Genomic DNA, 253,953 nt, shown 5'->3' on the forward strand with positions numbered 1-253,953 from the left:
TGGTTACCATTAATGCCAAGATATTTCAAAATCCTTTCATGGATGGCAGAAATATAGACCGGACACAAAGAGACTCTGTTAACATCTGAACTCTAAGTCTGACCTTGACCTTGGAGCCAGGGGTCTGGGTCTTGCCCATGACACGTCGTCTCATCATGATAAACATTTATGCTAAGTAATTTCAAAACCTCTTGAAGAATGGCAAAGTTACGAACCGGACACGAAACAACATTGGCCATAGCTGGATAAATATGGCCGGCTGATTACATTACGCTAAGTTTTCTAATGAGTTTTCTCATATTAATCATGTTTGAATGAAAACAACCAGTGAGACAGGAGCCTACATGTGTAGTCTTACAGCCACAAACACTTGTTCAGTGAAATTCTTTGTCGTTAATGTAAACACTTCTGTACAGTTAGACGAGGGACTGCCGTTTTGTAGAATCCCCATTTAAAATGGTAAAATATTGTACAAAGCGACCCCTGAGCACGTTTGCATCAAATCGTAAGTATGGCACTGTCAAGCAAAAACTATTTCTTGGTAATCGATGAATCTTTGTTGCAGGCATATAAGATAATCAACCAAAAAGTGATTCCAACGACAAAGAATTTACTAAACAAGTGTTTGTCGCTGGAAGAGTACACATGTGGGCTCCTGTTTCACTAGTTGTTTACATTCAAACGTGATTAATATGAGAAAACTCATTAGAAAACTTACCGTAATGTAATCAGCCGGCCATATTTATCCACCACTTCTGCGACGAATCCTTCACCGCCGCGGCGTTGGAACCACCGCTTCTGCGAAAGCTATGGCCAGTGTGGAAACAGACTCAATTAACGTTTGACTTCTAAGTGTGGCATTGACCTTGTAGCTAGGGGTCTGAGTATTACACATGAAACGTCATCTCATTAAGGTAAATATTTATACTAAACTATTTCAAAATTCCTTTATGGATGGCAGAGTTACAGTCCGATAAAGAATTTTCAAAGTTACGATCGGACGGACGGACGGACGGACGCGATTTTAATTTGCCCACCTTCGGGGGCATAAAAATCAAAGAACATACTGTAGAGTAAATAAAAAGTTATTTGCTGAAACATAGTTAAAAGACGTAAGGATGTTTTATTAACAACAACCAAAAATTATCAACTGCTAGTGAATATTGCAGACTCGATTTGATTGAGACCGCATTAGCTCTATTTGGTTTAATTTGTACACTAGTCAGCAGAGTACATGTATTTAGATAATTTACAACCATTCTTTGCACGGAATGTCACGGATCAGAGGGATAGGTTGGCTATACTCATCAACCAGGCAAACTGTTGGGAATCTAAAGCGGTAGTATATTCATCGCATGGCGTGTTCACTTTTTTCATTCTCAGCGTTATCTTGTACATGCGTAAACACTGAACAGAAAAGTTGAATAAATTTTACTATCCACTGTAAGTTATTGACACATCACCTTATTCAGGCAAACATTGGTGCCAAAGTATTTAAGAATCTCTCAATCCATGGCTGAGTTACAGCCCGGGCAAACAAAACAGCACCGAGTTTGGAACTTTGACCTCTATAAAATACTACCTTGACCTTAAAGCTACCAATATGGTTTCTGCACGCGACACGTGTCATTGAGGCAAACATATGTGCCAAGTTATTTTAGAATGAAAAAGTTGCAGCCCAAAAAGCTCAGACATACACACTGACGTACGGACGAACATACACCGAACCGCCAACTTGACAACTATGTAGAGCTCACCGCCAGTGGAGTCGACAAATATCTCGTAGTGTAAGTGCATTTTAGCCAGACGCAGTATAGTCAGATTCCAGGCAACAATTGGTGATAATTTACCTGCATCAACAATAGACGTTAATTACCTACTAGTAAATAAAAGTTACTGAACCTTCGGAATCCAGAACTGAACAGGCCTGACCTAAATTTCAAACAACATCTTACCTTAAGCAGTGGTCTGACCTTATATACAAACAATTCCGTACATTATGCAGTGGCTAAGGTAGCTGGTTTTTATTACCTTTTGGCGGGAATGCAGGTACAGTCTTATAGGAGATGACTTCAAGTTTTTAAGTATATCATCTACTAGGTTTCCCTCTACCTCCTCTCCTGTGAACGTTGCCAAGAACAATATGAGATGTTCCGTTTTTAATCCCTGTATTTTATTTTCTCCACCAGGGAAAAAGTGTTCGGTTACTTGCTCTTTCAATGAATCTATAAGGCTCTGTTTCGGCACATCAAGAACAACACTCCCGCCGCCCTTATTTGCTGTTATCAGCTGATACGATTTCTTCGACATATGCTTCCATCCAAATAATATTCTCCTCGTACTTTTCTCCTGCCTGTTTACATTGTACTGTAAACCCCTCTGTAAAAGCAAATTTCAGAAAGTAGTAATAGTCTGTCCTCAAAATCTCATATTTTGTAGTCTGTACTATCAAAAACCATTCAAATCACTGCATGGAACATATCTATATCATAATAATCATATATGACATCTGGGTCGAAAATACGCTCGTTTGAGAGACCTGAGAAGAGTTGAGCTATGTTTACAGATTTCAGTTTTGCTTAAGGTTTAGGAGTATATCACCAAAACACAGAAATATTTTATAAACGAACAACATCGTTACCAATATTTTACCTGACCATTACATGTTCTGCCGTACTGTCCCGCACTGAAAATATTCTGAAAAAGTTGTCCCCCTTTGAAAATGAATGCCATTTGTAAAGAAATAAAAATAAACAATCGCTGAAAACTGTGTTCCACCTAGTTATGTTAAAATTTCAACACTCGCACGCTATTACAAATGCATCAAAACAAACATGTGTAACAGTTTCTTGAAAATGGTGAGTTTTTAAAAGCGCTTGACTGTCTGGAAGTGGGGCCTGTTTAACAGTTTTTTTTTCGGAATTCAATGCTTATATCAGTATACTGACACTTGTTTTGTAGAGTAATATAAGTAATATACACGCTATCATTACAAAAACAACAAAACAAGTGTCAGTATACTAATATAAACATTGAATTCCGAAAAAAAGTCTAAATGGGACCCACTTCCGGGCAGTCAAACGCCTTCAAAAATTCACCATTTTCAAAGAACTGTTACACATGTTAGTTTTGATTCATTTGCAACCGCATGCGACTGTTGAAATTTCACATAATTAAGTGGAACACAGTTATAAGCAATTGTTTATTTTTATTTCTTTACAAATGGCATTCATTTTCAAAGGGGGACAACTTTTTCAAAATATTTTCAGTACGGGACAGTACGGCAGAACATGTAATGGTTAAGTAAAATATTGGTAACGATGTTATTCGTTTATAAAATATTTCTGTGTTTTGGTGATATACTCCTAAACCTTAAGGTTTACTGTCAGAGAAAGTACTAGACAGAAGCAGAGACATGTCTCTGTAATAAGGAAAAACTATAAATGTGTCAAATAAAGACTGATGCCTATAGGGCCATAACTACCTGGAAAATCAGTGGACCGGAACCAAATAGGAACTTTACCTGTATTTCCATAACACAAAAACACAACCCAAATTTGGTTGAATGTGTTTGATTAACACAGGCTGAAGGGTCCTGTAAGGTCCGGAAACTAAAATTTGTAAGAATTCTCAGCATATATGGGGCCATAACTTCCTGGAAAATCAGGATGTAGGGTCCGGATACTGAAATTTGCACTGATTCAAATTATATGAAGGGTCATAACTCCATGTAATATCAGCGGACTGGAACCAAATACTTGTAAACAATTTACTTGTATTTCCGTAATATGAAGACACTCGCCAAATTTGGTTGAAATCGGTTGATAAACACAGGATGTAGGGTCCGGAAACAAATTTCGATTCATTCTAAGTATATAAAGGGCCAGAACTCCACGGAAAACCAGCGGACTGGAACCACATGCGAATCTGACCTGTATTTCTATATATATGTGAAGGCACTTACCAAATTTGGTTGAAATCAGTTGATAAACACAGGCTGTAAAGTCCGTAATTTGCACATATGGACGCACGGAAGCACAAATGGACGGACAGGGATAACACTTTGTGCCCATAGACCATTCTTCGAATGGCGGGGGCATAAAAATGCCAGTACTGAAAATCAAAGATGTACTTACCTTTCCCTTTCCCTTTCCTTTGCGTTTGAAAATGCCGAACTCGCATTAAACAAGGTGAATCATCGGCTGTTGGGAAGGAAATATTTTAAAAAGTGTAATATCACAAAAAGGGTTTCTTTGACCGTTCTAGATAGATAAAATAGTCATGAACCATTTACCTGCTGGAGGCAATTGTTCGCTATTATTGACAGAGTTATTGTACAATTCGACAGATAGACAAGTTCATTGCAGACAATCATCAGGGTAAAGGTCCTGCTGACTATATCATGTTACGGGGCACTTTTTACAAACCCGTCAGTATTTGAGCAAGCAGAAGTCTAGGCCCCAATGTCACAAAAATACTGAAGTTATTACTTTTAAAACTAAGTCTGTTATTTTAAAATCCTGCTTCTAAATTGCTACAGTTTTTATTTAGCAGTGTATTCATTGTTGTATGAAAACATCATCAGTAGTATTCATGTGCAATTATTATTCCAAGCTAGTTATACTTAAATTCTATTCAAGTAAAACATAATTGACTTTAGTCTGAATTCTATTCAAGTAAAACATAATTGACTTAAGTCTGTACTTTAGATACATTTCTTCGAATTAAATTCGTTTTCTTTAAAAGTCAAAATTATTGTACATAATGTATATTGTATACAAACATAATTTTGACATAGATGAAAAACTGTAATGAGCAAAAACGTTATTTGAAAATACCTGACTTAGTAAAATAATTATTTCAACATTTTCGTGAAATTGGGGCCTGAAGAATGTCAATCCACCATAACAATCAGCTTTCGTATTGTGATTAATTTCCAGTAAATGTTTAAAAAGGGCAGTTCTTTTTAAACGCCATACAAACATGCAAACTGGTTTGTCAGTCGGCAGAATTATTGTTTCATGACCCATGTAACAAACAAGCATTTTAATGATCGCTCCCACCCCCACACCCATCGAAAGTGGGAAGTGTTGACTAACTTACCTTCACATTTATCCCTGCATCTTTCCCGCAGTCGCGCCCGGTCTCATATCGTATTAACACCTAGGTCTTCAAACTCTTTCTCTGTTAAGCTTTTTATATCTTCTGGTTGCAACTAGAATATCAAAGTGTTACACACTGAAAAAAAAAACAATAAAAACAAGAGTGCCAGAGACTGTCACAAAATACGCCCGTCACCGTACTTGGCCTAATTCAAGGGCCATAATCCAAGAGTACTTGGGGCGATTTGGCTGGTACTAAAACTTGTCTGAGATATTATGCCCACAAACATTGTCAGCAAGTTTGGTGAAGATCGGATGAAAACTGTTTGACTTAGACAGCGGACATGCTTTGGACGCCGACTTCCGCGGGAGTTAAGATAAAATACACCTCTTTCAGAGGCGCGTGGCGAAAACACGATAATTAGCACTGCATAAACGTCGAGTTTTCGCACCGCGTCCCGACATTTAGTTACTAAATCTCGCCCCGCGCCCTCGCGGGGCGAAAACTCGCTATTTAGTAGGGGCGCGAAGCGAAAACACGATAATTAGCGGTGTCGAAGGGCGAGATTTAGGAACTGGAATGTCGGGGGCGCGGTGCGAAAACTCGGCGTTTATGCAGCGCTAATTATTGTGTTTTCGCCACGCGCCCCCGACATACCAGTTACTAACTCTCGCCCCGCGACCCCGCTAATCATCGTGTTTTCGCTCCGCGCCCACGCTAAATAGCGAGTTTTTGCCCCGCGACCCTGCCATTTTAACTTGTAAATTCTAGTGTTTTCGCTCTATGTCAAACGGAAATTTAAATATACTATTGTATGTTTCCTGTGAAATAAACATATACATGATCCCAATTGTATTTTCCTGGAGTGCTCGCCAGTAACATCCGTGCATCCATTTTACTCTTGAAACTACTTACATAAACTAGTGAAAATTGAAAGGAAGTTGATGACACAGGGATATAAGCCAGCAATACAGGTCATATACCATATTTCGTCTCTTCGTTGCATGAGCGCACATTTCAAAATACACGTGCACTTATATAGAGGATATTCCAGGACTGTCTTGTCATACTGAATTTATTAATTAAATGAATTGAATAAAATAATAAAATGCGAGGCTCTATCGAGCATTTTATTAATTTTGTTGATTCATAACAAGTTTAATTAATCCAGTGTGGGAAGACAAACGTAATATACTTTTTATCACAAGTAACTTTTTTTCTGCTGAAACATCAAAACTTCTTTTTTCTTTACCTATTACAGACCAAGTTAATTCGACCAACGTCTCCTATACTTAAGGTGGAGTGCGACCTTTAAATTTTTTTAGATAGATCTATGAAAAATTAACGGAAGAAAATTGAGGATATTTCTGATTTATTCCAGTTTTCCGTTTGGCTCTTATTTAAGCCACATTTGTTTGGTGTACTGTCAAACTTGGCCACTAACGGCACTTTTTGGGCGTTATTTCTTGGCGTCATTTTCATTGTTTCTGTACGGTTTTCAGCATATCCCTGTTTTAGCTGGAGCAGACGCGAATGAAATTTATATATTTTTTAAAAAATTAAAATTTCCTTTCCTGTGATATAAATTTCGTAAATGATTTATGACGTACCTTAAGATTATGACGCATTAAAGCATCAGACGTATACAAAACGTAACGTAGAGTTTAGCTGGAAAATTGTCCGTTTTTGGAGAAAAACATTTTTTCGTTTTGAGGAATTTTGTTTAAATTTCAATCATAAATGCGCAAATATATTTACTTGCGTTTGATTAACAAAATGTTGTATGTCACCGAATTCGTTTTTTTCAGTACCATCGATTTTGTTTCCCCAACCCCGAGCTGAAATGCGACGTTATTTGGTGGTATTTTTAATGTAACGCTAAAGTTTCGGACGATTTCGGAAAACTTGGAACCAGTTTTCAAAACTTTATCGTAAAAATATACGTTCAATGAAGGCATATACTGAAATATATATAAAAAATCATCACATATACAGAAAATCGAATTACATATGAAAAATGAAGTAAACGCGAAGTTATTTGGTGGTATTTTAAAGTTACGCCGATAGTTTCGGACGATTTCGGAAAATTTGTACTAAGGAGCTTATTGTCGACATAATTTCGTTAAGTTATACGTTTAATGTTAGCATATACTGAAATATAAGAAAATAACAATTCGAATTATAATAGAAAAATGAAGTCCCGGCTAGTTATGAGCTGTGAACTTTCGGGGTTTTTTTTATAATTTATTCTGATTAACTTAGTTAGCATTCGAGTTTAATGTGTGATTATGATTAAATTACTCCTGTCAGAAAGCGCATCATATGAAGAAAAATGATTTTTAACTTTATAAGAATTCGATTTAATCGTGGGATTTACGGTGTTCCGTTAGGGCCAGCGCCTACTCCCTGTAAATGGGAAGACCGAAGGTGCGATGGTATTATGGCTAAGCGCGACAGTACAATGGCGAAAACAACGACAGTACGATAGTGACAGTCTGTTGAACTACTCTTCGGAATCAACTGTTGTGCTTCAACATCGTAGTGTCGCGGTCCGCGAGTCACCATCGTAGTTTCACCATCCTAGTGTTGAGGTTTACCATATCGAAGTGTCGCGTTTCGCCAACACACTGTCGCAAGTGTATTTTTATGATGCTAACCTGACAACAAATATTTTTAACGTTTCATGGCTTGCAATAAGAGCTGATTAAAAATATTTTCTTACAAAACAATTAATAACAATTACACGTATTATTATTCATTTTCTAGCTGAGAGGTTAATTTTGAATATAATTTTGTTTAGAAATAACATTCGGTCGGGTGGTATTCGTTTGAATTACACCCTATAGGCTGACATTTATTTTTCAATCCTAATGAAAACAATAGGCCGACGGAGACTATTCTTGAACTGTACAACGCAAATAAGGTATATAAACAGAAAAAGAGGGTGAAGTGCGACAGTGCGATTGCAAAGCTCGGCAGTTCGATGGTGAAACTGCGATGGAGAAGCGTGACAGAGCTATGGTAACACTACGATGGAGAAGCATGACAGAACGATGGCGAAGTATGACAGTACGATAGTGAAGCGCGACAGTGCGATGGCGAAGCACGACAGTGCAATGGTGACACTAAGCGTGACAGTGCGGTGGTGACACCTCGATCGCGAAGCGCGACTGTAAGATGGTGAAGCACGACAGTACAATGGCGAAGCAGTACTGCAGCACTTCACTATCGCACTCTCACAATTCGCCATCATTTTTTGTTTGGTTGATTGTTTGATATGACGTTTTTTCGGCGACGCCGTCTAAATTCGTTTTCGCTACCTATGCCACGTGACTTCAGTTTGCAAATCAAACTACTTGATAACGCATTATAGATAATTTATCAAAATGGAAGATTTATGCAACACTCTGCCTGATTGAACGAGAGTGTCAATTTCTTTCACTCTGTTGATTGTGCTACGCTGAGTGAAATGTAGACAAAGCGTTTATCCTAAACGACGCTGTTCACAGTTTTAAAGCTAGCAAGAATATTGATATATCTCAGAATGATAAGTAAGTTTAATAAATATGATAAAAACCTGTTCAAAATACCAACATATATAATAAATTAAAGAAAGAGCTGAATACGGTCTGCGTATCACATGAAAAAGGATGTGATAAGAGTCTTTTATGTAGAGACAAGTGCTTTTTAAAAGATTGTCCTTGTTACAATTGTCGTCTGTATATGAAAAGGTTTCTTGCTTTTGTGACTTATTCAGATTGCATATTAAAATGAGTACTTGTTTGCTTTGATATATTTGTTATAAATTATTTAATTGATTTATTATATATGAATATTTTTCTTTAGTATGGTATGCAAATATTGAACTCAGTTGAAATCTTTTTTATTATATATATGCTATATAATGACTGAATCTCATTACACTGAAATGAAGGTACGCTGCATACAGTTTATCTACGTGATATGACTATATACGGTCAAACTTTGCTTATGAAACAGAAATATTGAAATAATTACAATTGTATGTTTTGCTTGACCTTCACTTTTTTTATAGGAGTGACGTCATTGTCCAAAGATTCATGAATAGCAAATATGCATTTGTTAAAGCGGGATCAGTTGGCCTATTTTAGAAATAAATAAAAATAATAAAGAAAAAAATCCTTTAATTGATTTTTTCTCATGTATTCTAATCAAACTTGATTTGTAGCATCTTTATTAGGCCCGCAGCCAACTTTGTTCAGCTGGGACATTTAACCCCTTTTAGGGGTTACTAGAGCTAAAACTAGAAATGCCTTTATACAGCGTCTCATGAACAGCTTGGTGGATCTTTTTCATACTTGGTCTGGAGCATCATTATAAGGTCCTCTTCCAAATTTATTTATATACGAACTTGGGCCCTATTAAGGACCACTATAGCTAAATGTAGATGTGCCTTTCTTCGCATTAACCACTAAAATGTAATGGATTTTTATCAAACTCGATGTGTAACAATATCGTAAGGTCTCCTGCTATTTTGTTACAAATGGGGATAGGGACCAATTTAGCTAAAAATATAAACACGTTTAATGACCTCTTCTCATGAACCGCTTCATGAATCTTCATCAAACTACTGCTGTAATTATTCGTCTAAGGATAAACGAAACAAAATTGCAACCCTACAAAACCTTTACGAAAAATTAAAAGAGAACCATTTAAATTGTTAAAGTGCGGTGTTTAGTTTTGCAATTTGAAAAATGTTAGATGAAAGATGAATGTTAGATGAAAAATTCATAAACTTCTTTCCTTATTACAATTCGCCGACCATCATTTTTAAAGATATTTCTTGTTTCCCATTACATATCAGCTGAGCTGCAAATTTCTAACTGAGTGTCAATCGCAATTCTCTGCGACATTATTTGTGAACTTAAACACATCTTCTACTGTAACTCGGAATAGTTGAGTAACTTGAGTGTTGCTTTTCGATCAAACCTGGCCGCTTGTTACACTTTAAAGAGTGCAAATGCATTTCGACATCACAGTGAGCATGGTATGTCTCCTGCAAAAACTTGACTACAACAAAGTCGGTACTGTTTAATAATTGTCTCTTTTTAGTTTTCTTTCTAATATGCAAAGGAAGAAACATTATATTAAGTCAGCAATCGAGTACGAGTTACAAACAGAAAATCAGTGATGAAAAATATAGAGTATTAAAATTTCTTTAAACTAAAAAAGAATAAGTAGACAAACTCCGTTAACAGTAAAACTTTAACTTGTGGGTAATTCTTTACCTTTCCTACATACAGCAACAATCCGACATCTAAGGCGCACGGTTATGATATTTTACATTGATATCGTCCATGGATGTACGGTCTCGCTGTCCTTTAGAAAATTTTGAAACGGTAACATGCATGAGTCAATTAGAATACATATTCACATTAAATACCAATAATGAAGATAATACAAACTTTTAAAGATGTTTTAATAGAAGTAATTCCATTAAAATTACGTATCAATATCGAATGCTAATAAAAATTATTATAACTGAAGCAAAACCCAAAAGTTCGCAACTTAAAACCAGCCGGGGCTATTTTTTTCTACTATTATTCTATTTACTGTATATATGTGTTATTTCTTATATTTCAGAATATGCTTTCATTGAACGTATATTTTTACGATAGAATGTCGACAACATCTTCCATAGTACAAGTTTTCCGAAATCGGCCGAAATTTTAGCGCAATTTTAAAAATACCCACCAAATAACGTCGCATTTCAGCTCGGGGGTGGGGAAACAAAATCGGTGGGACTGAAAAAACGAATTCGGTGACATACAATTTTTTGTTAATCAAACGCAAGTAAATATATTTGCGCATTTATGATTGAAATTTAAACAAAATTCCTCGAAACGAAAAAATGTTATTCTAGAAAAACGGACAATTTTCCAGCTAAACTCTACGTTACGCTTTGTATAAGTCTGATGCTTTAATGCGTCATAATCTTAAGGTACGTCATAGATCATTCACGAAATTTATATCACAGGAAAGGAAATTTTAAATCTTTTAAAAATATATAAATTTCATTCGCGTCCGCTTCCAGCTAAAACAGGGATATGCTGAAAACCGTACAGAAACAATGAAAATGACGCCAAGAAATGACGCCCAAAAAGTGCCGTTAGTGGCCAAGTTTGACAGTACACCAAACAAATGTGGCTTAAATAAGAGCCAAACGGAAAACTGAAATAAATCAGAAATATCCTCAATTTTCTTCCGTTAATTTTTTGCATAGATCTATCTAAAAAAAATTTAAAGGTCGCACTCCACCTTAAAACGACGTCAACGTCAAAGCTTTATTACGTTAGTGTATTATCAAATTCATGTAGTGGCTTTATTTCATACCCGTGACATCAAACATGTGATAAAAATATATGTGCAAATGTAAATATGTAGGTACATGCTTATATGGACGTGCACGTGTGTATAAATTTACTCGTGCATGTCCATATATGCGTGCACGTGTATATATATACGTGTACGTATAATTGCAGGCTTACGTATAGATATACGCTTGCATGTAAATTTCTAAATATACAAGCATCAAGAATCAAGCGTGCTCGCATAAAATTACATGCGTACAATGGTAAATATATAGGTGCACGCGTAAATATAATATACCCAGAATTACTCATGCACGCGTTAAATTACACATGTACGTATATATTTACGCGTACACATGTAAATGTGTAAGTTCAGGTGTATATGTGATTGCAGCTAGAATGTGCATGCACGCTTAAATATACGTCCACGTGTATATTTTTAAACGCATGCTTTAAAAATATGTGGGTGTTCACGTGTGCATGTATAAAATATACACGCGGACGTATACATTTACACGTGTACACATGTTTTTATACGTGCACATATAATATGAAATATGTGCATTTTAATCATCGACCCAGAATGTCATTTTTCTCTGACTTTTTCCTGACTTTTCTAAAATTTCATTTTTCACTGACCATTATCAAGATATCCCTGACAATTCACTGATCTTAAAAAACATCATTTTCGTCTGACTTTTCAAGGGAAGTGACAACCCTGTAGCTGGCTATTGTTGGCTCTGGAAATATATCATCTGGGAGTTTGTCAGACAAGCTGCCACAAAGTAAGGGCCATGACTCCAGGGAAAATCATTTAACCATAACAATTATACAATATACACAACTAGGCTTGGATGGCCGGTGTGCATGAAGTCAAGCATAATATTTACTAAAATATGTCAATGAGCATGTTGGAATGACAACAATCAAGGCCTTCTTGTGATTTATCGTCTGATTTACCACGATTCATCGTTCAGATGCTTCAGTATTTAACCACTCGGGCTAACGCCCTCGTGGTTCAATTCCTACGCATCTGAACTCTGAACCATGGTAAATCAGACGATAAACCACTCGAAGGCCTTGATTATTTGTTAAATGAAAATTCTCTTTCCTTGAACGATTTTCTTATTCAAGAGACTGTTTTCTAATTTATATAAATCTAGGAGTCGCTATTTCTTACTTTCCCTGACTTCCAGAAAAGTTCTTTTTTGCAGGACCTTTCAGATCTGTGCAACAATGCAAGGAGGTGCCTTGTTATAAATGAATGTGTAGGCCGAGTATTAGGTGAGTCTGGGGGGGAGGGTATCCCCCCACCCCGTAAAAATTTTGGCACTAGTGTCGAAGGTGCGATTTGGCGTATATTTAGTCCAAATTAATATGTTTCTTAGGCCATTAATATCAATACAATTTACCTGGATTTATCATTTATAAACCATTTCATATGTTACTTTAGATTCCAAATAAAAAAGCCAGTCAAAGGACAATCACTGCCTGAATTGTCTATTCTTAACATATCTTGTTTCTAGTTTTCCAGTTACCCCCACCTCCCTCCCATCCAATTTTATTCTAATTTTGGCATTTTTATGGGGAAGATTGTAGGCCGTTATACCAGCTACGCCCATGCAATGTGTTCAAATTGCATGGCTCGACTTAAATACATGGATAATTTTGATATGCCTCTGTATTTCTCCAGTACTGTGTGCCATAATTACCACTGCATCAATATTCATTTTAATATTTTATTTTTCAAGATCATGTAGTAGATCTACTAATGTTTTAATTTGCTAATAGATGCCTGTCACCATAAGCATGCGGCATGTAGAATCTAACATTTATATGTAAAAAAAAGTCAGGTCCTAAGCGTGTCGAACGGTACAGTCGAGTGAAATAGGCCAAAAACAAAACTTACCCGATTTCTTCTAAAGATTTCTTTAACGTCTCCCAGTCCAATTTCGTCTAGAATATCGTCCATACTGATCTGAAAACATAAACAAGAAACTGACTATAGATCTTTAGTCTAGAACTTTCCTTGATATGTAGATCTAGGTCAACACAATGAAAAAATAGTCATGTAAATTGTTACAGTTACTTCAAAGCGTACGATACACTATACTGTACAGGATATGAAATCTTGAAGTTTGCTATATTTTCCTTATTTTCTCTAAAATAAATAAATAAATTACGTAGAATGCCTACCTTTCTAAAATCCACCTATGTCTATGCCCTGTCTATGCATCCCTCTCCCGTCATATCGATGTGTAATGATGACGTCATCAAGATGTAAACCGCGGGGCGAAAACTCGCTATTTAGCGGGGGCGCGGAGCGAAAACCCGCTGTTTATAGCGGGGGCGCGGGGCGAGATTTAGTAACTGGTATGTCGGGGGCGCGGGGCGAAAACACGATAATTAGCGCTGCTTAAACTTCGTCTTTTCGCACCGCGCCCTCGACATTCCAGTTACTAAATCTCGACTTTTCGCCCCGCTGCCCCGCTAAACAGCGAGTTTTCGCCCCGCGGCCCCGCCATTTTAACAATCTTAATCCTCGTGTTTTCGCTCGGCGAGATCGCGGTGCGAAAAGTCGAAATGGCACAAATCAGCCACATAGATAATTGCAATGCGTAACACTTACAAAACGAAAATGCAAAAAGTCGCGCTGCGAAAGGTCGAAATTAGACAAATAAAATGGCGGGGTCGCGGGGCGACAAACCGCTAATTAGCGAGCTCGTGGGGCGAAAAGCGAAATTTAAGCATTACAGTGGCGGGGGCGCGGGGCGAAAACTCGCTAATTGTCGGAGTCGCGGGGCGAAAAGTCGAGATTTAGTAACTAAATTGGCGAGGGCGCGGGGAGAAAACACGATAATTAGCGCTCTTCAAACGTCGAGTTTTCGCACCGCGCCCGCGCCATCAGAGTTACTAAATGTCGACTTTTTGCCCCGCCACCCCGCTAATTATCGTGTTTTCGCTCCGCGCCCCCGCTAAATAGCGAGTTTTCGCCCCGCGCCCCCGCCATTTTAACTTGTTAATTCTCGTGTTTTCGCTTGGCGGGGTCGCGGGGCGAAAACGCGAAATGGCAGAAATCAGCCACCATAGTTAGTAGGTTCCTTCTGAAAGATTACTAGCCCTAATAATTTGAGTATATGTATGATTAGAGGGTAGCCTTAATTATTGGTTTATAGGTACGAGGGGTGTTCGGAAAGTTTCGGGATAAGTGCCGTAACAGTCTTATTTTTTTTTTTTTAATTTACACAATTCTTTAAACATACATAGCTCCATATACCTTTTACTCATTCTCAGAAGCAAATTTACAAAATCAAAAATAACAAGCTAATTATAATTACCATAGCAACGTTAGGTAAACATGAGCGGGGTAACTAAATGTATAAATAATTGCAGAAAGTCTATGTCGTAGTGTCGGACACAAAACACGTGAAATTTTATCAAAATATTCCCCAAAGTACTTCACATACTTCTCGTGTCTGTGAACCAAAGATTTAAAGAAACTGTTGAAGTTTTCTGTTGGTATTCTCCTGATACACTCCCGAACAACCATTGGCAGGTCTTCGACGTCGTCGAAACGTGAACGTCTCAATTCGTTTTTGATGGTGGGGAAAAGCCAAAAATCACATGGTGCTAGGTCTGGAAAGTAAGGGGGATGTGGTATAGTTTTAATATCTAGCTCAGGTATGGAGGTTATCAGGTTCCCACCAAAACACTACAAGCCTTGATAATTGGAGTATAAGTATGAATAGCTGTTAGCAAGTTCCCACAGAAACACTATAATCCTTGATAATTGGAGTATATGTATGGACAGAGATTAGCAGGACCCCGCCGAAACACCACTAGCCTTGATAATTTGATAATTGAATTTTATGTATTGATAGAGGTTAGCAGGTTCCCACCGAAACACTACAAGCCGTGATAACTGGAGTATAGGTATGGACAGAGGTTAGCAGGTTCCCACCAAAACACTACCAGCCTTGATAACTGGAGTACGTGTATGGACAGAGGTTAGCAGGGCCCCGCCGAAACATTACTAGCCATGATAATTGGAGTATAGGCATGGATAGAGGTAAGCGGGTCCCCACCAAGAAAATTTGGAAATCTACGAGAGAAATAGTACATTTTAAGCCATTTTTGAACCTAACTAATCTGTGTAAATCAGAGAACATGTAGGGATAGGATTTCGAACTCTCCACAATTTTTTTGAAAATGATGTTTTTAAAGGCATTTTAGACTAAAATATTAATGCAGATCATGTTAAGATATACACACTACTATCCTGAATAATTGAATACTAGCTAGTGATAGAGGTTTAAAAATCCTCCAAGAGAAAATTTATAGACAAAAGCTATTTTAGACAAATTGTCTTAGTAACTACACTTTACTGGCTTGGACAGCCGCACAGTTAGACTGAGAGGTATTGGGGCCCTTCACGACAAACGTTGAAGTTCTGAAAGACAAATGGTAAATTTTAAAGCCATTATAGAAACAACAAGATTGTGAGCAAAACGTGCTGTTTATGTGCAAAAATACAAGTAAGTAAGTAAATACATTGGAGAAACCAAATGAGTAACTATTTGTTAGTATTAATGTTGCCCCTGTCTCCACACAACAAACACAGCTGAACTAGTCTCTGAGCCAGTGAAAAATCAAGCTATGTATCCCGGAATTGTAACAGTTTACAATATAAACACATTCTATGCAAGAGGGACTTGCTCATCGGACCTTGATTTGACCTTGAATATATGTACGACACACTGAATCATGCTTAGTATAGAAAACATAAACAGGTCTGTCGTCAAGTACCTATCTGAACAAATTTGAGGGAATACCTTACAAGGATACTACGGGACAAGTTAATGAAGCTCCAGAGTGCAGTTCAACTTATCTACACCAAGCGCTTTAGGAGAAGAAGTTGATAAAAGTTGATAAGGGTATTTCTATTTTTTAGCTCTTATTTTAAATAATTAGTCACGCCTTTGGTAACTTTTGCTGATTTTGCATCCATAAGTACGAAAATATCAACTGCATTACCATCTTCTAAAATCTTTTACCGAGCCATATCAAAAGATATAAATTGCGGTTAAGGTTACAAAGTTGTTTGTTTACATGAGCCCAAACTAGAAAGAAACACATTATGTACCTTGATGTGAATTACCTCTATGGCTGGGCGATGAGTCAACGTTTGCAATCTGAAGGCTTTATATTCACACTGGATAACCGGCTATCCTGACGCCAGCTGGACAAAAAAACCCGCTGGAAAAGTAACCCAGCTGTAAATCGGTAGGTAAAGTTTTTCATTTATTTCTATTGATACGAAGCCAATTCTTGCAAATCAACTTGACAGTTTTGTTAAAGAATGGACATGGCTTACATTTACAAATTCTGGGCTGAAAACGATCGTTATGTTTCTAGAAAATCCCTGACAATTTCTTCAGTTTGAAAAATCGAACAAAAATCCAAAGTTTTGCGCAAATGTCTTTGTTTATGAACAGTCTGTGAAAACTTTATCATCTGGTTTAACAGACATGTCCTTTCGGAGCACCTGTGCGAAATTTTCGGATTCTATCTTTCTGAAAAAATATATTAGCCGTTAAACAGGTTTGGGTGAAAAAATATGACTGTCGAAAACGGCCGCTTGTGCTATTGCTGAACTCGGCTGTTAACATTTACAGACTATCCATTAACTCCGATGATTTTTGAATACCTTTGTAAGTAAAAAGTATTATTGGCAGTCATTTCACGAAAACGTGATAAATTTTGAAAAATGCACTTTAATTTCAAGACACATTGTAAAAATATGACTATATTCTGTAACACCCTGGCTGAATTTTAACCTAGTGCACGCGTTCTTGCCAATTTTGTTTTTGCCATGCGAAAGCAAACTATGTCGCTTTTTTTTGTTTGGTTTACAGTCACTTCGACACAATTCAGGACATATTGCGACTGATCCAGCTTTCGAAGGTGAAGGAAAACCCCTGTAGGTGCCCTTCCGGGCTTCTATAGAAAGTATTTTTACCTCGGTATTTGTAAGTGCAAATGATTGCTTCTGGTTGTCAGTCCTTTAAATATTGTTTGAAGAATTAAGTATTTAATCCATGTCTTTAATGAACCTAGCAACATGTAGCGATAATCAACATTTATCAGTGTATCGGAATTATTTTCTGTTTTACGTCACAAGAGTTACTCTTCATATGTGCAGTGCACGAATTTGCTTTTTCTGTCCACAAGATATTGTGATGTTATTTTGTTCAACGCTAGGTATTGTAGATCTACGTTGTTTTACATATATAATATCCTTTAGTATAAGAAATACATGTTTTACGCGTACACGATATTATTGTACGCTACCACTATACACAGACTGTTAGTGTATTTCGTGTATTAATGTGGCTCACTTGTTAAGTGATACCAAGCTGGACTGTCAATGCGAAGGTCCGTAGTTCAAAACTTGGTAGCGGTTTCTGGGATATCTTAGATGCTCCTAAGTGTCCCACACTCAACTAGAGGCCAAGTACCGGTTCTGCACACGAAGAAAGGATTCGCGTGTACTGGTGCTTTATTGTGAGCATAGAGAGCTGGGGTATCGTACCCGAATGCCGTTCCACTAAATATGTCTCTGCAACTTATCTGCACCTGTCAGGATTTATAAGTATTACGATGATGGTTAAAAAATTCTGATGATTTGTTGGAGTATAAATCTAATGACAGCTTCGGATGGTTCTCCTGTGAAGGTGGTAATCATATGATAGCCGCTGGATGGCTAGCCTTCGTGTATTTTATTTTCGGTATCGTACACGCGGGGGAAATCGCTTGATTCATGTAACATTTTTACTTGTAGGCGTATTTGTCTTGTTACTTGATGGATTTTAATAATATAAACTTCAAATACTTCGCCCAAATTCCAGTTTATACGTTAGCTACACATATGGTCCGTGAAAAGCATTTGGGCGAAGTGTGTGAAAAATGAATTAAGAATATCTGTCGAACGCTTTTTGGCGTGGAAAGCATCCATTTTTCTGTCTTCGACGCTTTTCATTTCATTTCATTTCATTCTGTCGGGTAATAAGGAAATTAGAAGCAAAATTGTTACCTGAATCGAGTGAAGAGGATATCGGTTGACCACCCTGATCAGGCTATCACACTTTCCTAAGAATTCTATAAATTCTGGTCAGGGGTATTCTCAGCCCTACATCTGTACATGATCCATAAACAATACCATATTTAATTGATTTTGAAATTAGAATTCATGTATTACGCGAACAAGATACTAAACCCATAATAGCATGTGCCTAGCAACTTTTAAACTGATTAAAATCATGAAAAGGCCATGTTAAAACAAGTGAAATTCCCGTGCAATACAAAGTCAGATATCAAATAAAACCTCCAAAAGGATTAGGTATGAAAATAAAGATTCTGCTACACAACCCTACATTATAACATTAATCCCAAATACAACCTTGACCTTCCTCAGTCTTACTTTGGTAACCGTTTGAATAAGTAATAAGTATTCCCGAAAGCCAACAGCTGACTTCAACGACTGCCTTTTGCAAATCTAGCGGCCGTTTTCGACAGTCATATTTTTTCACCCATACCTGTTTAACGGCTAAATTATTTTTTCACAAGGAATGTAGAACCTGGAAATTTCACACAGGTGCTCCAAAAGGACACCTCTGTTAAACCTGATGATAAAAGTTTTCACAGACTGTTCATGAACAAAGACATTTTACGCAAAACTTTGGATTTTTGTTCGATTTTTTCAAACTGAAAAAAATGTTACGGAATTTCTCAAAACATAACGATCGTTTTCAGCCCAGAATTTGTAAATGTAAGCCATGTCCATTCCTTAACAAAACTGTCAAGTTGATTTGCAATAATTGGCTTCGTATCAATAGAAATAAATAAAAAAAACTTTACCTACCGATTTACAGCTGGGTTACTTTTCCAGCGGGTTTTTTTGTCCAGCTGGCGTCAGGATAGCCGGTTACCAGTGTGATATTGGGGCGCCGAAAAACGATATAATTACTTGACGAAAAATATCAAAGTTTATTTTTTTATTAAATGTGATGTTGAATATCCAAAAGTAATTGCATGGTCCTCCAAAATGATTATACTTAAGATCTCGAAAAGTTACTTGTTTAAGTACAGCAAAATTATTAACATTAGAAATAGGAAAAAGTAATGTGGGCAAGCTTATTCCACTTTCAATGAAAGAAAACAAACAGAAAGTATATTTATCATTACACAAATCTTCAACTTCGTGAAGAATTTGGGTTAAAGTTACACAAAGTTCTAGCCGAATATTAACTCATAATGAAAGTACCATCCCCAGCTTTTATTACATTTGACTGGCATATCCTAGTAGGTTGTCCCCCTTGAAAATTATCCGATAATCAATACTGGTTTACCTAAGTGATGTCACTTTGAGCAATAGATTATATAGGAAATTTATTTTCAATGATTAATTTCAAATATATTCATGTATTTAAGTTTGTGAATATTTTAACACATATGACAGTATATATCAATTTCTCCTCTTCAATTTCATGTGAAAATATTTATTCTAACTGAACATCTTCTTGCTTTCAATTTTGTTTTAAAAGTATCACCATCGCTTATATTGAACATGTAGTGAAAATCACTAAACTTTTCAATTTCTTTTACTTTAGAGGCAAATTAACTATATTTTCTAAAACATGACAACTTATTAACACATATGTAGACCTGTTCTTGACTTTATAAACAATACAATACAATGGTATATTTATAATTGTAATAAAGTGTGTGAAGTTGGCGAGAAGTTCGACATTCGACATTGAACATTCGATCTCAGAACGACATTGGACATTTGAAGCGTGAAGTTGACAATAAGTTAAACTTTCGACATTGAACATTCGATCTCAGAACGACATTGGACATTCAATTTTAAAACGACATTAGACATTCGAATCCAGAACGACATTGGACATTCAATTTTAGAACGACATTAGACATTCGAATCCAGAACGACATTGGACATTCAATTTTAAAACGACATTGTACATTCGAATCCAGAACGACATTGGACATTCGAATCCAGAACGACATTAGACATTCGATACCAGAACGACATTGGACATTCGATTTCAGAACGACATTGGACATTCGATTTCAGAACGACATTGGACATTCGATACCAGAACGACATTGGACATTCGATTTCAGAACGACATTGGACATTTGATACCAGAACGACATTGGACATTCAATACCAGAACGACATTGGACATTCGATTTCAGAACGACATTGGACATTTAATACCAGAACGACATTGGACATTCGATTTCAGAACGACATTGGACATTCAATTTCAGAACGACATTGGACATTTGATACCAGATCGACATTGGACATTCGATTTCAGATCGACATTGAACATTCGATTTCAGAACGACATTCGACATTCGATACCAGAACGACATTGGACATTTGATACCAGAACGGCATTCGACATTTGATACCAGATCTACATTCGACATTCGATTTCAGAACGACATTGGACATTCGATTTCAGAACGACATTGGACATTTGATACCAGATCGACATTAAACATTCGATTTCAGAACGACATTGGACATTCGATACCAGAACGACATTGGACATTCGATTTCAGAACGACTTTCGACATTCGATTTCAGAACGACATTGGACATTTAATACCAGAACGACATTGGACATTCGATTTCAGAACGACATTCGACATTCGATTTCAGAACAACATTGGACATTTGATACCAGAACGACATTCGACATTCGATTTCAGATCGACATTGAACATTCGATTTCAGAACGACATTCGACATTCGATACCAGAACGACATTGGACATTCGATTTCAGAACGACATTGGACATTCGAACCTAGAACGTTATTGGACATTCGAACACAGAACGACATTGGACATTCGAATCCAAAACGACATTGGACATTCGAACCTAGAATGACGTTGGACATTCGATTCCAGAACGACATTAGACATACGAACCCAGAACGACATTGGACATTCGAATCCAAAATGACATTGGACATTCGAACCTAGAACGACATTGGACATTCGAATCCAGAACGACATTAGACATACGAACCCAGAACGACATTGGACATTCGAATCCAAATCGACATTGGACATTCGAACTTAGAATGACATTGGACATTCGAATCCAGAACGACATTAGACATACGAACCAAGAACGACATTGGACATTCGAATCCAAAACGACATTATTAGTGTCAGTTAGCACCGATTCCTGAAAGTCTGTGAGTGCTCCTGAAAGTGTCACAGACCACTTAAAATGATTTGAAAAGAAACAGGAACTACTTGGTTAGTGTTATCATTCCTGACACCGGTTCTTGAAAGTCTGCGAGTTCTTCTAATGTGTCGAAGACCGTTCTGAATGGTTTGAAAGGACACGTGGATTGCTGGGTCGGTGTTTTCTACCTTGGCACTGATTCCTGAAAGTCTGCGAGTGCTCCTGAAAGCGTCGCAGACCATTCTAAATGATTGATAAAGAAACATGGACTATTGTGACGATGTTTTCTCCCTTGGCACCGTTTCCTGAAAGTCTTCGAGTGCTCCTTAAAGTGTCGTAGACCATTCTAAATTACTTAAAAAGAAACATGGACTATTGTGACGATGTTTTCTCCCTTGGAACCGTTTCCTGAAAGTCTGAGAGTCCTCTTGAAAGTGTCGCAGACCGTTTATAATCGGTTGAATTAATACAGAGGCTGATGGGACGGTGCTTTCTCACTTGGCATCTATTATTGAAAGTCTGCGAGTGTTCTTGAAAGTGTCGCAGACCATTTTTAATGATTAAAAAAATAACAAGAATTACTTGGTTAGTGTTATCTCTCTTGGTACCGGTTCTTGAAAGTCTGCGAGTCCTCCTGAAATGTCACAGACCGTTCTTAATGGGTTGAAATGATAGTTCTTGTGAACTTCCAAAAGAAACAAGAACTATCATTTCAACCCATTAAAAAAGGTCTGTGACATTTTTAGGAGGTCTCGCAGACTTTCAAGAATAGATGCCAAGTGAGAAAACACCGTCCCATTAGCTTCTGTATCAATTCAACCGATTATAAACGGTCTGTGACACTTTCAGGAGGACTCTCAGACTTTCAGGAAACGGTGCCAAGGGAGAAAACATCGTCACAAAAGTCCGTGTTTCTTTTTCAATCATTTAGAATGGTCTACGACACTTTCAGGAGGACTCGCAGACTTTCAGGAAACGGTTCCCAGAGAGGAAAAATCGTCACAATAGTCCATGTTTCTTTTTCAATCATTCAGAATGGTCTGCGACACTTTAAGGAGGACTCTAAGACTTTCAGGAAACGGTGCCAAGGGAGAAAACATCGTCACAATAGTCCATGTTTCTTTTTCAATCATTCAGAATGGTCTGCGACACTTTCAGGAGCACTCGCAGACTTTCAGGAATCGGTGCCAAGGTAGAAAACACCGACCCAGCAATCCACGTGTCCTTTCAAACCATTCAGAATGGTCTTCGACACATTAGGAGGAATCGCAGACTTTCAAGAACTGGTGCCAGGAGTGATTACACTAACCAAGTAGTTCCTGTTTCTTTTTAAATCATTTTAAGTGGTCTGTGACACTTTCAGGAGCACTCACATACTTTCAGGAATCGGTGCTAACTGACACTAATAATGTCGTTTTGGATTCGAATGTCCAATGTCGTTCTGGGTTCGTATGTCTAATGTCAATCTGGATTCAAATGTCCAATGACGTTCTAAGTTCGAATGTCCAATGTCGATTTGGATTCGAATGTCCAATGTCGTTCTGGGTTCGTATGTCCAATGTCGTTTTGGATTCGAATGTCCAATGTCGTTCTGGGTTCTTATGTCTAATGTCGTTCTGGATTCGAATGTCCAATGTCGTTCTAGATTCGAATGTCCAAAGTCGTTTTGGAATCGAATGTCCAATGTCGTTCTGTGTTCGAATGTCCAATGTCGTTCTAGGCTCGAATGTCCAATGTCGTTCTGAAATCGAATGTCCAATGTTATTCTGGTATCGAATGTCGAATGTCGTTCTGGATTAGAATGTCCAATGTCGTTCTGAAATCGAATGTCCAATGTTGTTCTGGTATCGAATGTCGAATGTCGTTCTGAAATCGAATGTTCAATGTCGATCTAAAATCGAATGTCGAATGTCGTTCTGAAATCGAATGTTCAATGTCGATCTGAAATCGAATGTAGAATGTCGTTCTGGTATCAAATGTCGAATGTCGTTCTGGTATCGAATGTCGAATGTCGTTCTGAAATCGAATGTCCAATGTGGTTCTGGTATCGAATGTCGAATGTCGTTCTGAAATCGAATGTCGAATGTCGTTCTGAAATCGAATGCCGAATGTCGTTCTGGTATCGAATGTCGAATGTCGTTCTGAAATCGAATGTTCAATGTCGATCTGAAATCGAATGTCGAATGTCGTTCTGAAATCGAATGTTCAATGTCGATCTGAAATCGAATGTCGAATGTCGTTCTGGTATCAAATGTCCAATGTCGTTCTGGTATCGAATGTCGAATGTCGTTCTGAAATCAAATGTTCAATGTCGATCTGAAATCGAATGTTCAATGTCGATCTGAAATCGAATGTCAAATGTCGTTCTGGTATCGAATGTCCAATGTCGTTCTGAAATCGAATGTCCAATGTCGTTCTGAAATCGAATGTAAAATGTCGATCTGAAATCGAATGTCCAATGTCGTTCTGGTATCGTATGTCCAATGTTGTTCTGAAATTGAATGTCGAATGTCGATCTGGTATCAAATGTCCAATGTCGTTCTGAAATCGAATGTCCAATGTCGTTCTGAAATCGATTGTCCAATGTCGTTCTGGTATCGAATGTCCAATGTCGTTCTAGATTCGAATGTCCAATGTCGTTCTGGATTTGAATGTCGTTCTAAAATTGTATGTCCAATGTTGTTCTGGATTCGAATGTCTAATGTCGTTCTAAAATTGAATGTCCAATGTCGTTCTGGTATCGAATGTCGAATGTGGTTCTAAATTGAGTGTCGAATGTCGTTCTGGTATCGAATGTTCAATGTCGTTCTGAGATCGAATGTTCAATGTCGAAAGTTTAACTTATTGTCAACTTCACGCTTCAAATGTCCAATGTCGTTCTGAGATCGAATGTTCAATGTCGAATGTCGAACTTCTCGCCAACTTCACACACTTATTGTAATAGGGTAAAAGCTTCTTGCTTCCATTTAACGTCAAAGTGTATCAAGAAATAAAAATCTTGCGGATTTCTTAAAGTTCTGATGTAACTTAAACCGTGTTAGTCTATAGAACTGCATATACCAACAACTAACGTACGATTCAATATAGTCTTTTGAAATAATAGCGTTCATAATTGTCTCATTAGTCAAAAAATAAAAAAAGTGAACAGAACAGAATAGAACAAAGCTTTGATTTTTCACCAAACTGTTTATGAGAACAATGCGAATCAACATAAATTACATTATTTCCAACTGAAAGCTAAATATCTTTGGAATACTGAAACATTCGACGACAGGAGAAAAACTATGTCAAAGAATAGTTTTCTTATGATTAGTGTAATTTGCAAGTCAGGCGCTCATTGACAGCCTGCGAGAAGGGGAGAGAATGTGTACATTTATTTAAACAAGACACAGCATGGTTTCCACGCTGTGCAAAGAAAAGGTTTGAAATTAACAGACGTACTTTAGAAATGAAATCCAAGCTTGGAAAAGAAAAAAAAAATATTATAGCATGCTTTCCATGAGTTTACACGGAAGGATTATCTCTTTAGTACGACCTACATTTTTTGTCACGGTTTTGTTCGTGGAAAGCATGCAAAATAGCCACCTTTACAGCTAAAGACTTTACTTTACACGATAAATTTGATTTCATGATATCTGAATGGCATATTTGATTTATGTGTATCATTGATTATACAAGTAACTTAGACTCTATAAATAAGTAGACAGGGTGAATCAGAGCTATTTTTAAAAAGAATGAGTTTGGATCTCAATGATACACATACACCAATGCTGATAAGACAAATCAGAAACTTAATTCATAATTAAGGTAATGTCACTTTTTAGCTCGACTATTCATAGAATAGTAGAGCTATTGGACTCGCCCATGCGTCGGCGTCCGCGTCGGCGTCGGCGTCCGCGTCCGCGTCCCGATTTGGTTAAGTTTTTGTATGTAAGCTGGTATCTCAGCAACCACTTGTGGGAATGGATTGAAACTTCACACACTTATTCACTGTGATAAACTGACTTACATTGCACAGGTTCCATAACTCTGTTTTGCTTTTTTACAAAATTATGCCCCTTTTTTGACTTAGAAATTTTTGGTTAAGGTTTTGTATGTAAGCTTGTATCTCAGTAACCACTTGTGGGAATGGATTGAAACTTCACACACTTATTTACTGTGATAAACTGACTTACATTGCACAGGTTCCATAACTCTATTTTGCTTTTTTACAAAATTATGCCCCTTTTTCGACTTAGAATTTTTTGGTTAAGGTTTTGTATGTAAGCTGGTATCTCAGTACTCACTAATGGGAATGGATTGAAGCTTCACACACTTGTTCACTGTCATGATCTGACATGCACAAAGCAGGTCCCATAACTTTATTTTGATTTTTTACAAAATTATGCCCCTTTTTCAACATAGAAATTTTTGGTTAAGTTTTTGTATGTAAGCTGGTATCTCAGTATCCACTAATGGGAAAGGATTGAAACTTCACACACTAGTTCACTTTCATGATATGACGTGCAGTGCAAAGGGTCAATAACTCAACTTTGCATTTTACAAAATTATGCCCCTTTTTCAACTTAGGAGTTTTTGGGTTAAATTCTTATATGTAAGCTGGTATCTCAGTACCCACTAATGGGAATGGATTGAAACTTCATACACTTGTCCACTGTCATGAGCTGATAAGCACTATGCAGGTTCCATAACCCTATTTTACTTTTTTACTAAATTATGCCCCTTTTTCGACTTTCTTATTCATTCAAGCGACAAGGCTGTTAAATAGTCGAGCGTTGCTGTCCTCCGACAGCTCTTGTTGAATTTCCGGTGAATAACAAAAATCAAAGAATATTCAATTCTTTCCAAAAACTGTTATATTATGATTCAACCAAATAGTTTCAATTGTCTACCAGAAAGGAACAATTCTTATATCTCAATATTGTGATTTGGTACCTTTATAACAGGCAGTAAACTAAAACAATAGACATTCATATGAGACGTGGATGAGCTCATCAAAACAATTTCAAGCACAAATATTAATGCGGAATGTAAAGTAAGTTACACACTACAATATCCGTCCAAGATACTTTCAAAAACAGTGCATTTGCAGAATAGAGAGATAAAAATAATTTTGACAGCTCGTGAAAACTAATGACAAATTTTGACAGGTATATGATGACTCATGACCTAATTATTTTTTTTTCTGTAATTTCTAACTTTCAGTTCGATTTTCATAAAATGGGTATTCTTTATTGCAGCTTACAACTCATACATTAAAACAATAAAAGAATATATTGTTACCTCACTGTCGTTTTGTCTATCCGTCTCTCGTACGAATTCCTATTGTTTCAGTCATTTGTCAGTAATTAGAGCAACTCACAGTGTTGCAATCATACAAAACACATCCCTTATTTTCACATAGATATTGAGGATTTATCTAATGAGCACATGTATTGGAAACACAGTTTCAATACCGACTGTGTATTGCAATAATGCTAAACTATCTCAGCCGTGACGTCTCCTTAAAAAGATTCTTTCTTTCCTTGATTTCTATGGAAAACCTAGGATGAAGGCCAGTAAATAAAACATGTGTGTGCGTGTTTTAGTAACATGTATGTTTTTAAGTTTGTTAAGTTGCACGTGGATTTTTTTTTTGCAATTGCCTGTCAAATACAGTATTGCTTAGTTTATTACTTTATTTTATCATGTTTTAAAGAGTAAAGCTCTAGGCATGAAAGTTGAACAGAAGTCCCGTTATATCGACAAGAACAATGAAACAAAATGGGAATACATGTATCTTCACACAAGTTTCGTTTTTCTCGAGGAAAACTATTATACATGCTTTTGTGGGAAATCTCGTTTATGAAATAATTCTCAGAGTTCAATGTTAAGCGGGATTCAAAGTTTCAAAAGAAAAGAAAAGAAATTTATTTAAATGTTTCCATTTTCTGTTACATGACAACACGAATTTCGCAATATCATAAGCTAACATAATGTTTTTTTTTTTGTTGTTTTTTTTACAGAAATGTTTTATATCTTTACAAGAATAATATTTCTATATGAATCTATAAAACAACACAATTTATATCAAAAACTGGCTACATGTTTTGTTGCTTTCTATGGAGTAACATGCGAGTTTAATTTCCGTGTATTACCTAAAGCAAAATTTTAGATCAATGCAAAATCCATGACAAAGAATTATTGACATGGGTAATGAATGACACGACTTTAGCTAATGTAAGGGAGACAATCCAATTTGAAGGGAATTGCTTTAACACAGTCAATAAATAAGGGAGAGAATTCTTTCAAATTCTCGTTAAAAGCTGAACTTGAATCTTCGTTTGTTTCCTGTATAACATTCATAAAATTAACGAAAGTTTGTTATAAAACAAGTCTAACTTATGAAAAAAAAACTGAAGTAAAACTAGCATACGATGAAGAGGTTTTAATCAGGTAAACAAGTAAATCTTTGTTTGTTTCTTGTATAACATTCATAAAATTAACGAAAGTTTGTTATAAAACAAGTCTAGCTATATTGTAATGCGCATTCTGGATTTATCGAAATACTATACGACAATTTTCTAGCAGCCCTTTAAAGCGGACCGAACACCCCCATCTAAGTAAACATGGGAGAGGATCCCACATAAATGCTACAAAGTTTGATCAAAATCTTTGAAGCGATTCATGAGAAATTGTCCTAAGAGGGGCCAGACGCCACAGTGCTGAACAAATTTTAGATAGAATCTTACAATGAAGATCCAGCAAGTAGTTCATGAGAAGAAGTCGTTCAAATAGATAGATGTCTTTTATTCCCCCAATAATGGAGAGTACAACATAGTTATATACAAGTATATATACAATAACGCATAATGACAATAATTAATACAGCACTTACAAATACAGTTACAAAAGTACCATAACATTAAATGTAGTTACTTAGCTTTGACAAAAACACACATATAGTTGGACTTATATTTAGATAACATATACCTCGAAAGTGTCGAAAGGTATAAATCCAGTATTCTATATATACACATGTAAATGTTATAGCCATACCAACACAGAAACATAGCAAATACTTTCACACCACAATATCGTCAGCCTAGTCAATGAATCGAAAGTACTAGACCACCAAGGATGTGCATTTGCTAGAAAACATTAACTATAGCGATAAACATACACATACACACATACATATACATACACACACATACACATATAAACACACACATATACACACACTTGCACACACATATATGTATATACACATAAACATACAAATACTCATATCCACGGGTATGTCATAATTATAAGACACATGTGAACATACAACAATGTAAATGACCAATAGCAAAAATGCTGTCTGTACACACCTTTAAAACAATTCGCGCAATGAAACAACAAGGTTGAAGTATCTCAAGCTATTACCATCAGTTTCAACAGCCAAACCTAGCAGATACTCGCACTGATCTGTTGGGGATAACTGAATAAACGTTCTGTATGCACTGTACCCAAGTTTTACAATTATATTGCATATGACCGTCAGCTGTGGTTAAAAACAAGCTTTTGTTATATGCAGATGATTCTGGTATACTTGTTTCAGGTAAATGTAAGTCATCTGTAGAAAAATCTTTGAAAGATGACCTGCATCTTGTCAGTCAATGGTTGGTAGATAATAAGTTGTCACTTCATTTAGGTAAAACTGAGTCAATCTTATTTGGATCTAAACATAGAATAAAGTCAAATCAAACTCTTGATATTACATGTAATAGTACAACTATTTAACCAACTTCTACTGTCAAATATCTTGATCAGACCCTATCTTTCGATTCAATGACTCGCTCCATATTAAAAAAGGCTAACGCAAGGTTAAAATATCTATATCGGAAGAAACGTTATCTTACTCAACACACCAAGAAACTTCTTGTCATGGCCCTAATCCAATGTCATTTTGGTTACGCCTGTTCTATATGGTACCATAGTTTGACTCAGTTACTTAAATCCAATCTCCAAACCACACAGAATAAGTTAATGAGGTTTGTTCTGGACCTTGATGCTAGGTCGCACATTGGCCCAGAGCACTTTAAATCTCTCAACTGGTTACTAGTCAACAAACGTGTAGACCAGATTATCCTGTGTCATGTTTTTAAGATAAAAAATGGGTTAGCCCCGGACTACATGGGAGACAATTTTATCCCACAGGATGCTGTTCATTCATATAGGACAAGGTTAAGTCACAAAGGTGCTTTTGCTGTTCCAAAGGTCAAAGCTTTTGGGTTAAAGTCATTTTTCTTTTCTGGTATTTCCCTATGGAATAAGTTACCTGCTAGTATAGCACAGACTGAGAAATTACCTGTTTTTAAAACGTTAGTAAAAAATTATTTACTAGACAGTTTAGTATAATTACTTTAATGTGTTTTAATAACTATTTGATGTGTTTTAATAACTATTCTTATGGCCTTCGATGTATGAACATTTTAATTTAAGCTCGCATTTTACTTTTTGATATAGTTGTGCAATTTCCATCTAGTCACATAATTCTTTGTTTGATATAGCTGTGTAATTTCCATCTAGTCACATACTTCAATTTCCATCTAGTCACATAATTCTGTAAACTCTGTTATGCCTCTCTATGTCATGCCACCAACACAAAGGACCACAATGGAAATAAGAGTTTTCTCTTTTTTGTGTAATCCTTGGTGACGGTGTGCCTGTCATGGCTATTTTTAATTTCATGTATGCATTATGTTATTATGTTGTAATTACTATACATGTTGGTCTTAATTGTCCATGTATGTGCACTCCTTACCGGAATAAATCTATCTATCTATCTATATATTTTCGCGAATACTGCTATTTTTACAACAGTAACATATCAAATGTAGCACAATATCATCATTGACACAATCACATTTGGGGCATTTACATACATATTTTCTAGAAATGTAACGTGATAATACAAACATTAACCTTTTACAAACGGATAGTAATCTTGGGATTTTCTTCGACATAGTCCATAAAGAACATGGACTATCCACCTCAAGCAATGAAGGTTTCAATATATGCGACTGACCTGTAACGTTATTGAACGAGTCTATTTTCTGTTTTGCGAGAACATACTCGCACAACATTCTCCCCAATGTAATCTTTGGTGGAAAAATACCTTCAGTACTGTAAGACTCGAGCACACCGTTTAGTCCGTACTTATGCAGAATCCGACATATGTCTGGAATAAATCCTTGGGTTTGATTGTCGAAGTTAATATAATGAAAAAGCCTATTGTTAAAAACATGTTAATTCTAAGTACGAATTCGAAAGTCTACACAACTGACCGAGAAACTGTAATTTTTTGTGTTCTATGATCGTTTCTATAGAAGTCATGTTCAAGGCACACAATGTAAAATCAGTTGATGTTCCCTTTGGGAAAGATTGCTTATGTTTGAGACAGAATTGATGCGAACGTTCTTGATAAGACGTACGATATCATTAGCAGTAAGCGAAGACCAAAGTTCACAGCCATACAATGCTCTCGGTATAACAAAAGCATTATATATAATTCTGGAATAAATTGAATTCAGACCTTAAGGACTGATTCCGCTATTGATAATACTTAAATATGTTCCCCTGAGTTTAGTACAAGCGTTATCGACCAATTCCTTAGTTGTCAGAAAAGGATCAGTTTTCACACCAAGATGTACATAACACGATATTTCATGAACGACACTGTTTCCGAGAGTAAACACTATTTTGATCAGTATTATTACCACGTTCATTAAAGACAACCACAACACATTTGTCTGCATTGTAGCTATAACGCCAACGCTTTGAGTAGTTTTCTCATATATTTAGCATTGCGTTAAGCCCTTGAACTGAGTACGAAATCAGCACCATGTCATCGGCTACAGTAGGAGAACTGAGTCTGGTGTCATACAAGCAAACGCCACAACCACTCTGTTCCAGTGCATTTACAAGTCCATTTATGTAAAGAAGATACAAAATCGGAGAGCTCTTTCCCCCTTGTCTGGTACCTTGAAGTACCTTAAACCAATTCGAATACTTCCCTTGATATCTTACACAACTCGAAGAGTTTGTATACATTGCTTTAAATGCTAGGAATGTGGTAGTATCAATATTTGTTTCAAAGAGTAACTTACACAGCATCCCTTGATGCCACACAGTGTCAAATGCCTTGCGTCCGTCCATAAAGCACACATACATCTTGGAACCGAATTCACGCGCATAACATACACATTCCCTTAATAAAAATGACGTCATAAGGCAAGATAGACCGTCCTGAAAACCACCCTGTTGGTTATTAATTGTTGCCATTATATCACTTTTTGATCTATGTAGCAAAACAGATTCAAACAATTTAAGGATTACTGAGGACAGGGTAATCGCCCGATAATTATCTGGATTATCGTTCCTTTTGTTCCCGCCTTTATGTAACGTTACAATAACTCCTCGCTTTAATGTCTCAGGAGTAAAAGTTCGTCTGAGCATCCATGTGAAAATGTTGGCTAGCACAGGAGCTAAAGTGCCTTTTGCATAAATTAAATGTTCATATTGTATCGTATCATACCCACTAGACTTCCCTTTCGGGTATTGCTCTATAACAGACTTCACCGTTTCCGGTAATACCGTAATTGATGTATCCGGTTGCAGGGAATGGATTGACATATTCAAAGTTTGTGATATGATATTTTCAAAGTTTGTATCATAATCATTGTCTTCATTTGGCGTATATAAATCCTTAAAATAGCCTTACCAACCATCAGTAACTCGATCTCGGTCTCTAACAACAGTATCGTTAAAGTTAATTCCAGCAGTAAGGTTACCCTGATTCTTTTTTCTCTTTGTATTTACCATTTTCCAGAATTTATTCGCATCAACTTCTGCGGTAGAGCCAATTTCATGAAAGAATTTTATTAAATGCTCATTAACATAACGTCTGTGTAAGCGCCTGAAATCACGTTTAGCCATTTTATATTCACAATAAAACCTGTCACTGACGTCACGGGGCCGCCCCTGTCGACACCATTCCTGTCTGATTAACTTCATCTTACTATGTAGAATAGTAAGTTTATTATTCCAGTACGGTTTTAAATATTTTAGATAACGTTTCTTTGGCAACGAATCATTGGCATAAGTTGTAACACTTTCTACTAGCAGTGCATACGCAGACTCAATTGATGTTGTATCTAATTCACAGTGTGCTAGATGCATTAAATTACAATCGGACATCAACAAGTTATTGTACAGATCAATTTGCTCATTGTTACATTTACCCCAATTCGCTATCAAAATTGTCAAACCTAAGAATAGGAATGCTGACTATACAAATGATCGGTCTATGACATGATACATTTAGACAGTTGTCATATAAATATTCACAATGTTGAACACAATCAACCATGTCAACAGGCATACAAATAAAATCTATTAATGTCTGATATTTGCCGTCATATGAAACATAAGAGCTCTGTGCTCCTACACAAGACCCTATGACATTTACAGGAGTGATATTAGTATCTAAGCAGAACCTATACAACAATATATCTCTAGTACGTTTGCTAGAAAAGTCATATTTGGCATTAAAATCGCCCAAAAAGAAAACTTCCATTATTCGTACATGTGTTCCAAATGTCATATAATTTACCTATATAATCACTATATAAGTCAATTGTATGATCAACACATGGCAGATAAACCTGAAATATGTATACATATTGATGCAAACTGAAATTGCACTCCTACTATTCTATCGTCATCTATTGTCAATGGAACCACAAAGTTATCGTGACGTCTGTGCCACATCATTGCAACACCTCCCTTACCGATCCTTCTCTTGCTCGGAAATATAAGATCTTTATCACATACAGCATATGCACGATAATCGGAGGTTAAAGTTTCTATAAACTGTACATTATGTGGATATAAGTTATGTTCGGAAATACCACAGAAATCAATATCATATTTCTGTAACGATTCACATAAATACGAAGAACTGGATATTAACCAAGTCGCATTCCACGTAAGAAACTTATCATTCATAAGAATCAGAAGTGCATACACAAGTGTTAAAGAACTCAACAGGAATTTAGAGCTACAAGGATGATATATCCTACCCATTACAGAATTAATCAACATCTACGGAAGCATTATCTTCCTGTAAAGATTCATACGAATTTACACTTCTGTAATTGTCTGCTTCTTTATTACAACGCATGCGTGGAGGTACGTCACGTGACACTGTATATCGTCTGCTTCCACGTTCATCGCGAGTTTGCCGTCGCAGTCATCACGCGACAACCACGGTCGACATATTTCTCCACTCGGCCAATATTTTTCATGTAGGATATGATTCGCTTTATCATTATTTTTAACGTTCAGTCTAATGATAACCTTATCTTTAGAACGTTTGACTGGGAAAATCTTTACGTTCGTGACTGACGGACCTTTTGAATTCATATATGAATAAATTTCCTGAATCGATGTAGACTCCGTATAACCACCAACTAAACATCGTCTCGTCTTACGTCGAGTGCTTGTTTTGAATCCATCGTCCCGACAGGAGGTAATAATCACTGGTATTTCCTGCTGAGTATAAACAGCATTATTACCCAGCCCAGCTACACGTGCCATTAATAAGTCGACCGTGCCGGTAGTTTGCGTGTCACTAGTGCCAGAAGTATTTACCGTTGGTATCGGACGCACTTGCTGAATGATACAACCAGAATCATTTTCAGGCTCAATTGCACGTGACCTCGGTATGCCGCCCGTGCATTTTATCCGCGCGTCGTGATGAGGAGGGGTGACGTCATTTTCATACTCTAGCATATGTGTTTCCATGGTAACTGTAGGCATAACACAACCAGAATCATTATCGATTGCACGTGACATCGATTTGCCGCTCGTGCCGTTTATCTGCGCGTCGTGATGAGGAGTGGTGGCGTCATCTTCATACTCCAGGATATGTGTTTCCGTGGTAACAGTAGGAGCATGATAATCTGTCGCCACTAGCTTTCTACTACTAAAATTCCTGAGTTATCCTAGAAATTCTCAAGTTTTGTTATACGATCAGTCATGGCTATAATTGTCGACTCTTTAGGCATGAGTATGTCCTGTAATCCACTTAAAGTCTGGGATTTCATATCAGTCACACAGTTAGTTATAAATTTACCGCATTGGACAAGATCAAATGTTATAGAATCCACTGACTGGCGCATTGTTTTCATTTGTTCGGCCCTTAACTTATCTGCAGAATGCATTGTCTGTTTAATATGTAGAACATCTGCCTGTAATGTGGAGACGGTGTCTTTAATCAAACCAAGCTCGATTGCACTTCCAGAACCCACAGCTTCAGAAGCTTTCTTATGGGATGTTTTAAGGGAGTTTGTAACTGGGAAGGTCTGGGTTTACCGTTACTAAGTAACTCTTTCATAACGCTATATTCTTCCCCTTCCATTACTGACACCAGTCTATGTATGTCTGTTGCCAGTTTTACCGAAAGCTTATCGCCTTTTCGAGTCTCCATTCTTTTCTTTAATTCAGCCTGGATTCCAAATGGGAAATCATCGTACGCTTTAAGGGCCTCAAAACACATTTGTCGCACTCCCTCTTAGTCTGGTTCGGACGACGCATAATCGCGTAATATCCGAGAGATAAACATCCCCTCGGGTAAGTCTCTGTACCATGTTATAAGTCGATTATATTCAACTAGAAATTTATCTTCTTTGACAAGTCCAGTTAAATTGTCATCTTCAGATTCTTTGTATGAGAACGGTACTTTAACGTCTGTATTGTCATCTAAGCTTAAAGGCTCAAGTGCGAACATTACCGTTTGATCGCTTTGACCATTTGAGGCCATGGTGAGATCGCTCACTCTCCTTTCACCTAATATTTAGCCAGAGGAAATGTTTCACAATGATAAATTTAATCCACATCTATTGTTCTTCTATTTTTCGCATATATCTTCTTAATCAAAATAGTGAAGTTAATGAACTTATCACCAGCCTCTGCAGCAGAGTTTCACACACAAGTACATGTAAAAATCCATTAGTAACTTATTGAAATATTAGCAATATCCAAAGATTTCCAAGAGAGATTTATAACACGTCTTATCACTCCAATACTTTATACTTTTTCATACATTTATATTTTGACATTTATATTTTGTTCAGGTGAATTTACAAGTAATCTATCCTGACAAAACTCTGATTTACTGACACAGATATTCTTTGATATGAGGACGTTGTAAGGACAAAGCTGTATTTGATAACTGTGATGATACTCCAGACTCAAATAATTATTTCGGAAACAATAGGAAAATGATTTGTAATTTTAAAAAGTTGGCTAGACAATCGTCGTTTACATAGAAAAAAATAATGTCGAGCTGGAAAGTTCAGCCAGCTAGACATTCAGCTCGACATTCGTTTTCGTAGTTTGAAGTTGAAGTTTGAAGTTTGAAGTTTATTCAAATATATTCCACTGGGCTATAAGCCCACGGTGGCACACATATACATAATATAAACGAACAGTGGCGATATACAATATATATGGGGAAAGTAAGACAAACATGATTTTCACAAATATATGAAAACGTTACAAAACAGAAAGTTTTACACCAAAAAAACAAATCTATGACATCATATAGAGAAATGCATAAAACACTGGCCGTATTATGTTTGATATCCCAAATTGATCAGTTAGATCTATCAATTTAATGTATTCCATATACACAATTATTTACAACTCAGTTATGATTATAATTATTTACCACATTTCATGAACATATCTAAATTTTATTACTATCATAATCTTACCGAAACGAAAAGTAAGATTGATGGACAAAATGGAATAGCAAAAATAATTCAGTTGATTTGAACGATCTTCAACCGATGGATATCAACCTTACCGAAAAACGAATTGTAAGATTGATCACGGTCTCTGGTGTTAAATATAATTCACATTCTACAACTAGAAAACATTACATCAAGCTTTGTATAAGTGGCCTGATGATAATGTAGAGTTATAAAGAAATGGGAAATCCTTCACTAACCGTAGCAATATAATATACAAAAATCAGCGTATTTAGCGCAATTTCAATCAAAGTTTGTTTCTACAGGGTAAGATAGTTATTCATTCATGTTTTTTGAAACTATGCTAAAAAGAGATTGTCTGAATACGTTTCCTGATGAAGTTGTAAAAACACATTTATTCAGAAATGGCCTAAATTGTCCACCTGAAAACTTGTAGTTTAACTGTATATTACCTGTATTTCAAGAACGATTTTCATGAAGTTTTTGTGAGTTAAAAAATGGGTCACTAGGTCGCGGTGGGTCAGAAACCTGGCATCTTTAAATGAATCATATTTGCAACATCTCAAATGTTATTTGTACCATAAACTATTTCATTTCTTGAAGCAAAAGCATAGTATGTATATTTTCCAAGATTTCTAATCTCACACTTTTGCATACAAATAACTGTACCAATTTAATCATACTAGGATGTCTCCAATACTTTCTATGTATGTACTTCTTTCTAATATCTCTATACAATGAACATTCAAGAATAAAATGAAACTCGTCTTCTAAAACATTACATGATGAACATTTTCTATCATGTATAGGAGTACTTACTGGCCTTGTCCATCGACCAGATTCGATTTTTAATCTATGTGAAGAAACTCTCAATCTTGACAAGGCTTTTGAATATTTATCAATATTAATTACATTTAAATAGTCTTGAAACTCAAATATACATATCGTTCTATAAAAAAGTGCCCTCGATGAATCTTCTAATCGACTATGCCAATTTTGAATAAAATTATCTTTAAATCTTTGTTTTAGAACAAATAGAAAAACATTTACATCACCAACATTTTGTTGCAACCATACGTCATAGAAACCTAGTGAACATAGTAACACTTAAACAGAAGAACACCAATTTACCTTATTGGGCGCAATTTCAAAATCACTTTTCAACAATTGATAAACTTTATAAACATATTTTCTATCATTACTATGTAACAACTTTATCCAATACTTTAATATATTATACGATTGCAATGTTTGATAGGTCATTCTTCCTGACTCTCCTTATATAAAATCATTTTGGTATTGTTTTTTTACTCCTAATAACTTTTTGCAGAACTGTAAATGTATTCTTTCAATACTTTGACAATCACCAAAACCAATAACTTCACTACAATAATTTATATAGCGAAAACCAAGATCGAGCTGAAATGTTTAAACAGCTAGAAATACAGCTCGACATTCGCCAGTTATATAGGGAAATCGAATGTCGAGCTAGAATGTTTAGCCAGCTAGACATTCAGCTCGACATTTACAATTTATATAGGGAAATTGAATGTCGAGCTGGAATGTTTAGCCAGATAGACATACAGCTAGACATTCGTTTTTATGTAGCGAAAACCAATGTCGAGCTGGAATGTTTTTCCAGCTAAACATTCAGCTCGACATTCGACATTTATATAGCGAAAACCAAAGGTCGAGCTGGAATGTTTAGCTAGCTAGACATTCAGCTCGACATTCGTTTTTAAACAGTGATATCGAATTTCGAGCTGGAATGTTTAGCCAGCTAGACATTCAGTTCGACATTCGCCATTTATATAGGGAAATCGAACTTCGAGCTTGAATGTTTAGCCAGCTAGACATTCAGCTCGACATTCGTTTTTATATGGGGAAATCGAATGTCGAGCTAGAATGTTTACCTAGACATTCAGCTAGACATTCGCCAATTATATAGGGAAATCAAATGTGGAGCTGGAATGTTTAGCCAGCTTGACATTCGGCTCGACATTCGTTTTATATAGGAAAAACCAATGTCGAACTGGAATGTCCAGCCAGCTAGACATTCAGCTCCACATTCGCCATTTATGTAGAAAAAAAAGAATGTCGAGCTGAATGTCTAGCTGGGTAAATATTCCAGGTCGACATTGGTTTTCGCTATATAAAAACGAATGTCGAGCTAAATGTCGAGCTAAATGTCGAGCTAGCTAAACATTCCAGCTCAACGTTCGATTTTCTTATATAAATGACGAATGTCGAGCTGAATGTCTAGCTGGCTAAACATTACAGCTCGACATTTTTGAAAGAATATGCATTTTTAAATAAATTTACGGTTTTAAAAGGCAGCGCTATAACATCACAATTTGAATGAACATGCAATACAGTTAGAATATTTGTAAATGTACATTAAAACATGTTGTGTAATTAAGAAATGAATTGATTTTTTTCGGTGTTCATGCGAAATGAACGACAGAATAGGATCGGCAAATCGATGTTTAATTTGCCGATCCTGTTCTGTCGTTCATTTCGCATGAACACCGAAACAAATCAATTCATTTCTTATATTTACATTATATTTCCTTTCCACTTGTAAACAAGATAATATTATAAATTGCACATATTTTGTGGCATTTAACATTAAAATCAGCTTCTCGGCCATTCTGTTCACCAGACGGAACAAATGCAACGTCATCTAAGTAACGTTCTCATTTTCAATGGAAAAGAATAGGGCGAATGTAAATATAAGAAAATATTGAAATTTATTAAATGGAGCTTACACGTACATCTCATTCAAAAGCAGCTTACACGTACATTGACATCGAGCATAAACATTAAAATTTTATGAGAAATTCTGTAAGAAATAAAAGCGACGTTGTCCGCTAATGCATCTAAAATCAAACTGTTATGATGCGTAACACTTGAAAAGTAAATGCCTATCACATAGTAGTATCTTCGTGTGACTACCTTTAGAAAGTGTCATCGGCCGAAAGAAGGAAAATAAAAAGAACACTTTTTTTTTTTCAAAAGTAGTAAATGTGCAAACATACTTTATATCATTATTTTTCATATTTATATTGATACTATCCAACATAAGGCAAATAAAATATTCATTTATTTTAAAACATCAAGCAATAAGATATTTCACTAGAATTTCTTGACCGTTTTGTTCCCGCAACTTCTTGGAAAGTACCAAAACTACTTATTTTCTGCTACAAGTGTCTCGGGACAGAATTTTCTGTGAATGTCGGTTTTTGTGTTAACATTTGAGGTTACAAATAGTGCTGGCACTTTTCCCTCAAGCAAGGAATATTGCAAACTTGTGTGTGCAATGGACATCTCTAGCTGCAGACCATGGTCCGAAATTGATGACGGTCCAGCTAACTTATTTCGCTAGCGCGATTCATGGATTTGCCGATCCTATTTTGTCGTTCATTTTGCATGAACACCGAAAAAATAATTTCATTTCTTAAATACTTTCTTTTCTAAATTCAATAGAAAATAGAATTCCACAATGTCTACAATGTCTTATACGTCACGTTAAGGTGAATGAAATAGCCAACGAAAGCATGTACTGTGATACATGGGATTATATGAGAAATAACTGTCTCTTTTTCATCAATAAAAAACTAAAATACATCTGTATAGTTAAACTTACAACAACAGATTGGCACTAAAGGCCTCCTGACGCAAATCATAAGGCGGAAAATCTCATATAATTTAACAGCTGGCAATATAAATGTCCAAGATGTTTAAATTGCTGACCCACACAAAGTCTAATGACTGTATTTCGTAAGGTAATGATAAAAAGGCGGACACAGTAACAAAGAAGCTGTAATGCAAACGAGAAATATCTTTAAAAAAGATGGTCAGCGAATCGTATTAAGACAAGAAGTTTATGAGGTTTTCATATCATTTGTGTTATTTTATCATCTATCTAACATTTTGAAAATAGCAAAACTAAACACAACACTGAAACAATTTAAATGGTTCTATTTTAATTTTTCACAAAGGTCTCGTAACGGTGCAATATTGTTTCGTTTTTTTTTTTCTATGTCGAATAATTACAGCAGTGGTCTTGAAGTCACTTCTCTACCTAGAAGACATTAATCGATCGGCTAATCACACCCTCAATCATGTGATACGCAGACCGTATTCAGCTATCCCTGTAAATTGATACACATTGATATTTGAACAGGTTTCTATTATATTTATTAAACTTACTTATCATTTTAGATATATTAATATTCTTGCTAAATATACTGAGCGAAGCGTAGCTTTAAAACTGTAAACAGCGCCATTAAACACTCCTTGTCTGACATTTCATTTAGCGTTGCACAAGCAGGAGAGTGAAAAACAAGAACAATCTTTAAAAAAGATTGTCGGCTAATTGTAGTAAGACAAGAAGTATATGAGGTTTACAAATCGTGTCATTCTATCATCTATCTAACATTTTGCAAATAGCAAAACCAAACACCACACTTAACAACAATTTAAATGGTTCTCTTTAAAATGTTCACAAAGGTTTCTTAGATGTGCAATTTTGTTACGTTTATTCTACGACAAATAATTACAGCAGCGGTCTGGAAGGCACTTCTCTACATAGAAAACTCTAATCACACCCTTATTCATGTGATACGCAGACCGTATTCAGCTCTTTCTGTATATTGATATACGTTGGTATTTGAACAGGTTTTTATCATATTTATTAAACTTACTTATCATTTTTTAGATATATCGATATTCTTGCTAAATATACTGAGCGAAACTTAGCTTTAAAACTGTGAACAGCGTCATTCAACATAAATGCTTTGTCTACATTTCACCCAGCGTAGCACAATCAACAGAGTGAAACAAATAGACACTCTTGTCCAGTCAGGCAGAGTGTTGCATAAATCGTTCATTTTGATAAATTATCTATAATGCGTTATCGAGTTGTCTGATTTGCAAACTGAAATCACGTGGCATGGTCACGAATTCGTTCTTAATACGGCATCCGCCGAAAAATATAGCTAAACATGCCCGTAAATACGCGCGATTCATATCACACTGGATAATCGACTATGGACAAACCAAAGGACCGAAAGTACTGAAGGATCAATTGTCTCTGAACAACACAGATTGTACAAGATTTTGACGATTAGCATTTATCATTTATCAATTAACATTAGCTATTTGACATTTAGCATTAAGAATTCAGCATTAAGTATCGGACACTGATAAAATTACATCTTTGCAGAGACGCGCTATAAAAATAATTACAAAATCAAAGTGTAGCAACTTTGATGAAGTATTAAAAAATTCAGAACTTCTATCTTTTGAGAACAGGTGCAAATACCATATTTCATTATTAGTGTACAAAAGTAAAACAGGAGATTGTCCTATATATATTTCAGATTTACTACATTTTGTTCATAATGATCATTACAGTCTGCGCTCAATCGAAAACATGGATCTTTCTATTGTTAAACCTAAAACGAACTACCTGAAACAAACATTCCGCTACAAAGCTGCACACATATGGAATTCACTTCCTTCTTACATTAAACTTCATGATAATAATATAACTGCTTTCAAGCATGATTTAAAGAATTTTCTCTTGTTACAATAGTTTTTAGCAATTAATTACTTGTAATTACAAGAATTTTGTTGAATTGATGTTACTGTTTTCGTTTCCAATAATAATAATATTCATATTGTCTTATTATTCAAATCTGGAACTATTAATTATCTTATGGGACAGACTTTCTTTTTTTTTTTTGTATGTATCTTAATTGTCATGAATAATCTTTGTGACGCATGGTATTTCTTTTAAAACATAGTTATTGTTATATTACGTTTATTTAAGACTTCTTTAATTTGAGACGTGGTATTACTAAGTAATTCTGATATGTGTATTCTTGTATAAATGTTAAGTTATAAATTGACTGTATGCTTGTGTGTATATGTGAATGTATATCAGTTGAAGGCCATACTGGAAATAAGTTGTAAAATATCTGTATTTGTACACTTAGTATGTCACCTTCAGATAATAAAGTTATTATTATTATTATTATTATTATTTATTATATGGCATAAAGTAACTGTCATTTAGCAATAAGTAAATGCCACGTCTTTGCGTTGTAAACGTTGACGGTAAACAGCTTGTATGCTGAATATTTCATTTTGCATCCAGCTTTTCGTCATATTAAACAATTAAATATCTACTTGTAGTTCAGAAAAGGAGTGGATATAACTACTGCCTACTTTAAATATATTTTCTGAAATATTCTTTTCCATCAAAGCTAGAATGAACGCCTTGAAGTCAAAATATATATATTTATTTATGTTTAGAGTAAAAAGATGGCTAAAGGCTCGTCTACACTATTCAAGAAAATCTTGTAGGGCCCATTAATCACTAGATTATTTATATCTTGTACAAGCAATTAGTGCATTGCAATATTTCTTGAACTTGGAAGACACATTAATTTTAAATGGAGGGAAATCATGACAGATAAATAAAAAAGATGGCCGAAATGATACCGGTACAAAGTGTTTATAAAGATCAAATATTTGTACATTTAAAAATATTATTGGTGAAAACATTGATTGAGAAAAACTCTAGTTGAAGTGATACATATCCAGTTGAAGAACAAAGCTACTTAAAAGATATTATTTCAGGAAATATGATAAAACATTCATATTTTGTTAATATGTAACCTTGTGAGAAGCATCACTGATAATGTAAAAATTCTTTTTGAGAACACCGAACTTGCTGATGTTACTCTTCCACTGGAGTACTAGATATAATTTTATTATTGAATTATATAAACTTGGCTTTTGAGCATGTCATTCAATTAAAACATCATTTTTTTTCTGCTGTCCACACTGCCATGTTTATTGTTAAATTATCAAAGCCAAACATTCAATGATGGTTTTATTAGATCTCAATACACATTTAATGAAAAAATGTAAACAAAATACCATACTGGGCAGGTGCTCCTCATCAAAAACCCTTTATCAGAGCATTTGACAGCACTACCATCCAAGAAAAATAGGACGAGTTCTAAACGCTACAAGATCTTGTAGCCGAAAATTATCTGGAAACTGCCACTCAAAAAGACACTAATGGGGGACACAATGTACTGTCTACACTATACAAGTTGCTGTGATTTATATCTTGTGCAAGTTTTCTTGAACAGTGTAGACGAGCCTTTAAGATTTTGTCAGCATTTGACCGTATTCATATCACACTCAGATAAAAACTTCCGCCGTTTTTATCAGTTTTTCAAATTTGAATAACGAGAGTATTATAGCAGGATATAATCTCTGTCATTTTCATCTTTAGCTTGAAACAAAACCGGGTGATACGAACGAACTGAAGTATAAATATGAAAGATCGGTGCCGTTTCCAAACTTTTACGCAAAACTTTAGAAGCCGGGTCCCTCGAAACATGGTTTTAAAACGACACTATAAAAAAAAAGTAAAAAATTAATATGAATAAACGGGAGGGAAGTGGGAGCGTAGTGTTAACAATGAGCTTTCACGTTTTGATAATTAATTGCTAACTTCATTTTTAGTTTAAACATATTTGATGGCTCTTTGTTTCATACATAACATAATACAAGCATAATTTTTAGCACAGAAAAAAAACCCAGTTAGGTCGGGCTACAAGTTATCTCAACATCGGCATATACAGCCATTCCCACAATGTTAACTTTCATCTTTTTTAATGAACATTTTAAACCATGGTTAACAAATATATGCAATTCAGATTTAAGAATAATTCCCGTTTTGAAAACTCCAAATACCCTTGACCCTTAGAAAATAGTCTATTGTCTAATTCATCCAGTCAAAAATTACCCCCCACCCCTCATGTCGGACCGAATGACACACTGGTTCAATCGAGCGGTCATAGGTTTGGTGTCCGGTACAGTCATTCTATCCGTGACTATTATGTTGCAAGTTACTGTGTGGAAAAAAGTTTGCTGCTTGTAAAAAATAAAATGTTGACGAAAACGTGCACAAAACCAAAAAATAAATTATAATTTTTCCCGGCTAATTCTGACTTTTAAGATGGTCGAAATATGCACAGTCAAAACGACATGAAGTTAATGTCAGATGTTAAAAGTGTACGGGCATGAAGTTTTTGCACATATGCATTTAATAACCATTAATTGTGTTGGGTTTACGCCGTTTCTCAACAACCTTCAAATATGTCACAGCTGTCTGCTTACATCTTTGTAGTTTCTAACCAGTTGACACTCTCCTTAAGAAATTGACAACTTTCCCACTTCATAGAACGCTGTAGCTAGTCGGGCTCGAACTAACATCTCCGGATTCCGGGGAAAATTGTATTTAACTATTCATGAAACAGTTGAAACGGATTGAAACCAACTGATAATGCAACACGCCGTTCAATAAAGGCTGCAAATAAATCCTACAAACAGACAATGTGAACTTGTTTAAAAAAACGCGGGAAAAAGACGTGACGTTTTAACTGTGCTTAAACTTCCCAATTTTCATAGCATCGTAGCGTGAAAATGAACTCGGTAGTCAAGGACTTTTAAAATCTTATTTTATTCAAAAACATTTCAGGAACATTTTTAGAACATTTTTTAAAATCTATGGAGGAGAGAACGAGCAGTAATATGTTTAATAAGAAGTATCATTTTTTCATTACGCGTTTTTGTGTGCAACATGCACTCATGTATACAAGTGTGACAATAAAAATTGGAAAGAAATCGGAAAATGGCTTACAAAATTAGAATAAGAATAAAATGAAATTAATTTTGTTGTAAACTCTTTTGTGATTAACTTATTTTTCTCTAAAATACAAACAGTTCTTTGTGAAATTTTGATGCACAAAGTCTGCGCGTGAAAATGGGGGTAGGGGAAAATTTAAGACAATACAGTGAAAACGAAGTCGGAGACCCTCGTATTTGTTTCGCTCATTTTGCAGTAAAATAAATTTATATGATAATTTTAGTGTTGTTTTTTTTTAATGTATGGGACAGTTTTTACACACTACTTAGTCATTCAGCTCGAAAACAATAATTTCGTGGACAGATTTTGGCATGATTTTTCTAATAAAGTAAGCTTTCCGTCGTTGAATAGTTGGAGAACATATTTAAAAATTACATCACCGTATAGGTTTCAACGGGTTTGTTATATTAAAAGAAAATAAAATACTTTTTGAATTAAATGGACGCCCCAAAACCAAATTAATCGCCGTAAAAACGGCAACGTCACAACTATTTAGGGCATTTTTCGACGCCGTCCGCATAAAAAGTGTGCATTTGATCTTTTTAATAATTGTACATCGGATGGAGATCAGCGTTTGCTATTATTTAAACATGTTATCAAGGATGCATCTTGTTTTTGAAATTCCCGCTCATTACACCTTCTTTACCTTAAACAATTCATTACTCAGTTAATAGTAACTACTTTTAATTTGAATTCTAATGAATTTCAACACGTGTTCTGTAACTTATATTTATCACGTGATTCTTATAGTTTCCTTAAATGTTATGCAAAATATGCTCATTACGTGTAAGCTGCCACTGGATTTGATGTACGTGTTCTTCGCCATTTTATTAATTCCATATAATCTTTTCATACAACAGATTTTTATGCATATAAACAAACGTTCTTACTGTAGTGTATACTCAGTCAAATGTTCGTGTCTTTGCACTGGCATTTATTGTCATAAATGTTTTAAAGTATGTTTGTTTTTTTTTTTTTTTTTTGTTTTTTTTTTTTTTTTTTTTTTTTGTTATAAATATCGTACATCCGTGGAAACTGCCTTTCAAACAAGAGCTGGAGGACAGCAACGCTCGACTATTCAACAGCCTTGTCGATTGAATGAATACGAAAGTCGAAAAAGGGGCATAATTTAGTAAAAAAGCAAAATAGGGTTATGGAACCTGCATAGTGCTTATCAGCTCATGACAGTGGACAAGTGTGTGAAGTTTCAATCCATTCCCATTAGTGGGTACTGAGATACCAGCTTACATATAAGAATTTAACCCAAAACTCCTAAGTTGAAAAAGGGGCATAATTTTGTAAAATGCGCAAATGAGTTATTGACCCTTTGCACTGCATGTCATATCATAACAGTGAACAAGTGTGTGAAGTTTCAACCCTTTCCCATTAGTGGATACTGAGATAGCAGCTTACATACAAAAACTTTACCAAAAATTTCTGTTGAAAAAGGGGCATAATTTTGTAAAAAAGCAAAATAAAGTTATGGGACCTGCTTTGTGCATGTCAGATTATGACAGTGAACAAGTGTGTGAAGTTTCAATCCATTCCAGTTAGTGAGTACTGAGATACCAGCTTACATACAAAACCTTAAACAAACAATTCTAAGTCGAAAAAGGGGCATAATTTTGTAAAAAGCAAAATAGAGTTATGGAACCTGTGCAATGTAAGTCAGTTTATCACAGTAAATAAGTGTGTGAAGTTTCAATCCATTCCCACAAGTGGTTACTGAGATACCAGCTTACATACAAAACCTTAACCAAAAATTTCTAAGTCAAAAAAGGGGCATAATTTTGTAAAAAAGCAAAATAGAGTTATGTAACCTATGCAATGTAAGTCAGTTTATCACAGTTAATAAGTGTGTGAAGTTTCAATCCATTCCCACAAGTGGTTGCTGAGATACCAGCTTACATACAAAAACTTAACCAAATCGGGACGCGGACGGGGACGCCGACGCCGACGCGGACGCCGACGCATGGGCGAGTCCAATAGCTCTACTATTCTATGAATAGTCGAGCTAAAAATAACAAACGCATTCAAACTTCCCGAGTGTTCTCAGAAAGTATCAATACATGGAGGATATTACAGTCATCGGAAGAAATCGGAAGGTAAGGGGCATATGTTAGGCTATATCAAGGCTATAACAATATCTAAAACAACGTTTTTTAACTTAAAATACCTTGTTTTTCCTGTCGAAGCGACAGAAATGGCGGCCATTTTTCCGTGCACACCGCCATTCAAAATCACCCCAAAGACGCAAAACATTGTTTTTATCTTCCTATATAAAAACGAATGTCGAGCTGAATGTCGAGCTATCTAAACATTCCAGCTCGACAGTCGATTTCCTTATATAAATGACGAATGTCGAGCTGAATGTTTAACTGGCTAAACAATCCAGGTCGACATTCTTTTTTTTTTTCTATATAAATGTCGAATGTCGAGCTGAATGTTGAGCTGGCTGGACATTCCAGCTCGACATTGGTTTTTCCTATATAAAAACGAATTTCGAGCTGAATGTCTAGCTTGCCAAACATTCCAGATCGACGTTCGATTTCCCTATATAAAAGGCGACTGTCGAGCTGAATGTCTAGTTGACTTAACATTCCAGCTCGACATTCGATTTCCCTATTTAAAAACGAATGTCGAGCTGAATGGTTAGCTGGCTAAACATTCCAGCTCGACGTTCGATTTCCCTATATAAATGGTGAATGTCGAGCTGAATGTCTAGCTAGCTAAACATTCTAGTTCGACATTGGTTTTCGCTATACAAATGGCGAATGTCGAGCTAAATGTCTAGCTGACTAAACATACAAACTCGACATTCGTTTTACCTATATAAATGGCGAATGTCGACATTGGTTTTCGCTATATAAAAACGAATGTCTAGCTGAATTCTAGCTGGCTAAACATTCCAGCTCGATATTCGATTTCCTAATATAAATGGCGAATGTCGAGCTGAATGTCTAGCTGGCTAAACATTCCAGGTCGACATTGGTTTTCGCTATATGAAAACGAATGTCGAGCTAAATGTCTAGCTGGTTAAACACTCTAGCTCGACATTGGTTTTCCTTATATAAATGGCGAATGTCGAGCTGAATGTTTAGCTGGATAAACTTTCCAGCTCGACATTTGTTTTCGCTATATAAAACGAATGTCGAGTTATATGTCTAGCTGGCTGAACATTCCAGCTCGACATTGGTTTTTCGTTTTGGTTTAAACGGTTAGCAAGATTATTTGCGTTTAAGGTAAGTTTTCTTTTTCTTACGAACAGTGTGTTTATATTCTTTCTTACATTTAGGGGGCAAGGGACGGTAAATTTGAAAATTCCACAAATCTGCACAGATACCAGTGCAAAAAAAATCATAAAAAATCCAGTTTTGAAAAATTCCGGGAAAGTGTTAGGAGGATGTTTTGCATATACTTAGCATTTCATCATGTGAGATTTTCAGCCTGCCGATTCCGTTATTTCTATTAAAAACGAGTAAAACGCCGGTTTCAAGACACTAAATTTTTAAGCAAAAATGGCCCAAAATGCACATCTTGTGCGACCTGTACCGTATTATCTTCAAATGACTATCCTTAAAAGTATATATATCTTTAAAGCATGTGACCAGACAAAAATAATGGTGGGAAGAAAAGTGTCTCATAACCGTTTACTTTTTTCACAAATTTGAGCTGAATCTGGATGGATGGATGACCGTTTCCATATCGTCTGACTTCCGTTACCTCAGGTAAGATTTTAGACCCGGCCGTTTACACGGAGCTAGGAATCGATACAAGCATATATTTATTTTACATAATAATTACTCGTACACGGGAATCCTTAGTTCTATAAACATCATGAATAACCAGTTGAATATAAGTGCCTTTAAAGTACATCTGTCGATTTTTATTTGAAAAACGTACCCGGGCCAATAGTCCAGTAGAATAACAGAAAAAAGTGACTGAACCTTGCAATAGGGTATATACAAGGTTTTATTGCAGTTTCCTGTCATTTAGGATATATTGATTAAGAAACTGCCGGATGACATCTTGTCATCATTGGGGACAATTTTTTATCACCATGTAAAAGTGCTAATTTTCATTAAAGAAATAATAAAACGAATACTTTCTTTATGTTATCCTGTGTTAATTTGTTCTAAACAAACATTTAACATGACTATGAAATTTCGAACATTCAGCTGACTATAGAAGTATAAGGAATGTATGGTTATATTTCTTTAGAACTCTTTATTTGATGATAAATTACCTTTCATAATAAGGTACCTGTAGAATTTACATCAAGATAGTTTCAAAATAATTTCCCTTGCATTATTTTAATTCTAAAGACGTTCCATCTGACACAATGTTTCAATCATAATCTAATCAAAATATATAAATGTTTCTAAGTTTAAAACTCTTTTTACTACATTTAGTTGTGTTTCATTTATTTGAAAACCTTGAAAATACGTTACAAACACAACCTTTTAAAATCTAAATTACATTTCAAGATAATATATCATGATGTAAAATGATAAAAATGTGAACACTATGTGACATTTTCTAAATTTCCTGCAAGTATGTGTTTTACTGTTTAAATTAGATTGAAAATGTCAACGTTTTTCGTAATAATTAGCCATGTGACATAAATAACACGATTTGTTACCTTTTCTCTTCCTTTAAAATAATTTTGGCAAGAGGCAAGTAATAGAATGTTTTGTTGTTGTTGTTGTTGTTTTAATTAAAACGTGATTACAGTTATGAATGTTAACAAAAAGTTTAGTTAAACTATTGAGAGATATAAAGATCATTACTTTGTTTGAAAATGACCCCAAAACCTTACCAGTTATGTATTTCTTACATGATAGTTGAGTGTATGCGCTTTTGATAAGTAGGATTTCTCTTACATATAGTTATAAGAGACTTTTCTCTTTCAGTAAAGTATTTCTATAATATCATCGAGTGTCGTGTCCTTTAAAAATGTTACATGCGTAACGGTAACGTAATATTTTTTACCAGAATTGTACTACGACATACTCTTTACCTCTATGTAGATAGGGTTTCTTATAATTTGCACACTATTATGTCTGAAAACATGAATATTTTGTGCTTTAAAACAACTTTTGTTTGTTTGTTTGTTTTGGGTTTAACGCCGTTTTTCAACATTATTTCAGTCATGTAACGGCAGGCAGTTAACCTAACCAGTGTTCCTGGGTTCTGTACCAGTACAAACCTGTTCTCCGCAAGTAACTTCCAACTTCCCCACATGAATCAGAGGTGGAGGATTAATGATTGCAGACACAATGTCGTTTATCAAATAGTCACGGAAAACATACGCCCCGCCCGAGGATCGAACTCGCGACCCCGCGATCCTTAGACCTACGCTCTACCTGCTGAGCTAAGTGGACGGGCTTTAAAACAACTTAAAAGACCAATGTTTTAATGTGAAATAAGCATTAATAATATTACATGACAGGAAACTGGTAAAGTACTTCCAGGATATAATTTCTTTAACAGTTTTAATATACGATGCTGAGTTGAATTAATATTCATTGCTACACAAGACCAATTTTATTAATGTGAAATAAGCATGAATACTATTACATGACAAGAAACTGGTAAAGTACTTCCAGGATATAATTTCTATAACCGTTTTAATAATGTACGATGCTGAGTTGAAATTAATATTAAGGTGTCGTCTTCTGTTAACCTGTCAATAACAGTTTATGTCAACATGTTGCTCCTTCAGGACAGGGAAATGTATGGAATTGAATGGTCAATCTTTGATTAAATTGATTAAAATGATGAGATATGAGTATAGGTCAAAGGTAACTTAAATTATCATCATACACAATGTGCACACAATTCACTTCCAGTAAGTTTGTACATCAAATTATTATATGACAACGATACAAATGTGAATTAGTAATTGTATTACTTCAAAATGATAACATCAAAGACGAACTTGATATGAGATAGCTTACCACGGTAACTTGAGATACACCTTTATCCTTAAAATGCAGGGACTCCATTTCAATCGTAATTCAGCAATTATGGTGCATAACATGATACAGAGCTATTTGTTCTTTTATGTTTGACAGTAAAATATTTACCAACTCTAGACTCATGCGCTACTGTATGATGTGAAAATGTCGTAATATATATAATTACTTAAAATATTTTCTGCATTTCAACATATATGTAGTCTAGTGAACTTGAGGTTTTACTCCTTCCATGCTCTAATTTCCCGTTCTTTCTAAACAAACAAATGCAGTTTTGGGAGTTTTAAAGATATTTGCAAAATATCAAATATTGCATAACAAGATTTATTTGTGTATCTTACCGAAAATAACTATGTAACTTTCAATTAAAGTTGCAGCATTATTTATTTCTGCGGTAGTTTCTTTCCATCCAACTAGCATGTTTCAAAATCAATTGACAGTAGAAGGGACTTGATCGGGGTAAAATTGAAAATAACAATATCTTAGGTTTATAATATGCTTTTAGTTTTGTTATCATTATCCACATATCATTGATAATGTCATGTTTATCTTATATGCACAAACTGCATCTAATGTATATGGCAGTGCGGTCCGGCTGCTGATACCCACTGATGCCATAAACGAAAAAAGAAGTGAATATAGAAACAATCAACCTGTTTTTCATTATTCAGTGTTAGTTTCCTTAGAAATGTTTCTTAAAACATATATCTATGACATAACACTTTCAAAAATCAATCACATGTGATACTCGGAAATAATCGTAACTGATGACATTATGAAAGCGCAAGTATTATGCCAGTTAATAAAAGTTATCTTCATAGGTTCACTGAGTATCCAGTACTATAAATGTATACCGGACATGGATACCGGTAGCATTAATGGGAACAGTGACCAGTCGGTTTGCAAAAAGACTGGAGCTGAACTGTACATGTCTGAGGAAGGCTTCCCAGATTTAGATTGTTGAGTGCTTAAATTTTAAATTAGGTATTTTAGATTCCCGTTACGGTTGATCATGCCATGAATATCCTACCAATTTAGATTTCATACAGTTTGCCGGGTTTTAGTGATGAATGTGGCTAGTCTATCCCTCTGATCCATGACACTCCGTGCAAAGCATGGTTGTAAATTCATTCCGTGCAAAGCATGGTTGTAAATTATCTAAATACATGTACACTGCTGACTAGCGTACAAGTTAAACCAACTATCAGTCAAATCGAGTCTGCAGTATTTACTATTTGTTTTGTCCTCGTTGTCATTAATCATGTTACAATCTAAATATTTTAAGATTTTGTACCAATTGCAAATTAGCTCAGTGGTAAAGCATACAGTCCATGTTAAACAAATCTTTTACCGTGTGGGTTCGAAACTCACCATCGACATTATTTTTTTCTCGTAAACATTTAGATTCCTTCATGAACTATGTGACAACACAACAGAGAAATATCATAAGCCGATATGGCAGGTTAGAAAAGTTTACCAATATATCAAAGATGATATTGACTAAATGCATGCATTTAAGCCATGCAAATAATAAACATACTGTTGTTTTATATAAAGGCATACATACAAATACAAACCATCAAAGAAAGAAACAAAAATATGGGAATGAAAATGAAAACGAAAAGAAAAAACACATACACACACACACACACACAAAGACAAAACATGAAAAAAACTCACGTAGATTCGACCCCACAAAATGATTACGCGCAAGACCAAGACCCCTAGCTCCAAGATCAAGTTTACACTTAGAAGTCAAATGAAAGGTTAAAAGGGTATGTTTCATATCCGGTTCGTAACTCTGTCATTAATAAAGAAATTTCGAAATTAATTAGCAGAAATATTCCCCGATAACGAGAAAACGTGTCGTGCATAACAACCAGACCTCTAGCTCCACGATCGATGTCACATTTAGAGGTTAACGGTTTACATGGTGTGTTTTTTGTCAGTTCCATTCCTATTTTGTCGATGAAGACATTTTAAAATTACATGGCATAAACGTTCCCTATATTAAAATGACGTGTCAGACGCAAGTCCAAAATCTCTAGTTTCAAAGTCAAAGTCAAACTTAGATTAAAAAGCTAACAGTAATGTTTCTTTCTAGTCAATAACTCTGCCATCATCAAACATTATTTGTCACAATTTTCCCTATGATGAGTTAGTGTGTCATGTTCAAGACCCAGACCCTAGCTCTAAGGTCAAGGTTACCTTCGGAGAAATTTTTTCTCTTGTCGAAAAATTAGTCATACCTTAACTATTCTGGCATATTTTACGCATCGAACTGTAGCATTCTTGGACAACCCTCGGGGTGTTTGTCACTAATAGTGCCATCTCTTGTTTGAGCTTCAATTCTAACTTTGAGAGTTATATATATTTGTACTTATCCCTTTAAAATGTCAAGGTCAGTAGTGGCTATTGTCAAGTTACCTTAAAGACACACTACTAACTAACTGTAACCTTTTGTATTTCCATAATGTTGTCTGACTAAAGTACATCTCCTATTACGCTATACTTAGGATCTGAAGACGTGCTATTGATAGCCTCGTTCTGACGACCACTCCGTTAGCCAGGCAGAAGGCTTACTTACTACATTTTGTAAGAATAAAAAATCTGTAAGCGACTGGTCCCGGATTCGAGTCCCTTAATCTTTGACATTCGAACAAATCGTCCCATTGGTTAAAATAAAAAAAATAGAATTGTGAAAATAAAAAATAGCAATTCTGGAAATCAAAAATGTACAGAAGACGATTAAGAATGGGTCATTCTCGGATCTTCGTTTAGAAGATCAAGTACTTCAGTCAGATTGTTCCATAATTGTAATTATACATTTTTGTACGGAGAAATGAGAAATAACAAGTGTCTAATTACAGTTTGACAGTAACAGATATTATTCAATTAATGTAGTAGTATGCACGGTACTTCATGTATTAAGGTGAGTTTAGATCACACTGTTTCTATATACAGTGTAAGATAGTTATTATTCTATTCTTTTTTATAAAACTATACTGAGAAGAGAATGACTGAGTAAGTTTGCAGATGAAGTTATGAAAAACCAGACTGAGCTTGTCCACCTGTCATCTTGTAGAATAGTTGTATGATACCAGTATTACCAGAATTATTTGCACAAAGTTCATTTGGGAGGAAAAGTAGACCACTAGGTATTGGTGGGTCTTTAACTCTTCTAACTTGTTAAATACCGATGGATAAAAATAAATGCTATAGCCTATAACTAACGGTCAATGCGGATACGTTAATGTTACACACCGATAGCCACACGAAAACTACGTGCAGATATAGACTTACCACAGTTCTCTACTGCGAAAATCTAAAGTGGTAATTTTGACCGGGAATTCACGGCATGACTCTTCAAACGTATGAAATGATCGAAGAAACCATCCGACATATAGTTTGGAAGTCCGAATCTCAGAAGTATGAAAGACAGTCCTACCGTTCATATTATCAACAATTTAATTGAACCTGAATCACATATAGCTAACAAACCATCCAAGTAGAAACCTTTTTGGACCTACATTAAATCACTCCATAAAGATAACACTGGAATTTCACCCCTCAGAGACAAAGGACGGCTTTTCAACAACCCTGGCGACAAATCAAATATCCTGAATCGGCAGTACCAATCCGTCTTCACCCAAGAAGAACCTGGCGAGGTCACCATCCCCGAAGGTATCCCATACCCATTAATGCCAGAGATCACAGTGACCACAGAGGGCATTGATAAACTCCTCCGGAACACCAACCCAAGGAAGGCATATGGCCCCGACCAGATTTCAGCCCGTTTTTTGAAAGAGTGTGCGGAATCCAGACTGACATGGTTGTACTTGATTTCTCTAAAGCTTTCGACCGAGTTCCACATAGACGCCTACTCCAAAAGATCCAACATTACGGAGTAAGAAACAACACACATAGCTGGATAATGTCACTTCTCTCCAACCGGTCGCAACAGGTTCTGGTAGAGGGTGTGTCATCGAAAAGAGTCCCAGTCGTTAGTGGAGTTCAACAGGGCTCAGTCCTTGGGCCTCTACTCTTCTTGATGTTCATTAACGACCTTCCAGACAACCTTACTTCATGCGCCAGACTATTTGCTGATGATGCCATAGTATATCGACAAATCCACTCTCAACAAGATCAAGTATCTCTTCAAAACGACCTGATTAAACTCACAAAATGGGAGCATAAATGGGGTATGGAGTTCCACCCAAAGAAATGCAGTTATCTCAGAATTACCAGATCAGGAAAATATTTAACCTTTTCGTATCAACTAAAAGGCGTCATCCTAGCAGAAGAATCATCAACTTAGTATCTCGGTGTAGACATCTAGTCCAATCTATAATGGAATAATCACATAAATCGCATAACCAAAAAAGCTAACAACATGCTAGGCTTTCTTCGTCGAAATCTTCGGTATGCTTCGACAGAAACTAAAACAAGCCAGAGTAGTCAGCACGTATAGACTTTTGAGGAATGTCACAACTGGGCAATCTTTCACTTTTATGTCCGTCTTTTATTATATTGCACTTGTCCGAGTCTTTTCATACTTTACTTTCCATTTCTCTTTTATTCTTGCACACCGTGATATAATGGTCAAGTTTGACAGCATCACGTGCAGATGAAGATGTAGAGCTGAAAATTCTGAAAATATAAATTTTAGTATTTAACGTGAAATTAACCAACATCCTTTGTCTGATAATGTTGGAAACACTTCATCGTTTAGGCAGATAATTATCCTAAATTTGATTACCAAATTTATATATCTTTTTAAAAGAGTTGCCTGAAAAAAAGTAAAATCTAATGCACAGTTTATTTTTTCGCTGCATTATTAATTATCTATGTTTGTTTTTTGTGACTTTCTGAAAATGAATAGAAGTGTTTGATAGCCAACTTCCGTTTTGTTAAAATGAAATTGGCAACATGCTGTGCATTTTGTACGTAAAGTAGTCTTGATTAAAAAAAAACGAAAAAAAAAACACAACATTTTAGCTATTTTGTCCTTTGGTCAAGGCGCTGAATGGATTCTGGTTTAATAAAATTTGGAAACCAGTTAAAAGAATGAAAATTGCACTGAAAAATCTCAAAAATATGTGTAATCAAAGAATCAGAGTGTATATTTCTAAAGTATTTTACCAAATCCCAAATGATATTTAAAATATCGCCTTTATACAAAATGGTGACACACCTCCAATAACGACGCATTTGATTGGCTAATAATGGGGGCTTCACTCACACGTGGATATTGTAGCTATCGTTAATGGGACGAACATATTGTTTTTTTCTAGGATATTAATTAATTTAACCGAAACAAAGTAAGCAAAGTGTTTATTTTCTTTTTATTTAAGTGACTTATTTCTAATTTCTAGCACTTTAGATAATTCACCAATGCATTTAACTGAACATTAATATTGACTTTTAAGTCAATATGGTAAATATAGAATATTTATGTTTCACTCCAGCGGTCATGCAGTATGTCACGGTAGCATTTTATATGCGACTTATTTTACCACCTGTATTTATTTATAAGTCGATCGTACTTCAGAAGTGTATTAATTCAATCGTGCGTGTCTTAAAACGCATATCGATAAGTTTTATTAATCTGAATAAAATACATGCGAATACGGACATACTTGATTTATCATGACGTGGCAGAATGTTTTTAATGTTATATGTCAACTATTTGGAAACATTGTGACAACAAGAGTTGTTAAGCTGACCAAGGGTGGTTTTTAAACGTGCTGGAAACATAATTACCTTGTCTCATGCGCTGCCTTTAGCTCACCTCAACACAAAGTGTCATGTATTGCACATTTTCGTATTAGTGTTCCGTGCAAGTAACCTAATTTCGTGTGCATTTTCAATAATTTATATGGTCATAATAGCTCGGTGAAGTTCAGTAATGGGCAACTTCATAGTTTATTCAAAATTGTCTCAGGTCAGGAAATTGCTTTTATTTATTCCAGCGTTTCCATTTCCTCGAAATGCAATATGATTCTTATTTGTTGAAACTTAAGACTTTACGCCTGCGAGTAGCAGGCTACATATAGGTGGTGATACTTCACGGAGTTACTTTGACCATATAGACAACAAATCTATTGATAGAACTGTCCGCAATCAGTAAGCCGACTGATATACGAGCCATTTGGTGCTGTAAAGTATTTGTAAAGCTACTGCTACCCGTACAACACTGTAATGACCTTTGTAAATACAGGGAATTGTCTGTATTATAGCAAAAAGGCAAACAAAAATAACAGCCTTATAAATGAAATCAAATAATGTGGCTGGCAATTTAAAGATCAAGTTGTATCCTTTCGGGGGTGTTTAACAGGAGAGAAAACGTCTAGCATCAAACTGCTGTTCTTGTCACTTTTAGGGGGTGTTTCAACAGAAGAGAAAACGTGTGTTAACAGAGAGATTCTCGCGCTTACGTGCTGTCAAAACACCTTTCTATATATGCGCGTTCCTTGGCAGAGCATCAACGTCATTCGGTCCCAAAACGGATAATTCAAAAGGAAATAACGTCAACGTAAAAATGACAACTCAGACATTCCAGCGCATTTTGTGGAAATTTAATGACGTTGAGGTGTAATGTCTTTATTTATTACTTCTTTACGCGTTTTATGCTAGAATAGCGTTAGCGCATGTTCTTTTCGTGTTATAACATCCTCAGAATTCCTCGGGATGCGTTGGTACACTCCCCATAACGGGCTCGGGAACCAACCAATCTCTCGGGATTCTACAGATGTTATAACACGAAAAAAACATGCGTTATCCATACAAAGAACAGGCGCTTGTATAAAATAAAAATAAAAACAACAGGCGACTGTATAAAATGTAAAAAGAAAAGCGGCTGTATAAAAAGTAAAACCAACAGGCGACTGCATAAAAAGTAAAAGAAAATGTGACTGTATAAAAAGTTAAAAGAACAGGTGACTGTATAAAAAGTTAAAAGAACAGGCGACTAGAAACAAATGTCAAGGACTGATATATATATGAAGGCATTTTTTATTTACACATTTATCCCTACAGACTTCCTAGATTTTTGTATATAAACAAGAGCTGGTTTTCTTTGACTGAATATGATTCTAGCTTCTTACTCTGCCGTTCAATTAGTCCACTAATGATACAAATGTACGCTTTGTTTACGGTTTGTAAATGTACGGACTCGGGCACCAACCAATGCCTCGGGATTCTGCAGATGTAACATACGTTATCCCTACAAAAGAACAGGCGCTTGTATAAAAAGTAAAAAACAACAGGCGATTGTATCAAAAGTTAAAAGAAGAGGAGACTGTTTAAAAAGTTCAAAGATAAGGCGTCTGTATAAAAAAAAGTTGAAAGAAAGGGCGACTGTATAAAAAATTAAAAGAACAGGCGACTTTATAAAAAGTTTAAAGAACAGGCGACTGTATAAAAAGTTAAAAGAAAAGGCGACTGTACAAAAAGTAAAAAGAACAGGCGACTGTATAAAAAGTTAAAAGAACAGGCGACTGTATAAAAAGTAAAAAGAACAGGCGACTGTATAAAAAGTTAAAAGAACAGGCGACTGTATAAAAAGTTAAAAGAAAAGGCGACAGTATAAAAAGTTAAAAGAAAAGGCGACTGTATAAAACAGTAAACGAACAGGCGACTGTATAAAAAAGTAAAAAGAACAGGCGACTGTATAAAAAGTTAAAAGAAAAGGCGACTGTATAAAAAGTTAAAAGAACAGGCGACTGTATAAAAGGTTAAAAGAAAATGCGACTGTATAAAAAGTAAAACGAACAGGCGACTGTATAAAAAGTTAAAACAACAGGCGACTGTATCAGAAGTAAAATGAACATGCGACTGTATAAAAGGTTGAAAGAAAAGGTGACTGTATCAAAACGAAAACGTTTAGGCGACTGTATAAAAAGTTTAAAGAACAGGCGATTGTATCAAAATTAAAACGAACAGGCGACTTTATAATAGTAAAAACGAACAGGCGACTGTAAAAAAAGTAAAACGAACAGGCGACTGTATAAAAAGTTGAAAGAAAAGGCGACAGTATAAAAAGTTAAAAGAACAGGCGACTGTATAAAAAGTTAAACGAACAGATGACTGTATAAAAAGTTAAAAGAACAGGCGACTGTATAAAAAGTTAAAAGAAAAGGCGACAGTATAAAAAGTTAAAAGAACAGGCGACTGTATAAAAAGTTAAAAGAAAAGGCGACTGTATAAAAGGTTAAAAGAAAAGGCGACTGTATAAAAAGTTGAAAGAAAAGGCGACTGTATAAAAGGTTTTTAAAAAGGCGACAGTATAAAAAGCTGAAAGAACAGGCGGCTGTATAAAAAGTTAAAAGAAAAGGCGACAGTATAAAAAGTTAAAAGAACAGGCGACAGTATAAAAAGTTAAAAGAACAGGCGACTGTATAAAAGGTTAAAAGAAAAGGCGACTGTATTAAAGGTTAAAAGAAAAGGTGACAGAATAAAAAGTTGAAAGAAAAGGCGACTGTATTAAAGGTTAAAGGAAAAGGTGACTATATAAAAGGTTAAAAGAAAAGGCGGCTGTATAAAAAGTTGAAAGAAAAGGCGAATGTATAAAAGGTTAAAAGAAAAGGCGACTGTATAAAATGTTGAAAGAAAAGGCGACTGTATAAAAGGTTAAAAGAACAGGCGACTGTATAAAAGGTTAAAAGAAAAGGCGACTGTATAAAAGGTTAAAAGAAAAGGCGGCTGTATAAAAGGTAAAAAGAAAAGGCGACTGTATAAAAAGTTGAAAGAAGAGGCGACTGTATAAAAGGTTTTTAAAAAGGCGACAGTATAAAAAGCTGAAAGAACAGGCGGCTGTATAAAAAGTTAAAACAAAAGGCGACAGTATAAAAAGTTAAAAGAACAGGCGACTGTATAAAAGGTTAAAAGAAAAGGCGACTGTATTAAAGGTTAAAAGAAAAGCTGACAGAATAAAAAGTAGAAAGAAAAGGCGACTGTACAAAACGTTAAAGGAAAAGGTGACTATATAAAAGGTTAAAAGAAAAGGCGGCTGTATAAAAAGTTGAAAGAAAAGGCGAATGTCTAAAAGGTTGAAAGAAAAGGCGACTGCATAAAAGGTTAAAAGAAAAGGCGACTGTATAAAAGGTTAAAAGAACAGGCGACTGTATAAAAGGTTAAAAGAAAAGGCGACAGTATAAAAAGTTAAAAGAACAGGCGACAGTATAAAATGTTAAAAGAACAGGCGACTGTATAAAAAGTTAAAAAAAAGGCGACTATATAAAAAGTTAAAAGAACAGGCGACTATATAAAAAGTTAAAAGAACAGGCGAATGTATAAAAAGTTAAAAGAACAGGCGACAGCATAAAAAGTTAAAAGAACATGCGACTGTATAAAAAGTTAAAAGAACAGGCGACAGCATAAAAAGTTAAAAGAACATGCGACTGTATAAAAAGTTAAAAGAACAGGCGGCTGTATAAAAAGTTAAAAGTAATGGCGACAGTAGAAAAAGTTAAAAGAACAGGCGGCTGTATAAAAAGTTAAAAGAACAGGCGACTGTATAAAAAGTAAAAAGAACAGGCGACTGTATAAAAAGTTAAAACAACAGGCGACTGTATAAAAGGTTGAAAGAAAAGGTGACTGTATAAAAAGGAAAACGTTCAGGCGACTGTATAAAAAGTTTAAAGAACAGGCGATTGTATAAAAGTTAAAACGAACAGGCGACTGTATAAAAGTTAAAACGAACAGGCGACTGTATAAAAAGTTAAAAGAACAGGCGACTGTATAAAAAGTTAAACGAACAGGCGACTGTATAAAAAGTTAAAAGAACAGGCGACTGTATGAAAATTTAAAAGAAAAGGCGAAAGTATATCAAGTTAAAAGAACAGGCGGACGTATAAAAAAATTAAAAGAAAAGACGACCGTATAAAAGGTTAAAAGAAAAGGCGACTGTATAAAAAGTTGAAAGAAAAGGCGACTGTATGAAAAGTTGAAAGAAAAGGCGACTGTATAAAAAGTTAAAAGAACAGGCGACTGTATGAAAGGTCTTTAAAAAGGCGACAGTATAAAAAGTTGAAAGAACAGGCGGCTGTATTAAAAGTTAAAAGAAAAGGCGACAGTATAAAAAGTTAAAAGAACAGGCGGCTGTATAAATAGTTAAAAGAAAAGGCGACAATATACAAAGTTAAAAGAACAGGCGACAGTATAAAAATTTAAAAGAACAGACGACTTTATAAAAGGTTAAAAGAAAGAGCGACTGTATAAAATTTGAAAGAACAGGCGCTGTATAAAAGGTTAAAAGAAAAGGTGACATAAAGGTAAAAGAAAAGCGGCTGTATAAAAGTTAAAGAAAAGGCGCTGTATAAAAGTTGAAAAAAGGCGACTGTATAAAATTAAAGAAAGGTGCTGTATAAAAAGTTGAAAGAAAAGGCGACTGTATAAAAGTTAAAAGAAAAGGCGACAGTATAAAAAGTTAAAAGAACAGGCGGCTGTATAAATAGTTAAAAGAAGAGGCGACAGTATAAAAAGTTAAAAGAACAGGCGACAGTATAAAAAGTTAAAAGAACAGGCGACCGTATAAAAGGTTAAAAGAAAAGGCGACTGAATAAAAAGTTGAAAGAAAAGGCGACTGTATAAAAGGTTAAAAGAAATAGTGACTGTATAAAAGGTTGAAAGAAAAGGCAGCTGTATAAAAAGTTGGAAGAAAAGGCGACTACAAGGTTAAAAGAGAAGGCGACTGTATCAAATGTTGAAAGAAAAGGCGACTGTATAAAAGGTTAAAAGAGCAGGCGACTGTATAAAAGGTTAAAAGAAAAGGCGACTGTATAAAAGGTTAAAAGAAAAGGCGACTGTATAAAAAGTTAAAAGAAAAGGCGACTGTATAAAAAGTTAAAAGAACAAGCGACTGTATAAAAGGTTTTTAAAAAGGCGAAAGTATAAAATGTTGAAAGAACAGGCGGCTGTATAAAAAGTTAAAAGAAGAGGCGACAGTATAAAAAGTTAGAAGAACAGGCGACTGTATAAAAGGTTAAAAGAACAGGCGACTGTATAAAAAGTTGAAAGAAAAGGCGACTATATAAAAGGTTAAAACAAAAGGCGACTGCATAAAATGTTGAAAGAAAAGGCGACTGTATAAAAGGTTAAAAGAACAGGCGACTGTATAAAAGGTTAATGGAAAGGGCGACTGTATAAAAAGTAAAAGAACAGGCGACTGTATAAAAAGTTAAAAGAACAGGCGACTGTATAAAAAGTTAAAAGAAAATGCGACAGTATAAAAAGTTAAAAGAACAGGCGACTGTATAAAAAATTAAAAGAACAGGCGACAGTTTAAAAAGTTAAAAGAACTGGCGGCTGTATAAAAAGTGAAAAGAACAGGCGACAGTAGGAAAAGTTAAAAGAACAGGCGATTGTATAAAAGTTAAACGAACAGGTGACTGTATAAAAGTTAAACGAACAGGTGACTGTATAAAAAGTTAAAAGAACAGGCGACTGTATAAAAAGTTAAAAGAAAAGGCGAAAGTATATAAAGTTAAAAGAACAGGCGGATGTTTAAAAGTTAAAGAAAAGGCGACTGTATAAAAGGTTAAAAGAAAAGGCGACTGTATAAAAAGTTGAAAGAACAGGCGACTGTATAAAAAGTTAAAAGAACAGGCGACTGTATAAAAAGGTCTTTAAAAAGGCGACAGTATGAAAAGTTGAAAGAACAGGCGGCTGTATTAAAAGTTAAAAGAAAAGGCGACAGTATAAAAAGTTAAAAGAACAGGCGGCTGTATGAAAGTTAAAAGAACAGGCGACCGTATAAAAGGTTAAAAGAAATGGTGACGACTGTATAAAAGGTTAAAAGAAAAGGCAGCTGTATAAAAAGTTGAAGAAAAGGCACTGTATAAAAGGTTAAAAGAAAGGCGAACTGTATAAAAGGTTAAAAGAAAAGGCGACTGTATAAAAGGTTAAAAAAAGGCGACTGTATAAAAAGTTAAAGACAGGCGACTGTAAAAGTTTTTAAAATCGAAAGTATAAAAGTTGAAAGAGGCGGCTGTATAAAAAGTTAAAAGAAAGGCGACAGTATAAAAAGTTAGAAGAACAGGCGACTTTTAAAAGGTTAAAAGAACGCGACGTATAAAAAGTTGAAAGAAAGGCGACTGTATAAAAGTTAAAGAAAAGCGACTGTATAAAAGTAAAAGAACAGCGACTGTATAAAAGGTTAATGAAAGGCGACTGTATAAAAAGTAAAGAACAGGCGACTGTATAAAAAGTTAAAGAACAGGCGACTGTATAAAAGTTAAAAAAAATGCGACGTATAAAAGTTAAAAGAACAGGCGACTGTATAAAAGTTAAAAGAACAGGCGACGTATAAAAAGTTAAAGAACAGGCGTGATAAAATAAAAGAAAACGACAAGGAAGTGACAGGTTGTATAAAAGTTAAAAGAACATGCGACTGTATAAAAGTTAAAACGAAAGGCGACTGTATAAAAGTTAAAAGAAAGGCGACTGTATAAAAAGTTAAAAAAGGGATGTATAAAAGTTTAAAAAAGGCGAAGTATGTAAAGTAAAAGAACAGGCGGATGTATAAAAGTTAAAAGAAAAGGCGACTGTATAAAAGGTTAAAAGAAAAGGCGACTGTATAAAAAGTTGAAAGAAGAGGCGACTGTATAAAAAGTTAAAAGAACAGGCGACTGTATAAAAGGTTTTAAAAGGCGACAGTATAAAAGTTGAAAGAACAGGCGGCTTATAAAAGTTAAAAGAAAGCGACAGTATAAAAAGTTAAAAGAACAGGCGCGTATAAAAAGTTAAAAGAAAGGCGACAGTATAAAAAGTTAAAAGAAAGGCGACAGTATAAAAAGTTAAAAGAACAAACGACTTTATAAAAGGTTAAAAGAAAAGGCGACTGTATAAAAGTTTGAAAGAAAAGGCGACTGTATAAATAGTTAAAAGAAAAGGCGACAGTATAAAAAGTAATAAGAACAGGCGACAGTATAAATAGTTAAAAGAACAAACGACTTTATAAAAGGTTAAAAGAAAAGGTGACTATATAAAAAGGAAAACGTTTAGGCGACAGTATAAAAAGTTTAAAGAACAGGCGATTCTATAAAATTTGAAACAAACAGGCGACTGTATAAAAAGATAAAGAAAGGCGACTTTATAAAATGTAAAGAACGGACTGTATAAAAGTTAAAGCACAGGCGACTGTATAAAAAGTTAAGAAAGGCGACTTAAAGTTAAAAGAAAGGCGACTGTATAAAAAGTTGAAAGAAAGGCGACTGTATAAAAGTTAAAAGAAAAGGCGACTGTATAAAAGTTTAAAAGAAAAGGCGACTGTATAAAAAGTTGACAGAAAAGGCGACTGTATAAAAGGTTTTTAAAAAGGCGACAGTATAAAAGCTAAAAGAACAGCGGCTGTATAAAAAGTTAAAAAGGCGAAAGTATAAAAGTTGAAAGAACAGGCGGCTGTATAAAAGTTAAAAGAAAGGCGATAGTATAAAAAGTTGACAGAAAAGGCGGCTGTATAAAAGGTTTTTAAAAAGGCGACAGTATAAAAAGCTGAAAGAACAGGCGGCTATATAAAAGATAAAAAAAGGCGACTGATAAAAGTTAAAAAAAGGCGACGTATAAAAGTTAAAGAACAGGCGACTGTATAAAAGTTAAAGAAAAGGCGACTGTATAAAAGTAAAAGAAAGGCGACTGTATAAAAGTTGAGAGAAAAGGCGACTGTATAAAAGTTAAAAGGCGACAGTATAAAAAGCTAAAGAACAGGCGCTGTATAAAATTAAAAGAAGAGGCGACAGTATAAAAAGTTAAAAGAACGGCGACGTATAAAAAGTAAAAGAACAGTGACTGAAAAAGTTAAAAGAACAGGCGACTGTATAAAAGTTAAAGAAAGGCGACTTATAAAAGTTAAAAGAAAGGGACTGTATAAAAAGTTAAAAGAACAGGCGACTGTATAAAAGTTTAAAAGAAAAGGCGAGTATAAAAAGTTAAAAAACAGGGGATGTATAAAAGTTAAAGAAAAGGCGACTGTATAAAAAGTAAAAAAAAGCGACTGTATAAAAAGTTAAAGAACAGGTACTTAAAAAAGTTAATAGAACAGGCGATGTATAAAAGTTAAAAAAGCGACTGTATAAAAGTAAAAAACAGGCGACTGTATAAAAGTAAAAGAAAGCGACTGTATAAAAAGGTTGAAAAACAGGTGACTTTATAAAGAGTTAAAAGAAAAATCTACTGTATAAAAAGTAAAACGAACAGGCGACTGTATAAAAGTAAAACAAAGGGACTGTATAAAAGTTAAAGGAAAGGCGACTGTAAAAAGTTGAAAGAAAACCTGATTTATAAAAAGTAAAGAAAAGGCGATGTAAAAGTTAAAGAAAAGTATCTGTATAAAAAGTTAAGAAAAGGCGACTGTATAAAAGTTAAAAGAAGGCGACTGTATAAAAGTTAAAAGAAAAGGGACTGTATAAAAAGTTAAAAGAACAGCGACTGTATAAAAGTTAAACGAAAAGGCGACGTATAAAAGTAAAGACAGGCGACTGTAAAAGTTAAAGAACAGGGCAGTAAAAAAGTTAAAGAAAGGCGACTGTATAAAAGTTAAAAGAACAGGCGACAGTATAAAAAGTTTAAAGAACAGGCGACTCTATAAAAAGTTAAAACAAACAGGCGACTGTATAAAAGTTAAAACGAACAGGCGACTGTATAAAAAAGTTAAGAAAGCGACTGTATAAAATAAAGACAAGGACTGTATAAAAGGTTAAAGAAAGCAATTATAAAGAAGAACTTGCGACATATAAATTAAAAGAAGGATTCTTTAAAGTTTAGTACACAGCGACTAGTATAAAAGATAAAAAACAGGCGCTTATAAAAGTGAACGAAAGGCGACTGATAGAAAAGTTAAAAGACAGGCGATGATAAAAAGTTAAACGAACATGCGACTGTATAAAAGTTAAAAGAACAGGCGACTGTATAAAAAGTTAAAAGAAAGGCGACTGTATAAAAGGTTAAAGAAAAGGGAATGTATAAAAAGTTACAGAAAGGCGAAAGTATAAAGTTTAAAAGGCGATGTATAAAAGCTAAAGAAAGGCGCTGTATAAAATATTAAAAGAAAAGGCGACAGTATAAAAGTTAAAAGAAAGGCGGCTGTATAAAAAGTTAAAAGAAAGGCGACGAGTTAAAAAGTGACAGAAAAGGAGAACAGGCGTATAAAAGAAAAGGCGACAGTATAAAAAGTTAAAAGGAAAGCGACAGTATAAAAAGTTAAAAGAACAGGCGACAGTATAAAAAGTTAAAAGAACAGGCGACTGTATAAAAAGTTAAAAGAAAAGGCGACTGTATAAAAGGTTAAAAGAAAAGGCGACTGTATAAAAGTTAAAAGAAAAGGCGACAGTATAAAAGTTTTTAAAAAGGCGACAGTATAAAAAGTAAAAGAACAGACGACTTTATAAAAAGTAAAAGAAAAGGCGACTATAAAAAGGTAAAAGAAAGGCGCGTATAAATAGTTAAAAGAAAGGCGACAGTATAAAAGTTAAAAGAACAGGCGACAGTATAAAAAGTTAAAAGAACAGGCGACTTTATAAAAGGATAAAGAAAGGCGACTGATAAAAAGTTGAAAACAAGGCGACTGTATAAAAGTTAAAGAAAGGGACTGTATAAAAGGTTGAAAGAAACAGGCGACTGTATAAAAGTTAGAAGAACAGGCGACTTAAAAGTTAAAAGAAAGGCGACTGTATCAAAAGTTAAAGAAAAGGCGACTGTATAAAAAGTTAAGACACAGGCGACTGTATAAAAGGTAAAAAGAAAAGGCGACTGTATAAAAAGTTGAATTAACAGGCGACTGTATAAAAAGTTAAAAGAAAAGGCGACAGTATAAAAAGTTAAAAGAACAGCGATGTAAAAAAGGTTTAAAAAGGCGAAGTATAAAAGTTGAAAGAACAGGCGCTGTATAAAAGTTAAAAGAAAGGCGACAGTATAAAAAGTTAGAAGAACAGGCGACTGTATAAAAAGGTTAAAGAAAAGGCGACGTATAAAAATTGAAAGAAAAGGCGATATATAAAAGTTAAAAAAAAGGCGACTGATAAAATGTTAAAGAAAAGGCGACGTATAAAAGGTTAAAAGAACAGGCGGCTGTATAAAAGTTAAAGAAAGGGCGACTGTATAAAAAGTTAAAAGAACAGGCGACGTATAAAAAGTTAAAGAACAGGCGACTGTATAAAAAGTTAAAAGAAAGGCGACAGTATAAAAAGTTAAAAAAAAGGCGACTGTATAAAAATTAAAAGAACTGTAAACAGTTTTAAAAAAGCATTAAAAAAGAAAACAGGCGCTGTATAAAAAGTAAAAGAAAGGCGACAGATAAAAAAGTTAAAAGAACAGGCGATGTATAAAAAGTTAAAAGAACAGGTGACTGTATAAAAGTTAAAGAACAGGGACTGTATAAAAAGTTAAAAGAAAAGGCGACTGTATAAAAGTAAAAAGAAAAGGCGAAGTATAATAAGTTAAAAGAACAGGCGATGTATAAAAAGTTAAAGAAAAGGCGACTATAAATAAAGATAAAAGAAAAGGCGACTGTATAAAAAGTTAAAAGAACAGGCGACTGTATAAAAGTTTTAAAAGAAAAGGCGACTGTATAAAAAGGTTAAAAAAGGACAGTATGAAAAAGTTGAAAGAACAGGCGCTGTATTAAAGTTAAAAGAAAAGGCGACGTATAAAAAGTTAAAAGAACAGGCGGCTGTATAAAAGTTAAAAGAACAGGCGACGTATAAAAGGTTAAAGAAAGGGACTGTATAAAAAGGCGTGTAAAAAGAAAAGAATGGCTACTGTATAAAAAGTTAAAAGAAAAGGCACTGTATAAAAGTTAAAGAAAAGGCGACTGTAAAAAGTTAAAGAACAGGCGACTGTATAAAAGTTGAAGAAAAGGCCGACTGTATAAAAGGTTAAAAGAACAGGCGACTGTATAAAAGTTAAAAGAAAAGGCGGACTGTAAAAAGTTAAAAGAAAAGGCGACTGTATAAAAGTTAAAAGAACAGGCGACTGTATAAAAAGTTTTTAAAATGAAGCGACGTATAAAAAGTTAAAGAGCAGGCGGCTGTATAAAAGTTAAAGAAAGGCGACTGTATAAAAAGTAAAACGAACAGGCGACTGTAAAGAGTTAAAAGAACAGGTGGCTGTATAAAAAGTTGAAAGAAAAGGCGACTGTATAAAACGTTAAAAGAACAGGCGACTGTATAAAAAGTTAAACGAAAAGGCGACTGTATAAAAGGTAAAACGAACAGGCGACTGTATGAAAAGTTATAAAAACAGGCGACTGTATAAAAAAGTTAAAAGAATAGACGACTGTATAAAAAATGTCAAGGACTGATATATATGAAGGCATTTTTATTGACACATTTATCCCTGCAGACTTCCTTCATTTTTTTGTATATTAACAAGAGTAGGTTTTCTTTGACTAGCTTCTAGCTTCTTACACTGCCGGAAGTTCAATTAGTCCGCTAATGATACAAATGTACGCTTTGTTTACGGTTTGTAAATGTGCGCATACCCTTTTTCTTGATTCCTGACTTACACCATTTTCATGTGCGCATACCCTCTTTCTTGACTTACACTATTTACATGTCCGCCTACCCTCTTTCTTGACTTACGATATTTCCTTGTCTGTTTGTAGCAGATGACCTTGCGGGCAGTACTTGGTTTCTCGTGCAGACGATCGTCGCAGGCCAAGTTATATCAGCAGCTTTTACCGCCGATCAGTGTAGTTAAGCGGGATTTTCATGAGGACTTCTTGAATAAACAGAAAAACCTTGATAAACCAACCGTCCTCATAACAGGTATCATCAGTTTGATAGCCGTTCTCAAAGTCACGGCAGTGAATAGAGGATATTGATTTGTTGTCGTGTAAGATGTAGAAGATATTTGTTTGTTTCAGTGTAAGATTGAAATATCTATCACGAGTGAACACCAGATTCAATATTTTTACGAGTGGCATAACGAATGAAAATGTAAAATATGGTGTTCGTGAGTGAAAGATTATAAGATTCTTTCACTGGTGGTAGGTGCAGATGGAAATATTCGACTTGAGGGTAACTGTTTTGGCGGTAACGAGGCTCTGCCGGATATTTCCACCTGCACTTACCACCAGTGATTCAATCCTTTTTCTTGTATGCCATATTCAACAAATAATAGTTCAATAAATTCAAACAAACGACATTCCTACAGACTTTCTATTTACAATAGCTTATTAACAAAGCGCATGAACTTTACGTCCGTAAACAGGAATTCCGTCATGACGTTACAAAGACAAACGCAACGTAATAGTTCCAGTTTTGTTTCATCATCTGCAGTGAAATGTTATGTTTTTCCGTAAAATACCGTTTTTTAAATCAGGAAATACACTGTAAGGAACAAAGAGGAATTACCAAGGAATTTGATTTCTATCCGGTTTTATGTAAATCATTATAATTACTACACGAATCTGCTACAAAGATGTAGTTCGTTATACGTCATTTAGAGCACGAGAGTCATCTTACACACCTGGATGTAAGATGGAGTTTTCCAGCACCGGTGAAATCACCAGAAATCCCAGTCTCGTATGCAAGAAATTTTGATCTTACATGTAAAACAAACAAATTTTCTTTTTATTTCATGTTTTGACTTGAATTATCCATTTTATAGTTTCTTACCTGTGAAAATTATATTTCATTCTAATATTTCGCTAACTCATTGAAAAATATGTAATAAAGGGATATGTTTCACCAAGTAAATATTATCACCCAGTGAACACCTCATAACCTAGTGGACACCATTAGCTAGTTACTACCCAGCAAACACCATCAGCTAGTCATCATTGAGCGAACACATTCACCCAGCGAACACCATCAGCTAGTTATCACCCAGAATACACCATAATTTAGTGGGCACCATCAGCTAGTTATTAACTAGCCAACACCATCAGCTAGTTATCACCTAGCAAACACCATCAGCTAGTTATCACGCAGCCAACACCATCAACTAGATATTACAAAGCCAACACCATCAGCTAGTTATTAGCAAGCCAACACAATCAGCTAGTTATTACCCAGCCAGCCACCATCATCAGCTAGTTTTTACCCAGCCAACACAATCAGCTAGTTATTACCCAGCCAGCACAATCAGCTAGTTATTACCCAGCCAGCCACCATCATCAGCTAGTTTTTACCCAGCAAACACCATCAGCTAGTTTTTACCCAGCCAACACAATCAGCTAGTTATTACCCAGCCAGCCACCATCATCAGCTAGTTTTTACCCAGCAAACACCATCAGCTAGTTTTTACCCAGCAAACACCATCAGCTAGTTTTTACCCAGCAAACACCATCAGCTAGTTATTAGCCAGCCAAAACCATCAGCTAGTTATTAGCCAGCAAACACCATTAGCTAGTTATAACCCAGGAAACACCATCAGCTAGTTATTAGCCAACCAACACCATCAGCTAGTTATTAGCCAACCAACACCATCAGCTAGTTATCACCCAGGAAACACCATCAGCTAGTTATAACCCAGCAAACACCATCAGCTAGTTATAACCCAGCCAACACCATCAGCTAGTTATTAGCCAGCAAACACCATCAGCTAGTTATTAGCCAACCAAAACCATCAGCTAGTTATTAGCCAGCCAACACCATCAGCTAGTTATTAGCCAGCAAACACCATCAGCTAGTTATAACCCAGCCAACACCATCAGCTAGTTATTAGCCAGCAAACACCATCAGCTAGTTATTAGCCAACCAAAACCATCAGCTAGTTATTAGCAAGCCAACACCATCAGCTAGTTATTACCCAGCCAACACCATCAGCTAGTTATAACCCAGCAAACACCATCAGCTAGTTATTAGCCAGCAAACACCATCAGCTAGTTATTAGCCAACCAAAACCATCAGCTAGTTATTAGCCAACCAAAACCATCAGCTAGTTATTAGCCAGCAAACACCATTAGCTAGTTATAACCCAGGAAACACCATCAGCTAGTTATTACCCAGCCAACACCATCAGCTAGTTATCACCCAGGAAACACCATCAGCTAGTTATTAGCCAGCAAACACCATCAGCTAGTTATTAGCCAACCAACACCATCAGCTAGTTATAACCCAGCAAACACCATCAGCTAGTTATTAGCCAGCCAAAACCATCAGCTAGTTATTAGCCAGCAAACACCATTAGCTAGTTATAACCCAGGAAACACCATCAGCTAGTTATTAGCCAACCAACACCATCAGCTAGTTATTACCCAGCAAACAACATCAGCTAGTTATCACCCAGGAAACACCATCAGCTAGTTATTACCCTCAAACAACATCAGCTAGTTATCACCCAGGAAACACCATCAGCTAGTTATTAGCCAACCAACACCATCAGCTAGTTATTAGCCAACCAACACCATCAGCTAGTTATAACCCAGCAAACACCATCAGCTAGTTATCACCCAGGAAACACCATCAGCTAGTTATTACCCAGCAAACAACATCAGCTAGTTATCACCCAGGAAACACCATCAGCTAGTTATAACCCAGCAAACAACATCAGCTAGTTATCACCCAGGAAACACCATCAGCTAGTTATTACCCAGCAAACACCATCAGCTAGTTTTTACCCAGCAAACACCATCAGCTAGTTATTAGCCAGCCAAAACCATCAGCTAGTTATTAGCCAACCAACACCATCAGCTAGTTATAACCCAGCAAACACCATCAGCTAGTTATCACCCAGGAAACACCATCAGCTAGTTATAACACAGCAAACAACATCAGCTAGTTATCACCCAGGAAACACCATCAGCTAGTTATTACCCAGCAAACACCATCAGCTAGTTTTTACCCAGCAAACACCATCAGCTAGTTATTAGCCAGCCAAAACCATCAGCTAGTTATTAGCCAGCAAACACCATTAGCTAGTTATAACCCAGGAAACACCATCAGCTAGTTATTAGCCAGGAAACACCATCAGCTAGTTATTAGCCAGGAAACACCATCAGCTAGTTTTTACCCAGCAAACACCATCAGCTAGTTATTAGCCAGCAAACACCATTAGCTAGTTATAACCCAGGAAACACCATTAGCTAGTTATAACCCAGGAAACAACATCAGCTAGTTATTAGCCAGGAAACACCATCAGCTAGTTATTAGCCAGGAAACACCATCATCTAGTTTTTACCCAGCAAACACCATCAGCTAGTTATTAGCCAGCCAAAACCATCAGCTAGTTATTAGCCAGCAAACACCATTAGCTAGTTATTAGCCAGACAACACCATCAGCTAGTTATAACCCAGGAAACACCATCAGCTAGTTATAACCCAGGAAACACCATCAGCTAGTTATTAGCCAACCAACACCATCAGCTAGTTATAACCCATCAAACACCATCAGCTAGTTATTACCCAGCAAACAGCATCAGCTAGTTATAACCCAGCAAACACCATCAGCTAGTTATAACCCAGCAAACAACATCAGCTAGTTATTACCCAGCAAACAACATCAGCTAGTTATTACCCAGCAAACAACATCAGCTAGTTATTAGCCAACCAACACCATCAGCTAGTTATAACCCAGCAAACACCATCAGCTAGTTATTACCCAGCAAACACCATCAGCTAGTTATAACCCAGCAAACAACATCAGCTAGTTATTACCCAGCAAACAACATCAGCTAGTTATTACCCAGCAAACAACATCAGCTAGTTATTAGCCAACCAACACCATCAGCTAGTTATAACCCAGCAAACACCATCAGCTAGTTATTACCCAGCAAACAACATCAGCTAGTTATTACCCAGCAAACAACATCAGCTAGTTATTAGCCAACCAACACCATCAGCTAGTTATAACCCAGCAAACACCATCAGCTAGTTATTACCCAGCAAACAACATCAGCTAGTTATTACCCAGCAAACAACATCAGCTAGTTATTAGCCAACCAACACCATCAGCTAGTTATAACCCAGCAAACAACATCAGCTAGTTATTACCCAGCAAACAACATCAGCTAGTTATTACCCAGCAAACAACATCAGCTAGTTATTAGCCAACCAACACCATCAGCTAGTTATCACCCAGGAAACACCATCAGCTAGTTATAACCCAGCAAACAACATCAGCTAGTTATTACCCAGCAAACAACATCAGCTAGTTATTACCCAGCAAACAACATCAGCTAGTTATTACCCAGCAAACAACATCAGCTAGTTATTAGCCAACCAACACCATCAGCTAGTTATTACCCAGCCAACACCATCAGCTAGTTATTACCCAGCAAACAACATCAGCTAGTTATTAGCCAGACAACACCATCAGCTAGTTATTACCCAGCCAACACCATCAGCTAGTTATTACCAAGCCAACACCATCAGCTAGTTATTAGCAAGCCAACACCATTAGCTAGTTATAACCCAGCAAACAACATCAGCTAGTTATTAGCCAACCAACACCATCAGCTAGTTATAACCCAGCAAACACCATCAGCTGGTTATTACCCAGCCAACACCATCAGCTAGTTATTAGCAAGCCAACACCATCAGCTGGTTATAACCCAGCAAACACCATCAGCTAGTTATAACCCAGCAAACACCATCAGCTAGTTATAACCCAGGAAACACCATCAGCTAGTTATTACCCAGCAAACACCATCAGCTAGTTATCACCCAGGAAACACCATCAGCTAGTTATTAGCCAACCAACACCATCAGCTAGTTATTACCCAGACAACACCATCAGCTAGTTATTACCCAGCCAACACCATCAGCTAGTTATTAGCAAGCCAACACCATCAGCTGGTTATAACCCAGCAAACACCATCAGCTAGTTATAACCCAGCAAACACCATCAGCTAGTTATTAGCCAGCAAACACCATCAGCTAGTTATTAGCCAGCAAACACCATTAGCTAGTTATAACCCAGGAAACACCATCAGCTAGTTATTAGCCAACCAACACCATCAGCTAGTTATAACCCAGCAAACACCATCAGCTAGTTATTACCCAGCAAACACCATCAGCTAGTTATAACCCAGCAAACACCATCAGCTAGTTATAACCCAGCAAACACCATCAGCTAGTTATAACCCAGCAAACACCATCAGCTAGTTATAACCCAGCAAACAACATCAGCTAGTTATCACCCAGCAAACACCATCAGCTAGTTATTAGACAACCAACACCATCAGCTAGTTATAACCCAGCAAACACCATCAGCTAGTTATTACCAAGCAAACACCATCAGCTAGTTATTATCCAGTCAACACCATCAGTTAGTTATTACCAAGCGAACACTTTAAGCTACTAATACCCAGCCAAATTTAATCCCAACGAACAAGTAAACTTCCCACTCATTTTATGTTCAAAAGTTGAAATCCACGAATTCATATCCCCACGAAATTGCCGTTTTGGCCAAACCCAGAAATTTCATGCCCACGAAATTAAATGATCAGCTAGTTATAAACCAGCCAACAGCATCAGCTAGTTATAACCCAGCAAACACCATCAGCTAGTTATTACCCAGCCAACACTATCAGGTAGTTATAACCCAGTCAACACCATCAGCTAGTTATAACCCAGAAAACACCATCAGTAAGTTATTACCCAGCAAACACCATCAGCTAGTTATTACCCAGCAAACACCATCAGCTAGTTATTACCCAGCAAACACCATCAGCTAGTTATTACCCAGCAAACACCATCAGCTAGTTATTAGCCAGACAACACCATCAGCTAGTTATTACCCAGCCAACACCATCAGCTAGTTATTACCAAGCCAACACCATCAGCTAGTTATTAGCAAGCCAACACCATCAGCTGGTTATAACCCAGCAAACACCATCAGCTGGTTATAACCCAGCAAACACCATCAGCTAGTTATAACCCAGCAAACACCATTAGCTAGTTATTAGCCAGACAACTCCATCAGCTAGTTATTACCCAGCAAACACCATCAGCTAGTTATTAGCCAGACAACACCATCAGCTAGTTATTACCCAGCAAACACCATCAGCTAGTTATAACCCAGCAAACACCATCAGCTAGTTATTAGCCAGACAACACCATCAGCTGGTTATAACCCAGCAAACACCATCAGCTAGTTATTAGCAAGCCAACACCATCAGCTAGTTATTAGCAAGCCAACACCATCAGCTGGTTATAACCCAGCAAACACCATCAGCTAGTTATTACCCAGCAAACACCATCAGCTAGTTATTAGCCAGACAACACCATCAGCTAGTTATTACCCAGCCAACACCATCAGCTAGTTATTACCAAGCCAACACCATCAGCTAGTTATTAGCAAGCCAACACCATCAGCTAGTTATTAGCAAGCCAACACCATCAGCTGGTTATAACCCAGCAAACACCATCAGCTAGTTATTACCAAGCCAACACCATCAGCTGGTTATTAGCCAGCAAACACCATCAGCTGGTTATTAGCCAGCAAACACCATCAGCTAGTTATTAGCCAGACAACACCATCAGCTAGTTATTACCCAGCCAACACCATCAGCTAGTTATAACCCAGTCAACAACATCAGCTAGTTATTACCCAGTACTTTCAGCTAATTATCACCCTGTGTACACCATCAATTAGTTTTTCACCCAGCGAACACCATCAGCTGGTTATCACCAAGTGAACACCCCATAACCTAGTGAACACCATCAGCTAGTTATCACACAGCGACCACTTTCACCCAGTGAACACCATCAGCTAGTTATCACCCAACGAACACCTTCACCTGGTGAACACCATCAGCTAATCATCTCCCAGCGGACACCATCAGCTAGTTATCCCCGAGCGAACACCATCAGCTAATTATCACCCAACGATCACATTCACCTAATCAACACCATCAGCTGGTTATCACCCAGCAAACACCTTCACCTAGTGAACATCATCAGATAGTTGTCACCCAGCGAACACCTTCACCTAGTGAACATCATCAGCTAGTTATCACCCAGCAAACATCTTCACCTAGTGAATATCATTAGCTAGTTATCACCCAGCAAACACCTTCACCTAGTGAATATCATTAGCTAGTTATCACCTAGCGAACACCTTCACCTAGTGAACATCATCAGCTAGTTATCACCCAGCAAACACCTTCACCTAGTGAATATCATTAGCTAGTTATCACCCAGCGAACACCTTCACCTAGTGAGCATCATCAGCTAGTTATCACCCAGCAAACACCTTCACCTAGTGAACATCATCAGCTAGTTGTCACCCAGCAAATACCTTCACCTCTTGAATATCAACAGCTTGTTATCACCCAACGAACACCTTCACCCGCTGAACACCATCAGCTAATTATCACCTAGCGGACACCATCAGTTAGTTATCCCCCAGCGAACACCATCAGCTAATTATCACCCAGCGAACACCTTCACCTAATGAACACCATCAGCTAGTTATAACCCAGGAAACACTCTCACCTAGTGAACATCATCAGCTAGTTGTCACCAAGCGAACACCTTCACCTAGTGAACATCATCAGCTGGTTATCATCCAGCGAACACCTTCACCTAGTGAACATCATCAGCTAGTTATCACCCAGCAAACACCTTCACCTAGTAAACACCATCCGCTAGTTATCATCCAGCGAACACCTTCACCTAGTGAACATTATCAGCTAGTTATCACCCAGCAAACACCTTCACCTAGTAAACACCATCCGCTAGTTATCATCCAGCGAACACCTTCACCTAGTGAACATCATCAGCTAGTTATTACCCAGTCAACACCGTCATTTAGTTATCACCTAGTGAACACCATCAGCTAGTTATAACCCTCTGAACACCATCAGCTAGTTTTCACCCAGCGAAACAATCAGCTAGTTATCACCCAGTGAACACCCCATAACCTAGTGGACATTATCAGTTAGTCATCACCCAGTCAACATCGTCAGCTATTTATCACCTAGTGAACACCATCAGCTAATTATCACCCTGTGAACACCATCAGCTAGTTTTCACCCAGCGAACACCATCAGCTAGTTATTACCCAGTGAACATCCCATAACCTAGTGAACACCATCAGCTAGCTATCACTCATGGAGAACACCATCAACCATTGCAGACCATCAGCTAGCTATCACTCATCGAACACCTTCACCCAGTGAACACCATCAACCAGTGAACACCAGATGCAAGATGAACCATTATCTTACAATTAAATCAAACAAAGTCTGTTTTTATTTTAGTTTTCCATTGATGGATTTAACCAAATACATGTACTTGATACATATCAATGTGACTAACAGAAATATTTCACAGTCAAACACACTGAAAGATATGTAATAAATTCGCTTATCTGTGTAAAATTGAATAAGAAAATGTTTCGCAGTTAAATTTAACCTCACTGTTGTAAAATGAATTAAATTGAAATATTTTGAACAACTCCGATATACCGATAACGAAACAATTAAGGCATCGCCACAGTGGCGGCCATTTTACTAAAAAATTTCATTGCAAATTTTCATAAAAATAAAAGATGACTAAGTGGTAACAATAAAGTCAATGATTTTGTCATGATTATGTTCTTAATATCTATGCGAACATATGCAAGTAAAAGGACGTGGATTTCACTACCTGTATTATGCCTTTATTCGATATTTTTCTCTGGCCAAAATGACAAAATTTTGCAATTTTACATGCAGTCAAACTCAATATATATTCAATACATGTAAAAAATAATTACAGCCACGTGAAGAACAAAGTCTTAGGGAATTTATTTTGAAATTTTACATGGTTACTGAATTATACACAAAAATCCAAACACCATCAATTTATCCAATTTGTTTTATCTGTTCACACATAATTTACAGGTATATAAACAGGTGACTATCCCCTCAGAGCTTAACTAGAACAAATATGTTAATCAGGTCACCTCCAAATCAAGTCAAACTCTTAACTTCCTAAAAAGGAATATCCCCCACTAAAAACCCAAAAGTAAGAGAGTTTGCTTATAAAACTCTAGTCAGACCCCAACTTGAATACTCCAGCTCTGTTTGGAGTCCATATACCAAACAAAACATCCATAAAATTGAAATGGTTCAGCGCAGGGCCGCGCGATGGGTTTCAAACGATTACTCCACATACAGCAGTGTCTCCCAAATGTTAGATAAACTGGGGTGGCGTTCGCTTGAACACAGAAGATCAGATGCCAAGCTATTAATGTTCTACAAAATTGTAAATGGACTGGTTGCAGTGCCCATGCCCCCTTATGTTATACCCCCTTCCCGCTTCACAAGACACATGCACCCCTTGTCTTACAAGCAGATCATTACACACTGTAATTATTACAAATTCTCCTTCTTTCCAACTACTATAGTTCTATGGAACTCTCTTTCAGCCGAGGTTGTGCAGGTCCCTACCTTGGAACAATTCAGATCTGCACGTAATACTCGGAAAGAGGGCGTGGCAGTATAAATAGATAGATAGATAGATAGATAGATAGATAGATAGATAGGTGATATTACAGGTTGACTGTTCAATGAAAAACTATCTTATCTCCCTATATAAATCAATAGAGTTAGTATAGTGTTGCGATGAACAATCGATGCGTACTGGTTTATCTGGCTAGCTGTGGTCAGTAATGCATGCACAAACAACATTTTAAGGTAGCAGGGTACACTTCGAATTTTGGCCCCCGTCAATTTTGTAGTAATTAGAACTTCGTGATTTTGAATGTCTGTAAATTAAGGTGAGGGATAATGATTGTTAATTCTTTAGAAAATTTATACAGCCGATACATGTAAAATTCTGATGTCAGTTGTAAAACTGACTGCTGCTAGCTTTGTATGAATCAATGAGACACCTTTTCGCGGAAAAATTCAAATCACGGAAGGGTTCTGTGCTTGTTGATTGATACTCAGGAACATTTTCGCTATTTTGTGAAAAAAACGGTCATATCCAGAAGTTCAGAAAGGACTATTAAATTGAGAAATGCAATAAAATTGGGCATGGTTCTTGCAGCGGGATCATTGCAGGCTGTTCAGAAGGTGCAAAATTGATGATTTTGGCATGCTATTTTTAATGGATGGTGTAAAACTTTCGTTTTCATAACTTTCTTTATTCTTGTATGAGAATCCTGATCTTGCCATTAATTAAAAGCACAAAACATGCACGCAATTTATAAAATGGCCACCCTGTTTAAGTTCATGAGGGAAGTGCAAAATTGCGACTCTTTACATGTAAGACTGTCTGTGCCCAAAATTTTCGAATCTAAGTGTAACCTGCTACCTTAAATTAAATTTACATGGGGTTGTCTTTTTTGTGTGTAATGCAATAACCAGGAACAATTTCGACAAAAATTCCGTAAGATTTTGTAGTATACATATTGTACTTCAGAACGAACTAAATTTTGTCTTTGTAATATGTGTAATAATGGAGTTTGACTGCCCGTTAGATTTCAATATTTTGGGGTAAACTTTCGGTCAAAATGAGATTCAAACATTTTACAAGCGGCATGTGTACTATTAAATCATCATATGCTTCTATGTTGATGATAATTTGACCAACTGTTAAGGCTTTAGTGCAATTTTCAAGAGAAAAATACTCGGCCTGAAAATATTAACTGCTATTGAGTTGTGACTGTGGCGATGCCTTAAGAGTTAGGTCCATGTTTCGAACATCAACAAATCATAGAAAGAAAGCATTGTTTAACATGGAAATTAAACAGCATATAAACATGTATATTATTCTACAAAACCATAGTCAATTTACTCATAATATCATATGTATTGAATTCCGGAAAGGGACTGCATGAAGGGGCCGCACTTCTGGACAGTTCAGCGCCTTTAAAAACTCACCATTTTTAAAAAGCTGTTACATGTCTTCGTTTGAATGCATTTGCAACAACGTACCAGTGTTTAGCCTTAACATAACTAGGTAAAACATCGTTTTTGACAATTGTTTACATTTATTTCTTTACAAATAGCATACATTTTAAACGGGGACAACTCCTTTAGATTATTTTAAGTATCCAATTCTATGGGATAGAACAGTAAAACATGTATTGGACAGATAAGTTGTTTGTCAAAATGCTGTTCGTTTACTAAAACTATGTTGTGTTGTGATGTAATGCTAACCTTAAACGAGTTTATTATTTCAGGAAGCTTGGGACAGTTAGGCCAAGGACTTGCAAAGATACTAAGGTAAAATCAATAGCAAAACTGTATTATGTTTTAGGATTTTAAATAAATCCGTGGATATTTCTCGAGGTGATCGAACGTCTGGACAGGTATGTTTTATAAGTTTCAATCTTGTGTTATAAAATGTTAGCTATATAGGTATGGCAGATATAACGTAATCGGTCCGACATTATCACTTCAGAGTCAGGTACGACAGACATAGTCTGACATTCATTTCAGAACTAGGTATTACAGATATAACGTATTTATGTCCAACAATATCATTTCAAATCTAACCTTAGGTACTGAAGGTATAGTTTACTTCTGTCAGACCGTGTACGGCCGATAGAGCGTACTCATGTCTCACATTATAATTTCAGAGCTAGATATGGCAGATACAACGTACTTATGTCTGACATAATCAAAGCACCAGATGAAATTCTTGAAACAGGTAAGAAAACAGAAGTACGTATTTTGAATTAGGCCAGTATCAACAGGCATTCAAGATTTGGTGCATTTCATAAACGTCCGCACAGTAATGTTGGTAGGTGTAAGTGTAATTTGGAATACCATAAATAATCAGTGCTAACACATTCTATGATGACGTGTTCTCAGTGCCCGGTCGGTTAAGGATGCTGAATTCGAATCGCATTGATTTTTGTTCAGAACCTCATTTAGGATGTAGAATTTTTTCATGTGAGGAATACATCCAGCTGGCCAGGTACCCGACAGTGTCTGAAATAATGCACGATGGTGTACCGGGATCTTTCTCACCACAAATACATATTGAAAGTCGCCATATGAAATAAGTTGTGTAGGTGTGAACAAGCAAAACTATCTATGACAATGACAGATTATACATTTGTGTATGTAATGACAATGCAAATGACCCGTTGGACATTTACATATTCATCTTTTAACAGGACCATACGTCTATGCAGATATTCTGGACTTCAAGAACCTGCAGGAAATTGTTGTCAACTATCGGGTAGACTGGATTGTACACTTCAGTGCTCTTCTCAGTGCCATAGGCGAACAAAATGTCCCACTAGCTATGAGGGTCAATATAGAGGGACTACACAATATACTGGAGATCTCAAATCAGTACAGGTTGAAGTTGTTTGTGCCGAGTACTATAGGTAGGTGCCAAATTAACAAGGTCGCGGAGAAGTCTAACTGTAATCAAAGTTCGTTACGGCAGCTTCCTTCGTCGTTTCAAAAAAATAATAATAAATGTTCCATTAAAAAGGAAGAGTTTTTTTCATATTTCTATTTATTTCAACCTTTATTTCATATATATACCTTTATTCAGTATGATGCCATCCAGAGTGTATAACAGTATGCCTGGTGACGTAGGACAATGTAAAAGCGTGATTTATTCGGGCACATTTTTTGCCTCAAATTTTTGTCTGTGGAGTTGGTTGACATTTAGTTTACTGATTTATTACATACTCATTTCTATTCCCCGTTAAGTTACATTGGTACCGGAAACGTCAATATTTTTCCATACACTGACGCCTGAATTTCATATCGGGTGCGTGACGTAATTCAGTGTGTGTTGCTGCACTATTTTTTTCTATTTTGTTCAGTATTGTCAATCTTATTCAGGCTATTGAACAAATTAATGATATTTACATTATATTTATACGTGTAGATGCGTATGTAATAAAAAGGTTATTATCTTTGCATCGGAAAATATGCACTCGTTCTTCAGCGGAAGAATATTGCGCTCCTAAAGTCGCGCAATATTTCCGCTGAAGAACTCGTGCATATTTCCCGATACAAAACTAGTAACCTATATCTATTGCATAGCCTTAGTGAAAACACATTTCACATTGACATGGTAATTTTAAAATATTTTAAATGAAATGAATAATATGACTTGCCTGAAAAGGCCCCTATTCTACGGGAGAGCATTGGTGCCAGATGTATGTTATTCTAAATTTCAGCTTACAGTAACTCAAAATTTTGAGTAAGTAATTCGGAGTTTTGAGTTAATAAAGTGCATGCGCCTGGCACATATGCAATGTCGGATTTTGCGGATGAAAATGCAATATACTAAATCGAAATTTCGAGTTAGTATCTTATCTCAAAATTTCATTTCAAGTATGAACTGGAGTTAGTATATGTAAATTCGAGCTAATTAATAACGTATACCTGGCAGTAATACAATACAAGTAATATTCGGGTGATTCTTATAACGTGCACATTTAATGCATTGGCAAACATTATCATAATAGGGTTTATATCGTGTCATATATTTTTATTATGATAGCTTTGGTCTGAATTATCGTATAGTTCCAGTATGAATCGATTTAAGTTACTATAAAACTGGGTCTTAACTGTAGGTATTGTCTAAATTACTTTATTACAAAAATGCTTGTACAAATCGCCAATGCAATGTTTGTGCTTTATAATCCGTCTATATTCAACATGCAGTTGCAATGCAGCAATGCCATTGAAAACATACTGGTGTAAAATACTTAAACACCTCACAACACAAATTTTGAGCATATAGAATAAAGAGATGTTTTTAAGGGATAAGTGTTTTGGATAAAATGTTTATTATCAAAAACATTGTAGTGACAACAAATGTACTTTTTTTGTAAGCAGGTTAGTCTATATTATTCCTAGGAGGACTTACGGTGGTATACTGTAAGGATTAAGTTACCGTATTGTTGAGCAGTAACAAAAATAGCCGTATTTTCAGCCGAACGGACTTGTGCTAAAGAAATTTTTGACCGGTAAGTGGATGTTTGCTTTATATTTCACATATTTCACAAAATAAATTTGACAGTGCTGTAGCGCAAAACTATTCTTCAGCAATCTTGCATTTATAGTCGAATAACTATAAAGACCAAAAAAGTTTTATGAAGGGTTTGGACTCTAGTGCAATGTTTACAAATACATGTCTTTATTTTTTTTTTTTACAAATTTGGCCTTTTCTCCTGTAGATATGACACGTCTCTGCATGCTATAAGTGTCCTTTCATGAACCAAAATTGATGGTTTTACTTCAACTACTCACAATTTCTGGCCATTTTCTTTTACAATAAGCCCCTTTTTGGTAGAGTGTATACACATTAAACACATTTAGTTTGACTATAAACATATGTTTTTCAAAATGTTCTTGTTTTTTTATTATGTTCCTGTCATTACCAGTGATGATCATTTATCATTTTGCATTTAAGTTTTTACATCTTTTATTGCTTTACTATAAGCAATTCTGTTTATGGAAAACAGAGTTTTACTTGATGGTAATAAGAACTTACGACAACTACGCATTAACTATAGTGCGATCATATGTATGTATTTTATTATGGAGATTGTTTTTTGTTTTCCTGATAGAATAATGATTATACCAACACAAATTGTGTTTAGTGGTTCCGCCGGCTGGCTAGCAAGCTGTACTTGCAAAACTGTACTCGAGTATCGTGGAAAAGGCCCACATATCTGTCTAAAAACTGCTGCTTGGTACTTTGTTTAAGATTCAAAGTTCTATTAGAAGGTGCAGCTTCCTTGCAGTTGGTGTCGCTTCTAAAGCAGACGCGTTGATGGATCCTATAACGCGTTTTGCCTTGATGTTACATCAGGATTATCTGTTTTTTACTTTATGGTACTTTTGAGTGTCGTACAAGTATTCTCTCGGTACAAACATTTGGGGTACTTTTGAGTGTGGTACAAGTATTCTCTCGGTACAAACAGTTATGGTACTTTTGAGTATGGTACAAGTATTCTCTAGGTACGTACTTTTGAGTGTGGTACGAGTCTTCGCTAGATACAAACATTTATGGTACTTTTGAGTGTGGTAAGAGTATTCTCTAGGTACAAACATTTATGGTACTTTTGAGTGTGGTACGAGTAATCTCTAGGTACAAACATTTATGGTACTTTTGAGTGTGGTACGAGTATTCTCTCGGTACAAACACTTATGGTACTTTTGAGTGTGGTACGATAAATCTCTCGGTACAAACATTTATGGTACTTTTGAGTGTGGTACGAGTATTCTCTAAGTACAAACATTTATGGTACTTTTGAGTGTGGTACGAGTAATCTCTAGGTACAAACATTTATGGTACTTTTGAGTGTGGTACGATTTATCTCTCGGTACAAACATTTATGGTACTTTTGAGTGTGGTACGAGTATTCTCTGGGTACAAACATTTATGGTACTTTTGAGTGTGGTACGAGTAATCTCTAAGTACGTACTTTTTAGTGTGGTACGAGTATTCTGTAGGTACAAACATATTTTTAACTTCCTTTAGCTTAGGTATTAGAAGGGTAATAGAGTACTTCTTTTTGAAGAGTATTCAATTCCTACCATAAACCTACTTTTACTGCAATTCTCGGGGGGGGGGGGGGGGCGTAGGTTCAAGCCTTACTGGGACCAATTTTTTTTCCTTATTTTCCTTTTTTCTAGTAAGTTTTTATTTCTTTCAAGACTTATAATTGATTTATTGTACAAAAATAGAAAAAAATTAATTTGATAAGCAATTTCTTGCTGTTCAAAGTGAATTTACTACTTAAACAGAAGGGGTAGAGTTATACATCTTTAAAATATTGAGTTACATGCGGTAAAAGTTCTCTGTTTTACTTTCACTCTTTAGATTACATATCATGGAAGAAATTTAGGTAGGTTTTACGTCTGCCCCAGGGTTATTTTGGAATGAAGTAAGCAAAATTCAAAACAGAAACACAGGATTCGACCTTATTTTTTCAGTGTTGAAGTTAGAATTCTGTCTCATTAAATCCGTTTACTTGAGGCACCCTAGAAAAAATGATATTGACATTTTTATTTTGTGTTTTATAATTGTTTACCAATAGTTTGATGTTTCTTTTATTAAAATTAATGGTAAAATGAGTTCTCTGCAAACGTTTTGGATAGTGGCCATCACTTTGAAAGTTGTCTCTACTTGAGCTTGAGGAGATACCATAAGTTATACAAAATTTATAAAAAAAAACGACACGGTAAAAGTTGTTTAAAAATTGCAAAACAGTGCGAAACACGGTCACCTTTAAGAATATACCAAGCAAATGCCATTTTGTAAACATTACTATTAGGCGTCTAATACCTTAATTATCTGTTTTACGGGAGCAGTGACTATAATATTTCAAAACAAACCAAATTTTCATGCCACCCGTCGACCCTCATATAAATACACATGACACAAAAAATGTGTTTAGTACGGTGGCATAGATACGGTGGCATAGAGGGGACATAGGAAATATTTTATTTATCACGTGCGAATGTGTTAGCTAACACGTGCGAACGTGTTAATTAACACGTGCGCACGTGATAATATCACGTTCACACGTGGTAGCTTACACGTGCGCACGTGATAAATAAAATAGTTCCTATGTGAACGTGATAGCTATCACGTGCGAACGTGATAAATAAAATATTTCCTATGCGAACGTGGTAGCTTTCACGTGCGAACGTGAAAGCTAACACGTGTGCACATGATAAATAAAATATTTCCTATGTCCCCTCTATGCCACCGTAAATGAGTGATAAAAGTTAAGAAATTATTTCAGGTAAGAAAATATTGAAGGACAAGACAAAATGAATCGTGCACATTTACTAAACACCTGCGATGATTTGCGTACATCTATATTAAATATACTTTGTTTTTCATCCTTGAGACATATTTAACTCTTTTTTCACTCAATATTTTGAAAAAAAGACTCCAGTAAAACAGATAATGAATATCGTTAGACTTTAAAAAGTTCCTCCGTGTTACATTTTGGTCAGTTGTGTCGCGTGCATTTAAATTTATTTCCAGCCTTTGGTTCAAGCTGAAGGAATGGTTTTAATATATCGTACTATCAAAGTAGGTTGGATTTATCATTAAAGCCTGCATATATATTAAATAAGTTGGAAAGAAATAAAGCTTTTAAAGGTTATTGTGACATTCTATTGTGATGAAGAAACTGTCAATCTAAGAAAATATGAAGGAACTGACGAACGGACATGAGATGTCACAATAGATCTATAGTTCACTTTTAGGCACTATGTTAGCGTATTATCCGTATACATAAAAACGAATGTACATTTAACCAAACGTACACAAGTGCCATTTAATAATGAAACTAAATGCTATATATCCACGTTGATGAAATAGAAGAGCTCTCCATTATATTTATGACGCGTACAACAAAAGTGATCAATAATCATTGCTGGAAATGACAGGAATATCCGAAAAACAAAGCCGCTTCAACAAACATACGTTTGCAGTGAAACTGAATGTGCTTAATGAGTTTTCACTACCAAAAAGGAGCTTATTGTAAAGAAAATGACCAGAAATTGTAGGCAGTTAAAGTAAAACCATCAGCTTTGGTATATAGGCTTAGCTGCACAAAGAGCTTCTACAGCATACAGAGAAGTGTCATATTTACGGGAAAGGGGCAAAATTCTTCCAAAAGTCAAGTCATTTTTTTTGCAAACATTGCACTTGAGCCCAAACCTTTTTTTGTCTTTATAGTTATCCGGCTATAAAGATGATATTTGCGCCACAGTGCTGGTACATTTATTATGTGAAATGTGAAGCAAACATACACTTACCAATTGGAAATTCAATAAGCGCATGTACTTTATGTTGAAAATAGGTCATTCTTGTTACAGCGCAACATTCCGCTCACTTGATCCTTACAGCATACCGCCGTACGTCCTCCCCTGTACACACCTGTATGAAATAAGTTAATAGAGAAGTTGTTTTTCATACCTCAAATTCCTTCTGAAACTTCTAATATCGGAAAAAACAAGAACTTCTTCAGCTTTAAGAAAACACCGAAGCTTAGGGTTTTGCAAAGTAGAAGTGTAAGTCGCTAAAAATTATTTTATTCTTGTCAGAAGAAGGAAATTTTGTTTTGTTTTTGTTGCTATATATATCATCTTCATAAGGTTCTCCCTCAAGCTTGTTCACTCTGAGAAGCTTGGCCGTTATATAAGGTGCCATTAAAGCTAAAAGTAGAAATACTTTCAAACGTCTTCTTCCCATGAACTGCTTGATGGATCTTCATCAAACTTTGTCTATAGCATTATTATAAGATATATTCTCACATTTGTTCAAGTGGGGACAAACGGCCGCTTTTAATGACCATTCGAGGTTAAAATCGGTATATCTTTAAATGACTTCTTATGAACCGCTTGATGGATCTTCATCAAACTTGGTATATATCATCATTATATCCTCCTTCAAATGTGTTCAGATGGATGCGCTTGGTTCCTATTAGGGACCACTAGAGCTAAAATAACAATACCTTTAAACGACTTCTTCTCATGAACCGTTTGATGGATCTTCATCAAACTTGGTCTGGGGCATCATGAGGTCCACTCCAAAATATGTGTTTTAAATGAGAATTGTTGGCCCCTTTTTGATGCCGCTAGAACTTGAAATAGAAATGCTTTTGAACGACATCTGCTCATGAACAGCCTGATGGATCAAACTTGGCCTGTAACGTTATCATAAGATATTCCCCTAATTTTGTTGAAATAGGGACACTTGATCCCTTTTAGGAGCCGCCAGGCTAAAAATAAAAAACTTAAAATGAACTCTCATGAACTGCTCGGTGGATTTTCATGAGATTTGGTCTGTAGGATCATTGTGAGGTCCACACCAAAAACTTTTAAATGGTGACACTGGGCCCCTCTAAGGGGCCGGGCACTAGATAATATAATAGATAATACACAGTTGTAACCATTCATGAATTAGTGTGTTATACATACAGCTGAGTTGCGGCAGCATAATGGAAAAGGCATCTGAGTAGTATTAGAAATACCGAAGCGAGCGTTTTTAACCTCATTTGACCTTTTGACCCTTGGTCAGGACTGGTCAATGCCGGACAATTAAAAAAAAGAAAAAAAGATTTTAACAAATTATTGTTAAAACCTATAGTAAAATAAAGTAAATCTATTTTTAGTAACGTTTACAATGTAAACGCCTATTTTTAGTAACGTTTACAATGTAAACGCCTATTTTTAGTAACATCTATTTTTAGTAACGTTTACAATGTAAACGCCTATTTTTAGTAACGTTTACAATGTAAACGCCTATTTTTAGTAACGTCTATTTTTAGTAACGTTTACAATGTAAACGCCTATTTTTAGTAACATCTATTTTTAGTAACGTTTACAATGTAAACGCCTATTTTTAGTAACGTTTACAATGTAAACGCTTATCTTTATATTTGAAATACCATGCACAATGTTTGTGTTTATTTTTAGTAACGTTTACAATGTAAAGAGTCTTTCCCGTTAAGTTTATTTTTAACTTAATGGAATTTTTTATGCTTTTTTTATTTTATGAACGTTTACAATTTTAAGCATGTACTTTATTTTGTTCAACCTACACGTCGAATGGTTTAGTGTTTATACAATTTTTTGGGATCTTTTTTTTAATATGAGGTTCTTCGATACGGTTATAATGTTACCCGTACGATTATGATACTGTATTCGATTAGGTTCTCGATATGTATAATCTGAGAAATCCCCCGGCAAAGGAAAAATTTTATTCTGGTTTGAAGTTATAGGATGAATATCAAAAATTTCCAGTAATAGAAAAACTTTAATTTTTTTATAAATAAAATTTTAGACAGTGTCAAAGTCCTCAGTACTATATTTATTATTTATCCCAAATATCCCAAGAATTGACATTATGTATGCCCCCGCTAAATATAAATGCGATATTGGATTTTTAATGGTTTACCCGGTTCACATGGGTTGGCCCCGTTAAAAAAAAATTTTAATTTTATTATATAATTCCATTTTTTTTGGACAAACAAATTTAAAAGACATCTGGTCAGTGTTTATATTTTGGTTTTTGTAATAAATTTTATAACTCGAAATTCCCAAATCTTAATCATTCCTTTTAAATGTTCAACATCCTCCCTTATATGTTGAAGTATCAAGCCCAAGAGGGTTTTTAAAATTACTTTTTTATTTTTCTTGTAAAAAAAATTTTAAAATTTCAATAGAAAACTTCATGCCCCACTTCCTTAGCCTTTTTTCTATTTTTTTTTGTCTTTTTTTTTAAAGTTTAAGAATTTTTTCAGCAAAAATCATAAAGTCGTTTTGTTGTGGCACTTCAAAAGCGAAAAAATTGTCAAAACACCTTTTGTTCTAGCTAATTGGTTTTGTTTAAGAAAGATCTTTTATTCTAAAATTTTTTCCCCAATTTTAGAAATTTTTTTATTTTAGTAGAATTTTTGAATTGGGTTTATTGCTTTGTATTGCAGTAATTACTTGGGTATTGCGTGATTGATTTCCTTTTTTTATCCGATATTTTAATCAGATTAAAATATTTTTTTTTTTTTAATTTTACATTAAATTCTTAATATTTTTTTAAAATTAAACCTTTAAGTTTATTAAACTTTTGTTTTTTATATTGTGATTGTCAACATATTATCAGGTCTAAAATTTGTTTCTTCAAATTTTCTATTGATTTTTAAACTGTGTTAATTGTTCAGTATTAGCAGTTTTTGTTCATATTGCAGTTTAAAACCCTTTTTTAATGTTTTTTCAAACAAAGTCAGTTCTTTTTATGTTTTAATTTAGCTTAAAGCTGCGTTATTTTTGTTTTTTTTTTTTAATATTTTAAGTCTGATACTTTAATTTGACGGTTTTCAAAATATAACAATTTTTAAATTTTTTTTTTAAAGTCATTATTTTAGAATTATTTTTTTTTAAAGTCCCCTTAAAACTGTGTTGATCTTCCCCCTTTTGGGTTCTTTTCCAATTTAGATTATATTGCCCGTTTTTGAAAAATTTAATAAATTTTTTGTTTTTTAGTTTCATATTTTGTTTTTTATTTCGTTAAATTTTTAATGAAATTTTTTTGTAACTTTTTTCGTTAAAAAATTTGTTTTTATTCTTTTGTTTAATATATATCTTTTACTTGAAATTGGGGTAAAAAATGTTTAAATTAATCAAAAATTTTTTTGTTATATTTTCAAAATTTATTTTTTCAAATTTTTAATAGAATAATAGTTTATTTTTTTTTCAATTTTATTATTCAATATTAAAAAGAATTTTTTTAAATTTTTGTTAATTTTTTAAAACTTTACTTTTGTTCTAGTTTTTTTTATCTTTTGAATTTTCAAGTTATAGTATTATTACCTTTGAAATTTTTTTCCAAAAACCCTTTGAAATAATGGGGGATTTTTCTGGTTTTAAGTTTTTTATTTTTTTTAAAATTAAAGTTTTTTTTGTGTTATCAAATTCCCTTTTTTCTGTGAAGTTGTTCATGTCCTTCTAAGCTTTTTGTTTTTTTTTAGTAGATAACACTTAAATCATATCAAATTTAACTTTACTTACACTTTAGGTTCATTATTTGTTCAATTTATTAAAAAAAACCCCTTTATATTTTCCTAAGTTTTTTTTTAAAACTTCTTGGTTTGTAATATATAAGAAATTATTTTGTTTGTTGCTTAGCAAAAATATCACATTTTTTTGTTTTTTACCTTTCATTTTTGTTTACTGGATTTAAATAAATATAAAATGAACAGTTATTGAATATCTTTTGGTGTTTTATAGTAAGATGACTTAATAAATAAAAAAGTTTTTGTGCGTCCCGAAAAAAGTATTTGTTATTCATTTGATTTTTTATTTCCAAAACAAAAAACATAATATTTTTTTTGTTTTTTATTAAGTTTACAAGGTTCAAATTTTTTGGGATCCGAAAATAAGTATTTCATTTGGATCTACTTTTAAATTTTTTTGAATTTTATTGTGGTTAATAAATCTTGTATTTAGATTGTTTTTGGTTTTTGCATACAAGTATAATTTTATTAAAAAATTAAAAGGGTTTTTGAAGTTATGCATTTAAAGTATTTTTTTTTCCGATCCAAAAAGTCCCCAAAATTTTAAAATTCTAAAAACATGAATTGGATAAAAAAGGTTAAAAATTTTTTAAAGTTATTGGATTTATATTTTTGTTCATAATTTTGGAAATTTCCTTTATATAATATTCTTATTTTAAATTATTTTTCAATATCTTACATTATTTTTAAATTTTTACATTTTATAAATGCAATAAAATTAAAAAAAAAGATAATAAGAAAAAAAATTAGTGGACAAAAAAAAGAGAGCTCTTAGAGAAGAAATAATGAGAGAAAAAATTAAGAAAATCAAAAAGGGGTTGTAATGAATTTATGCCAATTTTTGAAAAAAAGAAAGTAAAAGAACAATTATAGTCAGTTAAAAAAATTCCTGGAATTAGGGCAATTAGCGTTACTTCCAAAAGTTTTGTTTTAAAAAAGAAGAAAAAAATTGGCAGAGTTGAAAGAAAACCGGAATAAAAAAAACCTTACAAATTTCCCCCTTCCAAAAACCAAAGCGATTAAAACCCCCGGAAGTATTGGGTTTTATGATGAGTGATGTGTTTTAAAGGGAGATGATACAACTAAAAGAATCAGAAGAAAAATTAGGAGAAGACCCAAAAGAATTTTCAGTTTAAATTTTAAAAAAGAAATTGATTTAAAAAATTTTGATACAGAAAAAAAATAAAACACCCCAAAAGGTTGATTTTTTTCAAGCAAATTAAAAATCAGATGAAAAAAAGACTAGGGAAAAGTAGAGGATATCTAGAAAATGTATCAAAAAATAAAAAAAAAATTGGGTAACAAATTGGGCAAAAAAGAAAAAACAAACAAAAAGTTGATTGAAGCGAAAGGAAAAAATTAAAGTAAGTCGGTAAATTTAAAAAAATATAGGAAAAAAATCAAAAATATTTTAACACGATAAAAATCAGGAAAAGGAATAAGATATTTAACCCCTTAAAGTTTCACCCAAAGGGAAAAATGGGATTTAATTTTAACTTAAATAAACTTATGGTCAAAAATAGTTAATTGCTAAGGATAGAATAACTGGAAAAGAAGTCATTAACACCTAAAGTAGTGATGATTTAATTGATTTGAATTATAAAAGATATACAATAATAAAAAACATTCAAATATTCAATAAAACTTATTTAAAGAATTAACAGAAAAATCAGGATTTACTATCCAATAAAAGTTCTATGAAATTTAAAAAGTTATTGAGGAGGAACAGGGTTATGAGTTTTGTCCATGTAATCCAAAAGAATTGGTTAATGACTTGGAGTTAATTTGTGGTTCAATTGATGCTTGGGAAAATAATAATGAAGAACTCTAAAAAATGAAGGGTATTAGAATAATTGATGAAACTATAAAAAATGAATTCACTTTCCCAAAAGAAACATGAAATGTTTATAAAAATTCTTTTTCTTGAATTTAAAACTTTAATAATTATATAATGGACAAAAAATAGTATTAAGTTCCGAAACAGTTAAAAGATATAAAAATACTCCGAGTGATTTTACATCAGATTTAGTCGTTCTTTAATTTTAGATAAAAATAAAAACTTATGTTGTTGGTTCTTGGATAGTTTAACACTATGGAATACTCTTGGCATAATATTAGTGATGATATGACAATTAAAAGAAATTCGTTACAATAATGGTAAAGAATGAAAGATATTATATTTACAAAGTGGTTCTTACAGTTACACCCCAGATATTATAATTATATAGGCGAAAACATTAATAAGTCATGAGATTTTGAATTTTAATAAAGCAGAAATTTTGCTCCAATAAGTTTGGAATTTGATTTAGTAGTTTTTAAGATTTGATTTCAATTACAGATTATTTTAAGTTGGATTTGGAAAATATCAAATTTTCTTACATTGCTTGGATTTGAAAAAAAATTAGACAAAAACTGAATGGGAACTCACAATGCACCAAATATAACTAATCTCTGTGGATACATTTACATTTCATTGTGATTCTTATTGATAATTCACTTGTTGAATGGTAATTTTTTTTTGTAGTGATATTATCTATGCTTTAAGTACGGCAGATTTATTTAAACAAGAGCTGATCCATTTACAAAGGAACCACAAAGGAGTTGGGATATTCTGAAATTATTATATATATTATAAATTCAATTCGAATATATATTAAGATGTATTTTGGTATAGAATAATTAATTTTAATGAGGTTGAACAAGTTTTACACTAATTTTAAAAGTAATTAAATTATTAAAACTAATTTTAAACTTTTAATTGAAATTATAAATTTTAGTTTTATATAATGTACAAAAAAGTTTATGCAAAAATAAGGAACTATTTATTTATGTTGATGATCACACAGGGAAAAGAAATCATACACCGGTACAGGTATCTTTGACACTTTAAACGAAAATTGCTTTCACGCGGAGTTGCATCTCTTCAATTAGCACAGTGGAAAAAAAGCTTTGGAAACAGCAGGAAAAGCAGCAACTTGAAAGTGGAAACAAAAAAAGGTTGGCCACAGAGTTTGGAAATTTAGCTGCTGATAAAAATTGTTGAAAAACTTAAAAAGAAACCTGCTTCCAGCAGTTGGTATTTTAATTGCTAAGGAATTACAAGAAAAGAATAATAATAAAAATAATGTAATAATAAAAAATAATAATGATATTGAGGGAGGATATTCATATGAGAATAAATAAAATATTGTCAGGATCTGGAACACGTTAACGTATTAACAGATTAATTTATAAAAAAATAAAATAAAATAAAAAATAATATATAATATATACATATTTAGAAAAACAAATTTGTGATAAGATATGAATTAACTCTATTCAATTAGATACAGCTTTAATATCTGTCCTTAGGAAAAAATGTTTACGCAAACAAAAAACGGATATCACTATACAAAAATAATGATAGAAGTTCATATTTGATTGGTTTTAAATGGTTATTTTGAAGTAAGGTTTTAAAGTAAATAAGCTTGCTAATGGTAATTAATTACGATGGTAATGATAAGTTGCTCTAATTCATAATGCAGCTTCATTAACTTGATCAGTTAGTGGTTAAACAAAATGGAAAAATTGTTTATGATTGTATAATTTATACAAAGATAATAATTTAATGAGGGGAGTTTGTTGAAATATCTGAAGATTATGTAATATCAACTGGAACAAAGAGTTTAATTATTTAGATACTTGACGCTGACAATGAACTCAGAAAATAGATAAGCTACATATAATAGTGGTTTCGCGATTAGAAAGAATTAATCCAAGGTGGTGCTGAGGTAAACACTAAAATTCCCATAAAATAATTATTCACTATTTTTTCATGGTTAGAAAACTAATATTATTCTCCCAGTCAAATTCAAAATACACTGCAGCTGAATGATGATGATGAATGACTTTTTAGAGTAATGCTGCTGATCCAGGTAGGAGTAATTTGTAACAAATTATTCTATGGGTTCCACGTTTGGTTTTGAATGAATTTGGGTTTGATCTAGTTATACCTGAAAGATTTACAAAAGATGATGAGTCATACCTTCGGGAAATGATTACACAATCAATGTTACACAAAAAAATAATAAACTTTAGAATAACAGTGGTGTAACAAAACCACTATCAAGTATTTGTTTATTTACAACGACCTGACAAAAAGTAATTCACAAGAACCATAACCCACATTTATTAGATACATTTAAAATTAATGCAGCAAATGGAAAATTTGTATTTTGAGCTCTTGTCGTCTTGAAGTTGGTTAATGGTGTTTTTTTATCAGAAAACAGAATACACAAGTATATAAAGAATATATGATGATGTAATTAATTATTATTATAAAACAAAATATAAGATCTATGGTAGTCTGCTAACAAGATCAAACTTTAATAGTTTATTTGGATTTATTCATTTTAACTTGGAATATAAAAAGGAAGTAACTACAGATGACTAAGCATTATTACATTAACAGGCTAAATTTAAATATTCCACCAGCAGCTAATAATATCGTATTTACGCAATTGTTTTTAATTATATGGAGGAAACAGTTGAAATAAATACTATTGGAAATGAACTTGTCATTGTTTAAATGAACTGTTGTTTGTTTAAATAAAATAACTATAAATTAAAAATAAAGTATAAAAGTATATAATGTCATCAAATTATATTGATATAAAATTAATCAATTCAGTACAGATGGACAAAAGAAAAAATTTAGCCCGAGCCTTACAACAACAAAATTCCACATACTTTTAGATATTAAAACATGAACCAATCCCTGAAACTTCCCTTTACTATTACAAAACACAAATTAATCAAATTAAAAAAGCTGTTTTGCAAATAATTAAGGGATTTAGAACTTACAATTTTCAAAAAGCCAAATGTCCAGTCAAGGTCAAAAAATGGTGGATTTTTGGAGTATTATAGCTAGGTTTTTGTTAGGAAAAAAAAACAATTCTTCCAATGGCAGCAAAAAATAGTCCAAAATATTAGCCTCTGAGCATTGGAGCCCTTTCTGGAAGCGCAGTACGTTGGTGTTAGTAATAGATACTTGGAAATGGTATGATTTCAGTAGCTAATGATAAGTGAAATATGATATCACCATATCTTACACCTAATCAAAGAAAGCAACTCAGTAGGATTGGAGGGTGATTAAATTAACACAAAACAAAAACAAGACGGTGGGTTTTTAGGTATGTTGGCTGCTAGTCTAGGAATACCCTTTGATTACATCTATGTTAAGTGGTAAGGATACAGATTGATTCTCAACGAAGACCTTACAGACGAATTCTATAGTAAAAAAAAATAAAATTTAGTAAAAAGAAAATAAAATTTAGTAAAAAAAAATAAAATTTATAAACAAACAATATCTATCTTTGAAATTGAACTGGGTAAAAACAATTTAAAAATTAAAAACTTTGGGGTGTGTTTAGTAGAATTAATTACCAAAATTAAAGAAAAGGACGGTAGTGTGGAATTATAAATTTGGACGACTCTGTTGGACCTGGACACTTGGGTTTGTTACTTAATACTTTGTTTTCGATCCATTTGGACTTCCTCACACAAGAAGTAATGAGTATATACCAAATGTGTATAAAATACAACAATGTTCAATATCAAGACAAAAACAAGTATGCTTTTGCGGGGGGGTGGGATTTTTATTATTGTGTTTTTTCATTAAAATGTTACTAAGATAAAGTATACCGATGTTGATTTATTGTATAAAATACTAAAAATTTATAATGTTAAACAAAATGAACAAATTGTTTAATTATTTTATCCCGTAAGGACAGAAAATTAACTTATTAAAACTGGTTTTTATTTAAACTTGGAAATATTAAAATAATGGGAATATTTAATAATATTAAATGAAAAAAGTGAATAAAAATAGATAAGACAAATTAATCAAGAAACCTCCATTGTTTTTAACATGTTATACACAAGATACCGATGGTGGATTATTTCATGGAAAACTGTAAATGCTAGTCCTGGTTTAGTTTCAAAGTGGTATTATTGTAACAATTAAACAAAATTCCATTGAATTATTCTTGTGTTTGCAATGAGATTAGATAAAGGAGAAGCTAAATTACAAAAAAAAAATAAAAGAAAATGTAATTCTTCCAAATTTCAGGTAAAAAATAATAGAAAAATGATTCTATTTCTATTAATTATGCAAATGAATTTAAAATGATGATGTTATTTATATTAATTCTTTAAATGTTATGAATATTCAGTTAACTATTTATGGTTCTATAATTTAGTTTTTATTTAAGTTTTAATTTAAGTTTTAATTAAGAATAAGCTAATTGTATTCAATACCATTATCAAGAATATATCTTTTATCATCGTTAACATGATAAAGATGTTTTATTTATAAATAAACTGGAAAAGATTGTGTTTATTAGAACGAAATAACTTTAAAAGTGTTGTGATTACGTTGGGTTGATTAAACAAAGTATCTTTATAATTTTTATGAACTATTGTTTTTCTTAACATCAAGTTGTTTAATTCCTTGACATTTTTTAACATTACTCATTTTATAATAAATATGAATACATTTTACTTCTTAATCCGACAATTCAACAATGGGAAGCCGGCAAGATTCATCTTTAAATTTTCCATTTCTTTTTTATTATTGTCGAAAATAAAATTTTGAATTACTATCGTTTAATCTCTATTATCAAATAAATCTTTGTCCTTATAAAATCCTCATATGCATCTTTTAGTTTTTATTTCATAAACATAAGAATTCAGTGTCAGTGAATAGTAATTTACATTTCCCCGTACTTTTCCTTAATCTATTATAATTGAAAATCATTCATTAAATATTTTGATAAATCTAGAATGCACTTCCAACATAACAAGGTCTGTTTTAACAAATTTCCTTTTAATCTATGATAACCAAACAAATTCTTGTTAAACTCGTTGAACTAACAAATGAAGGGTTGGCTATGTATTTTAATAAAAATATTTTCATCATGTGATAATTTATATTAATCCTCTTGCGTAAATTCTCCATCGTCTTACGAATACAGAATTGTTCTTAACTTAAAAAGTTTTTCAATATGGAAATTTTTTGTTTTTTAGATTCTTTTTTGAGAGTATTAAATCAATAATACTTTTTTAACCATGGACTTTCATCAAAAGTTAATATTTTATGTATTTTTGTTACTTTTAACCCTAATTGTGTATTATAGTTCACGATTTTTAATTGAACTACATAATTTGTTTTTTCATTAAAGTTGGAACTAACTTCTTTACCATTACTTTTTTCCTATTTCAAATTCTGTTTTAATATATTACTATAATACAGAAAAGCCATTGATTGGTATAATAATTTTTTCAGGAGCTAAAGGATAATCATTATGTACAGTTATGTAATTCTTTTGGATATTCAAAGATCACATTCAACCTATAAAGTTAGTTTTCCTTTTGCATTAATTTCTTAAATGTTTTTCGGATATAAATTTAAAGATTCCAGAGGGTAAGGTGACACTAGCCCAACCGTAAGATTATTGGCCGCGTCGATGTACATAATGTATTTGTTTTTCTTTTTGAATTATAATCTTTCATATATTTATGGTTTGCTTTACTATATCCATGTTTGAATAGTAACTTATCCGTCCTCTCAGGTCCTTTTCAATAAAAAGATACAGAATCAATATCAGTTATTAAATCTAAACTTAATTCCAGTCATTTTTAACATTGCACCCAAGCTAAAACAGGACTACTAAAATAATGACAAGGATTAATCTGTAGTACTTAAACATAATTTTTCTAAAATTTTCGATACATCAGCTAAAGTAATACGTCAGTTTTTAAATTTGTTCATGCATATTCTCCATAGTTTTTATTTTAATTTTTTCCAGCTTTTTTTAGCATGTTCGTATTCATTATCGCTATGTGTTTATTTTAAAATTGAATAAAAAATCTTCTTTAGAGGTAATTCTGTTTCTTTAAATTTTTTAAATAGAATTCATGTAATCTATGGATAAACACCTTGTGTTTTTAATAAATGAATATAATCAAATTCTTGAGATAAGTATTTAAATTCTGGAATATTTTTTTAACTAAGTTATCAATTGATGAGACATAAATTGAAATGAATCAATAAAGACCAAGTCGGAAATCATATAATGCCAATATATCTTTCCATTAATTGTTAGGAAGGAACATTAAGTTCTGTTTAAATTTTCCTATTTGTCTGATAATAAAATGACGTATAACCTCTTAAAATTATGAAAAAAATAACAGGGAATTTTATGTGTTAGGGTTAAAATTAATATTACATCTGAGTGAGCACCTTCCTCTGAATTACCTGTTATATGACAATGGGCACGTACTTTGATTGAATCTTCTATATATTCTGTTTCAACAAAATAAGGACAAAACTTTTGTTATTTAATTTCACTTTCATCTTTTTTAGACATTCTTAGTTCTTTGTTAAAGTGCTCTTTAATATTTCTTTACAATATTCCTCTTCCTCAAGCATTTTTTCAATAAACTTTATAAACTGCTTTAGGGCCTCTATAAATCTGGGTTGGTTTAGTATAGTTATCGTCATAACAACAAAACAACTTTATAAGCCGTAACCACAATCTATATGATTTTCGATTATGGTTCAGTAAAGGAAGATTCAGATTGATGTTTAAAGCAGTTAAAACTTTCTTAGTTATTGATTCAAAAATCAGCATAAATTACAAAAGGTTCTGCTAAACCTTTATGATAATTTTTTAAATTGTACTTTACTTCCTCTTTGGCATTTTTACACCTTGGGTACCATTAATAGCTAATCCAATTTGGAATATGTTCATTTAATATTCTTTCTGAGTAAAATGTTGTAAGCAACTTTTTACAAAAATATTTTCTATGTTAGTCTTTGGTTTTGTTAGTCATTTTTCTTTAAGGTTCTTTTATCCAAACTAATGTTGGACTGGGTCTCTGGTGATTTATAGTCATCATCATTTATTTTTATTCATTTATTTTATATTATTTTATCATTTAGTTATTAGAACATGTCACGTGTTCTTGTATTGATATTTTGATATGTACAATGGTAAATACTATTTTCTTCATAACCAAATATATTAAAAATGTTTTTGTTCATTTAAAAACTTCATTTTTAGGTATTTGAATTAATTGTAAACAGGAAATTTATTCAGTATAATCAAGATCGTTTATATGTTTTTTTTTATTTTGAAATTTTTTTGGGGGTCTTTTTTCATCAGGAAATTTGTATGCTAAATGACACCATCTAAAAACATTCGTTATATCCATTCTTTATATTTATTAATCCTTTCTTTGATTTTTGTAATGGTTTTGGTAATTCTAAATAATTGAAGCAGCCAATGGACTATACTTATATCTTATTTATATAATAAGCTAACTGACTCTATTCTCCAGCCACTTTCCTGTCCAGAAATCCAATTACCAATTCTATTTATTATTTCATAAAAGCTTGACGTAAAGTTTTTTTTATTTCGTTTGTAGTTTATAATTTCTAAACGCCTTTGAGTGAAAATAAGCTGATTTAGACTATTGTATCAGTTTTATATTTTTGCAAAGTTTTTTTATAAAACAAGTTTATTTTTTATACCTTTAAAGTTTTAAAGTTCAGATTTTAAGTATTTCATAAGAGTCGTTTATAGTTAAATATAATGTTCTTTGGATTCTTGCCTATATTTAATTTTAATTTCAATTTTCTTATAATATGTTTTGTAGATCTTCAATTTCCATCTATATATTATATTAGAAAATAAAATTCGTTTTAAGCAAAAAAAAGGATTGAAAAAATAATAAAATAAATAAGTTTTTTTAAAATTACTTTAAGAAAGAAATAAAATATTTAAATTTTATATCTTTTTCATTAATTGTGATATTCCACCATTTTACTCGGTTTTATCTTTTGCAGCACTTTGTTATTAACCCAGAATTAATACCAAGGTCTTAGATGCTGCATAATTGCTTTTATATGTTTTTTCTTCATTAGTATCACAGGTCGGTTACAATAAACTTTTTAGGGTTGTTTCTAATATTATTTGGTTCTGGACAATCACATAACTTTTTAAATCTAGAGGTTTTAGTACTCGAGGGTACAGCATTTTCTTCTTCAGTTAATAGACAACACAGTCCATTCAAATAAAGTTCTTTTACGAAGTATTAGGATCTATAACATTTTGTAATTTATCTATTGATACATGGTTTTTATATCATCGCTAACTTTTTGATCAAGTTTAGATTTAATAACATTTCGTCTTATTAAGATCTTTCTTATATGAATTTTTATCGGGATTCATTATTTCTCTAAAAGTGCTAAGATTATTTTGACATAATCATTCTATCTACCTTTCTATTACCATCTATATAAATTTTTATAAATTATACTTATAGAAAAAATCTCTAAAAAACACGTAAAAATTTAATACAGCTCTTCTTCTTTTTTACTTTTATATCCGTAAGTTTAAATTCAGAAACCTTAACCTCTCCATATACGTTTAAAAAAGGCATTGCATATTTTTTTTCTTCTGCAATTTTAATAGTATTGTAAAAATATCCTGAATAAACTTGTTTCTCTTCTTCTTTATTTTACTTTTCCAATCCGTTGCTTTTGTTATTAGGTGTTTTATTTGGTGATGATGGGTTTTTAAAATAATTTCTTGTTCGTCAGTTTTAGTCTGTTAGTAAATATGGTAATTTATGATGGAACAGCGCCAGCTAACTGCTACCAATATAGGAGATAGCTGGATACAAGTGTAATGCAGCTGGAGCCCCACAACACATGCTGTAATATATTAACACAGTACTTACTTCCACAAAATTTATAACGTTTTTCTGTAAGCAGCAGGCTAGTTTAGTTAAGTGAATAATTAATGATCTATTGTTTCTATTCCATTATTAGAAATTAAATTTTATGGAACCATTTATTATAATATATATTTTAAATTAAATTTCTTCAATTCACTAAATGGTTACCCAACTATTAACTTTTTCATTGTAAACTTTCCATTTTACTAAAGCTTGTTTTTTCTTATAGTCACGTCTCATAATTTTTCTATTTCTAAAAACTTCTTGTGTAGTAGGTAAAGTTCTTGTTCATAAAATGAACCTGAATTATTTCAGCTTTTAAATCTTTAATAGAGTATTGTTCTGGGATTTGTATTATTAATTTTATAAATTTTAAATATTTCCTCTGTCCCAGTTTGGTTGTATATCTTTTCAAAATGTCTTTTAAGTTTGCTTTAATCGAACTCGATCCACCAATTTTAAATTTTGTTTTACTTTTTGGTATTTTTAAATCACCATATAAAATTAAGTAAACAGATACCTTATTTAAGTTTTTACTAGCTTCGGTGGTGTCATTTTTATACTAGAATGTTTTGTTTTTGTTATATTATCAAACCATATCTGCAAATGGATCTAAATAAGTTTTAAGTGTTATTTTCTGTAAAATATTTCCACATTATTTCTTTTTAAACTTCGATTAAATCTTTTATACTACAATGCCTTTCCTTCATTAAATGTATGAGCTAATATTAATCTTATTTTTATTCAAAAATGATTCAACTTATATTATAAATTCTTTTTCCTTCATTCCCATATATTTACTGGTAATCTCCTGCTAATATGACTTTTTTCAAAATGACTTCAGTAACAGATTCTCCAGTTTTATTCTTTTTAATGGAATAACCCAAGCATATTTACTAAATATTTCAATAACGTGGTAACAAAGTACCTTTACTCCTTTATTATATTTTTGAAAACGCTTGCATTTCGACTAAATCAGCTGGACCAAGTATCATCATATCATTAACTATCACTCTTCGTTTCTAAATTTCTCTTTTAATTGGGTTTTGTGTAATTCTTCTGCTAATTTCATTCGCTCCATTGTGGTTTCCGGGGAGTATACTTCTACCCCCTTTTCCGTTTTTTGATTTTTGTCCGAGAACCAAAGTGTGGTTATTTCGTTTTTAGTAGCTGGTTTTACAACGAAATGTTTTGCAATCTTTTCTCCAAATGTTTTGATTTAGTTTCTATTTAAATTGGAAAGCATTTGCTATACTTCGTACCCATTTTTACACCATGTAATAGCAAAAGTATGGTCCATAACTTACTGCATCCAGTTCATTGACAGGGGGGCGTCCTTATCTAGGGGATTTCCTGGCCCACAATAATATATCCTGGAAGTGTAATCCTTTCTTAGGTAATAAAGAGTAACATTGCTTTGTGAATATCTAAATACCACCCCCTGTACTTTTAAACAAACTTTTGATTTCATTTTTACACAAGATGAACAAGTAGCTTTATCATTTTTCTCCCGTTTTTTTGTTATAACATAATGGGATTTATATTATCAGTTTAATCTTCTTTCTTTCATAACAATTTATTTTTTATTCTGTAAATATCTATTATCATATTGGATTTAAAATTTTGTTAAAGGGACTATATAATGTAGATATTAATTCAAAATAAGTTTAAATACCTTTACATTTTATCATAAAAAATATTTGCCAAAAGTTTGCCAAAAAGTTTGCCAAGTTGGCAGACATTGTTCGCATTGCTGCACTTGGCAGAAAAATGCAGGTTTTTGATTGGTTGAATTTGTGTTTGCCAAAGTTTTGCCAAATGTTTGCCAAGTTGGCGACATCTGTCACATTGCTGCACTTGGCAGGATTTGGCAAATATTTGGTGAAGTGTTAATCATATTTTACTATAGGTGTTAACAATAATTTGTTAAAATCTTTTTTTCTTTTTTTTTTTTATTGTCCGGCATTGACCGTCCTGACCAAGGGTCAAAAGTCAATGAGGTTATAAACGCTCGCTTCGGTATTTCTAATACTACTCATCTGCCCACCAATCGGGAGGTCGAAGGTTTGAGCCCTGTCAAAGGCGGGTCTTGTTACTGAAGAGAGACCTGTTGGTGAGTCGCCATCTAGTTAAATATGATTACTTGCCTGGTGCCTGGCTTTAAAAATAGGAATCGGGAAGTAATGCTGCTCAGTGTATGTAGGTGTCTCATAAGCCAGTAATGCTGGCCCTCCCGGTAGGTGTGACACAATAATAAACAAACACTTTACTTTACTTACTTTTACATACATCAAGGTCAAACAGTAAAGGTCAGGCGAGATACTTAGGGTCACCATGGCCATATTGTTCAATTTTAATATAACAATTGTTACCATGAAACATACATGCTCAGAAAATGCTATTTTACCATGAAAATCTCGTTCTCTGTAAGTAAGTGTGAAAATAAACTTTAATCCAATTTGATTTTCTTTATATTTATTATAGGTAAATATTACCTTTAATGAAAAATGCAAAGTTCTCGTTTGCAAAAAAAAAAATACAAAAGTTTTAACAAGTATACTATATGAGAATCTCCAACATCAAACATAACAATAATTATATCCTGTAAATACAGTACTGAAAATGGAATAATGACGACAATTTCATAACTAAAAAAAAAGTCGAAGAGATTATGCGAAAACATAAGTTTCTTACTGATATTTTCTCGTTACTACGATCCAATCATCTCATTTTTACGAGAAAATACTCCGTTGTTACAGGAAATATAATCGTTATTGCAAGAATGTCGATTGTAATAATGAGATTGTTACAACCAAATTTTCTCGTAGTAACAACACATATACATATATACATATAGTCAAAAAGTTCCCGGATTCACCCTACAAAAAGCATTTTTGACGTCCGATCTTTCTAAAATTTGACATATATAAATTTCAATACAAATGCAGTAATAATGTTAATTTTTCTAAATTTTATATCAGAAATTCATTATAAAAGTAAAGTTAATGATATGTGAATTTGGGCTATACGGAGCAGTTTGAAAATGTACATTTCCTATATTGTCCACACATAATGCAGACAATACTCGGTAAATTGGCGTAAAGACACCATGATATTGAGTCTGGTGTCCGCTCAATATTCGTACAAAACAAGTGCGAAATATCAACCTTATCAAACCAGAAATGACAGATTGATATTAAATCAAAGTTATAATGGACGAAATCTGAAGTACAGAAAACGCGACGTCAACAGCGAGTACGGAGCAGCATGCAGTGATGACGTTGTGCAAAATCGGGAATGATGCCAACGGACACTTGGAAGATCTTGAATTAAGAAAATGGTCTCATTTATTGTTCTTGGGGTATCATTACAAATGAACATTAACGATAGATCAACAAAGGAAATACAAAATGAGAATGATCCTTCAACACACTGTTCCGATCGGGAAGACTGCAAGCAAGGAAAATTACCTTCTTTCATTGCTATCATTATAAATTTATAAATGAATGACGATACGTTTAAATGAAACGTTTTAAGGGAACGCAATAATGTTTTTTTTTAAGTTTTTAGATATTTAAATGCTACATAGATAAACTGAATGTATTTCATACACATCATTTTAGGTCGTCTATTTCTAGCGACGTCGTCAGTTTGACGTCAAAGTATTCCGTATGCCGGAAGTAGCTTCTTTTGTATTATATCTGACGACTTTAATCATTTACAAATATTGTGTGTATTTATGTCTACTCAATACAAAAAAACTTTCTCTTTAAAATGATACACTTTTCATTAATCTGCACCGCAAAATATTCATATTATGATAGCAGTCTTGGAACTTTATGATTGTACTCTATTTAGGTAATTTGTCTAACTTTTGACATTTTTGTACAAAATTGAAATTGCACATATCTGCTGGTATGAGATCTGGTAAGATTGCAAGAAATGTTTGTTATGACAAAAGCAAATGTCTCAGATTCACTATAATGACGGATACTCCAGTATCTCTGAATTACTAAAATGCCGGATACTCTCGTGTCTCTGAATTACTAAATTACCGGATCTCCAGTGTCTCTGAATTAATAAAATGCCGGAACTCAAGTGTCTTTGAATTACTAAATTACCGGATCTCCAGTGTCTCTGAATTAATAAAATACCGGATACTCTCGTGTCTCTGAATTACTAAAATGCCGGATACTTCAGTGTCTCTGAATTAATAAAATGCCGGATACTCATTGTCTCTGAATTACTAAAATGTCGGATCTCCAGTGTCTCTGAATTACTAAAATGTCGGATCTCCAGTGTCTCTGAATTACTAAAATGTCGGATATACTAATGTCTATGAATTACTAAAATTACGGGTACTCCAGTTTATCTGAATCTCTATAATGACGGATAATTCAGTTTCGCTGAGTTACTAAAATGCCGGATACTCCAGTGTCTCTGGTTTCCTATAATGACGGATACTCCAGTGTCTCTGAATTACTAAAATGTCGGATACGCCAGTGTCTCTGAGTTACTATAATAAAGGATTTTCCAGTGTCTCTGAATTACTGAAATGACGGGTACTCCAGTGTATCTGAATCACTATAATGCCGCATAATTCAGTGTATCTGAGTAACTAAAATGTCGGATACTCCTGTGTCTATGAATTACTAAAATTATGGGTACTACAGTGTCTCTGAATTACTAAAATGACGGGTACTCCAGTGTCTCTGAATTACTAAAATGACAGATACACAAGTGTCTCTAAATTACTAAAATACCGAATACTCCAGTGTCTCTGAATTACTAAAATGCCGGATACTCTAGTGTTTCTGAATTACTATAATGACAGATACTCCAGCGTCTCTGAGTTACTGTAATAACGGATACTCCAGTTTCTCTGGAAAAACTATAATGCCGGATACTGCAGTGTCTATGAATTACTAAAATGCCGGATACTCCAGTGTCCCTGAATGACTAAAATTCTGGATCGCCAATGTCTCTGAATTACTAAAATGCCGGATACTCCAGTGTCTCTGAACCACTAAAATACCTGATACTTTAGTGTCTCTGAATTATTATAATGCCGGAAAGTCCAGTGTCTCGGCGTTACTGAATGTCGGATACTCTAATGTCTTTGAATTACTAAAATGCTGGATACTCTAGTGTCCTGAAATACTAAAATGCAGAATACACTAGCGTTTCTGAATAACTATAATGACGGATACTCTAGTGTCTTACAATTACTAAACTGTCTGATATTGCACTGTCTCTGACATACTATAATAACGGATATTCTAGTGTCTCTGAATTACTAAAATGTCGGATACCCTAGTGTCTCTGAATTTATAAAAATGCCGAATACTCCAGTGTCTATGAATCACTAAACTGCCGGATACTGTAGTGTCCCCGAATTGCTAAAATGACTTGTACACCAGTATCTCAGAATTACTATAATAACGGATACTCCAGTGCCTCTGATTTCCTAAAATGACGGATACTCTAGTGTTTCTGAATTATTAAAATGCCAAATACTCTTGTTTCTGACAATTACTAAAATGCCGTATACTTATGTGTATCTGAATTACTTCAATACTTACTATCTTAGAATTACAATGATGCTAGATACTCTAGTGTCTGAGAATTATTACAATGCCGGATATCAACGTATGTACCAGAAAAGCCTTTGGCACAACAATTTACATAATATTTTAGCGAAAATACAGTCAACCTGTAATAAAAAATGTTCTTACACTGCACTACAATACATTTTCCGATTTTTGAAATAAATTCTATCAATGAAAACTTAAAGTAAGATGTAAGTTTTACTCACCTGTTTACATGTTGAAACCGGTGATAGTTGCATCACGGAAATGCCGACAGCTCCTTTTCTTATCACCACTTTTTGGTGGTGGAGCTAGGGTTTACTCACGCAAAAGCTGTGAGTAAATCAATTATTCTCTAATCTCAATTACCTTCAACAAGACAAAAAAAAAAAAAAAAAAAAAAAAAAAAAAAAAAAAAAAAAAAAAAAGAAAGAAACAATAAAAGTAGGAATAAGGTATATAATTGGCAGCATATAAGTGTACAATTGTTCGCGAAGTAAATTCATATTTCAACAATCGATTTAATGTTCTTCGTAGGTTCCAAGTGATCTAGCATCCGGATAAATTTGAACTGAAACGAGACTAAAAGTAACTTTAATCATGTTGTTAAGATAAATGTTTCAAGTTTGCGTAAAACACAGGCGTGAATAATTAATAATCTATTATTTATCTGGTGTTTAAGATTTTATTAGAAAAGACATCACCAGAACCAAACAGATACAACCAAAATTGTAGCTTTACAACTAACAATCGGAGTGATTTACTTAGAAAATTTAAACAAACACACATTATAAATATTCAAAACTTAACATAACCTGCGTAGAATAGTAAACATAAACCAAAAACAACATTTATTTTATAATGAAATTAACTAAGATTTTAGACAAGTGATTTTCATGACAGTTTGTTTCGTTGAAGCAAGCTATAACTAAAATACAAGCACAACATACATCATGGGAGGGAGGGCGGGTACAGACTGTTTGCTGCCAATCATAAACCTCGAGTGGTGAGAACAATATCAGTTCACACTTATATACGCCGAAATATTTCACGAAATTCACGTGACAAAGAGCGCCCAAATATACTAGCATAAACTTCAGACCAAACTAGTACTGGGATAAACTCCCAAGAAAAGTAATTTCGAAACGCGAATAATTTTATTTAGTAGCACTCTGAAAATGATGATACGATGTTTTGCTCTAACCCGACGATTTCATTGTTTAATAATAAAGTTTATTAATCTCATTACTATGCTATATATAGGTGCATTTGGCCCAGATTCTCCCAGGAACCCCACCCCAGATCTGACGATTCAGCGACCAAGAACTATCTACGGAGTGGCAAAGGTTCATGCCGAGCTTATGGGAGAGGTCAGTTTGAGTATGATGAATAATATTCTATTATGAAGAAATCATGTTTGTTGTCATTAAAACACGGCAATGTTGAAGTCACATTAGATATTATTTAGCGCCATATAAACACCGTGAAAGAATACTTCCATAATTTATCTGCTATTTTATCAAGTAGACATTTCAGAATCAAAATGATGTTACAGAACAGTGTTACACTTAACTGACACACTCTGAATTGATTATTACAGGCGCAAAAGTATTCATGAAATGTCCTGGCCCTACAGTGCTCAAATCAAAATTAACATGCCTTTATATAACACACATAACAGAAGCTAGATAATATATTTAATTAATTGATTTATTTAAACACACCGACTCTGTCATACGCCATATAGAATATTTCGCTTGTGCTACCCCGGCGTGAGATAATTTCCAAGCGCGTGTAAAATCGTTGTGTTTAAATTTATTGAAACATAGTTCTGCTATTATATATCATTTCTTTCTTTACATTACAGTTCTGTTCCTAATTCATTCTGTACAATGTACTTTGATTTGACGTGATAATTTTATCGCTACTGTACTGTAATGTATAAGAAGTTTATTTGGAATACCTTTGTCTGGTTCGAAACAAAATAAGTCTTTTCAATACCGTGTGTCTTGCTGACATTTTACCGAAATGTTTCAAGTTTTAAGATGTAGAGATGTTTTTCAGTACTATAAAGAACGGTTTGGTATGGATTTCCGCAGCTTGAGATTTCCTGGTATCATATCGTCTGATACTAATCCAGGAGGAGGAACCACAGGTATAAACACATTTTTAACCGTTTGGAGATGCAAATACGTACTTTATTCAAAATTACATATAATTGAACAGGTAACTGAAACTATAGCAACGGTGGACGTGACTATACTGTATAGGTCTGTCTTGTATGCTTTAGCTAGTTACAATGTCATTGCCACATTTGAGTTTGTTTGTTTATGATTAAATGTATACATTTATAATGTAGACGAATGGCGTTTTTCTCAGTACTTTAGATTATAGCGCTTCCGGCGTTATAACCTTGACCATTGACCTTGACCTTGGCCCTTAACACCTTTTATCGTATTTCAAATAAAATACGCCATGTAGAGACACATTATTCTGGGACATTAGAACCCTAGGGCTGTAAGCCGTCCGCTGAAAACCGTTACCAACACTTTAATAAGCAACACTACAAACAATCTTAATTTTCAGAATAAACACATACATCCTTTATCGGCAATACACATATCACGGGGGAGGAAGTGTCACACGAAGGATGGAGTTCTTCTGATAACCTGTCATGTTTTCTTCTGATAACTGTTACGGAGTTCCTGGAAAACGTTACAGAGTTCTTCTGATGTCTGAATGACGAGCCAAGGATTCGGTGGATAAAATGGTAATTATTTATCTTTAAATAGAGAGAATGGGGTGTAAAACTAAAGTTAGATGATCAAGGTTGCCTGATGTCTTGTGCTATATGCGTCAGAAAAAACTGTTTAGTCTAATAATCAGTGCCACTTCTTTGAAATGAAGACATTTTGAGTAAAATATCGAAATCGTTTGCTTATTCATACATATTATTCTTCTTATTCACGTTCTTCATCCTCACCACATGCAGTAGAATAATTTTAGCGCAAAGTTGCAAACATAAACCATTTTCTAACAATTTTATGCCCGATTTTTCAAATGTTACGGAATTCAGGTGATAACTCTGAAGATGTCACAGAGTTCTTATGATAACTTTTATTACTGCCAGGGTGTTTCCTGAGCTATGTTAAGATACTTTTTAGCTAATTTAATTATTTACAAAAGGTATTAATGATGTTCTAACGTAATATATTTATCCAGTGCACAGTATTGTGGTAATATAATGTACGGTATGAGTCTTTTGTAAAGTTTAAAACTATGTGCAGTATAATGACATATATAGTAAAATACGAATAGACAACAAATGCAGTAAATTGTATTTTTTCGTTCTATCAATGGATGTGCCAATATTCGTAAACAACGGTTTATTGGTTTCCGTTTTGATTGATCACTGAATTGAAATCAAATCCGTTCATCTATTTGCTGCATTTGCAGAGGCTGTCTTTTTCTGAAGTGGTTTATCGGATTAATATGTATGACTGCTGTTGTCATCGCATGCAATTCAATTGCTTGTCTAGTTATGCATATTCATATTATGACCTTTACGTTGAGTTAATATGTGGTAGGTGGAAAAGGCCAATATGCTAGGTAAAGCTTTAGATAATTGTCCTTTGTTTCAGGATGCGACAGTCAGATATAAATACTGTCACAAAAGATTCCTGACGTCTGAAGCAGTTGCTCATGTTGTAAATATTCATCCTGAAACTAAAGTCGCAATTACAACATTTAGGCCATGTAGCAAATTTAAAACAACTGTTTATGCACATTCTTGATTGGTGTATTTATTCTTTTTAATTTGTGTACAGGACGTTATGTAGTATCTTTCGTCAACACTTGTATCAAACCACCTTTTTGATTCCACACCTCATGTTTTTTTTTATTTCGATGTAAATGAGATGTGAAACCAAAATTTGTAGTCCTGTTTGGCGCCATATAACCTATACTGTGTTGGTGCGCCGTAAAACCCAAATAAGTAAATAAACATTTTTCATCATAGGATATTTTTTATTCGTCCTGTCCAATGTCTTCCCCCAAGTAAATCAAACGTCCGTGTTTTAAGTTTGCCACAGTCATACATATTAATCCGATAAACCGCTTCAGAAAAAGACAGCCTCTGCAAATGCAGCAAATAGATGAACGGATTTGATTTCAATTCAGTGATCAGTCAAAACGGAAACCAATAAACCGTTGTTCACGAACATTGGCACATCCATTGATAGAACGAAAAAATACAATTTACTGCATTTGTTGTCTATTCGTATTTTACTATATATGTCATTATATTGCACATAGTTTTAAACTTTACAAAAGACTCATACCGTACATTATATAACCACAATACTGTGCATTTGATAAATATATTACGTTAGAACATTATTAACACCCTTTGTAAATAATTAAATTAGCTAAAAAGTATCTTAACATAGCTCAAGAAACACCCTGGCAGTAATAAAAGTTATCATAAGAACTCTGTGACATCTTCAGAGTTATCACCTGAATTCCGTAACATTTGAAAAGTCGGGCATAAAATTGTTAGAAAGTGGTTTATGTTTGCAACTTTGCACTAAAATTATTCTATTGCTTGTGGTGAGGATGAAGAACGTGAATAAGAAGAATAATATGTATGAATAAGCAAACGATTTCGATATTTTACTCAAAATTTCCTCATTTCAAAGAAGTGGCACTGATTATTAGACTAAACAGTTTTTTCTGACGCATAGAACAAGACATCAGGCAACCTTGATCATCAAACTTTAGTTTTACACCTCATTCTCTTTATTTAAATATAAATAATTACCATTTTATCCACCGATTTCTTGGCTCGTCATTCAGACATCAGAAGAGCTCTGTAACGTTTTCCAGGAACTCCCTAACAGTTATCAGAAGAAAACATGACAGGTTATCAGAAGAACTCCATCCTTCGTGTGACACTTCCTCCCCCATGCATATAAAGTATCTAACCAAATACCGATATTGGAAATCCCGGTGTAACGGTCAATATTTTACGGTGTTCCGTTAGGGCCATCGTGGTTTCGCGCTGTCGTCCTAAGGGCGAAATTGCGAAAAGACGATGCATTGACGCGAAAACACGATGCGATAAAGCGAAAACACGATGCGAAAAATATCGCGTTTTCGCGCTATTAATATCATGTTTTCGCGTTTTTGCCTTTTATCTCCCATCGTGTTTTCGTGTTTTCGCCTTCGCGTTGAGTAGGGCGAAAACGCGAAAACACGATATTAATAGCGCGAAAACACGATATTTTTCGCATCGTGTTTTCGCGTTTTCGCCCTCTCAACCGCGAAGGCGAAACCGCGAAAACACGATGTTTTGATAAAAATATGTTAGAAATTTACAGGCATCCTAAAGGTATGATCTGTTTGCCGATTTAACGTAGGTAGTAAGAATTATGACTCTATTATGTCCAACCTATGGTGTAAGTCTCATTGTATGCTTGAGTATGATAATCGGAATCATGTATTGTCGAACCTTAGTTAAAAGGTACATACAAATGTACCTTCTTTTGATACATAGCATTTGGCACATTGTACCACTCAACCCTTGATATGTAAATAATTCAGGGTATGGGATCACGTGGTATGTAATGATAAAATTTGGATACCATACATAGATACAGGTGAACTTATACCGAAATATACTAAGCTAAAACTCGTGTTTTGTAGGTAACCTGAGTGTGTGCATCATTGTCTACCAGACAATTATGAACGATATTCAGATCATGGCCACAGGGTCAAATTGGCCCACTCCATGAGTCACTTAGTGCTACATAGGCTTATCAGAAAAAAAATCTTGTCTTCTTTTTGTTTAAATGCAGTAAACTGCATTTACTCAGGTGAGCGCAGGACCAGTTGGTCCTCTTGTTTATTTATTGCTTGGCGTTTATTCTTTCAGATAAACCGACGTCTGGAACTGTTTTATGTTGTTTCTTTAGGTATATCGCTTTTTAGCTTAAACGTCCTACTTAGTCCAAACACCTCAAATAATGTAGAGACGATGACTGTTATGTTCAGGTTTAGCCATAAAATGATATAAAGTCAGAGAAAGCATAAAATAGCTCCAGACTGGGACATGTCTGAAAGAAATATAAAACGCCAAGCAACAAACATACAACTTTTACCTTTATGTATTTGAGTATCTGTATCTGTGCATCTTAAATCACAATTCAGTCCAGTCAAATACAGGAGAATATTTTATGTCTGACCTTAATCAGGTGATATTCCTAGACATAAGACAAACAGGATCCGGTTTGTAGATTTAATGAACTAAAATCTACTCATTTCCTGATTAAAATTTAACATTGCTCTGCTAAATCCATACACGTGCGTCAGTGTTTTAACGTATGGATATACTGTTTCATATGTTTGAAATACTTCACCATTTTAACATCTTTACACATTATATAAACCGCAGAAGTGAAGCAAAATATCTCAAGATCTCTTGAAGAGAACACGACAAAACTGAATGAAAAAATACTCCCTGATACTCGAGTCTAATTCGTCTTCCATGTTTACGCACGTCCAACCAGAAGGCGAAAGTGCGATATTAAAATATCATGTTTTCGCCCTCGATCTCCCATCGTGTTTTCGCGTTCGAGGTAAGTAGGGCGAAAACGCGAAAACACGATAAAAGATCGCGAAAACACGATACGAAAAACATCACGTTTTAGCTCTACTAATACCGTGTTTTCGCCCTACTGACCGCGAAGGCGAAAACACGATGGGAGATCGAGTGGTTAAGGTCGCTGACTTTATTAAAGACCCTTGTTGTTGTCAAAATATAATCTCTTCTGTTTATGTCATATTGGTATTGTATTGTGAAAGGCAAAACATTTTCATGTTATTTTGTCTCTCTCACAAAGAGCAATTTCTGCATTTTTGAAACTAAATGATTTTGGAGTTTGAATTTACAGGGTATTAAATAGGAAATGGCTTGCCATCTTGCCACGATTTTTGATTTTTAGATAAACTGGATACATGTATGCTATGCTCATAGATCTTATAAGATTTAATGCGGAATAAAGATTCTTCTTCTTCTTCTTCTTCTTCTTCTTCAAATCACTTGCCTCTCACCGATGTGGGTTCGAGCCTCACTCGGGGCGTTGAATTCTTCATGTGAGGAATCTATCCAGCTGGCCTACGGAAGGTCGGTGGTTCTACCCAGGTACCCGCTCGTGATGAAATAATGCACGGAGGGGTACCTAGGGTCTTCCTCCACCATCAAAGCTGGAAAATCTATTACCATCAAACGAGGTATTTAATTACATTCCAGGAGTAAAGTAAAACAACATACAATATAAAAACAATAAAAGTGTATTGTGTTGTTATTATTATTATTTATTTTTCATGGCATTTTGTGAAAATTTACCCTTATTCATGCATTTGTTTTGTAGAAAATAGCATTTTTAACTAAATGTTATTGGGGTATGCCAGCATTTAATATGATTGAAAAACCATGCATAGTAAATTTTCTTTTTTCAAACAATACATTTTTATCTTCTTTAAAAAACCTTTTTTTGACTGATTATATTACATTTCATATATGTATTCAAAATTTCAATTACATATTCTTTACAGCTACTATCAAAATTCCTAAAATTTATAAATAAAACGTTACAGCAGGCTTAAGTGTTGGGAACGTTTTACGGGGGACGGAATACAGCGTCCCTGAATGATGTGTCTCTACAAGACCCGTTTAAACTGAGTAAATAAGTTTAAAGATATGATAAAAGGTGACGAGACAAGTGTCAAGGTCAAAGGCCAAGAGTCAAAGTTATAGCCCCGGAAGCGCAAAAACCTTAACTACATATTTTTTGAAAATCTTATACTTTTTTCAAATTTTGTATATTAAAGATTCGTATGCAAATAAAATTGTTAAGGTTTCAAAGTTCGTGATATAATCGTACATGATTTTATGAACAGATTACGCAGTTGCTATATTCCATGAAGCTTTAAAGAGTGGGTGTTATCAATGCTACCTGAAACCTGATACAATGTTACCTATGATGTACATTGATGACTGTCTGAGATCTATTCTAGAATTTATGGAGGTATGTTCTTTCTCTATAGCGTTAATGAATGTCTTCGTTGTTATAGAATGTTTGCAGACGAATGTGTTATAAAAATAACCCGTTGCATTATTAAATACTGTATTTCATTCAGTAGCTCTCAGTGGCTTTGGCGAGTTTGCAGTGTGATGTGTACTACGCCGTCGTCAACATGTAGTGGGCGAGACATATTGATTCAGTACTGTTCCTCCGTATGTCTGTCTGTCTGTCTGTCTGTCTGTCTGCTTGTCACAAAGTTTGTCCACACAACTCCTCGATTTACACCAAACTTTCCAGGAGTGATCATTAGCAAGCCTAGTTGTGCATATTGCCGGCATTTCCGGTTCGAGGATTTTCAGCGGAATTATGGCACTCTTGTTTATTAAATTTTATGATGTTTTGGCCACTTCTCTTATATTATTGGGTGTATTTCCAACAACCTCACAGGAATGGTCAGTGCCAAGCCTCATTGTGCATATTGTTGGTCGGCATTTTCCGCTTTATTGATTTTCAGTGAAGTTATGACCCCTGATTCATCAAATTCTATGACTTTTTGGCCACTTCTTATCAGCATCATCATCATCATCATCATCATCATCATCATCACAGTGCTTCCTAAAAGTTGTTATAAAAAAGGTGCAAAACCTGACTCCTTAATAAAATTTGTAAATAGGTCTTTTGGAGAGCATAGAATGCAACCAAGCAAAATAATTGCAGATTCGGCTTGATTGAGTCTGTTCATGACAGGTAATGGAAAGTGCAACACCTCTCATGCCCCCTAGCACCGGCTTAAGCGGAACTCTATTACACATGTTTTGAATGGACTCCATGATCCCAACGGACCAGAAAATATAACAACACTGAATCCAAGTACGGGAGACTTTTTACAGCCGAACCTTAAAACCCTTGACTGCAAAATATAAACACACATAAACTGTTGTGCAGAAGGAAGGAAGATATTAGTAGGATTAAAAACAGGGTAAACGCAAAAAGATTTTTATTGGAATTATGGTGTAAATATCAATGTGGCCAGTGGTGATTTAAATCTGGAGACTGTTTCAACACTGACTACAGGAGATGGTACTATTTTCCACTAAACTACTGTTCTAGGGAAAAATGAGCTTTTGTAATAATCAGCTGCAGCAGATGGAATCTGAAATGCCGGACTGTCTTGTGTAAGGTGTAACATAATGCTTAGGATCAACATCTGCATTATAATAGACCAATTTATGAAATAAAGAAGTCTATTATATTGTCTTCTTAAACTGCAATGAGTTCCGATTTAAGTATTTTATCATTGGGTAAAAATTCCACCAAACCTTACAGGATTTATAAGTACCAGGCCTTATTGTGCATATTGTCGGCATATTCTGGTTCAGTGATTTTCAGTGGAGTTATGGCCCTTGATTTGTCATATTTCACTTTGTTCGGGCAAATGCTCCGATACCATCAGGAGGAATTATACCAATCTTTACAGAAGTAATCACTGACAAGCCTGGTTGTGCACATCGTCGACAAATGAGAAATATCTAAATATATGCTATCAAGTTGTCAAATTTTAGGAATCATGATTAATTTTCTGCTAAAATGAAGGAAATGCATTTTATGTGACTTTGTGACTTGGTTTCATACAGATCAGATAGGAAATATTGCATACTCATGTGTGTTAATAAGTTGTCTATATGTTCAATCTAAGCGATGGTGTATTGAAACAAAATTAGTTAACTTGCATTTATTCCTTGGGTTGGCATAGTTAATGTTTGATTCAGCCCTTTCCGTATCAAGGTGTGTTGGGTATTGTTCGCAAGATTCAAGTAGGAGCTTTTCATAATCATAAGCATCTCCAGGGAGGGTTTTATGAAATATTTTCAATAGAATCTAAAAATGTGCGACAACTTTTCATAGTATTCAAGATATTTTGAAGATGCAAAACGAGAAGATTCTTCGAGAGATTTCATCATGTGTTTTTCTTATGGTAGATTCAACAGTTATCTGATTTAATTTCTTATTAAATCCTATGATTCTAACAAATATTTTGTTACAATTTACTGCAAGAGCCTTATTAAAGATCCGAGTTATTTAGCAGCCTGCAGAATTTGTTAAAAATATTTTTTACGTAATGGGAGTCAGAAATCGAAGTGTTTTCAAGTATTTTCATGATTCCATGTATATATCGTTTTGTTTGTTTGGGAAAGTCACGAAGTGTATATTATCTAAATAAAGTGATAACTGCCTTACATAGTTTATGATTTGAAACTTATTTTATAATATGTGTAAGGATCCAAATATTTAATACTTTTAAACATTGATTAGCTACCACGCTAGGCATTCGGCGTGACATTTTTTTCTGCACGATCCGTATGGAAATTGCACTTGTTTTTCTTCAACCCATAATCACAGATCACAATATTCTATCTTGTTCAAATATAAATATGTTATATATTGCAATAAAACAAATAATCACAATGCACGATGTTTAGCGAATGCAAAGCTATGTATATTTATTTAGAATAAAAGTATATAACTAAATAAATCGTAAAAAAAGGCATTTATATTGATAATATTAACTCAGAAGCAACCAATTAAACACTTTTTAAAATCTGAGTATTTTCTTTGACCAGTGACATTGTTGGATTAAAGATAACTTTCATGTTGATCAGCGCCATGCGATCCTAATTGAAATTGAAATTGGTCCTTTAATAATTTCAGTGTTGTTTTAAGCAGACGCAAATTTTACGATTAAAGACGACATATGTGACATTACACGGTAGTTGACTAAAGAAGACACGTGTGATATACACGGTAGTAACATGTTACTGTCCCCTGTCTTGATTAATGAACAATCATGGATTGCGATATCATTTTGAATTGATCAAATGTAATAACGATTTTGTTAATAATAGTTGGAACCGCGGTATCATTTGAAAATATAAAGTTAGTAAATGGCATTTGACTCAATACTTACAATAAAATTGATATTGATTTTTTAATTGATCCCGAACGTCTTTGTATTCCTTCATAATTAAATTATTACTAAAAAATAAAGGGGAATACTTTATATAAATATAAGAAAAACAAATGTATAAATGTTTTGAATATATCTGTGCCTGATTTTTATGCTACAAATTTATCATTTAATCTTTTTTCTTCCATTACAAAGATCAATATCTAAGATAGACATTATGCCCAATTCCCCCATATTATACAGCATTACGCCTCATTACGCCACATTTTGCCATATGCGCATTTGGTTCGCTGCCCACGTGATGATAGTGTCTAAAAATGATGTCGCTTCTCGTTCTATATTTATTGTTTACATTTATAAAGCGTTGCAACGGTTTATAAAAGTGAAGGAGAAAATGTTCCTGTAATTCTGGAAACGAGAAACTTATCAACCATTAAGTTTACTGTAGTGTGAATATATAAAACCGTGGCGGCATTTTACCTTTCGGTGATATTTATTTTAAAAATTATAATTCACAATGTGTGGGTTAGTCGCTTTAATAATTCTGACAGGTATTGTGTTTTCTGCTTTCAACAGTTATCTAGCAGTAAGTCCATTATTTTCCAAGATAGCGTGGTTTACATGTTCTACTACGATATAAGTCAATACCAGGCTCGGATGTTCCGTGAACTTTTGCCCTCATTAAGTATTTCTATATTTCCAGGGATTTCAGTCCGTTTTACAACTATAAAATAAAAACAACCAACTGGTCGGTCCTGAGCAGTTCCACTGACATGGCTTACATCAATGCTAGCATTTTGTGACTTCAGAAAATCAAATTCTAAGATTGCGTCTCCTACTCTCTCAGAAACAACAACATCCGTGGAAGATGTATTACCTCCATGTCAATGACATCTTTCGTTCTTTCCGAAACATTGAGAGGTGTACCTTGCAGCTGTTTTAATATTACGAGGCGTGAGAGTGTTGCAATTCTATTACCTCTAATGTACAGTCTTAATAAAAACTGAGTCTAATATCGATTTTTAATAACTATAACGACATCAGTATTTAAGTGGCGGGCGATGGCTTTAAAAAGTTTTCACATACTTGGACTCAGTGTTTTTATATTGTCTAGTCCTTTTAGATCATGGAGAAATGCCATTTTGGAATTCCATTTTAGAATTCCTCTTAAGCAGGTGCTAGGGGACACGAGAGGTGTTGTACATGTCATTACCTCTCAAGAACAGACTCAATCAAACCGAGTCTGCTACAGTGTTGCTTCGTTGCATTCTATGTTTCGAAAGGATCTTTGCACATATTTTATTAAATGACGCAATGCAAAACTTTATAGTGTTGCCTCAGTGGAACATTACGCCGTAGGCATGTGACATTAAACCCTACCAATCACATTACACTGACATAGGCTGACGAGTCCTAGTACTATCCTCATAATGCTTAATGCCAAACGAGGAGGCTGCTAGTACCTTTATTCACGTCTTTGGTACGACGTGGCCAGGGAGCGAACCGTTGACCCCCCGCACTCAAAAGCGGGTGCTGTCCCACTACCGCAGCAGCAAATACTTAGGGTAGGTATTGTATCTACCAAGTATGCAGCTTCAAACTAACTGATTTTTATTTCACGAAGAGCTCTGGGTCTGTCGTCTCGGCCACTGATATTTAAAGTAACCTATTCCCCTGAAGTAATGACCAGCATCAGTTTTATATGATATCTTTTCATGAAAATTTGTCTTTGGATAATTTGAGTTGGTTAAGTTTTACTTGAATTATTTCTCTGCTGTGGCCTAAATTTTTCACAGTTTTAAGGGACACTTATATTTGAAAGTGTTCTTTATTTCACACATTGATTTCTGAAACTGTTTAATCACGTTTTTTAAACTTTGCATGTGAACTATATGTCTTTTCAGCCCTGGTAAAAGCTTCCAACTCCACTGCATACTGTCGAAAAAAGATGATACGCCCATGTATACGTCCGTATACCCAGCTGCATGTGTATGTAGTTCAAATGACCCCCCCCCCCCCCCACACACACACACACCCCAGCACACACACAAATTGAAACAGATGTACAATATAGTTAGTTGGTACCTATATGCATTATGTGCTACAAGAACAAAGCACTTCCTTATGGTCACGCGGTGGAATAAATTTCTAAATGAATGAACATCATGAATTAATTTGGTGCCTATCTACCTCTAGTTACCCGAGGATAGACTGAAAATGAGGACGTACAACATACAGGCAATGAGCTTCACACCGAGAATACTGGCCGAGGCTGTGAAGAAATACGTGCCAGACTTCGAGATAACGTACAAACCAGACAGTCGTCAAGCTATTGGTAAGTGTTATATCTCCTAGTGAACGTCTAACGTGATCAAATTTTTTTTTTTTAGTTATCTAATGATAACCCGTTTATTTTCCATTCCATATAAAACAGTACATCAATTTATACAATACAACATGTAAACAAGGCTGCATAGTGAAGAAGTTAAGAGCAGAAATAAAAAAAAACAAACAAAAAACAAATTATTAGTAAAGAGATACAATCTTAATCTTAGTATGTACTGCTTATGGATGGTTGATTTTTTTAAGATCTTAATATATCAAAAAAAAAATACATAGTGAATGAAATGAATGGAGGTTATATTTAAAAAGTTTCATAAATCCTTTCGCCAACAAACCGTCATCTTCTCTCATAGCTCTATATGATCCCATTTCATGCTATGTGAAGCAAGTTTTCCTTTTAATGTCGCAATGTGTCTTTCTAGCTCTTTTCTTTCTTGAAGGAATATTAAAAAGTTCTCAAATCTAGGGACAGTATACGTTAATTTATTTTTGAAAATAAACTATTTTGATAAAATTGTCATATAATTTACCAAACAACGTTTTTGAGCTTGAGGGATGTTAAAAAGGCCAAAACTAATACTACGGAAGTTTAAATCGATTTTTAAGTTATGTTGTGAAAGAAAGTTTAGTAAGTTTGACCAAAAATTTTGTATACATGTACAATCCCAGAATAAATGTTGGAATGTTTCTACATGCATGTTACAAAAGTCACAGAGACTGGACTGAGAAATATTACATTTATGAAGAAATTTGTTGGTAGGAATAATCCGCATAACATATTTATATTGAAATACTCTCAACTCAGCCTCAATAGTAGTCTTAAAAGGTATCATATAGATACTCTTCCAATTTAAATTTACAAAACATTCGTTCCATTACGATTTTATTGTTATTATTATTTTCTAAATATTTATTGTACAAGATTTTGTTAGGTTTTTTTCAACTGCATTATTTTATTAATAAGATAGTATGCTTCTCCCACGTTTTCATTTACCTTTTCTGATTTTATTTTTTCTTTCCAGGCAGAGCGATATTTAATATAAGGGAATGGTAATGAAGATAATATTTATTTCCAATTCCATAAAGAGTTTGAAATTCCTCAAATTTATAGAATCGTTTGTTTTCATAGCTATACAAATCTTTAATCATTTTTATCCCTTTCTCCCACCATGTTTTGTAGAAAATAGTTTTCCCTGATATTTTGATCAATGAATTATTCCAAATAATTTCTGTGGATACGTTTTTAATATTTTTTTCAAAATTAATTTTAGACCAACTTGAAATAACATCTTTAAGGAAGGTATTCTTGATTTTAGAAGTGATACCGGAGTTCATGAAGTTGCATTCAAAAAGCATTTTTCCACCGAGTTTATTAATTTCCATTAAATAAGACGATTTCCAAGCACCTTTATTGTCTGTGTTTAAAATTACACAGAAATTATAACAGAAACAGATCTTGTTGTATTATTTCTTCTTTCCTACTTAAAGGTATCCTAGATTTAATCTTCATATTTGACAATATGAACAATGTGTGTCTGTCATTCCGTCCTTCCGTCCGTCCGCATATTCGTGTCCGGTCCATAACTCTTGTCATTCATTAAGGGATTTTAATATCACTTGGCACAAATGTTCTCCATGATGAGACGACGTGTCAGGCGCAAAACCCGTACCCCTGGCTAAAAGGTCAAGGTCATAATTGGAGGTCAACAGGGTCTTTTTCCTGTCCGGTCCATAACTCTGCCATCCGTGAAGGGATTTTTAATATTACTCGGCACAAATGTACCTCATAATAAGACAATGTGTCATGTACAACTTTCAGGCCCCTAGCTCAAAGGTCAAGGTCACTCTTTGCAGTCAAATGTTAACATGGCATGAACAAGGTCTGTTTCGTGTCCGGTCCATAACTCTGTCATTAAGGGATTTTAATATTACTTAGCACAAATGTTTCCTATGATGAGACGACGTGTCATGCGCAAAACCGGACCCCTAGCTCAAAGGTCAAGGTCACAATTGGAGGTCAAAAGTCAATAGGTTTTTTTTCCTGTCCGGTCCAGAACTCTGTCATTCATCAAGGGATTACAGTATTACTTGGCACAAATATTCCCCATGATAAGACGACGTGTCATGCACAACACCCAGACTCCTAGCTTAAAGGTCAAGGTCACATTTGGAGATCAAAGGTCAATAGGATTTTTTTACTGCCCGGTCTATAAATTTGTCATGCAAAACAGGATTTAAATATCAGTTGGCACAAATATTCCCCTGAAACAACGTGTCATGTGCAAAACCCGGGCCCTTAGCTGAAAGGTCAAGGTCACATTTGAAAGTCAAAGGCGAAAAGGGCTTTTTTCCTGTCCAGTCTGTAACTCAGCGATCCTTAAAGGAAATTTTAACATTACTTGGCACAAATGTTCACCACCATGAGACGGAGTGTCTTGTGCAAGAACCAGGTCCCTAGGTCTAAGGTCAAGGTCACACTTAGAGGCCAAAGGTCAGATACAAGAACGACTTTGTCCGGAGCATTTCCTTTTTCATGCATAGAGGGATTTTGATGTAACTTGGCACAAATGTTCAGCACCATGAGATGGATTGTCATGCGCAAGAACCAGGTCCCTAGTTTAAGGTCAAGGTCACACTTAGAGGTCAACGATCACATTCAAGAATGACTTTGTCCGGAGCATTTCTTCTTCATGCATGGAGGGATTTTGATGTAACTTGGCATAAATGTTCAGCACCATGAGGCACCCTTGTTTTTAGATGACTTCCCTTTGTTTTTACTATAAATAGCTTATATTGTAACCTTTTTATTACTGGCCGTAATGAAAAATCAAGACCACTTTTCTGCGGTACGACATGCATGTTACATCCAATTTTTAGGTATATTTTGACCTATCTCTACCTGGTAAAGAGTTTTATGTGGACTTATATTATATAGATTTTTTCAAAGGATTAACTTCCATTTGTCCCTTTGTTGTTACTATAAATAACTTCTTTTATAACTTTTTTTGTAATTGGCCAAAAAATTCCATATGAAAATACAGGTGCTAGTGTAAAGAAATTTGCTATGACGGGCATATATTGTGACATTCTGGCACTCTTGTTTATATTTATAGATGCTATGAAATAATCAACAACTGTAGGCTTTTGTATATGCAAATTTTAATCCAAGTGTTTTGTTATAACATACTGTATATATAGTACAGTATTGTTTTTTACATCATTGACAGATATCAGCTCATTATGTTATACTGCAGTAGAGAAAATTAGGTGCCTTCCAGTAGGGAACTTTGTATTGCATGGCAATTTTTCATACACTTGTTAATGTAGCTCTGCTCGGTTACAATTAACGGTACATTTGGTGATAGCTTTATAATAGAAGTACATACCTAATAGTATATAAAGATAAAAAAAAATTAATGAAAGATGGGCATTGAATATCTGTAACATTTTTCTGGAATTCATTTGCAGCTGACACTTGGCCGATGAAGTTTGACGACTCGAGAGCCCGTGCAGATTGGAATTGGCACCACGATTATGATGTTGACAGTCTATGTCAGGTGATGTTTGATGCCCTTATTCCGAAATATAGAGGCACAGCAACCACTGGAACACCTGAGCCGAATCATTGACATCAAGTGCGCTCAAGTTTACATGAGATTATTGTGGTCGTTCAAAATTTAAATTTAATTTGCCATGACAACAAAGAACGGCCATAAATACTTCATTCATGTGACAATCGACTTGGTGTGCAAATGCGAGTCTCTCATTATTAAAACCGCGCTTGTTCAACAGGGCGTACTTTGATAGCCCTGCCAGAAAATTTTATAATTAGAACGAAATTCTTGTTTTATATTAATTAGTACATATTAATTAGCGAATGATAACTTACAAAAATAATGACTTCGCATTTCCGGTTATTCAAGGTAACGTTATGGAGTACAAAAAATGGTTTGACCGCACCATAAAGATGTTGTTCTATAAAAGGGATGTTGTCCCAAGGTAGGGGTGTTGTGTTGTCCAGGTTTGCAAAATTAAACGTAGCGGTTTCGTAAATACGATCTTATTGCACTTTGCTTCTCTAGATAACAAGTCTTTTTTTTTTATTTCGTTAAGCTCTTTACTTTTTGTTGCAAATTTTATACTTAATTACTATATTTACTATTGATGTCTCAAAACTGTCGTCTTTTATATGTGATATCTGAAACGTTTTATGAAAGTTGGTACGGCTCATTGTACATACATCATACAGTTTCTTATTATCTTACATACATATTTTTACAGTACAGATACTCGATATGACAGAAAAAGATATACTATATAAAGTTTTATTTTATGTTTTTAGAATACAGCATTTACATTTAAAATACAAACATGTAGTTAATTTTGAAATTTATAATTATCATATAAAGAAACTATATAGTTTTTAGATAAAATAGGTATACAATAATTGTTTATCTTTTAAAGTATAATTGTTTTTGTTGGGTTTAACGTCGCAGACTTTCCAGCTTTGAATGGAAGGAAGACCCAGGTGCCCCTCCGTGCATTATTTCATCATGGGCGGGCACATGGGTAGAACCACCGACCTTCCGTAAACCAGCTGGATGGCTTCCTCACATGAAGAATTCAACGCCCCGAGTGAGGCAAGTGAGGGGCACGTGATTTGAAATCGACGACCTTAACCACTCGGCCACGGATGCCCCTTAAATATAAAATTTTGTGTTACACGCGGTCGCACATACTGGAATTATATAATGTATGATATTTTTGTATGTACTGTTAATGTGAAGCGACGTTTTATCTGTTTTTACATTACGTCACTGATAAAATTTAATAATTCACTGTTAGTTATAAGGTTTAGTGTTTGATTCTTAAATGGGTGATAATTCTTGTTTACAGGAATGATATTTTATTTACGTATATTGCAAAATGTCTATGAAGACTAATTTTAACATGCTACTGACTCTAACATTTCGGAGTCTTTGGGTTGATTTTATTGATTTTTGAAATGTGAGTTTGTGCTTTTTATATTAGAGGCTTTCTACTGGAGGAAATTGGAGGAAATAAATCTCAATTACGAATATTAAAAAACAAAGTTATATTGTTGTATCATATTTGATACTGTTTAGCATACCTGTATAATAAAGCTTCGAAACATGTAGAGGATTCTGGTTATATTTTGTGTAACATACACAGTGGGGTAGGTGTTTCCGCGTTAGCAACAGGTACATTGTAATCATATACCACAAGCCTTTTAAAAACTGTTAAGTACACTATAGCAGTCAACAAACTTTTTATTTCATACAAAAATATTACAACATTTAATGTATAACGTAATGCTATTTGATAACAACAAACGCGTGATATAACAGTTTGAAAATGAAAGACATATACTAGATTAACATAAATATGTGAGATGTTAACTTGTCAAAACAGTGTCTTATTATTGTTGTCATGACAAAGCACAGTGTGATCCTGTCTACAGAGCGTGTTATGATATTAAAAAGCTATGATATCTTGTTAAACTGTGTCGACATAGACAGCTGCGGCGTTCCATATGTGACTCGTGAAGTATTATAACTTTTAAACAGGATTTATGAGCGGGTCATTGAAAGACCGTCAGTGACACTTTCTTTGCAGTATACGAGCTACAAGATGCCAACATGAAATATTGTTTACCATACATACCAAACACACTGCCTATGATTGATCAACATACAGATGTGCAGTTAACTCTGTATCCATTCGTTGGCTGAAAATGTCCTAAGTACTTGCATTTTTTTTCAAAAACACTTTTTGGAATATATACGATTTGTTACGCCAAATAAATACGTTGAGGATATCATTTACAAGGGAGGTGTAAAACAAAATGTACTTAAGACTAGCAGAATTCGCAATAGGCCTATTTTTTAACTTAGGCTAACAAAATATAAATACTGAGACTGCATTAGGTATTCTCGTGTAACAACTTGAACAGTACTGTGTTAAAACCCCTTACGTTATCATTGTCATTCTTCAGTTTAGCATTTGATCATCTAGTGAGTAAATGCTCCACATTTTTTCTCAAGCTTTTAGTAAGACTCTGGTAAATGCCTGAGTTGAAATAGCATGTACATGTATTTATATGTAAAATCAACAGACAAACATGTGTAGTTTTTCTTAAACGCCCTCATAATTTCGTGTCCTCTGTGATCTCCGGCAAGGAACATATTCCGACGGGTGAATCTAGATCGTTTACACCAGTAGATTCCTTTTCTGCTGTTGTTTCTTTCTTCATTGGAGTTGGAGGTTTGTAAAGCTTGTAAGACAAGAAGAAAAACACAGTTGCAATACCTGTAAATCCCATACCGAGAAATGCAAGGTATTCCCCCATTCTCGCGTTGTCATACTTCCAGCAAGACGTATTGTGGCCACATTTCTTGCCCCATTTTCTGCATGTGGAATCTATCACCGACCCGTATAAAATAGGCCCTGGTATTGTTCCTGCAATGTTATTTACAGTAATATTAGTCTTACTCTGTAAGAAACTTAAGAAAGGTGTTCAACTATCTTTCAGTTAAATGAATGACAAGGCCGTTTTGCAAATGAACATTGGTTTGCTTTTCATTACATGCACTTTTAAGGATTTGCCACTGTCTGTTTTGTTTCTCAATAAAATCGCAAAAGTCACACGTCATTAAGAAATCCCACCTCATCCACTTCAAAGATGAAGTGGATAAATTGTTTGCTCATTGTCTGATCAGTCTGTTGTTCATTTTGTCTCCGAACAATAACTAGAGAACGCTTTGGCCTACAGTGGTCAACCTTTATAAGAATGCATGTGGTAAGATGACACCTATTGTTTTTATGTTAGGTCAAGATCAAAATAACCTCCAGACTGAAAGCCATTTCCACGCAGTAACTAAATAAAGGTTTGGCCTGCATTCGTTATGAAATTTCCTAGGATAATTATCTGTGGCCAAGATATGGCATCTACTGCCTTACGGTTAGTAGATCGGCGACCAAGTTCACAGCTTATAAAATGCCTCCGACATGCCGTCAGTGGGGAAATGTGTTTAACAGACAGCGCTTGTTTGAAATTGTAATTATGAGGTACTTTCTATTATTTCATTGCACTGGCACAAGACCAGAAAGGAAAGAAAATGCCATCATACCCCATGTATACTTTACACCAAGATCAATTCGAACCTACTGGGTGTATGCATGTATTGAGTGTATAATAAGGTTAGGTTTAGGTTTAACATGGGTTTTGGTTTAACATGGGTTTTAATAGTGTACATTCAATGCGTATGTACATTCAATGTGGGAGAATTAATGCCAACTGAATACTTTAAGAACCATGGTAATGAACTGGAAAATATACTAACCCATTTCACTCGCGCATTTCTCCCCTAAAACGCACAGTTCGGTGAAAGGAGGGTACTATGCATAATGAACATATCTCCCATCGCCCAAAGGTAACAGTGTCTCAATATTTCTTATCGCAGAGACAATCTGCGTATTTTATGTTCGTCAAAGTAACAGAAAAAAGACACAACCGTGTACACATGATAGGTGAATTGTAAGCAAACAAAAACGGACCATGCATTATTGTATTTTAGATTTTATACAGGCAAACATTTAACACAATTTCATTAAGACTGATCCAAAATTGTGACTTCTAAGAGTTGTTGACGGAACAATCCGATCCCAATAGTTCACATTTGTGCTTTTTATGCTCAGTTGCATGAGACACGATCTCCTAATGTACATTTTTTAAGCAGTTCCACAAACTATTTTTTAGAAACGATTGCTGACAAACGATGTGAATTTCAGCAAACTTTAAGGCATATAGTAATAGCGCTGTCCGTCTGTATGTTAGATTTTTCGTCCGTCCGTAACACTTAATGTCTTAGTTATAATAACGAGTCGAAGTATATCTTTTTTAAAACGAATTAAGACTTCGTTATTGCGAAATCAGTATTTATCAGTATTTTCGAAGAAAACAGCATTATCAAAGAGATAAAACGAACTGTAGTCCCAACATAGTTCAGAAAGTGAGTTTTCACAACCGATGTCACAAGGTTTTGTAGGTCACGTGACGTATGTTAGAAAATGACCTCAAAAGGAAAGGTTAGAAAGGTCCCACTAGGATATATGCATGCCAATAATGGAGACAACATTTCACTGTGTGTTTGTGGATTTATTAGGACCTATAACTCCCACTTTAGATTAAGGAAATCGTTATATTCTAACCGCGGCCGACTATGACATTGCATTACCTAGAACTGAGACTGAACGTGTTGCTGAAGCTTTGTTGGATATATTTTCCAGAGTCGGATTTCCGTGACAGATGAACGTCATTTCACCTCACATTGAAATAGACGTTCACAACTCCGTCCAATCCGAAGTGCAACGGTTTTTGTAAACGTATGAATGTTATTTTAAAGAGCATGCTCAAGAAGATGCGTCTAAAGACGGATATCTGTTTTTGTATTGTTTGCATACCATGAGATTCCCCTCTCACTAGTGGAGCTGTTGCACGACATAACAGACAAATACAAGTTCTAAAACAAATATGGACTAAAACCGAAACACATACGAGTACGTATTAGACATCATAGATAAACTAGAGAAGACATCATAGATAGACTAGAGAAGACATCATAGATAAACTAGAGAAGACATCATAGATAGACTAGAGAAGACATCATAGATAAACTAGAGAAGACATTATAGATAGACTAGAGAAGACATCATAGATAAACTAGAGAAGACATCATAGATAAACTAGAGAAGACATCATAGATAGACTAGAGAAGACATCATAGATAAACTAGAGAAGACATGCAAGGATGCTAGAGAAAGCTTACACGAATATAAGCACTGTTACGATAAGAGTGTTAGGAATACAAGCCTGCAGATAGATGACAAGCCTGCAGATAGATGACAAGTTGTTGGTAATATTACCAGCTAACCACATAATAGTGGAAAGGGCCGAATAAAGTGACTGATGTAATGGACTATATAGTTACTGTAGATTATAGAAGTGTGGAGACAGGAGTTGTTGACGATGAGAATTTATTTGATTAATAAATTTTATTCGTCAGTATCATCTGAAATGGACAATTTGAAGACGTGCAAATCAGTCCTAAGTTATCCAGCGCTACTGACATACCTTATTGCAAGTTGAATGCTACAAGTGATAGAGTTAAGCATCAAGGGAAATTATATCACGTTGCAGATTTTGCTAAGAAGAGTAATATGATAGGACTATCATGTTTTTTATTCAAATACATCGTCTGATATGAACTTCTTTAAAAATGTCGGTGAAGTCAAGTTGTTCCAGCCAATAGGAGATTAAGCTGAACATCATTAATTACTTGTGTGTAAATAGTTTGAAATACAGAGTGAATTGCTTGATCCCAGAAATTATTGAGCTCTCGAAAATCATAGTAGTACGAGTCATTAAGGCTACCTAGGTAGCCAGAGGAAAATTGTATACAAGACAGAAAGGTCTCATCAGCTATGCGTTTTAACAAAGGACATTCAATTTATTTTGTAAGCTAGTATAAGACAATGTCACGTTAGCATCTGGACTCATTTCTTTTAAGGGGACGCATATTGCTACATTCACAGTTCATATAGCAATGCGGAAGGGGTGCATATTCAAGAAATCGATGGTGGGAAAATAAAAAACATATTCCTAAACTGATATAATACTGATGGACACCTGTAATATTCAGTATTTTGTGGATAAGGATGTGGTACTATGAATGTAATAGGAAAACAGAGGTCTCTGTGAAAGTTCATTCAACACAAAATATTAAGCTTTTGTATAAGGGAAAAAAACAGTTTTTTTACAATAACAGTGTTCCAAATAATGTTGAAGGGATGAGATTTTCTTTCTAACACACCAGGTTTGCTTAAACATGTAAAAATTTAACGCCACGTCTGTTCATCTCGGGATGGACGCCATATTTGTCATTGATAAAAAATGTAAACAAAAAATTCAGAGTGGGATTAGCATTGCAAGGGCATAACATGACATTCTACACAATGAATACCTTAGAACAGATATCTAAGATGCTACACAGGTCAGGCGGGTTAAGTGCATAATGTCGATCACTTGAAATTTATCTTGAAAAGGTGGTTAATTTTAGTTTGTTTACATGGTTTTTAATTTTCCCACGACTTCTCGGCGATTCACTGCAAATGTATTACTGCGCCGGACGAAAGGTAACTCTAATAAACAACGGGAGACAACGTGTACGATTTTTAAAAAAACATGTCGATGATTATAATTTCTTATCAAATAATGAATCCTATTCAGATATTCGTCTTTAATATTAGAAAATTTTTAATTTCTGTGGACATTTGTCAAATAATATTACTTACAGTGGACTACTTTGCGCATCAAACTGGTTTCCGCTTCAGTTGTGAGGCACTTCCGTTATACTTTTTGACAACAATAACAAAACACAAAATGAATCAATAAAGTCACTTATAAACCGACTGCTACTTAAATCAGTGTAAGTAAAGTTGTTGTTACAACATTATACATGTTCGTTACGTTATGAGATAAAGTTTATCTTGAATTGCATAATCCATTAATTACGTTTAGATGATATTGCATTTACAACTTATTTGACCCCTTTTTTTACGTGAATGACAGCATTCTCGTGCAACTCGTGCAAACAGAATTATGAAAAGTATGGTGGAGAATTCAAGGACAAATTATAAATGACATTAAAGTGAGGATAACTGTATATTCGTCCAGTTTTGATCATTGACATTCCTGCTGTTTATTAGTAACTTTTGTAAACAAGATTAGAATGTTGCTTTTGCACATATACACATTGGACCTCTCAACCAAATTTCATACCTTATTTTTGGGATTTTTAAGACAATACAATTCAAAAGTTTGTTGAATGTGTTTTGATATTTAAGTGCATTGTAGTTCATGAATACCAAGTTAAAAATTAATAATGGCAACATTTCTAGGCCTTTATTGTAAGTCACTAGACTTCTGTAACGATAAATGTTTAATGTATTAAGGGGAATATACTCTTTTTAGTTTTGTAATGTGGCATTCCTTGACCACCGTATCTTTTCTTATGCACTACTTTGTAAACAAACTAAATAATGTGTTTTAGCTCACATATGCGAAATGAAAAGCAAGACAGTGAACTTATTTCACATTCTTTCTTTAAGTTAGAATCTGTAGGACATTGATAAATGTTTGGACAAAGTGAAGCACTATTATTTTCGCACCAAAAAGTCTTAATTGTTGACTTTGAATGTACACAAGAAGTCTTATGTAATTCAACAATAACTTTCTTGTTTCAGTTTTTCTCATTTTTATTTTAGTGAGCAATCCTTTGTGTACTTATAACAGTTGAAACAGTATTCATTTCATTTACCAAAACCTTGTACTTTTTTGCAGGTAAATTTTATAATACCCCACCCACTTTTTTCTAATTTCAAAGTATGCGTCCCCTTAAGGTTATATCAAAAATGTGCTTCGGTGGTGTAGTCGAAAGAAGTCCCTAATAAATAGATCCTAATTTTCCATTTTTCGCGCATTTGTGCATAAACCGGCGGCCAAATGGGCATTATTTCACTCGTGGGATGAATTTTACATAAAATAAGACACTTTACATGCTATTATTTGCATGTTTTTGAGTTGTTTACTTGAAAACGAAAGTAGGGTGTTTATTCTGCAGACCGCTTTCTGAAATGCGGCAATATGAGGGTACCCGACTTCAGTTGACTAGCATTTCACTGGATACAATTCAACACCCCTTTTTCTTTTCGTTTTCTTGAAGCAAATGTATGGATATCATCTTGTGGAAAATAGGTCTACGACGGAGTGAAAATCTGGAAACTGTATCAAAATTGTTCTGAAGTAGCTGAATTTTATATGAAACAAAGAACAATTTCTTTTATTGGTATATAGCCTTTTAAAGATATATGAAGTGAAATTAATTCCCTTGGTTATAACGCATTGTTTTCCTGTTCTTTTCTGATATAAGACATTCTAGGGCTAGATGCGTATACTACAAATAATATTTTTCTTTAACCACTTGTACTTACTTTTAACGTCTAATTTTACCTAGAAATTAAATTCATTTCGTACTTGGTTTGTTTGTTTTAATTATTGTCCTATGTTACATAATAAGGACATTATTACAGGGCCTTAAGTTAGACTGGTATGAATAACTGATATCCATAATTTGAATTCACGATATTAAATCACACACATTTTGAGATCTTTTATGCGAATTTATTCAAATCATAAAATGTATTTTCAAGTAAAAAATATAGTTATATTAAAACGAATTAAGGATATCCAAAAACAATCGTATTTAGAGGTTTCCAGTATTATGTTATGTGATATCTTTAATTCATTTTATGATATGTTTATAAAATGATATTAGAATATACATCTAATGACGTCTTTAATTATATAATGCATTATATTATGTACATTGTTGACTTTGTTTTTCAAGATATCTCTATATAACTACATGTACATTTATTGATATCATACAATGAATTTCGGATTTCAATTTTTTTTTTATAAATATCATAAAATAGTGAATAAATAGTAAAAGAACTCTGTTTCATTGAATGGAGTGAACTGTGTAATCATCTTTAATTTGCAATGGTTTTAATGATTTTCTGTTAGCATGGTCATTGTTCTAATTACAAACGGTTGCGTTACTATTGCTATACATTTTAAGCATTGTCCATGTCTTGATTGAACTTACCTATTACTCGAGCGATGAAATTCAACAAACCCAGTGCAAACGTTCGTTCATTTTCATGCGCACATCTGAAAAATAAGTAAAAATGGAAATATATTAGCCATTGATTAGGTGGTATATTTGAGCAACTCCGAATTATTTGAATTAAGAAAAGATATTGTTCTCGTGGGAACAATTCTCGACTGGGCGGGTTATGGTATTCAATGCCTGGAATTTATTTTTACATCACACGTAAGTGGGGTATTTTAGCTATTGATGCACGTGCGTAATTGTCACAGTCGAACTACTCGAAATAAAACAGTATGCACGCTTCGTGTATTGAAGCACTCACATAAGCAGTACAGTCAAAGCAGAAACTGTACTACTTGAAACGACGATCACAGAGTTAAAGCAAACATTCTCCTACTTCATACGAAAACTGTGTGCCTCGTCATTTTTTTTTCTGCATACAGCTTAGCACCACAATTAAAGCTTGGACTGTATGACTTCAACTGAAGACAGTATGCCTCGGTTTTGATGAACTCAACTAAGAACCACAGCTAAAACAGGCACTGAACCTCCCGAAACGAAGACTGTACGCCTCGAGTATTGACGCACTTATCTTAGCACCACAGTAAAAAAGGCATTATTGACTTGCAATGAAACAAATGACTTTTTCTCAAATAGCAATATAATAAATAACATTAATATAGAAAAAAGTTTAATCATTAAGAAGTCACAGAACAAATTAAAGTTAAAATAGATCCATTGATTCAGTTGACTATATGACCCTTTATTCAGGGTACCATAATTTATAGAATTATGGTCAGTAAAGTAACAGTTATCGTCATAAATGCCATAACAACCTATAAGAAATAAAAAAAAGTTAAATCTCAAAAAACAAAATATTTTACAATATCTTCAGTATAATAAAAATTGGGGGTCAAAAGTCTAGGGTTTGTAAAACTGGGGGTGAAAAGTCTTAGGGGTGAAAAGTCTAGGGGAGAAAAAGGCTTGGGGATGAAAAGTCTGGAATTCACTTGATACGAAGGATTTGATGCACTCACCTTAGCACCACAGTTAAAGCAGGCACTGTAATACTTGATACGAAGGATGTGATGTACTTGATGCACTCACCTTAGCACCACAGTTAAAGCAGGCACTGTACTACTTGATTCGAAGGATTTGATGCACTCATCTTAGCACCACAGTTAAAGTAGGTACTGTACTACTTGATACGAAGGATTTGATGCACTCATCTTAGCACCACAGTTAAAGCAGGCACTGTACTACTTGATACGAAGGATTTGGTGCACTCATCTTAGCACCGCAGTTAAAGCAGGCACTATACTACTTGATACGAAGGATTTGATGCACTCACCTTAGCACCACAGTTAAAGCAGGTGTAACATTGAATACTGACCCCGTTGAAAATAGACCCCATGTGTCCTTTTCCAACGTTGAGAATTGACCCCGTCAACATTTCAACATTAAATTTTGATCAAAAGGTCCTTTTTCAACGTTGAGAATTGACCCCGCCAACATTTCAACATTAAATTTTGATCAATGGGGTCAATTTTCAACGGGGTCAATATTTAATGCTACACAGGCACTGTACTACTTGATACGAAGGATCTGATGCGCTCACCTTAGCACCACAGTTAAAGCAGGCACTGTACTACTTGATCTTAGAATTTGATGCACTCATCTTAGCACCACTGTTAAAGCAGGCACTGTACTACTTGATACGAAGGGCACTGTACTACTTGATACGAAGGATTTGATGCGCTCATCTTAGCACCACAGTTAAAGCAGGCGCTGTACTACTTGATACCAAGGTTCTGATGCGCTCACCTTAGCACCACAGTTAAAGCAGGCATTGATACGAAGGTTCTGATGCGCTCACCTTAGCACCGCTGTTAAAGCAGGCACTGTACTACTTGATACGAAGGATTTGATGCGCTCACCTTAGCACCACAGTTAAAGCAGGCACTGTACTACTTGATCTTAAGGATTTGATGCACTCATCTTAGCACCACAGTTAAAGCAGGCACTGTACTACTTGATACGAAGGGCACTGTACTACTTGATACGAAGGATTTGATGCGCTCATCTTAGCACCACAGTTAAAGCAGGCGCTGTACTACTTGATACGAAGGTTCTGATTCGCTCACCTTAGCACCACAGTTAAAGCAGGCATTGATACGAAGGTTCTGATGCGCTCACCTTAGCACCGCTGTTAAAGCAGGTGCTGTACTACTTGATACGAAGGATGTGATGCGCTCACCTTAGCACCACAGTTAAAGCAGGCGCTGTACTACTTGATACGAAGGTTCTGATGCGCTCACCTTAGCATCACAGTTAAAGCAGGCACTGTACTACTTGATACGAAGGTTCTGATGCACTCACCTTAGCACCACAGTTAAAGCAGGCACTGTACTACTTGATACGAAGGTTCTGATGCACTCACCTTAGCACCACAGTTAAAGCAGGCACTGTACTACTTGATACGAAGGATTTGATGCACTCACCTTAGCACCACAGTTAAAGCAGGTGTAACATTAAATACTGACCCCGTTGAAAATAGACCCCATGGGTCCTTTTCCAACGTTGAGAATTGACACCGTCAACATTTCAACATTAAATTTTGATCAAAAGGTCCTTTTCCAACGTTGAGAATTGACCCCGCCAAAATTTCAACATTAAATTTCGATCAAAAGGTCCTTTTTCAACGTTGCGACTTGACCCGCCAACATTTCAACATTAAATTTTGATCAATGGGGTCAATTTTCAACAGGGTCAATATTTAATGCTACACAGGCACTGTACTACTTGATATGAAGGATTTGATGCACCCACCTTAGCACCACAGTTAAAGCAGGCACTGTAATACTTGATTCGAAGGATTTGATGCACTCATCTTAGCACCACAGTTAAAGCAGGTACTGTACTACTTGATACGAAGGATTTGATGCACTCATCTTAGCACCACAGTTAAAGCAGGCACTGTACTACCTGATACGAAGGATTTAGTGCACTCATCTTAGCACCGCAGTTAAAGCAGGCACTATACTACTTGATACGAAGGATTTGATGCACTCACCTTAGCACCATAGTTAAAGCAGGTGTAACATCCCAGTAAACACCTGACGTCGTACCGACGTTGGTTAGACGTTGGATTTTGGTCGCGACGTCGGCGACCTGAATCCAATGTCTTACCAACGTCATAACCACGACGTCTAATAGACGTCAGGCTTAGACGTCTAGGAGACGTTGGAATTAGGTTGGTTAGAAAGTCTGTTTAAATGTTTTCATTTATGAAATTAACTGGTGTAATTTTGCTAGTATAGTTTAAAGATAGTTATGCCTGAACATGCGCTTATAAATAATAGGTCATTCGCACATCAAACATTATCATTAATTATGTTACAAAATCGCATGAGATTGTCTTTTTTCGGAAACGGATTTCTTTTTTACCAATTTAAAACATTCAGGAAAAAATTGCATTCTATACACATGTATAAATTATTCTAAATTCACCTAAGAATCTTCTTCTACACATGTTGTTTATTAGTCATGCCTTTGTGAGATAAGCCTTCATCGGTTTACACAAGTCTTCCGGTAATTTGATATTTTGTGGGATAAGATAGAGCAAGTTTATAAATACTTTACACAAAGGGATCCGCAACGTGAGTAGCAGATTTTTGAAAATTGTACTTAGTTTAATAGTTATTCTTTTTAGTGTGATGCATTATGTTTATTACTTTAAAAATCAGTTGCGTTTAACATAAAACTTCATTACATTTTATGAGGTTATAGAGATTTCTTATTGAATTTAAAATAAAACATGTTTGTTTTGTACGTAGCAATTATGTTCTTTAATAATAGCTCTAGCATACTTGTATAAGTTTTCAAAATTTATGAAATGATGAAACTGTCAAATTTTATACATTTCAGATGGGAATTTTAGCGGAGTTGAAGAATCATGCAGACATGACTAAACTTGAAAGTTTCAATTTCTGGATTACCTTTTTTGAATTTATGATATTAGACTTATGTCGCTATCATGTGAAATAAAGATGATAAAATACATGTATTGATTACTTGTTTGATTGCAAATTTTGTTGAAAATTTGGTCAGATTTTGGTTGGAAAGTGGTTAGAGTTTGGTTGGAAAATGGTCGGATTGCGACGTCTAGCCAACGTCGGGATCCGACGTCTAAACGGTTTGCAAACCCAACCAAAATCCAACGTTAATCCGACGTCGGGGTCCGACGTCTATACGACGTCTAACCGACGTCAAATGCCTACTGGGATTAAATACTGACCCCGTTGAAAATAGACCCCATGTGTCCTTTTCCAACGTTGAGAATTGACACCGTCAACATTTCAACATTAAATTTTGAGCAAAAGGTCCTTCTTCAACGTTGAGAATTGACCCCGCCAAAAATTTCAACATTAAATTTCGATCAAAAGGTCCTTTTTCAACGTTGCGACTTGACCCCGCCAACATTTCAACATTAAATTTTGATCAATGGGGTCAGTTTTCAACGGGGTCAATATTTAATGCTACACAGGCACTGTACTACTTGATACGAAGGATCTGATGCGCTCACCTTAGCACCACAGTTAAAGCAGGCACTGTACTTCCTGATACGAAGGATTTGATGCGCTCACCTTAGCACCACAGTTAAAGCAGGCACTGTACTACTTGATCGTAAGGATTTGATGCACTCATCTTAGCACCTTAGTTAAAGCAGGCACTGTACTACTTGATACGAAGGGCACTGTACTACTTGATACGAAGGATTTGATGCGCTCATCTTAGCACCACAGTTAAAGCAGGCGCTGTACTACTTGATACGAAGGTTCTGATGCGCTCACCTTAGCACCACAGTTAAAGCAGGCATTGATACGAAGGTTCTGATGCGCTCACCTTAGCACCGCTGTTAAAGCAGGCGCTGTACTACTTGATATGAAGGATGTGATGCGCTCACCTTAGCACCACAGTTAAAGCAGGCGCTGTACTACTTGATACGAAGGTTCTGATGCGCTCACCTTAGCACCACAGTTAAAGCATGCACTGTACTACTTGATACGAAGGTTCTGATGCGCTCACCTTAGCACCGCAGTTAAAGCAGGCACTGTACTGCTTGATACGAAGGTTCTGATGCACTCACCTTAGCACCACAGTTAAAGCAGGCACTGTACTACTTGATACGAAGGATTTGATGCACTCACCTTAGCACCACAGTTAAAGCAGGTGTAATATTAAATACTGACCCCGTTGAAAATAGACCCCATGGATCCTTTTCCAACGTTGAGAATTGACACCGTCAACATTTCAACATTAAATTTTGATCAAAAGGTGCTTTTTCAACGTTGAGAATTGACCCCGCCAAAATTTCAACATTAAATTTCGATCAAAAGGTCCTTTTTCAACGTTGTGACTTGACCCCGCCAACATTTCAACATTAAATTTTGATCAATGGGGTCAATTTTCAACGGTGTCAATATTTAATGCTACACAGGCACTGTACTACTTGATACGAAGGATCTGATGCGCTCACATTAGCACCACAGTTAAAGCAGGCACTGTACTTCTTGATACGAAGGATTTGATGCGCTCACCTTAGCACCACAGTTAAAGCAGGCACTGTACTACTTGATCCGAAGGATTTGATGCACTCATCTTAGTACCACAGTTAAAGCAGGCACTGTACTACTTGAGACGAAGGGCACTGTACTACTTGATACGAAGGATTTGATGCGCTCATCTTAGCACCACAGTTAAAGCAGGCACTGTACTACTTGATACGAAGGTTCTGATTCGCTCACCTTAGCACCACAGTTAAAGCAGGCATTGATACGAAGGTTCTGATGCGCTCACCTTAGCACCGCTGTTAAAGCAGGCGCTGTACTACTTGATACGAAGGATGTGATGCGCTCACCTTAGCACCACAGTTAAAGCAGGCATGGTACTACTTGATACGAAGGATTTGATGCGCTCACCTTAGCACCACAGTTAAAGCAGGCACTGTACTTCTTGATCCGAAGGATTTGATGCACTCATCTTAGCACCACAGTTAAAGCAGGCACTGTACTACTTGATACGAAGGGCACTGTACTACTTGATACGAAGGATTTGATGTGCTCATCTTAGCACCACAGTTAAAGCAGGCGCTGTACTACTTGATACGAAGGTTCTGATGCGCTCACCTTAGCACCGCAGTTAAAGCAGGCATTGATACGAAGGTTCTGATGCGCTCACCTTAGCAGCGCTGTTAAAGCAGGTGCTGTACTACTTGATACGAAGGATGTGATGCGCTCACCTTAGCACCACAGTTAAAGCAGGCACTGTACTACTTGATACGAAGGTTCTGATGCGCTCACCTTAGCACCGCAGTTAAAGCAGGCACTGTACTACTTGATACGAAGGTTCTGATGCGCTCACCTTAGCACCGCAGTTAAAGCAGGCACTGTACTACTTGATACGAAGGTTCTGATGCACTCACCTTAGCACCACAGTTAAAGCAGGTACTGTACTACTTGATACGAAGGTTCTGATGCGCTCACCTTAGCACCACAGTTAAAGCAGGCACTGTACTACTTGATACGAAGGTTCTGATGCGCTCACCTTAGCACCACAGTTAAAGCAGGCATTGATACGAAGGTTCTGATGCGCTCACCTTAGCAACGCAGTTAAAGCAGGCACTGTACTACTTGATACGAAGGTTCTGATGCGCTCACCTTAGCACCGCAGTTAAAGCAGGCGCTGTACTACTTGATACGAAGGTTCTGATGCGCTCACCTTAGCACCACAGTTAAAGCAGGCGCTGTACTACTTGATACGAAGGTTCTGATGCGCTCACCTTAGCACCGCAATTAAAGCAGGCGCTGTACTACTTGATACGAAGGTTCTGATGCGCTCACCTTAGCACCGCAATTAAAGCAGGCACTGTACTACTTGATACCAAGGTTCTGATGCACTCACCTTAGCACCGCAGTTAAAGCATGCACTGTACTACTTGATTCGAAGGTTCTGATGCACTCACCTTAGCACCACAGTTAAAGCAGGCACTGTACTTCTTGATACGAAGGTTCTGATGTGCTCACCTTAGCACCACAGTTAAAGCAGGCATTGATACGAAGGTTCTGATGCGCTCACCTTAGCACCGCAGTTAAAGCAGGCACTGTACTACTTGATACGAAGGTTCTGATGCGCTCACCTTAGCACCGCAGTTAAAGCAGGCGCTGTACTACTTGATACGAAGGTTCTGATGCGCTCACCTTAGCACCGCAATTAAAGCAGGCACTGTACTACTTGATACGAAGGTTCTGATGCACTCACCTTAGCACCGCAGTTAAAGCATGCACTGTACTACTTGATTCGAAGGTTCTGATGCACTCACCTTAGCACCACAGTTAAAGCAGGCACTGTACTTCTTGATACGAAGGTTCTGATGCGCTCACCTTAGCACCACAGTTAAAGCAGGCATTGATACGAAGGTTCTGATGCGCTCACCTTAGCACCGCAGTTAAAGCAGGCACTGTACTACTTGATACGAAGGTTCTGATGCGCTCACCTTAGCACCGCAGTTAAAGCAGGCGCTGTACTACTTGATACGAAGGTTCTGATGCGCTCACCTTAGCACCGCAGTTAAAATAGGCGCTGTACTACTTGATACGAAGGTTCTGATGCGCTCACCTTAGCACCGCAGTTAAAGCAGGCGCTGTACTACTTGATACGAAGGTTCTGATGCGCTCACCTTAGCACCACAGTTAAAGCAGGCACTGTACTACTTGATACGAACGTTCTGATGCACTCACCTTAGCACCACAGTTAAAGCAGGCACTGTACTACTTGATACGAAGAATGCTGACAAAAATATCATAAACAAGAAAATGTACAGCAGTGAATTGCAGGTGGATGGAATACAGTTCTCAATGGTAACAGACGTCACATTTGCTCCCGACGACACACACTGGCAGTCTGAATACATCTATAAAAAGTAAAACAGTTAAGTTGCACATATTTTAAAGTCATAAATGCATTTTAATGTAGATTATTCGACAGAATGTAGGTTCCAAATAGATACTATTTACAAACTTGGAATTTCAACTTAGGTATATTTCAACGCAAATCATTTACTAGGGTAAATAGAAATTTCGACTTATTAACTCGATTTTGATATCGTAACTAGAAATTCGACTTGCTATCATGTATGGACGTAAATGAATAGGTCCTGGCCAAGTTTAGATATTTTGGGCAGTCCATTAGAATTAAAGAAGATAGCCGGCCAATGTTCACACATAAAAATGTCACTAGTTTAGTCACACACATATTTTAAGGGCCTCTTTGGCAAGAACATATAGTGATACCATACATGAACGTGTACATATATAGGCCCCAGCTACTTTTTGACACCATTACGGGTACCTGGACAGTTTTCGATTAGCTTCGATTCCATACGACTAGAAGATAAACACATACTATATATAGACACAGAGGTGTATATCATAGCTAAAGTAGATCTATTTTAGGTTGATCACTACCTAATCAAATGTCTGCCTACGCTGATCTGTCATAAGTAGTCCAAATATGAATAGTCCTAATCGTTCATCCTTTCCTCATGCCTGTTCTCAAAAGTATCGTGTTTTCTTTCAGTACGTGTAGCATTCTATCGAAATCGGCATGTTCCTACCGCATGCTAAATGAAAACTTTATGTCTCGAAAAGAAACATTGAAAGAAGCGAAAAGGAGTAAAATAAGCGGGTTGTATTTAACGAATAGTAGCTTTCTTACATAAAGTTAACAACCCTTTTTCTTTTTCTATTGTAGCGATATAGTTCTTTACGGGAATATAAGTCTCTGAAAATCTGACGTTCTGGAAAATGTTAAAATACACGTAGATTTGATCTCATTGCTCAAGTCCTAACAGGTTTGATCCCTACAAGCACCAAAGAGTTAGATGTATCCACTTAATGTTTTTACTGGCAAAGAGCCGTAAACATGTGTCAGGATTCTGGATTTCTTTCAAATTTAAAGTCCTTTTACTATATGGTTCAGTAAAATTTACATATGATAACAATGTTCCTTCATAAAGTTTTGTTTCAAATACTTTCAAGCCGTAATTGGTGTTGAACTTATCAAAGTGAAATTGAAAGTTAGCAGTTGTTTTAAACTTCTGTGATGCAATGAGATTAAAAACCCGAAGTGAGGACCATGATTTCTTACCGGCTTTTATACACTTTGGAATATAACATCCACCAATCAAAACAGTAAAATCTAGAAATGCAACAATACAAGATCCGCCAATCAAATGGTAGAAGGATTTCGGGAACCGAGACCATATTGAATTCCAGCACGAAACAGAAATAAGAAAATGAATAATAGTAATGACTGTTGATGGATTTCTGGTTTTTAACAATCATTAATTACAAATAAATACAGATCATGAATTTCCTTATTAAAGTAGAAACAGTAATTAGAAATGTAAATCTTATACGCCAAGTTTGAGGCGGATGGCTCTAGTGAATCTTTTGGGAATAATGAAATTCTAAAACATAGACAAGATTCTGTCATTAAGGTAAGTATTGCATAGTATTATGTGGTTTTCATGTTTAAAATCATCCGCTCTAGTCAGTTTACTCTAGTCTGGCAAGTTCATAAGGTAAGTGTATTTATCATTTGTACAGTTCAATACATGGAACAGGATTTCACATTGTCTCCAGGATTTCCCTGTATAGTTCCATTGTAGGTAATTCTTACCTGAAATGTTCATCTAAAATCACATATCTACGGTGAAATAGTAACATTTAAAATAAATCCGATCCTTACAGAGTAACAGAGCAGACGCTCATGTGTTCTAGAGAAGAACCCGTATCAGATACCCACGATTGCCTACTTACGTTTCACTCATCCGTCCTTATTAATGGAGAGTAACAAAATGGATCGGCCATGGGTATCCGACGATGGTATATAACACAAATAACATGTTTACCTTTTATATCATATTACTTCACAAACCACGTGAAATATATATAAACCAAATTTGTCCATAAATATTTAACAATTGTCAGACAAATTAAGTTTTGGAGAAATAGGGCACGGATGTCAGTCTCACACAGGACTATAGGGAAAACCAGTTTCCCATGAAAGGGTTTGCCGTCTGACCAAGTCCATTCGATGACAAATACAGAGATGTCTTACCTTGCTAGAGATTTCATATTGACATCCAGCTAAACACGGTGAGTAATATTTTCGTCCCTCCCTATCACACACTACTTGGTACACGCTATCGTCACAATGGCAACTTGCACTACATTCTTCATACGATAGAGACGTTACAGGTTCACTGAAATTAGATTTCAACTAATGCGGTTAATGTCTTATACGCCATAATACATGTTATTACTATATAGGAAATATTTGTTTGTTTCAGTGTCAGATTGTAAAAGTTTTCATGAGTGAATACTAGATGCATTATTTTATGGTGTTCATGAGTGAAAGATATTTTGATCTTACATGTAAAACACACAATTTTTCTTTTCATTTCATACCAGTTTAAGCAAATCTGGACGCGACGCAGATGCCGACGGAGACGAATGGGTATTGCAAACACTCTACATGTTTTTTTAGCTCGCCTGAGCACGAAGTGCTCAAGGTGAGCTTTTGTGATCGCCCTGTGTCCGTCGTCCGTCGTCAACAATTTGACTGTTAACACTCTAGAGGTCACAATTTTGGCCCAATCTTAATGAAACTTGGTAAGAATGTTACCCTCAATAACATCTTGGAAGAGTTTGACATTGGGTTATCTGGGGTTAAAAACTAGGTCACCAGGTCAAATCAATGGAAAAGCTTGTTAACACTCTAGAGGCCACATTTATGAAAATATCTCTATGAAACTTGGTCAGAATGTTAATCGTGATAATTTTTAGGTCAAGTTTAAATATTGGTCAAGTGGGGTCAAAAACTAGGTCACCAGGTCAAAAAATCAAAGGAAAAGCTTGTTGACACTCTAGAGGCCACATTAATTAAAATATCTCTATGAAATTTGGTTAGAATGTTAATCTTGAAGATCTATAGGTCAAGTTGTAATCTGGGTCACATATCTCTTTTCTTTCAGTTCTATAAAGTAGTTTCGAAATTAGAAGGATTTCTAAATGGACTTTCATTTGTGTAGATTCCGCCATTTCATTTACCTCTATTAAGCCCTACTTCATTTCCCACCAAGTGCCATATTACCGTAAATTGGCGTTACCGGTTGAAAATGGTGTCTATACAGGCAAGTGAAAACAGTTTAACTAGAGATGATACCTACCCAAGAAAATCTAAGGAGAACAGATTAACTGAAGCCAACATAAAACATTGGTCGAAATAAAAAGAAAAATCAAATTGGGCATTTGTTTAAATCTCTTTGTATCCAATATACAACATGCACACTTTTCTCATGGCTTACACTGACAATTATTTTATACGTTGTAGTGAGGCCCTGATAGAAAGTTTTGTAGTTCATGAAAATAAAGTAAAATAATGCATAAATTCCATTAAAACAATTCTACGAAATTAAGAAACGTTATAAAGTTTTGATCTTTTAGCCAAAGTTATTAATTGTTCTCAATGATGATACATTGGTTTGCACAAAATTTATTCGTTAAAATGTAAAATGTATATATCCAACAATGAGAAATTAAAAAGAAGTTGAATTGGTATCACGTTTGTGTAACAAAGTAGCTAGACTGGTTATATTCATCATTTCAATGAGTCATTTTGAAGCATTTCTCTTACTGCTCAACAGTACTTTGCTGCAAATAATATAACAAAAAGTCATTGTCATCAAATGAAATTACAACATTTTAAGATAGTGGTTGTAATTATAACATTTTAAGGTAGCTGATAGGTAATGGCTCTCTGTTCTTTGTATTTTAAGCAATTCAACATTCTCTGGATGGAACTATCACGATCATTGCTTTCCATGAAAAACGAATAAATGAAAAGGCTTATAGAGATTACTTTTTTTTGGTGAATTTCTTTAAGGTCAACTGCCTTAAATAAACTATAAGGTGTTTTATTCATTGTTGTAAACAAAGTAGCAACATTACTTTACAACTTAAACTGTTTACACAATTTGAAAAAAAAAGATTTTTGTTGGGGCCTCTCATTTACAATTATATAACTTCTTTTATGTAAATTTTTAGTATGGTTTTAGTAAGCTTATAATAAAGAGCATGTCATTCTCTTTCACTCAGATTTTTTCACGAGTTTAGGCTCTTGGTTAGTCTTGGATTTTGACTTTATTAAAAGATAAAAGGAAGTTCAGTATAGGCTCTTTCAAAGTGTTGAAAGTAGACTACACTTACACTACACTCTATTGAATTTATTTAGCTGTGGAGACTTTTGATATAGATTATAATTGAGGAACTCCTAAAATCATTGAATTAAGGTAGAATTCCCTAAAGCACAGAGCACCTTAAAATCATCACAAAGTAGGCCCCCAGGCAATCTTCTTAGTTAACATTTTAATGACTCACTTGCTAGGAAATGTACATTTCTGTCATATTCTTTCAAATAAAAACTATCGAAGGACATCAAAAAATGTTCTGATTGTGATGTAAGTGTTCCAGGTGACATCGATGCCACACTGTGACGTAAGTGTAACAGATGGCACTAATTCTGCACGAACCTTTCTGTGATGTTGATGCTCCAGATAGTATTGATACACACTTATCTGTGATCCTAGTGTTCAGTATGACAATTATTTTCAAAGTGACACCTGTAGATGCCGCATGAACCTGTTTGTAATGTAAGTTTTCCAGGTGGCACAAAGTTCTCTATCATGTGAGTGTTCCGGCACTGATTCAGTGACTGCGCACGTACATGTCTACATTTATAGTGATCTAGGTGATATGAAGCTTTTTTGTAATGAAATTGTTCTAGATATCGATGATTCTGCATGAACCTTTTCTAATGCAAATGTTCTAGGAGAAATTAATCTGTTTATGATTTTGATGTTACAGTTGTCACAGACTCTACATGAACCTGTATAAGATGCTAGTGTTACAAACATGAGCCTGTCTGTTATGTTAGTGTTCCGTGCAACATGATGATGTCTGTAATGTTAATGTTAAGGCTACAGTAATCCGACAAGAACCTGTCTGCGCTGTAAATGTTCCAGTAAGCACTGATGCTGTCATGTGAATGTGTCAGGAGACACTGATGTTGCATGGGCCTGACAACGTTGTTAATGTTCCAGGTGACACTGATGCCGCATGCATGGACCTGTCAACAGTATTAGTGTTCCTGCGGACACTAATGCCGCATGCATGCACCTTTCAACGTTGTTAGTGTTCCTGCGGACACTAATGCCGCATGCATGCACCTTTCAACGTTGTAAGTGTTTCTGCGGACACTAATGCCGCATGTATGCACCTTCCAACGTTGTTAGTGTTTCTGCGGACACTAATGCCGCATGCATGCACCTTTCAACGTTGTTAGTGTTCCAGCGGACACTAATGCCGCATACATGCACCTTTCAACGTTGTGTTTCTGCGGACACTAATGCCGCATGCATGCACCTTCCAACGTTGTTAGTGTTTCTGCGGACACTAATGCCGCATGCATGCACCTTTATCTTTCAGCGTTGTTAATGTTCCTTGTGACACTGATGCCGCATGCATGGACCTGTCAACAATGTTAGTGTTCCTGCGGACACTAATGCCGCATGCATGCACCTTTCAACGTTGTTAGTATTCCTGTGGACACTAATGCCGCATGCATGCACCTTTCAACGTTGTAAGTGTTTCTGCGGACACTAATGCCGCATGCATGCACCTTCCAACGTTGTTAGTGTTTCTGCGGACACTAATGCCGCATGCATACACATTTCAACGTTGTTAATGTTCCTGTGGACATTAATGCCGCATGCATGCACCTTTCAACGTTGTTAGTGTTTCTGCGGACACTAATGCTGCATGCATGCACCTTTATCTTTCAGCGTTGTTAATGTTCCTTGTGACACTGATGCCGCATGCATGAACCTTCCAACGTTGTTAGTGTTCCTGCGGACACTAATGCCGCATGCATGCACCTTTCAACGTTGTTAATGTTCCTTGTGACACTTATGCCGCATGCATGGATCTGTCAGCGTTGTTAGCGTTTCCTGTGACACTGATAGCCCATGGACCTGTCAACGGTTTTAGTGTTCTGTTAGACAATGATACCGCTTGGACTTGTCAGCATTGTTAGTGTTTTAGGAGACACTGATGCCGCACGCATGGACCTGTCAACGTTTTAAGTGTTCCTGATAACATTGATGCAGAATCCATGGAACTGTTAGTGTTGTCAGTGTTTATGGAGACACTGTTGCCGCATGGACCTATCAACGTTATTAGTGTTCCAGGTGACGCTGATGCCGCACGCATGGACCTGTCAACGTTTTAAGTGTTCCTGATAACATTGATGCAGAATCCATGGACCTGTTAGTGTTGTCAGTGTTTATGGAGACACTGTTGCCGCATGGACCTATCAATGTTATTAGTGTTCCAGGTGACACTGATGCCACATGCATGGACCTGTCAGCCTTGCTAATGTTCCAGGAGCCACTGATACCGCATGCTTGGGCTTGTCAATGTTGTTAATGTTTTAGTAGATGCATGGACCTGTCACCGTTGTTAATTTTCCTTGTGGCACTGATGCCGCATGGACCTGTCAGCGTTGATAGTGTTTTAGGAGACACTGATGCCGCGTGCATGGACCTTGCAACAGTGTGAGTGCTTTTTGTGGCACTGATTTCACATGAACCTGTCATTGTTGTTAGTGTTTTACGAGACACTGATGCCGTATGCATGGCCCTGTCTATGTTGTTAGTGAACCTGGTGGCACTGATGCCGCATGGACCTTTCAACGTTGTTAGTGTTTTAGGAGACACCGATGTCGCATGCATGGCCCTGTCAACAGTGTGAGTGTTTTGCGAGACACTGATGCCGCATGTATGGCCCTGTCAGCGTTGTTCATTTTCCTGGTGGCACTGATGCCGCATGGACCTGTCAGCGTTGTAAGTGTTTTTGGAGACGACGATACCGATGCCGTATGCATGGCAATGCCAACGATATAAGTGTTCATTGTTGCACTGATGCCGCATGATTCTGTCAGCGTTGTTAGTGTTTTATGAGACCCTGATGCCGCATGCATTGATTGACCTGTCAACGTTGTTTGTGTTTTATGAGATCCTGATGCCGCATGCATGGACCTGTCAGCGTTGTTAGTGTTTTATGAGATCCTGATGCCGCATGCATGGACTTGTCAACGTTGTAAGTGCTCCTGGTGGCTCTGATGCTGCATGGATTTGTCAGCGTTGTTAGTGTTCCTTGTGACACTGATGCCGCATTAACCTGTCTGTCATATTCATGTTCCAGTCGATACTGATGTCGCATGGAGCTAACTGTATTTTGAGCGAACTAGGTGAAACTAATTCCACAAACCTGTTGACGATGTTAGTTTTCAAGATAAGTATTCCAGGTGGCATGAAACTGTCTGTAATATAAATGTTCCAGGTGACACTGATTCCGCATGAACCTGTCTGCAATATTTGTTTTCAATGTGACACTGATAGACCTGAGTTCCAGGTGAAACTGATGCAACAATCCTGTATGCAACGTTAATGTTCCAAGTGACACTGATGCCGCAGAATCTTTCCGTAATGTATGTGTCCCAGTTGACATAAAGCTGTCTTTAATGTAAGTGTTCCTGGTGACATTGATGAAGCATAAACCTGTCTGTTATGCTAATGTTTCTGGTGACACTAATGCCGCATAAACCTGTCTGTGATATTAATTTTCAATGTGACAATAATGTCTTTGATGAAAATGTTCCGAGACGTCTCATATGCCTAATACAACTATGTGATGTTAATGTTTCAGGTGACATTGATATCGCATGAAACTGTTTGTAATTGATGCCACATGTAGCTGCCTGTAATCTTAATGTCCCTACCAACAATAATGCCGCATGAAGCTGTCCGTAATTTAAGAATTCCCTGACGACACTGATGCCGAACTGAACTGTTTTTTTTTCAGGCGTTATTTGTTACGTTATTGTTCGAGGTGACACAGTGCCGCATGAACCTGTCTGTTTTGTTAATCTTTCTGATGCCACTTGTACTGCATGCCCGTAATGTTACTGTTCAAGTGACCTTTATGACGAATAAACATGTCTTAATTCTTCTGTGTTCTAAGTGACACTGATGTCGCATGAAACAACCTGTCATATTAATATCAAAATGTAATACTGATATTGTATGACGTTGTCTATGATGTAAATGTTCAAGGTGACGCTGGTGCCGCGTAAAAGCTGCCTGTAATGTTAAAGTTCCACGTGTCACAGAAGCTGAATGAATTTGTCTGTAACGGCAATGTTCCAGGTAACTGAGAGAATAAACCTGTCTGTCAAGCTAATGTTTCAGTTAATCAGTTGTTTAATGAAGCTTTCTAGTGCTTTAACTGACACTGATACCGCATGTGACTGTTTATAATGTAAATGCTCTATGTGACACTGATACCGCATGGAACTGTTTGTAATGTAAGTGTTCTAATTGACACTGATACCGCATGCAATTGTTTGTAATGTAAGCGCTCCATGTGACAATGATACCGCATTGAACTGTTTGTAATGTAAGTGATCTATGTGACACTGATACCGCATGACATTGTTTGTAATGTAAGCGTTCCATGTGACACTCATACCGCCTGGCATTGTTTGTAATGTAAGCGCTCCAAGACAGCGTTCCATACGACATTGATACCGCTTGGAACTGTTTATAATGTAAGTGCTCTATGTGGCACTGATACCGCATGGAACTGTTTGTAATGTAAGTGCTCTATATGACACTGATACCGCATGGAACTGTTTGTAATGTAAGTGTTCTAATTGATACTGATACCGCATGCAATTGTTTGTAATGTAAGCGCTCCATGTGACAATGATACCGCATTGAACTGTTTGTAATGTAAGCGCTCCATGTGACAATGATACCGCATTGAACTGTTTGTAATGTAAGTGCTCTGTGTGACACTGATACCGCATGGAACTGTTTGTAATGTAGGTGCTCCATGCGACACTGATACCGCATAACATTGTTTGTAATGTAAGCGTTCCATGTGACACTGATACCGCCTGGCATTGTTTGTAATGTAAGCGCTCCATAAAAGTGTTCCATGTGACATTGATACTGCATGGAACTGTTTGTAATGTATGTACTCTATGTGACACTGATACTGCATGGAATTGTTTGTAATGTAAGCGCTCCAAGAAAGCGTTCCATGTGACACTGATACCGCATGGAACTGTTTATAATGTAAGTACTCCATGTAAACACTGATACCGCATTGAACTGTTTGTAATGTACGCGCTCTATTTGACACTGATATCGCATGGAACTGTTTGTAATGTAAGTGATCTATGTGACACTGATACCGCATTGAACTGTTTGTAATGTAGGCGCTCTATGTGACACTGATACCGCATAGACCTGTTTGTAATGTAAGTGCTCTATGTGACACTGATACCGCATTGAACTGTTTGTAATGTAAGTGCTCTATGTGGCACTGATGCCGCATGGAACTGTTTGTAATGTAAGTGTTCTATGTGACACTGATACCGCATTGAACTGTTTGTAATGTAAGTGCTCTCTGCGACACTGATACTTCATGGAACTGTTTGTAATGTAAGTGCTCTATGTGACACTGATACCGCATTGAACTGTTTGTAATGTAAGTGGCATATGCCACTGTGACGTAGTTTGTAGAAATGACATGGGTACATATACCAGACGTATGTAATCCTAGTGTGCAAGATGACAGGAGCATATAGAAGTCTGTGATTTTAGTTTTCGACATTACATGAATGCATATACATGTCGTTTGTGGTTCTAGTGTGCAAGGTGAAAGGTGCATATCCCAGTCTGTGATTTTAGTTTCTAGATGACATGTTCCATATGTGATTAACATGCTCCGTCGTCTGTGATTCTAATGGGTGTATATACTTGACTTGGATGTCTAAGATGACATGGGTGCACAAAGATGTCTGTAATCCTAGTGTTCGAGATGGTCCATGACCTATGGTCTGTGATTCTGGTGTGCGAGACCACATAGATATACATACCTGTCTACCTGTCTGTGATTCTATTGTTCAAAATTACACTGGTGCATATACCTGTCATAGATTCTAGTGTTCGAGATAACATTGCTTAACATACCTGTCTATGATTCTAGTGCTGAAGATGACATTGGTGCACATACCTATCTGTGTCCCTAGTGTTCGAGGTAAACAGCACGAGTGCATATACCTGCCTGCATTGCTGGTGTTCCAAACATTACCTGTGAACATACCTATTTGTGATTCTCGTATTACAGAAGATTCATGTACATATAGAGATCAGAGGTTGGTGTTTTAGTACCCAATTATATAAATCTGCCTACCGTGTAAATGATCTGAACGCACTTACCTATCTGTAATGTTAGTGTTCCAGACGACAATGTCACAATTTATGAAGAAGCAGGCTTTACTTATCATTGACAAAGTGACGACAGCAATCAGGAATTTTAAAATGGATTGCACTTTTAATCTCCATCGTCTGATGACAAAACCTCCAAACATCTGCCCGAGAGCTGCACCAGGAATCACCAACAGACCTAAAATAGTACGAGGTCTATTCATGAATTGTTGACAATACATGATACTGTCGTAAGTACATTCTTATATCGTACAGAAATTAAAAGTTGTTCTTGCAAAAACATAAATACTCACCATCTTATCTCAACTGATAGGCCGATTTTTTTAAATCTTGTTCTGTCGACGTGTCTGTTCTATTTTCATGAATTTGCTAACTTATCCAATGTAGGTCGTCTTATGATAAATCATAATTGATTTTTTTATAGTACCTTATATCCCAGTATAAAGCTCTTCCTATTGTTTGTTTTTTCTTACAGCTAATTTACCTGTACTGCCGTATACGGGAGTATATTTTGTTATGTTACAAATGTACTACCGTAAACCGCAGTCATACATGTACTACGGTATATCCCAGTATGGTAAACACCATCCTCCGTATGCAAATTAAAAATGTAGTGGACCCCTAAATAAATGCCCACTTCTGCATTTATACATGCATTACGTCTTATTTCAAACCTAGGGCATATAGTACTGTTAAGACAGATTAACCTGTTACTTTATGTTTAACTAAACTATATGAGCCGTGCCATGAGAAAACCAACATAGTGGCTTTGCGACCAGCATGGATCCAGACCAGCCTGCGCATCCGCGCAGTCTGGTCAGGATCCATGCTGTTCTCTAACGGTTTCTCTAACTGCAATAGGCTTTGAAAGCGAACAACATGGATCCTGACCAGACTGCGCGGATGCGCAGGCTGGTCTGGATCCATGCTGGTCGCAAAGTCACTATGTTGGTTTTCACATGGCACGGCTCATATGTAGTAACTGTTCATAGTTTCAAATATGAAACTTAGATCTAGTATACCTCTGAGACATAGTCTTTAGCTTGTATCCGCTTGTATCTTTGTATGTTCGAAACCTCGCACGAGGTGTCTATTTTTTCATTATTAATCGTGAGGAAACCATCAGGTTGGCTTTGTGAACATTTTATTGCTTTATCCAGGTATCAGTTAATACTACAGGCTTTCTGAACAATTTATGGCTTTATCCAGGTATCAGTTCATACTACAGGCTTTCTGAACAATTTATGGCTTTATCCAGGTATCAGTTCATACTACAGGCTTTCTGAACAATTTATGGCTTTATCCAGGTATCAGTTCATACTACAGGCTTTCTGAACAATTTACGGCTTTATCCAGGTATCAGTTCATACTACAGGCTTTCTGAACAATTTATGGCTTTATCCAGGTATCAGTTCATACTACAGGCTTTCTGAACAATTTATGGCTTTATCCAGGTATCAGTTCATACTACAGGTTGGCTTTCTGAACAATTTATTGCTTTATCCAGGTATCAGTTTCATGCCTAAAGTTATGTCCGAAGGAGACATCCGGGGTCTTCCTCCCAACATTAAACACTGTTAAAAGCTGGACAGTTCTTTTGAGACATAAACACGTACTTGTAAAAATTACAGTTGATGATTTTATACTAAACCTCTGAAACTGTTTAGGGTTTACCTACGTAATTGTTTTCCATGGAATTAAAACACTTGCTTTACTTTCATATTTCGCTTGTTCTACTTAAGTTTGTCACTTAGGCAGACAGAATTTTTGGTTCTTGTGAGACATATTTGTGCGAAATATTTTCTACATGTATAGAAAACTTCAACTAAACGGATGCACAATAAACACATATGTAATTAAGATCATATGACATTATGAATTCATTTAAAATATACGAAACTTAAAATGATTCACAATATATGTTCGACATCAAATGATATGTCGGTACTCCCTGTATAAGGTTTGTTCACTTTTACGCTATAGATCACAATAATCCAGATGCCACTGATCATGTGAACTGCAGACTGCAAAGAAGATAAGTATGATATAAATGAAGCACTATCAGTGTGACCAGCTTTGTAAGCAATGTGTAATTTAGAAAGAAGAAAAGAATAATAGATAGATAGATGGATGGATCGACGGAGGGACAGACCGATGGACGGATGGATTGACGGACGGATGGATTGGATGGTACCTACCTATCTACCTATTTATTTGTCTTTCTGTCCGTCTATCTATCTTCCATTCCTGTCTAACCCGTTGCAGGGACGTAGACACTTCTATGCACGTCCATTTTGTAAGGATGCTAAATTCTGCCAATTCGCGTTTTAGCCTAATTAAATTATATTTTCGGCCCGCGGCCCCGTCGAGCGAAAACACGAGAATTAGCAAGTTAAAATGTCGAGAACGCAGGCCGAAACCCCGCAAGGGCGATTTAGTAACTGGTATGTCTGGGGCGCGGTGCAAAAATACGATAATTAGCACTGCTTAAACGTTTAATAACGAGTTTTCGCCTGGTGACCGCGCCCAGCCAAAACACGTGAAATTTACAAGTTAAAATGATGGGTGTTCGGGGTGATAACGCGCTATTTAGTGGGGGCAAGGCGCGGAAACATGATGATTAACAAGATCGCGGGGTGAAGTTTGGTAACTGGATGTCGGGGCGCGGTTCGGAAATACTACGTTTAAGCAGCGCTAATTATCGTGTTTTCGCTCCCCACCCCTGACATACCAGCTACTAATTCTTACCCCGTGATCCCGGTAATTATCGTGTTTTCGCTCCGCTTCCCCATTCAATAGAGAGTTTTCAGCCTGCGTCCTCGCATTTTAACTCGTTAAATCTCGTGTTTTCGCTCGAAAGGGTCGGAGGCAGATAACGCAAAATGGCCGAATTCAGCAACCATACGAAATGGACGCATGCACTGCAAAGCGTATGGCAGGAATGGAAGATAGATAGACGGCCGGAAGTGCTGACAAATAAATAAGTAGGTAGGTACGTAGGTACCATCCAATCTATTCATCTGTCCGTCCGTCTATCCATCTATTTATAGTTTCGATTGGCTGATATAAGTCGTGGCCACGAGTCATTATATTGTGGCCGCAACTTATCAAATTGTGGCCACAATGTACTAAGTTGAGGCCACGATTTACTAAGTTGTGGTCACAATTTACTAACTTGTGGCCACAATTTACTAGGTTGTGGCCACAATATAAATAAAGTGTTGCGGATGTCACCTCTGTGCCACCGTACAGATGACAACGACTGCACGCCCTAGAAGCATCAAGATATGGATAACAAAGAACAAAAATAATTTCATTACATCACCCCGATACTGATAACGCCACATGAGATGTGTGGCGGTACTTCCCATCCAGTGTGAAACTAGTTCCCGTTCAGTCAAGAATTATACTGTGGGATTATTTTATGAGGATATTATTATTTGACTTTAGCTAAAACAATAAAATTGGGATATTTATATGACATAGTTATAAGACTATGTGTTATATTTTTGTGCTAGTAAAAATTTTAATTTCAAATGAAAATGGTTTATTATGAAAACTGAACTTAATTTGTGGAAAGATATTGGAAATAAACTTGTAACTGGATAGTATTTCATTATGAACACTTTAAAAGACTCAGATATTAATATACAAAATAAAGAGACAAAAATGGATCAAAGTTTTTATTGTGAAGACCAGAGTAGCAGCCAAGACAATAATGTGGATAACTCAAACATGTTGACTTTATTTACTGATATGATGAAGAGACAAAATGATATCATGTCTGCTATTGAAAGTATGAAACCAACGAACACAGCAGTGACTGGTTCTATGATAAAGGACACAGCTTTGTCTGGTCCTGTGGCTTCGGATACATCTTTGTCTGGTCCGGTGAGTTTGGATACAGCTATGTCTGGTCCAATGAATAACTGTAGTGCTATCTATTCCTGACTCAGGAATGGTGAGTACATCCAAGAAACAGTCGACCTCAAAGAAACTTTCAGGCAGTAATGAAGCGTCAGCCTCGAATGACTTTCTGTCGAGTAGCGGTGACAATTCTGATTCTGACTCTAAGAGTGAGGATAACTGCGACATTATGTCAGATGTGGAACATTTCTATTTTGACAAAAAAGGGACAGGAGATTGTGTAACTGACAAACTTGCTAAAAATGTCAATCTATCATTCAGAAAACAAGCTTGGCAAAGACAATCAAACGAAACTGAAGGAGAAATACAAAGTTCCCAGCAACTGACCAGACGCCGGCTGTCAATCAAACCAATAAATCGATAAGCGATCAACCAATCAATGCGCTTGATTCGACGCACACCTCCAGACGGTGTTAATGTAAATATTACCCTCCGACATTGCGATCTCCACACCGATTATAGGTTATAACACACTAAATAGCCACCACTATATATTCTATATAAAATGACAAGTTTTCACAATGCTGCAATACACACCTAGACCCATTTTAAATTTCTTTAACTTACATTTTCTTGTAGAGCAACATTTATACTGTAAAAATATCCAAAGAAAAGTAGGGGTCATGTTTGATGCAAGAAAAATATTTCTGGTCAAACGGACACACTGTAATTTTTACACTGAAATGACAATCACAATTTAGGGTAGGGGTGTATGAATAAATTTCACATGTTAAATCAGTTTGGAGTCTTTTTTCAACATGCAAATGCTACCAGTATGTCAAGTATAGGCATGCAATATGATTTCAACCAATATATAGCAATGATTTCAAGGAAAAATCCTTCTTACAGCAAAAAAAATGAGAACTATTTGAATCCGCCATTATACGACTACCATTTTTTCATAGGTGCTCAGGCTATTTAGTGTCTGTATGCCTATAAAAATAACTGATAAATTCGCTTTGAAAATGATTATATATACAAGTAAAACTTATTAGAAATGGTAAAAAGGTGTCAGTGGGGACTTTGCAAGTCCGATAGTCGCTTCCCAGAACGCCTAGATTATTCCTTTTCCAAAACCTAAGTAAAGTTTTGAGAAGTATCTTCGCTGGATTAAGACTTGTGGACGTCCTCACAGACAATTGAAAGTGGATAAAATCGACGGAAACTACCACATATTTGTATATACAATGGTATTAATATATCTAGCTTTCACTTAACTTACATTTGACCCGGGCGCCGTGCGATAAATTAGTCTAAATTTGGCATCGTAGGTGGCTACGAGCTACGGTGTATGTGTTCACATTAAATACGGGCATCGTGTCATATTTCCTTTTTTTTTTTTTGCAATTTCAGTGCAGTTTTCTTGCAGTCACCGCAGGCTTCCAACGGAACTCTTACGTGCTGGAGATGACCAGTATATATAACCATCTGAAAAATATTATGCCATATAAAGGCCGCCGCACGGAAATGATGTGACCGCTGTAGGGTGGCCGCGCGATGATTGCTCAATATCCATGCGATTTCATTCGGTACTGCAGCAAGCAGGAACCTTGTGGCAGCTCTACGAGTGCCGTGCGAAGGTCTCAGGTGTCTACAATCTCCGTACGATTTCTTTTAGGCACTTTGTCCACGGAATATCGTGCGTTGGCTGCACGATCAGCGCATGACCTCCTAACGATGCCTGTGCGGATATTGTGCAATGCCACCTACGACATGTCTACGGTCTATGGACTTTCAATTAATTCAAATATGTATAACTTTTCGCTAAACAAAGTCGTAGAGGCTGCGGAGCCCGTACGAAAATCGCACATCCATACCCCCGCCCCCCTCCCCCCAACCCCACTGCCTCCGCAGTCACACAGAAAGGAGGATACGGGCAGTCTACGGGTTCAGCAGACACATCGTAGGCAAAAGCTAAACTAGGCATTGTTGGTTTATTTCTCAGCCATAGCACTTCTTATTGGGCATTTACATAACAAGAAACTGTGAAGAAAAAGTGCCAAAAAGAAGCAAAAATATGAACTAAAAGTGCTACATTATTCGTGCCCAAACTTTTCAGTTGCCTTGATCAACATGTACGTGGAAAGACATCGGTGATGTGAATTCTTTTTAGGTTGAGGGAGAAGGGCTATTTATACCTAAAATGTAAATGTATCATTATCCTTCAATGCACTTTTTCCAGTTTTGCACACGGGGCATAAGTACTGATAGAGTACAAGTCGAGAAAATACTAAGAAAATATCAAACTGAATGATAAACAAATATTTTTATAATAATAAAACACGCATAAACTTGTCAGTGATTTATTAAAGAAGCAACACAAAATTTTCAACAATAAATACCATCAGTAATTGTCGTCGTGTAGCCTTCTTCCGCCTTCTTTTGTCTTCTGAATATACATGCTTTCTCAACTAATTCCGTCCCCGAACGTCGGAAAATCCCAAACCTATCAATGTAAGACTCCTAACAGTACTTTCTCGAAATTGATCTAAATGTTTTAAAGACACATAATAAGACAGAAATTTCTTGCCAATCTCTTCAGAAATATCGCGTAAAGTAGCAGCAGCAGCCATTATCGATCTAAATGTCGGAGGTTTAGTATTTTGTGGTACGACGTGACCTGTAGGCGGAGCCTGGCGTCTGGTCAAATTAGTAGTAACATGAATATTCCAAAGGTGAACAGAACATAGAAATCTGGGATGATGCAAAACATTTCACCAAACGAACGGATTTGCAAATTGCCAAGTGCAAACATTGATAAGCAAAGCTGCTGTACCTATTGTTGAAATGACGGATCACTTTTTAAAAGGAACATCAAAACAAACAAATGATCAGGCGAAAACAAAGCAAGGTAAAATGCACAGATGCCCTGGTGATGATATCGTCAGCATATACAGAACTTAACCAGTTGAGAAAGGAATATTTCAAGCTGACGATGCCTGAACAATATAAGTCTAGACTATGCAGCCAGTCCAACGAGCCATCCACTGAATTCTTGTTCGGGGATGAACTTTCGAAACAAATAAAGGAAATAAATGAAACCAAAACCCTTTCATCCAACATGTCAGCGAGGAAGTCTGGTGCAAATTACACCCAACGTTATACTCCATACAGTCGCCAGACAGAGTACAGCAAAAAAAGGCAAACAGTCAATGCGTAAAAGGCCTTTTTTTTTGACACGAACAGATCCTTATCAATGAAAAAATTAATAAACTTTTAGCCAAAGGAGTAATAGAAGAGACAGACAGTTACGATAATGGATTTGTCTCAAATATATTTATAAGAAAGATAAAAGATGATTCAATTAGATATACTTTAAATTTGAAAAAAATTCAAGATGGAAACACTTAAATCTGCAATAGCCCTAATGAAGCCTAATGTATTTTTTGGAAGCTGTGATTTAAAAGATTCATATTATAGTCTAAAAATAAAACCTACAAGCCGAAAATATTTACAATTCTTCTGGAATGAGAAATGTTACTGATTTACTTGCCTCTGAAACGGCCTTAAAATTGGCCCTCTATACTTTACAAAAATACTGAAATGTGTCTTTACAGAACTCAGAAAAATGGGATATATTAATACTGGATATATCAATGATTCACTTTTGCAAGGAGAAACATCAGAGTGCTTATCAAATATTGAAGATATTGTAAAACTTTTTGATCAGTTAGGCTTAACAGTGCATTTTGGGAAATCGGTTCTCATTCCAACACAGATTATAGAGCTTCTGGGTTTTACATTAAGCTCATTAGAAATGAATGTAAAGCTGACAGAAGATATTTAGGCAAGAAAAATAATCTTATTGTGCATGGAAATTCTGGCTAGCAATATAATGTTCAATTAGGCAATTAGCAATGCTGATAGGAAAATTGGTGGCATGCACATCTGCGGTACCTCTTGCTGCCCTGTATTATAAGAGGTTAGAAATTTTCTGTAATGACAGAAGGTGATTATGATGTAAGAGTGGTTTTATCACAAGACTGTTTAGAAGACATTAATTGCTGGCAAGATAACATTATATCTTGTGTGAAATCTGTATATTCCCCACCACCAGATGTTGTGATGTTTACTGATTCTAGCATGACTGAGTGGGGCGGAGTAATGAATGACTAGTAGACAGGAGGTCATTGGGACGCATATGAGTGTGGGAATCATATCAATTATCTAGAATTGAAAGCAATACTGCTTACATTGCAGTCATTTTGTAAAGATATGAACTCTATGCATATTAAAATTAGGTCAGATAATACTGTTGCGGTAATTTGTTTGAATAAGCAAGGTTCCACAAAATACAAATTGAATGAAATGAACTGTAGGATTTGAGTGTGTGTGTGTGTGTGGGGGGGGGGGGGGGGGGGGGCATTGAAAGAAATTTATGGTTATCTGGTGAACATATCTGTGGAACAGAAAGAAAGTAAGCAGGCTGACAAAGAGAGTCGTAATACAAATATAGACACAGAATGGATGTTAGACCGAGAGGTTTTCCATGACAAAACATTGATATATCGGGTTCCTGAAATTGACTTGTTTGCCACAAGGTTGAATAACCAAGTCAGTTGTTATTATTCATGGCGGGCAGACTCAGATGCTTTAGCTACTGATGCATTTAAACAGTCATGGGAAAACAAACTTAACTATTTATTTCTTTCTTTCAGTGTTATAGCAACAGCACTTCAAAAATTCAGCCAGGGGGAAGCAGAAGCAATTCTAATTGCACCCGTGTGGCCGACTCAGACATGGTTCCCTGTGTTGTTGAAAATGATAATAGACTGTCCGTTACTGCTGCCTGTGAAAACATATCTTTTGAGTCTTCCAGATAAAAAACAGTGCATCCATTGTTAAAGAAACTGCATCTGGCAGTTTTCAGAATATCCTGAAAACTCTACAAAAGCAAGGATTTTCGGATAAGGTTATTGACATGGAAAGAAAAAACAAGACTAGGTTACATTGCAATAAATACTACACGCTCAGCTTTTAAGTTCTTTTTGTACTCAATGTGAAACTAATGTACCAGTTGGACAGCATTATATAATCAAGCGATTTATGAGAGGTGTATTCTTGCTGAGACCAGCTCTCCCTAGGTACAATTTAACTTGGGGTGTAAACAAAGTATTATATCCTTCCTTGAAAGCATATCGTTAGATGCTGATTTGCAACTCTGTTATGTTTACTTTCACGACAAAGAATTCAGTATATTCATTTGATAAATATAAGAAATATAGAATTTTCAAACAACAATGTAAAAATTAGGATAGGTGATTTGTTAAAACATTCACCCCGAGGATATCATACAGATGAAATTTTGTTTCAACGATATACAAATAAGGCTCTCTGAATTGTCGACTTTCTACAAAAATATTTTACAGTTACTCAACGTCTAAGAAAAGAAAAAACTATGTTATTTATTAGTTTTCAAACACATAAAATGGTAACTAAGGATACTATCGCAAGATGGGTTAAAATTACTTTAAGTAATTCTGGTATTCATACGTCAAATTTTAAACCACATAATGTAAGAGCGGCATCGGTATCAAAGGCCAGCAAAATTCGTTTGCCATTAGCAACAATGCAACATTAAGGAGAAGTTCTAAAACAAACCTGTAACTCATGACTACTCCTTTGTGGAAGCTGTCTTATGTAAGAATTCAGTACCATGAACACTAGCAGACTGATATGATCTGACCTTTCAATAAGACAATTTCAGTTTTACTAAGAACGTTACATGCCCAGCCCTTCACCCACCTTTACATATAGCAAATTGTATTACATAAATACCCAGATACTGAGCTAAAAGCTGAATGGGAATCACCACGACACATCTCATGTCACGTCTCGTTGTATAATATTGAATAAACATCTGAAATACGAATTTTTCTTGTTAAAAAAATATCGGCGCCAATTACACTACCCTAGAAAATTTTAACGTAAACAAGTCAGCTATACAGAGTTATGAATATGTTTACTGATTTTATTATGACTTTAACTGTGAGCTTGGTGCTCAGCATTAAGAGGGTAGTGCTAGGACTGGTCAGCCCGGTGTCAGTATAATGTGACTGGGTGGGGTATCATGTCACGTGTCTACGGCGTGATATTGCAGTGAGGCAGCACTATAAAGTTGGGCATTGTGCTCACTGCTACAAGTAGACACCGTCGTTTATATAACTGAAAAATTGTTGAAAAAGACGTTAAATCCGAACACACACACACTTCAATTGTGAATTTCTTTTTATAATACTATATTTAAGAAAGGGTTATGTATTAAGTAATCATACACTTTATAGCTTAGTTATCTATTGTCTGGATACCTGATGGGTAAAGGTACTATTGTATAATTAGTTAATTAATATTAGATACTTTTTACTGGTCAAACACATGCTTTTAGTCCATGCATAAATTGGTGTCTGCAAGAACACAGCATCTAGTCTGTTCATACATAATGTTGGTCAACTTGAAAAGAAATATCAAGTAGGTATTACAATCTTTGATCTTGTAGTCTTGCACATTGGGTAATTAATATGGATCATTAGGAGTATCATTTTAAATAAAGTGTTTTGATTAGATAGGAGAGTTAGGCATGCATGTTAGGAAGGCGGGATTAAAGTTTTGGTGGAAAGTTTGTAAGATTTGGAAAGACAGTTTTTAATAATGTTTAATGAGATTTTGGACTGTTTAGGCTACAAAGGAGAATATAGAAATTAATATAAAATTACAGTTGCAAATTATTATTAAAAAGTAAATGTGGTATCAGAATTTGGATTAAGGAAATTGTAAATCTAGGAGATGGACACTGTATATGAAGGAAATATGTAAAAGAAAATAAATGAAAGAAATTATAGAAACAATAACATGTTGATTGATTGTTATTACGAAAGAAAATGGTCATATTCCCCGTCCGGTTACATAATGGTGGATGAATTCGTTGGTATCGGACAAATTTTGATGGACTAAACGAGTTTAAAAGTAACATCATCATTCATAATGCCTAGAGCTAAAATGGAAGGAATTGCAAAAAAATATGACATTGGAGAGAATGCAAAATTTTATATTCAGAAGTTTGAGGGACTGGCAGCAATAAATCAATGGAATGAGGAGCAGAAGTTCATTCAAATGTGCATGAAAATACCGAGAGAGGGCAAAAACTGGTTTATGAACTTAACAGCAGAGATCAAAAATGATTATAAGAAGTTAAAAAGTGCCTTTTTAAAGAGATTTGGAGGAGTTGCAAACAGAACTATCTTGTATGAAAAGTATGTTAAATTAAACCAGGAAGGCAGAAAGGTTGAGGAGTATGCTGAGGACATAGAGACTTGTGGATGGCAGTTGGAGAAGAGTGAGTCGGAAATTATGGACAAAACGGGCTTAGCGGGCAAGTTAAAACGGTCATGTCATTATGAAGGAACCGAAATCGATAGATGAACTTGTAAGCTTTGCTTAGATGACAGAAACTTTGGAAGGCAGCACGAACATGGGTGAATGTAGTACATGTGCCACACGTTAACCGAGCGCATCAAAACCCAGTCAGGATACCAAATATGAGACACCAGGCTTCAGGCAAGGGACGCTATCACAGATGACAGGAGCGAAGTGGAAGATTAAACCAGTGCAAACATTGCGGTATGTACAATAAAGAATCTTCTGCATGCAATCATAAGAATGCCAGGTGCTGTAAATGTAAGGAGATTGGTCACATTGCTAGAACACATTACATGTTTAGAAGATAGGGACGCGCGCCTGTCCCACAAAACTTTGGGGATGGGCAAAAAGGGGAAAAAGAAAAAAGCAGAAATAATTGGCAAGGCGTATCAGTTAGGTAAAGAGAAGAATGTGATAAACATAAGGTTGGGAACATTTTCTGTTGCTGCTATGGCTGACATCATGCATTACCTATGATATGTTTAAAAGAAGAAAAGAAGTGGGCTATATAAAGAGATCAAAATTGAACCATCAGAAGTAAAACACGCTCAAGCTGTCGATGGTACAAATATGAAGCTTATAGGTAAATTTATCATTCCATTGACCATTAGTAGGTTGACACTGACCCAGACAATTTTATGTGTTTCAAAAATTAAATACGCCTGTCATATTAAGTCGTGACTTTTTTTAAAAGACCATAAAGCATGGGTAGATTTTGGGAATGATATACTGGAAATCCAAGGGGGTCTTGTAATTACACAAATGTTTTCATCCCCTAAAAAGTCTACCTTTGCCCGATTAATAAGCAAAATAAGTATTCTACCTCGATCTGTTATAGTGGCAAAAGTTAAAGTTAAAGGGCAGAACAATGAGGGCTTGTCAATGATTGAACCTATAAGAACATTACCTAGTACAAGTCAGGTTATTGCTTCTAGAGCTATTACAAAGGTAAACAATAGTGCAATTTGTATGCAAATCATGAATCCGACAGATGAGTGGGTACATTTCAATCTGAATGAGCCCGTAGCTAGGATAGCCAGAATTGATAGTAGTTGTATTGTGAGGGAGGTAGATTCTAAGTCTGAGAGCTCTAATGGGGAAGAATGCTTTAAGTCTGATGAAGAGTACATTGAGATAGTGACCCGCCCGCTTAGCTTAATAGGGAGAGCGCCGATCTACGGATCGCGGGGTCGTGAGTTCGATCCTCGGGCGGGCCATATGTTCTCCGTGACGATTTGATAAATAACATTGTGTCTGAAATCATTTGTCCTTTACCTCTGACTCATGTGGGGAAGTTGGCAGTTACTTACAGGTTTGTACTGGTACAGAATCCAGGTACACTGGATAGGTTAACTGCCCGCCGTTACATAACTTAAATACTGATGAAAAACGGCGTTAAACCCAACACAAACAAACATTGAGATCAATAGTTATTGACTTAAATACAAATACATGGCATTTATATAGCGCAAAAATTATAAAATATTCTACTGCGCTTTACAATTACATAACACACATTTAAAACATATAATTCAAAATATGCACAGGATTCTAGAACTTAGATTTAGACATATATAAATACTAATTTATACCACTATTTTAACATGAGTACACTCATTGTTCAAGAAACTGACTAAACATGTGTTTTCAGTTTTAATCTAAAGCTGGCTTCAGACTGAATGTCTTTCAGATAACTAGCTAGTTCCACCATCTGGGTCCAACGATGGCCATAGATCTGTCTGCTAATTTTGTTCGCCGTCTAGGGATTTTAAAGTTAGTGTCACTTTGTGAGCGTAGTCTGTACCGTTGTCGAGTAGGTACAACATTTCCCTCAGATATACTGGAGCTGTACCATTGATGACACGGAAGACTATTACTAGGACTTTGAACATGACTCTAGCCTTAACTGAAAGCCAGTGTAATTCTTTCAGAAGTTCAGCACTTGGTTGTTCATAGGAAGCATTCATGACTACTCTAGCGGCATGATTTTGGACTCGCTGTAGTTTGTTGATTTGGTAGGTTGGAATTTCGATAAATAAACTGTTGCAGAAGTCAATGTGGGAATGAACCAATCCATGCACTAATGATTTTTTTGGATGGGTTTAACGTCGCACCGACACAATTTAGGCCATATGTCGACTTTCCAGCTTTGATGGTGGAGGAAGACCACAGGTGCCCCTCCGTGCATTATTTCATCACGAGCGGGCACCTGGGTAGAACCACCGACCTTCCGTAAGCCAGCTGGATGGCTTCCTCACATGAAGAATTCAACGCCCCGAGTGAGGCTCGAACCCACATCAATGAGGGGCAAGTGATTTGAAGTCAGCGACCTTAACCACTCGGCCACGGAGGCCCCATGCACTAATGATTCAGTTGACTTTTGTGTGAGATGTTTCCGTATAGCTCTAAGGTTTCGTAACCGCACATTAGCTATCTGACACTTTTTCTGGATGTGATGGTCAAAGTTGAGTGTATTTGTCATGGTTACACCCAGGTCTCTGACATAATCGACGCATTTTACTCACACCCACTCACGTTCACACTTGTGATGTTTAATTTCGCTAACTGTTGTCTGGTTCCATACATAATTATTTCAGTTTTAGACTGATTCATTTTCAGTTTTAAGGTTGTCATCCATTTTATGATTTCACTGAGACAACTGTCAAGTTGTTAAAGAACAGTTGTCTCATTTTGAGAATTTCCAGCTTGAATTTTTAGCGCAATTTTGTGGTCATCCGCGTATCCATAGCGATCGGCTGGATATTTCTGCACCACTCGGCTGAGAGCCGATATATACAGGGTAAAGATCACCGGTCCGGCACAAGAACCCTGCGGGACACCAAACCTCAGTGGCTCCGTGTCAGATGCCGACTGTTTGACTAAGACTTTCATTGTTCTGTTCGTGAGATAAGATTCAATCCATTTCAAGGGGGTGTTAAATTCATCTTGAAGGATTTGAATCAGTATCGGAATATCGATGGTATCGAACGCTGTACTCAAGATGATCATGGCCACGATTGTTATTTGTTTTTTTTTCTATGGTTTCCAAAAGATCATTATACATTTTGACCATTGCTGTTTCAACCCCGTGATATTTTCTATAGGCAGTTTGGTAAGCTGGGAGGAGATTGTTAGTTCAATAGGCTTATTGGTTTGGTTTAGTGCAGCTTTTTCAAGAATTTGGAGAGGATTATTAAATTTGACACCGGGCGATAGTATTGCAGTTCAAGTGGGAGACCTTTCTTCTTCAACAAAGGTTTTATCACAGCATTTTTCCACTCCTCAGGGAACACACCAGATAGCAGTGATCGATTTACAATTTCTGTCACAACGGGAACAAGTTGTGAAAAATGCTCCTTTAATTTTTTAGTTGGAATCACATCAAGGTCACATGTTGTAGATTTTGATGCATATAAAAGTTTCAAAATATCATTTTCGGAAACTGGTGTGAACGCAGTAAATGTATTCATAATCACAGGTGGATTCGAGTAGTAAGAATTACCATTGCCGGGAGTTTCAATTGGTATATTGTCAAGCGTATGTTCTCCGTGACTATTTGATAAACGAAATTTTCTCTGAAATCATTAGTCCTCCACCTCTGATTCATGTGGGAAAGTTGGCAGTTACTTGCGGAGAACAGGTTTGTACTGGTACAGAATCCAGGAACACTGGTTAGGTTAACTGCCTGCCGTTACATGACTGAAGTACTGTTGAAAAACGGCGTTAAACCCAAAACAAACAAACAAACAAACAAGATCATTTCTCAACTTGATTATTTTATCGGCAAAGTATCGTATGAAGTCATTTGCCAAAGATACTGCACTTCTGTGTAATGGGAGCGGATGGTCCTTCGACCTTCCCAGTAAATGTGATGTAACAGCATATAGCTTTTTGATGTTTCCTTCTGCTTCTCCAATCTTGTTCTGGTAGTACTCATCCTTGGCCCGAGAAAGTTCAGCACTATATATGTTTCTTACACCATTATATACTTTCTTTGACAGGTCAGATTTGTCATTCATAAAGATCTTCTCTGTTGATCGTTTGTACTGTTTCAGCTATCTTAGATATCCTGAGTACCAAGGAACTGTCGGTCTACAGAGAATAGTTCTTTCCTTTAGAGGGGTATGTTTCTGAACAATGTCTGACGTGATTCTTGTGAAATCAAACACAAGATCATTGACATTGGACGAGTTCACTACAATGTTGTTTAACTGTCCGAATTCTGCTTGTAATATGTCACTGGATACAGATTTCTAATTGCGAGATTTGACTTCTTTCCTGATCAAGGGAGGACGACACTGTTCAATATTACAACTAACAAAGCAGTGGTCAGAGATGTGATAGTCTGACAAAGGTTCTGAGACATTCACACGTTTGTCTTCTAGCTTTGTGATCATCAGGTCAAGAATATGACCACCAGAATGAGTTGGAGCATTGACATATTGAACCAGTCCAAAAGATTTCAAACACTGCTGGAATTGTTTGGGTGTAGCAATCTGACTTATTATCCATCTGGATGTTAAAGTCACCTAACAGCACTAGAGACTCGGATCTGGTCGTTATTTGTTCAAGAAACTCAGTGAATTCTGTCATGAACATAGCCTGAGTCAATGGGTGTCTCTCCGAATACGGCGGTCTATATATTCCAAAGATGTAGAGGATGAATGATTGACTACATACTTTCCATTCAGCACATTCAAAGGACTGAAAGGTTTTTGCTGGGCATGTTGACACTTATATTGTTGATATTGTTTCTGTATAATAGGGCAAGTCCTCCACCTTTACGGTCGGGTCTCAGGACATCATCAAAACAGTAACAATCCTGAGACAATTCTCCCCTGACAACGACATCACCGTCCGGCTGTAGCCAAGTTTCAGTGATCACACAGAGGTCTATACCCTCCTCCAATATGTGCTGGAGAAGGTCAGCAGACTTTCCCCGCACAGACCTTATGTTCACTGTTGAAAGTTTCAATTGTTTCTTTCTGTGGGCATTTAATAAGAATGAATGATCTAGTTTGATTTGGGTCAAATTTGAATGTTTCATTTGTTTCTTTCTGTGTGCGTTTAATATGAATGTATGATCTAGTTTAATTTGGGTCAAATTTGTCAAGTGAACATCAGCTTTATACTTTATCCTCGGGCGACCAGCCCGTTTACCTCTGTGTTTCAAAAGATTATACTTTTTCAGAATAGCTAATGTTTCTTCATTCTTCACTTGAATAATGCCGACGAGGAACAACAGTTAAATTAATCGTGTTCCAGGGTAAAAATAAAGATGTGTTTGCTGTTGACACTTCAGAGTTAGGCCATACTCAGTATTTTCCCCATAGGATTGAAACTGGTGATGCCCCTCCAGTCCGTAGATGTCCATATAGAGTTACACCAGAACAGAGGCGTGAAATTGAACGTCAGACTGAAGATTTAGATTTACAGGTGTAAATAATAAAGTTACACATCCTGTCAACTTTCCTATTACACATTTTAAGGATGTTGTTGATTCATTAGGTCAATCAAAATCTAGTCTGTATTCCGTGTTAGACAAGGCACAATGGTTCTTTCAGATTTCTCTATATCCAGAAATGAAAGATAGAACTAGATCCAGAAATGAAAGATGGTTCTGGGACGATCTATGTATGAAAAGAATTGGAATCACTGCCTTACCCTTGCATGATCATAATAGGGTCTTAACACTTGGTTTTGCTGTATCTCTGTGATTCCAGCAGGTATGCAAATTTTGATTCCATACCTCATGTTTTTATTTCGATGTAAATGAGATGTGAAACCAAAATTTGTAGTCCTGTTTGACGTCATATAACCTATATTGTGTTGGTGCGCCGTAAAACCCAAATAAATAAATAAATAAGAACAGGGTTTGTTACGCATCAAGGGACTTTAACAGGTTACCCTTTGGATTGATGAAAAGTAGTGCAGCTTTCAGTATGGTCATGAATGAGGTCTTACTCGGTATAAATTACAAGTATGCCTTAGTGTACATAGATGACTGTTTAATTTTCTCAAACAATTTTGAGGAACATTTAGGTCACTTGTCTGCAGTGTTTGATAGGTTTTGTAAGGCTAGTTTATGCTTGAAGCCGAGTAAGTGTACTTTTGCGGCTCAGGAGGTTAACTTCTTGGTACACATTTTTAATTCACAAGGGTAGACCCAGAAAAAGTATCTGCAGTCACAGACTATCCCTGTCCTAAAACTCAAGCAGAGGTTCGTTCATTTCATTTGTCGCTTTGGACAATTATTATCGCCGTTTCGTCAAAGAGTATGCTAAAATTGCTAGACCTCTGAATGACTTGTTGCGTAAAGATTCTGTATTTAAATGAACCGAGTCATGTCAACTGACTTTTGATACACTGAAGCAAAAACTGACTGTAGCACCAATTTTGGCATTTCCAGACTTCAACTTTAAGAACACTGAGAGACAATAGGACAAGTGGTAGGTTAGGTAGGTGGGCTGTGTTTTTACAAAGATATCAGTACGAAGTTGTGAATAAAGCAAATAAACTTCATTCTAATGCTGATTCACTATCAAGAAGGAAGTAAAGTAATGATTTGACCGCCCCTTCTGATAACAATGATACAGATGATTTGCCCATTGATCCTCAGATATGTTTTATTCAACCCGAAACATCAGTTGTAATAGAATACTCATTTGAATACACAGAGACCGATATTCCTGTAGTGAACTCGTTATTAACTAGTTGTGAAAATGATAATATGTCTGAGATGATATGTGCTATGGAAGTTTATGGTAAGTTGGACGCTGCTAAACACTTTGTTGAAATAAGTAGCTTAACGCCTGAAAACCCTAGGAAGGTACAGTTGTCTGATAAAGAACTGACTCCTATTTTTGAGTATAAAGAAAAGGGAAAGGTACCTGAAGATAGGAACGAAGCAAATAGACTAGTGGCTGAGGCGCAGTTCTATGAGCTTGATGAGGGTAACCTGCAGCACTTGTATCATCCTAGGTCAAAAGGTCACAAATGGACTGACATTAAGAAACAGCAGTTCCACATCAATTTAGGGATGCAGTCAATAAGTCTCGTCATGATGCATTAAGTGGAGGTCACTATGGTACTGAAAAGACATATGAGGCAACAAGAATCAAGTTCTTTTGGCCGTCCATGTACAAGGACATTACACTTTATTGTCAGTCATGTGAACCATGTCAAGAAACAAAATGTTACGTACATTACAAGGCATTACTTCAGCCTTTACCAATAATCAAGAATTCACATAGACATTTTGGGCTCTCTTTACAAAACAGATGACGGTTATCGTTTTATATTGCTTGTGGTAGATTCATTTTCGAAATATTGTGAAGCCTTACCATTAGTTACTATGGAAGCGAGAGAGATAGCGTGGAGGTTATACGATGAGATTATTTGTAGGTATGGTTATCCTGTTTCTACACTGACTGACAGAGGTGCCAATTTCATGTCAAAATTGATAAAAGAGCTGTGTCACATTTTCAAAATCAGTAAGATTAACACAAGCAGCTATCACCCTGCCACCAATGCTTTAGCAGAACGCATGAACAGTGTTATATTGCAAAGGTAACGAATCTTCTGTAACAAGAAACAGACCAATTGGGCACAGTTGTTACCAAGTATCATGCTCAGTTATCGTGTTAGTCCAAATGACTCTACAGGTTACTCACCATACTATGTTATGTTTGGTCGTGAATGTAGGTTACCACTTGACACAGCATTAATTCCCACAGCAACTGCAGGAACTAGTCAAGATGAACATTTAAGACACATTACAGAGAACCAAACTGTATGCAGGGAGCTAGTCAGAGAGAATACTGAAAAGGCTCAGAAGAAGTACAAGAAAAACTTTGACAAAAGTGCAAAGACGCAAAATTATCAAGTCAGAGATAATGTATGGTTATACAATCCTAGAACTGAACCAGGTTTGTGCCTTAAACTGACAAAAAAGGTCGATAGGTCCATTCTATGTATCTGAGAAACTAGGTCAAGTTAACTGCAGGCTCCGAGATTTAAAAACTCATAAGGCCGTTAAAAATGTTGTGCATACTAACAGATTAAAACCATATTTTTATCCTAGTTTGAGACCCACAAACACTCCCATAGAATAACAGGGCAATAATGTCATTGAGTTACAGTTTGAGAATGATGAACAGACTGTTGAACAAAATGAAGTTCAGGATAATGGTGCTGAAGAATTGGATTTTGAAAAAGTATTACAAGCAGCGAATTATAAGGGTCGCGTAGTGTATAATGTGAGATATAGGAACGAGCTAAGTAAAAGTAGGACATTATGGGTTGTTGGTGATGACTTGCCAGAAGATGTGAGAAAAGATTTCACATTAAATAAACCTTTTCAGGAAAAGTCCGAAAGCGTCCACAGTTATAAAGAAAACCTTTCACCTACAAAACATATGCATAGACAGACCCGAAAAAAATGTAAGAATGACCAGAAATATTTAGCAACACATATAAATAGTATTATCATACAGAGATATGGGAATGTGGAATTATGTTGTATTAGTCTACGACTGCAATAACCTGAAATGTGGTATTAAATAGTTAAGTTGGAATTACTGTAAAATCTGGTAAATAAGCGCATATCAAAAGTAAGCGCATACGGCCTTACCGTTATTCCGTATGGGATAATAAGCGCATGTCATGCCCTTACCGTAATTTTGTCTCGATAGTATAGGCGCATATCCGATTACTGGTAAACAAACAACAGAATGCAGCAAAAAGACGTAATTAACGGTATTATACCGTAGTAATTGTTTTTCATGAATAGAAAATGCTTGAATACCAGTAATGCTGTTTCCGTTGTCATTACAGTTTGTCATTCTTGTGTAAATCTGTGAAAACAAAATAGATATAATGCCTCTTAAACGCAAATCCTATTCTAGTGAAAAGAAATTAGAATAGGATTGTTAGGAGCATAACTTGAACACTAAAACTTTAATAAGAATGGTGAAATCGGAGTCCAAGATACCGAGAGATTGAACATTATTTGCAATATGATCATTATGCTTTCATTATGTAAACATATTGTATGCAATAAAAGGAAGTAGTTCATTGCGCATGTCCGTGTCCATGTTTTACTTTCGTTTTCTCAAGCGCGGTAAGCACTGTCAATTTTCCAAATAAATAAAAAAAAAGGCGCACACGGCTTGTCTATAAGCGCATATCAAATATAAGCGCATACTTTTGGCTTAAGTATAAGCGCATATCAAATATAGGTTCTTATTCTCTATCTATTTTATTTATCCAATCGTGAACGTTTATTTGCAACACGTGACCGTACAATATATTACCGTATTGGACGCACGTGCGTACAAAAATCCAGTATTTTTTCCGTTTTGGACAGTTCAACAGTCCCATGTTAAACATACGATAAGGGGGCAAGGGACAGTTAATTTGAAAATTCCACAAATCTGCGCTGATACCAGTGCGAAAAAAATCATGAAAAATCCAATTTTGATAAATTCAAGGCAAATGTTGAGCGAATGTATTGCATAGACTTAGCACTTCATTGTGTGACATTTTCAGCCTGCCGATTCTGTTGCTTCTGTGATAAAAACGAGTAAAACGCAGGTTTCAGGACACTAAATTTTGAGGCAAAAATGGCCCAAAATGCACACCTTGCGCGACCTGTACCGTATTATCTGCAAATCACTGGCCTAAAACACATGCATATTTTTAAAGCATGTGGCCAGATGAAAATAATGGTGGGAAGAAAATGTCCCATAACCTTTTACTTTTTCCGCTATTTTGAGCTGAATCTGGATGGATGAATGACCGTTTCCATTTCGTCTGAATTCCGTTACCTCAGGTAAGACTTTAGACCCGGCCGTCTACACGGAGCTAGGAAAATCGATTCAAGTACATATTTACTTTACACAATAACTACTCGTACGTAGGAATCCTCAGTTCTATAAACATCATAAATAACCAGTTGAATATAAATGCCTTTAAAGTGCATGTCTATTTTATTTCAAAAACGTGCCCGGGCCAAATGCGAAATTGGCCCCTGCCACTTAAAGCCCGAAACGCGTGAAAATGTTCTGAATGTAAATCGGGTGAAGTAGGCGCTCTATGTAAAGAGTTCGATTGTGCGTCTTGAAAATACAGGAAAAGGCAGAAATACAATATTTAATTCAAACTAAAATAAAATAGATATAGAATAAAAAGGTTATTTAACATTGTTCTGTACAATACGAGCGGCTTATATGGTTTTCTCAGCTGGGTACTCGTCCAAATATATCTCCGTATTGTACAGAACAATGTTAAATAACCTAATAATAAAAGTGCCACTAAAATTATTATAAGCGTATACGCTTATTTACCAGTTTTTACAGTATTTATAGAAATGTAATTGTACTAATGCCATTCTAAATTAAGTAATTGTGACAATTAGTAATTTTGAAAGGGGGTGGGAAAAGGTAAGTACTTCTATTTACAATTACATATAACGCCCACCTTATTTTCAACTTTACTGTGCGAGTTATGAGTTTATTGATACTGAACTTCTGGTTCGGTTATGTAAAAGGTGATCGATCACAAAAGGGTAGTGCATGAAGAAGGTTATTCATGTGCCATAGTAGAACATGATATTATAAGTTACTGTCAAGCAGTAAAATATTATCGTATATTAGTTCTAAAAATGGGTAGAAACTTTGTAGATTTATCCTTGGGTTTAGTTATGGGCTAAATATTTTGAAAGAAGAGAGGAATTTAAAGTTGTAAACTACCAATCTCCATGATGCAATGTTCTTGCTATTACAGACAAATAATGTCAATATTATGTGCATGTAGACAGTATTTTACTATTTTGTTGCTGTCATTCTTAAGATTGCACATAGAAATCTGATTATACTCGCAAAGTAGAGAAAAGTGCATATAAAACAGTGTTGTAGATATATAAAACTGTTTTAAAAATACAAAAATGTGCAAAATAATTAGATAAATGGGACAATTAATGAAGAGAAATACATACAAAAGCTCAGACTTTGCACAGAAAGTGATGTAAGAGACACAGGTGCAATAAACTGTAATGAACAGTGAAACCTATATGACTTGAAATTCATAACATTAATTATGAATTTACATTATTGAATATGTTTGAATATGTTTATTAAATGTTGATTATTGTTTTGGTATTTAGTATGTGTCCACCTCGATTACTTAATGCATCTCATTAATATTGTAGAAAATGAATAGTTATCATGTAATTATGTATGTAAACAGGTGAATTTTAGAGGGAATGAGAGTATGTAACAGAGTTTTGAATATGTTTATTGATTTTAATATGATTTTAATTGTGAATTTCTTTTTATAATACTATATTTAAGAAAGGGTTATATATTAAGTAATCATACACTTTATAGCTCAGTTATCTATGGTCTGAATACCTGATGGGTAAAGGTACTATTTTACAATTAGTTAATTAATATTAGATACTTCTAACTGGTCAAACACATGATTTTAGTCCATGCATAAATAGATGTCTGCAAGAACACAGCATCCAGTCTGTTCATACATAATGTTGGTCAACTTGAAAAGAATATCAAGTAGGTGTTACAATCTTTGATCTTGTAGTCTTGCACATCGGGTAATTAATATAGCTCATTAGGAGTATCATTTTAAATAAAGTGTTTTGATTGGATAGGAGAGTTAGGCATGCATGTTAGGAAGGCGGGATTAAGGTTTTGGTGGAAAATTTGTAAGATTTGGAAAGACAGTTTTTAATAAGGTTTCGGACTGTTAATGCTAATAAGGAGAATATAGAAATTAATATAAAATAACAGTTGCAAATTATTATTAGAAAGTAAATGTGGTGTCAGAATTTGGATTAAGGAAATTGTAAGTCTATGAGATGGACACTGTAGATCTATAGAAATAAATATATGAAGGAAATAAGTAAAATAAAAGAAAGAAATTATAAAAACAATAACATGTTGATTGATTATTATTACGAAAGAAAATTGTCATATTCCCCTTCCGGTTACACATACGTTAATATGCGTGTTCTTGTTATTTAGTGAATACATAAATCCACAATATAAACTTTAAAAAAAAGAAATCGGTTACTTATTTGAATTGTTACGCCTAGGTAAACAAATGTAGGAAAATATACATTTCTACTAAAAAATCGCAAATGGCGGCTTACAACATATTACGCACGATCGTTATTAGTATTTTCAAATTTCTTATACCTCATTCATTTTACTCTCTATTTAGATCTACTATCATTTCATTTAATGGAAGTTGATTTATAAAGCCATTGCGAACGAAATAATAATATGGCTTTTTGTTATTTCACCACTTGCCTAAATCTGCAGCTTGCAGTTTAATATTTTCAAGACAATAACGCGTAGACACATCCCTTGATCATATATCGAAAATACGACACTCGCAATTTCTAAACACTAAGTAAAAAGGATGGTCTTACCAGCGTATGTTGCAGCAGAAGACGCCGTTGTACCGTATATATTCTGGATATATTTAGGCAGGAACGTTGCCATAGAGATGGTTACTAGGCCCATGAATGCACCAGCAAACGCAACGCACAAGAAGGCTGGATTCCTGAGCAGGCGACAAAGTAATATTGGAAATTGGCGAATAGAATGTGTACCGTCAAGTCTCTTGCTTTCACCATCATTATGTGTCTCCGATACCCTGGTTTCTCTCACGTTTTTTGCGGCTGCTCAAAAAAGTAAAACGTTTAAGGTGAAATGCGCCTTATTTGAAGTTGTTAGGTTCCGTTTCGAAATTTTGTTTAATATAAAATTCAGCATATTCCTCATAGAATGCGTATTTTACTTTTTTGATATTTCTGTAACTTTTTTTTCTCTACAAACCTTCAAACACGACTATTGACGTCCATTTTTGATGAACCATAATTTCACGTCCGTCAGACTGTTTTCTAAAATCGTTCTGTTCAGTCAACAAGTATCGATTTGCTTGTTTCTCATCATATTTTCGTTTAAAAATGTCTTTGAAATGGTGTATAATTTGTGGAGATCATTTTAACGTTGAAGCCGATATCAAAGTTAAAGTGACGTCAGAGCGACAAATATGACGTTTAGTTATGAATAAAAAGTTTGCGTTAATCTTGTCTCATGTAAAACCCAAACGATAGACTTTGACAAAAAACTAACATGATCATAAAAACTTTATTTTCTGTCGCTTGAAGGGAAAAAATTGTGGGGTCACCGAATTCATTTTCGCGTAAATATTACGTTACGCTACCCCTATCCCCAAATAACAACATAGCTTAGTTTGGCTGTCTTTCCGATATATCTCTTTTCAAATCTTAGTATTTTACATTCTCATTCATCAGTTATTCACTACAGGCGTGAAACGAATCATGGAACGTGAGAAAGAGAGTTTTCCTTTCAAAAGAAGTCCTTATAACTGTAAAATTGGCGACTTCATTGAGAATGTATTACATACGCCAATACGACAACTTTGCTTAAAATACTGATCATGTTAATTTTGAAAGTCGCTTTAAATATACTTTCTATATGATAAAGGTTATGTTTTTCAAATACATGCATTTCTTATTCAAAGTACCAATTAACACGTTTACCGTTGTAAAACACTGCTAACATGAAGAACATTTGCATATGCAATTGTGTTTTCACACTTGAAACACAAACAGAAAGTATCATTATTGTACAATATCATTGATCAATATTATACAACAGATTCAAATATTCTAAAGGTTGTGATTTCAGACGTATGGCCCTTGATTCAACCGCCCCTCCAAGGGAGTAAAGGTTGTTTGTATCTTGTTTTTCTTAATATTATCCCTAAACCTCCCTAAGTATGCACACATGCACGCACGCACGCACATTCCAAGGTCTTACATTTTTACTATTTCGTTCCTTACTTCACCACCCTAGTAACGTCTGACCATAAGATAAGTTGCCATGGGCTTGCCCGGTTAATTACCCGCTCCACGCATACGTTCGCGTAATTTGATGGCGGAATTTGGTTTTTACGGGTCAGAGTTAATTTTTCATTATTTTGAAATTTTATACCACAGACGCTATTGGAAATAACAAGTTCAGTATTCATGATATAAGAGAGGTTCCGTTGAGTTACAGCAAGTGTCAGTCACAACCGCTGCATTCTTCCTTTCTTTTTTTTTACCCCATTCAGTAGGAGCGCAGATCTATGGATCGCGATTTCGGTCCCCGGGTAGGGCATGACGATTTGATAGAAGGCACGTATCCGAAATCATTCGTCCTCCACCTCCGATTTATAGACATTGTCGGTTTATGTGAAGTCTGACTGTGAACATCGAATACGGACTGTCTAGGGAGCGTTTCAAAACACATTTAGTCATTTATTGGTTTGTTTTGGCAAGCGCCGATTTTTACAGTATTTCTGTTATGTAACGGTAGTTGGCCTGACCAGTGTTCCTGGATAGTTTACCGGTACAAGTTAACCTGTTCTCAGCAAGTAATGGTTGCTGTTTTGTTCATGGAAAATGTTAAAATGTAAAGAGCAAACTATTTTAAGTTGCTGTAACAGAGTGACAAGTCACACCCATTAACTGTGCATACTGAAATTAGACTGATCGGAGACCATGTAATTACAGTTTGGTTATCATCTAAGTTCACTTTAAGCTAGTGTAGAGATTTTTAAACTATCAAAAGGTGTATCCCCAGTGGATGAAACTGGTAGAAGCCGTGCAGTTTCAGTGACTACAATTATGTGCTTAGAGTGCGCAATCCTAAACAAATTATCCTCTTTTTTACATTATTTTCTCGATAGTCTCTTATACATTAAAGTGCTCATCAATCTATAATCATGCTTAAGAGATATTTTAAAAACGATTTTTCTCCCTTGCTGATAAAATAAAACGGGGATGTTAATGTTAACTTACATAAAAGAAACATATATTGCAGGGGCGTAGCCAGAGGGGGGAAGGGAGGGGTGCGACGGGTGCGATCGCACTCCTCCCTTTTCGGCAAAGCTTCCATTTTTCATTATATAAAAATACCCTTCAGTGTCCATTCTCTTTCTTTTCGGCTCGCTACGCTCGCCAACTTGCCTATATTTACTATTATTGGCGATGTAACCTTTATATATAGTCTTTATATTAAAGAATGTGATTTTTATAAAAGCCAGAGCATTACTTTTATGCGAAACTGATTATGCATAACTATTTACCTTTTCACAATAGCGGAATGAAATGTATAAAAGGGACAGTTTACATCTAAATTGATTTTCAAAAAAAAAATGATGTAAAATAAATAATGTAAACTTTGTAACTGAATACTATGAAATTTATTAACGGTGTTATGTGAAAATTTTAACGGTGTTATGTGAACTTTAGTGTAAAAATCAAGGATCATATATCAGTGAAAAATTGTTTAGCGGCAGGACCCTTGCCTAGGTTGCTACTCATTCTATTTAGAAATGATTTTAAGAGTAATAACTCCGCAACAATATTTCGAGCGGACGTGCCGATGATACGCTCCACAAGGTTTTATACCAAGCGCTTCCTACTATCATTGAAATCTTGACTAAAATTTTGAAATGAAGCGTTGACAAATATATCTAGCAGGGCTTTTTCCCCCTATAAATCTACCTCCAGTATAAAGGTAATCCCAAAGCAAAGAAAAACGATGTCCCTTTTCTGAATATAACATTCCCAAATTAGTGTTACCTTTTAGGAATTTTGCCGGTTTAAAATAGTTTTGCTAATTTGTATGTATATTTTGGTCATTAAAACAACAGTTATACTGTTAAACAATTACTGAAATGCAGTCCATTAATATTTTACATTAAAATATCTTTACATAGATTTTGTTTATTTGCAAATTTTCTCAAATAAAACAATTTTCAAGAGCATTTTTCTAATTTCACTGGTGTTGATGGCGTTCCCAAAATGATGAAAAAGGACCTGTCGAAATAATTTCTGTCTCTAATAATTAATTCGTCAAATCATTCAACGTACAAGCCATAACTTATGAACAATATAGACCTGCAACTATCATACCTAAGACGTTCCAGTAAAATCAAACAAACAGTATACTAGGAGAAGTAGTCAGAACATTTTTTTTCAGTAAAATGAATAATGGACATAACTCCGGAAAAATATTTCGAGCAGTATGTACCAACAATATGCACATCTTATTTCAATAAATCTCTTAGGCTTCAATGAAAGTTGGAGATGCATTACAGAAAAAAAAATATCTTCACAGACTTTATGTATGATAATCAAAGGGCCATTACTCAGTACAATACCATTTAAATATGAACCTCGTGATACATGCTCAGCTAGAATTTGTACGGATCATTCCTATGAAATTGTTTTCAAATTCTGCTAATTATAAAGAAGTTCGGACAAATTTCATTCAAAAACTACTTTTAAGGGACCCTAACTGCACAAAAAAAATCAGAGGATACGCACAACAAGGCTTCATAATATTATTTCTGTGAAGTTCCGTTTAAATCCAAGCAGAGGATTTTGAGAAGCTAGATCAGGCTATATGAAGAAGGACAGACGGACGTACTAGTGCTGCAAATCTACAGAGGTTTAGAGCACCGAACTGGTCTACGTGTTGCAACAGAAAGTTTTATATATCAAAATGTTTGTCAGGGTCTCTAGTTTCAGGAACTGCTATCCATTTGGTTTGGCCTGGACGCAAAAGTTGAGAAATCCAAGATGGCCGCCAAGATGGCCGCCAAACACAAATATTTATTGAATATTCATATTCACTAATTTCCCTTCCCACTATTGAGTTTCAAGTTATTTACATCATCTTAAAAGTTAGAAATAATGTTACTCATGGGATATAAGTGTACGTTGTTACTATTTTGTCGTTTTTTATTACTTTTGTCACCTAAGATATGCTAAATTAAGCTTAAAAATAAGGGTTGGGGTAAACAATTTCATTTTTGTTTTAAAACAGAACACACAAACATATGTTATTTTCATTTGAAATTAATGAACAGTGTATAGACACTTATGTAAAGGCCATACTTTTGACAATTAGTGGGTTTTATGATGCAATAGTGTATATAAATAGTAAGTGGGGAAATTTAAACTCCTTTCAACTGATGCTCATGTTGCTATTTTACCTATACTGTTTGGTGACTCTTACAATATTACACATGGATTTACAACTTTAATAACAGTAAGGTATATGTTGCGATAAATCACATAATTTGTAGGCCATGGCTAAACAAGGATTATCCCATATTGTGACTAACAATAGACGAATACTTAATGTAAGTTTGATAAAAACACCGAATGTCACTAATACGGCAATATAGGTGTTTCATAGCATAGCCTCGTTGAATATCATCGAAATATCCATTCCATTTAACAAGAATATAGACATTCAATTCTTGCAACTTGTACACTACTGTAAAATATTATCAAGTCATCTACATTGTGCAAATCAATACATACGTTACTGGCACCACTTGATAGATTGTGTGTTTAAAGGTCTCTGGTTTTCTAATTGTCCAGTGTATATTGTAATAATGTAGCATATGTTTAAGCAGTTGTCAACAGGAGTTAGTAGACATTTAATGATTAGCACTTTAATGCACTTTTTACATATCTTAGCATATGTTAAATGCTTTACCCCAGTTTATTGATACATTCGTAACTATCAATAATTATAGGACATAGCGATGAAAAAAAATGTCGATATATTTTTTGACTATCTGTGTTACTGCGAAAGAAAAAAGTAACATTACAGAGTTACGTGTTATATATACTGAACTGCTTTTGATCTTTACTCTATGGTTAGAAATGGGTTGATACATATGTTTCAAATTAAATCTAAAAGTAACAAAAAAGCAATAATTGTCTAGGAAACTGCTTGTTCTGGAAGGAAATGTAAAACACTTTCATAAACAGGATATTTATTTTACAAACAAGAGGCAATCTGTTTGTAGTTCAGATTATCAGAGAGATGCTTACGTGACTTATATAAACGATGCCATAAACATTAGAACTAGTTTAATATCCTCCTCCTTGTTTAGATTTTCATTGTCTTGAGTTGTTTTTGGAGGTCATTATATTAAAAAAATCTAACTTGATAATCTCGAATTTGATTAGATTTGATGGGAACCTTCTTACTGATAATAGATATAGTGGATATTATTTTCCCAATGGCTCTATTTGTTGCAAGCATTCTTTTGTCTGATGTTCTTTCCTTTTAAATATATGTACAAGCAATCTTGAATACATGTCCATATGTTTCACGAAGTGCAAGGATACATACGTTATAACCGGTAACGTATGTACTGATGTTTTCTAATGCCTGCAAATTATTACTGATTTGCTTTTTTGTATACCACTGTTATTCTTTAACGGGTTATACCAATTGTGTAGAAACATACAAATTGTATAGAAACACTAGATGAAATGCACTGTATGAATATAGAAGTATAACAAAATTTCCTCATGAATATCTGGCCACCACTTTTAGTTTAAATATACCAACATATTCTTCATTTCGTCCTTGATTGTTGGCAAAATGTTTCTAATGTATATCCTTATTTGTCTGCATATTTCGCGAATATATTCAGCACAAAATCTGTTATCTATAGCATTAATATACAAACAAAATGGACTGAAATACTGCTGAAAAACGGCGTTAAACCCAAACCAAACCAAACCAAACCAAACAAAATGGCAATCCTTTGTATTTCAGCGTTTTCTCAGTAACGTATGTACCGATACTTACGTTACTTGCTTTTATAGTTCAAATAGTAATTACATGTATTACAGCAGTGGACACTCTCTTCAGTGTGCCATAACTTTTGTTTCACAAGTTTGGGGTTGGTGTAAATTTCAAAGATGACTCTTTATATATTAAACTGTGTTAACAATTCAAAATTTCTGAAACATTTCTTTTTCTTTTTATTAACAATTATCATTTCAGCCTCATTAGTGACATTGGCTGTAAATTCAGCATAAAATGATCATAATATTTCACAAAAAGCGAATATCATTAGAAAAAAATGTGTACCTTTCTAAAACTAAGTTCTTACAGTAGGTTCCTGTTAAGTTATAAACATTTTAGTGCTGGAGAACAATCAAATCTCTACGAGGGCTGTTCAAAAATAATGTAGCAATTTGCTGTCAAAAGCTACATTTTGTGTTTAGTGCAATGCAATATAATTATGATTCGCAATTTTTGTGTACTTCGGTCATACAGTTTTTGTAACATTTTTGTTGACATGCGAAGCGCGTAGAACGTTTGAATTACTTACAATAGTTACGTCTAACCTGGACAGTCGCTTTTAGTATATGCGATCGCTATGTTCGCACTGAATATAGGTAATGACAATGAGCTCGGATAACGAATAGAAAGTTACCACCTTGTTTATGCCAGAAAACAGATATGATATTTGATACATTATAGAATTGGATCAATAAAACAATGTATGCTGGAATACAGTGGCATTTATTATTAATTTAATGATAATATGTCAAGAAGTATATATTCGTAAACATTTTGTTCAGCATGACCCCAACTTCAAAATACTTATTTAATATTGACATGCTTCTTTTTTGAATACGACTCATTTCACATTTATACATTGTGTACATTTGTAGTAAATTATACACCATTAACCGGGACTTCATTAGCAAAACTAAACTGTTAACAAGAGGGCATAACTCTGTCAAAAGTCAAATAAAAGTTGTGGGTAATGTTTCTCCTAGCGTAGACTTTGCATTTGCACCCACCTTGCATTTGCACCCCTCCCATTTTACTAGGAGTGAGTTATTGTACCCACCATTATTTTGGCCTGCTTGTTTGTGTGTAAGTGCGTGCGTAAATGTGTGTCTTGGGCATTGCCAACGTTGTTGTTTTTCGTACTTGTGTGTTTGTAAGTTGTGTGTGTTTGTCTTTTGTACTTGGATGTGCACTGCTGTGGTTTGCATTGTTGGGTTACTGCGTTTAAGGAATGTGGCTTTCCCTTTTGAATATTCATCCTTGCTCCACTTTCCCCCGACATTGTATCTATCCCTTACCCCTCCGCCTTTTCTGTATTTTGCATAGTTATAATTAAAATGTACTTGTTTGGTTTTTGAAGCAACCCGTCTACAATATTTTTCCGTTACAGTATCTTTTTGTTTACTTTACGATGCATGGTTCTTTGGCTGTGTTTGGGATGCTCTGTGCTTCCGAAAAATCTGCTCTTACCTTTTATCTTTGATAGTAAATAACTATTTAAGTTTCAAGTCCAAAGCTTTGATAGTAACAGAGATATTTGACTTTATCAAAAACGTTAACCAAAAGAATCTAAGTTAAAAAGGGGCATAACTCTGTCAAAATTCAAATAAGAGTTATAGGGGATTGTTTCTCCTGGTGTAGACGTTGATAATGAATAACTATTTAAAGTTTCTAGTTAATAGCTTTGATAGTAACAGAGATATTGGACTTTATCAAAAACTTAAACCAACGCCGACGCCGGCACCGGGGCGAGTACAATACATGTAGCTCAACTTCTTCGAAAAGTCGAGCTTAAACTGGTTATTGATCGCACCCAAGGCTGTCATTGGCACTTTATATCGTATCTTTGCAGAAAGATTAGAAATGCATTTAGTAGGCTAAGGGTTTATTACATAGACTAAATATTTAAAGCTGGCAGGTGGCATAAACCTATCCAATTCCTTAAACTGAGTCACTATTGCAATACCTAAAGGATGAGTTTAATTTTGTTTAAGAATGCTCGCATTTAATGATTTCAGGAAAAAATATATAAAGAAATATATCCGGTCAATACTAAGTACGCCAAGATTTATTGAATAAATGACTTCCGACAATGTTAATATTAACAAGAACTTAGCTATATATGTACATAAAGATTTTGACTTTGTTATCACACATAATGTATGAATGTATATGCATATAATATGATGTAACAGTTCTAAAAATATGAAATAGGGCACTACCTCAATCCGGAATGAGTCCGACTTCAACTCATCCTATAACATTTGAAAATAACTGTCTAATGACAGCACGGAAGGACATGATATTTTAATTCGATAGTAAAAGATCATTCGGTATATCGCACGTTACCGTGAAGGGATCGGTCCAGATTTTCATTGCTACGTAAAGGATCGATTCCCCATCAGTTTAAATGTACATTTTTGAATAAAAAAACACCGCCCATGTTATATTGAGTTACAGTTAATTTCCGCCTGTTGGATATGCGCACCCTCCGGAGATGTATATTTATTTTGAGCTATATGAACTGTGCTCACTGTGTACTTTTATGTACAAGTGCACACTACGTGTATATATACAATATATCCATATTTGTAGTTGTAGTTTGGACAAATTATGTGGACCCTTATAAGCACAAGGAAAAGGCGTATTCTTCCAAAAAATCCAAAGTCAGACGCTCTGTGCACGTGCCGGAAGTACACACTTTTTTAATTCGATAGTATATATCTCATTTGGTATATCGCATGTTATCGTAGAAGGATCGATCCCGATTTTCTATTTATATAGTACTGATACTTGGAATATATACTAACACCTTGTAAATTTCTTGTGCATGTATATAAATTTATATTTTCATATATACTGAAGGATATGTGTGGTCCACTGCATCAGCAGATAAACTCTAAAGACAATTTTTTCATTAAAATGTATACATGTGTACACTCTTACTAATGAAGAAATAATATAGTAGCTGTCTTTTAGGAAATTGAGAATATATTACTATGTCATAATAATGTGACATTTCATGGAATACAGGGGGTTTTTTTTGTAAAATGTAAAAGCATATAATGACTAGTTAGTGTAAACGTACAATGTATACTAGCGGCTGATACATTTATTAGCTTACTAAGTAATTCATCATTTTATCTGCTTTGAATGATGATTTTAGTAAAACGTCTACAGAAGTTTTTTTGTATTTAGTAAATACTGATGTGAAAGCACACAGCTATCAGTTTAGAGTAAAATATACAACATTTTGATCCCTATTTCGATCACCATTTTGGCTGCCATTCTGGATGCAATTTTGGCAGCCAATTCGGACCATATTTTGGTTAATATATTGAAATTTTGACTTGGCGTTAAGTTAAATACTTTGTTACTGTATACTGAGTAAATGTATCAATCAGATATTATTGCTTTTTCATTTATAATATAACGTAATAACTGTAGAACCTAACACTATACAAGGTGCATCTGAAATGCATTAGAATTACCCCACCCACCCTTGAAACCCTACAGCTTAATTCTAACACACTGGTTGTTCTTTTATTTGATGAAAGATCTAAATAAAAATACTCGGAACAACAATTTCGGCTTGAAATCAACATTTTTTTGTGTCCTTTGTTATCCTACATATGAAAATGCTAACCCTAACCCCTAATTTTGAGCTTAATTTTGCATATTTTAAATAAGAAAACGTAAAAAACAATGATAAATAGAATCAAAGTACACTTATATCGCATTAGTGGTATTATTTCTACCATAAAAGATGATATATGCCTTTTTGAATCAAATCATGGAAAGGGAAAGTAATGAATATTAACATCCCCTAACTGTGGCCATCTTGGATTTCTCTGACTTTGCATCCAGATGGAACCAAATGAATAGCAGTTCTAGAAAGTACAGACCCTGACGAACATTTTGATATATAAATGTTATTGTTGCAACACATAGACCAGTTACCCCTCGAAATATGCAAGTAATTTCAGCTGATTTGCAGTACTATACATATGACGAGGGCAGAAAATAACTGTTTCAAATGAAACGGGAAACATAGTTTATGGAACTTTTGTAGAATTACTATATTTTTTAAGTAGAAATCTTATTCTAAGTACATGTATACAAACACTTTACTCATGCTTCTCTTCTAATGTCTTATGAGAACATTCCTATATTAACATTCATTTAAATTGTCCCAAATTTAATTACTTCCTATACAAGCATAGAACATAACCAACACAACTATGTTTCATTCAGTCTGTTTATATTATACTTGAATGACATACAGTGAATGAAAGACAAGTATGTTTTGAGAAGACCCCCAGGATTTAGAGCACATTCACAGTTCATTGTCCACATCAATTTAAAAGCCGACAATGTCTTATGTGGTGAAGACAGAAGTTATTTGTTGGGAATACAGAATACAGGAACACTTGTTAGGTTAACTGCCCGCAGTAACGTAGAAAAACAGAGCTAAAAAAAAATTCTTTCTTTTTTATGTCATGGAATGTTTTCTTTACTCGTATTTCTTATGTTTCTAATATTAGGAAACAGTATTATGTTTGGAATATGTTTCTATTATGTGTCTATGAATACAAGGATAACATTTGTACACACATCTCCGGAGAGCTAAAACCTCTTTGCAAAGGATGGTGTTTCTGTCTAGCCAAGTTGCTAAATAAATTAACCTTTTCAGAACAACAGCCTCCTTACAATAAATATGCTGTTTTCCCGCGGTTATGAAGAGGATTCACTTTATTCGAAATCGGTGTGTCCGACTACTCTCCAAACAATCGAAATATTTCCAAAACGTAAAATTTGTAATAAAGTTAGATAAAATAATGTTTACTCGAACATGATGTTACAATTGCATAAAGGCTTTCAAAATTTTAAAAAGTTGTATTAACACTTTTTTCCGCGTTACGTGTTATGTTAAAATGAATATTTCTCATTTTCACCTACGTTTTACTTTTTTTCGTTCTGTGCCGAGGTTGCCCAGATTCTGTTTACCCCAGTATTATTTTCTGAAGACTGGTTGTTGTTCGAATCTGCTTCATTAAGAATACACCTATATTAACTAATAAGATATTTATGGCATATATTTATAATGTAGGCCTATATTTGTTTGCCTCAGTTCTATTAGATGCATAAAATTCTTTATGTAACAATTTTTACGCAAAGATAATACGTCACGGAAATAGCGGCATGTGATGGAATTCTATACTGGTACTTGTTAACATTAAAAGGTTGAGATAATTCAAATAAAGGATTTTCACTATATCCTGTCGGGCTTTTTTTTCATTTTTGTAAATGTTAACAATTTAATGTGCATCGATACATGAGTTTTCATATATTATCATTAACTTGCGAGATAAATCATTTCACTTGTAACGTTGAATGAACTCATTAATAGTTGTAAAGGCCTCTTATGATTAAATTCTACTTAAATAGTTTAAGATGAGTTTGTCTTGATCCTGAGAATCAGAAAATCCATTTAATAACGCATTTTATATCTGGGGTAGGAGTAGAGTAATGTTATTTAGCGCAAAGGGTAACGGGGTGTTGATTTTGTCGCATTCTCATATATCAAATATAATATAAACATTAAAATCTGAGTTCTACACAGACATTATTTCGCTAATGTAACAGAGTTTTAAAGGCTATTTTGATTTAATTTTACTAGGAAAAATAAAATAGTAGAGTTTGTCCTAAAAGGAGGAGATACATGAAAAAATACTCAATTGCGCTTGGGGGGTAGGGATAGCGTAACGTAATATTACGCGAAAATGAATTCGGTGACCCCATAATTTTATTCCTTCAATCGACAGAAAATAAAGTTTTCATGATCATGTTAGTTTTTTGTCAAATTCTATCGTTTGGGTTTTACATATGAGACAAGATTAACGCAAACATTTTATTCAAAACTACACGTCATATTTGTCGCTCTGATATCACTTTAACATAAATATCGACTTCAACGTTAAAATGATCTCCACAAATTATACACCATTTCAAAGACATTTTAAAATGAAATTATGATGAGAAACAAGCAAATCGATACTTGTTGACTGAACAGAACGATTTAAGAAAACAGTCTGACGGACGTGAAATCATGGTTCATCGAAAAATGGACGTCAATGGTCGTGTTTGAAGGTTTGTAGAGGAAAAAGATACAGAAATATCAAAAAAGTAAAATACGCATTCTATGAGGAATATGCTGAATTTTATATTAAACAAAATTTCGAAACGGAACCCAAGAACTTCAAACTAGGCGCATTCCACCTTAAATGGTCATTACAGTAGAGAGTTATTTACCTTTTGTAGTGCAATAAAATACAGAAAAGGCTGGAAAACGAATTGCAGTTGATGGTTTGTTTACAGTAAGGTGTACACTGATTGTACACAAAAATGAGTCAGAATTTCAATATTTGCATTTATTACTTAAAACTATCCAGAAAGAAAAACACACACTTACTCGGAAGTTCAGCACCAAACAGAATAAAAGGCAAAGCAAATATGAACATGAGGACTGAGGATATAAAGAATCCAACCCACCAAGCACCAACCCATCGGGGATCAGTCGGAGTTAACTCCCATCTGAAATTGAATAAAAGGCTGCTATAAAACATAAAACATCTCAAGTAAATACATTAAATTAAATTTTAAGTTATTTATATAAAAAGCATAGATTAAAAACAAGGGATCAAAAGGAATGTAACTGCAATATAGAAATAATAAAAATAATTTTTTATTTATTTTTCTGTTCGTAAACACACACGGTCGCATGCTGAATATACGCTAAATATAATATAATCTTGCATGGAAGGTAATATCTAAAGTAGTAAAAAGTTTGTTCGTATTCGTTTCGACATGTGTAGGCTAATTACATATAATGAGAGCTAAACGGTCGTATTCCACCAGTAAAAATTACTAACATTTGGATAAGAGTCACGTGTACGAGTGTTTTCAACGTGTCACCGCGAAGAATCAGTCAAGCTCCTGGACTTGATTCGTGTTCTGTGTCTTGTGCTATCCTTCAACTAAATTTACTAACATACTTACCATATAGGTTTTAATAATACGCACACAGTATTTGATTTTGAAGGTTGAAGCAACGTTAAAGCTCCAACCATTATTCAACGTTGATTTTAAATTTGATTTCACATTGTTTCAACGTTGACATTGAATTTGTGTAATTATCTTATATAGGTTGAAAAATTATTTTTCAAGAAATATATATCTCATTTTGTAATTTGTCGCTGAATAAAGTCATCGTTTGGAGTTCAGATGCGAAGGAATTATATCACAAGGGCGCAGCCCGAGTGATATAATAATACGCATCTGAACGACAAAACAATTATTTTATCCAAGACCAAATCACTAAAAGAGATCTATTATTTTGATTCTAACACGTTACCAAGGATTCTAAAGTACATCCTTGACGACATCCATTAAATATTTGCCTGTTTTCCGTTGGTTTCTTTTCAAGCGCGCCGCTATGCCGTTTGACGCTATGACGTAATAATTGTGACGTCAGAAAAAATAATTGTTGTATAGGCCTAATTAAGGATGTAGGATCGTGTTTTTTCTACCGTTAAGAATGTTTTCATACTCTGTGAGCTTGAAGAACATTGGTTTTTAAGACAAACAAGAGAAGAAAAAGCACAGGTCACCGAACTCGTTTTAATTTTATAGGGCATGTTCTTCTTACACTGTTAAAGCATTTATGACATTTTGTAAAATTACAAAAATGGTGGTACTTTATAAAACATTAGTATCTCACTTAAAGTTACTGGGATTTCGGCGAATAGAATGTGATTTGTAAAACTGATTTGTACACATTACCTAAATAACAGACATAAAGATACAAAACATCGCTGACCTCAAAACCTAACTTTCCTTATTATTCTGATTATGTATACAATGTACAGTAAATTGCAATGTCGTGCCGTAAATGGTTATATAATGGTAATATACTTATATTGATATATATAATGATAAGCCACAATTGAAATAAAAGTTTTCAACACAACACGTTATATAATCTAGGAAGTATAAATTAAAACAAAAAGAACTAAAAATATCAAAATTCACCAGGTTTAATTCGTTTTTCCCAAAATATATCTCTTAGATGCATGGTGATCCAAACGTTTTTTCTTTCCATTTTGAAGCCTTTTTGTATGACAATAAAACGGCAAAATATTTTTAAAATCTTAACTGATTTTTTGTAGATTGAAATACGGTTTTTCCATTTAAAAGGTGGATGGGGTTAATTATGTCAACGTTTAAAAATGAAAGAGATTTGTCAGTGACATTTATTCTTGTATAATACTGATATCACTATGTAATCATAGTAACTTGTAAGTCCATATGGTAAAATTTGGACACTTATTTATTTATTCTTCTAGGACAAAGCACATTACAAAATAAAACAAAATAATATCACATATTTATATAAAATTAATATACTGTTTACGATTATGACTACTCATAAAACTATAAAAGAACACACTTTGACACGGACATAATATTATATGAAATGAACGATGTATTGTGCAACTATGGATAGCCCATTAAGCTAAAACCTTATTTCCAATGGGGTCCACGGAACTTAAATCAGAAAACAGTGAAAGCATAAAAAAATAAAGTTTTGGTCAAGACTTAGGTTGAAAAAGGAATTATGTAAAAGTATGCTATTCACTAAAAGACAATGCACACAAATTACTATCACAGACTTAATGCTAGATCAAAGTAACTCCTTCATTAATAGATATAAATATTTTCAATTTCCCTGATAAAGTTATCCATTAAATAATTTTTACTGCTCTTTCATATTGAACAAAATTCTTAACAGATTTAATACTATCTGGTCAAGCATTTTAGTCCTTGATACCAATATAAAAGAATAATTGTTTAATGTGTTCTAACATCATTACTACATACAAAATTAGCACATAGGTACGACGGACATTAAAAAAATATTTTACTCTACTTTCTATATTCAATACATTTAACTGCTGTCACCGAAGTTCTTGGACTTAAATTCTGAATAAACTTTACAACCTTATTCTGTGTAATTTGTAATTTTCTCTTCAAATGTTTGGTCAAGCCTTCATACCACGATGGGCAAGAGTACTCATAATGGTTCCTTAGTTAGGCCTTTATTGATATGTCGCTATGCGCAACCTATACAGTATATGACGTATGTAAACTTTTACAAAAACCTGATAATCTGTGCTTCACTATGAATTAATCAAGCACTGGTCAGGTGTACGAAGTTACCCCTACCAGTTGGGGAATGAAACCATTCCTGTCCAGAGATTTAAAAAAGTCGAAATTGAAAATATAGCTCAGTATAAATTACACTTTCTATTATTTATTTATTTATTTATTTATTTATTTCAGTAAAAGAAGTCCGCTTTTTCTCAAATATCATCATTATTTGTTTGAATACATATTTATCATTTGAATAATATAAAATCAAAAATGTAAAGATAAGTTTAAAGGCACTGACCTCCAGATTTGGCAATCTTTCTTCCAAATTGAAGTTTGGTCATATTATGAACATTGAAATATGAGTTTTTGTTTCTAAAATATTTCACAATCCGCATCGGGAATCGAACCCCGGACCGCCGCGGCAATAAAGACATTTTCCCATCGTCGTGACCAATAGCGCTATAGCGGAATTAGTGAAATATGACTTCAAAGTATAGATATTTATAATCGAGACAGTTTACCTGGAGTAAAGCGTTACAAACGCTTTTCGATTTTTATCGTAATAAGTAGTAAAAGCAGCAAATTCTCACGTGTTTCCGTAACATATAGTTTGTCGGTAATTAAGTTTTAAAGCCTTCTTAAGAAATATAGTATTTATTCCAGATATCTAAAAAAAACTTCTTTTTTTGTTGTCGAACGATCTGGAGGCCTGTCCCTTTAAATAACTATGTATAATTTAGATATAAACTTAACATAATATATTATGAAGTAATGCATGTGATTTTTTATACTTGAAATTGTCGAAAATTTTATGAGATTCTTTCACTGGTTGTAGGTGAAGATGGGAATTTCCGGTTTCGAGGGTAACTGTTTAGGCGGTAAAGAGGCTCTGCCGAGTTACCGCGTAAAGAGTTTCCCGAGAGCAGGGTATTCCAATCTACAGTTACTTCCAGTGATAGAATCTTTTTCCTGCATACCATATAGTAGTATAGGCATTGGTTTGTGTGTAAACAAACGGGCGCCATCTTGGATGACCTACTAGTAGTTACTATATATAGTAACTCATTTGCATATAAGAAGTGAATTCACTGCACATGCGCGGCGGCCATTTTGAATTCTAATTTTAGAATGACGTATTTATGAGAAATGTTTAGGGGGCAAGGGACAGTTAATTTGAAAATTCCACAAATCTGCGCTGATACCAGTGCGAAAAAAATCATGAAAAATCCAATTTTGATATATATTTAAGGCAAGTGTTGAGCGAATGTATTGCATAGACTTAGCACTTCATTGTGTGACATTTTCAGCCTGCCGATTATGTTGCTTCTGTGATAAAAACGAGTAAAACGCAGGTTTCAGGACACTAAATTTTGAGGCAAAAATGGCCCAAAATGCACACCTTGCGCGACCTGTACCGTATTATCTGCAAATGACTGACCTAAAACCATGCATATTTTTAAAGCATGTGGCCAGACGAAAATAATAGTGGGAAGAAAAGTGTCTCATAACCGTTTACTTTTTCCGCTATTTTGAGCTGAATCTGGATGGATGAATGACTGTTTCCATTTCGTCTGAATTCTGTTACCTAAGGTTACACTTTAGACCCGGCCGTCTACACGGAACTAGGAAAATCGATTCAAGTATATTTACTTTACACAATAACTACTCGTACGCAGGAATCCTCAGCTCTAAAACATCATAAATAACCAGTTGAATATAAATGCCTTTAAAGTGCATCTGTCTATTTTATTTAAAAAACGTACCCGGGCCAAATGCGAAACTGGCCCCTGCCACTTTAGGAACGACCTCACCCTGCTATTTATGTCTCCCTGAAGTATGTAGAGCTGACTTACATACCTATCTAGGGCGTGATCGCGCACATTGAGGGTCAGGTACTCAGCCCTAGACGGGGAGATAACGTGGAGTGAAAGAAAAATATACCAGAAAATCAGTTTAAATGCTACATTATCAATAATTAATTATATAGATTTTTCCATTACTGACATAAAACACTTAACAAAATAGTTATTCTACTTCTTTAATGGAAAGAATTATATACTTACACAATATTGATTAATTGAAACGAGTCTTCTTTAAATAAAATGCATGAATGAAATAAAGTAGAAACTTGCTTTTCATATATGTTCTCTCATCAAACTACTGTAACTAAATGACTCTAGTGGCAAATATATTAGTTCTAAATGCGCATGCTCAACTCTAATTTTAGTAAACATCACGCGTGCGTCACTCATGATCATCTTTTCTTTAATTCCACTATTCACCTGCACCATTAATATCCATCAAAAAGTCTTTGTCCCATTCAAACTGAATATTCCCTTAACCCTAGATGAAAAGATTCTTTGTCTATTCAAAACTATTGACCATAAAGTACGAGCGCCGCTCTGTCTAGGCAAACAATACCTAGCGGAACTATTTTCAACAAAAGTCCTTTGTCCTCGTTACTAAAAATAGTTTTAATTATTGATGCTCATTACTCAAAATCACGCACAGCTGCTGTGGTTTACAAAAGATGAAAAGAATTCTTTGTCCCATTGAAATTTAATGACCCTTTTGTGCCGTCATCCAGAGATTTACTTTTTCCAATAAAAGATGAAAAGATACCTTTGTCCCATTGAAATTTAATGACCCTTTTATATCGTGACCGAGAGATGAACTTTTTCGGACAAAAGATGAAAAGAAGTTGTTGTCCCCATTGGTCAATGGTCCGTTTTTAATGCGTTATAAAGATATTTGTGAACCAAGTTACTATTTCTATATATTTTTTGTCATTTCTTTTTACTGTTGCGTTTAATGCTTGAAATCTGGCCTATTTTGGTCTTTTATACATAAAATGAGAAGATAAATAAGTCACTTTTTAAATATACAAATTTTAACAGCTTATGCCATATGTAATTAACATTTCATTAAATGAAATATGGCATTTTAGGGTCCATTTTTACATTTTGGGTATCTGACATTTTTGAAAAGCCTATGGGGTACACTTTACCATAACCTAGGTGCCAAACGTAAATGAAGTCATTAAATTTCAAAGTCATCGTACAGGCTCGGGACCGAAACCTTTAGAAAGATCTTTTCGAGTAGGTTCGGAAAATATGTACCATTATGAGTCTATCTCTATTCGTTTTCCAGATATTGTGGTTAAAACAGGAATCATTTATCCGGAAACACCCGGCTTCACGCCTTTATTATTAAAGATAACCTAGTCATGTTGGGTATCTAACCGAAGGTCTCGATGAGTACTATAAGTTGGTACACTCAAACCGGAAGTGAATCAATCACGCGTAAAATTCACATTTTCTGCTCGTTCCTAGACTCGAACCTGGTCAAGTGAGGTATCGTAGGAAAAGTCTCGTCAAGAAGATTCGGAAAATGTACACTTTGATAATCGTATTTCCAAAATGGACCGAATAATGAGCCAAAATCACCCAAGCGTTAAAACTCGGCTAACTCCTTCATAATTGAACTAAAGCTAGGCGTGTAGGGTATCTAAAGAAAGTCCTCGATGAGTGCTATAAGGCAATAAACTTAAACCGGAAGTTAAATCACTCATGCGAGAAATACACCAAAGTAAGCTTACCTGATCCTTACACTTTGATATCCAAAATGAATATACAGGGAGAAATATAATAAATGGAGCCAAAGCAAAGTTCTGATTAGTCAGTACAGCTTATAGCATTGCTCTGACTGGCTAGCGATATGACGCATTCTGATTGGTTCAAATGATTTATTCCTCAAAGAAAGGCTAGCTTACTTGTTTAAACTTGTCAGTCATTTGTTTTGTTCAAAGGTGTTCCAAACTGGAACGCTATTTTTAACCGGCCAATCAGAATGAATAGGAATGACCATTGTTACTAAAATTACCACAAATGAAAAGTATATAACAGCGCTTTCATCAGACAAAATCATTCTGACCTCAGAACTCAAATCATGGAAAATAGCTCGGGAGTATTCAAGAATATGGTGAATTCTTTCGCTGCTGACCTAAAGGCAGTGTGTCCAGTACATCACAAAGTATGGATTTATGAAGCGCATTTCAGTAAAGTGCATCTTGGGATTTCCACAGACACTTTTGTAGAATTATTTACAGCCTATATAAGAAACAGGACAAATTTAAATGTAGACTTCTCCATCATCCACACTGATGATCCATATAGGGACATGTGGGACAGTCTGCCTAACGGTCATATTTTTGTGGATATAGAGTGCGCATTACGCGACCTTCTGGAAGCGAAGGGGTGTCTCTATGTTAAGTACAAGGACATAACAAAACAAGAATTGAGTTTGATATGAATTACTCTGCATGGGTATATATGCTCCGACAATATATGAGTCAATAGCATCCGAAAATAGAACTCAAGTGGTGCGAACATAGTTTGCAACCAAATTCCTATTGCCCCTCGAACATCAGTACAGAACCTGAAGGACCCGAAAATATCAACATAGATGTATTAACAATGTTGTGTGATCATCATGCAAACCGAAATTGGTAGATAAGAGCATTTTAAAGCGTGTCTGACTTCAACTTGTTGCTGAATTGTGTTGATCAATTACACGAAATTTGTATGAAAGACAGGCTAGAGAGGCAGTTTTAAATAGTATAAATGATGGATGTGTTACCATTGGATCTCTGTGGAAAAATATTTTCTGACTGTGTAGAAAGACCGTACATACCGTTATATTACATGTTGGACTATGAGCCATATAAAATGGCTCTTGGCAAAATAACAGCACAAACATTTTCCAACGGATGCATAAAACAGTGGTTAAAGCAAAAGAGCACTTTCATATCTTTTAAAGACACTTTGATCGACATGGTTTGTTTTCATAAGATGAATTTGAATATTGAGGTGATCAGTGAAAGTGACTGGATGACTTATATTCCTGAGAACGAGGAAATATCGCTTTATGTCAACGATGTGATAAGAGGTGGTGGCCAAGAATTTCAATACGACTGGTTTCCAGTCCAAGAGAAGAATAATAAACATAATCTTATTTTACTTACGAAATCTGTAGATATCATTGATGCAATTCTTCATTTAGAACTGCCAGAGACGCTTCTTTAAAAGCATGATATCAATTTGTGAAACGATGTTGAAGAAATAAAATAAAATAAACAAATATGTTGTTTTATTTGTGTACACCACCACACTTACCAACGCTTCATCTTTTCTGTCAACTCAAGTTAAAACGTATAGGTTATAAATAACAAAGACATATTGCTTTTTCAATCTTTTATTGCCAAAGCTGGTATTACTAATACAAACTACATGTATCAACTAAAATAAGACAAAATAAAGTCATCATTCAACTTCTTGCAATGCACATCGAACAGTTTTAAAATGTTCTTCATTTTTCGTCCAGAACATCGGTTCATTATGTAATATACGCAATACAGCCTGCATGTATCTAAATCTGTATCCTGTATCTGACTAAAGTTCATCCAATAACGCTTCTTTAACACTTGCTCAAAATGAACTTTGTAGTGCTCTGGTCTATTACCCAGTGAATCGAAGAATTCGTCAGGTCCTCTTTTTGGAAAATAAAAGGTCACCCAATGTTTTCCTGATCCCTGGCTCGTGTCTGTATTTGAAATGACGTATTGTCACCTACGTATCTGAAGTTGATCCGCAGCACATATTGTCACAGGGTACTCTTTTAACATGTCCTTGAGTTCATAGTTATTCATTTTAAAATGTATAGGTGTTCCAATCCATAGTATCTTGGGTCATGCTTTCGCGATATTTCTTACGTCGTGGGCTGTCTAAATCATGACTCATAGTTGTGTACATTTCATCCCTATGTCGCTTCAGTTTACTATGCTTTTTTGACCGTCTTATTTCCGACCTAGCAATATCAACCGCTTCAGCTACGGGTGTCACAAGTTTTACTACGGGTAGATCTTCTGTTTTTTGTTCTTGTTTCATTGCTTCCCTTTCTTGTTCCTCTTTTAATTCGGCCATTTTTCTAAGATGAGCACCGCTACCTACTATGTAACGACCTTTATGATCTGGTCTTACGTATCCATCCCTCAAATCTTTGAAGTGTTGATACCATTTTTCGGGATTCGGTACATACGGTACCCATTTTTCTTGTTTATAATCGTATACTTCAATGGAACCCATTTCGACGTGTTGAAAGGTAAAGCACGCCAATCCTTCTTACAACGCTCATTCTTCATCATCCGATTCTTGATCGTCATCACCTTCTTTATTATGGTCCATTGAATATTCTTCTTTGCTTTCATGATCGGGCCACAAATCAACAAAAAGGTCTTTTCTAAATGCAATGGCTTGTCGAATAGATTCTTTGACAGTCATGCCGTGCTGACTTCTTAGTTGCTTAGCCGACTGTAGAATCTGCTGCTGAGTAGGATCGTTTTGTAGCTCATAAAAGTCAATTAGAAATCGGGCATAATTTTGTCTCAGTCTCTTTCTTAGTTGTGGCAGTTCGTCATTTGCAGTGCGACGGTAAGCTTCTTCAAATTTGAGCCCTTGTTCTGTATAGTTGTTAACTTTAGCTCTAAATTGTTCTTTAATAGACTGTCTGAGAGGATTCTGAAAACGCTTATCCCATATCTCACAATGTAACTGCTCTTCTTTAATCTCAACTTTTCTACGTTTACCAGGAGGTCCCTTGATCAAAGATCGTTTCTTTACAAAGCTGGTTTCATTATTCCTATTTTCTATTTCATCATAATTATCATCATCATCATCATCATCATTGTCATCACTATCCTCCTCCTCCTCAACTTCATCCTTTTCATCATTTTTGTCAGATAAGTATCCTTCTCCATTAAAATAGTCTTCTGGTTTATATTCATCATCTGTTAGTTTTCTCTTTTTTGGATTGTTTGTCTCGAAAATGTTATCACGTAAACGGTGTAATTCTAGGGTGCTCGATTTTAAGTCTATTACCAAATAACCAGGCGGTCTTGATGTCGCTCGTTCAAACCGTTTCATAAAGATGTTACTAGACGAAGGGTAAATTCTTCTTGCCAACGTAGCTACTTGCTATCTGTCAATAGGATTATTAAATAGCACTAGATACTGCGTATTCAAAGCGATATCCCTACAAGCTTTTCATTGAGGGAACAAATTTTGGGTGAGATATACGACAGATATGTTCCTGTGGTGACTGCCCTTCGTAAAGAGATCAGCAATTCTTTGATCGCATTTAGCTTCGGTCATCATGTCGTCAAAGACCAGCAGGTTCCTTTGATTGACATTTATATATTGGGGATTGTTTAAGTAGTCTGGAATACCGTGTACGAATTCGACCCCGGGAATTTCACGCCTAAGTTCATCATACAAAGGTTGCCACTGTCCAAAACACCATATGATACGCTGAGGTCTAACAAGATTTGATGATAGCAGTTTTCTTGTCCATTCAGTTTTTCCACTACCACTTGGTCCTGAAACGACCATAGAAAATGGATGTTGAAACGTCATCTTTGAAGTGTTCAATATTTGTAATGATGGTGAATAATTCCAAGTGTCGTCGTCACTCCAGTGCTTATTACGTTGATGTCTCAGCATGGCGTCGCGCCTGGAGAATGACTGGTGACATAAAGGGCACTTATTCAGTTGTGAAGCAGATGTAAAATTATTTTCATACAACAAGACACTGCTTTGTGTTCTTACAAAATTTAAATGCCATTCTTACGCTTTTAAGACATATTTTGCTGTCAGAATTATTGTCAGTAATGGTGTAGGTGTGGTGGTTGTGGAGGTATTAGAGGCAATGGTGGTGGTGGAAGTGAAGGTGGAGGCGGTGGGGGTGGTGGAGGTGGTTGAGGTGGTGGTGGTGGTGTGGTGGAGAAGTGGTGTGGTGGTGGTAGTGGTGGTGGAGTTTGAAGTGGTGGTGGAAGTTGTGGTAGTGCAATGACTGTTGCTATTTTTATAGTTGTATTTCTAGTCTTTGTGTCAATATTTCATATTCTGAATAGTTTGGGCTTCAATGATGGCTACGTCAATTTTAGGAAGAAGTTGTATGATGGATTTCCACTGCTTAAGGTAATGTTGTATTCCGATGATACTAGCAGTGTGATTTATGAAACGTCTCAAATCCACCAGGATTTCACTATCTCTGTTGCAGACAGAAATATATACGTTTTGCTGTATCTCGAACTGCTTCATGTAGTGGCAGACAGTCTGGTTTTCATTTACTTTTATTTCATAATCTACGTATGAAGTTGAATTCGTAGTCGCAAAGGCTAAAGCGAATGGCAATGTGCATACAATAAGAATAATCGTGCATATGATAATTGCTTTTTGTCGTTTGATGATGACATTTGACTGACGAGAGTTTTCCATACTGTAAGCTTTGACGTCTGAAGTCAGACTGATTTGACTGACTAAAGCGTGCTTTAATATACAGGTTGCGAAGAACCTCGTTTTCAAAGCAAGGCTAATGTAAAAGGGAGTGATTTCATTGGCTGGTTAAAAATAGACATTCCAGTTTAGAACAGCTTTGAACCAAACTATCGCACAAATGACTGACAAGTTTAAACAAGTAAGCTAGCCTTTCTTTGAGGAATAAATCATTTGAACCAATCAGAATGCGTCATATCGCTAGCCAATCAGAGCAATGCTATAAGCTATACTGACTAATCAGAACGTTGCTTTGGCTCTATTTATTATATTTCTCCCTGTATATTCATTTTGGATATCAAAGTGTAAGGATCAGGTAAGCTTACTTTGGCGTATTTCTCGCATGAGTGATTTGACTTCTGGTTTAAATTAATGTCTTATAGCACTCATCGAGGCCTTTCGTTAGATACCCTACACGCCTAGCTTTAGTTCAATTATGAAGGAGTTAGCCGAGTTTTAACGCTTGGGTGATTTTGGCTCATTATTCGATCCCTTTGGAAATACGATTATCAAAGTGTACATTTTCCGAATCTTCTTGACGAGACTTTTCCTACGATACCTCACTTGACCAGGTTCGAGTCTAGGAACGCGCAGAAAATGTGAATTTTACGCGTGATTGATTCACTTTCGGTTTGAGTGTATCATCTTATAGTACTCATCGAGACCTTCGGTTATATATCCAACATGACTAGGTTATCTTTAATAATAAAGGCGTGAAGCCGGGTGTTTCCGGATGAATGATTCCGGTTTTAACCACAATATCTGGAAAACGAATAGAGATAGACTCATAATGGTACATATTTTCCGACCCTACTCGAAAAGATCTTTCTAAAGGTTTCGGTCCCGAGCCTGTACGATGATTTTGAAATTTAATGACTTCATTTCCGTTTGGCACTAGGTTATGAAAGTGTACCCCATAGGCTTTTCAAAAATGTCAGATACCCAAAATGTAAAAATGGACCCTAAAATGCCTTATTTTATTTAATGAAATGGTAATAGACATAAGCTGTTTAAATTTGTATGTTTAAAAAGTGACTTATTTATCTTCTCATTTTATGTATAAAAGACCAAAATAGGCCAGATTTCAAGCATTAAACGCAACAGTAAAAAGCAATGACAAAAAATATATAGAAATAGTAACTTGGTTCACAAATATCTTTATAACGCATTAAAAACGGACCATTGACTTTCAATGGGGACAAAAACTTCTTTTCATCTTTTGTCCGAAAAAGTTCATCTCTCGGTCACGATATAAAAGGGTCATTAAATTTCAATGGGACAAAGGTATCTTTTCATCTTTTATCGGAAAAAGTTAATCTCTGGATGACGGCACAAAAGGGTCATTGAATTTCAGTGGGACAAAGAATTATTTTCATCTTTTGTAAACCACAGCAGCTGTGCGTGATTTTGAGTAATGAGCATCAATAATTAAAACTATTTTTAGTAACGAGGACAAAGGACTTTTGTTGAAAATAGTTCCGCTAGGTATTGTTTGCCTAGACAGAGCGGCGCTCGTACTTTATGGTCAATAGTTTTGAATAGACAAAGAATCTTTTCATCTAGGGTTAAGGGAATATTCAGTTTGAATGGGACAAAAACTTTTTGATGGATATTAATGGTGCAGGTGAATAGTGGAATTAAAGAATAGATGATCATGAGTGACGCACGCGTAATGTTTACTAAAATTAGAGTTGAGCATGCGCATTTAGAACTAATATATTTGCCACTAGAGTCATTTAGTTACAGTAGTTTGAGGATTGAACATATATGAAAAGCAAGTTCCTACTTTATTTTATTCATGCATTTTATTTTAAGAAGACTCGTTTCAATTAATCAATATTGTGTAAGTATATAATTCTTTCCATTAAAGAAGTAGAATAACTATTTTGTTAAGTGTTTTATATCAGTAATGGAAAAATCTATATAATTAATTATTGATAATGTAGCATTTAAACTGATTTTCTGGTATATTTTTCTTTCACTTCACGTTATCTCCCCGTCTAGGGCTGAGTACCTGACCCTCAATGTGCGCGATCACGCCCTAAATAGGTATATAAGTCAGCTCTATATACTTCAGGGAGATATAAATAGCAGAGTGAGGTCATTCCTAAACATTTCTCATAAATACGTTATTCTAAAATTAGAATTCAAAATGGCCGCCGCGCATGTGCAGTGAATTCGCTTCTTATATGCAAATGAGTTACTATATATAGTAACTAGGTCACCTGTTATAAATACCACTAATATAAGTTTTGCCGACAATTTGTTCTTAAACGAATGAAATATCATATATTAGACTGTTGAAAAGTGTAAGTTTGCCGGATTTTAAGGGAGATGCATATGAGAGGGTTGGGGCACCGGGACCGAATCCCTTTAAATACGCCTACGAGAGTGAACAGTGACTTGGATCATGTTAACTTGGTATCAGGTAGAAAATATTCAGTAATTGCATCCGAGTTAAGCTATGACAGATTGTGACCACACTTGTAACCTAGTGGCTTACTTCAAAATAACAGAGTTTCATCATTACGGAACGCTTCTAGATATCGTATGAGAAAAAAAACATTAATTCGTTTTTCATGAAAACCTTGATCTTCCTTAGTAAGTAATATCTACAAGTACGTTATGATTCCAACCCCCGAAGAAATGAAATGTCAATAGGCCTACATGCGAAAAGTAGTTTTATCATATTATATTCCATGTCATTTTGTCCGCCAAGTGATCATTTTAAATTAATATTTCGAAAGATTGTACACGTACTTAAAACAGAACAGGCCAGTAGGATTTTAACTAACTAGTATTAAATATAAAACTTTCTCTTTGGTTTAAATTTATTTCCTCTTTTTCTGATTTACATATACACTTATATGTGTGACAACAGATAAGAATTGTTCTTTTAATTTAAAATGATATTTCTCCTGCCCAAAATGTCAGTGCAACATTCAGTTTAAGAGCGAATTTACATTTTAAAAAATGCAATATTATTTTAGTATGCATATATAAATATACAACACATCTTGCAAAGACAGGCTTCCTTCCAGTTACAGCATTAAACATCATGGATGGTCATTACTTTATTTCTTTTATTTATTTCTGCCATTTAATAGATTGGACATGCACGTTACGTTAACAGGTAGGAGCCTCTTCTTTTTCCGTACAAGTATAGGGTTGTAATGTAGGGAAAAAGCATGTTTTTTCATGTTATAACATCTGCAGAATCCCGAGGGAATGGTTGGTACCCGAGCCCGTTGGGGCGAGGGTACCAACATTTCCCGAGGGATTCTGAAGATGTTACAACACGAAAAGAACATGCGCTAACGCTATTCTAGCATAAACGCGTAAAAATCAGGTACGTCGTTAAATTTCCATCAAATGCGCGGTAAAGTCTACGTTGTTTTGTCACGTTGACGTCATTTCATTTTGAATTACCCGTTTTGGGGCCGTAATGCGTTTACGCTCTGCCACGGAACGTGCATATATAAAAAGGTGTTATAACAGCACGCGAGCGCCAGAATCTTTCTGTTAACACACATTTTATCTCCTGTTAAAACACCTCCGAAAAGTGACAATAACAGCAGTTTTATGCTAGAATATTTTCTATAAGGTGGCTGGTGGGAATACTGTAAAATCTGGTAAATAAGCGTATACGCTTTTAATAATTTTAATGACACTTTTATGCGCCTATTTTTGATATGCGCTTATACTTAAGCCAAAACTATGCGCTTATATTCGATATGCGCTTATAGACAAGCCGTGTGCGCCTATTTGTGATATATGTGGTGGACGGATAGCTCAGTGGTTTGCACACTGGCCTTCCAATCCTGAGGTCGAGGGTTCGATCCCCAGCAACTACTCGGGAATTTTCAGAAACGCTTTTCAGTGTTTCCCACCCAACTAGAGGTGTACTGGTCAGGAACCCAGGTAATCCTTGCGTGTATAAGTGCTATACACTGGGAACGTTAAAAAACCAGGTTGTCTATTCGCAACGAGCCGGATAAGTTAGCCGGACAAGCCTGTATCTGATTTCTGATCTCTCTGTCATGGGGGCTTTGTCTCACTCTGTCCCTCTGGTCAGATCGCTCTCTAGTAGAGGATGAATTATGCGCCCTGTGTGGCTACATTTGAACTATGTAAAGCGCCTTTGAACGTGAAATTGATCATGAAAAGGGCGCTATATAAATCTGGTATAATAATGATAATATAATATTAAGAATATTGACAGTGCTTACCATTGTTGAGAAAACGAAAGTAAAACATGGTCATGGACGTGCGCAGTGAACCACTTCCTTTTATTGCATACAGTATTTAGACATAAGGAAAGCATAAATTTCCAAAAAAATGTTCAATCTCTCGAAATATTCAATAATTGTTCAACACTAAGATTGTAGCATTTTATCCATAGTCTTTTCAAGATTTACAAAAGAATGACAAACTGTTATGACAACGCAAACAACTTTTCTGGTATTCAAAGCTTTACTTTCATTTACTGAACATTTTCTGTTCAAAAAGCATGATTATCGACTTATCGTAAACAATTATCGTTTTATCAGACAAAAGACGTTAAAATCTTTTAACACCTATCGGCTACTCAACAGGTAAGAACACTTGTCACCTGTATTTATAATAATCAATTATCACTGTATGATACCGTTAATTACGTCTTTTTTTGCTAGTAATCGGATATGCGCCTACTTTCGAGACAAAATTATTGTAAGAGCATGACATGCGCTTATTATCCCATACGGAATAATGGTTAGGCCGTATACGCTTACTTTTGATATGCGCTTATATTCGAATATGCGCTTATTTACCAGATTCTACAGTATTTTATTTTATGCTAACTAATGAAATACTGTATTCTATCAGTTAAATATTTTCATATCTCATCGATCACACTGTGAAAATATTAAATCTATATTTTCACACTGTGAGAGATATGAGCTCCGCCCCCTCATACATTGTGTATGAATTTTAAATTATTTGCTTAAAACAGGATGAAAATTATAGTCGCTTTTTGTTCTTTATAATATATTTCTCGATTCAAATTATTTTACTTAAAGAGAATTTCATACCGTTATGCAGCAAAATATAAAACAAAATGGAACTTTATGTTACATGCGTCTTTATAACGTCACAGCACGTCTGACGACATGTCTGTTTACGCGCGTCTGTTTCCCGCGCTGAGATTAAAACAAATGCATTTCTTAACGTAATTGAGCATAAAATAAAAAGATATATACTTTAAATATAAATACAATTTATAAGTACCGGTAGATTTAAGTTGATTCTTTGACACCTACAAAATATTTATAAACAATCAAACAGCATGATTCCCCACAGAAAAAAATATTACAGAACCAGGATTAAGTGCGGTATAAATGAAAAACAATACCGTGGACCGTATTTGTGTAGCACAGTTGCAAGTCTGTATAAATAAATTGTACTCACTGTGATTCTGGCATTCTCTCGAAGTCAACATAAATATCCAACAGTGCTCCGCCGACGATGAAACCTAACATGGGTCCTAGCATCTGACACAGACCGATCATTGCTGTAAATACATCACCTTATAAAGAATTGTAATAGAGATACCGACGTCCCCAACCTTTTACTGCATTTTGCAAAAATAAAATATGCCCTTAACTTGATTTGTGCATATTTGACTTTTAAGGAACAAAAATCAAACCTTGCACATCCTGAGGGCCTGGACTTAAGACACATCTTACAAATCTCATCAGTCAGAAACGCGGAAAAAATTATCAGAATGTTTTGCAAGAATACATATTTGTCAGTGAGTCCAATTTCTGCCGCTGCTTTTTTTTTATCTATATGTGTTTTCTCTCCTTTAAAGAATAATCCATAATCAGTTAATATTATGAGACTTCCATGTATTCAACAGAACATATATGCTTCTAACCCTAAATGATATCCCGGATAGACGAATGCAGCTCATCTCTATGGCCCCTTTTCCTCCAAAAATGGCGGGTGACAATAACCATACTAAGCTAAATGTATCTATATCAGCTACATACTTCTTTCCAGCATCCGTCTGTCATATATCTCTATGTCTGTATATATGTCTATTTCTACGGATTTATGTCTGTGTCTATGTGTCTATGTCTGTGTACAGGTCCATGTTTATCTGTTTGTCTCTGTGTCTATTTTTTGTGTTTATATCTACAGTCAAACCTGTGAACAAAGACCACTCTTCGGAACAAGCAAAAGTGGTCTTTGTTCACAGATGGTCTTTATTCGGGGGGAAGGGTCACTTCTCAGTTAGCCATTATCATGCTGATAAAAAGTATTTTTACAGCTTCTTGCATTCTTTATGTTCTATGTATTAATTTTTTTAATCAAGCAGTAATTATTATGTTTGTTACAAGGCTAAAGTGGTGAAAATTCGGCGGAGTTCAAATATTTTCAAGCCGGAACGGTCCAGCTTGGTCGTTATTGGGGGGCAAATATGACCCTTGGGAATCAATTTGGCCGGTCGCTGGTCGCGGTCGCCAGGTGGTCGCTATTCACGGCCTTTTCATGAACATTTTTTCTATGGGGGGACCAGAGACCGGTCGTTGTCGACAGGTGGTCGCTATTCACGGGTGGTCGCTAGCACAAGTTTGACTGTATTTCTATATGTCTATGTCAGTGCTTGTGCGATTATGTTTGTGTCTATGTCTGTGTCTGTACCTCTTTTTCCGTGTCTATGTGTCTATGTCTGTTTCTGTGTGTCTATGTTTGTGTCTATGTCTGTGTCTATGAGTTTATGTCTGTGTCTGTGAGTTCATATCTATGTCTATGTCTGCGTCTATGCCTCTTAGTCCGTGTTCATTTTTGTATGTCTGTGTATGAGTTTATGCAGACTAAAGAGTCCTATATGCAGACAGGTACATATATTAAGGGGATATATGCAGCAGGTGCATAGACAAAAGGGGATATATACAGCCAGGTACATAGACCAAGGCGATATATGCAGCCAGGTACACAGACTAAGGCAATATATGCAGCCAGGTACATAGACCAAGGCGATATATGCAGCCAGGTACATAGACTAAGGCGATATATGCAGCCAGGTACATAGACCAAGGCGATATATGCAGCCAGGTACATAGACAAAGGGGATATAATTATACAGCCACGTATATAGACTAAGGCAATATATGCAGCCAGGTACATAGACCAAGGCGATATATGCAGCCAGGTACATAGACCAAGGCGATATATACAGCCAGGTGCATAGACTATGGCAATATATGCAGCCAGGTACAAAGACAAAAGAGGATATTATACAGCCAGGTACATAGACTAAGGCGATATATGCAGCCGGGTACATAGACAAAAGGCGATATATACAGCCAGGTACATAGACTAAGGCGATATATGCAGCCAGGTACATAGACAAAAGGCGATATATACAGCCAGGTACATAGACTAAGGGGATGAATGCAGTCAGGTACATAGACTAAGGGATTTATGCAGCCCGGCGCATAGACTTAGGGGATATATGATGCCAGGCACATAGACTAAGGGGATACCTGCAACCATGTACGTAGACATTGAGGATAATTATGTACAGTCAGGTGCATATATTCAAGGGATGTATGTATCCAGTTACATAGACTAAGTGGACATTTGTAGCCAGTTACATATACTAAGGGGATATATACAGCCAGGTACATAGACTTAGACAAATATGGAGACCAAGGTGATATATGTAGCCAGATACATAGACCGAGGGGATATATGTAACCATGTTCATAGACTAAGGGGATATAGGCAGACATCAGAAAAAGTAGTTTAATGTTGTTGTTTTTTCTATTTTAACCTCTGGCAGCGCATAAAATCAGTCAAGCATTTGAACAAATTTGAGAGAAGACTTTACGAGGGAGCTACAGATCAAGTTTAGTGACATTCAATCAAGCAGTTCATGAGAAAAAAACGTTTAATGCTTTGGTTATTTTTCTTAAAAATTTCTACTTTTAGCTCTGGTAGCCTCTTAAATCAGTCAAGCGGAACCATTTGAAAAAGTTTGACAGAGAACCATAAAAGAATTCTACAGACCGCATTTGGTGATGATACATCAAGCAGTTCATGAAAAGAAGTCGTTTAAATGTGTTTTTGTTCTACATTTCAGATCTGGTGGCCCCTAAAATCAGTCGAGCAGAACCATTTGAATAAAATTGAGAGCACCTTACAAGGATGCTACAGACCAACTTTAGTGATGACCCATCCAGCGGTTTATGAGGACCCATCCAGCGACATTTATCCAGATAACGTAGAATGAAGCCTAGACTCGGTATACGGAAATGAAAATCGTTTTACAAATGAATGGTAACCTGTGAGTGAATTTATTGAAACGGCAATTTCACTCTCTTTCTAAAGATAAAATATGATATTAAAACGTTTTAAAACACGTGACGTTAAATAACTTCAAATAACGTCTAAAAATCAGCGAGTTATATGCGGACCTCTTTAATCATGGGCAAATATCTCAAAAACAAACACATGGACCTATACATTTTATTTCACCATATTATAGACCATATCTTCATTTAGGACGGAGAAGTTTTATCAAAATCTACATTGTTGAAAAAATTCTATTAGCGAAAATGTTGTAAAAATTGCGATAGATTCACATAGACACACGTTACGAAAACTTTGTGAGGTCCCAATTTTTCAAATTGATATAGCAATAAAAATTCAAGTACACTACCCCTTTTTATTTGCCAAAATCTCTTAGTATATTCTAATGTAATGTAGTGGATAAAAAAAAACAAACACGCAGTCAATTTACAATTTACTCATATTCCATCGTTTCGGCTTCATGCCTTCTTCAGGGAATAATAATAACATTTTTTTATGTTCTAATGTAGAAATTTTTATCCAAACATGCAGAATTACATTAAAGTATTTTTATATTTTAGCTCCCGCGGCCCCTAAAAGGGGTCCATGAGAACCATCTGAACAAACTTGATAGTTGAGGACCATGTCAAGATGCTACTGACTATATTTGGTCTAATTCTGACCGGTACGCCGGACGCAAAACAAATATAACGGGCGAAGAACGATGGACGACGGAGGCTGGACCATCCATCTATTATAATAGCTACCCCTGAACAAAGTTAGGTGAACTAAAATGCACGTTTCGTGCGTGCACAATACATGTTTTCATACATCTGAAAAGTCACGCAGTACTAGAATTGATCTTTTGCTCTGTGTTAACAAGGTAATACAAATATTGTTGAAATTCAGTCATGAACATCATATTCATAAACGAAAAACTTTGCGTTAGAAGATTTGTTTAGTACATATGCGAACGAATTCATATATTTTTCTACTTACAGATATATACGGGTGATGTAGCCGCTGTTACACTGTCGTCTATAAATGAGTATCCGACTGTTATTAATGTTGATCCACCGAGGCCGTGCATCAACTGGCCAATCAGAAGCAAGGTCAGGAAACTTGATAAAGTCCAATCGCCCTCTGAGCATTGTGTGGAAATTTCTTAAAGGGAAATACATTTACTGCAGTAGTCATTAGTGTAACGCATTTACATTTAAAATATGGACAAGTTATCTTTAAATATATTTAAAGGGCAAGGAAAGGCTGATAAAAAGTTAATTTCATATGAAAGCCATCCTCAAGCCTTTCATAAAAAAAAACCTAAAAGAATTTTTAAATTCGGACCATTATTGAAAACGTTATGGCAACTTGAAATTTCAGAAAATGACTGATCATGGAGGCAGCCATTTTAGTGCGTTTATGACGTCATTTACACACTGTTAAATCCTTTATTTAGCAAATAACATTTTAAATAGCTTAATTCCATATGTTTCTTGCGTGTAAAATATAAAACATGGTGATTTCATTCATAATAACTGAAAAAAGTAGATACATTATTTTACAGAAATACGTAAATACAGTTCAAATATGTATCTAGAAGTTCTATAAATAATATTGTTTTCGTTGCCTTGGAAACAAAGTGGCCGCCATTTTGATCAAATATTTAAATGCTCATAACTTTCTCATATTTAAGCCGATTTTAAAAATTCTTACACTTCTTAAAAGGTTTTAAGAATTCCTAGAAGACGGAATCAACATAAGAAAAATATTGCCTTTCTCTTTAACATTTAATTACTGCAATGAATGAGCGACAGATCCAGACCACTTGTGAAGTGGATGGACCTGAAGTTCAATATTACTGATGTGATTGTCGTATCGAGTAAATTCTAAAATACGGTGTGATATTTACATGGCAAAATTAAGTAAGAGCTGAATAAAAAAAAGACAGTCATGATGACCTTAGATCGCTCACCTGAGTAATATGAGCTACATGTTTCAAATGTCAAACTGATGCTAAAATATTAAAAAGTAGGTCATATTCATGGTCACTGAAAGTTAGTGTTAAGTTCGGTGTGCAAAATTGTACATGTCATCCAAATTTCAAGGCTGTATCTTAAAAAACAACAAGAAAGTAGGTCAGTAGGTCAAGGTCACAGTCAAGTGACCCCTAATTTCTTGGGGTCATTAGGAAATTATAATTAAACAGTCTAGGAAATAATTTCAAATAATTTTTAAGTATTTTTTCCTATTTAACTCATATAAAAATCTCCCCCAGGGCGGTGCCTCTTTTCACCACAAGGGCAAAATTTGAACAGTATTGTTAGAGAACCACTAGGCAATGCTACATACCAAATATCAAAGGCCAATGCCTTGAACTTTCAGACTAGAAGATTTTTAAAGTTCTTTCCTATATAAGTCTATGTAAACCTTTGGACCCCTAGGGCCCCTACCCCTTTTCACCCAAGGGACATAATTTGAACACTTTTGGTAGAGAACCACTAGGCAATGCAACACACCAAATATCAAAAGCCTAGGTCTTGTGGTTTCAGACAAGAAGATTTTTAAAGTTTTTTCCTATATAAGTCTTTATAAAAATTGGGACCTCCGGGGCCTGGCCTCTTTTCACCTCGGGGTAATAATTTGAACACTTTTGGTAGAGGACCACAAGGCAATGATACATACCAAATATCAAAGGCCTAGGTCTTGTGGTTTCAGACAAGAATATTTTTTAAGTTTTTTTCCTATATAAGCCTATGTAAAACTTGGGACCCCCGGGGCGGGGCCTCTTTTCACCTCAGGGGCATAATTGGAACAATCTTCATAGAGGACCATTAGATAATGTCACATGCCAAATATCAAGGCTTTACACTTTGCGGTTTTGGACAAGAAGATTTTTTAAGTTTTTCTTTTCAGTTGCTATGACAACCAGAGTTCTGTGTGGAATTCAATTCTTGAACACTTTTTGAAAGGGACCACCCAAGGAACATCAAGGCCAAGTTTCATCAACTTTCGCCAAATGGTTTCAGATGAGATGTTGTTTAAAGGAAAGTGTGGACGGACGGACGACGGACGGTGAGCGATCACAATAGCTCATCCCGAGCACTTTGTGCTCAGGTGAGCTAAAAACAAGAAAGTTGGTCAGTAGGTCACATTCATGGTCACTGAAAGTCAGTATTAAGATCACCGTGCAAAACTATACATGTCATCTAATTTTCAAGGATGTATCTTAAAAATAAAAGAAAGTAGGTCAGTAGGTCAAGGTCAAGTGGCCCCTAATAACTTGGGATCATCAGGTTATTAAAATTTAACAGTCTAGAAAATATGATCTGATAATTTTTAAGTAGTTTTTCCTAAATAACTTATGAATTATACATATAACAAGTGACCCCCGGGGCGAGGCCTCATTTCATCCCAGGGACATAATTCAAACAATCTTGTTAGAGATCAACTAGGCAATGATATATACCAAATATCAAAGGCCTAGATCTTGAACATTCAGACAAGAAGATTTTTATTTTTTTTTCCTATATAAGTCTATGTAAAACTTGGGATCCCCTAGGCGGGGCCTCTTTTCAACTAAGGAGCATAATTTAAATAATCTTAGTAGAGGACCACTAGGCAATGCAACATACCAAATATCAAAAGCCTGGGCCTTCTAGTTTCAGACAAGAAGATTTTTAAAGTTTTTCCTATACAAGTCTATATAAACCATGTGACCGGGGCCTGGGCGCGGCCATATTTGACCCTAGGGTGATAATTTGAACATATTTGGTAGAGGGCTATTAAATGATGCTACATACCAAATATCAAAGCACAAGGCCCTGAGGTTTTGGACAAGAATTTTTTTTAAAGTTTTTCCCTATATAAGTCTATCTAAACCATGTGCCCCCGGGGCGGGGCCATATTTGACCCTAGGGGGGATGATTTGAACAAACTTGGTAGAGAACCACTAGATGATGCTACATTACAAATATCAAAGCTCTAGGCTTTGTGGTTTTGGACAAGAAGATTTTCAAAGTTTTTCCCTATATAAGTCTACGTAAACATGTGGCCCTCGGGGCGGGGCCATATTTAACCCTAGGGAGGCGTAATTGGAACAAACTTGGTAGAGAACCACTAGATGATGGTACATTACAAATATCAAAGCCCTAGGCCCTGAGGTTTTGGACAAGAAGACTTTCAAATTTTGTCCCTATACTCTATATAAACCATGTGACCCCCAGGGCGGAGGCATATTTGACCCTAGGGAAATAATTTGAACAATCTTGGTAGAGGACCACTAGATGATGCTACATTACAAATATCAAAGTCCTAGGCCCTGTGTTTTTGGACAAAAAGACTTTCAAAGTTTGTCCCTATACTCTATATAAACCATGTGATCACCAGGGCGGAGCCATATTTGACCATAGGGAAATAATTTGAATAATCTTGGTAGAGGACCACTAGATGATGCTACATACCAAATATCAAAGCCCTAGGCCCCGTGGTTTCGGACAAGAAGATTTTCAAAGTTTTTCCCTATATAAATCTATGTAAACCATTCGACCCCCTCACCCATCCCAGGGCGAGGCCATATTTGACCCTAGACCCTATCTGAACAAACTTGGTAGAGGACCATTAGATGATGCTACATACCAAATATCAAAGCCCTAGCTACTGAGGTTTTGGACAAGAAGATTTTTAAAGATTTTCTTTCGGTTGCCATGGCAACCAGAGTTCTGTATGGAATTTATTTCTTTGACTAAATTTAATGAGGATCTTGCAAGGAACATTCCTGTGAAGTTTCATCAAAATTGGTCTGGTGGTTAAGGCTGGGAGGTGTTGACGGACGACGGACAGACGACGACGGACGCCGGACAATCACTGACCACAAAAGCTCACCCTTGAGCACTTTGCGCTCAAATGAGCTAAAAAAATGACAAGACGCAATGCTTCATAATAACCAGCTTTACCGGGAAAATATTTTGCCTACATGCGATAGGTTTCAAACTGTCTGCACTTGCGCTGTAATAAAATAAAATGTCAAATAATTTAAGTTTAATACGTTATTTTGTAGTTTCCATGATTTAACACAGTGATTTAGTTTTTGACCTCATGTAACCCAGTTTTTAACTTAACCTGGACCTGTTACAGGCTAACATACTGTCAACATATTAAGACGATCAAACTGAAAAATGTGACCTTTAGAGTACTAACAAGGTATTCGTATGAATTAATCTGGCGACCTAGTTTTTTACCTTAGATAATATAATTTTAAACTTGACCTAGATTTCGTATAGATAAACATTCTGAGAAAGTTTTAAGTAGATCAAACAGAAAATGTGGCCTCTGAGTATTAACAAAGACTTTTCTGTGATTTGATCTAGTGATCTAGTTTCTGACCTCAGGACATACATTTTGACAGTCTCATAAAATTAGGTAGAAAATGTGGCCTCTATCATGTTTAAAAGGTTTTTGTAGTAATTGACCTAGTGACCAAGTTTTTGAGCCCAAATAAACCAGTAACTGATCCCTGTGAGATTTTGTTAAGGGTTATATTCTTCTAAAGTTTCATTAAGTTTGGGGGGGGGATGTGATCTCTAGAGTGTTTACAGTTAAATTGTTGACGACGTGCGACGGGACGCACATTACACGACGACGCACGACGGACGCAGTGTGATCACAAAAGCTCATCTTGGGCACTTTGTCTCAAAGTAGGCGATGTACAACAGACGGTGAAACCACGACAAACAGAAGTCTGCGGTAGACTCTAGGCGACGTTTGATTTATGCTTGATTAAAATATGATTTTATTTAGTATCAAATATTGAAGTTAATTCTTGAAGTAACATAAGTGAGTTTAGGATAAAATTAAGGTTCTCATTTAGTTTAAATACGTATATGTGTGTCATTTTTTAGGTACTCAAGAATTTCCATTTTGGTTAATTATTTTGTGAGAAGTGTACTTGGTTTAAAACAGAAACATATGTTACAGAATCTGTCCAGACAAGCGCAACTTGCAAAAATAAGCTGGATGTTAACATTATCTCATGGGAATCTAAAAATATTAGCGAGAGTTTGCAGGCACATACAGCAACTGATGGATTACAACACAATTGGAACAAAATAAGTCCTTAAGTATTCGTTTCTTTATCATTTGACAAAACTGTTTATTGGTGTCACCACTTCCTGTCACTGTACTGTCATATATAACTGACTGGCAATGCAAAACTAAGTTAACTTTCATAGGTGTAAGTCAACTTGGGGTAGGTTATGGATACAACAAAATATGACCAAGAAACACCAAGTGAAACGAAACCAATATAGTACCTGTTTTAATAGGAAGGCGGGAGAAGTAGTGGCGGGTTGAGTAAATCCCAAATCTGCATGCACAACTTCACTTGATTCTTATTATTCCTATAAAGTTGATCAAATATTTTTTTCAGATAAGTGCGACTCATTTATCAGACCCTTTATGCGTAATTTCGACTACGTACACAACTTTAGAAGCTATTAGCCACCAATTACACCCCAGACCCCACTCGTAAGGAATTTTCTCCACTTTTATTTTTTTTTTTACTTCACTGAGGCGTTTGTACGTAACAGCCATTTTTCTACATTACAACAAAATATACACTAAAATTTCTTTAAAGGAGAAGTTCAGTTGTAAAGGTCATTTAGTTTTTGACTTGGAGCTACGGCTCCATGCCGTTGTAGATGGATTTACACATCGAGAGATCATTAGCAACGGAAGTAAATTTTCGCGCATGCGCACTCTACGTAGGACAAAAAGACATATACTAAGACTGTGAAAGTTTATCTTTGAATCTGTCTATAAATGCAGGAAAACTATTCTATAACTAGGAAAACCTTCGAAGCCAAAATGCAGTCAGGCGTCTTTGGTGCATTGTAAAACTTGATAAGTGTGAAAATTACTAACATGACCATGATAATCCATGGTCAACCGTGGTTGAAAAAAGTTGACCACGGTACCATGGTCAAACTGTTGATAGTCTTTTCTGACCATGGTCAACCATGGTCAGTCTTATCTCACCATGGTCAACCATGGCCGACCGTGGTCCTGATGGTTGACCACGTTAAACATGGTCAACCATCAAAAACCGTGGTCATTATTTCGTCTGGGTAAAAAAGGGGCGTAACTCTGTCAAAATTCAAACATTGTTATGGGGGTTGTTTCTCCTGGTGTAGACTTTGATAGTTAGTAGCTATTTTAAGTTTCAAGTCAAAAGCTTTAATAATAACGGAGGTATTTGACTTTATCAAACTGGAAAAGTCGAACTAAAATGCTACATTTTCATATCAGTAAACATTCAAGTCACATATCTATTTCATGATTATGGTTTAAGGTTATAAGAATGCATTGTTGTATATTATATAGTTTCTGACAGCATTTTCAAACGCATACATTATTTGATTACACTGTACTGTATGCCGATGTTATTACCTTTTTTCAGGAGTTCGCTTTGTTGTGCGCCTGCAGGTCAAAACATACCCAGACGAAAATGTACCCATGTTTTCTCAATCCCTGGTGAATTATTTTTAATGTAAAAGGGCTGTACATTCTATTTTAAGGTTTTTATTAGTTAATTGAGAGCCAAAACAAGACAAATGTACTTCTTCGCTCTTCGATTGCTCCTGATTTTCTCAAAAACAAAAAAAATATTTAAATCATTTTTTTCGCTCGCCGCCTCAATTTTTTTCAGAAAAAAAAATCCGATGAACAACTTTTCAATTTGGTGTGGCCTCAAGTATTTTATATTGTATTATATGTATCATATTTTTGATAGCTCTCCTTAATGGAGGAAACAAAGAATCTATCTATCTATCTATCTATCAATTTTAGCGCGGCCGTTTAAACGACACTAAAGTGTCTTCCTGTCATCTTTTCGATCAATCATCAAGATTATACAAACATGTTTAAATAAAAAATAAAAAAAATTTTAAAAATGCCATATGTTAAAAAAACTGCAAGCTAATTTCTTCTAAAAACGAAAAAAATGAACTGAAAAAAAAACTATAGCGGGGATATCTGTATCATAACCGTTGCATTAAGTATGATGCCATCGCCTGATGAGATTCATAGAGGGGCCGAAATAGTTGTTTTCTATGTCTTGGCTGATACTCATACACTGAAATACATCAACATTCCTAGCAATTTGCTAAAATTGCGCGAATGTTGGATAGTTATCCTTAAAAAATATAATGAAACTGATTGAAAATCTTAACCGAATATGCTTTCAAGAAGCAAGAAAAACGCACTAACAGGCATCCCAAATCGTAAAGTTTTCTCGGTGGAGACCCCCCGAACCCCTCTTATTAGAAAGGGAGAATCCCCCTCTCGTGCTCTCAACCTTCCCCTGCCGACGGTACTCGCGGTCCCGTGGCCGGACCACTTTTTCGAAGCTGGCGACGGCCGTTATTTACAACGGTATCCAACATCAACAAAAAAAATGGTTTTGAAACATTATCTCACTGCTTACGGGAGCCATGGTGAAACAACTAATGATTTTGGATTATCTCCCTTCGATAGTGGATACGGAAACGATCGAAAAAATTGGCGAGTACTCGAGTACCAAACTCGTTTCTACGCTTATGTCGAAACTTAATCTTTTTTATAGGTCATTCAGTTTCTGCTCACAGTTTAGATTACACATGAGCCGTTGGAGTTCTTGTCTTTTGTCATGTCAAAAATATGTCTTATTATGAAGAGAGTTCGTTTGTTATCTTTATATATTTTGCATTTCTGAATATGTAAACCTTCCTGGTCCTCCTCTTGTTCTTTTACATTCATATCTGTCAGCTACTAGGATGAAGACTGCTCCCCCTGTACCTGTCTGGCGGTCTCCGTTGTATAAAGCCTTGGAATAATACTTCAGTTTAATTGATTCTGTTCTCAAACAAGGATTCTGTGACAGTATCGGTTTGGGCTGACGGTATTATGTTCTTCAATTTCGCCTTTTTCCAGGGGCTTTTAACGGACTCTAAATCGACCACTAGCAATCTAAGTTGTAGATCATGTCATCGTTTGTTTGTCCCTCATATCATTTGCCTTTTTCCGTTTATCCTTGTATAAGCTAATTCTAACACGACCGGTCTTTCCTATGTGCCAGGAACGCCGAAGCTACGCGTTAGTAAGTACCAAAATCACTGTCTGTACGTCACAATTATTACGTCCACAGAAAAAAAACAACAGGCAAATATCTGGTGGATGTCCTCGCTGATGTACATGACAATCCTCGTTATCATGTTAGAATGAAATGGTATTGATAGATCAAAAACAGTGATTTTCTCTTGAATAAAATCATTGTTGCCATTCCGATGCGTATTACAATACTTAAATCACTCGAACGTCCTCGTGATAAATCCATTCGCATCTGAACGCCAAACCTCTAAAATAATATTCTTTCGGCATAAAAGTGCTAGTCTCTAGTTTGTAATATTTGACATTTGACCTAGACTATACTCCATAATAAAGCTGTTTCTGAATTTTTAAAAATATTTTCTGCGTTAAAATAGTCGTGTTCTTCTTAAGTATTCTTTGTTTCTGCATTGTAATATTTGCTGTTAGAGGACGCTTATTCTAGAATAAACTTTATAACAACACTGTTTCTACATTGTAATATTTAAGAAATAATTTATAGCAAAAGAGTGCTTTAACACTATTTATGCACGATGAGTGGTTATACGTCGGGCGTAATAATTTCACGAGGGCGAAGCCCGGGTGAAATTATTTGAACGACGTATTACCACCCGAGTATATAAATAGTGTTAAAGCACGCTTGTGCTATAAATTATTTCGATTCTAATACGCCCTTAATCTCAAACACTAGATAAAATATAGAAGCGCTATTTCTTGGTTGCAGCAAAAACTTTGACGTCATCGCACGTTAACGTGACGTCATTCTAGCGTAAAAGTATTTTAACAGAGACAAGCATATAAGAAAGTTATGTTACAGAACGCTTGTTCTAGAATATACTTTATAATAACACTGTTTCTGCATTGTAATATTTGCTGTTAGAGGACGCTTGTTCTGGAATATACTTTATAATAACACTGTTTCTGCATATGCTGTTAGAGGACGCTTGTTCTAAAATATACTTTATAATAACACTGTTTCTGCATTGTAATATATGCTGTTAGAGGACGCTTGTTCTAAAATATATTTTAAAATAACAGTTTCTGCATTGTAATATATGCTGTTAGAGGACGCTTGTTCTAAAATATACTTTATAATAACACTGTTTCTGCATTGTAATATATGCTGTTACAGAACGCTTGTTCTAAAATATTCTTTATAATAACACTGTTTCTGCATTGTAATATTTGCTGTTAGAGGACGCTTGTTCTGGAATATACTTTATAATAACACTGTTTCTGCATTGTAATTTTTGCGGTTAAAGGACGCTTGTTCTGGAATATACTTTATAATAACACTGTTTCTGCATTGTTGTATTTGCTGTTAGAGAACGCTTGTTCTGGAATATACTTTATAATAACACTGTTTCTGCATTGTAATTTTTTGCGGTTAAAGGACGCTTGTTCTGGAATATACTTTATAATAACACTGTTTCTGCATTGTTATATTTGCTGTTAGAGAATATACTTTATCATAACACTGTTTCTTCATTATATATGCGGTTGAAGGACGCTTGTTCTAAAATATACTTTATGATAACACTGTTTCTTCATTGTAATATATGCTGTTAGAGGACGCTTGTTCTGGAATATACTTTATAATAACACTGTTTCTGCATTGTAATATTTGCTGTTAGAGAACGCTTGTTCTGGAATATACTTTATAATAATACTGTTTCTGCATTGTAATATATGCAGTTAGAGGACGCTTGTTCTGGAATATACTTTATAATAACACTGTTTCTGTATTGTAATATTTGCTGTTAGAGAACGCTTGTTCTGGAATATACTTTATAATAACACTGTTTCTGCATTGTAATATTTGCGGTTAAAGGACGCTTGTTCTGGAATATACTTTATAATAACACTGTTTCTGCATTGTAATATTTGCGGTTAAAGGACGCTTGTTCTGGAATATACTTTATAATAAAACTGTTTCTGCATTGTAATATTTGCGGTTAAAGGACGCTTGTTCTAAAATTTATTTTTATGATAACACTGTTTCTGCATTGAAATTGTTGATGCGTTAGAAGACTTGGGTTTTAGAGTATGCATTATTATAGAATTGTTATTACATTGTAATAATTGAAATGTTTGAAGTCTCGGCCTCTTGAGATACTTTATTGCATGGGTGTAGAGATACTACCTAAAATTTTAGATTATGAAAAACAATTAAAAAGATAATGCTGGTTGTTGATATGTAACATTTAAGATTGAATATAATACTTAACTCCTGATTTGATAATTTTGAAGCATATTATTTAAGATTTTCTGAAAACTTATTTCAATGCAAAAAAATGTTGTCAAATACAAGATTATTGTATGACGTCAGAAAATGTTTTAAATCTAATAAAATTAATTCAGATCCACTGTTTAAGCTGAAATTTAGATATAATGTTATTTGTACCATATGACACATCTATATATAAAAACAAGAAAAAAAACTCTTCAGTATTTACCATGAAAAATGACATTACAATGAAATGACTTATCACTAAATTTTTAACCATACATTTACTTCATTATTGCAATGTCATGCAGATGAACAGGTAACTGCACATTGATTGATCTCTAGTACTATGTCTAATAGGTGTTTTTGTGTTGTAATATCTAATGTCTATTTTCTATTTTACATATATTTGGGGAGGGCCGTCATCTGATGTTGTAAGAACTTGTGGCCCGACCCATTTGCTTATTTCTTTGTGTTTGTAAAAAATGTTGTATATGCTTGTAAATATTGAATGAGCAATAAAATATGTTTAAACCAATTATATACATATATAGGCCTATGGGTAAAATATTTGGTTATGTGTCTAGCACCTGTGGTCTATGCTAATAGAGTTAGGTTTTTGTTGTTTTTCTGTATATTTCACGTGTTTGACTCAGGTTCTAGAATGCCCTATAATAAGATTTTCTGTATTGTTATATTTTTGTGTTTGCTCTATAATAAAGTTTTTAAGTGTTGTATTTGATGTTTTAGAAGATTTGGGTTTTATGCTTTATTAAAATGTTATTTGAGCTGTAAATGAAGACTCGGGTTCTAAAGTTTTTTTTATGAGAAAGTTGTTTCAGTCCTACCTGACACAAGCGTACCTGTAGCAGAACAAAGATGCGACTGACCCTGGCCCCACTCATACCGAGGTGTGATAAAATGGGGCAACCACATACACATGGAACCTAATGACGATAATATGAAAGCTCCTGTCAAAATTCGACCTTTTTTCCTTCTGTTTCCATAGAAACCTGTAAAATTAAAGATAAAATTTGAACATATCAAAATTTTCTGCTAAGCCCGTTTACTATACGGTTCCATCACAACATAAAAAACAAAATACAATTGATAGCCTAGGTTATAATCACTCTGCATTCCTTTATATAAATATTTGATTTCTAAGACTCTTAAATGAAAAGGAAACTGTGTTTCTGATTTTAGAAAATGTACGTGCGATTCACCTCAACATTTCAGTTGCAAGTAGTCGGGCCTGCAACTTTTATAAATAGAAACAATACAGGATACATTCATCACAGTTTTATAAAGAAATAACACGTGTAAAAATTAAACACAATTAGTCTGATTTAATATTAGCCAAGTGTCATTTTTTCCCACATTTTTAAAGACAGGTATTTCAACAGCGGTTCGGTGATTAACAAGGAAAACAGTGTTTCGGAATCGATTTTCTCCTATATACTTTTATACAACAAAACAGCTTCGAGCTCTTCCGAAAGGAAGTCAATTAGCCGGAATTAATTCTACATCATATGAAATTCTGGTTAATGTTTCTTTTTCTTCTTATTTTATGTAGGCAGTGTAACTAAAAACACAAACTTCAAGTAGGAACTATCTGTTTTAGATATATAGTATGTGTAGTTAACTGCATCAAAGTACGTAGACTGAAAAAATACTAAAATATCATTTTTCTGAAAAAGAGTTATTTGAGCTGAAAAAAATGGTGCCAGATAAAATATTTGGAAAAAATGGAGACAACTCCACTAAGACTTCATGGTAGGCTTAGGTGGCTATTGACCTAGAACCTCATGCAAACTATGCACTTTTTACCTCTAGGCAGGGGAAAAACATGTATAATTGCCACATAGATTAGCAATCGGAATAGAAAACTATGTAAAGATCAAATATGTTAATGTCCTGGGGAAAGTGTGACATTTTCTGTGGTGAAATTTGTCAACAAACAGACGATTTATTTTAAAAGTCAAAACCCACAGAATTTCACAAGGTAAAATATGTTGAACAGGCTACTGCTGGAAAGAGAACAATCTCTTACTACCCATATATATGCGTCAAAGTATGGGAAAAATATCTAGAAATATGAAAAAAGTCAAAGAAATCAATTTCAGGACTGTTAGATGCATGACAGTGTTATCATGCATAGCATTTAACACAGATAGGTTACATTTCCTTTGCACTGATATAACATGGACAGGATTAGGATTAACATACGGTGTTCACTCAACGATTTTACTATATAAACAGATTGTCTCCCTTGTGTAAAGATGGCTTAGGATATGTCTCCTTTTTATGGTCGCAACGAACCCTCATGTGACAGTGTATGGTTGTATTTTGAATAAAATGGAGGCTCGAACTCTTTACTATCGGTCGCCATGCTTAATGTTGCGTGTGCATGCGTGCGTGCGTTTATAACCGAACGTATAAAAAGTAAAAAAAAATCAATAACGAAAAAGGTATAACCAAATATTTTTTATTTACACAAGAAGTGCTCCATCAAATCGTGAAATAAAGACTTTTTTTATAGATTACCTATGATAACGCCACAGATTGCTGCAGAAATGTCGAAACTGCTTGAGATCCAGCCAACAGACGAACTGGTCAGGTCAAACCGACGTTCGTAAGATGTTGTGTTGACATTGTTGATACCATTTACAGCAAATCCTGCAATACAATATTCAATGACATGTTGGAGTTTGCACTTCATCTAACAAAGTTATGACTAAAACCACACTTGCCAATATATAAATTTTATATTTAAGATAATGTGTTTTTTCTCTAAAAGGAAGCTGGACAAACTATCCTGCGGAACTGTTTTAATCGTACCTTCTTTTATTCATATCTGAATTAATTAGTGATTACTAATTAGAAAGTTCTTTTAAACAGAGTATGAATGCCTAGGGACTTAAGCAAAGATTGATACCGCTAATTGTTTGACGAAATATTTTACTCGCGGCGGTACAAAACTAAACGACATTTCCACGAGCCGTACCATACCGTCGCAAGTTGCATCATACTAGTATGTCGTATCTTACTGACATGTGCGCCAAAAGAATGCTACGATGGCGCTTGCAGGATTCAGCAATACTAGTTTCTACTTGAGTTCTTAGTCCCCTACTGATTGAAAACCAATTTTGGGGACTATAGGATTATGTTTCTTCGTCCGCCCATCATTTCGTCCGACCGTCCGTCCGAACCATGAATCTGTCATCAATCATTACTTGACAAAAACGCTCTCCATAATGAGACGACGTGTCATGCGCAACACCCTGACCCTAGTTCAAATGTCAAGGTCACACTTGGAGGACAAATGTCAACAGGGCATTTTTCTATCCAGTACGTAACTCAGCCATCCATTTCGAGATTTTAATATAACTTGGCACAAATATTTCCTATAATAAGATAATTGATATGTACAACTTTTAGTTCCCTAGCTTAAAAGCCAAGGTAAACACTTAGAGGTAAAGTGTTAACATATTCATATCCGGTCTAGAACTCTGCCAGTTACTGATGGTTTATCATATTATTTGGCGCAAATAGTCCCTATACACAGACAATTTGTAATGCACTATACCCAGACCCTAAGCTTAAAGTTCAAGGTCACAGTTCAGTAGTTTTTTTCCGTGCCAAGTCCATAACTTTGTTATCCATTAAGGGATTTTGATATAACTTGACACAAATACTCCCCATAATGAGACGACATCTCATGTGCAAAATTCATACCACTTACTCAAAGGCTAAGGTCACACTTGAAGGTCAAAATTGATAGGGTTTTTTTTCCTGTATTAAACTGTCATCCATCCAGGAATTGTAACTGACAGTTCAGTGAGTTTTTTTCCGTGTCAAGTCCATAACTTTGTCACCCATTAAGTGATTTTGATATAACTTTGCACAAATGATCCACATTATCAGACGACGTGTCGTGCATCACACCCAGACGACGACCTCAAAAGTCAAGGTCACACTTGGAGGTCAAAGGTCAATATGTTTTTCCTGTACGGTCCATACCTCTATTATCCATCAAGGGATTTTACTATTACTTAGCACAAATGTTACCAATAATAGCATAGTAAGACGACCTGTCAAGATCCCTATCTCAAATGTAAAGGCAAAGTTAGAGATCAAGGGCCAATATGTTGTTTTTTTCTGTCCTGTCCATACCTCTGTAATATATCAAATGAATTTAATATTACTTAGCACCAATGCTCCTCATTGTGAGACGATATGCAGATCCCTACCTCAAGGTCAAGGTCACACTTGGAGGTTAAAAGTCAACATCGATTTTTTTCATGTCCAATCGGTAAAATATGTATGGTCACTTTTCTGTCCTATCTGTAATTTTTCGTCATTGCATTGATATCTGAACAACTTTGTATAAACTTTAAACATACCACTTTCATGTGTCATAAAGACGTAGTTAAAAAATGTTGGTGTATTTTCTTCAGAATTACTTCCCTTTAATAAAATGAAATTTATTCTCTTATATTCTCATCTATCTACAAATAAAATGTTATTAAAATTGTTTTAAAAGATGCTATAATCAACTGAAAAGTTTTCGTACATGCAAATTAATGTGCTATATTGTATATACATACATCATAATCATAAGATCATAAAGTCATTCTAAAAATGAAATAATTAGTCACCTTTGTACTGCATTGCACTCACTTGCGTTTTTTACTGTACAAAAGTAGCGTAATTTCGAGGTGATGTTATCAGCGCGGCCAAATACATGTATGTTTATGGTTTCCCCCAGGAAATCTAGTCATAGCAAACATGTTAATTTGCAATCTCGCGGGAAATATTTTTTTAATGAATTGGTATATTCAGTGTGTCAAAATTGTCGGAGCTGATTGGTGCCTGGAAGTCTCTCACCAACTGATTAAATGAAGTTCAATTGCTGAAACTACTTTCAGGATGATGAATTTTCACCTTAATAAAATGCGTTTGATTTTCTCTGCATGCATATATCTATTAGCGTGGCAGCTGAGGCCCACCTTGAAAAATATTTGTCACATTCATTTTCAGAAAGCAGATTATATCGGATATATATTTTTCCATTTCGTCTTTTCACCCCAGTACCCAGCCAAGTGAAAACGCGAGATTTAAGAAGTAACGAGATTTTAGAACTCTAACGGGGAGACCAAAGGCAAAAACTCTCGTAATCACAATACTAAATAACATGTTTTCATCCCACACCTCCCACTCCTTTGAGTTTTTACAAACGCTCTTGCAGCTTCTGACATGTAAAATTCCCTTGTGTGAGTCGTTACAACTTTCAAAGTGTAAGCAATTTTACAGTCGCTTAGATAATATTCTAAACATATGATTGCTTATTCACGTTATATTAAAACATTATCTACAGCAATATTGACAGTATTTAAATGCAGTCTTTAAGAATATTTGAAGTAGTTGACACTACTCTGCTTTGTGTATTGATTTTGGAAACGCTGTCTGGTGTAATAGTGAGGTTAGGTGCGCATTATAAACCAGTTTAAACTCACCAGTAGTGTTTTTGACACCGAACGTTTAAAAGCGCTGCCCAACTGTGTTCCTTATTTGTTCGTCCTTTATTTGTTCATTTCATTCTCATTTATCTACATGTTTTACATTGTCCATGTTTTTCAGGTATATGATATGGTGTTGCGGTTTTACGGGGTTGCGTTCTTGGAAGGGGGCTTTTCAGTTCTGTTAAATAATGATCTTTGCTATAAAGAATTACTTTATGTTTGTCACACTAACTGTGTTAACCCAAGAGAAGCAAACACAATGCATTCTTTCATTATAATCTGTAGCATTAGGGGCTAAAAACCCGTAAATGTTTTATATGTTGCAAATTTATCTATGTGAAACAGTATTCATTTCAATGTTTTCTGGTCTCTAGTCTCCTTTCTGTATTTTCAGTACTTAGATTGAGTCACGGTTTGGAGACAAGGTTTTGCCTTCAATATATCGGTTCTAGGTGATCAAGTAGAAAATGCTTGTGAAAGGAAACATCATTTTCTCGCTTTTCAAATGCCATATTAAACACTGGATAACCGGCTATCTTGACGCCCGCTGGAAATGTAACCCAGCTGGAAATGTAACCCAGCTGGAAATCGGTAGGTTAAGTTTTTCATTTATTTTTATTGAAGCGAAGTTAATTCTTGCAAATCAACTTGACAGTTTTGTCAAGGAATGAACATGGCTTACATTTACAATTTCTGGGCCAAAAATGATCGTTATGTTTTTAGATATTCGCTAACAATTTCTTCAATTTGGAAAATCGAGCAAAAATCCAAAGTTTTGCGCAAATTGTTTTGTTTATGAACAACCTGTGAAAACTTTTATCATCTGGTTTGTCGGATGTGTCCTTTCGGAACACCTGTGTGAAGTTTCCAGGTTCTACATTATTCCTGAAAAAAAATTATTAGCTGTTAAATAGACATGGTCGAGAAAAAAAGACTGTCGAAAACGTCCGCTGTATTTGCAATAGGCAGTCGTTGAAGTGAGCTGTCGGCTATCGAGATATACAGCTGTATAAAAGTAAAAAAACTGTCTTGTAGACATGTTATATGCCCCGTAGTGTCTCTCCTTCATGTATATTTTGTATCTGTTTAATCTACCTGTGTTTTTGCAATTTCTTTCGTCTTTCATTTGCGTAAAATGTGTATACTTGCAGTCAGTAAGTAGTTTATATAATATCATACTTATGTATGGTCTTTATTGCCATGTCGAGTAATTCTGATTGATTTAATTATCATTGTCCTTTTGGTTTAGGGTCTAAAAGTTGCTTAATTCCATTCGTCCGTCCGTCCGCAGTGTCTTGTCCGGGCTGTGATTCTACATGCATGAACTGATTTTTAAGCATTGATTTTTAACCTTCAAACATGTGTTACCAATAATACAAGTATATGTGAGGTCCAGTCTCGAATGACCACCTCCAATGTCAGTATCACAAAAAATCTTTAACCCAGAGCTATATTTAAGTATTTTGTGTCGGGCTGGCAATTTCTACAAACAAAGACCAATTTTCAAATATATTCATGTTTTCCATAGGTTTATAAAGCAACATTTCTTGTCTGGCGTATGACTTTATTATTCCTCGAGAGATTTTGAAATATGTTACACAAATGTTAACCACAGCCAAATGTTCTTAGACATGCAAGAGTCATCAACCTTGCTTGAACATTAAGGTCGCACTTTCGGGTCCGGTCTCTAAAGCATTTATTTTTTATACAAAAAGACATTATGTATGTGAAACAATGCACAATACCTAGCGATGTACAAAATAACAGTGTAAGATCTTGTTGACAAACTGCACAAAATGAGAGTAACTTTTGTGACATAAAGTCTGGGATCCGGGATCGTAAACAAGCAAAGAAGAGTTCCTATCTACCTTGTTATATGTTGATTAAAGCTACATGTGGATGGCATGTTAAGAAGTAACTGAATTGATAACTGAACACTATTCTTTAAAACAGTCATTTGAGATTTTGCAACGTTCTGCTTATTTAGATTTGAAACAATCGTTTACAACCGTCAACAACTTGCAGTTATAGACCATGAATAAACTGCTATTTGTTGAAAAAGTATTTATAAATAAAACAAAATAGCAGATTAACATAAGGAGCAATGAAATAATTATGTATGAGCAAATAAGATTATACACGTATCTAGCACTGCACTAAGAACACTTTTCAAAACAGGAACGGACATTTGAGATTCATTAAAGATACTGAATTCTTCAAACGAAATTCAAAGGACTGACGACCAGAAGCAATCATTTGCACTTGCAAAACCCGAGGTGAAATTACTTTCTGTAGTAGCCCGGAGGCACCTGTAGTGGTTTTCCTCCACGATCAAAAGCTGGCAAAGTGGCAATATGTACTGTATTGTTTCGGTGTAACTGAAAAAAACTATATGGTTGGCTTTCGCATGGCTGAAAAATGACAAGAACGCGTGAACTAGGTTAAAATTCAGCCCGGGTGTGAAGAAACAGTCATAAAGTTTCTTGAAATGAAAGTGCCGTTTTATAAAATAATTACGTTTCCGTCAAATCACTGCCAGTAATACTTTTTGCATACAAAAGTATTCAAAATCATCGGAGTTAATGGATAGTCTATAAATGTTAACATCCGAGTTAGCGACAGCACTAGCGGCCGTTTTCGACAGTCCTTTTTATTCGACCATAACTATTTAACGGCTAATATATTTTTTCAGGAATAACGTAGAACCCGGAAACTTCACACAGGTGTTCCATAAGGACACATCCGTTAAACCAGATGATAAAAGTTTTCACAGGTTATTCATAAACAAAACAATTTGCGCAAAACTTTGGATTTTTGCTCGATTTTTCAAATTGAAGAAATTGTTAGCGAATATCTAAAAACATAACGATCATTTTTGGCCCAGAAATTGTAAATGTAAGCCATGTTCATTCCTTGACAAAACTGCAAGAATTGGCTTCGCTTTATTAGAATTAAATGAAAACTTTACCTCCCGATTTACAGCTGGGTTACATTTCCAGCTGGGTTACATTTCCAGCGGGCGTCAAGGATAGCCGGTTATCCAGTGTGATTAAGGTATAAGTATCTGGTGAGAGACTGCTGACCTTTTCAACGGTCCTTCTGTTTAAAAACTATCACGAAACTTTTTGAACAAATAACATTATCAAACAAACAAACCTTTCACGTGCACTTTTAAAGATTGTAAGCAGTTAAGTTTGAAAAAAATTGTTTTTTTCCTGTGTTGTTAAAGTAAAAAGTTACTGAATAACTTACTAGATATTTGTGAATAGTGTTCATACACATCGCACAAGGACGGGCAACGGGATACAGAACCACTCGAACGGATGGTTTCCTCGCATGACGAAAGTAAAATGACATCATTCAAGGGAGATATGATTGGTAGACTGTCAAAATGAATGGTACTGGTATAATTAAATGTTCACGCTAGATAAATTGTTTATAACATTTAAGTATAAAACCATGTTAAAAAACTAATGAGTATCCAGTTTCATGCTTATGAAATGCATACATTTTATGCTTATGAAACGCAGAAATATAACTGTTTATTCAGCATATGAACAGTCTTAATATTTTCACCATCATTTCGGTCATTGCTGTTCTTGTTTTAAGCTATGGTATAGGTCTACGAGCCATTGACCGCAATATTGTTCCGTTTTAAGCTATGGTATAGGTCTACGAGCCATTGACCGCAATATTGTTCCGTTTTAAGCTATAGTATAGGTCTACGAGCCATTGACCGCAATATTGTTCCGTTTTAAGCTATGGTATAGGTCTACGAGCCATTGACCGCAATATTGTTCCGTTTTAAGCTATGGTATAGGTCTACGAGCCATTGACCGCAATATTGTTCCGTTTTCTGCAGCATCGTTCGTAAATACAGCATGTAAAACTTCAAAGCTCTCGTTTCAAAACTGGTATGCTCTCGGCTACACCGAGATATAAAAAACAGAATCGTCTATTCAACTGAGATCATTTCTAGACGAAAAGGGGCATAACGTCTAAAATATATTACGAATCTTGATAAATAAAAGCATTTTTTTACAGGCAGCTGCACCAATGATGTTTCTGGATGACCGTATTTTTCATTCCTTCTAAAAGCATATACAGACTCCTGAAGTGATCGACTCATTGTCAGCCACCACAACCGTTACAAGCAAGGACTGCAATGCTGGATAGAGAAAAGGCGTATCTGAGGAACACAGAGCTATCATCGGAGTGATTAATGCACCCGACGCGGATGAGGACGTTGGACAACAGGTCAGGCCCGTAGGAAGCATTTTCAGATTTGGGGGGGCAGACATTATAAAAATCAGCGGACTGAAGTAGAAAAGTAGGGGACTAGCTAGGGTGGGGCATTTTGGGAGCAATAAAGAACACTTTTACCACTGCAATTTTATATACACTATACCCCATGTTTTGACATTTTCAAATGAATACAGTATAATGAGAATAGTATAAAACCCCTCATCTTTTTCTCGGGCTTGGGTCCGACAAAGAAACGCTTTTCTAAGGCTTTTTTATCATGTTTACATGTTTTCTGTTTTGATTTGACATTAATAAGGTTAACAATACAATTATAAAACTGCATGTCTGGTGACAGGTCACAGCTAAAATGGACTCTCTGTCCAAAAATAATTAATTAATTGCAAAGATAATTACCGTAATCGGTCAAATTAATGGAGGGGGGATCCCCGCCCCACTGCCCCCATCCCACCCCCTGTTCCTACGGCACTGAAGGTTGCGTCAAATCTAAAAAAAACTGAGAGATATCTTAGACAAATTGAAAGTATGTAAAAAAGCTAGCTAAAATTACAAACTATAAAAGGAATATAATTCATGGAATATTTCTGTCAGAGGATTGTATCTTGTGTCATATAATGTGGGTGCTGTAGAACAACTATTTCAAGCTTGGATCAAACCCAAGATAGAATGAAAGTGCATTATATCTTTGACCGCCTCGGTAGCCTAGTTGTAGAGCGCCCGCTTCGAGTGTGGGAGGTCGTGGGTTCGATCCCTGGCCGCGTCATACAAAAGACGTAAAAATGGTACTAGTAGCTTCCTCGCTTGGCGCTCAGCATTAAGATGGTAGTACTAGGACTGGTCAGCCCGGTGTCAGTATAATGTGACTGCGTAAGGTATCATGTCTACGGCGTGATATTCCAGTGAGGCAGCACTATAAAGCTGGGCATTGTGCTCACTGCTACAAGTAGACACCGTCGTTTGTATGACTGAAAAATTGTTGAAAAAGACATTAAACCCGAACACACACACGCATCACATCTTTAACCTGAAATTCTAAGCAAAACGTGTGCTTAATTTATTAAATATTTCTGCTAGCGAACATATGATATGGTGATGATTTTTAACAAATAATTTAGAATAGCTAAATTCGCGAAATATTGATGCCATAGTTACTGACATTGTATCACATGATGTCTGTGATGATGAGGAAAATTCGTGCACATTAAGGCAATATTGACGCCACGTCGACAAATTATTTAGCGCCGTACAGTCGGCGTGAAAGAGTGCTATGACGGCTTCAGAATCGAAATGATAGAACAAAACGGTGTTACACTTAATTCACACTCACTGTTGATTATTATGCGCGCAGAATAACACACAGTTACGCGTCCTGCTATATCTGAAGTATTTAGAGTGAAGGATATTGGTAAAACAAACCTATTGATCATGAAGGTCTATTTATAAAGAACATATTTTCTTGATCAAGTGATATGTAGATAATATTTTTTAAAGATTTCGAGGGAACCCCAATATTTATGCCACTTATTGATGTCCGTCACACATGTCTATTACCTTCCTACATTCAAAGTTAATTTGGTACAATAAAATATTTAGCGGACACTGTTATCCTATTTTAGTTGCAGCGACTTGGAGTTTGCTCCTCACACAATCCCTGTATTGAGGTCAAGATTCATTTTAATATTTCATTCCAAACTCCAGTCGCGTAGGTAATTTACCGAATGTTTTCTTGTTTAAATCTCGCGGCCATGAGATACTAGTAAGTCATCTATTTGTTTTATATCTTCAGACTACGGGATAGATAAATGTTGTTTATATACGAGAAAGATCATCTGCTTTCGCATTATTTTATAAATACCGTGCTGCCCACGACATGTGTAAATATTCGACCATGTCCAGTGGTTATGATAAAGACTCGTACTTTCTGAGAATTAATGTCTTAATCTGAATCTGGAAGTATGCTTGAAACTGACAAGTTCATGCCTGGTCAGAGTGAAATAATCATCAGAATCCCTTGAAGCATTAATAAATATTGAATATCTTCAACACCGCCAACATCAGTTCTGACACTACACTTGTTTCCAGTATTTGTTCTCATATTTTGACATTTCTACAATCAACACTCGGCTGTTATAGCAAACATTTTAAGTGAGTGCGTGCACTCTATGTCTGACATTTTAAAATAGTGACGTAGGCTAAAGATAAACACACCCTTATATTATAGTTCGTTTTTGTAAACACCATGTTTGTAAACATTAAAGATTGCGTTTTGTAACCTTAACTCCGGCTTCCATAATTTAGTGTTTCTAGTATAAGAAAAACGTGAGCTCAAGCTAAAACAAAACATAATCAGAAAGTAGAAAGGTCATTTTGTAAGTAGAGAAATTTTGAAATTGAAAACCTGTAAACATGTATGACCTAGTAATCGAACTGTAATAGCTTACTCTCCTCGTCTAGACGTAGAGACCTGATGTAAATAAAATGCAATCACCATGATTAAATCGTCATGTCAGTGCAATAACTCAATAAGTGCTTATATAATATATATGCACTTATTGAGTTATTGCACTGACATGACGAAATGTAAACACAGAGGCAAAGTGAAGATAGAATTCAATCATCATGTAATGTTGTTGACACAGAGGCATAGTGTAGATAGAATTCAATCATCACGTAATGATGTTGACACAGAGGCATAGTGTAGATAGAATTCAATCATCACGTAATGATGTTGACACCGAGGTATAGTGTAGAGAGAATTCAATCATCACGTAATATTGTTGACACTTGTAGATAGAATTCAATCATCATGTAATGATGATGACACAGAGGCATAGTGTAGATAGAATTCAATCATCATGTTATAATGTTGACACAGAGGCATAGTGTAGATAGAATTCAATCATCAGGTAATAATGTTGACACAGAGGCATAGTGTAGATAGAATTCAATCATCATGTAATAATGTTGACACAGAGGCATAGTGTAGATGGAATTCAATCATCACGTAATGATGTTGACACAGAGGCATAGTGTAGATGGAATTCAATCATTATGTAATAATGTTGACACAGAGGCAAACGTGTGGTTAGAATTGACTCATCATGTTAAAATGTAGACACAGGGGCAAACTTTCGATAGAATCCACTTATCATGTTAAAATGTAGACACAGAGGCAAAGTGTAGAAAGAATTCACTCACAATGTTTCTAAACATAAAAAAAAAACAGATTTAAAGTGTAGATAGAATTCACTCATCGTGTTTAAATGTAGACACTGAGGCAAAATGTAGATAGTAGTCACTCATCATGTTTAAATAAAGACACAGAGGCAAAGTGTAGATAGAATTCAATCATCATGTTTAAATGTAGACACAGAGGCAAAGTGTAGATAAAATTCAATCATCATGTTTAAATGTAGACACAGAGGCAATTTGTAGATAGAATTCAATCATCATGTTTAAATGTAGACACAGAGGCAAAGTGTGGTAAGAACTGACTCATCATGTTAAAATGTAGACACAGAAGCAAAGGGTAGATATAATTCATCATCTTTAAATATGGAAACAGATGTAAAGTGTACATAGATATCAATCATCATGTTTAAATGTAGACACAGAGGCAAAGTGTAGATAGAATTCAATCATCATGTTTAAATGTAGACACAGAGGCAAAGTGTAGATAGAATTCAATCATCATGTTTAAATGTAGACACAGAGGCAAAGTGTGGTAAGAACTGACTCATCATGTTAAAATGTAGACACAGAGGCAAAGTGTAGATAGAATTCAATCATCATGTTTAAATGTAGACACAGAGGCAAAGTGTACATAGATATCAATCATCATGTTTAAATGTAGACACAGAGGCAAAGTGTAGATATAATTCAATCATCATGTTTAAATGTAGACACAGAAGCAAAGTGTACATAGATATCAATCATCATGTTTAAATGTAGACACAGAGGCAAAGGGTAGATATAATTCACTCATCATGTGATAATGTAGACTCAAAGGCAAAGTGTAGGCCAAGTATCAATGTACAAAGACTGTGCCAAGGTGTAGGTAAGTTGCACTCTGCACTCAATCACAGAGGCAAAATGTATATCACCTGTACCCACAGTATATTGATGCATAAATGTATTTAATCTCAACATTCAAGGTAAACTGCACTCACCATACATTATGCATTAACATGTAAATGTAGATAACTAACGTTATGTATTTATGTATAAGTTTTACACAGAAGCATTTCGATATTTTTCTAGTGTCACCATGCACTTACGTGTAGCACAGAAGCAGTGCAGATAAATTGCACTTACCATGTACTAATGTATAGTCTAACACGACACAATTTGTTTTCCTTTTAAACAAAGAAGGCTGAAAACTGTGTGTTATTATTCAAAAATTCATTTTTCTGACGTAACAAATATTACGTCCTAGCGTCAGACGCTGGAAAAGAAATCAACAGAAAACAGGCAAATATTTGATGGAATGCATGACGTCAAGGATGTACATAATAATACTGGATAACATGTTAGAATCGAAATAATATATCTCAAACAGTGATTTGTCGTTTAGATGCGTATTATTATATCACGGGGGCACACCTTCGCATCTGTCCAACTCAGCCACGTTCGAACACAGGCGTAATCATTAGTGATTAAAATATGAACATATATTATAAGCTTCACAGTATAAAAAAAAAACGAAAGAAATATTTTAATTTGCTGTAGGTAATACATTTATCGCATGAACAGAAACGTGATTTGACATGTTTTGCATAAAAAAACTAGAAAAACAGCTATCAAATAGCTCTATATGCATGAACGTACAGCATTTAGCAGTGTGAAGTCGTACTCGATTTGTTCACCAAAGTTTATTCCGGGTGTTCGTGAAGGAAAAAGTACATGAGGATATACATGAATAGATCTCCCCCAATATCTGTTTTGTTTTCAAATTTTTTAATTTAACTTAGATCGTAGAAAATGTACAAATAATATTGCGCTTACACGTTTAGAATTTATGGTGGCTGATTCCTGCCATTTCGCGTTTTCGCCCCGCGACCCCGCCGAACGAAAACACGAGAATTAACAAGGTAAAATGGCGGGGTACACGATAATTAGCGGGGTCGTGGGGCGAGATTTAGTAACTAGAATGTCGGGGACGCGGTGCGAAAACGCGACGTTTAAGCAGCGCTAATTATCGTGTTTTCGCCCCGCGCCCCTGACATACCAGTTACTAAATCTCGCCCCGCGACCCCGCTCATTATCGTGTTTCCGCTGCGCAGCCCCGCTAAATAGCGTGTTTTCGCCCCGCGCCCCCGCCGTTTTAACATGATAATTCTCGTGTTTTCGCTCGGCGGGGTCGCGGGACGAAAACACGAAATGGCAGAAATCAGCCACCATAAGAATTAGCCCGAGACATTGTGCTCATCCGGTACAGTGACAGTGAATGAAATGCGGCAATAGAGACGTAATAAAGCTGTGACGTCATCAATGGCGAAAAACAAATCGATAATGTAGGTCAGTGGGTGACTTTCTTCAGGTACTACGAAGTGCTCATGACATGGCATATCGTGTATTTCACAAGACAAGCACAAAAATAAATTTGCTATTCAGAAATATTTTTCTTTTCGCCATTAAATCATCACATGCTTGCAATCATGTCTGAAAACCGAAGTACCTCAATTACGCCGATTTTAAATAGTCGCTGCTTGTGACTCCGTGGACGGACCGTCAGGGGAGGTAACTAGAGTCATAGATTCGGACTAATTATTTCTTAAACAAAGAAGACTGCAATCACCATGCACTTACGTATAACACAGAAGCAAAGTACAGATACATTGCACTCACCATGTACTAATGTATAAACACAGAAGCAAAGTAAAGATAAATTGCAATCACCATGCACTTACGTATAACACAGAAGCAAAGTACAGATACATTGCACTCACCATGTACTGAAGCAAAGTACAGATAAATTGCAATCACCATGTACTAATGTATAAACACAGAAGCAAAGTACAGATAAATTGCAATCGCCATGCACTTACGTATAACACAGAAGCAAAGTACAGATACATTGCACTCACCATGTACTGAAGCAAAGTACAGATAAATTGCAATCACCATGTACTAATGTATAAACACAGAAGCAAAGTACAGATAAATTGCAATCACCATGCACTTACGTATAACACAGAAGCAAAGTACAGATACATTGCACTCACCATGTACTAATGTATAAACACAGAAGCAAAGTGCAGATACATTGCACTCACCATGTACTAATGTATAAACACAGAAGCAAAGTGCAGATACATTGCACTCACCATACACTTATGTATAACACAGAAGCAAAGTGCAGATAAATTGCACTCACCATACACTTACGTATAACACAGAAGCAAAGTACAGATAAATTGCACTCACCATGCACTTATGTATAAACACAGAAGCAAAGTACAGATAAATTGTACTCACCATGCACTTACATATAACGCAGAAGCAAATTACAGGAAACATAAAAGCAAAGTACAGATAAATTGCACTCACCATGCACTTACGTATAACGCAGAAGCAAATTACAAATAAATTGCACTCACCATGTACTAATGTATAAACACAGAAGCAAAGTGCAGATAAACTGCACTCACCATGCACTTACGTATAACGCAGAAGCAAATTACAGATAAATTGCACTCACCATGTACTAATGTATAAACACAGAAGCAAAGTGCAGATAAACTGCACTCACCATGCACTTACGTATAACGCAGAAGCAAATTACAGATAAATTGCACTCACCATGTACTAATGTATAAACACAGAAGCAAAGTACAGATAAATTGCACTCACCATGCACTTACATATAACGCAGAAGCAAATTACAGGAAACATAGAAGCAAAGTACAGATAAATTGCACTCACCATGCACTTACGTATAACGCAGAAGCAAATTACAGATACATTGCACTCACCATGTACTAATGTATCAACACAGAAGCAAAGTGCAGATAAAGCGCACTCACCATACACTTACGTATAACGCAGAAGCAAAGTACAGGAAATTGCACTCACCATACACTTACGTATAACACAGAAGCAAAGTACAGATAAATTGCACTCACCATGCACGTACGTATAACGCAGAAGCAAATTACAGATAAATTGCATTCACCATGTACTAATGTATAAACACAGAAGCAAAGTGCAGATAATTTGCACTAACATGCACGTACGTGTAACACAGAAGAAAAGTACAGATAAATTGCACTTACCATGTACTTACGGATAACACAGAAGCAAAGTACAGATAAACTGCACTCATCATGCACTTACGTATAAGGCATAAAAAATGTTTGTTTCCGGTATCCCAACCTTCCCTAAATTTTTGGCCCGACCCTATATGTTTTTATGGCCTTGGAGATTTTTTTTTCAACTTTTTAACAAAAAGTTGCAAAACTGCACTTCTTATGCTTTAAACGTGGTCAGTGATGTTAGAAATCAACTTACTGATGCTCTAAAGGCATAACCCCCTTAATTGTATTCATTTTATGACATAAAAATAATTTCCGAAAAGTCTCCCATAATAAAAAAAAATTCCAAAACAAAAAATAATTTCCGAACTACCTACCCTATTTTTTGAGCATGTTACCGGAAACAAAGAATTTTTTAGGCCTAACACAGAAACAAAGTGTAAATAAATTGCACTCACCATGCACTTACGTATAACACAAAAGCAAAGTACAGATAAATGGGACTCACCATGTACTAATGTATAAACACAGAAGCAAAGTACAGATAAATTGCACTCACCATCTACATAGGTTCACGTTCGTAAACTCTGGTTCACGCTCGTAAACCCAGGTTCACACCCGCAAACGTAGGTTCGCGCTCAAACGAAAAACCTAGTTTATCGAACGTAAACATGGGTTCAAGAGTATGATTTGTACTCACCATGCACTAACGTATAACACAGAAGCAAAGTACAGATAAATTGCACTCACCATGTACTAATGAGTAAAACACAGAAGTAAAGTACAGATAAACTGCACTCACCACGTACTAATGAGTAAAACACAGAAGCAAAGTACAGATAAATTGCAATCACCACGTACTAATGAGTAAAACACAGAAGCAAAGTACAGATAAATTGCACTCACCATGTACTAATGAGTAAAACACAGAAGCAAAGTACAGATAAACTGCACTCACCATACACTTACGGATAACACAGAAGCAGAAGCAAAGTACAGATAAATTGCACTCACCATACACTTACGGATAACACAGAAGCAAAGTACACATCATGCACTTTCGTATAACACTGAAGCAAAGTGCAGATAAATTGCACTCACCATGCACTTCGTATAACATAGAAGAAATGTACAGATAAATTGCACTCACTATGTACTAATGTATAAACACAGAAGCAAAGTACAGATAAATTGCGCTCACTATGCACTTATGGATAACACAGAAATAAAGTGCAGATGAATTGCACTCACCATGTACTAATGTATAAACAAAGAAGCAAAGTGCAGATAAATTGCACTCACCATGTACTAATGTATAAACACAGACACGAAGTACAGATAAATTGCACTCACCATGTACTAATGTATATACACAGAAGCGAAGTACACATAAATTGCACTCACCATGTACTAATGTATAAACACAGAAGCAAAGTGCAGATAAATTGCTCTCACCATGTGCTAATGTATAAACACAGAAGCAAAATACAGATAAATTGCGCTCACTATGCACTTATGGATAACACAGAAATAAAATGCAGATGAATTGCACTCACTATGTACTAATGTATAAACAAAGAAGCAAAGTGCAGATAAATTGCACTCACCATGTACTTATGTATAAACACAGAAGCAAAGTACAGATAAATTGCACTCACCATGTACTAATGTATAAACACAGAAGCGAAGTACACATAAATTGCACTCACCATGTACTAATGTATAAACAAAGAAGCAAAGTGCAGATAAATTGCACTCACCATGTGCTAATGTATAAACACAGAAACAAGATGCAGATAAATTTCACTCACCATGAACTAATGTATAAACACAGAGGCAACAAAGAAGAAATGTGGGATTATTGCATCGCTGAAGAATGCCAGGACGACATGTTCCGAGTCCACAACGGGTTTCTATTTCTTCTTCTACTTGTTCTAAATCCTCATCATTGTTCAGGCAGTCACCATCGACCACTCCTTCTTGTCTTTCTGTTTCCGTCACGTATAAATCGTTCGCCGGCCCGAAGTAATTTTCCGCCATTGACAAGATATCATATAATAAATTCCAATAAATCTGTGCCAAAAGCTACCTTCGTGTTCCAGTAAATACCAAAGGTAGGCATACCTATCTACTTAAATACCTCAATGTATCCATACAAGGTACAATAAACCCCTTTCCAAAGAAATCTAGAAATGTTTACGTTTTCAAGGCACACAGTGAAGTTCGAACTCTACAGAAACTCAAAACATATTTCCTGGTTCCCAGCTCCCCGCTATATCATTGGCTGTATGTTAACAAATATCCAAATTCATAGGCTTTTAGTGCCAGAAGAAATGCACAATTCGTAGTTTTGTTCTGTTTATTGGATATTTACATGAGTGCCTCAAGCAGACAGAAGTTCGACTGCAGAAAAAGCGAACAAATATGCCTTCTATCTGAGAGCGAACACGTCAATCCATTGATTCGTCTAGTTTTTATGAGTGGAGAGAAGAAAGATATTGACATACTGTATCTCAGTTAGGCACAGGCTATTTCATTCAGTGGTTTTCATTAAGAACATATTGATTCATTTTCATAATCATACCGTTGTTATTCGGACTGTGAGGATTATTCTTTTCATATTATTTTGACAAAAACGTGTAGTATATACATATATCTAATTTTATTCTTTATCTGGCTCTTACTTAAACGTTTCAGTTGGAAGTTTGTGATAAATTGTAATCCTGTGGATTTTTCCCTATATTTTGAAAAGTTATGTTTTTATGAGAGCTTATGTTATGGCGTAACGTTAGGGTCGAAAATGCCGATTTAGCTTTAAGACAATTCGATTTAGTACGACCCAGGGTCGGACATATTCCAGTTAGTATGACCCTGGTTGAGAATTAGCTTAAAGCTATTTCATTTAGTACGACCCTGGGCCAGACAATTTCAATTTGTATGATACTAAATCGAATTAGTACGACCCTGAATTAAGACAAATCTATTTAGCTTTAAGACAATTCAAATTAGTACGACCCTGGGTCGGACATATTCCAATTAGTATGACCCTGGGTCAGACATATTCCAATTAGCTTTAAGCTAATTCCGTAATAGTATGACCCTGAATTAAGATAAATCTATTTAGCTTTAAGACAATTCGAATTAGTACGACCCTGGGTCGGATATATTCCAATTAGTATGACCCTGGGTCAGACATATTTCAATTAGCTTTAAGATAATTCGGAATTAGTATGACCCTGAATTAAGATAAATCTATTTAGCTTTAAGACAATTCGAATTAGTACGACCCTGGGTCGGACATATTCCAGTTAGTATGACCCAGGGTCGGACATATTCCAATTAGCTTTAAGCTAATTCCGAAATAGTATGACCCTCAATTGCGGCAGCCATCTTTAGAACGACCCTGGGTCGGACATAGTTACAATTAGTATGACCCTGGGTCGGACATATTCCGATATGTCTGACCCTGGGTCGTACTAAATATGAAATAGCTTTAAGCTAATTCCGAACCTGGGTCATACTAATTGGAATATGTCCGACCCTCGGTCGTACTAAATGAAATAGCTTTAAGCTAAATCCGAACCTGGGTCATACTAATTGGAATATGTCCGACCCTGGGTCATACTAATTCGAATTGTCTTAAAGCTAAATAGATTTATCTTAATTCAGGGTCATACTAATTCCGAATTGTCTTAAAGCTAAATCGGCATTTTCGACCCTAACGGTACGCCATATTATGTGATTCCTTTCAAAAATTCCATTCGGCCATCAGTGTGGCAGCCATCTTGAATTTCAAAATGGCTGCTATATTTCAGTAACTATGTCCTTACATATTCAATCTAGCCTTCATATAAACCTGATGTGTTATTTTTCAGACTAATTTAAGAAAAGGAAATTTATATTTCTAAATGATAAAGGAGTATTGATTTTTATACATGGAAAACATAATTTTCAAATTCAATTATAGGTAGAAAATCGTCTTTTTTATACATCTAATTCTTAAATGGTAATATGCGGCCATTCTTTAAAAGAAATAGTATATTTATCCAAATACATGCTTAAGACATTCAACTTAAACATAGTATCATTTATCTAGAGACATTGTATTTATAAATCAAAATTGACAGGGTGTAGCAAAAGTCTCTGCTGCAATAAATACCTATTACAGTGTAAGAAAACACAAAATTAATATGGTTATGAAATTAGAGTTGTTATCTGATTTTCCTTTCATTTAAGCATCATCACTGTAACTAAAACACTCTTTACATGCATGTACAGCTTTTCCAGTCTAATACTGAAAGCCTGCTACAAATACAATATGTTAGTGCCATACATTGGGATCTTGTTGTAGAAGGCAACATGAATTAGCTATAGCAGTTTTGAATTATTTTAAGTATACTAGTAAGATATGACTTTAATAAACTGTCTGTAGCCTTTACACAAACAAGCATTGTTAATAGCCAAATTTCAGCATATGAACTTGTTGATGTAACACGTGTGCAACAAAATATAGATATAAATAAGCATATCTGTATGGAATATGAGGAATTCCACCCCACTACTTCTCCTCACACACTCACTGTATTTGATAACTCTTTCATTCTAACTGTAACTATTATAGTCCCAGATATCTATATGAATTAGAAATTCGTTGTGCTATGGAAGGTACCAGTCATACTGTGAATAAATACATGCAGTTTAACTACAAAATGTTATATTTTTCACACACAGAAACATTTGATGCGTGTTCTTTCGTTATTTGATAATTTCAGTCACATTTAAGACAACTGAGTATTAACAGTTGCAAAAAGGGAACTTAAGTATTGAATAAGTCCTGAACAAGGCCTTATTGTAACATTTTCTTGAAGAAAAAATGTATGAGCTATGACCAGTTAATTAAACACGTGTAAAAAATAGAATTAGTTCATAAAAGCCAGCTTAATGGCTTGCCAATCGCATATATGGCAATAACATTTTAGACCATAGTGAGCTTGTAGGGGAATTAATCTTCAAATCTATTTCCTTTCTATATTTTATTTACCAGTTTGGTTTAACTATTTCTTGAAATGTCGACTGTCTGATGAGACTAGTGTTGAATTTACAAAAGAAAGATTAAGAAAAGTTTTAATAAACATGCTGATATGTAAAAATGTTGTCATTTGTAGTTGGTCGACAACCAAAATACAACGTCTTCCCGACGTCGAAAGTGCGACATCGGTACGACGTCAGGTTTCGATGTTGTATCGACGTTGAATTTTGGTCGAAATTGTAATTGTTGCAAGTGGACCTGGTTAACGTTTTACAATAAATTTTAGTCATTTTCTTAATTAATAAATTAATCGGAAATGGATAAAAGATGCATCGCAATTTCTCCAGGAATTGCATTCACTAGTTTACCTCCCTTGATAAAGTATGAGTCACCGCTAGGAGACGATTTTTCTGAAGTAAACATTGTACTTTTTTTCATCTTTATCATGAATTAAACTTAAATGAATCACAGAAACTTTAAAAATATGAAAATAAACACTTTTTTTACTTAACGCGCCAAAAACCAACGTGCTATATTCATTTCCGGTTGTAAACAACGAGAAACGAGTCAACAATTATACTTTCTAAATCCAACAAAGTTATCACTAGAGAAATTGGAATCAAAGGAAGTTTCACATAAAAGTCCTGATTTAGAAAACTTCGATATCGACGCTTAATTACAGCTTCTAGAAGAAAACCATTATGAAAAATAGGTTGTTTACAAAACACAACGTCGAATCGACGTCCGTATTCGACGTCGTATCAACGTCGTTACAACGTCGAATGCCCACTGGGTTTATTCTCCCAAATTCAACGCTATTGGTCCTCTTTTGCAATCATATTCAGTTAACGTTGAACTTTTTCTACATTTAAAAAGGATATGACTCACATACCAACTGAATACCCAGTTACATGTAAATAATTTACTACATGTATTAAAACCTGAAAATCATTAATGCAAGAACAGCAAAGGAAATATCTTTCCACTTATGCAGAACTTGATCTTATTTTTAAAAACTTTCATAATAAACTCATTGAGTAACACATAACATTGCACAGAAATGTAAAAGTTCTATTCAGTAATGTTTTATTTTTGACAATCTAACTGGTCATTTACCACAGTTAACAAAGTATTTCCGTAGCCAAGTGGTGAAAGGATGTTGGTATTAAATCACTTGACCATTGTCTCAGCAATATCCAGAAGTGCACATGAGTCTTCCTCAACAATTAAAGATAGAAAGTTGCCATATGTCCTGCACTGTGTCAATGTGATGTAAAACTTTAAACAAATTTGTACAACATAAGATTGTCTTCAAGAACTGGGCCATGAAGTTTTGTTTTGTTCTAGGGTATATGTCCCACGAAAGCAATTTAGAAATATGCCAAATTTTCAGCTTTGAATGGTAAAGGAAGGCCCAGGAGCCCATCATTATAGGGCATGGGCAGCTGCCTGGGTAGAACCAATAATCTTCGGTAAACCAGTTATTTGCTGACTCGCCTGAAAGAGTTTTACGTCACTTGAAGGGTTTCAACCCCACATATGTGATGGCAAAGTGGAAAGTCAACGCCCAGCTTTGAACTGTAAAGGAAGACCTTTTAGCCACTCAGTCATACACTGCTCTGAGATTGCCGCCATTTAATAGAAGTATAACACCACAAAATGAACATTTAAGAATGATAACAACAATTTATCTCAAAATTACTTCCCAGTATTTCCTATTTATTTTATTCAAGTTAAAAGTTTTAGAATAAAGCATTGCATATCATAACTGCAGCTGATTTCGACGCCCAAATATAAGAAGGGCGTAAGTGTTAGTTACGCCCTTTTATGAATTATACATTTTTTGAAACTACATACCAAGGGACATAATCCTATTTAATTTGTTTTGTTACAAACTGCTGTGTTGACCAAATTCACAAATAATAAAAGGGCGTAAGTAAAAAGTTTTTCAGAATCATAGTAATAGAAGGGTGTATCTGCTCTTAAATGTTGTACCAGAAGGGTCCACTTACGCCCTTTTGTTATTTCTATAGAATTAGAAGGGCGTATCTGCTCTTAAATGTTGTACCAGAAGGGTCCACTTACGCCCTTCTGTTATTTCTATAGAATTAGAAGGGTGTATCTGTCATAGACAGTTTTTTTTGTTTTTTTCCGTGTTGCCGAAAACTATGATTTTCCAGGTACGCCCTTCTAATTCTGAGGCGCCGATTTATTTAACTCCAAAATGGAGAAAAATAGCAATGAGTGTCAAAATGACACCATACAATGTTCTAATTGCCGCAACTGGGTACATTCTGAGGGTGCAAATCTTAATTCAAATGACTTAAAATCTTGGTCAGTTAAATCTTTGAAATATTTGTGCAAGTGTTGTGCTTTTGATGTATTACACTACAACGCAAGAGCTGCGCTGACAAGGTAAGAAAAATTTTTTGATAATCAAAGATTGGCAACATGTGAATGTTAGATACAGTTGAGCGAGAATAAGCATATTTATTGCAGCAAAATAAAACAATCGATCAGTTATCATACATGTATATAAATATATTGTTTTGTCAGTAACATTTAATCATTTACAATATATGGCTTATTACATATTATTTTACTTAAATGTTTTGAAAATAATACAAAAGTCTCCTTGTCAAAAACATGAAAAAACACTAATTTATTTTTCTTATAATACCTAGTGACAATACTAAGTGAATAGCTTAAAGTCTTGTATATTAGAAGTGATTTCTGTATGCTTAGATGTTAATTCAATCAAGTTGTATATTCGCGGCTTAAAGGGAATTCCTATAGTTTTTAATGCGCATCTTTCTGCGCAGCCGACACTTTCTATGGAAAACTGAACTGAAGTCAACATTTGTCGAAACATGTTACAGACAATCTTAAATATGAGGAATCTTGAATGAAATAACATTTTTGATAAGTTATATCAGTAATCAGATGTTGATACTGGTTTATGTTGTATTGACAAGTATCATGCCTGACAGGTATCTTGCTATTTTTGTGGTTGTGTTTTCACATCGCATTTTAGTATAAAGACAGTGTTGTTCATATAATGTAAGATAATTGACTTAGTACTGATAAGACAATATCACCTTTCAGATTATTTAGTATGTAATTATAGAAAGAATTAAGAATTTTAAAAACTTTTTTTAAACTTTTAGCAGACATACATGTAATCAATTTGGGCAGGTTCGCGCCATTTCCGTCCGAAGAGGTGTTTGTATTCTAGCGGTCTTAACATAAAATTTAGCCTGGTGACCCATACATTCTTAGCCATTTTTATGCTCACAATACAATTATCTATACACAAGAAAAAAAGGAAAAAATTCTATGAAAGAGTTTTTTTCAAAATTAAAAAAAATATTCTTCACTATGGGTATTTTCCATTGAAAAAAGTTCACAAAAGTAAATATGAAACAATATTTTTTTTTCATTTGTACCCATCATTGTAAGGATAGAGTATCACAAATATGACTATGATATCAAGTAAGTATATGATAAAATCTGTAATAAGAAAAAAACCGTATTGTGCTGCCTGGATGTATATTTTGGTTGGTATTTAATAAAAAGCAGAAAATTATGAAAATGTTCAAAAATCGCTGGCAGTTTCAGCAACAGTGGGTGTGTTCAAAGCAATTTTTCACAAAAACAAGCCTGGTGACCTATTATTTTTATTTGTTCATTGTTTTCAGCACAAATTTTCCTATCATATATATGAATTTAAAAAAATTCTATGAAAGGAAAAAAAAATATCGGAATTCTCTTTAATTTACTGATTAAATCATTACTTCAGTTATGTTGTATATTTGGGTAAAATACAGAGTACACATTATTATTATTCTGGTATTTAGAAAAGTGCGTCAGTAAAAATATAGAATCTTAATGTTTTGAAAATAATACGATAGTTTCAAAAACAGGAAAAAACACTAATTTATTTTTCTTGTAAGAAATGCAATCATCGACATCGCCATGGCGGTGTTTTTTTTCTCGCTCTGCAAAAAGATCGTAAAATTCCATATAGACAGTGTATAAAACAGTGAATTTTGTTAATACATGGTTTAAAAGTGTACAAACTGGACATAAATTGATATATTGGATAGTTTGAGCCAAGGTACTGTCTTATTTTGTTTAGAAAAATTGTGAAAATCTTGAAATGTCAGTCGACCCAGATAGTATGGACAATAGAAACACGGCTAGTACGCCTGTACCGTTGGTATACATGAACGAGACAAGTCTGTTTGGTCCGAGACGCCCACTAAGAGCCGAATGGCTGTCGCACGCAGAGTTATATCAAGCCATCGGAGAAAGAATTGATGCTAGTCACATTAAAGGGCTACAGAGGGTGCGCAGTATGTGGCGTATATACGTAGACAACTTAGAAGATAAAGTTAAGTTAGTGTCCGAAGGGGTACCTTTAAGGGGTAGGGTAATTCCCATTCAAAGTAGAACGCCAGACAAAAGTATGTGTCAAAAACATTCCACTTACGGTGAATGATGAGATTATTACCAATGAATTCATACTGAAGGGATTGGAGGTAACATCCCATTTCCGTGAAAAACTGAGAATAGGCGATAAAGTCACTAACTGTGAAACTGGGGACAGAATAGTATATGTCAAGGCCTCATCCCTTAAGGAACCTCTACCCGACTTCATGACATTCAGTAAATTTGTGGGACGCGTCCTACATTTTGGTCAGAAAAAGCGGGAAAATAATAGGCCAAAAAAGTGTACAAAATGTTTCCAGGAAGGACACGTGTTCAATGAGTGTAGTAACTATTGGGTTTGTGGAAAATGTTTTAAATCCGGACATAAAAAACTTGACTGTCAGTTCAGCGATCCTGATTCAGACAGTGTATCTACCGAATCCGACCGTCAATCTTTCGACGACGCTGAACAGGATGAAAATGACGATGCTGAGTCGTCCCGATCTGACGAGTCTAGAACCACATTGAAAAGTGTTTCTGAAAAACAAACATTAAAAAGCCCTCAGCCTAAGTTATGCGCAGGCCGAGGTACTAGTATTAGACCTTTATCACGGACACGGACATGGAAATGTAAATGTAAACGTACTCTGTACTGCAGTCAAATTTGGGGGATTTTCTCAAACATGTTTTAGGAATCATGGTAACTTGTTGTACTTAGTGTGTATTGAGAATATGTATAATCATAATTATAGCGCATTTTCTTTGAAATTGTGTAGAGGTAAAGTTTAACCCTGCAAAGCTGCGTGCTGTATATGCTTACAGAAAAACACAGATCTTTGACGTATTTGTAATTGTTTGGGAAAGGGTGGGTGTTCTAAAATAATTAAAAGATACACAAGGAATTGAAAAAGAAAGGAATTGAAAAAGAAAGGAATATGAATAGAAATTACAAAAATAACTGACGGTTGGTGTAGGAGTGTATTAGGGAGGTTAAAGGGTTTGGGTGTGTTTGGGAGAATACTAAAATATAAGAAGAACATAAAACTTACTTATTTGTTGTCTCATGTTTTGGTGGTCAGGGTGTAAGAGTCAGTGGGATTGAGGTAAAAGGATATTTAGAAACAATATCAGCCATAACACGGCCTGTAAACACCGGATCTACATACTTTTGATGGCTAGCAAGGTAGTGGAGGAAATTGCTAATAAATGATACTTCCGAGGAGGCTCTTAGTAGTAAAAAAGACTACTTTCTGTAACAATTTGGAACCTTATTTCAATTAAACGTGCAATATAGTTCTAATCATAAATGGCTGTACCTTACATTTATGAAGATCGATTTTCAGAGGTTTACTGTTTAATGTTAGCGCTTTTGGGAGTAGCGATTTAGGTCCTGTTCAAAACGAAAGTTAAGTTTTGCAATATATTCCGTCCCGGTTTGTACAACATTAGTATTTCACAGAAATGGTACCTATTTATTTGAAAAGCTTACATTTTTACAAAATAAATAATGTGGTTCTCTGTTTGTTCTTACTTGTCTATTTACACTTTTGAGATGAAGCCATTGCCGCTTGTACATGCATAAAGAGTTGGAGCATAATTTATGAGATATTTACGCTTTAACAAGATTAATCCTGAAGAAATGATTCTTTTTTATTATAGTGACTGTAGTAAAAAGGCATTGAGGAGGTTCACCTAAACATTTAACCAACGTTATTACAAAATATGAGGTTTAACGATTATAGGGAAATTTAGAAGGTGGCTAACTTTGACACGAGAGCAAAGAGCAAAACCGACACCGACGTCGGCGTGAGTTCAATATAGACATCCTTATTCGCTTGAATTGTTTGAGCTCAATTACTGTAAATAACAAAGAGATGTTCCACACAACTTTGATTATAGGTAGCTTTCCATATATGGGGTAAATGCAGCTAATTTCAACTTGTTTGTTACTGAAAATAGAAACAAAGGTTTTCGGTCAATAACTAACGTTTGGAATGATATATTGTCACCAAACTTGAGAAATAGCATGGTTATTAAAAACCGCTTGTGATTGCATTACAGCTGCTTGGTTCGTTCAAAGTCCTGTATCTAAATTAATAGATAATGTTCTGCCATAAACTATACTTATTTGAGTGAAGAGAACTATCCATGGGCTATTTGAGTTGAGGTCAGAATCGTTTTAACCATACAAAGAAACGGCTACCGTCCAATGAATTTAGTTCAGAATGTATTTTCTGTCACTGCGATGAAATTTGTTTTAATTGCTGATAGACTAGCAAAATGATTCTCATAAATTTACAAAATTATAAAAAAAGATATTTTATCAAATGGCAGACATGTTTTTTTTTCTTCATTAGATGTATACGTAAATATAAAGTCTTCGTCTGTGTTCTCCTTGGAGACAAGATTTATTCGCAGCAGAGGATAACACTGCAAAGAATTATAAAGATATATTGTGCTTTGATAATTTGGCGAAAACCTTTAAAATATCTTTAAAATAAAACAAATCCCTGTGGTTACGTGTTTCGATTTTTGTGTTTTGAGAAATTCCCCAGACTTTGACCATAGTACATAGTACGATTACATTGTCCGTGTCCGTTATAAAGGTCTATTGTATTCAATCAAAGCGTGCAGCAGTCCATGGACAAATTTATCACGCCAAATCAAGGTCGACAGCGGAATGTAACGGATAGAACTCCCCCAACACCCCCCGAAGAGCTACGTGAGAAGCAACAGGCAGCGTCTGCAACAAAGAAGAAAAAAAGCAAATAACTCTGTTTTTTCTCTTACTTATACTTTGTTCAACGGACTATGAAATTGAAAATCGATTCTGAATTCAGTAAACTTGGTTACTGTTGTTATACAACAGTATTTATAAATAAAAATAACCTATAGAGGTTAAAGACAAATAAATATGTGTGAAATAAGAAACGATTGATAATTAGTATTGCACAAAAAAGTACTATTCATTCAGTATAAATATGGGAATATACATGCGTAATAAAATCCTATATTGCACATTGCCCGACCTTGGCACTGTGTTATTACCACATATCTTTAACATTACGTTGAATTTTACATACAAAATACATATGTTTAGAAATGAGTGCTTATTGAAAATATTAAGAATGTTAATCATAAAATTAATCAAGATATGCACATTTATTTTAGGCATATGCACATGTAACATGATCTTTCTTTTTTTTAAAAAAAAAAGAATAAACTTGTCGTGTGTATTTTTTACAAATTCAAAACAAGCAATGGTTGGATGTAAAAGCTTTCTTTTTTGTTTCGTGAAACTTGCACATCAAAAGACCAAATTGCTTTAAAGGTTTTCGAATATTTTAACAAAATACAAGTTTATCCGCTATACAAGTATTTTATCGACTACTATGAGAATGCTGTGTTCAGGTTACATGTCAGTTAATAGTGATTACAGTTGTAGTCGGAAGTATCTTAATAGACCTTTATCACGGACACGGACATGGGAATGTAAATGTAAACTTACTCTGTACAGCGGTCAAATTTGAGGGGTTTTCTCAAACATATTATTGGAATCATGGTAACTTATTGTACTTAGTGTGTATCGATAATATGTATAATTATAATTACAGCGCATCGTCTTTTAAATTGTGTAGAGGTAAAGTTTAATCCTGTAAAGTTGCATGCTGTACATACCTACAAAAACAGTGATTTTTGACGTATTTGTAACTGTTTTGGAAAGGATGGGGTGCTCTAAAACAACTAAAAGATACACAGGGAATTACAAAAGAAAAGAATATGAATAGAAATTACAAAGATAACTGACGGTCGGTGTAGGAGTGTAATTGGGTGGTTTAAGGATCTGGGTGTTTGGGACAATACTTAAAAATTAGAACAACATAAAACTTATTTGTTTTGTTGTCTCATGATTTGGTAGTCAGGGTGTAAGAGTCAGAGGGTTGGAGGAAAATAGATACTTAGAAACAATATCAGCTATAACACGGCCTGTAAACACTGGATCCACATACTTTTGTTGGCTAGTAAAGTAAGTGGAGGAAAGGGCTAATGATACTTCCGAGGAGGCTCTAAGTAGCAAAACAAAAAGACTACTTTCTTTAACAATTTGGAACCTTATTTCAGTTAGACGTGCAATATAGTTCTAATCACAAATGACTGTAACTGACATTTATGAAGATCGATTATCAGAGATTACCTGTTTTACGTCAGCACTTTCGAACGTTATTAGACTAGCCACTAGACTGATAATAATATATTTCTACATTTTTCCTTTTTTGATGAATTTAATTTTATAGAGACAAAGGCCAGTCTATTTTAGAGATTTTCACAGAGGAATGATGTTGAAAGTATCATGATTTTTTGGACATAGAATATAGACTGGCTCAGTTCACTGCATTTAATCATAAAAATGTAAAAAAAATAATCATAGTCTAGGAGCTAGTCTAGAGAGTTATGATATAGAGGCTGTTCAAAACGAAAGTTAAGTTTTGCAATATATTCCGCTCCGGTTGGTAAAACATTAGTATTTCACATAAATAGTACCTATTTATCTGAGAAGCTTATTTTATCATAAAATAAATAATGTGGTTGACTGTTTGTTCTTACTTGCCTAATTGCGCTTTTGAGATACGAGACGAGATGAAGCCATTACCAGTTGTACAGGCGTAAAGAGTTGGAGCATATGAGAAATTTATCCTTTAACAAGATCAGTCCTTAAGAAATGATGCTTTTTTATAATAGTGATTGTAGTAAGAAGGCGCTGAGAAGGTTGACTTAAACATTGAACCAACACTATTACAAAATATGAGGTTTGATGATTATAGGGGCAGTTACTAGAAAAATTTAGAAGGTGGCCAACTTTGACCCGAGAGCAAAGAGCACAGACGTCGGTGTGAGTACATATTATAGAAATCCTTATTCGCTTAAATTGATTGAGCTTAAAATTACAGTAAATGACAACGAGATGTTATGACAAAACATTGTTTATAGGTAGCTTTCTAATATAGAAAGGCTTGGATATAAATGGGGTAGCTGCTTGTTTGTTACTGAAAACAGGAAAATGGTTTTTGGTCAAGAGTTTAGAATGACATATTATCACCAAACATGAGAAATAACATGGATCATATCGCTGTATCTAAATTAATAGGTAATGTTCTGCCATAAACTATACTTATTTTAGTGAAAAGACCTAGCAGTGGTCTATTTGAGTTGAGGTCAGAATTGTTTTACCTATACAAAAAAAAAACAAAAACAGTTACCATCCAACGAATTTAGATCAAAATGTATTTACTGCCACTACGATGAAATTTGCTGTAATCGCGTTGCTTGCCGATAGACTGTCAACATTATTCTCAAAAATTTCAAAAGTAAAAAAATAGTATTTAATCAAATGGCAGACAATAAATAAAATTACAGGTATGTGACGTTTGATTAAGCTGAACATGGTGTTTTTTTCATCTGATGTATATGTAGATATAAAGTGTTCGTCTGTGTTCTCCTTGAGGAGAAGATTTATTCGCAGCAGACGACAGCACTGCCAAGAATTATAAAGACATGTTGTGCCTTGATAATCATAATTACACAAAAACCTTTATTACATTAATATCTTAAAAAAAACGAAATCCTGTGGTTACAATTTTTGTGTTTTGAGAAAATCCCCAGATATTGACCATAGTACATAGTACGATTACATTGTCCGTGTCCGTTATAAAGGTCTTATATAATATGTAGTGAGATGAAATTTCTTGCGATGCACGAAAAGTTCGTGCCAGACATCATTTATGATTTTAGTTTGATATTGAAAATATTGAATAGGAAAATAGTGTGCATGTACTTATATTTATATATGGAAGTGTATTTTGCAAATATCTGTTGTGTAAGTTTATTGTGTACACAAAATGTATATTCAATTTACGTGCATGTTATGCACATGCATGATATATAAAATCTTTTTAGCACAATGACTACAAAAGATAATGTACCATTTTTACATTTTGTTTCGATAAATACGCAAGGTCTGAGAGACAGAAATAAGAGACTACGATTAATTCAGTGGTTGAGTTATCAGAAAACAGATATTGCTTTCTTACAAGAGACACACTATTCGAGTGACTTAGAAATTCTATTGAAAGATGAGTTTCGTAATTGGGATTTGTTTCACTCTTTCGGAAATTCAAATAGTAGAGGTTGTTCTATCTTAATAAAGAAATCACTTCAGTACAGTAAAATAGATGATTCTTATGATACAAATGGCAGATATGTTTTGTTAAACATTGAACTCCATGAAAATGTTTTCACACTTTTATGCGTATATTCGCCAAATGATAAAAAGCACAGAAACTCCTTTTACAAAGAAATATCTGAGCTCGTAGGAACCGATAGAATAAATAGGGTGTGTCGAAATTGCAATTACAATGTTGTTGAGTCGGAATATCACTTCTTAATGACTTGTCAAAAATATTCTAATATCCGTACCAAATTTTTGCCACGCATTTCGTGGCCAAATGTCAATTTATTTAACTGTCTGATGAGTTCAAATAAAAGGAAAACTATTTTTGAATATTTGTAAATACCTTAAAGAAGCATATAGTATCAGAAATGCAGAGGTGTAATTATGTACTTAATAATTATGATATCTATTTATAGGTAATATTACCTTTTTCTGTCCATGCTGCCGCTATATGTACATGCTATTATATACATGTACTTACTATCAACATATTCATAACATGTCATGTATGATTACATATCTATTGTATCAGTATTTTCTTTTTCTGTTCATTAGCCAAAGGCAAGTTCTTGTCGATGTTTGCTAATAAAATGTTGTTGTTGTTGTTTTGTTGCTCTTGATAAATTTTAGTCAAGGTGTAAAAATCCTAGGAGGCGATCATAATGATGTTCTTTCAGTGAATGATCGTATTTACAAATCCAATAAAGATAAACCTAAATCAGTACCTGTTTCAAACTTAAAAAGTCTCATAAAATCCCATAATTTAAAAGATATTTGGAAATTCAAAAACAGTGAGAAATGTCAGTTTACTTGGAGAAGAAAAAACAGTACCGAAAAAAGTAGAATTGATTTTTGGCTGATTGAGGAAACTTTAATACCAATGACGTTAAGTTGTGATATACGACCTGCTCTAATTCAGTGTACAGATCACATGGCAATTTCTTTAAAACTTAGAATACCAAATAGGAGAGGAAAAGGGTTTTGGAAGTTTAATAACTCCCTATTAAATAACGATGAATATATAGAAAATATAACTAAAATAGTAAATTCTATAAAATCTGTACATACCGAAAATTATCAAACAAAATGGGAACTCTGTAAATTAGATATAAGAGAATATTCTATAAAGTTTTCAAAATTAAAAGCTAGACAAAGGAATAATAGAATCCAAAAGCTAGAAATAGAACTAAAATCTCTACTTTCTTTATCCGAGAATCAGCTAAATGATGAGATAAGAAAACAAATCAATAGACTTGAAAATGAAATCGAATCATTATATAATTTCAAAACTCGAGGTGCCCAAATAAGAGCTAGGGTGCAGTTTCTCGAAGAAGGAGAACAAAATTCTAAATATTTTCATAGTTTAGAAAAATCGCGACAAGTAAGAAAAGTTATTACATCATCAAAAGTTAATAACAAAACAGTAACTCAAACTGAAGATATTTTAAAAGCAGAAGTTGAATTTTATAAAACATTATACGACTCAAAAATAGATATAAATAGTAAAGACTGCGATTCTTATATAAATGAAGTGCTTACAGAAAACATAAGACTAAATAACCAACAGGCAGAATTATGCGAAGGCAAATTCTCAATAAATGAATGTTTCAATTCTTTAAAAGATATGAAGCTAAACAAAAGCCCGGGCTTAGATGGATTAACTGTTGAATTTTAATTGAAATTTTGGCATCTGATTGGAGAACTTGTTACGTATTCATTAAACGAAGGATACGAAAAGGGTCAACTTTCAAACAGTCAAAAACAAGGTATTTTTTCATTAATTTACAAAAAAGGTGACCCAGAAAATTTGCAGAATTGGAGACCTATTTCATTGCTTTGTATTGACAATAAAATTGCAGCTAGAGTCCTAGCAAAAAGACTACAAAAAGTTCTTCCTTATATTATAAGTTTAGATCAACAAGGATACATTAAGAATCGATACCTTGGATATAACATTCGACAGATTCAAGACATTATAGACTATACAGATATTTTAAATATTGACGGGGCTATTCTATTTTTAGATTTTAAAAAAGCTTTCGACACGGTTGAATGGAATTTCATGTTTACAGTTTTAAGAAAATTTGGATTTAAAACATCATTCTTACACTGGGTCAAAGTGCTTTTTACGAATATTTCAAGTTGTATTTTAAATAATGGATGGAAATCTGATTCCTTCAAAGTATCTAGAGGAATTCGTCTA

At 35.1% G+C, this 253,953-nt stretch overlaps 2 protein-coding genes and 1 long non-coding RNA gene across 5 annotated transcripts in view; 1 reads left to right on the forward strand and 2 right to left on the reverse strand.

Moving 5' to 3' along the window:
* The window catches only part of LOC123523441 (uncharacterized), a 5,861-nt gene extending 3,491 nt beyond the window's left edge, over positions 1-2,370 (reverse strand). Inside the window, exon 1 of the long non-coding RNA XR_006681103.2 lies at positions 2,032-2,370. This is a non-coding gene — a long non-coding RNA (uncharacterized LOC123523441). The remainder of the gene's footprint in view (positions 1-2,031) is intronic.
* A 54,106-nt stretch (positions 2,371-56,476) lies between these two features.
* LOC123524465 (L-threonine 3-dehydrogenase, mitochondrial-like) lies at positions 56,477-125,572 on the forward strand. Of its 2 annotated transcripts, none has more exons than XM_045302676.1 (10): positions 56,477-56,580; positions 68,859-69,021; positions 80,318-80,360; positions 80,717-80,787; positions 81,260-81,475; positions 108,286-108,392; positions 109,087-109,177; positions 114,982-115,109; positions 120,268-120,406; positions 123,883-125,572. In XM_045302676.1, exons 2-10 carry the CDS (start codon positions 68,862-68,864, stop codon positions 124,041-124,043), a joined length of 1,116 nt encoding a protein of 371 aa, XP_045158611.1. In that variant the 5' UTR covers positions 56,477-56,580; positions 68,859-68,861; the 3' UTR covers positions 124,044-125,572. The 2 variants fall into 2 exon arrangements, with proteins under 2 accessions (XP_045158611.1, XP_045158610.1); XM_045302675.1 differs by having other exon boundaries at positions 56,487-56,580; positions 68,862-69,021.
* Positions 125,573-125,687: 115 nt separating this feature from the next.
* On the reverse strand, positions 125,688-238,531 carry LOC123524464 (solute carrier organic anion transporter family member 4C1-like). 2 transcript variants are annotated; one of them, XM_045302674.2, is made up of 12 exons: positions 237,873-238,531; positions 221,568-221,699; positions 219,887-220,036; positions 208,655-208,819; positions 204,764-204,866; positions 188,185-188,306; positions 175,445-175,696; positions 151,642-151,828; positions 143,352-143,496; positions 140,969-141,141; positions 133,164-133,228; positions 125,688-126,894 (listed from the first exon to the last, which is right to left on the reverse strand). In XM_045302674.2, the coding sequence occupies exons 1-12, from the start codon at positions 238,099-238,101 to the stop codon at positions 126,581-126,583; spliced, it is 2,037 nt and encodes a 678-aa protein (XP_045158609.2). In that variant the 5' UTR covers positions 238,102-238,531; the 3' UTR covers positions 125,688-126,580. The 2 variants fall into 2 exon arrangements, with proteins under 2 accessions (XP_045158609.2, XP_045158608.2); XM_045302673.2 differs by having other exon boundaries at positions 219,872-220,036.
* Between the last annotated feature and the right edge of the window lie 15,422 nt (positions 238,532-253,953).

Source organism: Mercenaria mercenaria, chromosome 3 (assembly GCF_021730395.1).
Source record: "Mercenaria mercenaria strain notata chromosome 3, MADL_Memer_1, whole genome shotgun sequence".
In the NCBI taxonomy this organism is placed as follows: Eukaryota; Metazoa; Mollusca; class Bivalvia; order Venerida; family Veneridae; genus Mercenaria; species Mercenaria mercenaria.

Excerpts from the sequence above, each read along its gene's own strand:
- LOC123524465 (XM_045302676.1), top strand. The coding sequence starts at position 68,862 with ATGACCTTGCGGGCAGTACTTGGTTTCTCGTGCAGACGATCGTCGCAG. Across the intron at positions 80,788-81,259 it reads AGATGAAATTCTTGAAACAG|GACCATACGTCTATGCAGAT; the intron begins GTAAGAAAACAG and ends ATCTTTTAACAG. Across the intron at positions 120,407-123,882 it reads AGACAGTCGTCAAGCTATTG|CTGACACTTGGCCGATGAAG; the intron begins GTAAGTGTTATA and ends ATTCATTTGCAG.
- LOC123524464 (XM_045302673.2), bottom strand. The coding sequence starts at position 238,101 with ATGGCGGAAAATTACTTCGGGCCGGCGAACGATTTATACGTGACGGAA. Across the intron at positions 188,307-204,763 it reads GAGAGAATGCCAGAATCACA|ATGGGAGTTAACTCCGACTG; the intron begins GTGAGTACAATT and ends ATTCAATTTCAG. Across the intron at positions 133,229-140,968 it reads GCTTTAACTGTGGTGCTAAG|ATGTGCGCATGAAAATGAAC; the intron begins GTGAGTGCATCA and ends CTTATTTTTCAG.